The 275,149-nt window shown below is 57.4% G+C and overlaps 15 protein-coding genes across 25 annotated transcripts; 8 read left to right on the top strand and 7 right to left on the bottom strand.

The window, feature by feature from the left end:
- Positions 1-37,737: 37,737 nt before the first annotated feature.
- Positions 37,738-74,738, bottom strand: CXXC5 (CXXC finger protein 5). The gene is made up of 3 exons (XM_069869678.1): positions 74,612-74,738; positions 43,525-44,577; positions 37,738-38,723 (listed from the first exon to the last, which is right to left on the bottom strand). The coding sequence occupies exons 2-3, from the start codon at positions 44,308-44,310 to the stop codon at positions 38,679-38,681; spliced, it is 831 nt and encodes a 276-aa protein (XP_069725779.1). The 5' UTR covers positions 44,311-44,577; positions 74,612-74,738; the 3' UTR covers positions 37,738-38,678.
- Positions 52,818-257,863, top strand: ZMAT2 (zinc finger matrin-type 2). 2 transcript variants are annotated; one of them, XM_069869683.1, is made up of 7 exons: positions 52,818-52,822; positions 247,180-247,202; positions 250,603-250,696; positions 251,183-251,306; positions 252,037-252,110; positions 254,535-254,680; positions 257,016-257,863. In XM_069869683.1, exons 2-7 carry the CDS (start codon positions 247,185-247,187, stop codon positions 257,157-257,159), a joined length of 600 nt encoding a protein of 199 aa, XP_069725784.1. In that variant the 5' UTR covers positions 52,818-52,822; positions 247,180-247,184; the 3' UTR covers positions 257,160-257,863. The 2 variants fall into 2 exon arrangements, with proteins under 2 accessions (XP_069725784.1, XP_069725783.1); XM_069869682.1 differs by lacking the exon at positions 52,818-52,822 and having other exon boundaries at positions 247,080-247,202.
- On the bottom strand, positions 122,471-150,632 carry UBE2D2 (ubiquitin conjugating enzyme E2 D2). The gene is made up of 7 exons (XM_069869696.1): positions 150,490-150,632; positions 141,852-141,915; positions 137,339-137,370; positions 137,170-137,247; positions 136,978-137,083; positions 125,138-125,231; positions 122,471-123,348 (listed from the first exon to the last, which is right to left on the bottom strand). The coding sequence occupies exons 1-7, from the start codon at positions 150,511-150,513 to the stop codon at positions 123,303-123,305; spliced, it is 444 nt and encodes a 147-aa protein (XP_069725797.1). The 5' UTR covers positions 150,514-150,632; the 3' UTR covers positions 122,471-123,302.
- Positions 161,422-166,019, top strand: STING1 (stimulator of interferon response cGAMP interactor 1). The gene is given in 7 exon segments (XM_069869417.1): positions 161,422-161,642; positions 162,112-162,292; positions 162,958-163,066; positions 163,224-163,435; positions 163,437-163,481; positions 164,280-164,466; positions 165,578-166,019. Coding segments are annotated over 7 exon segments (1,149 nt in total). The 3' UTR covers positions 165,772-166,019.
- LOC138727058 (SLC35A4 upstream open reading frame protein) lies at positions 172,320-173,666 on the top strand. The gene is made up of 3 exons (XM_069869210.1): positions 172,320-172,372; positions 172,450-172,548; positions 172,970-173,666. Exons 1-3 carry the CDS (start codon positions 172,358-172,360, stop codon positions 173,165-173,167), a joined length of 312 nt encoding a protein of 103 aa, XP_069725311.1. The 5' UTR covers positions 172,320-172,357; the 3' UTR covers positions 173,168-173,666.
- SLC35A4 (solute carrier family 35 member A4) lies at positions 173,725-175,479 on the top strand. Its single transcript, XM_069869209.1, has one exon. The coding sequence runs from the start codon at positions 173,725-173,727 to the stop codon at positions 174,661-174,663; it is 939 nt and encodes a 312-aa protein (XP_069725310.1). The 3' UTR covers positions 174,664-175,479.
- Positions 181,958-186,681, bottom strand: CD14 (CD14 molecule). Of its 2 annotated transcripts, none has more exons than XM_069869649.1 (2): positions 186,345-186,681; positions 181,958-185,155 (listed from the first exon to the last, which is right to left on the bottom strand). In XM_069869649.1, exons 1-2 carry the CDS (start codon positions 186,650-186,652, stop codon positions 183,790-183,792), a joined length of 1,674 nt encoding a protein of 557 aa, XP_069725750.1. In that variant the 5' UTR covers positions 186,653-186,681; the 3' UTR covers positions 181,958-183,789. The 2 variants fall into 2 exon arrangements, with proteins under 2 accessions (XP_069725750.1, XP_069725751.1); XM_069869650.1 differs by having other exon boundaries at positions 186,440-186,548.
- Positions 188,048-198,682, top strand: TMCO6 (transmembrane and coiled-coil domains 6). Of its 6 annotated transcripts, XM_069869658.1 has the most exons (12): positions 188,048-188,148; positions 189,502-189,626; positions 189,869-189,978; positions 190,098-190,281; positions 191,667-191,771; positions 192,341-192,426; positions 194,611-194,727; positions 195,371-195,479; positions 196,420-196,594; positions 196,692-196,786; positions 197,280-197,447; positions 198,158-198,682. In XM_069869658.1, exons 1-12 carry the CDS (start codon positions 188,070-188,072, stop codon positions 198,320-198,322), a joined length of 1,518 nt encoding a protein of 505 aa, XP_069725759.1. In that variant the 5' UTR covers positions 188,048-188,069; the 3' UTR covers positions 198,323-198,682. The 6 variants fall into 6 exon arrangements, with proteins under 6 accessions (XP_069725759.1, XP_069725761.1, XP_069725758.1 ...); XM_069869657.1 differs by lacking the exon at positions 188,048-188,148 and having other exon boundaries at positions 189,330-189,626; positions 196,695-196,786; XM_069869656.1 differs by lacking the exon at positions 188,048-188,148 and having other exon boundaries at positions 189,331-189,626.
- On the bottom strand, positions 198,607-200,175 carry NDUFA2 (NADH:ubiquinone oxidoreductase subunit A2). The gene is made up of 3 exons (XM_069869695.1): positions 200,058-200,175; positions 199,880-199,986; positions 198,607-198,798 (listed from the first exon to the last, which is right to left on the bottom strand). Exons 1-3 carry the CDS (start codon positions 200,150-200,152, stop codon positions 198,707-198,709), a joined length of 294 nt encoding a protein of 97 aa, XP_069725796.1. The 5' UTR covers positions 200,153-200,175; the 3' UTR covers positions 198,607-198,706.
- IK (IK cytokine) lies at positions 200,600-211,393 on the top strand. Its single transcript, XM_069869651.1, has 20 exons — positions 200,600-200,670; positions 201,773-201,839; positions 202,035-202,127; positions 202,415-202,474; positions 202,946-203,113; positions 203,199-203,313; positions 203,530-203,600; positions 203,694-203,740; positions 204,693-204,856; positions 204,975-205,083; positions 206,011-206,050; positions 206,436-206,637; positions 206,949-206,967; positions 207,448-207,528; positions 208,437-208,515; positions 209,161-209,218; positions 209,622-209,710; positions 210,008-210,116; positions 210,766-210,800; positions 211,215-211,393. Exons 1-20 carry the CDS (start codon positions 200,655-200,657, stop codon positions 211,240-211,242), a joined length of 1,650 nt encoding a protein of 549 aa, XP_069725752.1. The 5' UTR covers positions 200,600-200,654; the 3' UTR covers positions 211,243-211,393.
- On the top strand, positions 213,838-219,318 carry WDR55 (WD repeat domain 55). The gene is made up of 9 exons (XM_069869525.1): positions 213,838-213,990; positions 214,646-214,746; positions 214,907-214,994; positions 215,132-215,311; positions 215,414-215,513; positions 216,059-216,228; positions 216,898-217,220; positions 218,444-218,650; positions 219,284-219,318. Exons 1-9 carry the CDS (start codon positions 213,851-213,853, stop codon positions 219,316-219,318), a joined length of 1,344 nt encoding a protein of 447 aa, XP_069725626.1. The 5' UTR covers positions 213,838-213,850.
- DND1 (DND microRNA-mediated repression inhibitor 1) lies at positions 219,073-224,379 on the bottom strand. 4 transcript variants are annotated; one of them, XR_011338535.1, is made up of 5 exons: positions 222,891-223,555; positions 222,343-222,804; positions 220,643-221,041; positions 220,008-220,097; positions 219,073-219,661 (listed from the first exon to the last, which is right to left on the bottom strand). XR_011338535.1 is itself a non-coding variant. In XM_069869672.1 (4 exons), the coding sequence occupies exons 1-4, from the start codon at positions 223,081-223,083 to the stop codon at positions 219,627-219,629; spliced, it is 1,089 nt and encodes a 362-aa protein (XP_069725773.1). In that variant the 5' UTR covers positions 223,084-223,555; the 3' UTR covers positions 219,073-219,626. The 4 variants fall into 4 exon arrangements, 3 of the variants coding, with proteins under 3 accessions (XP_069725773.1, XP_069725772.1, XP_069725771.1); XM_069869672.1 differs by lacking the exon at positions 220,008-220,097; XM_069869671.1 differs by lacking the exons at positions 219,073-219,661; positions 220,008-220,097 and adding an exon at positions 224,337-224,379 and having other exon boundaries at positions 220,492-221,041; positions 222,891-223,008.
- Positions 225,596-240,529, bottom strand: LOC138727303 (histidine--tRNA ligase, cytoplasmic). The gene is made up of 13 exons (XM_069869662.1): positions 240,430-240,529; positions 238,873-238,962; positions 236,741-236,860; positions 236,140-236,235; positions 234,576-234,701; positions 232,049-232,156; positions 231,524-231,622; positions 230,486-230,579; positions 230,212-230,339; positions 229,886-230,128; positions 228,542-228,658; positions 226,997-227,143; positions 225,596-226,015 (listed from the first exon to the last, which is right to left on the bottom strand). The coding sequence occupies exons 1-13, from the start codon at positions 240,505-240,507 to the stop codon at positions 225,956-225,958; spliced, it is 1,506 nt and encodes a 501-aa protein (XP_069725763.1). The 5' UTR covers positions 240,508-240,529; the 3' UTR covers positions 225,596-225,955.
- On the bottom strand, positions 240,895-246,864 carry LOC138727235 (histidine--tRNA ligase, cytoplasmic-like). Its single transcript, XM_069869524.1, has 12 exons — positions 246,733-246,864; positions 246,521-246,640; positions 245,422-245,517; positions 244,705-244,830; positions 244,487-244,594; positions 244,229-244,327; positions 243,867-243,960; positions 243,652-243,779; positions 243,326-243,568; positions 242,608-242,724; positions 241,734-241,880; positions 240,895-241,489 (listed from the first exon to the last, which is right to left on the bottom strand). Exons 1-12 carry the CDS (start codon positions 246,862-246,864, stop codon positions 241,433-241,435), a joined length of 1,467 nt encoding a protein of 488 aa, XP_069725625.1. The 3' UTR covers positions 240,895-241,432.
- Positions 257,864-266,658: 8,795 nt separating the features above from the next.
- On the top strand, positions 266,659-274,075 carry LOC138727234 (protocadherin-10-like). Its single transcript, XM_069869523.1, has 6 exons — positions 266,659-267,070; positions 267,130-267,373; positions 268,031-270,608; positions 272,176-272,234; positions 272,335-272,423; positions 272,646-274,075. The coding sequence occupies exons 1-6, from the start codon at positions 266,659-266,661 to the stop codon at positions 272,903-272,905; spliced, it is 3,642 nt and encodes a 1,213-aa protein (XP_069725624.1). The 3' UTR covers positions 272,906-274,075.
- The last annotated feature ends 1,074 nt before the right edge of the window (positions 274,076-275,149 follow it).

The raw sequence follows: 275,149 nt of genomic DNA, 5'->3' as shown, positions 1-275,149 counted from the left end.
TCTTCTCATTTGAATGAGGTGGTTGATGCACATCTCAGAGCCTGGTGGGCTTCTCCCACCCCAGGGCTTCTCTGCCTCTCTAGCACCCGGGTGTCATGCCTGGCAGCCTGGCAGACCCTGCTGCTGCTCTTGAGACCAAAACCAGCCTGAAGAGCTTTCTCCAGCCCCCACAACAGTCACACCTGACCATTGTCTGCCATCCAACTTAGGCAGGGAGGCATGCTCTGCTTGGGAATACAGAAGAAATACCCCAAGGGCCTGAGAAGGCCTCCTTACCCAACCTGCCAGCCCTGCAGTTCTCCTGAGGACCCATGGTAAAAGGGCATCTTCAGGGAGCTCAGCTGCTTGCAAACCCACCAACTTCCCTGTCCCCCAGGGCGCAGAGCTCAGTGAGACCAAACTTGTGGCTGATGGAGTGACATATGGAGGTACAAAAGGTCTTCCAGGATGGTTTGGACTGGATTTAGTGGCCTGCCTAGAAACGAGGATCCCTGGTCCTGCCTGTTGCCCTCTCCTTCAGATGCAGCAGCAGCCTGCTGACACGTCTGTGACTTTGCAGGAGACCCTGAGCCAGGCTGGAGAGAGGAGAGGACCACTGTGAGCACTGGATGTCACAGACCAGCAGCCTGCACTGTCCTGGAAACGGGGACCACTGACATGCTCTGCCAACACTTCCATCCCTGCCAGTGCCTCAGCTCTGCTGGGGAGGCAGAAGTGCTCTGAGAAGTTGGTGCCTTCAGCCCATTTCTCCTGGTGACTTCAGGGAAGGTGCATTGGCTCCTGGCATCCAGTGCTGATATCTCCACTGGGCAGAACAGGAGCTGAGGGGGGCGGCAGGCACGGCTCCCACGCTGCGGACACCGCAAGTGCGCTGGGCCAGGCAGACAGATCTCATGACACCCATGTGCCCAAGGTCCTGGGCCACAGTTCGTGCCAGCTGACACCCCAGCGCACACCGCAAACCTCGGTGCTGGTCACAGGTTGCTCAAGCAGACAATGCTTCTAGCTGCAGCAGAGGACTCGGAGGAACAGAGAGGTCAAATTTAGAATCCAGCTGCCCTGGGTGACACCCGTGGCTCCCCAGCCTAGCACAGCACAGCACAGAAAGCAGGTAGGCAGCAGCTCTGGGGAGATCAGCAGCAGCTCCTAAACTTCTGGAGATGCTGATTCCAGCTAGGGTCCTGCTGACACCCGCAGTTCTCACCCCATCACCTCCAGGAACCTGTTCCCCATCATCCCACCCACTCCAGTGTGAACCTGCCAGCCTGCAGTAGAGGGATTGAGCTGGTTCTTGCCCATCTCTAGGGCTTCCTCATCCCATGGGATTGTCCTGCCCTGTACGACAAATCCTGCCCACTGGTGCCACCCTAGCAGGCACTTGACAGCTCCTGCAGCATTTTGCAAACCTCCTCCTGCAGCAGCTCAGCGAAACTTTGCTCCAGGAGGGCTGCTCTGACCTTGACCTGGAGTAACTCAGTGGTGGCGGCTGCAGGAGGGGACATGAGCTCAGCAGCCTGTCTGATGGAAAAAAAAAACACGCGCAGCAACCTCTCTCCTTCCTTTCTTCTCTCCCTGCCATCCATTTGGTGGGCAATGCGGCCTCGCTGCAGCTTTATCTTGGTTCTTTAAAAGGCTCCCTGGCTGACACGCACACCGTATGGGAGCAGTCAGCCGAGGAGAGCTGTAAATCTCTGAAGGCCTCATCTTGCGGGGCACATTAGCTGTTTTAAACTTGTCAGCTTTCAGGGATGGAAATTGACTGTTCAAAGCCGTTCTTCCCTCCGCATCTTGCTCCATTTTACGCAGCAGTGAACGTGCTGCATCCCCGTTGTGTTGGAGCAGGGGGCTGTGCATCCCCCTGGGTGCATCCTCAGGGACTGCGTGTGCTTTAGGGATGTTTCTCAAGGTCCCATGGGTGCTATGAATATCTCCAAATCATCTCCTCCCCTTCTCTCCTTTGAAATCTTGTCCTCACCTGGCAGGGAGAATGGGGATATGTAACCCTGCAAAGCATGCCCGTCCACACAAGCTCACTTTCCTGTGTCTGTCCATGCAGGATGACACCAGATCCCGCTGAGACTGAGTCTGGGAAGGTTTATGAAAATCAATGACAGCTTCAAGGCAACCTGGTGGGATTCAAACACAGCGCTCTGTGTGTGTCTGTGAGCTCCAGTGCTTGGCACAGCCTTGAGCACAAAGCCCAGGGACACACAGCCTGGCTGCTGCCTGGCTGCACCCACAGGCACCTGGGGAGGATTCTCCCACCGCTGCTGCCCTCGTGACAGCTCTGCTGGCATCGGCAGATCACCAGCCCTATCAGGAGCACAGAGCATGGGGGCTGTGAGGAGGAAAAGCTCTGCCTGAACAGCTCTCCCCGAGGCAAACTCCCACACAAGCATCTTCTCCAAAGGACATGTGACCCCATTCTGGGCATCCCACGGATCTGCCATGGAGCCAGCGCTTGTTGGGCACCCACATCACCCCCTGCACCTACAGCTCTGCTGGGCCCTGTGCTGCCTCTTCATCCTGCCAGGCACGGGGTTCTTCTCTGCAGATGCTCCCCAGCCTCTATCTGGAGAGAGCCCAGAACAGCCATGGGCCTGTCACCCCCTCCCTAAGGGACAAAACCCCTGCTGTTCTTCCAGCCATCACCCTGCGTGCCACCTGCATGGGGGGCTCGGGAGAAGATTCACCCTGGGGTGAACGCGGCTGCCCTGAAGCAGCCCCCGTGGTGCCCGGCGAGCAGCAGCTGCACCATCGACAGCTGCGCTCAGGCCTGAGGCAGCCCTGGATCTGTGACCCTCCCCATGTATGGGGTCAGGGCAGCCACGACAGCGAATCCAAGGGGGGGTCCTGAGGAGCTCCTGGCGCTGGGTGACAAGCGCTGCAAGCCCTGCGTCAGAAAGCACCGTGTCCCCTGCTGCTGCTTCCTCTCCTTGGAGACAGGAGGCAGGTGGAAGCAACCCAGGCGGGAGGGGGCAGCCAGGCCAGGGAGCACGGGGGCCCTGGCGCAGCGCATGGCGTGATCCATCGCAGGCGCAAAAGAGTTGCCCTCGAATGAGCCGAGTGCTGGGTGACGCAGCGCGCTCACAGCCCGCGGGGAGGAGGGGGGGGGGACGGGGGGGGCAGCAGACAGCCGACCCACGCCACAGCCACTGGGCAGCAGAGGAGCTGGTGATGGGGAAAGGCTGCCGGGAGGGTGGGCAGGGTCCCGGCCCCCAGCTGCCGGCATTGCCGTGCCCCCCGCTGCGCCCCAGCATGGCTCCCAGCTCCGCAGCCTGCGCGTTCCCTGCAGTGTCCGTCTGTGGCGATGCCCAGAAATAAGCTGGCAGCAAAGCAGAGCCAGAGCCACGTCCACCCGCCGCTCCATGTGAGTGATGGGGAGTGGAGAGGGCAAGAGGAGCCAGCTGAGCCCCTCTCTGATGCTGTGGCCCTCAGATAACGCTGGATTTTGGTCCTGCAAACCTGTGACAAGAGGGGTGCCAGCACGGGGGAAGCAGTTAAGCTACACATCACATGCAGGGCTGTGCTTCTGCGGGGCCCCTGCCAGCCAGCCTCGCTCCCTGCAGGCAGCAGGGAGGCTCTATGGCAGGAGGGCGCACACGCAACCCCGAGCATGCGCTCCATGCCCTCTGCTGCAGCACGGGTCCCATCCAGGTCCTGCACTCTGGCCACGCGTCCCAGCTGCAGAGCCCGCATTTAAAGCCTGATTTGCAGGTTGCAGCTCCTGACACAGTGCTCCAGCCCAGCTAAGGCCAATGGGTTGGTTATTATATCGACAGCATAAACGTGTCACAAATTGCCTGAATTAGCCGTGTGCCATGAACAGGTTTATGGATAATGGGATGCAGAGCCCTTTCAGGAGCAGGCAGCTCACAATCCTGTTAAAAGGCTCCAGCTCCAGCGTTCCGTGATGGAAGATGAGTTGGATGCACCGGACAAAACCCAACGTGCTTTTCGTGTGTGCGAGCAGAAATGCCCTGTGGGCAGGATCCAGCCTGGCTAGCACAGCCTGTGAGCCCAGCTGCCCCCACCTCCTCACCTGATTTTTTTGCTTTCTTAGAGAAAAGAATTCTCCTTCTCTTCCCCAGAAGATACTTTTCCATAGGATGTGGGGAGGGGGATGCTGTTACATTCCACTTTTGTGTCCAAATTGCATAGCAAGGACTTTGGGCAAAATCTTCTGTCACGCACGCAGGGCTGTCCTTAGCTTGGACTCCTGAATTCAAACTCCCCAGCTGCACTGGCTCAGCCCCAAGGCTGCCCAGGTCCAGGGTCACCTCCTGCAGCAGCACTAGCAGGACCAAAGGGCTCAATTCACTCTTGCAGAGTTTTCTGTTTAGGGATTGATCTAATCGCAGTGTTTTTATTCTATGTCTAGCTTTTGGGTTTTCTGCAACGAGGCACTCCCCAGCTTCTTCCTGAAGACTCAGTCGGACTGAAAGGGGTTGTGTCACTGGTTAAAGCATGGCCAGTCTGATGTCCTCAGCCAGACTTGCTTCCCAGCCTGCAGCCTCTCTGCCTGGACCTGAGCCCTTCTGAGGGGCTGGGGCCGGGGAGGGGTGTGCCACACCACTGTCTGGAGAGCATCACCTTGGGGCAGCAGAAGGTCTGGAGGATCCCTGACTCCATGTGCATCCCTATTCTGCACCCTTGCAACAGCACTGGCTTTAAAAAAGGGCTTATTAATGTCCACCGGCACCTCAGTGCAGGAGGCATCAAGCGGGAGCAGGCAGGGGAGAGAGACAAAGAGAAAACCAGCAGTGGTGGGAAAGGGCCAGGCTCGCCTCCCTGCACAAGCGCTTTTCCTCAACTGAGCTGCGAGAAAGCAAAACTGAGAAGTGCCTAAAATTAGAGCTGCCAAACCCCAGCTGGGGAAGCCTGGAAAGATCCCCAGGCCCTGGAGCCTTGGGCGAGCTGCGTAAAAGGCAGCGGAGGGGAAGGGAAGGGAGCCTGGGGACCTCAGCAAGTAGAGCGAGGCACAGTGGGAGTGGGGAGCGGATGGCTGCCTTCCCCCCGCCCCGCATCCCACCGCCTGCTCACAACACGGCCCTCCCCAGGCACACATGGGGAGGGATGCACGCCCCACACCGCAGCCCCGTGGGGGCTCAGGACCTGCCATCCCTCCGTGGGCATCCCTGTGGGGATGCAGCTGTGCCGGCACATCGGGGACAAGGCATGCATGAGCTACAAGCACTCCCCAGTCAAACATCGTGGCTCGTCTGCTCTCTAGGAGACCCACAGACCTTGTGGTGCCTGGAGAGGTCCATGCAACCCAGGGGTTGAAAAACACATGCCTGGTGCATCCTCAGTGAGGCTCGTAGCCCCACATGGTGTCCCCTGTCTTGCACCCTGCTACAAAGCCAGCTGAGTTTCTGGAGGAGCAGGGATACTAGGGGGCCAGAAGCTGGGCGACTTGGGCCACTGGTGTCCTCACAGAAACTTGGGCATTTACCTCCATCCAGCACTGACCCCCCCAGCTACACATGCTGGGGTATCTCCCTGCCCGGGAAGACGTGATTGGTGGGTCAAAAGCACAAGCTTTACCATCAGCCAAAGATGCCAATGCTGCTGAGATCCAAGACACCATCCCTCAGCGTCCCCCTGGCCAGCTCCTCCCACCCCCTCCTCCCTCCGCAGGGTGGAAGGACCAGTCCCACCAGCAACCAAATGCTCCTCTGGATTCAGAGAGCAGGAGCTCAGCCAGCACTGAGGGTGCAGTGCGGGTGGCAAGGTCACCAGCCATGCACCAGATAGACAACCTAAACCTGTAAAAGCAGCAGCTTCACAGGCAGCTGGTGACTTTGCATTGAATTTGGCTTCCCAGCTCCTATTTGTCATGATCAAAGCAACTGAGGTTTAGCGCCAGCTTCACTGAGCTCCAAAGATGCTATAAAATGGCTGAGTCAAGGGCAGGTCTGCATCGGCTCCCTCGGTAACTGCAAACATCACAAAGGCAGCCGTACCCAACACCTGGTGCGAGCCTGGTCCCTGCCTTCCCAAGGCCAGGAGCTCACTCTAACCAGTCCTTTCTTCATGTCAGAGTTAAACCCTAGCCACTTAATTTGGAGTAAATCAGCTCCTGCTTGACATTTGTCCGTGACTCAGTGCTGGATGCGTGCAAAATCACCCAAGGAGGGGGAAGATGCAGTGGAAAGGAGCTGCAGAGAAAGGGATGATCTGGGAGCAGCTTGCCCTGGGCTCACTGCTGCCCATCCTCCCAGCAGCTTCTGGTCCAGGTGTGTGATGTGAGGGAGTGTCCTGGCTCTGCTCCACCACCTCCTGCCTCCCCACGGCCAGCACTGTGGGATGGAAAAGAAACAGGTGGCCGTGCAGGTCTGGTTGGGACCAGAGTGCTGCACAAGACTGGTCACAAGGAGATGCAGACAGTGACAGAGGTGTAGCTGAGGGGAGGATAGGAGGGGACAGGCAGAGCAGGAAGAGACATCCAGGAGATGATGGAATGGGATGGCATGGGAAAGGACCATCAGGACAGGATATGATGGGATAGGGTAAAACAGAGGGAGTGGGGTGGAGTGTGACAAAACTGAGACCATGGGATGGGAAGGGATAAAGCACATGGGATGTAATGGGACAGAACAAAACAGAAGGATGCCATGGAATGGGAAGGGATAAAATGGAGGGAAGAGGATGGGATGGGATGGGATGGGATGGGATGGGATGGGATGGGATGGGATGGGATGGGATGGGATGGGATGGGATGGGATGGGATGGGATGGGATGGACAGAAGATAGAGCAGGGATTAGATGGATGGAATGGAGGGGACAAGAAGTCCTCCTGGGAGCCAGCTCCCTGTGGCCACACCAAGATGTCCCAGCTGGTGCCTCCTGGTTTGGGGCAGAGCCCAGCACAGCGCGCTTGCCCAGCAGCCCCAGAGATCCCCAGCAGCCCTGCTGAGCTGCCCTGGGTGCCCCGCTGGGCCCTGCACTGCGGGCAGGGAGCCACGTGCGAGGCCCAATGCAAGTGTCTCACGCTTTCCCATGGGGAAGCAAATTGCTCCCTGGAGCATGAGATCTGATTAGAGTCGTGACACACCGCAGCACGGCAACCACGCAATGGCCAGGCCCGCGGTGAGTGCCCCACACCCGACCCGCGTCCTGCCAGGCGTCGGGGGATGATGCTTGGCAGAAGAGGCAGGAATGGCTCGGGGAGGGGGCATCCCGGCATTCCGCACAATGTGTCCAGGCTGGGATGTGGGGGATGGCAAGGACAGGGTCAGGGCTGGTTGCCAGTGTGCCCGGGCGGTGAGCTCAGCTCAGCCAGCTGCGCGCCCGCCCAGAGCAGCCACCACCCCTGGGGACCGTGGGAGGGATGGAGGGAGGGTCCGCCCCGCAAGGCTGGTTACACCGTCCCTGCCTCCTGCCAGATCCACAGTGACGCTCGCCCAGCTCCGGCTGGCAAGGCAGCTGCTGTGCTTTGGGCAAGCCCAGCTCGCCCATCCTCCTGGGTCAGCAAGCTCGCAGAGCCCTGGAGAGCCCCAGGCAGCCAGAGGTCAGGAAAGCTGCAGAGCCAAGAGAGAAGGTGTCTTCAAAGTCCTCTCAAGGTGACAAACAGTACCTGTTCCACAGTTTACCCTTCCCATTTGCTGCCTCTAACGGTTTCTGAGGGATGTCTGCCTCTTTATTTGAGATCTTTCAACAGCTGTCTGATAGAGAAGACCTTTATCTTCCCTTTCCTGGGCTCCCATCCAACATCAGGCTCTGGAGGTGGAGGAGAATGGGAAAAAAACCAGAATTCACTCCTGACCGACAGCCTCACCTAATCCACTGTGTGTGGAAAATTACTGCCACCGCACGGCGCCCAGCCCTGGCCCCCTTCCACCCTCGCCAGCAAGCGCCTGCTCCTGAGGCTTTTGTGCCTGGATTTTTTTTCTCTCCTCTTCCTGCTGGGAGAATAGGAACCTCAGTGTTTGGACAAACCCTTGAGAAAACAGCTTTACATGTGCTTGGGGTACTGAGTTGTTTTATTATTTAGTTTTGTCTGATCCTGAGCTGGATTTGCCCAGAATCCCTATCCAGGCTTACAACCCCCGCACACCCCAGCCCACCACCCACTATCAGCAGCCCAGGGACCACTTGTGGTGGGAGCATTGCTGGGAGCCTGATGAGCTGTGCCAGCTTTCCCCCTCCAGGCACAGGTCACCAGGTCCCCAGCCCTGGCCCCTCACAGCCGCACTTCCACCCCGAAGGGGATGGTGTGGAAAAGCTCTTCAGGATGGTGTCAAGCTTCAGGGCAGGTGACCTCCCTCAATACAGACCCAACAAGGCTAGGAGTCACCTCTGCCACCTCAAGACATCTGCAAGTGGACCTCTACAAATGAAGGCTGTCTACCTTGGGTGACTCCTTAGTGGCAGAGAGACCAAAGCACATCCAAGCTCACTCTCAGCTCATGCAGCATCTCCTTCAGCACAAAATGGATTGTACCCTGGGTTCTTTGACTGCCCCAGGGAATGAAAGCACCAGGCTCTGTTTGTGCTCTCCTCAGCAGCTGCCCAGTCAGGAGCTCCTCTTGTCTCCAGCACATGCTGGTCCTGTAACACATTCACCAGCAGTCTGGAAAACACTTGGTACTGGAACTGATAAAGACATGCAGGTGCAGAGTTTCTTCATTTAGTCAGCTTGGTAGTGTTGGGCTGAGAGTTGGACTTGATCTTAGAGGTCCTATCCAAACTTAATGATCCTGTGATTCTCTGCACAGAGTTTTGCTTCAAGGAAGAGATGCACAAACCTTCCCACACTGCTGGCTGGTTTTTATCCCTAGATGACAGTTAGGGAAACTGAGTCAGAGGGTGGTAAATCTCAAAGTTCAGGCAAGGTGGTTTGGCTAATTTTGTCTTGCCTATGAGTATCAGGCAATAAAAAAGAAATGCAAATTGTTTCCTATGGCAAATAAACCCCCAGGAGCCACTGGCCTTACCTCCTAGATTCCCTGTTTCACACCATCTGACAGCCCGTTCGGACCGAGACATCACAACCCCTATGCCACATGCAACTCCAGACTTAGCATCACCTCCTCATCACTATGGGATCGGCCTGTAAATCACAGGGGATTTGCTTTCTTCATTCCTCAAATGGTTTCCAAGCTATAAGGCACTTCCAGCATAGCTGCCAAGCAAAACCTGTGTGATCTTGCCCCGGGCCACTGAGATCCGAGCCCTGAACACACTCCGTGACCGTACCCAAAAGGACCTCACCAGCCTGGCTGATCGCGCTCACCTCATCCCGGGAGATGCAGGGAGGAAGAGGGAGAGGACAATGATGCAAACACATTTCCTAACCTGGAAAGCGCAAAGGCAGTATCTGCCCGTGCACAGGCTGACAGTACAAATACAAATGCAGCCCAACTGCAGTGGTGCTGGTGCCAAGTATTTATAGCCTGACTGCACCTCTCATCCCTCCATCGGCCTGGGAGAGGGGAGGCAGCTGCAGCCGGGCTGGCTGGGTGGAGAGAGAGAAAACACTGCTGCTTTGGGCAAATAAAGCAGGGGGGAGGCTGGATTCACGCTTGGGTGGGTCAGCGTGCTTTGGAAATGCCAAGCCCCTGCGCAGCCACCCCGCCGGCACTGGCAGTTCCCGGCACGGACACGGCGCCAGAGCAGCCGCTGTGGCTGCCTGGGAGCTCAGGGGTCCATGGGCTTGTGGAAGAGTGCTGGGGGAAACTTCGGCTGAGAAGGGATGCTGGATAGCATTTTCTGAAGTGTCTTCAGGATTTCAGCTGTGCGAAGGAATGGGAATTGCAGGAATTAGGTGCCTAAATAAGAGTAAGGCACTTGAAAGCCATTCTGGATCAGGCTTTTGATTTATGCTTTAACCATATAGAAAGGAAACCTCTCAAAAGATAAGGGCTGTGTCATAGGCACACAGTAGACGTTCCTCTGCCCTGGTCTCCTGTTTCCACTGGGGCCAATGCCAGGTGCCCGGGGATGAGATTACATGGCTGGCATGTGTAACGCTTCCTTGCTCTCCTGATTTCCAGGCATTCATGGAGCGGGGTTTTCTGAGCTAGAAAGGAGCTGACTTCCTGCTTTAGAGCTCTCCACCGGCTTTTTCCTTGTCTTTCAGCTCTCACACCTCCCATGGGAAGTGGGAGCACCCTCGCCCCCGGCAGTGAGGAGCTCCTCTTAAGGATGCTCTTTGGCACAAACATCTTCTTGGGTTTCCTTTGAAATTCCCTGCTAACTTTGTCTCACCTGGACTCCTGTTGGTACATGAGAAGAGGCAGCAAACAACCACCCATTTTCTCCCTGCTGATCAGAGGTCTCTGCTTCTAGGAACCAGATCTCCCACCACAGGGAAGGAAGGTCCTGACAGGGAAAGAAATAAGTTCACTCCCCTTGTCATGGATGGCTTTGGAAGTGGTTTTCTTTCCTGTTCCTGACCAAAACAAAGAAATGCAGGAAGAAAATCCTGTCCTGCCACATTTGCTGGTTCACTGCAGTTCACCAGTGACCTTGGAGCTCCCCAGTGTTCTGAGAGCTTCTCCAAAGCTCAACGCTACTTCCAGAGGTGGGGAAAATGAGCCACAGGGCAATGACATAGATTTCTTCTGGTTGCTTTTTAACTCCAAGCAAGAAGGTAAAAAATGGCTCCCAAAGCCTAGTCATCGCCTCTGGAGGTCAGTCCAGCCAGCTTCGCTGGAGAGTTTATGTCCTGCTTTTCCTTGGCTGGGTTTATCCTCACTGCTACTCTTCATTCTCATGACTAGAATTTAGCATCTGAAATACAGAGAGCAGGTAAATTGGGGCACTGGGGGGCTCCTGCAGCCTAACCAAAATCCCACAGAAAGGTGGGAATGCAGGCATAGGTACACTCAGACCCTTTGTCCCCTGGACACCTGGGGAAGCAGGATGGGACATGGCAAGACTGCAGCCCCACGGCTTGCGGAGGGGCTGTGTGGTACCTGGGGAGCCTGGCAGAGATGCAGAGGCAGGGATGCAGAGGCAGGGATGCAGAGGCAGGGCCGCCAGCACAGGCTCACCAGCCCCAGCCAGGCAGCTGATTAAAATGCAGTCCGGCCACCCCGGTCCTGTCCCCACCGTCTCCCGGCTTTAAATAATAGCTTAATTATCTCATTTACATTTGGCTCCTTTCAGGGAGGCACTGCAGCTGATTAACATTTTCCCTCCCGGTGTCTTGCTCTGCATCCCTGCTGCATCCCACCCTTCCCACGCTGCTTGTCCCAATCCCCCAGGCACAACTCCCTGGTTCCCGTTGTGGTTGCCTACCACAATCGGCCTCCAGCCCTACACCTCTCGCGGGGTCAGCACTCTCCAGGGCTCTGGAGATGCAGACACCCAGCTTGCAGATGGCCCCAACAGATACAGGTGGAGCCTGTGTAGGTGGAGGATGGGAGTAGATGCCTTGGCTGCACAGCTAAGTGATGAAAGCTCTCCCCATCTTCTCCCCACCAGTTGCTGGTGCTGGTCAGTGTCCTGCCATCCTTTTACTGCCCCAGTCTTTCCCCATGTTCCTGTTCCCACCCCTTACTTGGCAGCTTTTAACTTTCTTTTTTATCTTCTCCTTTTGAATCTCCTTTGAAAGCTCCAGCCAAACACTGAATTCCTTTGAAGAAGAAAACGTCTCTGTGGGTTGCCCTTTCTCACCAGCTGGAGCTGTGAGAGATCCTAGAGCCCAGCCTGGAGAGTGGAGCCACTGCCCAGAGGCTTCTCCAGCTCCAGGCCCATCCCCAAGGGTCTTTCTAGAGGAAACCAGGACTGGAGGCATCCACAGCCCTCATCTCCCAGACCTTCCAACCCATCTCCCAGGTTTCCCTGATAACCCAGGTTCTGCTCCTACATCACTTGGGATCTTTGGAACAATTCAGTGGCCTCTGCCAAGCTGGAGGGGAGATTTTGCAGCAAATTCATGTGTAATTGGCTCCCCAGGGGCCCAAGACCACGAGGCAGGGAGGGGGCCAGGAGGATGCATGTGACATTGGGCTCTGTGCTCTCCTCACCAACCTATCACACCACATTGCAAGCTGGGGCAGTACCTCACACACAGGGGACAGGGAGGTGATGCCACCATAGCCCCATCCCACCGGTGCTGGGCTGACACAGCCAGGCTGGGGCAGATGAACCTCCTCAAGGTTCCACAGTAGATCCATTTATTTCTTCACAAGCCCATGCCCCTGCAGCCCCACTCCCCAGCCTGCTCCACCCTCTCATCCCCCTTCCCTGCTGCATCCCTCCCCGGGCTTGGCACAGCCGGCCGAGCCGCGGCACAGCGCTGCGAGCCCCGCTGCTGAATTACAATCTCCTGTGTGAGTGGCAGGCTTTCCCAGATAGTCCTATTGATTTTGTGTAGTCTCCAAAACCCCCGTTCCTGCTGCTAATTTAGCTGGGACGGCCGCCTCGTCCCTGTCTCCGATGCCGTGTGCAGCGAAACCCTTTGATCCGCTCCCTCTCCCTCCCTTCAAACAGCCCCCCCATTGCCAGGAGAGTTTGCACTTCAGTGCAGAGGTGCTCTTTTTGGAACATATATTTTTAATGGGTATTTCAGACGTGGCGCAGGCACGAGGGAGTAATTCTCCTGTGCCCTGGTATTTACATATTTTCCAGCATGCACAGCACAGGCAGGAGAGGTTTCACAGAGGGAGCGCGGCAAACAGGAAGGAAAGAGCTTTGTGCTTTGTATCGCCAGGGCCCAATTACAGCCAGAGAGGCAGGGAGCCCATCCGGGTATTGCCCTCTCCAGCCAGTCCAAGCTGCAATTATAGCGCTCGCCAGACTCAGCAGGAGATGGGAAAAAAATATCTCGAGAGCTTCAGAAATGATCGCTAGCTCGCTCTTCGGGGCACGGGGATTTTAGGGCACCATCTGCTCACTCTGCTCTGCCAACACAGATCCTAAAGACTCCTGGGTTTCACCTGACTTATGAAAGAAAAGAAGGGCTACAGAGAACCTAAATGCTCCCCTCTGTGCTGGCAGTATGGGCTGGAGAGTGGGGAAATGATGCTGCAGGGAGAGGGCTTCAGGGCTGCAGCTGGTGGTACTGCCAGGGTGTGCAGAGGACATGGCAGGAGATCCCATGGAGCAAAGGTGATGAGAGGTGCGGAGGGAAGCTGGGATGAGGTTCCCTGCTCTCACTGAGAGGACAGACAAGACCAACCTTCCTGTGGACTCCATGATTCCCAGGCCTGGGCCATTCCCTGGGTTGTTCCACTAGTGGAGCCTTCTGTGTTACAGGGAGGAACAGCGCAGCCCCAGGTTCCCCCCTGGGGTAGGTGACACCACAATTCAGGTCACTCCTGAGGCAGTACGAGCCATCCAGACCACCTAGCACCACCCCAAGCTGCTTGTCCCAGTTGGGCAGCGCTGCTGGGGACCTGATGCAGATGCCCTGCCTCTCCTTCAGGCTTGGTTACCCTCAAGGTGGTTGACACCATGAGGACAAGAGTGTGGTGAAGCGGGGGATGCTGGCATTGCTGCCTGAGGACCCCAGCATGGAGTGGCACCTCTGCAGGGGAACCAATCTCTGAGCAGTGCTCCCAGCCACCTGTCGTGGACCAAAGAAAGATCCTTTGCCAGTGACAGCATTTCCCACCTTTGCAGGGCAGTTTCTAGGCAATGCACTGAAAAAAAAGGAAGCTGCAGAGTTAGTAGGAAGAGAGAAGAAGAGCTGTATGGGAGTCTTGTGTATCGTGCTAAACCCAGCGAGCTCTATTTTTGAGCCAAACCGACAAATACTTCAGTGGTGCAAGTTTCTCAGCTGCAGCAGGCTCTTGAGCGAGCCAGCTCTGACCTTCAGGCGCTGTGAGGACTAAGAAACGTGTGAAGGCAGGGTTTGTCCCACTAAACCGAACGCACCGAGTTCCACCATGCTGCTGTCAAGGCATACAAGCTCTATTTTCTTTGAAGCTCTTCCAGCCTCAAAGTCCTGCCTGGCAATTACACACATTTTCAGGTCTGAATTTGCTGGCCTGTCTCTAGACATATGCTGTACGATATGATATGGAGCATTTGGGCATAGACTGCCGCGCAGCAGCGCCGTCTGCTTCCGAGCACTCACGCTGTGGCTCTCTCTGCTCCTCTGGTGCTGTAAAAACCTACGGATTAATATTTCAATGTACAGGAGAGTGCTCTGCATCTCAGCATGAGCAGGGAGAAGCCTGGATCCAGAGGCACTGGTGCTGGAGTAGAGATGGGGGATAGAACCATAGAATCATAGAATTGTTTGAGTTGGAAGGGACCTGAAAGATCATCCAGTTCCAACCTCCCTGACATAGGCAGGGACACCTCCCACTGGATCAGGCTGATCAAAGCCACATCCAGCCTGGCCTTGAACACCTCCAGGGATGGGGCAGCCACAACTTCCCACTGTTTCAGTGTCTCACTACCCTCATTGTGAAGAATTTCCTCCTAATGTCTAGTCTAAATCTTCTCCTCTCCAAATTAAAGTCATTCCCCCTCATCCTATCACTACAGGGCTTTGTAAACAGTCCCTCCTCAGCTTTCTTGTAGACCCTCTTCAGGTACTGGAAGCTGCTTTAAGGTCTCCTTGAAGCCTTCTCTTCTCCAGGCTGAACAAGCCCAACTCTCTCAGCCTGTCCTCACATGTCCAGCCCTCGGATCATCTTTGTAGCCTCCTCTGGACCCGTTCTAACAGCTCCATCTCCTTCTTATGTGGAGGATTCCAAAACTGGACACAATACTCCAGGTGAGGTCTCACAAGAGAGGAATAAAGGGACAGAATCCCCTCCCTCAGCCTGCTGGCCACGCTTCTTTTGATGCAGCCCAGGATGCGGCTGGCCTTCTGGGCTGCGAGTGCACATTGGTGGCTCATGTCAAGCTTCTCATCAACAAGCATCCCAAGTCCTTCTCTGCAGGGCAGCTCTCAATCATGTCATCCCCCGTCGTGTATTGAAACCACAGATTGCCCCAACCCAGGTGCACTTGGCCTTGTTGAACTTCATGAGGTTCATACACCCCCACTTCTCCAGGTTGTTTGGGTCCCTCTGGATGACATCCCGTCCTTCCAGTGTGGCAACCGCACCACTCAGCTTGGTGTCATCTGGGGACAGAGTGTAGGACAGGGTATGTGGTGTCGTTGCTCTAGCCGGGTGCTGGTCACCCGCGTCTTCCATGCCTTTTTCCATAACACTGACCATACACATCCAAACTCCAGCAAGAAGGGTCAGGGCTGCTCCTGCGCTCAGTGAACAGAATCTGGCCAGCACCACAGGGTGCGTTAAACGCAGCCCCAGGCCTTGCGTTACAGGGCTCTCTTTGCTTGCCAAGGCTGTCCAGGACAATGTGCCAGGTCTACTGCTGCCCTCCCCAGCCTTGCTCAGGATCTTTGGGCACAAGAATCGGTCAGAGCAATAGTGGAGCAAACCAGAAACTGATTATGATTCCCATCAGTAGGCACCAGTGTTAACAATCAAGTTGTTCTTTTGTCCCAGGAAAAGCAAGCTGCAGGCAACATCTGCACACAGAGGGGTGCTGGATGCAGTTCCCAGAACACCCCAGGGGCTGCTCGGAAAAATCTCCTGCCCCTGCCTTGGGACAGGCCTGATGAGCTGGCTCTCTGCAAGAGCCCCTTCATGCTGATGGATCAAGCCAGACTCCTTTCTTTGGGGTGCACACCAAGGGCCTGAACAGGGTGAGCCATCTGGGCTGCTGCAGGTGATGAACACACCCAGATACACCTCAAAAGACCCTAAGTAGCAAACAAAGATTTGACAGGCCAAATCCTATGAAGCCAACCAACGATCTGCCGTGGAAAGGGCTCCAGATAATCCCACTCATCAGCCAGGCACCAAGCATGGCTCTGGGTCATGGGCAGGGCCAGAGCCTCTTCTGGCCGAAGCCCTACTGCTCTCACCATCCAGCAGAATGACCAGCCCACCTGTGTGCCATTCCCAGCCTGGGGGCTCCCCAGGGCCAGGCAGCAGAGGAAGACTCATGGCAGCAGCATCTGGATGAGTGAAGGAGGGTGATGTCAGAGCTGCTGACAGAGATGTCACAGAATCATAGAATCATAGAATAACCAGGTTGGAAGAGACCCACTGCATCATCGAGTCCAACCATTCCTATCAAACACTAAACCATTCCCCTTAGCACCTCGTCCACCCATGCCTTAAACCCCTCCAGGGAAGGTGACTCAACCCCCTCCCTGGGCAGCCTGTTCCAGTGCCCAAATGGTTTAGGCTGCAAGGGACCTCAAAGCCCATCCGATTCCAACCCCCTGCCATGGGAGGGACATCACCCACTGGATCAGGTCCCTCAAAGCCCCATCCAACTTGGCTTGGAACACCTTCAGGGCTGGGGTAGCCACCACTGCTGTGGGCAGCCTGGGCCAGGGCCTCCCCAGCTTCACAGGAAAACATTTTCTCCCAAGGTCTCATCTCAGTCTCCCCTCTTTCAGCTGAAAAACATTCCCCTCATCCTAACCCTGCACTCCCTGAGCCCTCCCCAACTTTCCTGGAGCCCCTTTCAGTACTGGAAGATGCTCTAAGGTCTCCCCGCAGCCTTCTCTTCTCCAGGCTGAGCAACCCTAACTCTTTCAGCTTGTCCTCATACAAGAGGTTCTTCAATCCTTGGATCATCTCTGTGGCCTCCTCTGGGCTTGCTCCAACAATTCCATGTCCTTCCTGTGCTGAGGACTCCAGAACAAAACACAGGGCTCCAGATGAGGTCTCACAGGAGTGGAGAGAGTCCTTCTCAGATCTGCTCTCAATTCATTCTCCATCCAGTCCATGTCAGGGATTGCCCTGACTCAGCTGCAGGACCTCACCCTTGGCCTAGTTGAACTTCATGAGGTTTGCATAAGCCCACCTCTCCAGGACCTCTGCAGCATGCGGTCCAGCACCCAGAGCAGGGACGTAGCAAGGGCCAGTTTGGGGGCCATACTGGAGATATCCCTTCCTATGCCCTGCCTCTTCTCTGGAGAGCTCTTACTGCCATGGGGATAAGTGGAAGGGTGCACAGGGCTGTGGCTGCAGCCTGGGGACATTCCAGGGAGCTGCAAGCTCTGCCACAAGGCAGAGGTGTCCGAGTCTGTGTAGCCCTCCATTTCAGCACAAGCACGGCAGCCAGCAAGGTGTCAGTCCTCACTGACTCCATCCCACCACCCACTCACAGCCAGCTTTGCCTCCTTGCACAGGACAGAGATGCCTGCTGAGCGTGATGTCCAGCCCAAGGTCTGCACCATGTTGCTTGCTGCCCACAGAGCAGGGTGGGACTCGGGGTATCTGGCTCAGTGCTGAGCTCTGGTCCTGCTGGTTTGGCCCTGCTGGAGCCACAATTAGTGGTGATGGCTTGTGCATCCCTTTTGATGAGGTCCAACAGCCCAGGAGACCCTACAGTCCTCAGGCCAGAAGAGACCAGGGAGTGAGATCAGAGCCATTTCTGTGACCCCCACAGGAGTCCTAGCACTGAGAGCCTTCACCCTTGCTTTGGGGCTAAATGGAGTCCCCAGTCACACAGTATGAAATGTCACAAGTCTCCCTATCAGGACTTCTCCACATCCCATCTATTAGGAACCTTCAGCTGAGCGTAGTCCTGGACCAGGTCACTGTACCACCTTCCAAGTCCCGAACACAATTGGCACCATATCTGCTGGTTCACCCCACCATCCTGCACTTCAAGCAGCCCAAGGATTAAGTCCCTTCTTGAGCCCATCATGCTGCTGCCCCCACCTTCCCTGCTCACCACTGCCCCTAAAAAGCAAAAGCCTTGCTCCCAGCTGCTGGAGAACAGCCAGGAACCACTTCCAGACTGCGTCACCATACTCACAGCCTCCCTCGAGCTATATATAGCTGCATGACTGCAGGTTTTTCTGGACATTGGGTTGCTAAAGTGTTGGCATTCCCCAACTGAATCAGCGCACGTCTCAAAGGGGAGCTGAGCTGGAAGACAGGAGCTGGAGGACTCCTGAGCATCCCCAAGGTGAGGGTTGCCTGGCTGACAGACATCTGCCCTGCAGAGGACTGGCACACCAGGGTTTTAGACCTTTCTGCCTCCTCAATATGAAGTGCATGTGGAGCTGGGGAGGTTTTGTAGAACCAATTTTGTTTTGATGTAGGCAGCAGATCTGGAGAGGATGTGAACCTCAGTGCCAAAAACTGTTTCACAAAGAGGTCATGGAAAACAGAGAGGGAAAAAACGCTGCTGCACTGCACATCACATTCCCAGCCTTTCCAGCCACTGTGGTCTGCAGGTTTTTTACAAGAGTCTGAGCTCAGAGGCACTGACTCAACCACTGCAATGTCCCTCTCTTCCCCTGGAGGCCCTGAGAACTCCAGACTGGCCTGCAGCACAGCAGGGGATGGAATGATTGCATCTCTATGCATCCCACTGGGTCCATTTCGCACAGGAACAGCCCATCAGCTGCCAGACCTTCTGAGTCTCCTTCTGCCTCACTCTGATACCTGGGATGAACCTGGCATGGGACACACGCCCAGGAGATGCTATGGATGGGGCATCGGTTCTACCAAATCCAACGTCCTAGCTCAGAAGAGAGCCTCTCTCAGACATTTCATAGAATCATAGAATCACAGAATGGTTTGGGTTGGAACAGATCTTCAAAATCATCTAATTCCAACCCCCTGCCATGGAGTGATCCATCCACTGTATCTGGGTACTCCAAGCCCCATCCAACTTGGCTTGGAACACCTCCAGGGATGGGGCAGCCACTACTGCTCTGGGCAACCTGGGCAGCAAAACATTTCTTCCTAAGATGTCATCTTGATCTCCCCTCTTTCAGTTGAATATCATTCCCCTTTGTCATCTCCCTGGACTCCCTGATCAAAAGCCCCTCCTCAGCTTTCCTGGAGCCCCTTTCAATACTGGAAGCTACTCTAAGGTCTCCCTGCAGCCTTCTCTTCTACAGGCTGAACAACCCCAACTCTCTCAGTCTGTCCTCATAGCAGCCCATTCTCTACACCCTTTCCGAGAGATCCACGTCCTTTTTATGTCAGGGATTCCACAACATTTGTGGCAAGGCAGAAGAGACCCTATGAATCTCCTCCTTCACAGAGGAGTTACGAGCACTTTCTCTCCAGGCACTGTTTTATCTATAACTGTGACTTAGTTTTACCCTTGCTGCCCTAGACCAGACTTCAGTGACACAGCAGCAGCAAGGAAACCCACAAACAATCCTTCTACAATCCATTGCTCTTCAGATCATAGTGTCCTGGTGCAGCTGTTGGTCAAGTCTACCCTCTGCATGAGCTCTTCCTCATGCTGCTGCTTGTTTACTGTGCCCATGATTGCACCAGCGGCTTCTTCCGATCATGCTGCAAACAGCTCGGTGAAATGATCTAGACTAAAAAGTAACTCCAAGAAGCACAAGAACAGAAGCCAGTGAGTGGTGATCCGTGGCCTAAGACATGGTTCAGCTACCTACTTCCAGCCTTCAGGAACTTGAATAGCTACTTGCTGGAATTAATCATGTGAGGAGGTTGAACACTCCTGGTGTGTTGCTCTTCCTATGAGCATCATGTTGACCTCATCATGGTCCAGCAAAATACTGCAGGCTGGAGGGAGACTCAGGAGTTCTCTAGTCCAGCCTTTTGCTCAAAGCAAGGTCAGCAGTTAGACCACATTGTCCAGTGGGGGCTCAAAAACCTCAGAGGATGGAGACTGTACGGCTTCTCTGGGCAACCTTCTAATGCTTGACTGCTTTCCTAGAGCAAAAACAGTGTCTTTATCACCAGTCTGAACGTCTCTTAATTCAACTTCAACTCACTGTCTCTCTTCCTTCCACCATGCACTGCTCTGAAGAATCTGGCTCCATCCTCTAGATAACCTCCTCATAGATACTGGAAGGCTGCCGTTCGGTCCCCCTGCATCTTCCCCTTCTCAAGGGTAAATCCCCCACTAGACTGTTGTTCTCGCCACCCTTTCCAGCTGAGAGAAGGCAATGGTCCTCCCCAGCTGTCCTGAGCTCTTGTGACCCTACTCACCCCAATCACATCAAACATGAAGGCAGGTGAACAGATCACATGCCCTCACACTCTGGACTTCTCTAACTGTTGGACTTGGTGATCTCAGAGGTCTTTTCCAACTTTAATGATTCTATGATTTCTAAGAATCAAGAAAAACAAATCAGGTTAATTAGCTCTGCCCAAGATGTTGTCATCCCTCTGCCAACATACAGTAACACAGGTCTATGGATACTCCTAGCCTGGAATACCTCCCAAGGAAAAAAGGCTCCTTCTGCAAAATCTTAACTTCCTCTGGAGAGGCAGAGGTATTTAGTATGTATGACAATGGAAAATGAGGCTTGATAAACCCCTTAATCTCACTGTACCTTCATGTTCTGTGCTGAGCCTGCAGGAACCAGTGGCTTCATGCATTGAGCATCTGCACAGAGATGCAGGTGCTACCCAATAACCTCTTCCCCGGCTGAATTTTCTGTCCTATGCTCTGATTTGACAGTCCATCAGCGTAAGCCAAACCTAAAAGTTAGTCCTCACATAGCTAAGCCTCCTCAGAAGGTGAGCTATATTTTTCCCAGGTTGAAGACAGGGTTAACCTCTGTTGGAGACTCCAGGAGTTAGCTACATTGATCAGCAGCAGATCCATGTATCATCATCATCAACCATCCATCGCTCTGCCTACAACAACGTCTTGTCAACAGGTGTTTAATGAGGCCAAACCTGGTTTTCAGAGATGGCATTGCTGGACATGACAGCTATGGACTGGTAGGTAGGAGATTGTAAGTGAGCAGGGATGTAGAAGATATGATGGAAAGAGGTGGTTGAGAGCAGTGTAGAGAACAGGCAGTGTGAGAAGGAGATAACCAGAGCTGATCGGACAAGACCTGACCATGAGCTTGGGATCTGCTGGAGAGGACCAGCTTCCATGACAGAAGGCCATCTGTGAGCTGGCATCAAGGTGAGAACAAGCCAGGAAGCCTTTGGAAGGCACCAGCAAGACTTAAAGAGGGTCGTAGGTCTCATCTCAAGCTACTCATTAGCCACAAGGACGCTGGCCTTTCAACCAGACTAATTACTGATTGCTCAAAGACTAACACTTCCCACAGCTGCTAAACATGCTGACGCTGGGCCCTGGATGTCTTCTATTCTGGGAAGGGGGAGTGGAGTCTCCTAGTGTGAACTTGTGGAGCTGGGCAAAGCCACACTGGAGCGGAGATAAAGTCAAGGACAGCTGCAGCTGCTTGGCAATCACTCAAAATGAGCCACGAGTCAGTGGCTTGGCTATTCTGGGATGAGCTGAGGAGCCAGCACTGGGGAGAGCAAATTCATAGCCTGCTAGCACATAAATGGACTGCAGCAAGCCTGAGTCTGAGCAACGTGCAGCATGAAGGCAGAGCAGACACTCTTGGCCAGAGACCCAAGTGGAGACCTACAAAGCCCTGTCACTGGTCACCAGCAAGGAACCATGGCTGCATATCTGACATGGCATTTATCTAGCAGACCTCACGGGTCTACAAAGGAGAGAGCCACAGAGGTGACCCAAAAGTAACAGAGAGAAATGGGAGCTTCAAGGACTTCTCAAAACCTGAAACTGGACCAAAGCCTCAACCTAGGGCTGGTCTACCTGAGCCCATCCATTGCTGAAGCTTGTAGTGAATCTGGTTGGGGTTTCCCAAGTAGGAGTTTATTAGGGAAGAAGCCAGTGATAGTTCCTGACTCTGAAACCAGTGACCCAGAGAAATCTTCTCAAATCTTTGTTTAAACATGGAGCCTGAATGGTGTATGTGCTACAAATATGCTACACCCAGCTTTTGGGTGGGAGCACTAGGTCTGGGTGCTCTGCTCTGCCTCAGTGAAGGTCTGTTCCCTGCCTCCAAAGTTCCCATTCTGACTTGGGGCAGCATGGCTGGGACTGACCTGAGCCCACCACACAAGCCTGATGCCGCTCACCTCCAGCGCTGCAAGACCCAGCCACACAATTAAGCTCTTTACAGGCTCACCCAAAAAGGACACCAGGCCTTTCGAAGACACTCTGCATGTGCTGTAAAGCACGTATGATCTCATTAAGCAAACATTTATGATCAATATTGTCCACTCCCTGGCAATGACTAGCATCACTTGGAGCTAGAAGCTCTCCAGGCATGGTTAGAGAGGATGCAGGTTGACAGAAGAGCCTGAGTTGAGCATGAACCTCTGCTCACCTGGCTTGAAAACACCTACTTCTATTCTAAGTATTTTTTTCACAATTCATCATGAGATTAATTAGCTGCTTGGAAACTCCAAACATTAATTATTGATTATGCAAAAGATTTTGTTCATCACAGTTGCTGAGCTTGTCACTGCTGGGGGACTATCTGGTTGAAGACATTAGGATGGAGGGGAAGTCTGGAGGAGCCTTGGAGAGCAGATTTGCCACCTGCTTCCCATGGTGGGCCTTGATGCAAGGGAGGCTCACAGAAAGGAGCCAAATGTGGCAGTGAGAGCCCAACTCAAACAGCATTTGCCTCGAGGGGACAGGGAACAGAGGCAGAGCATGACGTGACCCATCCAAGCAACAGATCTGAGACCTCCTGCCCCCTGTGGCACCTGAGCTGATGGATGGGGCTGCATCCAGGGTGTAAGAGGGGAGAGAATTCCCCATGGCCACCCCAACACGCTGGCTCCAGTGCAGCACCCAAGGCACGCCGGGTGGAGAAGGCTGCCAGCAGGCTCCTCCTCACCCCGGCTCCCCGGGCAGCGTGATGGGAGAGCGAGCAGCAGCCGCCTTGAGAGGTGAGACACAGGGAGCTGCGGGTGGCAGTGATAAACCTCCTGCAACACTCGGCAATTAATCTTGCAAAGCGGTGAGTCAGAGTTACCAGGAGCTTCCTCCCTTCACCCAGAACGAGCCATCGCCAGCTCCAGAAGCTCTCAACTCAGGGGACCTGCAGATGCCACCAGGCTTGGGCAGAGGGGATTTGTGCTGTGCCATCACTTGAGAGCCCTGCCTGCGGAGAGGTGCTGGTCCCATCTCTGGATCCCTCTGCTTCTCCGAAGGGAAATGAGCCCCACTGGGAGCCACAGGCACTGTGTCTCAGCAAAGGAACAGGGTGGTTCATTCCTGGCTTCTCTGGCTGTCAGGAAAGGGAGAGCAAGATGCCATCCTCGTGATAAAGCTTGATATAAAGAGGTGTCAAAAATCGAGAGGGCTGGAGGAGGCAGGGAGGGCTGGAGGCGTTTAGATAAAGAGCCCAGGAGGGAGCGGGCAGGCTGGGTGTTTTACTCACGCCAGGAAAATGCCCCTGCGTGTTTGCCACCGGTTTTCCCCAAACCTGCCGTGCTCCCCAAAGTTTTCCAAGCTTTCCCCGGGAAAAGCCTCTTCCTGCCTTGCCCTGGGCATGAATGCAGTTTGCAGTTTTAACAGCAGATGTCTCTCCTATTATGATTTATAAAAATGCTTAAAATAAATAATGCAAACATATTTACAGGAATGAATTCCTGCTCCTGAGCGCGTTTGTCACTCAGAAGCTCCTGAGCAGGAGCAACTCAGCGCCTGAGTGCTTCCCGCACGGCCTCCCGCTGCCCCCATGCCGTCCCCCTCCCGCCGGCACCGCGGTGGCTGCCAGGAGCCCAGGGCAGGGCGGCCAAATCCCCAAATCCCCCCTCCTAAGCCTCAGGTCTGGACCCACACCAGCGTTTCAATACAAATGTTGTATAATCAACGTGTTAAATATTTAAGATGGTTGTGCAAGAGAGCTGCCCGGCGGTGCCTGATTTCACACATCCTGACAATTTCACGGACCTCTGGGCTTACGTTTCTTGGCAAATAATGAAAGGCTGCCGGAGCCCCTTCCTTGAAGGGCGCGTTGGGGAGGTTTGCCCTGGCCGCAACTCCTTCAAATGCGATGCGACTTCTGCAGCGCCTCTCCCACCTCCGCACCCAGCCATGTCCAATGCTTTTAAGCGTGACCTTCGCGCGGGGTGCATGCAGCCGTCACGCCACCGAGGTGACTCAAAGGCAGAGCAGGGGGCCGGGGAAGGGGGGGCGGCAGGGGGCAGCTGCCACCAGAGCCTCTGCTTCCAATGGAGCAACTTTTGCATCGCCGTTCCCGCAGCCCGGCTCTTCCCAGCGTGCGTGCACACAAAGAGCCAGGCGTACCTGCCTGCGCGGCAGTGATGCGAGTGGCCCAATTACAGCTCCGCACCCAGCCTGGCCGTTTCCATAGCTTCACAGTGCAGCGCTTCCCTCTCCCGAGGCCATGGGAGCAAGACCCGACATCTTATCAGCGATCATCCTGCAACGCAGCTCTCCTCTGGGCCCTACCTGCCGACGGCTGGTCTCGCTAGCAACGCAGGATAATATCTCTTCCCACCAGAGCTGTGCGATGATTTCTTCTCGCTGTAATTTTGTCTCGCTTCCAAAGCCACTTGCATAACTGGTGCCGAGCAAGCAGAGCACAAGGCAGGGTGGCTCCAAGAGCTCCCAGGGCAGAGATGGAGCAAAAGACTGTCCCAGCCCAAAGGATGCCCTGAGTAGAGCTGGTGCTCTGGTCCTGCCTGCAGAAGAGAGAGAGGAGCCATCCCCAGGGACCAAGGGTCTCCCTGGCCAAACCCCACGTCATGCAGGGGAGCCAGTCCTGCAGCCTGCAAAGCTGAGCCAGGAGGGCAGGAATCTCCCCAATGGGCCCAATCCTGCGTGGGTGACAGCCCCCAGGGTGCTCAGAACCGTGCTCTAGCAAAAGAGGCAAAGAACAGTGGTGGCTGCCACATCCCTGGGGCTGTTCAAGGCCAGGTTGGATGGGGCTCTGAGCACCCTGATCCAGTGGGAGATGTCCCTGCCCATGGCAGGGGGGTTGAAACTGGATGATCTTTAAAGTCCCTTCCAACCTAAACCATTCTGTGATTCTGATTCTATGATGTGAGAGGTTTGTGGCCTCCTGAGGTGGTGACTTGCTCAGGGTCCTGCCTTCTCACAGGCTGCCCTGGCATAGAATCATAGGATCAACCATAGAATCACCAGGTTGAAAAGACCCACGAGATCATCAAGTCCAACCATTCCCATCAATCACTAACCCATGCCCCTCAGCACCTCATCCACCCGTGCCTTAAACCCCTCCAGGGAAGGTGACTCAACCCCCTCCCTGGGCAGCCTCTGCCAGTGCCCAATGACCCTTTCCATGAAATTTTTTTTCCTAATGTGCAGCCTAAGTATGGAGCAAGAGAGCTGTTTGTGCCAAGGGATGGCTCTGGTGCAACCTGTGCCACTGTGGGGATGTATGTTCCAGGAGGGACAAGCAGACGTATCATGAACTGTGTTCCTTAATACATTCCCAGAGAGGGTCCTACACCCTTGCTCCCCTCAGCCAAAGCCACAGCCAGTGTTACAGGCTGATAACTGACCCTGCCTCTACTTCTCGGCTCCAGAACTGGATCCACTGGCAAAGCTGGCAGAGGGAACTACCCCACGCAAGCATTCCAGCTCACATCCAGGCCAGGGAACAGTGACTGCACTGTCAGCCCAAGCCACCCAGCAGGGTGGGAGCAGCACGGAGAATGAAGATTGCTCAGTGCTCTGCATCCCCTGGGTGGTGATGCAGGAAGAGCAGATCCTGTCATGGATTCTTCCCCACCTTCCCAACTCAGTGGCCAGGCTGGAATTGTTCACACTAACAGTTTGTCCACTACCTCTGCAGTTTCAGAGAGACTATAATTATTTGTGGCTTAGGGCTTGTGAACAAGGAGTGTGCTTTTTCTTGCACTAAGCACAGCATTTCTTTTATCTTTTGTAGGTTTTAGAAATTTGCAACTTTGTACTTTGAATTCACCTGGAAACATAGTTAATACCAGCAGTGGATAAACCCCAGCGCCTCCTCCTGTCCAGGCAACACTTTTTTGTTTTCAGAAAGAACATCTAGAACATCATTTTGTGTTGACCCCAAGTGATTTCTTTCCCCTCGGATTTTGCTTTAACAGCCAAAACAGCACAACCGCACTGATTCTCACAGCCTGAGCGTGCTATTTGCCACATATCAACTGCTTGCTTGAAGTGTTCCATGCTACACGCTTCTCTCCAGAATTAAAGCATAAACTGCATGGTCATTTCTGAGGACATTTTGTGCCCACCTAGTGGGACCACGATGTTGTCATAGAAGCATGGACTGTTTTGGGCTGGAAGGGACCTCAAAGCCCATCCAGTTCCAACCCCGGCCGTGGGCAGGGACACCTCCCACTGTATCAGGTCCCTCAAAGCCCCATCCAAGCTGGCCTGGAACACCCTGCAGGGATGGGGCAGCCACCACTGCTCTGGGCAACCTAAGCCTCCCCACCCTCATGGGAAAACATTTCTTCCTAAGATCTCATCTCAGTCTCCCCTCTTTCAGCTTAAAACCATTTCCCCTCATCCTACCCCTGCATTCCCTGATCAAGAGCCCCTCCCCAGCTTTCCATCTGCCATGAGATGGCCATGCCCGACCCCACCAGGGCTGCTCCAGAGGAGGGGCTTACATATTTGGGTGAGTTATCAGCCTCTGGAAAGGGCTGCTTGTGGATTTGTTTGCAGACTGCCGATGCCGCAGAATTCGTTCAGCCTCTGAGAAACAGGGCTGCTCCAGCACAGCAGGGAACAGAGGGCAGCTGAGGAGTCAGTTGTGCCAGGGCTGCTGAAGATCCAAGCACCACTGTGCCCAGCAGGCAGCCTCTAGGGAAGGTGCCCAAGTTGGGTGAGCAAGAGGTGCTCCCGTCCCTGGTGATGTGTAGCTCAAGGACTTTGCAAGCCAGAGTTGGAGTGTTGGTGTTTTCTCTCCTTGCTTTATTTTTTTTGCCCTAATCTCTCTGTGATAGGTCTGAAAGCTACACATGCAGGACAGTTCCAATCTAGCACTAACTCATCTGCTTCACACCTCATCACTGCAACATCCGTGTTAGTGCACCCTCCTTGCTCCCTCCTTGAGGCAAATGGAGGTGATGATGGCCCTTCCTACATGAATGCTGCAGAGAAGACAGCTTCCTCTAGGATCTTCTGCCACCAGAAGGATTCCATTTCCCAGCAGAGCTAAGCAGGCAAGTGGAAAAGGAGGCTACCTGGTGAAGGCAGGCTCACCAGGACCAAAGGAATCTCCAGGACCCTGCAGGAGGAACAGGACAAGGCTGATAAATCTGTGTGCTTGCATCCTGCACGCCCCTAACATTTGCTGAGCTAGATCTTCAAATTGTCGCAAGTGCTCCAGTCCAGTGCCTGCCCAGGAGCACCCGAGGCACAGGCAGGGCTTGCAGGCTTCTCTGGGTGCTGTGCCAGTCCCACACCTGCCCTTCAGGAGACCTCCAGAGGGCAACCCCAGGGCAGGGCTCCATCTCCCTGTAGCTGCTGCTGGGCAGCAAAGTGATGTCCACCCCTGCCTGGGCCAGGGGCATCTGCGTAGCTGAGGTGGGACAGGCCATGACCACATTCCCTGTTGGTGGGAGGAACAGAAAGGCTCCAAGGAAGCAGACACAACAGCCCAGGTTGTGCTGGGGTGTCAGCTCAGCACAGCTCTGCTCAGACACAAACAAGGACGACTGTCAGACTCTTCCAAGACAGCCAGAGCAGCAGTGAGATGGCAAGTTAGGTCCACTTCCCTCTTTACCCTCCTCTCCTGGAGTTCTGCCACCTCCAAAGTGGGGAAAGATGCCAGAAAAATGTGACTGGGATAAGACTATGATATTCAGGCTGTGGCAGTAGCTGTAACCCAGCTTGAACTCTCTGGCAACACAGGTCCATCCTGCACTGCAGGTACCAGGAACAATGGCCACCCCAGCTACCAGACCCTCCCTCCTGCCTCAGCCTCCACCACCAGCCCATGGCTGAGCTCCTGCCAGCTGCCACCTGTACCTTGCTCCCCTGCCTGCAGAGCTGCCCTTCTTCCCTGCCCCATCCACATTCCCACAGCGGCCAAGGGCCTCAGCAGCCCCATGACAACCAGAGGTTGTGGGAAGAGCCTGTCCAAGCAGATGTTGATGGAGAGGGAGTAGCCCAAGCATGGTTGTGCCTGGGAGTGATCCAGGCTGTTGGGTTGGGTTTGATCTTCACCCATAATGAAATGCACAGGGCATAGAAGCCACATGTGTTATGACGGGGAACCAAGCCAGGGATCTGAGAAATCTATTGGCTCTGAGGATGGGGGGCTGGACCCCCAGGTGCTGGTCACCGCCCCAGCCAGGCAGCACAGCAGTGCATGGACTGGACTCTCCGGCACTGGGGGCTGTGTCCGGTTGTCATGGCACTTTGGATCCAAAGGGTGCCAGAAGTCCCAGGAAAAGCTCAGGCAAGGGTGCCCCAAGCCATGTCCTAGAAGGGGACCACCTTGCACTCCTCACTCTTGTCTCCCCTTGTACAGACATTGCTACCCTTTATTTACCCAGTCCAAGCACCACAGAATCCAGCTGAAGAGTCTGCACTGTCCTTCCAACCTCAGCGCACACATATGGGATGAGGAAGAAGAGCTGCATCAGGCCCATGGAATCCACCAAATAAGAATGAGGTCCCTGGGGATGCAGCATTCATGTGCAGGACCCATGTGTGAGCCAGACCTTGCTGTAGGGATACACCTATTCAGGTCACTTTTTGGGGGGCATCTTTCCTCTCTTCGGAGCTGGTGGGAGTGAGGATGCTCTGTGGTGCTGAGGGCAGTACAGGTTTTACCCAGGTCTAGGTGGGTGCTTTTTCCTGGACTGGGAGAGGGGGCTGAAAGGAGCTTTGCTCCCCAGTCTACGCAAGTTGGCAGCTGCAACAGAAAGGGGGAAAAGGAGAAAAACAGGTATAAAGAGAGGCTGTTCAGTGAGCACTGTGGCACCACCAGGAACTGTGTTAAGAACAGTCTTCCTCAAGTTTAGGAGGCTGAGAGATATACTGAATAAATTACTTGTGACACTGACTCCTACACTTCCAGACTCACACAGGATTTAGCCACCAGACTCCCAGTTAAGTCAGCACCAGTTATTAAGGTCAAGAGAAGTCGGGTGGCTAAATCCTATCTGGGGGCATCCTGGTGCTCCCAGAGAAAGCGGCACCATATTCCCGGAGAGGAGAGGAGATATCTTGCCCTGATCCAGAAACAGCTTGGTCTGGTTTACTGCTGCTTTTTTGAGTGGTTTCACTTCTCTGTTTCCTCCTCCACTACCTGAGGTTTCAAATGCTCCGGGGAGATGTCTCCATTAACCACAGTTTTCTTTGGCAGTTATATTTCATTACAGTCTCTCTTCCCGCTAATCCTTCCCAGCTTTTGCTGCTGTTACTTTTATTATGATTATTTTCACAAACCCTTTGTTTCCAGCCGTACTTAACGTGGCTGGGTCCCTTTAAATACCACAGCCTGGGCAGAACAGGGGATCAGTCCTTTGACAGGAGCTAAAGTCCTGTTTGATCTGGATTAGATGCTGATTTTGCTTACCCGACTAAAGACCGAGGGGGACCACGCAGCGCCTGTGTTTGCACAAACCTGCCTGGTTGCATTCCTCTTCCCGTGTCCAGCCGAAGGGGTGAGCGCAGGGCTGCACACACAGCTTGAAATCCAAGTGGATAAACGGTCACTTTGTCTGGAGACACGAAAAAATGGAGGTGGGAGGACAGAGGCGGCAGCTCTGCACTGTGCTTGGAGAGCTGACTCAGGTTGCAGAACCTGCCTAGGGTGCCAGCAGGACAGTGCCAGCAGGACAGCACCCGTCAGCCCAGAGACACCCAGCCCTCAGCCCTCGGCAGACATCACCCCACTCACCCAGGAGGACCCAACTCGGTCCTGCTGCCCATCTTGCAGGTCGGGGCTTAATTGTAGAATCCTGGGTCCCAAATGACCCATCTCATGGTGGAACCACGTAGGATGCGTGGGCACCGAGAGCTCTGCTGTGACTGATGTGTTTTCTCCAAAGACTACCACCCTCACCGTGCCCCTTTTCCACCCCCAGCTCCTGCCTCTTCTCCTGCTCTTTTCCCTCTCCTCTCCATCCGAAGGACAAGTCCTTTCCCCTTCCTTGTGCAGTTCCCTCCATCCCCTCACCTCTTGCCCTGCCCTAGTCCCTAAGCCAGTTTGGTCCCTCCAGAGCCCCCAGGAGCTGCCCTGTGGCTCAGCCCGCTGCCACGCTCCTGCTTCTTCTGCAGGGGACTGTGGCCAGACAAGGCTCCAGGAGAGATGACCAGGGCCACCGGCCGGTTCAGGCATGTTGCAGGCTGGAGCTGGGGGAGCAGGGGGGCCCCATTACACACGCACATACTCAGCAAAGCCAATTCATACCTCCCCCTGCGGCTGTCTCGGTGGAGAAATGTCAGGACTCAGGGCCAGGCAGCGAGCTGCGCTGCTGGTGAGAGCCCTCCAGGCAGTGCAGGTAGGAGCTGGGGCTTGGGGCAACCCTGCACCCTGTTCCTGGCTGCAAGGAGTGGGGAGCATAGGAGCGGGCTCTGCTTCAGACTGGTTTCCCCCCACATGCTCCAGGTTAAACGTGCCGGGAAACGCTTGGAACAAAGATTGAGGCTTCACTGTCCTTGCCCTCGCAGCTGGGTAAGGAGCATTTCTTGCTCAGGCAGTGAAGTAGGGAGAACATCTCCTACCCAGAGGGTGCTGGGTGGTGGGGGACCTGAGTCCCAAATGGCAAGGGGGAAGGAAGTTGTTGGTGGTGATGCCACCACCACGCAAGCATCTGGAAGGTCACAGGGCACAGCTGAGAGGTGCTGAGCTGTGCCAAGCGCTGCTGCTCCTTACTGGACTCCAGCATGGTCCAGCTCTGCAGGAGCGAGGTGCAGGTCCTTTGTAGGCTCCAGTCTCCTGGCTGCTCTTCTCCCAAACCTGGAAAACTAAATCTGCTGGAGACAGGAAGGCTTATGGCCATTCTGGAGGTAACATCACGCACACCAGACAGAGCTTTAGAAAGAACAGGGCCAGCAAGTGAGATGAAATGTAGAAATTAAGGACTGTGAAGGTCAAGCAGAATGTACATATCGAGGCCCTGTTCCTCAACGCCTGGAGGTGGGCTTGGCACAGCTGCAGTCCCAGCCTGCACGGCCAGAAGGGAAGCAGGCACCGGCATCACCTGCCTGCCCACATCCAGGTCCCCCAAAACAGGAGGGTGTCCTCCCACCAACAAGGGCAGGCAAGAAGATGTAGAAACCCAGGGCCATCAGGGCAAAATGATGGCACATTGCAATGCATGTAGGTTGGAGAGTGGAAGAAACAAGAGTCCTGCTGTCTTGTTCTTGTCCATGAGGAAACCTCATGGCAGAAAGTGGCCTCGTGAAACACCCTGGCCACCACTGCTCCTCAACCAGCTGGAGAAGAACAGGCAAGGCCAGAAAGCAGGTGGCACCAGTTGGCATATCAAGGAAATGAAACTTAGTAATTTGGGAGGTCTTATCCATGCTTGTACCGTTCCTGGGTTTAGTGTAACCTGTTCTGTGCACTTGTTGGCTCATGGGTTTGCCAGCAGTTCCTCCAGCCCTGGAAGACCTGCCTCAGGCTTGCCTGGGATCAGTGAGAGAGGGCTGTGAGATGGGACGGGTTTGGGACACGGTGTCCAGCCAGCTCAGCTGCAGGAGAAGCCAATCCAAGGGCCTCAAAGGTTTGCAACATGGTGTCCAGCCTGGCCATTTGCAGAAAAAGCCAACCCAGGGGCTTTGAAGTCTTGGGACACAGTATTTAACCAGGTCAGCTGCAAGAAAAGACAGCTCAAGGTCCTCAGAGGTTTGGGGCATGGTGTCCAGCCTGGGCAGCAGCAGGAGAAGTTAAGCCAAGGGCTTCAAAGGTTGGGACTTGGTGTCTAGTCGGATCAGCTGCAGAAGAATCCAAGAGCTGCAGTGGCTTGAGGTGCAGTGTCCAGCCTGGCCAGCTGCTGGAGGAGCCAGCCCAAGGGTCTCAAAGGTAAGACATGAGATGTGTGTCTATGGGTGCCTCATCCTCCAGTCCTGGATCCGAGGTGCAAGGGGACTGCAGGACTGGCTGGGGGACAAGGAGAGGGCAGCCTGGTCTCGTGTTCCTGCTACCTGTGGTACCAGGTGTGCCTCCCTGAGCACCGTGTCCACTCACTGCACGCTGTGACGGGAGACCTGACACCCCAGACCGATGCCTCGTCAGGTGTCAGCGCCAATGTCTGGCCAAGGGGGAGGCAGGTTCCAGGCTGTAACCCTCTCAGCTTGGAACGGTACCTGTCACCTCTGCCAAACCCCTGCTCCTCTGCTGTCGTTCACCCATTGTCACCCAGAGTCTGAAGGCTGATGCTACACCAGCCGCTCCCTCCCTTGCCCAGTAACACTGTGCCTTGTACTGAGTAGCCTCCTCCTGTCACAGGCCGACCTATTTCTCACAAATCCTGACTGCTCTGGCCTTAAAACATCTTGACGCAGTGCTGAAACTGGCCTTGGCAGAGCAGCCAGTCCCCGATTAAGCAGGAGCTGCGGTGTTTTGGCGTGGGCTTTGCAGCCAGCAGACGCTGGCTGGAAGAGCAGAGCAGCCCTGGTGCAGCTCGGATCGGGGAGCACCTACATGTTCATCAGGAACAATCAGGCAACATTCTTGATCAAAAAGAGGGGCACTATGGCTCTGCCAGGCTAGACAGTCCTCGTTGGGGTGCTGGAGGCTGGGGTACTCTGCTGGGGCTGATGGAGCTGGGGGTTCAAGAGGTGTCCTCTTGTGCAAGCAAACCCAGCAGAACCCCAGCACAACCCCAGCAGTCTCTCACGCTCCCAGGTGTAGGGGTGGGAGCCGAGACCCCAGACCAAGACAGCTTCCTCCATGGAGGAGATGCAGGGAGGGTGCCAGATCTGGTGGCACACAAGTCCCCAGGGCAGGAGGACCTCAGGCAGTTCCTGTGCCCCAAGCTACACAAACCACTCAGTGATGCCTGCAGCCAAGTCCTCAGCCTCCTGCAGAGCCGCAGCAGTGCTACCAGTAGGGGCACTTGGTCAGATGGAGACCCAGTTCATCCCAGGGTGGGCTGGCAGGGTGCAGGAAGGGGTGTCATCTCTCACCTACAGGATCCTTTCCAAAGATGCTGCCATGTAAACATCCTCCTGTCCCAGCTCAGGCACGGGGAGAACTCAGCTCATGATGGTAGGTCAGGAAGTCTGGAAGTCCCAGAGGTGAATTGATGGGGATGTGAAGCCTCCGGGTGATGAAGCATCTCCTATGGTTAATCTTCCTTGAGAAAAGCCCTTCTAAGGTTTGCTCTGGAATGGAGACAGCAATGAGCCCAGCATCCCGGAGTCCTGGTGAGGCCCTCCTGCCCACCCATCCCATACCTCAGCACAGGCCATTCCTGGGGAAAGAAGCCAACAGTCCTCATTCCCAGTGGAGAACAGATATGGGATCCTTAGCCTGAATTTAAAAGCCATGCAAGTGTTTGGAAGAACTTCAGCCAGGGCTGAAATATGGGCTGGGAAGCTCCTAGGATGTATGTGACACAGGTCACCTGGCCAGCAGCAGGGAGCTAAGCTCAGGAAAGTTACTTAGATCAATGCTCCCAGCCAAACTGGCCCAGAGGCCCCAGGATCCAGACCTGAAGATGATCAGACAGTCTGAGCAAAGCCAGCAGGGGGTGGTGAGCATCTCCCAAGGCTACCAACCCTGATGAGGGACACTTATGCCCAGCAGACCTGCGTCGGTCATGTCCAGATGTGGTGAGGCTGTCAAAACTACCAACCAAGCTGGTGTCAGCTCAGCACCAGGACATGCTGGGGAGCATCTGCAGAGGGCCAGCCTTGGACAGGATACGAGATGTTTCTAATACCAAGAACCTGGAGCCCTACGTCCTGGAGTACTCAGCACAGGAAGGACATGGAATTGTTGGAGCAAGCCCAGAGGAGGCCACAGAGATGATCCAAGGGTTGAAGAACCTCTTGTATGCTGACAAGCTGAGAGAGTTGGGATTGCTCAGTCTGGAGAAGAGAAGGCTGTGGGGAGACCTTAGAGCATCTTCCAGTACTGAAAGCGGCTCCAGGAAAGCTGGGGAGGGGCTCTTGCTTAGGGAGTGCAGGGACAGAACAAGGGGGAATGGTTTTCAGCTGAAAGAGGGGAGACTGAGATGAGATCTTAGGAAGAAATATTTTCTTGTGAGGGTCGGGAAGCCCTGGCCCAGGCTGCCCACAGCAGTGGTGGCTGCCCCATCCCTGGAGGGGTTCAAGGCCAGGTTGGATGGGGCTTGGAGCCCCTGATCCAGTGGGAGGTGTCCCTGGCAGGGGGTGGAACTGGATGGGCTTCAAGGTCCTTTCCAACCCAAACCATTCCATGCTTCTATGATTCTAATGTCTGGTATGAGTACTGGCCAGACACTGCCCTGGCTCCAGACATGCCTGGGCTGTGTAGTGTCCTTACCAAGCGACCCTGAGTCGATTCCACCACCTCATTTTCTTCAAGGCTGAACCACCAGGTCACCAAGCAGCAACCAGGACTTGATGCTCATGACCATTCCCTTCCCACCACCAAGGCTCTCGCAGCCCCTGTTTACCAAGCCCCCAGCCCCTCGTTGCCCCACCAGCCCCCTTCTTGCAGATCTGAGCCTCCGTAGGGAGCGTGGCTGGTTCCGGCAGTGGGACCATGCTGCTGGCCGGGAGGTCACGCCTGGCCGGCGGCGCTTGTGGCGAGCCCGCCATCCGGCTCAGCTGAAGCACATTTTGTTCAGCGCTTCCTGCATCCTGCCCCATCCCTGTGCCGGGGAGGAGGGTCAGTGCGGGGTCAGGCTGCTAATTGCAGCCCGGGGGACAGCGGGACGAGGCAGCTGCCAGCCCCCCACACCAGGCTGCGACCCAGCGTGACAGCCTGCGGCCACCCCCAAGGGGCTGGGGTGCCCCTTTGGCAGGACAGGACATCTCACTGGCACCAGCACAGAGGTCGCAGCTCCTGCTACTGGCTCTGCTGCAGCTCACCCCAGACTCAGGGATGCAGACACTGTCCTCTCCAAGTCAGGCCAGGTCCACCATGCAAACCTCCACTGGCATCACCACTGTCGCTGCACCAACTGTGCACTGGGGTCTGTACTCTCCTGGCATCACTGTCTGGCGCCTTCCCACAAGGAGCCCCCAAGACCAAGAAGCAGGGATGCGGACCCGGCTGTGCCCTCTCCACAGCACAACCTGGGGCCAGGGGCAGGTTTTGTTGCCCTGGGGCCAGAGTCAGGTTTTGTTGCCCTTCTGCTAACTCTGTTTAATGAAGATGTTAATTAAGAGTCATAGAGTCATAGAATAACCAGGTTGGAAGAGACCCATTGGATCGTCGAGTCCAACCATTCCTATCAAATATGAAGGAATTCCAGCTTCTTTTAGAGAAAAAGAACAGCAGAATAAACACGGTATTCATGGTACTGAAAACCTCTTTAAGAGACTTTGTAAGACAATAGAAGAACTGTTGTAATAAAAAAAAAAAAAAGAGTCCATCCCTTGTGGTAGCACCTAAGGTGCTCCCTTCAGTGCCCCCTGCCAAGCTCATGATCATCATCCCATGCTCCCCATTCCACCTGGGTACCAGTGGCCACCCAAGTGCCTGGCCCTGGGACAGCAGCCCCGGGTACCCCTTCTGCACCAGCAGCAGAGGAGACAGCCTGGTACGTCCTCAGGGGATGCCTGGGGTGCTGCCTGCCTGGCCAGGAGCTTGTCAGGCAAGGCTCGTTTGCGAGCACAGTGCTGTCCCACCTACCCACACACCCGGGAAGTGCAGATGCAGCCCTGCGTGGGGAGAAGCTCAAAGTGGGGTGGAGATGTCACCTCACAGTGCCAGCACCCCATCTCCCACCTCCCCATCTTCCACACCTCCACCGCCCCATCGTGCTCAGGCAGGGTTTGAATCCCACACTCTCTCTGGTTCCTTCCGTTCTCCCAAACCTGTTTTCCCCCCTGGGGAACTGCCTGCTCTCCTTGTCTCCTATTAAAGCCCATGTTCTCCTAGCAAGCACCACAGGCCCTGCTGTTTCTCCCTGCCCCTGCCAGTGCCCTCACCCCCTGCCTGGAGGAGCACGCAGACACTGGCAGTGCCACGTGAAGTCTAGCAGAAAAAGCAGGGGCTCTGTCAGGGCATCCCTCCCAGACCACCTGCCTACCCAGCACCATGCACAGTGGCTGCACCATCCTCCCCCCTGCCCTCTTGGTGCTGCTCTTGGAGCATCGGGCACAAGGCATCACGCTGGGGTGATGCCCAGGGGGCGAGGGGAATGTGTGGCCTGCGCCTGGTGGCTTCCCAGGGAGAAAGCAGGGTTGGGGACACTGCTGTCCCCTGAGAGCAGGCAGAAGGCAGGCAATGAGGAACTGACATCTGCAGCTGCCCCCGTGGCACGTCACGCCCTGCCGCTGCACTGAGCACCCCCTGCCACAGCTGCTCTGGGTGAAGCAGCACCCCCACCCCACTGGGTGTCGGGGCTGTTCAGCCCCTGGGAGGCTCTGCCTGCACCCCCAGGCTGCTCTCCCAGTGTGGGGCGGGGGCTGGCTCCCCACAGGTGCCAGGGCTGTGCATTCACACAGTCCTAACTATTAGCCACAGTCATAAAAACCAGCCAGAGTCCTTTTTCCCACAACGCGTCCCTCCCGCACATTCCTGCAAAGTTATTTTGGCTGTTGCCAGAGCAGCATGAAGTGGCCCCAGCCAGTACCACCCCAGTCAGTGCCATGCACTGCAGCACCTCTGGGCAGTGAGCAGAGATCATCTGGTCCCACAGACCTGGAGCTTTGTCCCTCGCTGTGCTGGCCCATCTCCACTGCCACCACCGCGCGCTTCAGCCGTCCCTGTGGGCACTGCTGGGCTCAGCCACCAGCACGACCTATGTGCCTGGGGCCAGGGGCCAGCCCCCTGGGTGCTGCTGGGCAGCTGGAGGTGGCATTGGAGGCAGTGATCCCCAGGGATCCTGCAAGTGCTCTCTGCTCAGTTGGTCCTGGTTGGTCGCAGCCCAGCAGGGATGGAGCCCGAGCACCGCCGTCACCCGCCCCTCACCTCCTCTGGGCGCACATCTGGTCAACAGATGCTGGCCCAAAGGCTGGCTGGAGCCAGGGACAAAGGCCCCAGCTACGTCCTCCCAGCAAGGCAGAGCCGGCGCTGCCAGGTCCTGGCTGGGATGACCCTTCCTGCTCAGCCTGCAGACCCTCCTGTGGTTTGGAAGGCGGCCCACAGCCCACCTGCCCAGCGCAATGCTGAGCGCGGCACCCAGAGTGCCAGCAGAGGCCCTGGTCGTCCGCAGCCGAGCCCATCCAACATCCCCTCCACCCACAACGCCGACACCAGGCGAGACTGGAAAGCCATTCCCTGGCTGCACCAGGCACTCAGCATCCCACACTCACTCACCTTCAGGAGCTCATTTGGGAACTTATAATGAAGCTCATAATGAAGCCAGCCTCGACGCCGTTCTCCACGGCACAGCAACGATATCATTTTACCAAAACCAACGGTGTTGCACTACCTGGTAAAAAACTCCCAGCAGGTCGGCCGGGAAATCTCCCCAGGAGGAGCCAGGCTGGTTTAGCACAGCCGCTGCTGAGATTATCCATGTGGATTTAGCAGCCAGGGTGGCTCCAGCTTGGCTCACCACAACACAGAATCACAGAATCATGGAATGGGTTGGGTTGGAAGGGACCTTAAAGCCCATCCAGTTCCAACCCCCTGCCATGGGCAGGGACATCTCCCACTGGATAAGGTTGCTCAAAGCCCCATCCAACCTGGCCTTCAGTGTGCTTTAGGGTGTTCAAGGGTGTTCAGCATCCCTGCTCCAGCATCGTCCCCTGGCTGCAGCGGCAGAGCCTGGACACACATGCAGGTGGAGGTGGGAAGGACCGGCCACCACTAGCATAGGGGGGCCAGGTGGCTGGAAACAGGGGTGGGAACGAAATAACAAAGCTGTAAATCATGACACAAAACATGCATTCATTTTATTCACAAAAACAGCCTGGATCGCTAAAACATTACAAACAGCATTTCAATTTAATGATGGAGAGCGCTGGCGCGACGGGGTTTGAACAGAAGAGAAACGTCACTTTCGGAACTGCTTCAGCACAGGTCCTGCAACCGCAGCTTTATTTTGATTTTTGAACTTCAGTAAGTTTACAAAAATTACACCTAGGAGGAACCCATTGCCGTTATGTTTGTCTGTCCGCGGTGTTTCTTGTTCTATATTAATAAACTAACAATGACTTTTTTTTTTTCTCCTTTTCTCCTTTGTCGGCGAGCGCCGGGTGTGCAGCGATTGGTTCCTTCCACCTCTGAGAGCGGGTGAAACTTCCATGGGTGAACGGCCGGGGAAAGGGAGACTACATCGCTTTAAACATATTCTCATTTATAAACATGAAGTTGAGGCATTCTAGAAACTACCCACGCTATTGTATGACGGGAAAGAATCAAATAAAAAGTATAAATGAGGGTGCAATTAAACAACTGTGCTAAATTACAGTAGTGCTTATTAGTAACTAGGTTTTAAAAGGTTACTGTAAATGTACATTCCCTACACAAGAACTGCATCTCTCACACAGAAACAACATCAACACCAAAACACAGAAAGAAACTGATTGTCCATACTCTGCCTATTTAAGTCTCGGTACTTTACAGATCCATTTGTGGTTGTTTGTATTTTTTTTTTCTTTTCATTATTTTATTTGAAAAGCAGGTAAATGTCTGACTGGACGCGAGGATGTTAAAACGAACGCAAAAAAAAAAATTATAAAAACAGGAATGAGATTTGCGAGAAAATATTTTTGGTTCTAAAGAGACACAGGTGCATCCATTCATTTCAGCCAAAATCCCTTGCCTGAGACAACACAAGCAAGCAGTGACATTGCACTTGGATGACAGAGCTTTGGGATTCCCGTTCCTACTGGAACCATCGGAACGCGGCTCCTGTAGGAAGCATCACCTTCTGGAAAGGAAGAGAGACAGGGACAGAGAAGAAGGGACAAGGCGTTAGGTCGGGGCCAGCACAGCCCGCGTTGTGCACCCGCATCCCACCACCCCCAGTCACCACGTGCCCCAGATGCACCCGCGCATCCCAGGGTTTTCAGGCCACTGGGATGCGGCCGGAGGGAGATGGGGGTTCCCCCACTGCCAGCCCCCGTCCCCGCACCCGGCACAGCTGCGCGGCTTTTGTTCCCGTGTCCCCGTGCCATGGCCAGCACAATGGGAAAAACCCTGCTTCCCCTCCAGCCAACAGTGAGCACAATGGCCGGGGAGCCGGCACTGCACCGTGGCCCCTCGCTGACACCCCTACCACGGACAGACGGACACCTGACAGAGAGGAGCCCTGCCATACAGGAGCCCTGCCATGGACACACAGACACCCAGACAGCGGATGGGTTCAGGAGGATGGGCATCTGGGGGTAAACTGAGGCAGGGAGTGTGCTCGCTGTGATTGGAGCCACCAGACCCAAGAGCTGCTTGGGACACAAGGGTCATCACCCCACTGCCACCCGGCCACAAAGAACAAGCTTGTTGCCAGCAGAGCAGTGGGGACCTCTCAGCATGTCACAGAGGAGCAGGGACGAGTCCCTTCAGGCCCAATCCCACATGCAACAAAGCACCCAACAATGGACAAGACCTCTTTGAAGCCACCTCCAGAAAATGTGTGGGTCAATGGCCTCAACAGCTCTACCATCCTCTGGATGAAGAACCTGAGACATTTCCTAGCTAGATGGAGTGGGAAGCCCACGCAACGTTCATGAGACCATTCATACAAGAACCAAAACACCTCTCAACGCCAGCAGCCCCCAGGTAAGGCCAAGCCATGCTGGCCAGCAGGCAGGGCCACACAGCCCCCAAGAGCCTCAGAGAGCCCTTCGGTTCCCACATCTCCAAACAAGCAAAGGACCCCAACGGGAAACAAGGCCCAGGCTGCGGTGATGGGCAGCAGGCTGGGTGCCATGGGACATGGGGACATAGCCAGCCCCAGAACCAGCTCCCACTGTCAAGCCTGTGTGCAGGGCTTGGACACCTCACATATTGTCCCAAGAGTCACCTAGTGTCATGCAGGAGCCCAAGGGCTTTCATCAGGTCCTTCTCATTTATCACCCACCAAGCCTCAGTGAGTACAGGGCAGTGTTTCCCTCCACCCCTGCAGGAGGAACCCCAATGTGCTCACTTCCACAGGCACCGTGACCCAAATGTGGGGCTGGGGCAAAGAGACAGGGTGGAAGGTGAGAATGGTCAAGAGATGGTGGTGTCCAGCCAGGCTGCTGGCAGACTGCACTTTCTCCTGCTCCCAGCCCGTTTCTGGTCCCCAGGGCAAACCGAGCCGGGGCAGTCAAGAAAGCTGCAGGCTCACCACCTCGCCAGAGGTCTCTGCAATCAGGCATCCAGGGAAGACACAAGTGTCCCCCAGCAATGACACAGAGGGCTGTGGCACAGCATGTCACCCCTGCCGGATCCCACCGAAGGCACCGGATGCAGAATCAGCAGGGACGAGCATCACGGACTCACCAGTAAGGGCCACCTACTCACATACATCACCCCAGGAGAGAGGAACAAGGGAAAAGGGGCTCTTAATGGGTCTGGAAGGAGACGTGCGATACAGGTCACATCTGCCCCTTCATTGTAAAAGGAAGATGAACAACCAGCTCTAATGTGGGTGCCCAGGTTAGAACCCCCTCATCCCCACGAGTCACAGAAGGGTTTGGGTTGGAAGGGATCATGCAGTTCCAACCCCCCTGCCATGGACAAAGACACCTCCCGCTGGATCAGATTGCTCCAAGCCCCATCCAACCTGGCCTTGAACACCTCCAAGGACGGGGCAGTCACCACTTCTCTGGGCAACCTGGGCTACTGCCTCACCACTCTCATCATAGCACGTCATCCTCATGTCCAGCCTAACCCTGCCCTCATTCCGTTTAAAACCATTGCCCCTTCTCCTGTCACAACACTCCCTGGAGACTCATGAGGGTGGTAGTGATCCTCACACCAGCTCTAGCTGGGCACCAATACACTTCACCAAGGCCTCCCCAGATGGAGAGCAACTCTATTGAGTCAAATCCTGACTATTCATGGCCTTCACATGACGTACAGGTTTTGAGACAAGCCTAGGGTGGTCCGTCCAGGGCTGGCCACCAGTCCCAACAACATTATCTGGGGTTGCCAGGGCCAGCAGAGCCCAGTGGAGCCTGGTCAGTGCAGAACATGCTGCTGCCTGCTCCAACCATCCAACCTGTCTCACCGGCCTTAAAGCCTCAGCCGGCTACCACCGCACCAGGACACCAGTGGCGACCAGTCATTTGGCTTCTGTAGTTGCACAGATAAAGGTTAACAGTGGCAGAAGGATCCAGCCTATTTTTTATACTGCCATAAAGATTTAATTCTGGGGTTTTTTTACTGCTTGGTTTTAGATCAATGTTTAATCAGAGCTGTGGCCCCAGTCCGGGCTCTCCAAGGACACCGCTCTGGATGCACGGCTCTGGCAGAGTGGCCTCACTGCCACTGCTCTTCTCCCAGGTCCCTGCAGAGTGGCACGATGCTTCACAAAGCTCTGTAAATTGTTCAGCCCCTCACAAAGGGCCACCAAATGGCCCCCTCCTGTCCTGGTATCAAGCACTACAGTGGGATGTCTCCCCAGCAGGACCAGCAGACCACGGAGCTGCTGAGCTCTGCATCCTGGCCACCACCACCTCCAGACGGGTCTTCACCACAAGGCAAGTGCCAGTGGTTGCACTAAGGTTGGTCCAACACAACGCGCTGTCGAGGCTGGTTGGCGTATGGTGACGTATAACAACCCAGCCAGTGACCCAGGTGACTTTGGGACATCAGCTGTGGTCCCAGCATCCTTGTCCCACACACATACAGCCACGATTTGTGAGGGTGGGGAGGCCCTGGACCAGGTTGCCCAGAGAAGTGGTGGCTGCCCCATCTCTGGAGGTGTTCCAAGGCCAGGTTGGATGGGGCTTGGAGCCTCTGATCCAGTGGGAGGTGTCCCGGCCCATGGCAGGTGCTTGGGACTGGATGGGCCTTGAGGTCCCTTCTAAGCCAAATCATTCTGTGATTCTATGATTCCATGTAGGTCAACACATGGTGCAAGTGGACATTCTGAGAGAGGGGAGGATCTGCTCTGTGAAGGGGATGGTGATGCCCTGGAGCAACCCAGGCACCCATCCTCACTAGCACAGCACCTCTTTTCAGCCTCAACACCTACGATCACACCTAGGAGGGACGGGGACCTATCTTTGGTGGGACCCAATGCCCTCACATGAAGAGCCCTGCTTCAGTGACTCCAGTTTCTCAGCCAGCTACGGGATGGAGAAACCAATCAAGGAAGTGACCATCTCATGGGCTCCCAGTTCTATTTTTCATCCCCACACTCAGTGCAGCACCAGGAGAAGGGAGCTATTCCTTGGGCTGCTGCGAGCTCTGAGTCTATTGACCCGCTTTAGGACTCTTTCGAAGAGATGAACTTTATTTTTTTTTCCCTTTCTCCCTTTTTCCAGATCACTGACTCAGCAAATTAGAACACGAATATAATTTAGCAATACAGCGGTTTTTGAAAGACACAGGCCCCCTCTCCTCGTCCCCGCCGCCCAAAGAGACTTTTTGTTCGCCTTCACGATTCATTCTGAGCTGATGGTAAATGAAAAACGTGGAACATGGCTAAGGAAACTGTGGGTTGTCTTGTTGGGACCAGAGGATGGGCAATGCCCTCGTGCCAGCAGGCACAACCCGGCTGACATCCAAGTGACTTTTAGCCTTTGCCGGCTCTGGGGATGTCCTCTCCAGAAGGAGGAACGCGCGGGCACAGCTGACAGTGGGATCAGCTCCCAGAAAAATCAGACCCAGCTTAAGCATAACACGTGGGGGACCTGGTGGGCAGGTCCAGAGCTCCAAGCATGTAACAAGGGGCAGGCTCTGCCGGAATGGCATGGCCATGCATCATGTCCAGAGCCACCAGCGCCCAGCCCTCACCCACGCCCACGTCACCAGCAGCTGCACAGCATCCCAGCTGAATTTCAGACCTACGCAACAACTCAAGTCACCGGACTTTTCCTGCACTCCCCACCTTCCCAGTATATTTAGCAAGGTGGCTCCTCATCCCAACGGCAGCTCACAGCAGCCAAGGACAACACCCACGGACTGATGTGATCTCCATGCGTAGCAGGTGATGACAGCCCAGGTATCACCCCAGCACCCACGCATCCCAACCAGGCATCCCTGCGCTCGGCAGGCACGGCAGGAGCAGAGATGCTCCCGGCTCAGCTGGGTGCCCAAGAGGGCGCACCACTTAGTCTTAGGGACTCACCCTGAGTGCCCCAGCTGGGCTTTTGCAAGCACCAATCACCGCCGGACTCTGCCCCAAACAGCCGCCTCCTGCCTCCCCACCCTCTGCCCCATCACCAGGTTCAAAGCTGCTCTCTGGCTCGGGAAACTGCAGCCTCCCAGGACAAGGGATGCTGGCACTGAAAGCCCAGTGACCCAACCCACTGCTGCCCACACCTGCCAAGGGGAGAGCCGAGCTCAGCATTCCCAGAACCCCGGGGCGAGACCCCAGCCCTCCTTCCCGAGCCCAGCCCATCAGGGAGGGTGGGGACTGAGGGCACTGGGCAGAGCAAGCATCTCACAGAGGAAAACGTTAATGGAAAAGGGGAAAATAAAAAAGTAAGAAGTACCAGGCATTTTATTATCTAGGGCAAGGTCCGAACCCAGGAGTGCAGCCCGAGGAGGGGTTAGGGTGCCTGAGAGGGGCCGGTTACCTCCAGTGCTGCAGAAGGCTTCTTTTTGAGTTCTTCACATTTTCGGAATTTGCAAATCTGGTGGCCAGTTTTGCGATTCCTACAACTGCTGCACTGCTCGCAGTTTATCCGTCTTCGGCAGGGAGGGCACATGCCGCATCTTTTCCGTTTCTTTTTCCCCGAATTGATGGCAGATGCCAACTCATTCTGCATGGGATATTCTGCCAAGCCAGCCATATGGAGCGCGCTCTCTGCCAGAAACACGCCGGCAGGGGTCATAATGAAAAGGCCTGGGTTGATGGGAAAAGCCCCCAGGTAAGGAAAATCAGAGGGGCCGTTCATTGTCTCTGCAGCTGAGACTGCCTCCATGTCAGAGATCCCAGTCCCGTGGTCGCTTGCAAGAGGAAGATGCTCCTGTACCACTCTTTTAAGCATTTCTGTCGACTGAGCAAACTGTTGTAGGGCGATCTGTCCTTCTGAGGAGATCTCCGACACCCGGTCTAATTTGCTCAGCATACTAGAGATGCTTTTGTGCTTTGAGGTAGAATGACTTTTATCCACAGTCGCGTCGATGCCATTAGCTAAGGGGTTGCCTTTCTCTGAATGTTCGCTTACCGAGCTGCTGCTACCAAAGGTGGAATAGTGGGAGAGTGGACGGGACTTCTTAAGACTTTTGTTCAAAGGTTCACTTATTATTCCACTTTTGTTCCTCCTCTCAGAACTGACTGGGGGTTGAGAGTCATCTTGGTTATTTTTTTCCGTCTCTGGCTTGTTCCCAGTGTCTTGATGGGAGCCCGGATTTGACATGGTGCCCGGAGCCCAACGACAAAACCAAACCCCAAATGGAAAAAAAAAACAAACCCAAACACCAAACAAAAGAACCCCAAAAAACCCACCCCCAAAAACAAAAGGCCCCCAAAGCCCTTCTGGTAGCACCAGCCCGACGGCCGCTGGGGAAAGCTCAGATGGGAACGCTCATCAATGGGGCGGCTCCTCCAGCCTCGGCTGCAGAGGACTTCAGTCCAGCCTCAGTGCAAAGACATGCTCTGCGCCTCGGGTACACACCATGCGGCTCTGCAAGTGGAAAAGAAAAGAGAGTTAGCGCTGGCAAGAGCCAACGAGCTTTTCAAAGCGGCTCTTCCTCCCCCTTCCATGAAAGTCTCAGCGCCGTGAACAAAGAAACTCCAGGGAACGGACCTTGGTGGAGATCCGTTCCGCTGCTCTTTAAAAGGGTCGCCATGCAGACAGAAATGGGGGGTCACCGGGGAAGGCCTGGCCGGCAGCAATGGCACTCTGCCGCTTAAAGGCTCTCTGTGCCCGGCTCTCCTCCCCCAGAGACTGCAGCTCCAGGGAAGTCACGGGGTTCGGCTCCTGCTCCGCTCCAGCAGCGGGCGGCTCCCATGCCAGACAGGACCACAGGCGCCCACGGGATGTCCCCGAGGCAGCAGTCGGAGCTCGTGCAAGGGACACCCTGTCCCCACCCTGCAGCCATGCATGTCAGGTGCCACAAAGGCAGCTGGGTGCAGATGACACTGCAAATCAGCCAAATCAGGCTGGGCTGCTCCCCCTACCCTCCTCCTCCTCTACTCTCTGGACCCTTGTCCCCAGACAGCACCGTGCACCAGCACTGGACGGGAGAAGGAAGTCACATGGGGAGCTGCAACATCCACCTCCAAGCCCCTCAAGAAGCAAGAGCATCCTCCAAACCCCACCAAGAGTTGCACCATCCACCTCCAAGCCCCATGGGGAGCCACAACATCCACCTCCAAACCCCATGGGGAGCCATGGGATCCATCTCCAAACCCTACGAGGGACCACAGCGTCCACTTCCAAATTCCATGAGACTCCAAGTGTCCACATCCAAACCCCATGAGGAACAACAGTGTCTGCATCATATCCCCACGAGGAACCACAGCGTCCTCCTCCAAACCCCATGGGCAGCCATCAGCCACGGCATCCACCTCCAAGCCCCATGAGGAATCAATTGTGTCCACCTCCAGGCCCCATAGGAAGCCGCAGCATCCACATCCAAGCCCCATGAGAAGCCACCATGTCCACCTCCATTCCTCACTGCTGACCTCCTGCCATAACCCGGCATCCCTGCCCACACGCCCACCACGGCACCCAGTGCAGGCAGGGGCTTGGGGCGATGGCAAGAGCCCTCTTCGGTGCTGTTCCCTGGCAGGGGGGCGATGCCACCATCCGTGGGGCAGCTGGGCCCAATGTAGCTGCAAACACTTGTTGTGAAATTCCTCCTCCTCCCCTCCCGAGCACGCACGCACGCACAGGCACCGCCGGAGTAATCAGGCTTTAGGAGAAAAGCTGCAGGGCTTAGCGGAGCAGGAACCCATGTCCCCACCCCAGCAGCAGCTGGGGGAGGGCAGTGCTGGGAGGAGGCCCCTTGCCTACCCTGTCCCTCCATTCCGGCTGTCCCGGCAGCCTCCTCTCAGAGCAGCCTCCTCTCAGAGCGTGGGCAAGGATGCAGCCACATATGGAGAGCTCTGCTGGAAGCCTTTCTCCTGCCCAGAAGTGATGCACGGAGCGAGGGGCACCCCTGCACCCTGTTCATCCATCACTCTTCATGTCCCCTTTGTCAAAGCTGAGCCGCAACAGGACCCCAGCAACCCTGCTGCAGCCCAGGACCCCCCGGACATGGCTGTGGGCACAGCCACTAAAAGGCTGACGGGAGCAAGGTCCCCGCACAGACCCCCGGCACCGGTGGAGGAAGCCAGCCTGTCTCACCCCGGTGCCAGAGCCTGTGGAGAAACCCCCCCGCCCGCGTGCTAAAAACCGCTTGCTTCAGCTGCTGCGGGATTTAAGATGCAGCGCGGATCGATGCAGGGCTCAGGTTCCAGCCTGGAGCTCGCCAGGCCACGTGCGGCGGGATGGCTGCGGCGGCACGACTGCCCTTCTCAGCATCCTGCTCCATGGGCAGCGGGTGCTGGCGGCAGCGAGGGAGGTGGGGGCAGCGCGGGATCCATCCCTGGCAGCCAGGCAGGTGGGGACCCATTCCTGAAGGCGTTAGGACGGGTCACACCTTAACGCCCAAAGCAACCGGTGCAGGAGCGGGAGTGGGGATGGTGGCAGGAAAAGCACCGGACAGGAGGATGTGAGATAAAGTCGCCCGGCAGCGTTATCTCGTGCCCGCCCGCGGCTGCCTTTCCTGCGGGCCTGCGCCTCTTCCGCCCCGTTCAGCCGCCGAGCAGGGAGCCAAGCGCCGAGCTGGATCAGCCCGGGATTTACCAGCCTCGTGGCGTTGTAACTGCCGAGCTGCGGTGCTGCCGCGGCGTTAACCAGGCCTCTGTTGGCCATGACCAGGAGCAGCGCAGGAGGGACAGCAGGAGTTCACCTCGCATCCCTCCAGCAAAGCCCCAGAGCTGTGCCCATGGGGGCTCACTGCCACGCCGAGGGTCCCTCCAACAGTGAGTGTTGGGCGCTGAGCCGGGGAGGACACCAAATGGAGGCACAAAGCAGTCACTGCCTCTATCGCCTCCAACCTTCCTCCATGCCCAGCCTGCAAGCCAGCCTCCCCCTCTGGCTGTGGCCAGCTACTGCCTGCCCGTCCCACCTCACCACACGGAATTGCAGAAGTCTGGAACGGTTCGGGTTGGAAGGGACCTCAAAGCCTATCTAGTGTCACCCCCTGCCTCGGGCATGGACACCTCCCACGGGATCAGGGGCTCCAAGCCCCATCCAACCTGGCCTTGAACACCTCCAGGGATGGGGCAGCCACCCCTGCTCTGGGCAACCTGGGCCAGGGCCTCCCCACCCTCACAGCAAAACATTAACCCCTAAGATCTCACCTCAGTCTCCCCTTTTTCAGCTGAAAACCCTTCCCCCTTGTCCTATCCCTGCCCTCTCTACATAATGGGGTGCCGCTGGCACTGTGAGAGGCAACACTGCGGGACGAGACCATCCTGTGCCACCCAGTGTGTCTCACCCACCAGCCGTGGGGACAGGGGACACCCCGCCATGTCCCCTCTTTGCCCCAGTGGTGCAAGGCACTGCCCAGCTGCTGGCACGAGGTGCTGCGCCGAGCCGTGCCGAGCTGTGCCGAGCAGCATCGCCACACAATCTCACCATTGTCCTGGCCGCCACTCTGCCTCTGCCAGCTCCTGCCATCTGCAAGCACCCCACGCTGCCCTCCAGCGCCCCAGCGCTCCTGCTCCTCCATGGCAGTGCCCCGTGCCAGGCAGGATGGGTCTGTCCCCACTGTCCCCTCCTAGGGACCCCAGCACCTGTTTGCTATGGCTAATTCGCGCAAAGGAGGTGTCCCCGAACCCCGACACTGGGACCACCCAGCGCTGCAGACACCTCAGCTGCTCCTCACCAGCCTCTGCCCGGCCGCCTTGCTAATTGCTGTGGGGGGAGGAATTAATGATCTTAATCCCTTCTTTATGATTGACCCGCGTAAAGACCGTGAGGGCCCCCCCGTCCTGTTTCTGCCCCTTTTGCGGCCCCCATCCCGGGGGAAGGCGCCGGGCAGCGTCATCTGGGTCCCTGTTGGAAGGTGCTTAGCCCCAGCCGCCGCATTAAGGGGCACGTGATGGGCTCCCTCGCCCGGGTCTTTGCACCGGGCAGCTTAGCAGCCTGGAGGGACGCCAGGGTTCAAGGGGACACCACCAAGGTCAGGAGGCCTCAACCCACACCTGGAGGTCCCCAGCCCATTACAGGACTCTGTTCTCTACCCGCCACCCCCTTGTGAGGTACAGGCTGAGCCCACAGCCATGAGACCACTCTGAAAGCCAAGTGCCCAGCGAGCTACAGCTCCCAGGCAAGGCTGTCACTTTGGTGTCACCCGCTTTGCCTCCTCTGCTCCCACTGAGACTCATTTCCACGGTTCTGCCCCTGGCACCCTGGGCTGCTCGCCCAGGACGAGGCAGCAGCGCTCTCCCCGGCTTGGAAAGGGAGCTCCTCTCTCCCCAGGGCTTCCCCAGAGCTCAGCACCCCTCTCCTCCCCTCTGCTCTGCCCCGTGCTCCCAGCACGCCGGCAGCCAGACCTCAGGGACCGCACTGCAATGGTCCTGACAATCCCAGACCAATAAAGGTTGCAAAAGGCTCTCCGGTGGGCCAGCAGCCACAGAAACCATCACCAGCCCATGGACTGAGTGTCCCTGCCAGCAGGCAGCAGGCACCGGGCAAGGGCAGCGGGAGAAGAGCTTTGCTTCCCTTAAAGAAATGACAAGCGGTGCTTTCCAGCCCCCTCCCTGTGTCATTTCGCTGCATCGCTGGAAAGCCCTCAGCTCCTGCCAACGTCGAAAGTCTCAGCTTCGAGAAAGAACTTCTGCTTTCCTTTAATTTTAAATAAATCAGCTGCCTCCCAGAAAAGCCGCCGGTCGCTCAGCCGTGCACAGACACGGCCGGGAAGGGAGAAGAAAGCAGCAAAGCCGAAGCCGAGTGGCTCCCGGGCTCTGGAGACAAAGGGAGAAAAATAAAAGTTCGGCTTTTTTCTAATCCCTGGGCGCTGGGTGGGCACCGGGGGTGGCGGCTTTGTCCTCCTGGAGCAGACGGAGGACGGAAGAGACCCCGGCATCTTTTCAGCCTCCAGAAAGGCGGTAATTGTCCCTTCCACTGGGTTTTTGTCCCTGCTTCCTCCCCCTCACCACACGGCCGCCCACCCAGCACAGCCCACACCTCCCTGGCAAAGCCCCGGTGATGGATGGATGGACAGACAGATGGACAGATTCAGCCGCACCACAGGCAGCTAAGGAGGGCACCCACCAGCGGCACTTGCCTCTTCCCAAGGCATCCCAGGAAAGGTAAAGGTCAAGAGGCCTTGAGCATCCTGGTCCAGTGGGAGGTGGCCCTGCCCATGGCAGTGGAGTTGGAACTGGATGGGCTTTAAGGACCTTTCCAACTCAAACCATTCAATGAGTCTATGATTCTAAGAGAGGCTGAAGCTACCTTCCCCACTGCAGGCACCACTTGCAGCTGCAGAGAGGGGCCACAGGTGTTCCCCATGCTCCTCAACCATCATAGCCAACAGCCACAGACAGGATCTCAGGATGGCCAGGACCTTGGGATGGCCGGGATGGCAGAGCCATGGGTGGTGGGAGCAATGCCTGGGGAGCCCCAAGACATCCTTTAGTGTCTGGTGTCTGAAACACAAAAGCCAGCAGGCAGGACAGGACAGGTAGGACAGGATCACTGCCCTGTAGCACCATCACAGGTCAGAGGGGTCCAGTCACAACCCAAGTCAAAGGCACAGGAGAACAAGCATCACCAGAACAAGGCTCAAAGCCACTCCAACACCAGCACCACAACACCCAACTCAGCTCCCAGGTACCCAGTTCTTACAGCACACTCAAACCCGCTGCTCCCTCCACCAGGTAACACAGGTCAAGTGAAAGCTGGGAGTGATGTCCCATCCAAGCCTCATCAAGTACCAAACGGCTACTGGACATCTCCAAACCACACAAGGAAGTACTGTCTTGACCTGCCAGGGACTCAGTCTGGCACGAGCCAGCCATGGCGATCGCTGGCAGGGCAGAGCCCCATGGCACTGTCAGGTCTCAGCTGCTGCTTCTGCCAAAGCCGTGTGGGTAAATAAGGTGAACCAAGAGAGAAATCAAGCCCCAATTCAGCCCAAGGCTGAATATCCCTGCAGGACACCCATTCAGAAAGAGGACCATGCCGGATTAGCAGGCAAGGGCACCCTGAGGCAAAGACAAGGGTGTCCTTTCACCTTGTTGTTTGTAAGCCATCGCCTCTGTCAACCCAACAGCCCCCAAGCTTTGCTCTTTGTATTCATCCTTCCCTAAACTGGTCCAGCCAGAAGATCAACTCCTGGATGAGCCATGGAAGTTACCATCACCCACTCCATTTTCTCCAGACATGAGGAGAGGACGCCCAGGCCTGAGGGAGGGTTGGGCAGTGTCATAAATGCCAAACCTCACCCTGGGCGCTTGCAGGTTAAGGAGCCAGAGGGATGACAGGTTGCCAGATGGGCAACTCGCATGGAGATAGTTCATCTCCTGTGCTCCAGAACATCCTCTGAAGGGCCAGTAGTGGCAGCCACTTTGCTCATCTCTGCTGCCAAGGTGGCACTAAGGGACATTAAGAAGCCAACTCCTGAATTAAAAAGGCTATGGAAGATTAAATCCAGCATCTGGAGTTAGCCCTAGAAGCAGATGGCGAATCACCATGGTGCACAGAGTGGCTTTCACCCGTCTCCTCCTTGCAGGCAGCCACTCTGATCTGGTGGTGCCTCCCAAGGGCAGCTCTGGACACACACACGGTCAGGCCAGAGATGCGTCCTGCCAGGCACATCCTCGGGGATGGCACGGTGAGGCTGCGCAGATGCCCTGCAGAAGCCCAGCTGAGTGGGCAGGAGGCGAGGCCACCTCCCCAGGTGGGCTCCCTGCCCCATGGCTCCAGCAAAGACATTCTTTTTCGCTTCTGGTAGTGAGTTCCTCCAGGCTTCCCAACCCCTCAGTGGACCACGCCAGTGGTACAGCCATGCAGGGATGTCCAACTCTGGCAAATACACCCAAGCAAGGCAGAGCCTGTCAGCAACACGCCCTGTGCTTCCAAGGAGGTTCCCACCGGAGAGAGGACAGGGACACCACCACCTCTGTGCACATCCTTGACCCTCACCCTACGGCCAGCCCTGGTGACCTGCGGTGACGGCACAGCCAGAGCCACCACTCCAGGGCTCGACCATGCTGCCCAGCTGGGAAACGTGGCTGCGTCCTGCCTCCGCGGGGTGGTGGTTACGGATTAAGGAGTCTTAAATGTCAGACGACCAGGCGCTCCCTGGAAATCCACTTATCTCCGCTGCCACTCGGAGCGGCCGGAGCTGGGCGGTTATGGAGATAACACGATTTGAAGCGTCCACCCGAGCATTGCAGGGCTGCGGGTGCCCTGCGGACAATGCCAGGCACCTCCTCCCCTCCTCCTCTCACCCAGCTGCTGCCCAGAGAGCCGGGTGACGGCCACGCTGCTCAGCCCCGGGGGGGCTGCACCCCACCTGCGCCACCTCCCCCTTCTCCAATTCGGGGGATGAGGGAGGCTTGGCAGCCTCCCCTCCCCGGCACGCATCCATCCCCGCCCCGTGCCAAAGCTGCGCCAATTCGCTGCCCAAATCCTAAAACGACTGTAACTAAAACCTACCAGATTGAGCCTTGGGAAGGGCCCCCCCGCGCTTCTCCCCCTGCTCCAAATGGGATTGAGCAGATCTGCGCTCACACGAGCCCAGCTTGCCGCCAAGCAGCATCTGACATTCACGCGCCATGGCACGGCTCTCTGCCACTCGCCCACTCCCCCCTGGCTTGGCATCGCTCTGCCTAACGCAGCCCCCCTGGAGACACGGCATCACTCCCAGCCCAGCAGAGCCCCTCTGCCCCCTGCAAAGCACCCCCAGAACCTCCTGGAGGGACCCTCACTCTTCATCCCAGCCAGTTCCCAGTGTCCCCTCCACCAAGGAAGGTCCCTAAGATGATTTCAGGGCTGTGATGCTCACAAGACCAGGCTGAACCATACAATCATGGAATGGCCTAGGTGAGAAGAGACCTTAAAGCCCATCCAGTTCCACCCCCCTACCATGGGCAGGGACACCTCCCACTGGATCAGGTTGCTCAAAGCCCCATCCAACCTGGCCTTGAACACCTCCTGGGATGGGGTAGCCACAGCTTCCTTGGACAAAGGAGAATGACCCAAGGATGTTGGAGCCAGGTGGACAGGATGCAGGTGCTGCCTGGCAGCAGATGCCAGCAATAATGGGCATCCCAGCAGAAGCCCCCCCACCACAAAGGGCTGCAAGGCACCCAGGCAAGACTTAGCCCCAGGGAGACCTGCACACAGCCCAGACCAAGCTAAGATGTGTGAATTGCTCACATTAACAGATGGGGCAATTACAGCATAAACTACTTGGGGTCTAACCGATAACCAGGTCACAGAGAGACCGATCAGCAGGCACCAAGCTCCAAGAAGTTAATTAAAATGAGAAAAAAAAAAGTTGTAGGCAAAGCCACATGGGAATATTTGATGGTGAAAAGCCCCAAATCCATCAATGCCACCTCCAACTGCCACTTCCAACGGTGTATGAATCTATTAGTGCCACCTCCAAGAGTGCTGGAACCCATTAGTCCCACCTCCACTGGTGCCCAAATCCATCAGTGCCACCTCCAAGTACCACCTCCAGATGTGCCCACTTCCACCACCTCCTGGTGCAGCCTCTGCCAGGGCCCGAGAACTCTTTTGGTGAAGTTTTTCCTAATGTCCAATCTGAACCTGCTCTGGTGAAGCTTGAGGCCATTCCTCTTAACCCCTAAGCCATCTCCTCCACTCACAACACCTCCACCCTGGAGGGCTTGGTCCCCACTGCTTCTGCAAAGGTGGGATTGGAGCATGCGATCCCCCCGAGGCCCCCGCAAGCACCAGCTCCTGAAGGTGACTGCTTTGAAGGAACGGCTTTGGCTGCTGGGAAGGCAGCAGCACCGTTGGGAAGCTGCCGGGGTCCGCGCTCGGCGGTTATTGACAGATGTCTGAGAGGACGGCGAATAATCCCGTCTTCCTCTGGGAGGATTCGGGTCGCCCTCGCCCTCGCCGGGGGTTTATCCATTGTCTGGATCTGCCGGCGGTTGTTATTTTTGGTCAGCACCGCGTTTTACTTGGCCTGGCTGGCAGGAGGGAAACGGGAGGAAGAAGAGAAAGAGGAGGAAGGCTGCTTGGCCAGGGCTCAGCAGGGGGAATTGACCAGCTGGGCTTTGGGTGGGGCAGCCCACAGCCCGCAGGGAGTCTGGGTCACTCTCCTCCCAGCCCTGCAGAGCCCAAGCTCCCTGCAGCAACGGGGCTGCCAGCCTCCCCTGCTCCCAGTAAGCCCAGTGGACCAGAGAGGCTTGAGAGGCTGAAGGGGGCAGGTTTTGCTGAGTGGCTGCCAGCACCATCCTGCGCAGGCAGAAGTCGGGGTTATCTCCACCAGCAAAAGAACTCGCAGGGGAGCTTCAACAGGGATGGGCAAACCCTGCCTGCTGCCAGCACCATCCCTATCCCTGCAGACCCACACGTGCCTCAGGTCCAAATGGATGGGCCAAAAAAGGGTGGGAAGCCTCAGGAAGGCAGGTCCCCAACGTGCCCTCACACCCGGGCTGCAGATCCCCACCCCTCACTCCATCCCCAGCACTGCAGCATCCGCCGGCAGGTCCCGTCCTCACCGATGGCTTGGGCTCACCAGCGCTGTAGGATGCAGCTCAGCCAGCAGCCGGGATCTGCTCCCATCCCTCCAAGCAGGGTACAACAGGAGATGCAAGCACAGCATCCAAGAGCTCCTAGGGAGAAGACGCACAGCCATGCCCCAAGACTTTGCTCTTCTCCCGATCTCCCCAGCAGCGACACAGGGAGCATCGCCGCTCGCCAGCAAGGCAGGGCTCGCCTTCCTTCCATGCGTCACCTTTCCACCACCACTTCATCTGCCTGCAGAGCGCAAAGACAATAAAAAGCTGCCTCTGCACTCGGCGGGCTTTCGCTCCTGCAAGAGATGGAGGGCACACCACACAAAACCGCCTCTACTCAGCCTTCCCCACACTCGGCACCACTTGTCATTCAAGCAAACCCCGTGGCCTTTCAGCTGCCAAGGTACCAGAGCTGCTCCGGAATCAGAGTTCGCTCAGCTCCTGCCCTGGAGCAAGGAATCTGAAACACTGCCACTGGAAACGAAACAGAGCATCCGTCATTTTACTTGCCAGGAATACATCCAGCCCCCCAAAAAAGAAATACCGCCTGCTAAAGAGCCAGCAACAAAAGCCCTCAATTCCACCGGCAAAGCAGAGACCGGCACTGGGCATCTCCACCCAGGTCCTGGTTTTCTGCTGAATTCAACATCACCCAAACTAAACCAAGCAGCAGTTGGGTCAGGGCCAGAGGGGCCAGGTCTGGCAGGGACCTGTGGATCCCATCTGGGATGCTACCAGGAAAATCCATGGGCTGGGACAAAACAGATGCAGGTGGCAGAGGCAGGGCTGGAGGGGCTGAACCCTCCCTCCCAGCACATCATCAAATCACTAGGTTGATCATCATCCACAACCAAGCATGGGGTGCCCTGGGGAAGCCACCCTGCCCACAAGCCGCCCCAGCCAGGCGGGTGGCCACCCCCGGCTATTCCCAGCCACATCCCCAGGAGAAGGAGCAGCACGTTCCCAGCCTGCCCAGCCCCCAGCCCAGGCACGCCAACCCAAATATCTGCAAGAGGCGCTCCCCTCCATGGGAACGGCGACTCGGCACAGGGTTCACATGCCCCAGCAGTGCCTGATTAAACTCCCAAACGCCACGGGAATACCCCTGAGGCTGTCTGAAGATAAGCCAGGAGTGAGACTGCTCGCAGGAAACGCTGGAACTGGGAAAGGGCAATCACTTCTTTCCTTTTTAAACCCAGAATAACATAGAGCAAACCCCAGTGCGCTCTAGCTCAGACAAAAGCGCTCACCCAAGCTCACTGCCACATGCCCCAAGAGCTTCCCACTGCCCAGCATGACCAGCAGGTCCTGGGTAACCCCAGAGCTGAGCTGAATCCTGCTGGAGGCGGTGGGAATGGAAACCAGAGAGCCCAGGGCAACTCCAGGCAGCACCACCCAGCCGAGCATGACCTGCTGGCTGAAAGATGTTGAGCAAGAGGACAGTGCAGGAGATTTGGGCAGAGAGAAGGCTGCAGCGGCAATGCCAGCAGGTACCAGAGGACGGGGACTCTTGCTGTGAACACCTCCAGGACCTGTGATGCTCTGCAGGTGCTCCATTATTTCAGTCTACCCTGGGGAATACCACAAATACTGGTTCCACCAGTCCTTTGGTCTCCTGCAACCTTCTTTCCTGCCTTTCTCCTCCCCTTTGGCTTCTCCATGACACAGTCGTAGCACTAGACTCGGATCTCTCAAGCCATTTGCATGTTCAGGGACAAGGGCAGTCAAGGAACCCATGTTGGTGCAGGACCCAACGCAATGGCTGAGCATCCCAGGATAAAGAAGGAGATGATGTTCCTCCCTTTTACATCTGATCGTGCCCAGGAAGCAACCAGCTCCTTGTCCTCCAGCAGAGCAGAGTCACAGCGAGGGTTTGCACCACATCCTGGGGACCAGTGAGTCCTGGCATTGGGGCACTCCAGGGCAGGTGAGCAAGAACAGGCCCAGCTGGGCCAACAGTGACGTCAGAAGTGTGAAGTTCTACCTTCAACCAGGACCACTGCCAAGAAGGAGACCTGCACCAAACACACGCCTTGCTCTCGGAGAGGCAAACATGTCTGAGGGCAGAGGAGCACGCATCTCACACCAAGCTCCCCTTCGGAGGAGATGTCTCACTGCTTTTTTGATTCTTGATGCTTCTTCAAGAACCAGCCCAAGAGGAAGGGTGTCTTCCTTCCCTGTGGAAGGATGGGAGAACAGCAGTCCTGGGCAAGTTGATGGGAAAAGTCACTACGAAAACAGTCCCTAGCAAACCACTGGGGGAGGAATTTCTGCCTCAGGGATGTGCTGGCATGGTAGGGAGGGGTCATACAAGGCCAGCTTCTGCCTTTGACTGGGTATCAGTTTGGCTGCAGAAAGCAACTGGATGGTTACAAAACACTTAGACTTTCACTGGATGCCTCGCATGCAGTCAGAAGACTTTTCCATACGTGAAGAGGGCTTGTAAGAAAGATGGGGACAGACTTTTTAGTAGAACCTGTTGAGACAGGACAAGGGGCAATGGTTTTAAAGTGACTGAGGGCAGGATTAGGTTGAACACAGGGAAGAAATGTTTTGCTGTGAGGGTGGGGAGGCCCTGGCCCAGGTTGCGCAGAGCAGGGGTAGCTGCCCCATCCCTGGAGGGGTTCAAGGCCAGGCTGGATGGGGCTTGGAGCCCCTGATCCACTGGGAGGTGTCCCTGCTCATGGCAGGAGTGTGGAATGGATGGGCTTTAAGGTCCTTCCTCCCCCAACCATTCCATGTTTCTATGGTAATTTAACCACCAGCACTCTGTCTTCAAAAAAAGCACAAGTGAGATGGGTAACACCGGAGTTCTCAAGAAAGCAGCCACATGACAGCCAGAAAGCAGAGCTGGGGCCTGGGGAAGGAGGAAGGGGCCACTGTCACCACGCAGTCATGACATGAGTCAGGATGTGTGGACCCTCAGATGAAAGAGCTGCAGGACACACAAGGAGAAACAGAGGGGTTTGCTCTGTGTGTGGCCTCAAGGACAACAGCCATGGAATAATCCATCACACAAGATGTCACAGCAGGGAAGAAGACAGGGAAGAGCCACAAGATTGAGCCTTGAGCATGAAGGAAACACCGCATGGTGGGAGCTAGAAGGGGCTCAATGTGGTGAGCTTATCACACTGGAGATGTGCTATGAAAAGACTCAATTACAGGGTGTGAGCATCCTTCTGGACTCACTGGTCCTTCTTGGTCCCAAGCTCTGAGGGTCTAAAACTAAAACTAGAGTTAGATATCAAGACTTCTGCCTTTCCTCACTTCCCTAAAAGCTGAGGAACAAGGTGGCAAGCTGGAATGGCAGGGAACAAGCTGAATGTGGCACCTGGCACATAGTGGCCCACCCCTTCCCCAGCCAGCCCAGGGTGGCTGCAGAGCCTCCAGCCTCTTCCCAGGGACCTGGTGCTTGATTGGTGACCTCCCTGCAAGAGAGTCATCTTCCCTTACCAGTGCAGAAAGGTTTGATCCCATGCCCTCCTGAAACACAACACCCACATCTCCATCTCCAAGATGGGTCGTAAAATCATAGAATCACCAGGTTGGAAAAAATCCCTTGGAACATCGAGTCCAACCATTCCTATCTGCCCCTAAACCATGTCCCTGAGCACCTCGTCTACCCATCTTTTAAACACCGCCAGGGATGGTGACTCAACCACCTCCCTGGGCAGCTTGTTCCAGTGCCCAATGACCCTTTCTGTGAAAAATTTCTTTCTGATACCTAGTCTGAAGTCCTCCTGCAGGGTCCTCCAGCCACAGAACAAGCAAGCCCCCAAGATGGGAGGAACAGGCTCTGCAGAGCACGGGGCATCAACCCAAAGGGCTGACATCCCCACCACCCACTCTCAGCTTCTGTGATGGACACCCTCCTCCATCTGCTGCTTTCTCCAGCTTTCTCCATCTCCTCTTCCTCCCTTCCTTCCATTCTCCACTGTGCCACAGACTCACACCCCTTGCCCCCAGGGCCTCACTCCATGGTGGCAGAACCCACGGGAGCCTGGGGGATGAGCAGAGGCTGTGGGGCCAAGGTGGGCACTGAGCTCCAGCAGCCTCCAGCCTCCAGCAAGCAGGATCGGTCTTGCAAGTGATGGATCAGGCAGAAGGAAACTCATCGCCAAGGCTAGGACAAGCCCCTGGCATGTTAAAGGCTGTCCATGATGCCTTCCTCAGTCTTTGGGATGGTGGTGGGAAAATGCAAAGCCTGACTGAGGGAGGGCGAGGGGAACACTGTGCTCACAAAACAGAGGAAGGCATGTTACCATCCCAAGGGATTCACAAGGACTCATCCTTGGGTTTTTTCTCCTCCTTTGGGAGGAGGCCAAGTCCAGGTTAAGGGGGAAAAAAAAATCCCCAGCACTCCCTGCCCAGGTTCCCCTTGATCAAGGTGGCTTCCAAATCTCATGTAGCCTGGATGGACCCATGTGGCCTCCCTGCCCTTTCCTCCTACATGATGTGAAGCTCAACCTCGGCACAGGCGGAGAGAACATCCTCCTTAAGGGCTTTGCAGAGGAAGAGGGAATTCTTTACCCCAATGATGCATTTTAATGATGCATCAAAGCCAAACCCTGTGCCGGGTTCTCCCAGGGCTGCAGCCTTCACCCATCCCTCGTGGCCAAGAGAAGCAGCCAGGGTATCTGAGATAGGCGTCTCTGGAGGATGGCCACGCACATCCTCGTGTCCCTTCTTCGGCTCGAGGGGTTTAAGCTGCAGTAGTGCAAGTCCCTTGGGCAGACCCCCGAGGCATAAGGCTCCCTGAGCTCTTAATGGGCTTACGGAGCAGCTGGGGCCACAGCAGCTCCCCTGCACTGGAGGGGCTTAAAGGTGCCTCTGGCCGGCAGCCCCCATGGCACAGCCGACACCAGTCGTCCCTGGCACCGGGAGCCACTGCCAGCCCTGTCCCAGTAGGGTCACCGCTCAGCCTGCTCTCATTCCAAAGCCCAGGCGCCCTCCTCCAGGCTTGAGGACAAGGGTGGATACATGTGTCCCCAAGCTGCCCCGGCCCTCCAGCAGATCCAGTTCCTCCATCCTACCCCACTGGCCCCAGAAACCCAGCAGAGCCCATGGGTATGGGGGAAGAGAGGAATGGCCCAGGTCAAAACAGGGTGCAGGGAAACTGGTGGCAGGGAGCACAGCAGCGCACCAAGTCCTGCCTGCACCCGCGCCCCATGCCTGCACCCCACACTTCACCCCACGGCATCACCCACGGCCTCGCTGAGCCCATGCAGGGGGTGTCTGGCATTGGAAATCCTGGTTCTCCACACTTCCATCAAGCACAGGGAACAAGAGCTTGCAGGAGCGAGGCCGTCCAGGGAAAATCCTGCTGGAAAGCAGCAAACCCCCAGTCCCAAAAAGCCAGACCCACGCTGCTGAGGCAGCCCCTGGCCAGCCTGCCACGCTCCGGGAGCAACAGCTCTGCCTTCCCGCTTCACCGCATCCCGGGGACTTGGACTCCAGCGGGTAGATTTGTGCCTTCGGGTATTTTCAGAGGGGAAATACATATGGAAAAAAAAAAAAAAGAAATAACCACCCCAGAATCCTGGGCACGCAACTGAGCTCCCATATCAGCTGCTGTACACGCACGCAGCACGGAAAAATCCTTAGGAAAATTGTGCTATAAAATAAAACAAAAATAAAGGAAAGCCCAGGCAGGCTGAGCTGGCCGGACCCAGCGCGCCAGGAGGGGCTGACAGAGCTGTTACGGTCTATTGGGCCAATAATCCACAAACTAAGACGGATTTATTGTACATGGCAGATCGTAACAGCTCCAAAGAAACCATCACTGTCTCCTGGTGCTTAAAATTCACTTTCTTGGGGGGGAAAAAAGGGCCAAAATATGGCTTTACGAGATAAGATGCGTGGTTGTACCATTCTGTGACAGAGAGAAGACTGTGCAAACACAGAGATGGGGTTTTTTTCTTGATATATAAATAAATAAAATATCTCCTGTTCCAAGGCAAGCACGGCTGCATTACCCGGCTTGGAGCGCTGTCGTTACCACCGGATTACTCAGCTTGGTTTCACCTCTTTTAGCAAGATGGATTTGCAGGGACCTTGTTTCCGCCCCAATCTGACCGCCCGAACGCAGGAGGAGGTAAAAATTAAGTTCATTAAAGTGGACGTGAGACCCTTGAACCCCTCTGCCTGGCTGGGATGGGTGGGTTTGGGTCCCCTCTCCTTAGAAGGTGCAAACCTCTGAGACACGGGAGCAGAGAGCAGGCTCTTCCCACCAGTGCAGCACGGCGCTAGCAAGCAGGGATATTTAAATAATAATAATAATAATAAATAACAATAATTAAGGGCAGAACCAGTGCTTTCCTCTGCAGCTTTGTTTCAGAGCAGACAGGAGTCCGAGCCAGCGCGGAGGAGCAGGATGGGCAGCGGGACCAGCCCGACCCCACCGGTAATTGCGGCGTCTGTTCGGATCGCTGCGACGCTGGGAATCACGCTGGGCATGGCTGAGAGCTTACCGGCCGGCTGATCATATCAGACAGGGATCAAAGAGGCTCAGCTAACGGGTTTAGTGCACGGCTCGTCCCAGCCGGCGCTGTCGCCCAGGGGGGGCTGCATGCCCAGAGCACGCATGGCAGCGAGCAGCCCTCGGCAGGGCGATGCTTGGGGGATGCCTGGGGAGGCAGCCTCCCCTAGAGCCCCCCAGCATCAGGCCGTGACCATGGGTTGGGAGCACACCAGGAACACGAGTCAGGTTCACACGTGGACCATAGGTCAGGATCACTCCTGGACCACGAGCTGGGATCATGCCTTGCCCGTAGGTCAGGATCACCCCTAGACCACAGGTTGGGATAACGCCTGGACCACAGGTTGGGATCACGCCTGGACCATGGGTCAGGATCACACCCAGACCATGGGTCAGGTAACACCATGTGCTCACCCTTGCCAGCCCCCAGCTGCACCCCGAAACCATGCCAGTAGGGTATAAGCAGTGGGATGTTGGAGCAAGCAACCATGAGAACATCTTTTGGCTGCACCTGGAGCCTCAGAACTACACCCCCAGGCAGGGCTGGGTGCAGGTAGGGGGTTGCACAGGGTGCTCCTGCTCCAGCCCCCTCACCGGGCAAGCGGGACTGGGCAGGCAGCTCAGAGGGAGTCCAGCCCAGTAATTAGAGCAGGAGGCTGTGAGTCAGCAAACGATGCGTAACCTCGACGAGGCTGACAATGAGGCAAAAGATGGCAGTTTCGACCGACAGCGCCTGCTGAAAGGGCACATTTAGATATGCAAGAAGCTACAACTCCCAACAATCGTGGGGCTCATGACCTGCTCTGCAGCCCCCGTGCTACACGCTCACCCTCTGGCTGCCAAATATTCAATGCCTTTCTCCAAAATCATTGCAAATAGAGACGTGGCCAGGCAAAGCCCATCCCCGCCAGGAGCAAGGTAGCACAGACATCTCCAACAAAAGCCGTGTTCAGAGGAGAAGCCGGCATCCAGCCCCTCCTGCAGCAGGGTATGGCTGGGCTCCAATGCTGACCTTGCCCTAGAGAAAAGAGAACCCACCAGCGGCGATCCTCCCAGCACCACTGCCATGCTTGTAGTTGGATATGAAGGGAAGGGTTGGCTTGGAAGCAAAGCCTAGCTCCAGCCACAGGCTCATCCCCCCTCTTCTGTGGGGTCCATGGGGGCTGCAGGCAGGTAGAGCCCTGCCGCACCGCAGCCCTTGGCGAGGAGAGTTTAATTAACCCCAGAAAGCAATCGTTAAACGGCCAGCTCGGGGAATCGATGCAGAAGGGGCAGCTTGCTGCTGAGGGACCATCTGCTTCGGGGATGGACGCGGCCGTCTGCCCCCACCGCCCTTCGCCTGCTGAGAAGCCACGGTGGGGCAGCTGGTTCAGGGGCCGGATCCTGAGTTCAACCCCGGCCAAGAGGCCTCTGGGCGGGATGGGAGCTGCCCAGCACAGAGCCCTCGCACCTCACCTTGATCCTCGCTTCCTATAAAGCCCTGGGTCCCCAAATCATGTTGCAGCCCCCCAGCACAAAGCCTGGACCAGAGGGTCCTTCTGGCACAAGGCAGCTCCTGCAGCTGGGATGCAGCCGAAACAGCTGGGCAGTATGTGGCCAAGCACCCTCCTTGCCTCGCAGTTATTTTCACCCATGAGATGAGTTTGGGGCAGTCTCAGCCTTGAGGCACGGGGAAAAAGGAGGGAGGGGTGTCTCATTTGGAGCACCTGGCCCTCCGGCACACGTACAGCCAGACTCCCAGGGAAACACAGAGTGGGATGCTTCCCACATCCCGGCATCACCCAGGGGACAACCACCCTGGCACTACGACCCTTCTCGTCCCTGCCTTTCCTGCTGCTCCGGGCAGGGAATCCCCAGGGCAGCCTGGCAGGAGAGCAGCTGGAAATCAAACACCCCTGGAAGAGCTGTGCACCTGGAGGGAAACTGAGGCAGAGAAGGGCTGAGATGCACCCACGCTATGGGACTCAAATTCAGTTTTACATGCTCCTCCCCATCCCATGGCCACATCAGCATGAGCGTGCACAGAGGGGAACACAGAGAAAAGAGGTTTTGCTGCATCCCACAAAACAGGTGGCCGCGTTGTGCAGTCCCTGCCCCCTCCAGCACCCATCTGCACCTCCAAACTCCAGGGCAGCCCACGGCCCTTCTCTAACCCTGTGCTTCCAAGTTTCTCTTTAGCTGCTTTTAGTTCCACCTGATCAATAAATAATGCCATGTGCTCATTGGGAGCGCGGCTGGGTGGGGCACATCCACTCGAGGACCCTGGAGCTCCTCCCCGCTCCGGGGATTCTAGCTCTAGGATGGGGTCCCTGGGCAAGTCTGGGATGGATGCAGGGAGACTTCTGGCCCCACTGTCACCCCTAGGAAAGCTTTGGGAGGCATCTGGGAATGAGGCCACCAGCAGCATCCCAAGGCAAAGCCAGCAGTGGGGGGAAGAGCAGGATTGTGTCCTCTGAGGTGGGACTGAGTGAGACCAGTGACCCCAATGGTGTCATTCCTCCCTCTCCTTTGACAGGACCTTCTACCATCATGTCACTGTACCCAGCTCCCAGTGCTACCACATTCCAGGAAGCCCATGGGAGTTCAGCACTGGTGTGATGCCCGCTGGGATGCAGATGTTGGCCACGGAGTTGCAGGCATCTTCCTCCTGGACTGGATCTGTCCCCAGGCCCTCGGGAGAGAGGGGCACCCCTGAGGAGGAGGACCACATCCCACAGAAAGAAAGGGAACTCCATGAGGAATCCAACAGTGCTCCCAGAGCAGAATCTGCAGCAGAGGCAGATACGAGCAACACCCTGGGACAGCCCTACCCTTGACCCTGGCATCTCCCAGGTGGAGGGAAGGCGCAGCTCCCGCCACCCCCAGTGCAGGCAGGGCGACAGACGGGTCCCCAGGATGGTTGGGACCAACAGGGTTCAAGAGGACCTGTGAAACACAAAAAGTGGGCTTGCACCTTTCCTCACTCCGGGGACTGGGAGACACCTCAGGCTCCTCCTCTCCCTTGCCCCAGACCTGAGACCCCCAGGAAAAGGGACCAGGTGTTTCTCCCCACTCTGACAGCAGCAGCTCTGCTGGAAGGGAGTGAGCTCCCTGCGGCCATGCAGACACCCCTCCCCACACACCAGCACCACGGCTCAGGCGTGGGTACAAGTTCGAGGGCCACCTCTGCTCCAGGACAAGGTTCTGGTGGATTCCTTCCTGGCTGCGAGGACCACCAGGAGAGCCAGGCTCGGGCTCCAGCATGGAGTTGGCCAGGTGAGGGCTTGCCAGCACACGCCACCACACCTGAGCTCCCAGGGGAATACTCGGAGAGATGCTGTGGTACCAAGCGTCGCCCCAAGTACCAGACACCTGCCATGGAAATGAGGCATTCCTTCCCATCCCTGCCTGTCCGAGTAGGGACACCCACGACAGCCCAGTGGGAGAGCAAACAGACCACTCTGGGCAGGAGGCAGCGAGGCAGATCCATGGAAGAGCTCCAGTGCAGGAGGGAAACTGAGGCAGGGAAGGGCTGGGACGTGCCTACACACTTGGTGCCAGCAAAGGGATCAGGCAGTTTTTCCTTCTGCTCCCTGTCCCGTGGCCACCCCAGTATAAGCACATACAGATGGGGAGAGGGAGGAAAGAGGGAGCAGGAACAACCCCCAGGCACCGCCAGCCTCACATCCTTAGCAGGGTGACCCCTCAACACGCTCTGCAAAGATCCAGCCCCCAGTGGCCTGCTGGTCATCCCTGCTGCTGGCTCCAGCCCCATGGGGTGTGAACCCCCCGAGTGAGCAGTGGTGGGATCTGCCCACCCAGCTGCAGGGCCGGGGCTCAGCCCCTCGAGCCGGTGCTTGACCTCTGAACTGATGCTCGGCCCCTCAAACCAGGGCTCAATCGCAGAACCAGTGCTTAACTCCTCCAAACCACTGGTCAAACCCAGTGCCTGGCACCCTCAAATGGCACTCAGCCCCCCCAAATCAGTGCTTGATGCCCAAATTGCTGCTCAGCTTCACAAATTGGTGCTCAATACCCACACCAGTACCTCCGTGCCCCCCAAGCCAGTGCTGAACCCTTGAGCATGTGCTCAGCCCCCCAAAACAGTGCTTGATGCCCAAGCTGGTACTCAGCTCCCTGAAATGGTGCTCAGCCCCTCAAAGCAGTGCTCAGCCCTCCAGAACAAACCTCTGAGCCAGTTCTCAGCGCCTCAAAGCGGTGCTCAACCCCCATGCTGGTCCTCAGCCCTCTGAAACGGTGCTTGACCCCAAGGCAGCACTCAGCCCCCAACAACCCCGTGCTCAACACCTCAAACCACTGCCCGACTCCCATGGCAGTGTTAGGTCCCCCAAAATGGTGCTCAACCCCCAGCCTGGTCTTCAGTCCCCCAAAACGATGCTTGACCCCCAAGCCAGTGCTCAGCCCTCCACAAGGGTTCAGCCCCCCGGGATGCAGGCTGGCTCCACTTCATCCCCAGGAGCACCCATGGACTACGGGGAGAGGAATCCCAGGAGCCAGCCCTGCCCTGGGGAATGGGAAGGAGAAAGGATAGGGACATGGCCACACCAAGGTCCTCGTTGCCCACCCTTCCCAGGGATGGCCATTCCAGTTCTCTCCCAGTACGTATACTAGTCACATGGTCCTTCAGACAGGACAGAAAGCACAGAGCGGCGCTCCCCAATTTCCTTTGCCTCCAGACCCATCTCTGCCTGTCACCTCCAAAGGGATGTGGGAGCACCGTGGCAGGGAAGTCAGCTGCCTGCACAGTGGGGATCCTCCACGTCGTGGACGAGGCCCCATTGTCCTCGCTTCCCGGCTCTGTCCCATGGAGCATCTCCATTGGGGAAGCTGGGGGTCGGGGGGAGGGGGCAGGTCTCTGTGGGGAGCCCCCCAAAGAGGGGACTCAGCGTTATGGCCTCAACACCAGAGCCCCCTCTTCTCAGAGGCAGCTGCAGCACAGGATGGGTTGTGGTCCAGCCCCCCCAGCACCCCAATCCCACTCGGCTCTGGCATCTTCTGCCCTCCAGATACATCCACCCTGTCCCCCCACCCTGCTGCCAGCCTCCCACCCCGAATCGAACCCCGGCTGCTGTCTGAATCCATCCTGTTTTAATCTTCACGGTGCATCAGCAGGAGGGGGGAAAACCAAGCCACCTTTTTTCTTTTTTTTTTTTTTTTTTGGTCTTAATCTTTACCTGGGGTCATATTTGCTAATCCGCTCGCTAATCCCCAACGCCTTCGCAGAGGAAAAAAGCCCCATCCTCTGCTGGCCCGAGATGCTGCCCATGGCCGGAGCGGAGCCGGAGCACCCAGAGCCCCCACCAGCGTGCGCCAAGGGCCCCGGGTGTCACTAATTTGGCGCTCAAGGTGACACCAGTTGTTCCCAGTGAGGTGGCCCAAACACATTTTCCAAGGCTTTTGTATTTAAGGATCCTGTATGTGAGGATGGAAGAAGGGAGGCGATGCGGCAGAGGGAGATGTGGGCATCCAGGTGATGAAGGCAAAGCCCGCAGGCTCAGCTCCCGGGCTCACACAGTTAGGAAAGATTTCAGGAAAGGATGGGAAAACACTGCTTAGAATGGATTTGGTTGAAATCCACACCATGGGCAAGGTGCATGAGGACCCCCAGGAGCATCATCCCCCACTGCCAGCCTGAGCGCAGCCAGTGCTGGGGACACGGGCAGCAGTGCTGCCATTCCCTGCCTCAGTTTCCCCATGTGCAGAGAGGACAGGTCACCCCCTCTCCACAGGGATTCAGAGGCACAGGCTGCCCTCCATCCACCTCCAGTGAGTCATTGGAGCTGGAGGGGACACACACGGAATCACCTGGGGCTAAGCTGATGATGGGGACAGGGGGTTCCTGGGGTAGGAGGGACAAGGGGGCTGCTGAGACGGGGACAGGGGTTCCTGAGGCAGGCGGGAGTTGGGGGTGGGGGGACACAGGAGGGCTACAGAGAGGAGACAAGAGTCTCCGGGGATAAGGAGGACAAGGGTTCTTGGGGATGGTGGGGACACAGGGCTGTGCAGGCAGAGGGACGGGGCTCCCCAATGAAGGGGGCACAGGGATGCCTGTAGGCAGGGGGAGCATAGAGCTCTGAAAACTGAGGACAGAGCCCGTGTGGATGGGGGGGAACAGGGGTCCCTGTGGACAGGGTGCTGAGGGGCCGTACAAATGAGGTGGACAAAGTCCCTGCAGATGTGCCCTTCTCAGGCCAGCCTCCTGCTGTGCCACCACGGGGGCTGCCCCCTGCCTTGGCGGCAGCGGGGGGTGCCCAAAGCCCCCCCCAGGCCAGCAGGAGGCAGGGGCCGCCCGCAGTCCCCCACGAGCTAACCGGGTATGGCAGCACAGCCCTCTCGCCCGTGAGACAGCGCACACTCGACCGCAGCCGGCACCTTGCCGTGCCAGCCTGGAATTTGCAAGCTGTCCTGATGCATTAAAGCACAAACGCCTGGCGCCCGGCTCCCAGCCCTGCTGCGGCCGCACTGGACCGTGCCCGGCCATGGCATCCCCTCCACAGGGACGCAAGGCCAGCTGTCCCCACGGGCGGCCCAAGCCACCTGCAGCATCTCCATCTTCCACATTTATTCCTCTCCCCCGCCCCAGCTTTAAATAGCACCTACAGCCGAGCAGGGAGATGTGGCCAGGCGCCCACTGCCACCACGCGAGGCGGGGGACGTTGAGGACATCAAAAGCGGAGGGTCCCCACCAGTGGCCAGCAGCACCGGTGGCAACAGGGCCCCTTCCGGTGGGCAGCACGGTGCGCAGATTCGGTGATGGGCACCGGGGAAGCCCAGATGGGCACAGACGGACAGGATGCTCCGCTCACCATCCGGGGAGGGGGTGGTCAGGCAGAGGCACAGGACCCCAAGGTGGGAGCCACAGCACCATGAGGACCACCCTGGAGAGCCGTCCAGAGACAGGTCATCCCAGCGCCTCCCTTCCCCTGCACCCAGAGCCACGCTGTACCCCTCCCCAGCTCCGCTCCCACACTGGGTGTCAGCACTCCCCAATCCCACATCTCTCACCCCAGTGCCTTCAGAGCCCCCTGCTCCCAGGGGACTCTCCAGGACCCCCCAATGCCACCCTCCCCCCGTGCCCTGTGCTGCCCCTCCAGCTCTTCCCAGCAGGCTGGGCGCACCACGGGAGCCTTGGGTCCCCGCCAAAGCTGCGGGCAGAGGGGACATCCCGCTCCCCTGTCATCAGCGCACGCTCGTCCCTCGCCCACGCTCCCAACGATGCTCTCAAATCACCGCGGGACCCAGCACCCGCCCACGGCTGCTGGCGCAGCGAGAGCTGACCTACAAAGGGACACATCCTTCCCAAGCCAGGCAGGATGGGCTCGCCCAGGCGTGCCAGCGTGGGGCAAACAGCAGCGGGATGCCCGTGGGAGGAGGGGACGGCAACAGCCGCCTGGAAGAGGAGTGTGAAGAAACGCCTCTTGCGTGCTCTGTCCGGAGCCAGTAACAAGGCCATATTTGAAATGCTTCGCATACCTCCGGTCATCAGATTAGCGAGATGCAGAAGGTAAAGCAGAGGGCAAGAGGAGCGCTCCCGGAGCAGTCGATCCTTGGCCACTCACTCCCACGGGCTTTGGGAATCAGGGAGACGTCCCTGTCCAGCAGCAGGGTGCAGGGACCCCGGGAGCGATGGGTTCCCGGGACCTACCTCCCTGGTGGGATCCCAGCCCAACATGACATGGATGCAGGATGGGAAGGTGGGGAAGAACAACCCAGCTCAGCACTCGCAGCCCCAGGTTTGGCCACCCTGGCTGCTTACAAGCCTGTTGCCACATCCCAGACACCAGCCACTCCCACCCCTCACCTCCTCATAGCCCAGGCAAGATCTGGACCTGCTAGAAGACCTTTCAATGTATAAAGGGGGCCTACAGGAAAGATAGAGGCAGACTTTCTATCAAGGCCTGTAGGGAGAGGACAAGGGGCAATGGTTTAAAACTGAATAAAGGCAGGGTTAGGTTGGACATAAGCATGAAATGTTTTAGGATGAGAGTGGTGAGACAATGGGACAGGTTGTCCAGTGAAGTTCTCAGTGTGCCGTCATTGGAAGTGTTCAAAGTCAGGCTGGATGGAGCTTTAAGGAACCTGATCTAGTGGAAGACGTCCCTAGATCTTCTGAGGGGGACGGTGGACTGGGTGATTTTTGAAGGTCTCTTCCAACCCAAACAATTCTATGAGTCCATTGAAAAGAGGCAAGACCCCACACAGCCTCCAAGCAATGTTCACAGGCACAGTTCATTTGCCCACCCTCGACCTGGACCCAAACTCAAAGACAGACCACTGCAAAGCAGAGAGCAGAGCACTAGTCTGCACAACCCATGGGCGTAAAGCTCCCTCCATCAGTCTTTGTACTAGCATCAAAGGGTCTCAAGCCATCCCCAAGACATCAACGCTTCATAGGCACAAATAGTCTTCCCCAGCCATGCTCCAGCTCCAGGAGAGGCTGGAGAGCAAGAACTCGCTTCCAAGCAGCAAGTATGCACAGCAGAGAAGAGTCTGTGGAGCATGGAGGCAGCAGAGCTGAGTGCACCTGGATCTGCAAATCCCTGGAACCCTTCAGGGTCAGCATGTTCAAGTGAGAAACCCTCAGCCATTGGGATGTTCAACCAAGAGACCTGGGACTCAGACCTGGGCACCAAACTGCTTTTCTCAGCCAGCCTCTGAGGGAGAGGAAGACGCACCAAAGCCACATGGGCAAGTCCCAGCAAAAATAAGTGAGAACTGATGACCCAGGACCCTTGGGGACACCAAGAGACCATGTGCGGTCTGAGAAGATGGAGCTGTGTTGATCATTTGGGCACAGCCAAAGACTCATAAGGGAGACTATGGGAGATTGATACTGCCCAGATATCCCTATGAAGAGCTGAAGCAGAGGATGAACTCAAGACAGGTTCTCAAAACCAAAATCGAAACACTCATCAAGCCACAGCGGCAGGCGAGACCAGGGCTTCCTTCCAACAGCAGGCAACCACCAGCAAACCAAGAGATGACCAGTCAGCAGCACCAGAGGTGACAATGCCCATCTCATCATACCAGAGCACAAACCCAACCCTCGCGCAAGCCTGGGACAACCCCAGGACGCTCAGCAAGTGCTAAGCAAATGTTTGCCAGAGTCAACTGGGCTCTTATGGGTAGCAGCACCCACCCAATACCTACTGGAGTCATCCTAAGGACCTCACAGCCTATAGGACAAGGACAGCAGTGTTCCCCAGCTCTACCACAAAGGTGACAATCAGGCCCTTGGGATGAAGCCGATCTCGGACATGACCTAGAGATGGCAGACTATGTCTCACATCATGCCCCACTGAAGAAGCGTATTGCAGCGTTGACATGGGGCAGAGCCAGTGACCTTTTCTAGTTCCCACACCTCTGCGCTGGGAGAGTGGAGATGGAAAAGCACATCCCACTCGGAAAACCAGAAAACAGCACCTTCTTTCTTTGCCACCAGTTCCAGGGTCAAGGCCAACACGTACATTCCCATGTCTGTGCCACCACACCATAGGTGTCACCCTATGGAGGCAGCGGGTCCTCATCCTCCTAGCACAAAGGATGTCCAAGCTCAGGTGATGGAAGATGCTTTGGTATGAGCAACACTGTTGGAGTATGAAGATATAAAGCTGGACCCACAGATCCCAAGGGAAGACTACAGCCCGTGATGCCTTCACAGGGTGGACACGGCAGGGTCATTATTCAAGTCCCTTTTCCATGCCATAACAACGGATGGGTGGAAGCCAAAGACACCAAAGCAGGTTCTCAAAAACCTTGTGACCTTAAAAAATCCCTTCATTCACATAATAACAGGCTGCCACCCATGTGCAGCAAGGGCTGTCAGACCATCAATGCCCTCCACCTGTATGTAAGCCAAGATGAAACCACTCCAAAGATGTTACCGGTGCATCCTCCCAGCCCTCAAGTGCCCCAAAAGGAGAGAATATCGGGCAGGGCGAGGACCCGCTCCATGACACATTCCCACCACCAGTTTTGAGATGCTGACAGACCCAAAAATGTATTTCTACCCTGGTCTTCAGGCCAGGGTAAAATGTGCCTTTTGGACTCTCCCAAAGGTGATGGGGCCCACAGGTCACTCCCAGCCACTCACGGGGGTCACGCCGTCCTGCTGCCTGACTCTCCCTACGAGAGCTCCAACACTGCAAGCATCCCAAGAGACACAGGGCACAGACTGGGACTGTGAGGCTGTTCCTCACACCCCTGCCCTGATGCTCACCCAGCAGCTTCCCCAGCACCAGGAGCCCAGGTCCCTCTAGTGAAGGCACAGTCTGTTGCAGGCCTGATCCTGCCCTGTTCCCCAAGACAGAGCCACTCCCAAGCAAGATCAAAACCACACGTTTACTCCCTTCCCAGCCAAGGCCCAGACCTTCCTGGCTGGTTGCTCATGGAGGTGGTTCCTCCTCCAACTACCTCTCTGCTCTTCCCTCCAGTCCACTCCATGCTACTGACCCCCTTCATGGAATCATGGAATGGTTTGGGTTGGAAAGGACCTCAAAGCCCATCCAGTCCCACCCCTGCCATGGGCCAGGACACCTCCCACTGGATCAGGGGCTCCAAGCCCCATCCAACCTGGCCTGGAACCCCTCCAGGGATGGGGCAGCCACCACTGCTCTGGGCAACCTGGGCCAGGGCCTCCCCACCCTCACAGCAAGACATTTCTCCCCCATGTCCATCCTAACCCTGCCCTCGGTCAGTTTAAAGCCCTTGTCCCTTGTCCTGTCACAACAGGCCTCCCTCCATCTTTCTTATCAGCCTCCTTGAGGTACTGAAGGGCCTCAGAGAGGCCTCCCCAGAGCCTCCTCTCCTCCCGGCTGAAGTGCCCCGATGCACGCAGCCTGTTCCAGCCCTCACACCGTTTCTGTGGCCACCTCTGCCCCCGCTCTCACAGGTCCCTGTCTGCCCTGGGCTGGGGACCCCAGAGCTGGACGCAGCCCCGGGGGTCTCAGCGGAGCAGAGGAGCACCCCTTCCCCTGAGCCGCTGGCCACGCTGCCAGGGATGCAGCCCAGGTGTTCCCAGTCCTCCGCAGAGCGGCTCCCAACCCGCCCGTCCCCAGGCTGTGCTGGAACTGGGGTTGCTCCCACCCAGCTGCAGGACCTTGACACCTGCCCTGGCTGAACCTCCCACCCTTCCTCCCGCCTTGGCAGGAAAATAGCTGATCCCACACCCCAGCTTCCACCAGCAGCTCCATCCCATCCCCAGCCACCGCAGCCCATCCATCCCTGTGCCTTCACCGTGGGAGGAGACACCGTTTCCCTGGGACAGTGGTTCCCATCCTCCTCCCCAGCCTGGCTGGGCTTCAAGAAGAAGGAGACACCTGGCCAGGTGAGCCCCAACCACTTCCCCGCGCAGGTTCTTGGCGGAGGGGCGGCTGCAAGGGGCAGTGGGGGCAACTGGGGGTCCACCACAGGCAGGGCAGCCCTGCAAGACCCCCCGCGCTCCCAGGAGTCAAAGTCGAATCAGGGGAAAAGGAGGGGAAAAGAAAAAACACCCAACCCTTCAGAGTGCAATATTTTAGTTGAGCAACAGAGCATGAGTAAAGGAGGGAGCTTTTCGTGGTCTGGTGAGTTTAAGCTATGAGCTGAAAGTTTAACTATTAATACACTTAATCAAGAGGTTGGTCCTACGGCCGAGCTTTGGGAAAACAAACACGACGACGGGGTGAGGGGAGGCTGGAGAGCGGCGACACCCGCTCCCACCACCCCGGGGAATGTTCCTGCTGGGGGGCAATGGGGACGGAGGGGCCGGGACCAGCCGGGGCCGGATCCAGCCTCGCCGAGCCTCCGACACCCGCAGCAGGAGGTGCCAGCGCGTGCTGGCCGAGCGCCCAGGATCCGGCCCTCCTCCCAGCCCCCCAGACAGGAGCTGGGGCAGAGGGGACAGTCTGGGGGAGAGGCTGCTGCCCCCAGCCCTGCAGCATCCCCAGCTCCTGGGCAAACAGCACCTGTCCCACCAAAACCTGCCCGGCCCCAGCCTGGCACAGTCCCAAGTGACAGTGGGAGATGCCGGTGGGCGAGGGACCCCCAGGGGATCCCCAAAACACCCTACCCTGTGTCCCCACGGCATCTCCTGTGCCTCCTGCCTTGGCTGGGGAGGACGAAGAGGGGCAGGGTGAACTCGGGGCACGGCACCCAGAGCCCCTCAGCCCTGCCTGCCCACCGGGCAGCACGGCGCTGGCTGACGACGTCCCCACAGCAAACCCGCGTCAAGGACAACTTGGCTGCTCCGGCCGCTTCCCACCGAGTGGGGAGGGGGACAGACACGGAGCACAAACACCCCCGAGCCTGCACCTCCCGGCTGGCAAAAGGGCCAAACCTCCTCCCTGCCCACGAGGCCACCAGGTCCCCGTCCGGCGCCGGACGGACCCAGCGGGGGGGCCGGGACCAACTTCTGAGCGCCACGGCTCGTCCTTTGTTACTTTGCTTTTGTTGTCACCCGCCGGCACGTCCCCATCGTCCCGTCACCGTGTCCCCCGCACGCTGCCCGACGCTGGCACCGGGCGGCACCGCTGGGGACGCGGGTAGCCGCATCCCGGGCGGCCAGGCCGGTGCCAGCGGGGGGAGCCGGGGCCACCACGCGTGGTGACACTTTTCGGGTTCGAGGCGCGGCACACGTGACGCCGCGACGGATTTGAATTCGATGCGGTGGCAGGAGCCGCAGGCAGCGCTGGGGAGGCGAGGGCTGCGTCCCCACTGCAGTCGGATGCCGGGAGCCGGGGTGCTGCTACAGAAGATGGTTCTGCGAAGCTTTCCCAGATGGCAACGTTAAGCGGAGACGGACGGACAGACGGACGGAGAAGCGTCTCCACGCCTCTGAGCGCTCCCGCGGGGGGGGGTCACCACCTCCCTTCGGGGGCTCACCGCCTCACCCCCTGCCCTCCCACCCGACCCCTCCTCGTCCCGACCCCCCGCGCCGCCGGGGAAGGGGATGCGGCTCAGCCCCCCGGGGACGGGGCGCAGCGGGGTGTCCGTCCGTCCGTCCGCAGCCCCAGGTGCGGCCCCGGCGCTGGCCGAGGGGGCCGGGGGGGGGGGGGGGGGCGGGGGGGCGGACAAAGCGGCACAAAGGGGCTGCTGACACAGCAAGGGCCCCGTTTCCAGAGAAACAAAACTTCCGCCGGCCCCGCGCCCCAGGTAGCCGGGATCGCGCATCCCCCACTTTCCGCAAATCCTGCCTCAAATCCCCCCATCCCCGGGGCGAGGCAGCGCCGCCCCCGGACCCCCGGACCCCCCCCCCCCCCCGCCCCCCGCTCCCGGGGTGCCCGGCGGGCAGCGGGGTGAAGGCTGCGGGGTGAGGGGAGCGGGCGCGCTCGGGCTCCGCGGGCAGGAGCGGGGACCAGCTTTGTTTACGCGTGGGACGGCGGTCGAACCCCCCCCCCGCCATCCTCCCCCTCCTTCTCTCCCCGATCAATCATCCCAGCAAAGAATAACCCGACCCGAACGCGCCCGGCCCCGCGCGAAGGACGCGGCGGCTGCGGTGGCGACGAGCAGCGATGAGAAAATAAAAATCTAGAGAGGGAGGGAGAAAAAAACAAAAAACCAAACCGAGGCGGCACGGATGGGATCGATCTGAGTTGGGAGCCGGGATCCCGGGGTGCGGGCACAATTCCCGGCCCCGGGAGGCGGCGGGAGCGAACGGGGCATCGCCCGGCACCGGGGGGTGTCGGGGGCGCCCTCCCCGCCGCACCGGGAGAGCGGGGGGCTCGGGGCCGGGAGCGGGGGGGGGGGGCGGCTCGGTCAGGGGAGGGGGGGACCATAAAGTTGGGCGAGTTGTTGCACATGGCTGGGCGAGCGGCGCCGCTCCCACGGGCACCGGCAGCGGCCGCGCCGGGGAGGCGAGCGCAGCCCCCGCGGGCACGGGGCGCGGCGGGGGGAGGCTCCCGCACCCCCTCCCCGCGGCCAGACCCCGCACGCCCCGCTGTCACCGGGAAACCACCGGGGGGCAGGGGTGGGGGCAGGGGGGGGGGAGGCTCACCCCATCTCACCCCCCCCCACCGCCCGGCGCGTTCCCGGGAAAGGGGACACCGGGAAAGGGGGACTCAGCCGCAGCGAGGAAAAACTTTGCCCGTTCCCCCCACCCCGGGAAGAGGCGCGGGCGGCCCCGGGCAGGCGGCCAGCCCCGCGCCCCCGCCGCGGGCAGCCGGTACCGGGCGGAGCGGGGCCGCCCCCGCCGCCCCCCGCCAAACTTTTTCCTTCCCCACCCCCCCCCCCCGCACTGCCCGTTGTTTTTTCCCTGCCGCCCCCTCCCCGCACACGCAGCCCCAACTCCGGCCGGGGCTCGGCGCCGGTGCGGGACCGCGGGGCTCGGGCAGCGGCACCGGGAGCCGGGGTGGGGGGGTGCGGGGGGGTGAAGGGGGCGCGGGCACCTGCCCGGCGCTGGGGAGAGTGGGGGGGGGGGATCGGGGGGAGCCGAGGGGAGCCGAGGCGGGCTCGGTGCTCGCCGCCGCCGCCGCACACCCACCTCCACATCGCCGCTCGCTCTGGGAGTGCGCAGCCCCCGAGCCGCGCTGCACGGCGCTGCCGCCGCCGCCGCCGCCGCTGCCCGCGGCTGCCGGCAAAACCCGGACCGGACCGGACCGCCCCGCGCTCCGCACGGCGCGCGCGCCCCCCGCCGCCCGCGCGCGCACAGACCCCCCCCCCCCCCCCCCCCCCCCGGGTCCCGAACCCCCCGCCCCTGCACGCGCCGCCCCCTCCCCAGTAATTCCCGTGACACCACCACCCCCCCAACACCCCGGGTCACATACATCCCCCGCCCCGTGCACCCCCACTCCCATTCGAATCACCCCTCCGTGCACCCCCCCGGGGCCGGCACCCCCCGTCCCTGCACACACAGCTTCCCTCCCCAGTATCCCCCCCCCCCAGCCTGTGACCCCCCCCGGGTCCCAGCACCCCCCACCCCGTGCACACTCCGCTTCCCTCCCCAGTACCCCCTCCCGCCCTATGACCCCCCCCAGGTCACAAACATCCCCCCCCCCGTGCATCCCCCCGGGTCCCAGAACTCCCCCCCCACCCAGTGCACCCCCTCGGGTCCTGGCACCCCCAGTCCCTGCCCCCCCGTACACCACCCCCCCCACTCGAATCTCCCCCCATGCACCCCCCTGAGTCCCAGACGCCCCCGGGTCCCGGCACCCCCCCCCACCCCGTGCACACTCCGCTTCCCTCCCCAGTATCCCCCCCCCAGCCTGTGACCCCGCCCGGGGCCCGGCACCCCCCGTCCCTGCACACACAGCTTCCCTCCCCAGTAACCCCCCACCCCGTGACCCCCACCCGGGTCACAGACATCCCCCCTCCCGCCCGGTGCCCACCCCCAAGATCCTGGCACCCCCAGTCCTTGCGCCCCGTTCACCGCCCCCCCCCACCCCCCGGGTCTCTCCCCCCCTCTTCCCCCCATGATCCCCTCTCGGGTCACAGACGCCACCGCCCCACCCCCTCGTGTACCCCCCGGGTCCCGGCACCCCCCACCCCGTGCACACTCCGCTTCCCTCCCCAGTACCCCCCTGCCCTATGACCCCCCCGAGGTCACAAACATCCCCCCCGGGTCCCAGAACGACAACCCGCCCGGTGCGCACCCCCTCGGGCCCTGGCACCCCCAGTCCCTGCCCCCCCTGCCCCCCCCCCCCCTCAAATCTTCCCCCCATGCACCCCCCGGGTCCCAGAGCCCCCCAGATCCCGGCACATCCCATCCCGTGCACACTCCGCTTCCCTCCCCGGTATCCCCCCTCCAGCCTGTGAGCCCCCCGGGTCCCAGAACCACCCCCCAGCCCGGTGTCGCCCCCCCCGCCCTGCGCCCTGGCACTCCTAGCCTTGTGCACCCCCAGCTCCAACCTCGTCCCTGCCCCCCGTGCAACCCCCACCCCCGGATCTCGCCCCACCTCCCCCATACTCCCCATGACCCCCCTCGGATCCTAGACCCCCTCACCCTGTGCCTCCCCCGGGTCCTGGCACCCCCAGCTGCCCCCCCAGTCCCTGTTCCCCATACACACCACCCCCCCTCCCCGGATCTCGCCCTGACCCTGTGTCCCAGAACCCCCCAGTCCGGTGCCCCCCAGCTCCTGGCATCCCCCCCGGCACCCTGTGCTCACACATCTATCCCCCCACCAATTCCCCCCCAACCCTGAGCCCACCCACCCCCAGTCACAGAATCCCCCCCTCCGTGTACCACAGCCACCCAGGACTCAGACCCACCCTCTCGGTGCCCCCCCTGGGTCCCAGACCCCCCACCACCCCGGGTCCCAGCCCCCACCCCCCCGTGCCTCCCTCCCCCCGCCTGGCAGCCCCTGCTCACCCCCCTCCGGGCTGTCCTGCTCCCCCCCATGCCTCCTCCTATCTCGCTGCTCGGCCCCCCCGATCTGTGCAGCCCCCCGGGTCTTGCCTCCCCTCACCCCAACTCTCATCCCCTGTGCCCCCCCGGGTCTCACCTCCCCCTGTCCTTTGCACCCCCCTGGGCTGCCCCACCCCCCCGTGTGCACCCCGAGACTGCCCCATGCACCCCCACCCCGGGGGTCCCCGACCCTCCCTGCCCTGTGTGACCCCCACCACTCCCTGATCCCTGCCGCTCCCCTAGATCTCACCCTCTGTGTCCCCCATACCCCCCCCCGGGTGTCACCCCACCCGTCCCCATTGCTATCACCCCGTCGTGCCCCCCTTGTCCCTGTCCAATCCGTTCCCACGGGCCTCACCCCACCGTGCCCCCCCTGCCCCGAGAGGCGACGTCCCCACGTGTGCCCCCAGGGGCGACCCCCACCCCTGAGCCGCGGGGGTGGCTCCCACCCACCCCGTGAAGCTGGAGCGCCCATCCCTCCATCCCCTCCATGAGGTGACCCCAGAGCATCCCCCATCCCTTTGTCCCCTCCATGAGGTGACCCCAGAGCATCCCCCATCCCTTTGTCCCTTGCATGAGGTGACCCCAGAGCAACCCCCATCCCTCTGTCCCCCCGTAGGGTGTCCTCCTGCATGTACCCTGTCCCTCTGTGTCCTCCGTGTGTGCCCCATCCCTATGTGTGTGCCCCTGTCGTGTAATCTATCCCTCTGTCCCCCCACGATGTGTCCACTTGCGTGTACCCCAACTCTCTGCGTCCCCTTCCTCCGTGCACCCCATCCTTGTGTCCTCTGTGGGGTGTCCTATCCCTCTGTCCCATCCATGAGGTGACCCCAGAGCATTCTCCATCCCTCTGGCCCCCCACAGGGTGTCCCCCTGCATGTACCCCATCCCGCTGTGTCCCCTCTGTGTCCCCCAGCCCTCTGCCACCCCCATGGGATGTCCCTCCCTCGTACCCCTTCCCTCTGTCCCCCCCATGATGTGTCCCATCCCTCTGTCCCCTATCGGGTGTCCCTTCTGCATACCCCAGCCCTCTGTCCCCTTGCATGCACCCCAACTCTCTCTGTACCCTTCCTCCGTGCACCCCATCCTTGTGTCCTCTGTGGGGTGTCCTATCTCTCTCTCCCCTCCATGAGGTGACCCCAGAGCGCTCACGGTCACTCTTTGTGTCCCCCTGTGTGTGCCCCGTCCCTCTGTCCCCCCACAGGGTGACACCCCCACATGTCCCCCATCCCTGTGCCGCCCCCCCATGGGATGTCCCTCCCTCGTACCCCATCCCTCTGCCCCCCCATAGTGTGTCCCACCCCTCTGTCCCCTGCGGGGTGTCCCTCCCGTGTACCCCAGCCCTCGGTCTGGCAGTGGGATGCAGAAGCAAGCATGCCCCAAGGTACTCGGGGTGCAGATGGGGGGACCCCTGGGATGCAGAGCCCCCTATCCCCATCCCACCACAAGGTCTGGAGTGCACAGGGAGCACCGTGCTGGGGCGGGGGGAAGGATCCCATCCTCGGAGCCCCTGCGCCCCACTCCTGCCCCTGCCAGGAGGGACCCTGCTGGTCCTGCCCCCGTCCAGAATAACCGGGGAGGGTGGCAGCAAACCCCAGCCCCTCAGCCCCCTGAGCTGGAACCTGCTGCCCAGCGCAATAAACCACCGATGCCCGAGTGGTCACTGGGAGAGGGGGCACAACCCCCCACCGTTTGGGGTCCCTGGGTCTGCTCAAGCTTGACCCAGAAGTTTCCTGCTCAACTTCTTGGCAGGATTTTTTGCTCCAAGGGAGGGGATTTTTTTTTCATTCCCCTATGAGGGGTGGGCACTGAGAAACGGGAGCCTTATCAAATCCACTAAACCCCCGCTCCCCAGCCGAGAGCGGCTTCCCAGGGACAAACAGCCCAAAAAAACACCACCACCCCCAATTCCCGCAGCCTTTTCGGTTGCCAGCAAAATCCCCAAAGCCTCCCGAACGCAGCAACCCTGACAGGAACGAAACTGGGTTTGTGTTGAGTTTTTTTTTTTCTTCACAGGAATGCGAAATCACTTCCCACCCCACTCCCGCCTCGGAACGAAACACAAAATGTAAGGGTGGGGGGAGGCACGGATGCGCTGTTTGTATTTGATCCACGTCTCGTTAATGATGCGCCTTTTGCATATTTAGTGCCTGGGATTTTCTAATGATGATGCTTTGGCTTCCCCAAAGTCACCCTCCCGGCTGGCAGCGGTGGAGGGGGGCACTGCCCCATCTCCAGGGTCACCCACATGCCCAGACCCGGCTGGCATCACTGCTGGGCTCTTCAGCTCATTCCTCCTCGGGTTCCCCCGCTGCTGCCATCCAGCCTCACGCCCCTCAGAAAAGGCGATGGAACAGCCTCGTGCCAGGCGCGTGGGATGTGGGTGGCACCAGTGACGCGGGAGAGGGGACAGCAATCCCACCAGCACCGGCCACGGTGACGCCAGCAACGCTGCCCGGCACATGACACCTTCGCACCCAGATTGTTTTCCCTCCCCCCTCATTCTATTTGCCCTTTTCTTGCTATTCTTAAGGACCTCAGTGTGCCCTGATCCCCTGATGCCACCTCAGAATCGTGGAATCATTAAGGTTGGAAAAACCCTCTAAGCTCACCCAGTTCAACCACCAGCCCAAAACCACTGTGCCTGCTAAACCATGTCCCCAAGTGCCATGGCCACACGGTTTGAGCCCCTCCAGGGGTGGGGACTCCACCGTTGCCCGTGAGCCACGGGGCAACGTCCCCCACAAAGACAGGGCCCGCAGTGGTCATACCCAGAGCTCACTGCCCACCAAAGGTCCTGTCTCAGCCATGGTGGGATTTCACTGCTCAGCATATTCAGGAAATTCACGGGAATGAAAATTGCCTGTAAGTCCTCTAAGAGAAGGGAAACTGAGGCACAGAGCCAAGCAGGGACTTGCTTTCAGTGGCAGCAGCAAAGCTGCTCCAGCCCAGCGCTCCCAGCAAACCTCCAGCTTCCCAGCATCAGCTGGTACCCAGGGCCCCAGCCTCGGGGAGGAGGTGTCTCCCAGTGCCCCAAAACTGGTGCATCACCAGTGCATGGGGGCAAGGTCCCTTATCAATTATAATACCCTTATGGGGGCTGGACCCTTATCCCTTGGTGTGCTGGGAGCTGGGGGGGATGGGGACGGGCACAAGGATGGGGGATGAAGGGGAAAGGGATGGGAGATGACGGGGAAAGGGATGGCAAATGAGGGGTTGGAGGTGGCCCGTGAGGGGGACAGGGATGAAGGATGAAGGCACCAGGGATGCAAAGTGAGGGGGTTGTGGACAGGGCAAACGGGACAGGGATGGAGGATGATGGGGCTGGAGGTGGAAGGTGAAGGCAACAGGGAGGGAAGTCAAGGAGAATAAGGCTGAAGGGTGAGGGGGCCAGGGACAGAGGGCAAACAGGTCAGGGCTGGAGGGTGAGGGGTGCGAGGGTGAGGGGACAGGGAGGGTGAGGGGTCAGGGATGACAGGGATGAGGATGGATGGCAAATGGGACAGGGATGGAGGGCAAGAGGGACAGAGTTGGAGGGTGACAAGGCCACAATGGAGGCCACAAGGATGGAAGGTGAGGGGCGGATGGCAAGGGGACAGGATGGCAAGGCCACCTGCAAACAGCAGCACTGCCTCTGATCTCTTCCTGAGGGAACTGGTGCCAAAATCCCCCCCACCAAGCAGGGCACTAGGATCCCACAGCGGGGCCTATGCTGAGTCCTCCCCAGCAGGGAAGCAAATTTGGAACCTCTGCCTGGCTCCAGGCGGAGGCACGTGGTTGGGAATAACTGGGACCAGGAAGACCGGGAAGCGGAGGTGATGTAGGGCAGCCCGACCTTGCAGTAGTGAGAGAGGGTCACGAAGGTCCGTGACCCCCCGGGGGACAGCAGGGCCCTGTGGGACAGCAGCTGGAGGACGGCCAAGGCTGTAGGAGTGGGAGACGTGTCCCAACAGCCTCCAGAGCACAAACGTGCTCCAAAATATCCACTTCGACCCACCCCCAACCCCATCCCTGAGCCTGGCCGCTGCCACCCAAGTGGGTTACAGAGCTGGCATTCGCTTGTCACCTCCTCCGCAATGGGTGTAGGGAACCCAAATCCAGCCAGAAGCTGTGCCAGGAGCCCAGACCTTGCTGTGGGTTTCTTTGGCCATTGAAAATGAAATGAGCCCAGATGGGGGAACTTAGTGTGACCCACCCCCAGGAAGCTGGACGAGCTCCTCTGGATGCTGTGCCAGGAGTCCCCGTCCTGGAAGGCTTGGCTCAGGCTGGCATAAGACATTGTCTTTTTTCAGAAACTTATTTGCTCCCCTTGGCCCTGATGGAACCACAAAGCTGAGCTGAGGCAGCAGGCAATTTTGGGGCATTGACCTCCCAAAGCACCCACCACGCATGGGGTCGGAGTGACCTACCAGCAGCTCGACCCCTTTGTCCCTGGCTAGGGGGCCATGGGCTTCCCCACCTTCCCAGCTCCGAGAGCCTGGAAAACCAGCCAGGGGGTGCCCCGAGCAGCACGTAGCCCTCCACCGGCCCCCACCACTAGTTAATTGAGGCTCTGTCTGTGTTAATTTTTAACCCCAGCTGTCTCCCACATGACGGGCGCTGGCCGCTGCCCGGGAACGTGTCACTCACAGCACTGGGATCTTTTCCTGGATGGGGCTGGGGGGACACAAGGATGTCCCACGGGGCTGCCGGGTCCATGTCCCCAGTGGGAGCCCAGCCTGGGTCCCCGAGGTGCTTGGGGATGGGGATGCGGGTGAGGGGCAGGAGAGAGGCACCGGCCTTTGTGGCTGGGGGGCCAGGCTGTCCCCCCTCTCCTCTGCAAACGGCAGCAGCCGCTGCCCGGGAATGTCCTGGCAGGAGGGACCCGGGCCTCAAAGCAAACAGACGCCGCGCCGGCGGCTGGGAGAAGGGCAGGAAGCCCGTTTCCCTCTGCCCTCTCCCATCCCATCCCGGCGCAGCAAGAGGGGAGCGTGGCACGGGGATCCAGGGGGCTGGCGAGCACCCCCCAGCCCGCAGCAAGGTGGCAAAGCAGGACCCCCACCCCAGTCAGCCCTTTCAGGGGGCTGAGGAGCTGCTCACACGGTGCCAAGGGACCCCACGGTCATCCCGGGGCTCGGAACACGCAGCCATGGCTGGAGAAGGGCGCGATGGGTCCTGGCCGGGTGGGCTGTGGGGCTGTGGGGCGTAGCTGCCAGCACGCCTACGTGCCAGGTGGCAGGAGAGCCACGAGGACACTCGAGCTGCAGCATTTCCACCTCCGGGGACCCTGGCAGGCATTGGGATTTTTTTTTTTTTTGAGCTGGGGATTCGCCTGGAATTCAGACGCCCACGTGGTCCAAAATAGCCTCGCTCCAACATCCGGAGCGCCCTGCAAAAGCCATCTGCCTGCGCCGGCAGGGCAGGCAGCCGCGGGGCTGGGGCACAGCGACGTGGCTCGCATCCCTTCCTGGTGGCTCCTGCTGCCTACGGCTGCTGCTGGCAGTTTCTGGAAGCGTTTCCTGAGCCCTGAACACAAGAGAGGTTCAGGCGAGTGCCATGAGGCACGGACAGGGAGGGGACACCGGTCCTGGGTCACATTAACACGGGAGTGTTCCTAGCGCCTGCAGGTTTTTGGCTCGGCTCAAGCTGCAGCTGAGCAGCCGAGTCTGGGAAGGCGCTGGTGGCAGGAGAACACCCAGCTTCAGCGCAGGGTGGTTGCCCTTCAGTGGGGAGCTCAAATGCAGAGCAAGCCAGACTCAAGCAGGGGGGAATTATTCCTGCTCTGCTCATGTCCTCACGTGTTCTGTCTCCTGGACAGTCCTGTGTCTCTATCTCAAATCCCATATCTGTTCTGTGGTGGGACAGGAGCCTTTGGGCCCACCACCTGGGCCAAGAGGACACGTGCTGCTGTCCTCGCCCTGCGGACTGTGAGATTCTTCTGGGTGATTCTCGTGGGTTCTGAGTGGGAGCTACCACCCATGAAACCCCAACTGACACCAGCATGTGTTTGCTCAGCACTCCTTGAGCTTCCTGGGGTTGGCCCAGGCTTGAGCGAGGGTTGGGTTTGAGCTCTGGTGTGACGAGATGGGCACGGTCACCTCTGGTGCTCAACGTGGTCCCTCCTCTCAAGCCCTCAGCACAGGGACTGTGGGGCTGGATGGGCCTTTCCGAACTCGTCCTGCCTGCAACAGCCATCCACCCAAACGAGTAAACGGCAACGGATCAGGGCAACCACAATTTTAGAAAGAGACATCCAAGATAAATGATTTCCCCGGGAAATATCAGAAGTTACTTATGGCAAGAGCTAATTTGGGCACGCTGGAGTCAGGAGCCGTGGAGAAAAAAAACTGTGAAAGCTGTGCTGGGCTCCTTCTCACCAGTGCGGCAGCCAGGACATCACCTCCTGCCCAGCACACCCATCTCCATGCTGCCTCCCCAGCTCTCGTCCAGACACCTTCCGAGCAGGCTGAGACGGTCTGGCAGACAAGGGATCCTTTAACAACTCCCATGGTCACGAGGCCTCTGAGAAAAGGTGCACAGTGGGTTCCTCCTCTGTGAGATCCTGCCCGGTCACATTTTGAGTCTCCTCTTCCCAGCAGAGCCATCGGAGCTGAGCCTCAACCAAGACACCTTGGACATAAGTCATAAATATCCTTCCTTCAGAAAGAACTCTCAAACACTACCCTCTCTGCTTGCGTTCATCTCCTTTGCCCAGCTCCACCACTTGAGACCTGAGGACCAATCACCCCTGACCCTTACACGCTGGAGCAGTGCCCCAGACCCACCGTGCTCCTTTCTGCTCCCACCTACTGCCCATAAAAGATGTCAGCAGCGATGTGTGATCGATGCTATTGAAAGCAGCTGACAGATCTGACTCTGTGGGTATAGGAAACGGTTCCCCCCTTGATCACCTAAACAACATCCATCATCCAGGCTGGTGCCACCTCTGCACTGATCCTGTAATGGATTGGAAGACATCAAAAGGACCCATTACATCCAGATGACTCTTCCCTCGGAAAAGAAGCTTAGGGGCTGAGCAATAACTACAAGTCTCGTTCACCACCTACAAACCCTCCAAGATCATAGAATCATGGAATGGTTTGGGTTGGAAGGGACTTCAAAGCCCATCCTGTTCCACCTCCCCTACCATGGGCAGGGACACCTCCCTCTGGATGGGGTTACTCCAAGCCCCACCCAGCCTGGCCTTGAACACCTCCAGGGATGTGGCAGCCACATCTCTGGGCAACCTGGGCCAGGGCCTCCCCACCCTCACAGCAAAACATTTCTCCCTAAGATCTCATCTCAATCTCCCCTCTTTCAGCTGAAAACTGTTCCCCTCATCCTATCCCTGCACTCCCTCATCAAAAGCCCCTTCCCAGCTTTCCTGTAGGCTCCTTGCTTCTCTCCGTGCTTCATCTTCAAGGAGCCCTTCAACATCAGAGTTCAACTACAACGGCAGCACCAAATTCTTGGGTAAGCTGAGGTGTGAAACGTCTCATCAAGATCCTCTGGGAGACACCTTGTGCAGCCACCTGAGAAGCAGGAGCATTGTGGTGTGCCCCCCAGTTTCTCCTGCTGTCAGAGAAGCCACCTCTTCACCAGGAAGCCCTCTGTGACCTGAACAGGAACATGGGTCCTTACTGGGGACCAGACAGCAGCTCCTCCCCACCACTCCATCCCACCTTGCTGCTCTGCTCCGCCAAAGGTTCCCCTGCACTCACTCACCCCCCACGCTGAGGGGAGAGCTCTGCAGCTCCCCAGGGATGTCTGGCACAGAAAGCCCCAGCGGGTGGAGATGAACTAAGTCTGAAGCTCCGACTTGTAGCTCCATCTCTTCTGGGGCAAACACAACCCAAGAAATCACGGCAAAGAGCCAGCCTAGAGTTGGATGGGAACCGACCACCATCTCCTTACCTAGGAAGACCAACTGGACTTGTCAAGAGGAAAGAAATTCATCTACATCTCACACATATGGTCTCATCCTAATGGATATGTATGAGCATAAGGGAAGAAGAATAACCTTCTGGTTAGGCTAAGGGCTTGGCAGTTGAGATTTCACGATGCTATTCTCAGCGCTGTCCACACCTTGCTCCAAGCCTTGGAAAACTCTTTATCTGTCCTCAGGCCTCACGTTTCCATCTGGAAACACGGCCAATACCTTTTTTGTGCTCGCTTTGAAGGAGAGAAGAGGGACATTGGAGACGTGTTTCCCTTGTCGGACAACTCTGGTTTTGAGTTAAAGAGAGCAGGCAGGAGAGACGGGAAGAATGAAGAGCCGAGAGGCTCTGCTGGGAAAGCTATAACACTGCCTGGAAAACTCAAACTTCAGTGGAAAGAGGGAAAAAAGTCCTTTCCCAGCAGCCTGGGGCAGCACAGCTCTTCACCTCTGATAGTCCAGAGCAAGCTGGAGCTGTCGGAGCGAGTTTTCAGCCTCACGACCCAGCCCCAGATGTTTCCTGGGCTTGATATCTTCCAGGAGGGCTGTATGGACATGCACTGCCTGAGCCAGGGGGATCGCCCAGGACGACCCCTAGGCTGCCAGCCAGGCAGGAGGCAATGGACTTGTAGTGGAAACCCACTGTTTGCCAGCAAACACGCACCTAGAAATGTGCTGCTACCTGGCCAAGGAGGATGGTGCTCACCACTGGGACCCACAGCAGCCAATGGCTTTGCCATAGATACCCCAGGGGAAGAGATGCTCCAGGTGTCCTGAGATGCTCCAGGGCCCCCAGCATGTGGCCAGGATGGAGCTGGGAGATATCACCAGCTTCCTGGAGGCAGATTAGGTGTCTCCCCACCACCTCCCCATTGCTGGGAGACACAATGTCTTGCTGTGCCCATGCTGGGCAGCATCACCCACCTCCAGCCTGGCATGGGGGTCCCATCCCTGCCCTGACACTCCCAACTTCATGGTCACCGCAGACCCACGGGTGGAGCAAGGATGTGTCTCCTCGTCCTGCCCCCTCCAGCCCCCACGCTCCCCTGATCAGGGGCTGGGATCCCGTTCCCAGGATGGAAGCCAGGACGTGCTACCTCCTCCATCTCCTCCTCCTCCTCCTCAGCCTCCTCCTGCTCCTTCCAAAGGGCATTTCTGCAGGAGCCCCAGCCCTGCAAGGAGAACACAGAGCTGCCAGAGCAGCCATAAATCCTTCCCTGCAGCCCAGGGCTCTGCCAAACTCTCCCTTCCACCCAAATTTATGGAAAGGCAGGTCCCTGCCAGCACAGCACAGTGCAATTGTGAGGTAGAACAGGCGGTGCTCGCGGCTGCAGAAAGGGCTTCTGCAGCCTCCTCCACTGACAGCCCTTCTCTTTGTCTTCCTCAGGCTGTCACCCTCACTGGCCTGGGGACAGACACATCCCTGCGCAGCCAAAGCACCCGCGGCACAGCTCGCCCCCTCCTATCCTGCTTCCCTGGGAACCTCAGCCTCTTGGGAGCACCTAAGCCACAGGGATGCGCACAGGGTCCCGAAGCATGGGAGTCCCTCACAGAGGAACCCGAACACCACCCTGCGCCACCACCTCCCCCTTCGTGTCCCTCAGTGCTGGCAGCGCTGTGGGCCCAGGCATAGGTGGGGGAAGACAAAGGGTGCAGGGAGGGGGGTGAGGGCCGTGAGCCGAGCATCGCCAGGGATTTCATCAGGGTAGCAAAGGTCAGCCACGTGCCAGCCCCTTTCTCTGCTGCCACAACAGAGGTAGAGCTGAGAGTCAACCCGAGAATTTGCATTTCCTGATGGCTTCGTGCTGAAATTTGCAGTCTTTAATGGGGCATGGATGCTGGCTCCTGCATTTCATTACTTCTGAAAGCAAGAAAAGGCACAGAGCCAAAACAGAAATTCCCCTCAACTCGGCCAGTCCAGCCTGGCCACCAAATGCCTGCTCCTGCCAGCCACCCACACACACAATAGTGAGTTGGCCCCAACTATGAGCCATACGTCTGCAGAATTCCCATAGAATCATGGAATTATTTGGGTTGGAAAGATCCTTAAAGCCCACCCAGTCCCACCCCCTGCCATGGGCAGGGACACCTCCCACTGGACCAGGTTGCTCCAAGCACCATAAACCTGGCCTTGAACCCCTCCAGGGATGGGGCAGCCACCACTGCTCTGGGCCAGGGCCTCCTCACCCTCACAGGAAAATATTTCTCCCTAAGAAGCCATCTCAATCTTCTGTCTTTCACTGAAAACCATTTTCCCTTGTCCCATCCCTGCGCTCCCTGATTAAGAGCCCCTCCCCAGTTTTCCTGGAGCCCTTTTCAGGATTGGAAGCTGCTCTAAGGTCTCTCCACAGCCTTCTCTTCTCCAGGCTGAACAACTCCAACTCTCTCAGCCTGTTTTCATATGGGAGGTGCTCCAGCCCTAGGATCATCTCCGTGGCCTCCTCTGGACTCACTCCAACAGTTCCATGCCCTTCCTGTGCTGAGGGCTCCAGAACAGAGTGCAGGGTTGCGGGTGGGGTCTCATGAGAACAGAGAGCATCAAAAAACAGTGCATTTTTGCTTCATTTATTCTTAACGCTGGGATGCTCCTTCCCAGGTGCAGCGGTGCCTGGAGCCCAGACACCTCCCCTTGCAAACACAAGGATGTTTTGGAGAGGTGACTCCTAAGCTACCTTCCCCTTTCGTGTCCTGCACTGCACAGGTTATGGAATTCAATAGCCTTTTTGCCCAAAATCAAACTTGGCTGCTGCTTCTTGGATGCTTCTTGCCACAGCCTGGACACAGATTTCTAGGCCTGAGCTTAAGCATGAATCACTGGGAACCCTATCTGGGCTGAAGGCACAGGGATGGGGGGCAGCCAAGGCTTGTGCAGGGGAGCAGGACGGAGGGAGTACAGTGCAAGCGCCAGTGCTGGAGGTGGCTGAAAGAAGGGATCTGGCAGGAGGGAGCCTCCTGGACACTCAGCATGAGCCAGAGCAAAACTTGCCTTCTGACCACGCTCTCTGCAATGTGAGGTTTGGGGTGTCCAGCGCACCAATGGCCAGCACACCTGGGGTTTTGCCTCCCATATGTGTCCAAGCCTGATCCAAGGACACACAGATGAAGTTAAATAGCCCAGGGTACACGGAGGAAAGCACCCAGGCAGCACCACAGCATCCCTGTGGCCTTCAGATTGGTAAACTTTGGTGTCTCTACCCACTTCAACTTTGAGATCCACCATCAGCAGGGCATCAGCTCCATCGTCTCCCTTGTTGGAGATTCACAAAGGTCTCAGCCATTCACACTGGGCAAGGGTGGGAGATCAAGGCTGGCTGAATGTCACTCCACGATCCCCAGAACACCAACCCAGGCTCTCCTGCCCCTCCATAACCCTACTTGAAGCTGACATCAACACCTCCTTCCGAGCAGAGTCACATCATCCCCCAAGCCAGAGGGACTATTTGCCACCCCCATGGCATTCAGGGTGCACTGATAGAGGGGAGGTCCCTTCCTGCATCCACTCCTGCTGCTCTGTGACTTTCCCAATCATGGAATCATAAGGTTGGAAAAGACCTCTAAGCCCATCCAGTCCAGCCACCAGCTCAACCCCACCATGTCCCGAAGTGCCACGGCTACACACTTTCTGAACCCCTCCAGGGATGAAGACTCCACCACAGCCCTGGGCAACCTCTAGCAGGGCTTCACATATTTTTCCTAATATCCAGCCTAAACCTCTCCTGGTGCAACTGGAGGCCATTTCCTCTCATCCCATCACTTGTTCCTTGGGAGAAGAGACCAGCACCCATCTCATCACAACCTCCTTTCTGGGAGCTGCAGAGAGAGCATGATGAGGTCTCTGCTCAGCCTCCTCTTCTCCAGACTGAACAGCCCCAGGTCCCTCAGCTGCTCCTCATAACACTTGTTCTCCACCCCCTTCCCCAGCCCTGAATTCCCAGCCTGAGCCCCCCTTGCTCTCAGTTTCCCACTCTCGCCTGGCGGCCACCGCCTCCTGCCCAGCCAGGCCTGCCCTGCCTTTCCTGGCCATAAAAACAACGGGGCAGTGGAAAGATTTCGGAAACACCTTTTACAGTTCCCTAGGCAGGGCTGCAATTTAACCCCTAAAGGGGCTGGCTGCCATCAGGAAAAAACATTTCATCCAGACAAATTATTTACAGGAAAAGGCTGATTTTGGTGCCATTTGTGAGGCGGTGATTTCAGCATCGCTCCCTTGAACCTTGCCATCCTTTCCTGTTGTCACAGTCTGCAGTGACCCAGGGCTCTGGCATCACCTGGATCAAATGTTTTCCCTCTCCTCACATGCAGTTCCTCAGGATTTCTCTGTCTGACTGCCCTGCTTTGCTGGAATGCGGTGCTGCTCCGTCACAGCTCAGGTTCTGGAGCACTGCTGAAACCCAGCCCCTGGCGCCACCCGCCAGCTCTTTTCAAAGGCACCTCCAGAGCATTAGGTCACAGCGACTGAAATAGCAGATTCCGGTCCAAATCAAGGGGATGAGCACATTTTGCCCAGCCCTTGCCCAAGTCCCAGGCATCCGAGCTCCTCTGTCACTGTCAGAGTAGGGACAGCAGCCGCCCTGCGGGCACCAGTGCCACTCAATGTGCCAGTGCCACCTGTCCTGCTTTCCAGAGCAAGTCTGGTCAGGATGAGACCCTCTGCAGCCAACTGTGGACCTCCTGCTGGCATCCAGGCACAGCGGGATGGGAGGGACACAACCCTCTCCAGTGGGGCAAAAGAGAGGGCTCAGGGCTCATAGAACCTTCGAATCATAGAATCATGGAATGGTTTGGGTCAGTACTGGAAGCTGCTCTAAGGACTCCCTGCAACCTTCTCTTCTCCAGGCTGAACAAGCCAAATTCTTTCAGCCTGTCCTCATACAGGAGGTGCTCCAGCTCTCAGATCATCTCCGTGGCCTCCTCTGGACTCACTCCAACAGCTCCATGTCCTTCGTGTGCTGAGGACTCCACAACTGGACACAGGGCTGCAGGTGGGGTTTCACCAGAGCGGAGCAGAGGGGCAGAATCCCCTCCCTCGCTGGCTGGTCCCACTGCTTTGGATGCAGACCAAGACAAGGGTGGCTTTCTGGGCTGCCAGCACCCATTGACAGCTCCCGTTGAGCTTCTCATCCACTTCTCAGGCTCAGACACCCCTGGGATCTTTCTGCTTTGCACGAACAATACAGATGATGTCTGAGAGGGGTGAAGCCGATAAGCTCAGCCCATCACATCTCGTGCTGTTCAGGCACCAGCAGCGCTGACCTCTGACGCATCCCAGCCCCCATCATCTGCTCCTGGAGACGGCAGCCCCAGGACGTGACATTCCCTTTGTTTTATCTTCACACATGGACAGTTCTCAACAAGTACTTTGTTCTGCCCGCAGCAAAGGCCAAACTCTCCCACCACCTGGCACGTAACCTGGGACAAGGGCAAAGCTGGGCTGAGAGCACCTGTGTCCCACAAGCAGCCAGGGCAAGGGACACCCAGTACGCAGCAGCTGGCTCCAAGCCCACAGCAAGGTCCCCAGGAGGGGCAAACACTCCCTGGAGGTGGAAGCCAAGTTCCTGTAAGTAATGCCCTGGCCGTGGCTTCAGATTTATGGGTCCCAGAGCAGTGAGGTCCTCATACCAGGAGCGGTGTTTTGGTGCTGCTTTGGCCATTGCATGCTCCCTGGCCAATCTGTCCCAACAAGAACCCAATCTACAGGTAGTACCAGCAGGTACCAGCTGCCCTGAGCTCCCAAGGTGTGGATGACCCTCTGGAAGGGGACCACTGTGTGCCCAAGCAGATTCTCCAAGGAGATCTGGCTGCTGACACTCACTGCACTTCACAGATGATCCCAAATACTCAACTCCAACACAGTCCTGAGGAGGACATCATCTCTGTCCCCTGCTCCCCAGCAGCTGGACCATCTCCCCACACTTGGGCACACAGCCTGGGAGACTTTCCACTAACTGCTCCCTCCTTCCTGAGGGCTCAGCATCCTCAATGGATGCTTCAGAGACAATCAAAAATCGCTATTTTTTTGCCTGTGGGAAGATTCAGCAGCAACTCAGAAAAAAAGCCTGGGATTCGGGCCATCTGCATTCCCCATCAGCTCCCACCCATGGGACACAGGTCAAGACCATGCCCCTAAATCGTGCCATGCCTCAGTTTCTCACCTTTATAAAACAAATTGGTCACTCCTTTAGTTGTGCTGCACTTTCTCCTCCCTCTGCTCTGGGGCAGAGGCTGTCTCTCCCCATGGGGGCTGGCTGCATCCTCGCTGCAGAAATGAAAGCTTCGGGCAGCTGGCTGGAGGGGGACAACCTGTCTGCACCCAAGAAATGGTGCTGCCCTCACCCAGAGCGCGGGCTGGGCTCCCCTCGCTGGTGCTCAGCACCACAACTTGCTTCCTCCTTATCAAAATGCACAGACTGTGGGTTTCCAGCAGCTGAGGAATCACCTGAATGCCCTCAGAAAGGGGCTCAGTGAGGAGACAGGGTATGCAGGGGGTGTCCGCAGTGCTCGCCCACCCCAGGAAGGAGAAGAAAAGGCACAGCCGGCCAGGCTGGGGCTACGAGGATGGCAGGCACTGGTGGAACTGGTGGCCTTCGGTTATGGTGGCTGGGTTATGCCAAGCATCCCAGTCACTCCTGGAACCAAGAGAGGGTTTGCAAGACGCTGAATCCCTCCAGCACTGCCCTCGCTGTCTCTGTGCCTTTGCAAATGGCAGGGTAGCTGATGTGAGGATACTTGCCGTACTCCTTGAGAATGCTGCTTCCAGTTCCATTTCCCTCCCTTTCCTCCACAGTCTCAGCTGAAAACCACCTCGTCCTACCCCTCCCGTGGCCCTTTCTCAGTGCCCACAGCTCATGGAGCTGAGCCCCACGGCCCCTTGGAGAGCCCTGCAGCTGGGGCAGAGCAAGTCAATCGCTGCTCAAGGTTCATGAGAGTTGGCCAAGGTGCTCCCCCTTCTTAAATTCCCAAGGGACACCAAGAAGAACAAGGACCTCCACACCCAAGGAAGCAACTCCCATCTCTTCACCTGCACCTGTACAAGGTGAGGGAGAGACAGCAGCGCTTCACACCAGGGTCAGCAACCCCAGCAGGAGTCCCAGGGGAGGATGCCCAGATGAGTGGCGTGAACTTTGCACCCTGTAGACAAGCTCAGTGCCAGCTCCAGGCTCAGCAGCCCTGGCCCTGTTGGACCTCATGCCACCTGCCCAAAATTCCTCCCCTGCTTTGGAAAGGGCAAAGGTCTCAACTCCAGCTGAGGCGCAATGAGGTTCAGAGTGTCCTGGTGGGATGTATCAGGGAAGACCATCTGTCCTCCTTGAAACCTGGAGCAAAGTGGGGAATCACCCCCTAAACTGGGTGAATCCCAGATCTCACCTCCCACTGCTGGCAGTCTGAGACCCAGAGCCCTCACAGGGCCTCGATGGGAAGGGGCTGCCCTGTGGCAAAGCCTTCCTTCCCCAGAAGCTGATCTCCTAGGGTGCCAGTGGCCTGTCCCCACCATGGGGACATCCCGGCTGCATGGGGGGAGGCAGAGGCAGAGCCCCCTGCCCCCCGTGGAACAGGGATGGAGGAACCGGCAGAGTTGCCATGGAGATTTTCTCCCTAGCAGATGCTCTGGGCAGGTGCAAGAAGAGGCTCTGCCCCCCTCGCTGTGCGGCACAATGCCAGCCGGATCCTTCAGAAACAGGAAGCCTCAGCAACCGCTCGCCTGCCAGCCCAACGGCCACCGCCACCACTGTGCCCCCGCCAGCACTGCTGCGGGGAAACTGAGTCACGTCCCAAAGGTCCTGCCTGCCTCTCCCATGGACCCAGCCCCACGTGATGATGGCACGTTGGGGGGGCTCTGATCGCCCCCCCCCCCCGGCCCCTGTCAGCCCCTCACTGCCTGCTTCAACTGGGACTCAGTGCTTTCTTACTGGGAAGACTGGTCGCACATGTACGCGCTACGATCTCTAGGGCCCCACACACAGAGCTGGGTTGCTGGTGTGGTCCCGCGTGGGAATCCGATCTGAGCCAGCACCTCCCTGAGCCAGGGGCACTCCGGGAGCTGCACAGGGCACCTCAGCAGGAGATGGGGGATGCCAGCCCAGAGCCAAGGTGCACCAGCGGGGACCCCACAGCTGTGAACACAGCCCGGGAGACCCCTTCTCCCACCTTTCCTGCTGCTCCCAACACTTCTCCCTCTCCCAGCATCTCCAGCTACTCACTGCTCCTCAAAACCATCCTCTGAAGTTCTCACTGCCATGTCATCAGACACTGAAAAATCCCCCTTTCCCAGATTTTTCACAAAGGATGCTTTGAAAAAAAGCGCACACCGGTGCTCTTAACATCTGGTCAAAGAGCAGCAGGACCTTTATTAGTAGCCTCTTTCAAATCAGGCTCTGGCCAGCCTTGTTTTTCAGCTGTTTGCGTTGCCGGTTGTAAAGCGGTCGAGGCGAGCAGTGGGCAGGTTTCGAAAGCATTACCCACACAATCAAAAGCTGCTCTATTAAGCCGGCGGCGAGCGTTTCCGTGGTAAGCAAAAGCCGCTGGTTTGTGTACCTAGCGCAAAGGCTGCGTTTCAAAACATGCCCGGGTCGCTCTCCCGCTTACGCCGAGAGCCACAGAGGAGATAATGGAGGCAGTGTTTGGACATATTTCGGTGCTATCACGGAAATAACGCAAGCTGGCAACCCTCCTGTGGCTGCACGTCGACCACAGCCCCCTCCCAGCACGGCAGGAGCTCGGGGGGACCTGCCTGGCCGTGCTTCAGGGGCAGCTGGGGTAAAGTCCCCAGCTCCACGGATCAGTGCCCTTCCGCAAATGAAAGAATCATGGGATGATTTGGGTCGGAAGGGACACCGAAGACCATCCAGTTCCACTCCCCTCCCACTGGATCAGGGGCTCCAAGCCCCATCTAACCTGGCCTTCAACCCCTCCAGGGATGGGGCAGCCACCCCTGCTCTGGGCAACCTGGGCCAGGGCCTCCCCACCCTCTCAGCAAAACATTTCTCCCTAAGATCTCATCTCAATCTCACCTCTTCCAGTTCAAAACCATTCCCCCTCATCCAATCTGCACTCCCTGATCAAGAGCCCCTCCCTGCTCTAAGGTCTCCCCACAGCCTTCTCTTCTCCAGGCTGAACAACACCAACTCTCTCAGCCTGTCCTCGTACAGGAGGTGCTCCAGCCCTGGGATCATCTCCGTGGCCTCCTCTGGACTCGCTCCAACAGCCCCATGTCCTTCCTGTGCTCAGGACTCCAGAACTGGACACAGGGCTCCAGGTTTGGTCTCACCAGAGCAGAGCAGAGGGGCAGAATCCCCTCCCTCCCTGCTGCTCCCACTGCTTTGGATGCAGCTCAGGACATGGTTGGTTTCTGGGCTGTGAGTGCACATTTCTGGCTCATGTGGAGGTTCTCATCCCTCAGCACCTCAAGTCCTTCTCCTCGGGGCTGCTCCAAATCCATTCTCTGCTCAGGCTGGATTCGTGCTTGGGATTGACCCGACCCAGATGCAGGACCTTGCACTTGACCTCGTTGGACTCTGTGAGTCTTGCAGAGCCCCATCTCTCCAGCCCATCCATGTCCCTCTGGACCCAAAGGCATTAGGGCAGAGGGGTTCTGCTGTGCCCATCCCAGCAGCCAGGGTGGCAGAGCTGCTGCTGCACCCAACTAACCGCGGGCAGCATTTGCTCCCTTGGGGCAGGTGGCAGGGCTGGGTAGGCACAGGAGCAGTCCCTCATGGGTGCTAAGGTGGACAGAACTGCAGTGTCAGTGTCCTCAGGGCACACATCCACCTTCCTGGGGATCTGCTGGCACAGGGAGCCAGTGTGAAGGGCTGCAGGGCGTGGGGTGGGGACCTGGCACAGTGTCACTCTGGGCGGCAGGGGAGGCACTGGGACGGGATAGCGGGGAGGAGGAGCGGGATGGTGCGGAGCGTGAGCCACCGTGCGAGGTGTCGGTGCAGGGTGGTGCTGCAGGGCGGTGGCACAGTGTAGGTTGGCAGCGCAGTGCCAGGGGCAGCGGTGCCGCTGCGGTGCGGCGCCCGTGCCATACAGTTGTTGCACCCGGTGTGGTTACACCTGGTACAGTGGCTGCTGTGGTGATGCCCAGTGCGCTTCCCAGTGCTGCGGTGCCCCATATGGCACTGCCCTATGTCACAGTGCCCAGTGCGGTGCCCAGCATGGCATTGCCCGATTTAGTCCTGGTCTGGCACTGCCTGGCACTGTGCCTGGTTCAGTGCCCGGCTCGGTGCCTGGTGTGGCAGTGCCCGGTTTGATCGTGCCCATCACAGTGCCCAGTCATGTTTTGTGCCCAGCACAGCGCCTGGTTAAGTGTCTTGTTTGATGCCTGGTGTGGTGCTGCCCAGTTCATGCTGGCACAGGGCTGCCTGATGTGGTGCTTGGCTTGTTTCTGGCATGACACTGCCCAGTCTGATTCAGTGCCTGCTTCAGCAGTGCCTGGTTCAGTGCCTGGTTCAGTGCCTGGTTTTGCGCCCAATTTGGTGCCCAGTGCAGTGTTCAGTGCAGCAGTGCCCAGACCAGTGCCCAGTTCTTTGACCAGTCTGGCACCCAGTTCAGTGCCCACTGCAGTGCTGCCTCGCGTGGTGCCTGGTTCTGTGCCTTGTTTGGTTCTGGCTCAGCTCTGTGACCAGTTCTGTGACCAGTTCTGTACCCAGTTCAGTGCCTGGTTCCATGGCTGGTTCAGTGCCGCTGGCCAGCTGGGTACCTGATTCTGTGCCCACTTCTGTGCCCTGTTTGGTACCTGGACAAGTGCCCGTTCAGTGCCCAGCTCAGTGTCTGCTCCACTGACCCATTTTGTGCCTGTGTCAGTGTCCAGTTTGGTGCCTGTTTGAGTGCCCAGTTAGATTCCCGGTTCTGTGCTTGGTTTGATACCCAGGTCAGTGCCCTGCTCAGTGCCCATTCGGGTGCCCAGGTTGGCACCCTGTTATGTGCCCAGTTCGGTGCCCATTTGGGTGCCTGATGTGGTGCTTGGTCCATCACCTGGTTCTGCATCTGATTCGGTGCCCAGTTGGGTGCCTGATCCTGTGTCCTGTTCTGTGCCCAGTTCAGTGCCCTTTCAGATGCCTAGTTTGCTACCTGATACCTGGTTGGGTGCCAGTTCAGGTGCCCGGTTCTGTGCCAGTCTGGGTGCCTGGCTCAGTGTCCTTTCCAGTACCTTCCAGGTGCCTGATTCAGTGCCCATTTGGACACACTGTCCTGTGCTCAGCTCAGTGCCCGTTGCGGTGCCCATTGGGGTGCCCAATCCTGTGCTCACTCAGTGCCAAGTCGGACGCCCAGTTCTCTGCCTGGTGGGTGGTGGGTGCCCGGTGCTGCCCAGTGCTGCCCTCTTGGTGCCTGATTCGGTGCCTGATGATGCCAGTGGTGCCTATTCCTGTGCCCGATGATGCCAGTGGTGCCTATTCCTGTGCCCAGCACTGCTGCTGGTGCCTTCTCAATGCCTGTTTCTGTGCCCGGTAGTGCTGATGGTGCCCTCATGGTGCCCAGTGGTGCCATCCTGGTGCCTTCCTGGTGCCCACTGGTGCTCGGTGGCTGGTGCCCCCTCGGTGCCCATTCCTATGCCTGTTCCAGTGCCACTGGTGCAGCTGGTGCCCCCCTGGTGCCCATTCCCGTGCCCAGTGGTGCCACAGGTGCCCTCCCGGTGCCCATTCCGGTGCTGATGGTGCTGCTGTTTCCCTGTTGGTGCCTGGTGATGCCCTCCTAGTGCCCTGCTGGTGCCTGTTCCTGTGCCCAGCGGTACTGGTGGTGCCTTCCCAGTGCCCACAGGTGCCACTGGTGCCTCTGATGTCTTCACAATGCCGTTCTGGTGCTCAGTGGTGCTGGTGGTGCCCTTCCAGTACCCTCCCAGGGCCTGCTGGTGCCCGCTGGTGCTGCTGGTGCCCTCTCAGTGCCCGTTCCTGTGCCTATTCCAGTGCTGCTGGTGCCATCTTGGTGCTCGTTCAGGTGCCCACCGGTGCTAGCGGTGCCCTCCTGGTGCCCATTCCTGTGCCTGGTGGTGCCAGTGCTGCTGCTGGTGCCCTCTCTGTGCCCACCAGTGCCCGGTGGCGCTGCTGGTGCCCTTTTGGTGCCTGTTCCCGTGTCCAGTGGTGCCACTGGTGCCCTCCCAGTGCCCGTTCCTGTGCCTGGTGGTGCTGGGCCCCTCACCACAAGAAGGATGTTGAGGCTCTGGAGTGAGTCCAGAGAAGAGCAACGAAGCTGGTGAGGGGGCTGGAGAACAAGAGGAGCGTCTGAGAGAGCTGGGGGTGTTTAGCCTGGAGAAGAGGAGGCTGAGGGGAGACCTCATTGCTCTCTACAACTACCTGAAAGGAGGTTGTGGAGAGGAGGGTGCTGGCCTCTTCTCCCAAGTGACAGGGGACAGGACAAGAGGGAATGGCCTCAAGCTCCGCCAGGGGAGATTTAGGCTGGACATTAGGAAAAAATTCTTCACAGAAAGGGTGATTGGGCACTGGCAGAGGCTGCCCAGGGAGGGGGTTGAGTCCCCTTCCCTGGAGGTGTTTAAGGGACGGGTGGACGAGGCGCTGAGGGACATGGGTTAGTGATTGATGGGAATGGTTGGACTCGATGATGCGGTGGGTCTCTTCCAACCTGGTGATTCTCTGATTCTCTGATTCTCCGCTGGAGCCCAGCGATGCCGCCGGTGCCCTCCGGGTGCCGGTGCCCGCGGTGCGCTCCGCGCGGTCCATGCCGGCTCTTCGGGGCAGCGCGGGGGTTGGTGCCACCGCCGGGGCTCCCGCCCGCCCCACATTGGCTGGAAAGTGGAGCAGCGGCGGGGACGGTCGATGCGGATCGATCGCGGCGCGGGCGGCTCCGCTCGGCACCGACAGGCTCCGGGCTGCGGCTCCGGGCTCCCCGCCCGCTGCTCGAGGGGTCCCCGCTCTCTGTCCCCAGTGTCCCCGCTCAGCATCACCACACACCCTTCTCTCTGCCCGCTGTGTCCCCGCTCAGCATCATCCCAGCCTCCTCCCGCAGCCTCCACTGTCCCCACTCACATCACCCCAGTCCTCTCTCTCTGCCCCCAGCGTCCCCGCTCAGCATCACCCCAGACCCTTCTCTCTGCCCCCAGTGTCCCCGCTCAGCATCACCCCAGACCATTCTCTCTGTCCCCAGTGTCCCCCTCAGCATCACCCCAGATCCTTCTCTCTGCCCTCAGTGTCCCCGCTCAGCATCACCCCAGCCTCCTCCCGCAGCCTCCACTGTCCCCACTCACATCACCCCAGTCCCCTCTCTCTGCTCCCAGTGTCCCCGGCTCAGCATCACCCCGGTCCCCTCCCTCTGCCCCCAGTGACCCCCTCAGCATCACCCCAGTTCCTCCTCTCTCCCTTCTCTCTGCCCCCAGTGTCCCTGCCTACATGACCCCAATCCCCTCTCTCTGCCCCCAGTGCCCCCTCCCTCTGCCCCCAGTGTCCCCTTCAGCATCACCCTGGTCCCCTCCTTCTGTCCCCAGTGTCCCCACTCACATCACTCCAGTCCCCTTTCTCTCTCCCCAGTGTCCCCACTCAGCATCACCCCGGTCCCCTCTCTCTGCCCCCAGTTTCCCCACTCAGCACCACCTTGGTCCCCTCTCTGTGCCTTCAGTGTCCCTGCTCAGCATCACCCTGGTCCCCTCTCTCTCCCCTCTCTCTGCCACCAGCATCTCCACTCACATCACCCCAGTCCCCACTCTCTGCCCCCAGTGTCCCCTCCCTCTGCCCTCAGTATCCCCCTCAGCATCACCCTGGTCCCCTCCTTCTGTCCCCAATGTCCACCCTCAGCATCATCTTGGTCCCCTCCCTCTGCCCCCAGTGTCCCCTCTCACATCCTCCCGGTCCCCTCTCTCTCATCCTGGGAGCGGGCAGGGGGTGAATGCCAAGACCCCAGCCACAAGGAGTCCCCGATGGAGGCTCCCCAGGACCTCTGGAGCTGGCAGGGAGTGGTGCTGATGTGACATTTTGCTGTCCCCATGTCCTCGGTGCTCGGCAGGACACAGGCGGGATCAGCCTGTACCCTAAAACCATCCTGGGCTGTGGCTCTGCCTGCACGGGTCCCCCCGCAGAAGGCACCAGCTGGGGCATTTCTTTCGGGGTCCCCTCCCTCCCTTCCCCTCCCAGCGCCATTTCAGACAGGGTGGCAGGACCTGGCCCCTGCAGCCCTGGCCTCGCAGCTCCTTGCAGGTGTCTCCATCACCGAGTGCCAAGAGCTCCTGGAGCAGCCACCGGCGCTGGGACAAGGACCGGAGCGCTGGTGCCCATGCAGCCCCCCACGCTCGCCCCGTCCCTGCCAGCTCCGAGCATCGGCCACTGCCGGGACTGGCCAGGGCTTTGCTGGGGCTGCTGCTCACAGGCTGGGGGACGCTGCCCAAAGTTTTCTTCCTGGCGGCAGGGAAAGCTTTTTTTAATCTAGGAACCCGAAGACGCTGGCTCGCTGTGCACATGCGCTGCGGCCGAGCTCCCTGCTCGCCGAGAGCCATGGATGTGCCTCTGCCCTTTATCCTTCCCAGCCAGTGATGGGTTTTCAGGGCTGGGGACACAGTGGCAGTGTAAAACGACGGCGTTGGACATCGCAGCAGCATCTCCCTGGTTTTCTTGGTGGAAATGATGCAAACTCCATTATTTATTTTTCCTTTTCACTTTTAATTTGATATTTAAAGCAAATGGGAAAAACACGTTTCACATTCTATTGAGTAAAAGAAGTGAATGGGTAAACACAACCCAACACCAGAATTGCTGACTGTGATATAAAATATTTTGGATATTAGAATTTGCATCATTTCCACCAAGAAAGCCAGGGAGATGCTGCTGGACAGATGCACCAAAATCAGGGGGTGCAGGATGATGGCTTTTTCCCCATCGTGGGAGCAGGGAGAGTTAATTAATGGCAGAAGGAGCTGCAGGGGCAGCAAGTAAGAAGGGAGCCCAGCCCCTGGCAATGCCTGCTCTGAAGTCACTGGGTGAGGACGGACCAAAGTTTCACCCTATTTTGCTGTTGTTTGGCAGTGATTTTAATAATAATGCTGAAGGCTCCTCTTGGGGCAGGAGCCCCAGGGGGATGCTGATTCCCCGCTGGGGGAGGAGGGGGCATTTAAAACCAGGCCACTGAAACAGCTTGGGAAGAAAGAAACAAAATCTGCTGAATAAAATAATGAATCGTGCTCCTGGGTTTGGTCTCTTTGTGCCCTGGTAGCATTAGGCAGGTTGGGGAAGAGGGCGCGTATCTGCAGCACTTCCCATCAGCGAAGGCACAGGCCCATCTTTCCCTTTTTCTTTTTTTTTTTTTTCTTCCAAAAGAAATCCCTTTATTTGGCAACTTTTCCCTGGATCGAGTTAGAATTTCACAGCTATTTAACACCTGGCTACAGCTTTGGCAGAACCCAGGATGCTCAGAACCCGCCTCGCCTTGCAGGATCTCCCCACTTCCCACAGTTGGGATGGAGCCATGTTTGATGGAGCCGTTAGGAGGCTGGGATGTGGGGCAGGAGCTTCTTTGTGGGATCTGGGCGAGGGGTCTCCCCTGCCCCAGCTCCCCCTGAGCTCGCACCTCGCGCTCACCCGGTCCAGCTGCCATCGCGGCCGGGTGGGAATCGACTCAAGTCCTTAAACCCCAAGAGTTAATCAAAGTGCTTTGAATATGTAAATGCTGAGTATTGTTTATCATTGCCTAGAGCTGATACAGCAGTTTTCCTGCTCAAAGCCCCGTTCAGATGGTAGCTCATGAAAATTCACACCAGCCTCACAAATAGGTGATGGGTATTATTACCCCAGTCTTCCAAATGAGCAAACGGAGGACGAGTTGGAGTGATGATCCCTGTGGCAGCAGGAATCGGTGACGGTGCTTGGGAGAAGGTCGCGGGCTGCCCTGCTGGGTGTAAATCAGCTCTCCCCTCCACCACTTGCCTCATTTCCTCCAGCCCAACATTTGTCCCTGGCTGCCCGGCCTCCAGACAGCGTTTGGTAACGCAGCCGGCGATGCCGGGTGTGACGCTCGCTTAAATATACACACGGCAGGCTCCGGGCAGATAAATCTGCGCAGGCAAAACGCAATTTTCCATGAGGCTCTTCTGCACGGCCTCCAGCAACAAGCACTCCATAAATTAATAAAACAGCGCGCTTGACCGGGAACACATAGCGTGTGGGGCTCAGGAGGAGCCAGGGAGAGGACGGCACGCCCCGTGGGGAAGCACGATGCCTGCAGAGGAGGATCACCAAGTTGGTCTTGGCACGGCTCCCTGGGCAGCTGCATCCTCAGCATCTCTGGGCTGGCTTTGCCTGGCTCTGCTGGCTGGGATCAGGGGGACACCCCCTGTCACTCAACTCCTCACAGGGTCCCTGCAGACCGTGGGACTGGAGACCTTGGCTCGCTCCAAACCCACCCATTTCACCAGGGTTTATCCCACGGTGCTTCTTGCGGGTCAGCCCATAGATGCCAATGCCTGCAAGGGTTTCTTCCATCAATCCCTGCCGGGTTCCAGCACGGATGAGAAGATGTCCCAGGTTTGGGTTCCCCTAGTGCAGGGCAGCCAGCCCTGGAGGTCCAGGGCAGCTTCCTGCATCGTGAGCCGTGCCTGCAGCAGAGCTGCCAACCTCAGGGGAGGCTGGGGGACAGCTGGGAGCAGGACGTGTCTCAGCCAGCCAAATTTAATCCTCCTACGTTAGCAAGGCTTAAAATAGGCTCCCTGCAGCATCGATGAGGGTGGTGGAGTTGGCCTACTCCAGCCCTCCCAAGTATTTTGGGGAAGCAGAGATGGCTGTACTGCAGACAAGCACAGCTGGGAGAAACTGTGCCGTGCTGCTAGGGCGTCCTTCGCTGACGCCATCCAGGGATTAAACACACCTTGTGGCACCGTCACCCCTCCAACCTCCCACTGCCTCGCAGGGCGCTGCCCCCTCCCTTGCTGTTCCTCTGTACCCCTCTCCCGCTGTCTCCTGCGGTCAGGGGGCTCCTGCTGCAGCTCGTTTTCCCCTACACCTCATTGAAACAAAATCTTCAGGTCAAACCCAGCTCACGGTTCATTCTTTGTCCACCCTCCATCGGCTGCTGCCCCCACAAGATGCCAAACTGAGAACTGGTTGCCCATGTCACGACGCTGCTCGGGGCATTTCAGCAGCGCTTGGGGGTAGCTGCCACAAGGCACTGGCTCTTCCGTGGGCAGAAAGCCATGGAAGTGGCATCGCCGGGGGGAGGTGGCGGGTCCTGCTCCTTGTGGTGGACAGAGAGAGAAGCCCTTGAAGCAGGGTAGATGTGGTGACAAGCTCAAGGAGCCGAGCCAGCAACTTTGAAGGTTTTTATTGAGTGGTCATACTCCAGAGGGACTCTCCTCATGTCCCAAGGATACTGGATCTCTTCTCAGTGCTGAATGTCTTCTCAACACCAAATGCAAACCCCTGGAATGCTACAGGGCCAGCTCCAGCTGCTGACCACCACCCAACAGTGAGGAGAACTCAGGCTTCCCTGGCCTTCTGGTTTTGCTTCCAAGGCAGCCAGGGAGGTGTTCCCTGGGCAGAGCTGAGCTCCTGTGGCCGTGCTTCCTCACAGGAGCTCCCATCCCCTCGGGAATGGGTATCAACCATCATGGGCCAATGGAGATGCCTGTGGTTGGCCATCATCCTCAGCTGGGAAACAACTGAGAAGGGTGGACAGGTGGATGTACAGGAGAACAGGTCCAGATTAGCACCGTGCCGCCCTTCCTGGGCCACACACATCCCAGCAGGCACCCGGGAGTCTGAAAGAGATCTCCCAGTGTAGCCCTGCAGAGCTGGAGCTCTGCCTCCCTGAGCCTGAAGGTCCATTGTGAGTCAGGATCCAAGCCCAGAAGATCTGAAAACGCAGGAGTGAAAGCCTGTATCCTTGGGCAGGTCCCAGCACTCCAGGGACAGTGCAGCATAGTGGCTCCAAGAGCTCCTGCCCACACCTCGTCCCCCCAGGACCTCAGCCTGGGCTGCGGGGGTTTGGTCTGTGTGTTGGTGACCTCCGGGGACCGAGCTTCAGTGGGGTTTGTGGGCTACTGGCGATGCCCGTGGTCACTGGTAGAGCTCGATTGCTGGAGTTTAGTCCAGCCCCAAGGGCTCTGCCCTCCTTCTGCGTGGATGCCAGCTCCCCACGTGCTCCTGGGCAGAGGCAGGGGCTCTCCTCAGGCTCTGCCTTCCCTGCCGTGCCCCCTTCTGCCTCCCCATGGCACCCAGAGCCCGGGGATTTAAAGAAGCCGTTTTCCCACTTCTCCTTCCTCCGTGCAGCCTCTCGGTGGGCCCACACACCAGCTGGGCCCCCCACCACGCTACTCCCACCACCCCTGCTGCGCTCCTGCCCGCACCGCCTGCGGGGCTGCCTGCTGCCCACCTGCCTTCACCCGGCACGGCCGAGCCGCGCTCAGACGGCAGCGAGCACAGAAGAGGCAGGAGAATCTCCATCTCCCTTGTTGTTCTCTGCCAGGCTCCAGAGCTGCTCTTCAACTCCCTGGTGGGGCCCCTTCATGAGCTGTCCCGCTTCGCAGGGAACCGTGCTGAACCAGTCCTGCTATGGGCGTCCTCTCCAGATTATCCCTGATGGGGCATCCTGTCCAGGGCATCCTCTCCAGGGTGTCCTCTCCAAGGTGTCTTCTCCAGGCTATTGTCTCCAGATTATCCTCTCCAGGGCATCCACCGCTCAGCTGACCCCTCACCCCGGGGCTTTTTTCTGGGCTCACTGCAGAAGCAAAACTTCCTCAGGAAGGGGTGTAGGGGCCGATCCCCGTGTTCTCCCAAGCTTTGCTGGGCTATTCCAGCTGGCCAAGCAGTGAGCCCGGAGCATGACAGGGCTGCCTCCCAGCTAACAGACACTCCAGTGTTTGCCACTTTATAAGGTTTTGCTTTTTCCTCCACATCCTCAAAGGATGTTAAACTCATCACCTCCATGCAGCCACCCGCACGGCATCCGTCTGACACCAGGGTCCTGCAGCAGCGGTGAAGACCTGCCCGTGCTGCTCTGCCTGCCCCGTGTCTCTGGTGTCACTGCATGGATGTGGCTGCTCTAAAAGAAAATAAAACCCCCAATGAAAGCCCCTGTTTGTGCATATGTGTGTGGAGGAATGGTTCTGTTAACAAGAAGGTGCAGACCCATCCGCTGCTCGAGCTGGTGGGGATGGCCAGGAGGCAGCCTGGCTGAGCACCAGGTCAAGCGGTGGCAGATCTGCTCCTCACCAGCTACACAAACACGGTGGTGTCCGTCCATCCATCCCCACTCCGGCTCCTGCCCCAGCCCCAGGGCACTCACACAGATCCACACATGGACCATCACCCCATTTTGAAGGCTGTTATCAGGTGATGATGGAGTAAAAGGAGTCTGCAGGAGCTAGAAGAAATTGGTGAGGGAAGGGGAGGGATGCAGGAGCTCCCTGGACCATGGCAAAAAGCAAAAGGGTGAGGGCTTCCCTCTCGCAGCACTGCAGAATAGACGCTTGGGAGAATTCACACATTGCTAAGGAGAACCAGTGCTGGTTGGTGGATGTTCATGTTTGTGCTCAGGAACCCTGCTGGGCTGGGCAGTTGCTGTCCCAGGATGATGCCAAAACACCATCCCCGCAGGCACCAGGAGCAGCTTCTCTGGCCATGGGTGCTGGTGGCTGCTGGCACATGGGATGCTCTGGCTATAAATTGGAGAGGGGAAAGGTTTAGACTAGCCATAAGGAGGAAATCCTTCACAACAAGGGTGGGGCCCAGGTTGCCCAGAGCAGGGGTGGCTGCCCCATCCCTGGAGGTGTTCAAGGCCAGGTTGGATGGGGCTTGGAGCCCCTGATCCAGCGGGAGACGCCCCTGCCCATGGTAGAGCGGTTGAAATTAAATGATCTTTAAGGTCCTTTCCAACTCAAACCATTCCATGATTGCCTGGGGAATCTGGAAATCCACCATGCACTGAGGGCATGGGGAAAAATGAGCATTTTGCCAGTATTAAAAAGGAGGACGTGGGACATCCCTGTCTGCAACCCGGAGAAGTGCAAAATGGGAAGAAGAGCAAGTGGTGTGGTTTATGCCAGTCCCAGTACACGGAGCGGGGCTGCTCTGGTCCCAGGGAAATCATGTTCTGCCGTTGCCGATGTGCGGGTTGGTAGCAGGAAGGCTGCTGCCAGGACGGGCTTCCGCAAGACTTCCTCTCTCATGGCCCTTCGTTAGGGAATTAGGACATAACGAGATGAATGCAGCAGAGAGGAAACGAATGCCAGGGGAGCTGCTGCAAGGGGAGATTTGGGGCTTGGCCCCTAGCCTGTTTGCTCTCGTTTGGGAAGTGGAAGGAAACACAGGCAGACTCTGGCAGGTGACCTGCAGCTTGGGGACGGCAGGGACACCCGGAGCAGCCCTGTGCCCCGGGAAGGTGCCCACCCAGGACACAGCCCAGCCAGGGCACCCAAAGCGCTGGAGGGGATGTGAGCGAGCGCCGCACCGGGGGTGCAGTGGGAGCCTGTGGGCTCCACACCGGGACAGCGGAGGGGACCCCAAAAGGGTGACGAGCTCAGCACAGGGCAGGGCAAAGCTACAGCCTCGGCGTGGGCAGGGCTCGGGCACCTGGAGCACCAGCAGGAGCGGTGGGGCTGAGCACCAAAGAGGATGGTCTGGAGCCTGGGTGGGTGGCTCAGGGACCCCCACTGGCCCCTGGCTGGCCAGAGGGGGCTGCAGGGTTTGCTTTATCCAGTCCCTCCCAGGGATAACGTGACCTTTGCCCTTCTAGGCTGGATGTGGCCCCAGGTTCATGGCAGCTCCAGCTCAAGCGCTCCGGCAGCTGGCTGGGAAAAAGGCTGGAATAACCCTAGTGATTCTCCCTGGGGGGCTCTGGCCCTGCTGCCCGCTTCTCCTGGGATCTCTGAGGCTGAATCCCTCCCACCCTCCAGCCTCACCTCTGTTGTTCCAGGCCCTTCTGCTCTCTCCAAGGGGAAATCTGCCCTCCGAACCCGTCTCTCTGTGCCCTCCCCGGGCAGGATGGGCGGCCGGGATGGTGTTTTGAGTCCTTCGCTATTTTTAATTGCTCGTTCCCAGAAAGGCTGGTGGAGGCTTCAAAAGCCACTTCCAGCTGGGAGTTTGGAAAGCTGGTTCCAGTTAGGCGCCCAGCACTGACTGAGCTCTGAGCTGTTATTTTTAGAAGGGGCTGAAGGCGATGGCCCTGCTGCCGCTGGGCTCTGGCCACAGCTCGCGGTAGCCAGCGCTCGCCAGCCCCGGGCCTGGGGACGTCTCGGCCATGAGGTTTACGACTGCCTTTTTTCTGGTGCTGTTTTGGCAGGGGGGGACTTTCATCTCCCCACCTCAAGCTGTGCAGCCAGGAAGACTAAAGGTGGAGGATGTGAGCAGTGGTCATCCCCGAAGGGCCGGTACGCGGAGAAACAGCTTCTGGTTTTAATTAAAACCCATCTGCTGGCAAAGTTTGAAGGTGTGAGCAGTGCCTGGGAGAGGACACGGCCAGCAGGGAACAGCTCTGGGGCTGCCTGAAGCACCGCCGGGACCTCCTGCCCCACGCATGGGCTCTGCCCTCACTCCTTCCACTGCTCCTCCTACCTTGTTCCCCATCCCCAGGCCCCCCTGGAGCCACTGCTCTGACATCCCTGGTCGCCCCATCCATGGCCCATCCCTGTGAGGAGAACTGCTCACCCCCAGCCCCACTGAGGTGTTCGTGCTCCCACTCTGCCCCAGAGCAACTCACTCCATGGGACCACCCGCTCTCAGCCCCCTGCCATGGTCACCAGGACTTTGTCATGGGCTCCGTCCCCTTATTGTGACCCCCAACCCTCTACCATGGGGCTCATCTCATCGCTGTGACTCCCCCAGAATTCTTTCATGAGGCTCATCCCATTGTCATGACCCCCAACCTTCTTCTGTGGAGCCCCCATTGGTGTGACCCCCCCCAACCCTCTTCCACAGGGCTCTTCCCATTTCTGTGACCCCTAAACCTCTTCAGTAGGACTCATCACATCGCTGTGACCCCCAAACCTTTTCCACAACCCCCAACTCTCCTCCATGGGACTCTTCCCATCACTGGCATCCACCCAAACCTCGTCCATGAGCCTCCTCCGATTGTTGTGACTCCCAACATTTTCCCATGAGGCTCATCCCATCACTGTGACCTCCAAGCCTCTTCCATGGGGCTCATCCCATCGCTGTGACCCCCAACCTTCTCCCATGAGGCTCGTCCCATCACTGTGACCCCCCAAACCTCTTCCATGGGGCTCATCCCATTGCTGTGAGCCCCAAACCTCTACCATGGGACTCATCCCATCACTGTGACAACCAATCTTTTTTCCATGGGGCTTAGCCCATCACTATGACCCCAATGTTCTCCCATGGGGCTCATCCCATCACCGTGACCCCCAAACCTCTTCCATGGGGCTCATCCCATCACTGTGACCCCCCAAACCTCTTCCATGGGGCTCATCCCATTGCTGTGAGCCCCAAACCTCTTCCATGGGACTCATCCCATCTCTGTGATAACCAATCTTTTTTCCATGGAGCTCATCCCATCACTGTGAACCCCAAACCTCTTCCATGGGGCTCATCCCATTGCTGTGAGCCCCAAACCTCTTCCAGGGGACTCATCCCATCGCTGTGACCCCCAAACCTTTTCCATGGGGCTTACCCCATCACTGTGACCCCAATGTTCTCCCATGAGGCTCATCCCATCACTGTGACCTCCCCCTCCCCACCGTGGGGCTCCCCCACTCACCCCACACCCCTCCAGAGCCAGGCTCCCTTCACCCTGTCAGGGATTTTTATCCCTGCAGCCTCACACCCCTCGAGGCCGGCTCAGCGTCTCTCCGATAGCCGCCTCTAATCAGCTGTATTATCTTCACCCCCATTATTCACTCGCCCGCTGCTGTCAGTCCCCCAGCCCCGCCGGGGCGCGGGGGCTCATCCCACCCCCTCCATCCATCCCTCCTTCCCACCCTCCAGCCCAACCGTCCCCCCGGGTCCCCTGCTCGCGGGGCAGCCGCCAGCTGGCTTTGCCTGCATTTCAGCATCAGCCTCCCGCTTGGATTCCTAAATCTGATAACGGAGCGGGGGGTGCTGCTTTCAAAGGAGCAGGGCTGACCTTTGCCGCTGCAATGAGAGCCGCATGGAGGAAAGAAATTGGCTGCGGCGAGCGAGGGGGAGTGAGCGAGCTGCTGTGGTTTTACAATCCCTAAATAACGCCGGGAGCTGAGCTGTAAACACATGGCGGTCTTGCCCAGCGCGGCCGGGCCCCTCCTGCTTGAAACCCAGCTTGGAAAATACTACGACCTTAAGGAAAAAAAAAGGACAGAAAACAGCTTTCTTGCAAAGAGAAAAAAAAAAAAAAAAAGAAATCTCCTGAATTATTTAGCAAATGGTTCCAATCTGACGCTAATTCTGCTGGCAGACGGCGGCTGCGGAGCCCGGCGTTGGGCGATGGCCATCGGCGAGGGCCGGCGTGGCGGGTGCTGGTGGCACAGCCGGGTGGTCCCGGCGCAGAGCAGCCGCCCCCGGCCGGGGCACCCACCGAGCGCGAGGGCACGGGAGGGCCCAGCCTTGGTTTTCCCCCTCCTGCTGGGTTTTCCACATCCCCTCCTGCCGCCGGCAGCCGTGGCGCTGGACAAAGCCACCCCACCCAGGAGAAGGGGAGATGTTCCCACACGGCCTCCCTGCTCCGCTCGCCCCCACCGTGGGACGCAGACCCGGAGAGGAGATCCCTGGTGGGGAGAGACAACCGCGCTTCTCCATCACCCAGCCCCAAGCCTCCCTCCTCCCAAAGGTCCCGTCTGCCCGGCCAAAGCCCCAGCGCCCCAAGCCAGAGCTGCCACCCCTTTCTCTCTCACCTGCTTCTTCTCAATTATTTTTTTTTTTCGGAAGCAACTAACAATTTCCTTTGAAGAGCAACAGATGAGCGAGACCCGCCCAGCACCTTTTATGATGTTAAATTTATTGCCTCGCTTCGCAATTGCCATTTTAATGATGAACACTCCCGCGGCTTTAATGCGTCTCGAGCGCTGGCATTAAAGAAAAGAAGCAGGGGGGACACGTTGTCTCCGGTCTTCTGGAAGAGAGTGAACTCCAGCCCATTTCCTGGTCCTTGCACAAAGTTTTGCTGAATAGATAATGTGTTTTATAATTTCGTGGCGGTGGGGTGCTCTGTTTGGTAAGGGAGGCCCTCTGCTGGCTCCAAGAACCAGCTGAGGAGCCACCACCGAGGCAGCAGGGCTGGAGAGACACCTCCAGCAAGCTGTGCCTGGAGAACCAAGCCTGGCAAGCCGGACACTGGGACCCAAGCTTGCAGGACCTTGCCCAAGGAACCAAGCCTGGAGAGCCCGTGGCAGTGAGCACAGGGGACTGTGCCCAGAGAAAGGAGCCTGGGAAATCGAGTCTGGAGAACTGATGTCAGCAAGATGAACCCAGGGGACTGAGCATGATCGGAGACCTGGACCTGGAGAGCTGTGCTTGGCCAGACCAGCTTGGAGAGCCAAGCCTGCGGGGCCATGCCCGGGCAGACAGTCCTGCTCCATCGGAAGGCAAGTGCCTTCCCTGCTGCCTGTGCTGGTGCACGGCGAGGTCGAGCGCTGTGCTCGGTGCTGTGCGGAGCCAGCGGGAGCATCCCAGCCCTTCCAGATGGGATCACATGGGATGGGATCATAGAATCATAGAATCATAGAATAACCAGGTTGGAAGAGACCCACCGCATCATCGAGTCCAACCATTCCTATCAAACACTAAACCATTCCCCTTAGCTCCTTATTCTCCTTAGCTCCAGGATGCTGGGGGGAGCGACTGCAGCTTCACTGTGGGGTGGGCTGGGGGTGCATCACCTCCCACCTTGTCCTAGACGGGGCCGTTGGCCCCTCCACTGGGCGCAGATCTCCGGGGTGAGGGTCCCTGCGCAGGAGCCCCCTGAGGTCCTGCTCCCCTCACTGGGTCCCCTGCCAGGGGACAAGGACAGGCTTGGGGCTGGTGATGGGCAGCACGGGGCGGTGGCCACGCAGGGCCAGCCGTGCACACCCACGCCTGGGGACTTCAGCTGAGGACGCGTGCTACCGTCAGCAGATGCTTCTTTATTTTTTTTGACAGTGCCTGAAACTCGGCTTGGGTTATCAGGGAGATATGAAATTGCTGTTGGAAGCAACACCAGCGCGGTGGAAAAGCCGTGATGTGCTTTTACCTCTTCCCACAAGGTCGAGCCAGCCAGCCCCAGGGGACCACGCGTTTGCCGCGTCCTTCCTGTAACGAGGATCACATGTCAGAGCCGAAAGAAGCCTTGAGAAAATTAAACCTGTGAGCTCACCACCTTCCTGAGCGCAGGCGCCAGCCGTCCCTGGGGTCCCCCAGCCGCGGCCGGGCAGCGGTGCCAGCGCCGGGAGGGATGCCACCTCTCTGTCTGCGTGCCCGCAGCTGGGGCGGGTGTGGGGAGCAGGAGCTTTGACCCCCGGTGCGCATCGCTGGGTGATGGGGAAGGACCTGCCCATGGGGAGAAGCCCTCGGCCCTGGCAGGACACGGCTGGCAAAGTCTCCTGAAGGCCTTCAGCCAGGTCTCCTTCTAGAACCTGCTCTTACTGGGGCAAAGCAGCAGACAGGTGGGTTCAGCTCTGGTGGGACAGACACACGGGGAGCCACGTCTTGTCCTTGCCAGGGCTGTTCCATTACTTGGAGGTGGCCAGACACTGGGTTGGGGTCCTTCCAGGGCAAGGTGAGACCCGCTGTGTTGTTCCTCTGTGTCACAGGGGACAGAAGATGGATGGAGTCGGCAAGAGAAATGTGATGCTGGCCCCAGCAGAGACCATGGGGGCATGGGGGCCACTTGGAGAGTCCCCAGAAAACCCAGGCAAGGAGGCCAAGCAGCCCACACCTCTCAGTGATCTGGGACTGGCACTGAGGAGAGGGCATCACGAGCAGCGCTGGCTGGAGAAGCCAGGAGAGGCCGAGCCCACGAGTGTGGGAGCTGGGGACAGCCAAGCATCAGCTGAGAGGCCCAAGGAGAGGACGAGCAGAGGGCCATCCACGGAGCACGGCTGGAAAAAGCCCCAGCAGAGCCAGTCCTGTTGCTAGGGCAGCCCCTGCTCTCACAGCTTTGGTTCTGCTCTCCAGCTCAGAGGGAGCAGGAATGCAGCTCAGCCCCTGTCTCCCCCTCTTGCACCTTCACCACTCTCTTCCTCCTGGCCCAGCTCTGCCCCCCGGCTCTGCCCCATCCCAGCCGGCTGGGAAGCACCAGGGCTGGTGTTTCCCAGCCACACTGGGCATCGCCCACAAGGACAGGGTTTCAACGCACTGTTGGGGACAAAGTCCTCCGGACGCAGCAGCCCCTGCCTCATCCTGCCCAGCTTCACCCACTGCAGCACACACCCCCAGCCCCCTCTCCCTGGCCCCACGGGGACCCACATGCGCTCGGGCTCCGCAGCCACCTCCGAGCCCTCCCCAGCGCCACGGGGGCCGCATCCAGCCCTTCGGCAGAGCCCAGCGCGGGCAGGAGCTGCAGCCCAGCAGCCGGCAGGCACCAGGCATGCAGGGATGCTGGCGGATGCCCTTTGGCCAGGAGCAGCCCTGCCTGGAAAAAAAAAAAAAAAGAAATCCAAGCCCCATGACAAGCTGGCGGGAGCAAAGCAGCGAGGAGGCGGCAGATAAGAGCCTGGAGCCCGCGCAGAGGCCTCACAGAGATGAAAGGTGATTGTGAGCAAGCCTCTCCATCCCCTGCGGACAAAAGAGCTCCTAAAATATTAACGAGGCCCCATGCCGCCGGGTCCCCTGGCCCCCAGTGCCAGCAGGAGCTGTCGGTGCCCTGCCGCCAGCCGCGGGGTCCCCGGGGGATGCAGGCGCAGCACAGGATGCTCATTAATTACCTCCCACGCTTGGCCCTGGCAAACCCGGCCCCGCTCCCCCCACTGCCCCGCGGAGCCTCCGCGCCCCAACCCCACATGGGGACGGCTGCGTCCCCCCCGGCTCCGTGTCCAGAGGGCACCGAGCAGGGGCTGCGGGGGGAAGGTGGCCGCTCAGTGCCATCCCGGCCCCCTTGGGCACCGCCTCAGTCTGCCACCACGCCTCGGGGTGAGCTCACCTCGGGACCCCCAACAGCGGGGAACGGGGAGCAGGGTTTGGGCATGGTTCTGCTTCCTTTGTGCCTGCGCCTGGTTCCTGCCGATGCCAGGCTGGGGACAGGGTCCCTGGGGCAGGGGAACAGCTCAGCCCCAAGTGACGCTCTCCCAGTGCCTGGATCCTCCTAGGGCTGCGCTTGCCCCTGCTGCCAGGGACCTGGTGCCACTGGCTGTGGTGGCTCCTCAAGCCTCGGTCCCCACGGGTCCCATCCTCGGAGCCCCCTGCGGGCAGCAAAGCCCCAAGCCCACCACCCCTTTCCCCAGTCCCGGCTTCACATCTCCTGCTCGGGGAGGACAGATCCTCGCCGGGTACCACAGTCCCCTGGGGACACGAGGTGACTGATGACCCAGCGGCACAGCCACCCCTGACCCCCAGAGCCCACCCAGCCCCTCCCAGCCCCTCGTCATCTGGTGCCAGGATGGCAGCCCAGGAATTTCAAGCAGCCCCCGTGCCACAGCGGCTGAATGGCTCGGAGGCTCAAGCGGCCACAGGCAAGCGGAGCTGCCCTGGTGGCTGCGGCAGCCGAGAGGAGGACGCATGGCATGGGATGGCACAGGATGGCACAGCCTGTCCCCACTGCCCCCAGCGCTGTGGCAGCCGGGGGGAGTGGGGGGCTCGGGCACCGCTGGTGAGGATCCATGCAGAACGGGGGCGCGACAGGTGAGAGACAGTGGGGCTGCGGCCTCCAGGGACACCGATCCAGAGCCACCGTTCAGCACCAGAGCGGGATGGATCCCCCCGCACCCCTGCTCAGCACCAGGCTGGGATGGAGCCCAGGCTGCCCATGGGGTGCGGGAGGCTGCGGGGCGGCCACGCCTGGGGGGCTCCTCCCAGACTGGGGCTGGGGGCACGTCCAGCATCCCCCATCCCTGCCTTGCTCTGCCAGAGGGGACTGTGACAAGGTGACGTCCCACATCCCCCCACGGCGTCCCCGATCGCTCCGTGGGACCCCAGGAGCTGCTGTTCCCCCCCAGCCCTCTGCACCCCCAGGAGCCACTTGCCGGGGGGATCCGGGGGCTGCAGGGAATGTCTGCCCGTAGGGCCGGCTCTTTGCAATAAAAAAAGACAATAAATAATAAAAAGAAATAATAATAAAAGTAATAATACCAACTTCCCAAACAAAAGGGGGTTCAGTGCTCGGCCTGGCTGACATCCCAGGGCTGGGGGACCAGGCTTCCCTGGGGACTGGGGGACACGAGGGCACCGACTGGGCCAGCGTTCCCGTTCCCGGCCGGTGCTCCCCGTCCCAGCCGCTATTCCCGTTCCCGGGCCGGTGCTGCCCTCCCCTGGCAGGTCGGAGCCGCCGCTCCAGCCCGGTCCCCGCCGACAGGAGGGATGCGGGGCTCCCCCAGGGATGCTGGGGGTCCCGCCGCCCGGTCCTGCCCCGCCGCTGGGGGACGAAGAAGGGGGATTTCCTATTTTTGGCCCTGCTGGGGGGGGTGTTTCCTATTTTCAGCTGCATTTCTCTCATCCCGACGCCGAGCGATGCGAGGGGCCCTGCAGCCCCTCTGCTCGCCTCCCCCCCCAATCTCCCCATCCCCATCCCAGGGATTCTCCTTGCACCCAGCTCCGCTCGCAGCTGGAAAGCCCAGATGTGGCCCAGCAAATGGCACCCAAGTGATAAGTGCCCCCTCCCCGCGGGGTCAAGCTGCTTCCCCTACATTATCACAGCCCCTTCCCCCATCCCTGCTTCCCAGCAGCAACTGCAGGGGAGGAATTTTGCCCTGTGAGCCCCCCTGCAGTCACTCACACCCCCCTCCTCCAGGACTATCAGCAAAGTCGGGACAGGCGCTCAGCATCCTGGCCTCCTGGGAAGAGGTGCCCCACATCCTCCCTTCTCCTGGACAAAGGCACAGGGAGCAAGGATGTGACCGACCAGGGACCAAGAGGGGCCAGAGGGGGTGGGAGCGGCGGGGCCAGGGGCTTGTGCAGCCCTAACCACGTCCTACAACAGCAGCAGCAGCTCCGTCTCAGCCCCTGGCACTTGCAGGGCCCGTTCTTGGTCCTTCCTAGAGAAGCTGGGATGCTTGGGCTCCCAGGACAGGGCACGGATTGAGGAGAACCTCTCTTCACTCTGAGAGGTTCAAAGACTCCTAGTCTTGCCGCCAGCTCCAGTTTGTCTCCCAGCAAACAAAATTGCAACGACAGGCAAAGGCAGGAAAGAAAATCCAACCCCAGAAACGCAGAGAAGCGTTCAGAGTAGTTGTACAGGCAGATTCTCCCTCAACGGGTGGACAGCCCAGAGCAGCTTAGAGCTACACCCACCTCTGATCCTATTCCAATCTATTCAGAGAAAACGGTCCCAGGGCTCTTGCTGGTCACCCCTCTGCAAGGGAAACCAAGGGACCATCTTCAGCTTCAGCCCCAGTCTTGCCGCACTCGGGAGCTGGGGCGAGGGCCAGGCTCCCCCTCAGCAGCCTGGATCACCCAGCAGCTCTGTCCCTTTCCCTGGCTCCCAGGAGCATCCTGCAGCGCAGCCCAGCCAGGAATCGAGCACATCTGCCTTCTTAAGAAGGATGAAGGAGCAGCATCCAGGCAGAGGTGGGACTTCCACCCTCAGCCCCCAGCTCGGAGCTGGTCTTCAAGCCCACGGCGAAAGCGAAGTGGCACCTTCCCCTGCCCCAACACCCCAGAGGGGCTCCGTCAGCCCCACGGTGACGGCCCCGCGGCTGGATGTGCTGCTCGGCCAGCCCAGAGCGTTGCCAGGACACGGGTTGGGTGTGAGGATGTCCGTGCTAAGACCCATCCAAGGGCTTGGGCAAGGGCTGGGACAGACACAGTCCAGCAGAGAGGCCGGTTTGCCAGGAGAAAGAGGCAGCAACAAAACGGAGAAATGCAGCCAAGCAGCCTAAAGGACTGAGAACTGGATGCAGTTTGTGGTGAGGCAGTGCCAGTCCCGTTGGCGGGGCAGGAGCACATCGGCACTGCACGATAGGGACCAGCCAAAGCAGGAGAGGTTCCAGTCCCACAGCAAAGCCCCTTCAGCCTTGCACCAACACATCCCTGACGTGTCCCATGTCACGGGGAACGTGCTTTCAGCACGGGGCTGGAGGCCTCGGGGAGGTGCTCCCGGGTCTGCTCAATCCTCAGTGAGGCTGAGACAGGGCTGCGCTGGCTCCCAGACGTCCCACCAAGAGCATCTCTTCTCTGGAGGAGGCACTGACACGGGGAAGTCTTGCAAATAAGCCTGTGGACAAGGAGTATGATCACCCTGGTGGGGGCCTTCTGGAGGCCAACACATCGTGTTCAATGGTGGCAACGTGCGCTCACAGCCCAGAAACCAACCGAATCCTGGGCTGCATCCATAGCAGTGGGGACAGCACGGAGGGAGGGGATTCTACCCCTCTGCTCTGCTCTGGTGAGACCCCACCTGGAGCCCTGTGTCCAGTTCTGGAGCCCTCAGCACAGGGAGAACACAGAGCTGTTGAGGAGAGTCCAGAGACCACAGAGATGATCCCAGGGCTGGAGAACCTCCTGTACAAGGACAGGCCGAGAGAGCTGGGATTGTTCAGCCTGGAGAAGAGAAGGCTCCAGGGAGACCTTAGAGCAGCTTCTAGTGCTGAAAGGGGCTCCAGGAAAGCTGGGGAGGGGCTCTTGATCAGGGAATGCAGGGATGGGCCAAGTGGAAATGGGTTTCAGCTGAAATAGGGGAGATTAATAAGAGATTACGGAGAAATGTTTTGGTGTGAGGGTGGGGAGGCCCTGGCCCAGGTTGCCCAGAGCAGTGGTGGCTGCCCCATCCCTGGAGGTGTTCAAGGCCAGGTTGGATGGGGCTTGGAGCCCCTGATGTAGTGGGAGGTGTCCCTGCCCAGGGCAGGGGGTGGAACTGGATGGGTTTTGAGGTCCCTTCCAACACAAACCATTTCATGATTCTATGATTTCTGAGTTGGGTTACCTGACCAAGGCTAGATTTGAGCATTTAAACACATAACACCTATGCTTACCTGTTTCTCAACACCTTAGACCACCAATTTGAGCAGTCACCTTACAACAAACTCTATGAAATCCACTTGGCAAAGCCTACCTTCCCGTGAGGCATCCAGCACGGATTTGGAGACGTTCCTACACCTTTTTCAGCAGCATTTTCCAAGGAGGAGGGGAGGGGATGGGATGTTTCCGAGCAGCCCTCCTCCAGTCAAGCCAGCAGCAGGTGAGCATGGGCAGCCCTGCACCCACCAAGGCTGAGCTGTATGGTGTGGTGAAGTTTTTCTAGCAGCTCCCGCCACATCGAGTTACCCACCTGCTCCCCGATTCCCACCAGGACTGCTGGATTTCCCAGGGCTGCTCCCGGGCACAGAGTGAGGATGTACACAATGCCCTGCAGAACTGCAGAATTACTGGCTCCCACCCTGGACTGGCAACACGCAGACCCCACCGACAGCCCCAGGCACCAGCATCGATTCACAGAACTCCAGGTCAGGATTAAGGAAAAAAAAAAACCAGTTACACTCCCAGGCTGATGAGGTTTTATCCAAAGTCCCTAAAAGCTGGCTGGGGTGCAGCCATGAAGCCAGGAAATCCAATGTCCCAGGAACCCCAGGTACTGCAGGTGCCTCAGCAAGGAGAAGCTTTGATTGGGTCAGAGATCTCTGCGATGGGAGCTCCAGGTTCCCCTTTGCCCAAGGAACAAACGCTTCCCTGCTCTGAACAGCATCACTGGTGCTTCCTCCCATTGCCAGCAGTTCCCCCCCCCGCTGGATCAGCCCAGACGCCTCCAAAGTCGAGAGCAGGGAGCAAGAGCCCGAGCCACCTCTGGGCACGGGCAGGACACAGGGACCAAGCGTGCAGGTAAGAGGGAAACTGGAGATAGGGTGTGCGTGGCTGCAGGATGCCACCTCGCAGCCGAGGAAGGTGGAAAACACACTATGGAAGAGCATTTATCTCCCAGCAGCTGATGCAAGGACAACAGCAAATCCCCGCAGCGCAACAGCAGCCAGAGAGCTGGCACCACAGCTCCCACCCCGCCGCCTCCCCTCCTCCTGGAGCGGGTCCACGTGGAGACTGTGGTCTCTGGAATACAGTCCTGGTTCCTCCACTTTGTACTCACTTCCAGAACTTCGCTTTCAGGGCTAGGTTTCCCCCCAACTCAGCCCCAATGCTTTACACATTGATCTTGCGGCCTCAGCGCGCACCAGCCTGCAGCTCCATGGGTTGAGCAGGTGCTCCGACCAGCACCGACTGATGAGGGACATCACAGAACTCAGTGCTTCATAAAAACAAACACCTCCAAAGACAAAGCTGAAAGAAACAAACCAACCAATCAAACTAGGCTGTCTTCTGAAAAACAGATGTCAAAGACCAGCAAGAAAAAAGCCCTACAAGATTTCCAGTCTTTGTAGATGGCAAAATCAAAGAATCACAGAGTCATTAAGGTTGGAAAAGCCCTCTAAGCTCATCCTGTCCAACCACCAGACCAACCCCACCATGCCCACTAAACCACGTCCCAAAGTGCCATGGACACATAGTTTGAGCCCCTCCAGGGATGGAAACTCCACCACTGCCATCGGCAGACTCTGCCAGGGCTTCCCCACGCCTTCAGTAAAGAAATTGTTCCTCATATCCAATCTAAACTTCTCCTGGCCCAACTTGAGACTGTTCCCTCTCATCCTATTGCTTGTTACCTGGGAGAGGAAACCAGCACCCACCTCACCACAACACCCTTTCAGGAGCTACAGAGAGCGATGAGGTCTCCCCTCAGCCTCCTCTTCTCCAGACTCAACACTCCTAGGTCTCTCAGCCACTCCCAGAACCCCTGGGCTCCAAGCCCTTCCCCAGCTCGGTTCCCTTCTTTGGACACGCTCCAGACCCTCAACATCTTTCTTGGAATGAGGGACCCAAACTGAACCCAACATTCGAGGTGCAGCCCCACCAGTGTCGAGTTCAGGGGGATGATCCCTTCCCTGATCCCACCAGCCACACCATGATCCAAGCCAGGATGCTGTTGGCCTTCTTGGCCACCTGGGCCACTGCTGGCTCATGTTCAGCCACTGCTGACCAGCACCCCCAGGACCTTTGCCACTGGGCAGCTTTCCCGCTGCTCTTCCCCAAGCCTGGAGCGCTGCACGGGGTTGTTTTGGCCCAAGTGCAGGACCCGGCCCTTGGCCGTGTTGAACTCTGTACAGTTGAGCTTGGCCCATGGATTCAGGTGGCCCAGACCTGTCAGTGGAGCCTCTGTACCCTCCAGCAGATCAACACTCCTGCCCATCTTGGTGCCATCTGCAAACTCACTGAGGGTGCATGACCCCATTGTCCAGATCATGGATAAGGATGAGGAGCACTGCTTCCCCCGAGGCCTCCCATCATTGCTATTGCCACTGAACTCTTTCAGATTGACAAGATCAAACCAACCAGGAATCAACTCAAACGCAGGGTCAGGGAGGACATGCTCACATAACTCTGTTCAAGACAACCCAAAAGGTGCCAGAGCCCACACAGTTCCTTGGAAAGCTCCTCAGCTGGAGGTGAGCATGGATCCCATCACAGCTGCCCATCCCATTTCTGCCTCTCACACGCCTTTTATTGTGGTCGCTGCTGGAGAAAGAGCAGAGTCCAGTTGGGCTCCCAGTGCCCGCAAACACGACTTCTCCTCGGCAAGAAGGCAGTGCAGAGCCCAAGAACTGACACCAGCACTTGCAGGCACCAAACACGAGTTCCCATCTTATTCGGAATGACGAGTGGCATCAACACCCCATGACTTGGGCTTTCGACACAATCCTTTGCAATTCATCCGGAATCTGTTCTGCAGGCTCAGTGGAGCCAGCCTCCATCTACAAGAACCTCAAGACCAGCAAGAGCTTCCCTCAATGGGAGGTGAACAACTTTTCCCCATGGATGAGGGCAAGAAAGAGGCGGTCACTGAGAAGCAACAGTACAGCAATAAAACCAAGCCTCGGGATGCCAGGCTGGAGCAAGGCACAAGGGCATGGCAGTTGTGGGAAGCCCTGAAGAGCCAAGGTGGCTCCAGCTTCCTCCGACGCTGCCCACACCTTGTGATCTTGCACCAGAGCTGGTCCCAGTCCTCCATGGAAACAGAGACATGGGTGTTAGCAGCAGCTTGCTGAGAAATCCCAGCTTCTAGCAAGGAAGAGGGCAGCACTGGGCTTGGTGGGAAAGCGTGAGGAGTCCACATCAAGTGGGGAGGAGCCAGCAAGGCTGCTCGTCCGCTGCCCCAAAGTCCTGCCCTAGTTCAGATCAAGCCAGGCTTTGCAGAGCCAAACACACCGAGATGAAGCAGCGGCCAAGGAGAGGACGGTGCAGAACTAGGGCACTAGGGAGGAGGGAGAGCTGCCACAGGAGAAGGAAAGAGAAAACAGCGAGCAAAAAGAATAGGGAAAAGGCACAGGGAAAGCGTCAAAGCAACCCAGCCACAAAAATCATAAGGGGCTGTTTAATGGAGATCACACTGCAACATGTTACAACAGTTCTGGTTGTGTTAGCATCGATCTCATCAGCAACACCACCAGGCCAGGGGCAGCCTGGCCACCGCTGCAGCAATCCCTCCCAAAGCCTGATTGCCCAGCTTGGTCTCCACCCATCCACAAAGTTGGACAGCAGGCACTTGCCTGCTGGTAACCTTCCACCAGGTGCCCTCAATGCACTTCTTGTCCCTGTGGGAAACAGCTTCCATCAACCTCACAAACAACGAGGATTTCCAGCTTCAGCCAGGGACTTGCTCTATGTGCACACAAAGGAGCCAAGGAATGGATGGAAACAGTAACTGGGGGGATGAAAGGTTTTCTAGCCATCTGTGGGCTTCCCCAACACCAAAGGGATGAAAGCAGAACTGCTCCAAGGCTGTTTAGAGAGGACCACCTTCCTCCTAGTCCAACACACCATGGGGCTCTTGTGCTTGGAGGGGGTGGCTCCCAAGCTCAGCTGGGGCAAGCAGGTACACCCAGAGCCCGAGGGCTCCTCCGGATGGAATGGAAGGGCTGAGCATGTTCAGAGATGGTTTGTTGTGTTACTCTGGCTCTTCAGAGCAAGGTGAGTGACACACAACTAAGTTTCAGCCGCTTTGAGCAGCAGTTTTCTTCTGCACCTCCCAGGTCTTCTGCCATGCTCTCCCCAGCAGGAGCTCCAGGCACCAGGACATCAGCCTTTAAATGAGGAAAGCACTGCCTGCTATCATTCCTTAGCTTGTGACCTTCTACAGTACATCAGAGCTGGGAACAAGAACAGCTCTAGAACCGTTCTGCTGCTGTGAACGATGAGAAGATGACCGGGACTATTTGAAAACACAGCCAGGCATTTCTGTCCACAGCTGCAGCCACTGAAAGCAAGGAAAGGCACAACTTCAGTGGCACGGGACAGTCAGTTTGCTCACACTGGGGACACAGGATGGCAACCAGCTTCATCCCACTCTTTTTCCTACCTCATTCCATGCATGCAGACTGGACAGGAGTCTGCAGACAGGTCAGGGTGCAACTTACTCAAAGGCACTGGGATAGAAAGGTAATAATGGGGGAGGGACCACAAAAATCTATATCATCCCAGTATTGCCACAGAGACACTAAAGAAAGGCTGTAGCACACACCGCCACAGCTCAGCCGAGCATTTCAAGCACAGAAATCGGGTCTCCAGCGCCACCCAGACTCAGCTGCATCCCAGTCCGCAAGTCTGTGGGTGTTGGGCTTAGTCACGGTAACATTTGAGCTCACTGGCAGCTCCTGCATCCAGAGGAGCAGCTCCTGCATCTCAAGCTTCTGCAACCCGCTGTGTGCATACGTGAGCACAGCGCACACCCCGGCCTCGATCCCCACAGCCGCACACGCACCGTCCCACCCTGCCCGCAGCTCCGCAGCGGCAGCACCTCCCAGATCTCCCCGTGGTACAGCTCACTGACCTCGGGGTTGTTCCTCTCCTGGGTCACTGTCACAGTGGACAGGCACAGATGAACAAATGCAGCACCTCCGCGAAGAACTGGAGGAATCCAAGCATTTATCTTTTAAATAAAACAAATTTGCTTGACACAACAGGGAAATGGAAGTGGCATGCACAGGCCCAGCAGAAAGGAAGCCACACAAAGCAAAGTGGTCAATGCGAAATACCAAACCAAGCAAAAAACAAATGGACAGGGACTGACAAAGCTCATGGAGTGACAAGTTCAGAGTTCCTGAAAAGGCAAGAGCCAGAGCTGCTAGCTTCTTGCACTGGTTTGCATTGGAACACACACAATGCACGGCTTCAAAAGAGCAAACTTCTCGCCCCAAACAGCTTAAGCTGGATCAGGTTTTAAGTTAAATCCTAGGTAAAAAAGACTTCTTCATGCAGTTCACAGTACCACCCTCAAACAGCCAACCCACACGAGACAGCAAGCACCCTCCCTGCTCCAGAAGCACCAGAACTGCTTTGCCTATTCTGCAACTTCTGTCCTGCCTTCAGCAAGAAGCATCTACTAAACACCACCCTGACAGCCATCCCATCACCAGCAGCGTGCCCACAGCACCCTAGCTGACCCTGCCTCAACCTCCAGGGCCCTACGGATTCACTTCATGCACAGCTCCATTTCCATCCTGCCACCCAGCCCCACCAGGAAGGGAAGCCATCCTCCCCTCCCACAGCACCCCCCACTCCCTCCTCTCTCCCATGCACACCTCCCATCTCCTCCAGTAACCACCAGTGCCAAACCCAGCCAAATCTGCCACAAAACCCTCTACCGGGAGGCTCACGTACGCAGCCACTCAGGGAACACCCCAGAAGAGCTGCGAGGTTCACCATTGCTACGACCCACCCCCACTGGGCCTCGTTGCAGGGGAGCACATGCTGACCCCTCTGCACAGATGCAGGAGGACAACTCCTCCATGGCTGATGCACGTTCACCCCCTCAGTCACAGAGAATCCATCAGGAACATCAGCCTGTGTTCCAACCATTCAGTAAAAGATAACGCCAGATGTGGCAAAGGCGAATACAAACCTGTGAGATGCCAGCAGCCACTGACAGTTGAGTCTGGACAAAGCAAGTTCTACCCAGGGCCACACTCGGGCATCAGGCCACTGTGAAATCAGTGAAACCAACACCCTGTGCAATAACCCGAGTGCCAAGAGTTAGAGGAGCCAGCAGCCAGCCGACACCCTGCACACCATAGATCTCCCCTCCCCAGTAGCTCAGCCCTGCGGCGTCACTCAGCCAGGAAACACAGCCACGTGCTCCAGGTCTTCCCCACTGCAGCTCGGGAGCAGCAGCCCTCACACCTGCCGGAGACGGACACGCAGCCCAACTTCACCAGCTATGAGCACTCCAAGAAACATCAACACCATCCACACCCTGCGGTGTGGACACGAGGACAGTGAGAGAGGAGACAAGAGGAACAGATTTAGACCAAAAGCAGTGGACATTTATTCCTCATTTGTGCAAGAGTGTAAAGATGCATTTGAAAATGGATGGGACAGACCCCTGTGGCCAGAGGGCTGGAGGCGACAGCCACTCCTTCGTAGTCAATGGCTTTGTTTACAATTCTACTAGAGGAGATAAACTTGCAGACTCACCTATTTCACACCAACGATGCTGGCAAATACACTTGTATACAAAGAAAAGGTTCAAACTACATTTGTCACTAGATTCAAGTGAAGACTTTGTTCAAAAAAAGACACATACAAGTACAATTAAAACTGTATGAACATCTGCAAATGTTTAGTGCAAAGTAATTATGTAAAAGCTACATTTTATGAAAGTTTGTGCTGATGTGTTTGGTAGGTTTTTGTCTTTTTTTTACCCTTTTACATCCATTATTTGAGTTACAGAAGATTTCACTTACCTACAGTACATACGCATTGTGTTAGGTCCCATGCAAGTGGGAATAATACCATTAGGCTTTGTCAAATGCCGCTCCAACTCGCATTTAGTGAACTGCTTATTTGGTTTAACAGTCAGGTTCCTGGCACACTACACAGCCTGATTTCATCTAAGTGCTTCGGCTTACGCTTGTCCTGTTGGGGCGCGCAGCCTGGTGCAGCGCGACCCAAACCGCTTCACCGCTTCCGAATGCAACCACTCATGAATGCCAAAGTTTGAGTCTGATCCACCATCAGTTTTAGCCTGTAACGAACTGCTCTGAAAATTAAAAGCCTATTCACACAAAGTTATATGTAATGACTGTAGTAATCAGTTTATTACACAGATTAATCATTCTCGAACGTACAAGCTCCAGGGGAGCAGTTGGGTCTTTAAATATACACAAGTTTTCTGTCAAATGGATTTTTACCCTTACATCCAGAAAGACCTAAGCAGTTAAAAAACCTAAGAAAAATAAGAGCTATTAGCTATGTATTAACTGAGAAACCACATACAAACCAAAAGAAGTATGAAGGAGGGGAGAGAGTTGAAACAAATCAACGTCACTTGATGCACTAATAGCTCCAATCCATTTAAATGCTGACCGGTGAAACTCAGACCTTAACACAGGATGTGGGTACAGCTTCTCTCATTGCTCATTACATTTACCTAGGGTGCAGGTCCTTCAGAATAATACGAATATAGAAACAGCTTCAAGTTCTTCACCTTGCTTTTCATAACTGTTATGAGTTTAAAAGGATTCCAACTTAAAAACCTTCACGGATCAGCACCCACTGCCCCTAAAAATACGAAATCCACCATAATTCACCCATTCACATTTTATTTCCCAATTTAAATTGGCAAGGAATGCTTTTAGGCTCACAAAGTTATGACTGAAGAACCAGCTTTTCACACACACACTTCTCTGCTAGGAGTCAATGTTGGTACGGGGAAATACAGTATTTCTAGTTTGTTGTTCCGAGTATGTACAACACGCAGCACTGCTGTATCAGGTAAACATGTGCACAGGGGAAGATGAGGCGTGGGCTCATAGAAAGCAGTCAAATGGAAATCAAAAGGACTTTCTCTTTCAGAGTTCCCCTATCTTTATTTGTAGAGGTTATCCAATAATTTCTGTAATTACATCGCATACTTCTGAGTCCATTCCCGAGCTATTCTGTTGTACCTGCATGTATAAAAAGAGGATTTACTTAGGACAACATCCAAACAGCGCTTCCACTCCAGCAGTTCAGTCTACACACGGCATAAACTCACATTCTCCAACAGCATCATGAATCCATAACATTCAAGAGCAAACAGAAGCATTGGGCAACCAAAAGAAACAAGAAAGCTCACAGAACTCCATGGAGAAGAAGTGACTACTCCTATTTACAATGGGATCGTGAGATCTTTGACTGAAGTGCCAGTGCAGGGCTGAGGGGAAGCACTTCCAGGGAGTCTTTACCTGTGTCTCCCCAGCCCCCAGCTGCTGCAGCCCTGGGGAAGCTGTTCCTGACAGTTTTAGTTGTGGCATTCCAGAAAAAAAATTCTGTTCCCCTCCTCCTCTACTTTTCCTCCCATGGGAAGTTAAGCCTAGTGTCTGGTGTTCATCAGCTGCCAAACCCCGACAGGTTTGTTTCATGCCACACGTCCCATCTGGCCATTCTGATGAGTATCAAGACACAATTTGTCCATCAGGGGTTTTATTTGGAAGGCAAAATGTGTTCCTTTTCCCAGGCCACCTGCAGCTTTGGCTCCCAAACACCCTTCATAGCCAGAGCTAGCACTAGAGGAAGCTCAGGATGTCAGAGCCCACCAGTCCTGACCAAAGCCCATTCCTGAGAACAGGAAGTGAGCTACTCGTTCCACAGAATCTGGAGGAAATGTATCAGACACTCACAGCAAGACCTTCCCTAGTTATGGACATGGGCTGGGTTCCTGTGCTGGGAGTGAGCTGTGCTCTTAGCGAAAGAGACTGACAACTCGCTCATGAAGGCGAGAGCATCTGTCACCTCCCTGTTCTGAGACCACCTGAGAAATTCAGCTATGCTGAAGTACAAATTTGTTTCCCTGCTTTTGGTAAACCCAGGCAACAGCCCAGCACATGTTAAGCACCATCAGTCACTGTTGGCTGCATCTCACAATATGTGCTGCTGCTCTCACAGCTCAGTAAAACAGGCCACATCAACTCCTCTAACACCACTTTTCAAGCACCAGAGCAAGCAAGGTCACAAATCATTTTCCCTTCCTATCTCATTCTCATTTGCTGAGCGTGCAGCTTCAGAAATTAACACTACTGACATCTGGAAGGCAGAAAAGTGTTTACAACAGTCATTACGCTGGTGCTTTTAATGAGCGCTAGAGGTGTCCCCATCCTTGCTGTTTGCTTCATAGAGGCTTGGAGCCCTCCTACCCTACATCTACCCCACTTGTCCTTCCCTTGTGCTGTGAGATGAAGGTGGAACAAAGCATTCTGGTTATTCCTTTGCTTGCACGATTCCCTTATCGACTGCACAGAAGAACCATTCTCCCAGCAGAGTAACGTGTCCTCCCTCTGCTGGTTACAGAAAGCTAAAGCAGGCAGGACGGCTCCTAGAACACGCTCAAGAGCTCAACAAACACGTTTGCATTGCCCATTGCCCATTTCCATTACATTAGGCAAACCTGTAATTAGCAGCTACACCACCAAGGAAAGACCACAAAGACCATCGTGGGGAATGAAAATGCAGCAGTAACACCTCAGTAGCACAGCACCTTCCATCACTTCTACTACTTATGGTTCAGCTTCCCACAGCAAAGCAGCACCATTAAGGCAGCTGTACTACAGATCCCAGGAAAAGTGCCTAAAGAGACCCAGATAAATTGGAAAAGGCAAGAAGTTGACCTTCTTCTCCAAGGAGCAGATCCCCGTCACTATTTAAGTGTGGGTTCTGCTCTGTCAAGAATATTTTGTGGGGTTTGGCTTCCATACTCACTTTTCTCTATCTGTTTTGTAGATCCGTGCAATCTCAGGCACTAAAGGATCATCTGGATTGGGATCACACAACAGAGAACAGATGGACAAAAGTACTGGGGAGAGAAAAAAAGAGACCAGATTAGAGTCTGAGTGCAGCCGAAGGCTTCTGTAAAGCAAGCCTGCCCACTTTCCCCACCCTTCCAGCCATGAGTATTGGCATCCTTTTAAAAATGCCGAGCAGCAGTGTTCCCACAGACTTCAGCCAAGTCATTTCGAACAGAATTCCTCACCATTTAACCACACAACTTTGTGCGACCACAAGTTTTTCAATATCCCCACCACAGCTGGGAACCTCCCGGAACAGGGGTACCTGTAACGGCCCTAAAGCACAAGGCAGATGTGTTCTATCCCTAACAGTACCCAAAAGCCCTGTGGGAAAGCACCCCTGCTTTGGGAATTGAAGCTCAGCTTTTCCCTAAACCAGACACACCCTCACTGTCAATGATGTGCAGAGGCACTTATCAGTAGTCAGGCAGCAGAAAGACCCAACTGAAACAAAGGACACACGAGCACTTACAGACACTTAAAAAACATTTAAAACAGAATCACTAGGCTGGAAAAGACCCACCGGATCATCAAATCCAACCATTCCCATCAATCACTAACCCACGTCCCTCAGCACCTCGTCCACCCGTCCCTTAAACCCCTCCAGGGAAGGGGACTCAACCCCCTCCCTGGGCAGCCTCTGCCAGGGACCAATAACCCTTTCCAAGAAAAATTTTTTCCTGATATCTAGCCTGAACCTCCCCTGGCAGAGCTCGAGGCCATTCCCTCTTGTCCTGTCCCCTGTCTTGCAGGGAAATAAGAGGCTATATCCAATTTTCTGAGCACAAGGTAGGCAGAGATGGATTAACTGTACAATAGTTCTGAAATTGAACCAGAAACAAAGAGGATACTGTGCTCACACCCATCACTGAGCCCTCAGCGTCACCATTTTCATACACACACTGTTATACCCCCGAAGCCACATCCCGCTCGTATGATGCTACTCGGTGTGGCGCCAGCCTTCACCCACATCGGGATCATGAGGATGCCTGCCAAGCTACAAACAGCACGTGCACATTCCAACATTCACCCTAAAGTAGAAGAGATGAGCAAGCAGGGAGCTGTAGGCAAAGCTCATTGGGGGGACACCACGAGGCACGTCAGGGATATCTTCTGCCCACAAGAAATGTCAAACATCCCTCCGTGTCGCTGCCTCTAAGCTTGTTTTAACCAAATGCTCCTGCTTTCTATGTCACAGCAGCAGCAGCAGCACAGCATCCTCCAAGCAATCGGAGGTGCAGCTGCTCAAAGTTTGAAGGCACTAAACAGAAACCTTTCCAAACTTCCACTGGTTGCCCCTGTGCCATGGAGAGGGAAGCAGAGGCACCATGCCAAAAGGCAGCAGCCAGAAAACATGAGCAGCACTCGTTCCCTACAGTTCAGTGGCTTTGGGGTGGGATTTTAAGATAGTTTAGAATAGAGATGGCAAAACAAAGAACAGTAAGAGACAGTCAGAGCAAAAGGGTAAAACAGGCCTAATAATCATGGAATCGTTTAGGCTGGAAAAGGCCTTTGCAACCATCGAGTCCAACCCTTAACTTCACATTGCCAAGCCCACCACTAAACCATGCCCCTAAGTACCACGTCCACAAACCTTTTAAAATCCCCCCCAAGGACAGAGACTCAACCTTATCTCTGGGCAGCCGCTCAGTGCCTGATAATTCTTTCTGTGAAGGAATTTTCCCAATGTCCAATCTAAACCTTCCTTTGAAGCCATTTCCTCTTATCCTATCGCTTGTTATCAGGGAGAGGAGACCAGCACTCACCTCACCACAACCTCCTTTCCAGGAGCTGCAGAGAGCGATGAGCATCCTCTTCTCTAGACTCAACACCCCCAGGTCCGTCAGCTGCTCCCAAAACCCTTGAGCTCCACACCCTTCCCCAGCTCCATTCCCTCACGCTCCAGCCCCTCAATGTGTTTCTTCAAGCGAGGGGCCCAAAGCTGAACCCAACATTCGAGGTACAGCCTCACCAGTGCAGAGTCCAGGGGGACGAACCCTTCCCTGCTCCTGCTGGCCACCCCATGGCTGATCCAAGCCAGGAGGCTGCTGGTCACCTTGGCCTGTATCCATCTAAATGGGAGAAGATTTTCAAAGCGGGACAAAAGCTTCACTAGGTTTGAGCTGCACTGCTTGCTCAACAATAAGAACACCAAGAACCCATGCTCATTTTATGCGTTCAGGAAGAGAAATCTTGCTGCCACCTCACGCCCAGCTCAGCCTTGCCACAGTCATTTCTCCAGCTGTTTTCCTGTAGCTCATTTTGCTGTGTTTGCCAGACTCCACCGCTCTAGTAACTGAAGTTCCTTCCACTGGTGGGATCAGTAAAACAGGTAACATCTGACAGAGGAAGGGAACGTAAGCCACAGGATATCCCATCCAAGCTTTCTGGTTAGCCATTAGAACCATTCCCTCAACTCTTATCTCGCCACAGACCTTTAATAACCAAGGATTCTGATAAGATGGCTCACCCTGCACCAGCAGAACTGAGCTGCTGGCATGTCCACCCCTCTCCAACTGCCTTCCCCAGTCCCGTGCCCCAGCACCTCTGGCACTGGGTGAGAACTCGTCCTCGGGCACCTCACATCTTTTCCTTTTTACCTGTACAGACTCGGCAAGAAGCACATTTGTACCTAAGCAGGGTTAGCTTTAGTAGCCTGCTGCACCCAGCTCTGTGCAGAATAAGCTCAAGAAGATTCTCCGCAGAGGTTTTCCACCAGAACACTGGACAGACCCACAGGTTTCAGACCAACAACACAAGCAGCCTCCAGAGCACTATGAAAAACCTCTTGGAAAAGGCACCTCTTCAGAGTTTAAGGAGCTGAGAACAAGGGAAAAGAGGAAGCAATTCTTTAAAAGATCAGTTACACGTAGGAGTTCTGTGATGCATCAGATCAGACCCCCACTGTAGAAGAGACTCACTGCCATGAACTCACAGTAAATCTGGGCATTTACCAGTCAAATAACCACTAGATTGGTAGGACACAGTCAAAAGAGTTCATAAGAATCAACTTTTGCAACCACACTATCAGGCTGAGTAAGCAGACGAGGTGGTTAATTGACGATGTTTTACACTCAGTCCTCCTTCTCTTGTGTGGCCATAGGTGAAGCTGTTCCAGCAGGATCCAGCACCTCCGCTCCAGCCTTTCACTGGAGGACATCCAGTAGCAGGAGTGCACATCCCTCAGGACTGAAAGCTGGATTTTTGTCAGTAAAAGTCAAATGGATACATTGCACCTTCCACTGATCCAAGAGCTTCAGGTATCAAGTTACTGCTCATCTCTTCACTCTTAGCTGCACCAAACATTGAGTAACCTCAAGCACTGACAGTTTCAAGCACCCTTTCATTAAAAAACTGGTTTTGCTTCAGCTTTGTTTTATCTCACCAATCATGTCGCCTATTTAACTCCTGTACTCCAACTGCAATCCCCATCCACCCACTGCGGACAAGGAAAACAGCTTATCCGTGAGTGGACTTCCTGCTGCAGGGACTAGCATGGACCAAGGACTTCACAGCAGCCAAGGACGTGGGAGATCCAAGCTAATCAAGCAAGAAGACAGCCAACAAAGTGCTTCTAGAGAGTGACAGGCTTGGCTTCCCCACAGGGCAGTGACACAAGTACATTCATATCAAGCAGAATCGACACTTAATGCTTAACATTAAGAATGCTCCAGCAACGCACTCTTCGAGGAAAAATGAGACCTGTTAGCAAGATTCTTGATTCCAGTTTCCACTAGGATACTCCCCTTCACAGAGTACATAATACTTCAAAGTGAAAGGACGATCTTTCTTCCCTCTATGCAGAGAATCACAGCACTCGCATCTTGTCAGCAAGCTCAGCTCCAGCTCATTGCTGCGAGATGGACCCATCTTCTCCAGGCTCCTCTGCTCTCACATCACCAAGTGCAGCCTGTCATTCCTGACGAGCAACTTCATCCTTCTACCTCTGCCACAGCTGACAAACATGTGGGGAGACGCAGATTCAATCTGTAAACACAATGGCTGAGTTTCTTATGCTACAGAGCAGCTCAGTCATTCATCAAGACAATCCATGAAGTCACCTCTCCATGGACTTGATGGAACATCTCCAGACGCATACAAACCCAAGGCAGGTCACAGAATAGAGTCATGAAATGGTTTGGGTCAGAAGGGACCTCAAAGCCCATCCAGTCCCACATCCCTGCCATGGGCAGGGACACCTCCCACTGGATCAGGTTGCTCCAAGTCCCATCCAACCTGACTTCCAATACTTCCTCACAGCAAAACATTTCTCCCCAATATCTCAGAATCACTAGGTTAGAAAGGACCCACTGGATCATCGAGTCCAACCATTCCTATCAAACACTAAATCATGCCCCTCAGCACCTCATCCTCCCATCTTTTAAACCCCTCCAGGGAAGGTGACTCAACCGTCTCCCTGGGCAGCCTCTGCCAGTGCTCAATGACCCTTTCTGCGAAAAATATTTTCCTGATGTCAAGCCTGAACATCCCCAGGCGGAGCTTGAGGCCATTCTCCCTTGTCCTGCCCCCTCTCACTTGGGAGAAGAGGCCAGCCCCCTCCTCTCTACAACCTCCTTTCAGGGAGTTGTAGAGAGCAATGAGGTCTCCCCTCAGCCGCCTCTTCTCCAGGCTAAACAACCCCAGCTCTCTCAGCCGTTCCTTGTAAAACTTGCTCTCCAGCCCTTTCACCAGCTTTGTTGCTCTTCTCTGGACTCGCTCCAGAGCCTCAACATCCTTCTTGTGGTGAGGGGCCCAGAACTGAACACAGGATTCGAGGAGCGGTCTCACCAGTGCCGAGTCCAGAGGGAGAAGAACCTCCCTGGACCTGCTGGTCACGCCGTGTCTGATCCAAGCCAAGATGCCATTGGCCTTCTTGGCCACCTTGGCCACTGCTGGCTCCTGTTCAGTCGCTGTCAACCAACACCCCCAGGTCCCTCTCCTCCACGCAGCTTTCCAGCCAGACTTCTCCTAGTCTGTAGCTGCTCAGGGTGGTTGTGCCTCAAGTGCAGGACCCGGCATTTGGCCTTGTTAAACCTCATCCCATTGGACTCAGTCCAGCGGTCCAGCCTGTTCAGATCCCTTTGGAGCCTCCTGACCCTTCAGCAGATCCACGCTTCCACCCAGCTTAGTGTCATCTGCAAACTTGCTAAGGGTGCACTCAATGCCTTCATCCAGGTCATTGATAAAGACATTGAACAGGGCTGGACCCAGCCCTGAGCCCTGGGGAACCCCACTTGTCACTGGCCTCCAACTGGAGTTAAAGCCATTTCCCACCACTCTCTGGGCCCTCAATCCAACCAGTTTTCCACCCAGGAGAGCGTGCGCCTGTCCAGGCCAGAGGCTGACAGTTTCCTAAGCAGAATGCTGTGAGAAATTGTCAAAGGCTTTACTGAAGTCCAAGAAGATACATCCACAGCCTTTCCCTCATCCAGTAGTCGAGTCACTTTGCCTTAGAAAGTGATCAGGTTTGTTTAGGAAGATCTGCCTTTCATGAACCCATGTTGACTGGGCCTGATCACCCGGTTCTCTCGCATGTGCTTAATGATAGGACTCAGGATCAACTGTTCCATGACTTTCCCTGGCACTGAGGTCAGACTGAGAGGCCTGTAGCTCCCTGGATGCTCCCTGCGACCCTTCTTGTAGATGGGACCCTGCTCACCTCAATTTCCCATCTTCCAGCTCAAAACCATTCTCCCTTGTCCTATCCCTGGAATTCCTGATCAAGAGCCCTTCCCCAGCTTTCCTGGAGCCCCTTTCCTGTGGCTCTCAGGCCTCCCCAGAGCCTTCTCCAGGCTGAACAACCCCAACTCTCTCAGTCTGTCCTCATACAGGAGGTGCTCCAGCCCTCAATCATCCTCATGGCCTCCTCTGGGCTTGCTCTGACAAATCCATGTCCTTCCTGTGCTAAGGACTCCAGAACTGAATGCAGGACTCCAGGCAAGTCTTCAACTCATTTGCGCTTAATCAGTCTCTACAGAAGCTCAACAGCCCAGGCCACCAATGAAATACTCCTATTTCAGCCCTGTTAGGGCATGACACAGGACCTGAAAGCTACCCTTTCTGGTTTCTTTCGCTATCAGCACCAGACAGGCAAGTTTTAGTGCTGCCCCATCACCCTGCACTGAGACAGGAATCCCAGTTAATCCAGAAGTGATTCCCTAGACGTGACATGTAAGGCACAGACTTCCAGAAGTCTGCCCTAAGGAGGTGGTGGTGATCTCCACTTCCTCAACACAGAAGTAATCTTCCAAATTCAAAACTCAAACCCCTGTTTACACAGCTTGAACGGGTCTGACACCCATGGCTGCCAGCCGCCTCCTCCAAGCAGGGCACCCCCAGGCCAGTGTGGATTCCAAACAGAACTCACTTCAATAAAGGACTCATGGGATGCTTCAGGAGAATGAGAGGTGACTGAGGAGCAATGGAATCTCCAGCTGAATCACAGCAGCGAGATAAAAAGCAAGCACCAAGGATGAGCTACCCAGAAAAACCATCTCACCTGGCTGTGTTCTGGTTCAGCAGCAGTTTGGGCAGGAGCTGCTCTCCGAAGCGCCAGACTGAGTTACCTACAAGTAAAGGGTTTTCTTGGGCACCAAACAGCTTTTGTCAAAGCCAGATGATGAGTGAAAGCCTCAGCTCTCTCCTCGATGGTCCTTGCTATCCTAACTTTTATCTTCAAGACAAAGCATACATTGCTGTATCAGCAGCACAAAGGGAACAGATCAGTTGCCTTCTAAAAAAAGAAGTTACTCCCACAAGCTCAACTCTTGCACAGGGTAAAAGGCCCCAGATGCCAGTCCAGTCCCCAGCCACAAACTGGAGGTCTGGCTCCAAACTGGCATGACGACCGTGCCAACCAAATCTTTAGTGAAGTACAAGAAATCGACAAGACTCTTCCTTCTCCTGCCTGCCAGGGCAGCAGGGTGGTACTCGCTCCACTGTCTGTCCTGTCTGAAGCCATACAGCGTCCTGAGATCACCAGCACAAATCCCACCTGCTGACATGGAGCGGTCAAAGAGGGCAGTTTCTGCTCTCACACACACCACTCCAGTATTGGGAGACCACAATAAGGGAAGTAGCCCCTCCTGCCTGCTCTGCCCCAGGTGAACAACCAACATGAAGCCAGTGAGCTCCTTCCACAAGAGCAGTTTGCCGTCCTCCCAGAGTCCTGGCCACTGGCTCCAACAGATGCCATGCTCTTTGATCCAGCTCCTCCCACCAAGCTCCTGTACACAGAAGTAAACGCGTTTGTCAGCTCAGGTGTAATTCAGCCTGGTACTCTGGGCATCACTGAACATCTCCACTAGCATAAAGTTCAGCTTTGGACACAAACTGCTGCTGAAGAATTCTTAATTCCACTGCAGAGGCCTTAAATGGCTAAGATCTGTCCTAGTAAATCGAAGCAACTCTGGACTCTGCTCCAGTTAAATCCTAGTTCTTAACTCAGTTCCATTCCAAATTCTTGCAACCTTACTTTGGTCCTGTCTCTGGGCACCACTGAGAAAAGCCTGGCTCCAATCTCTGTGCACGCTCCCTTCAGTTTTCCATATACATTGATAAGATCCCTGGAGCCTCCTCTGCTCCAGGCTGAATGGTCACAGCTTTCTCACCCTGTCCTCATAACAGGAGACGTTCTAGCCCCTTCAACATATTCACAACTTCCCTGCACTCTCCAGTACATATGTCTCTCTTGTTCTGGAGAGCCCAGCATGGACACAATGCTCCAGCTGTGTCTTCACCAGTGCCAAGTAAAGGGGAAGGATCATCTCCCTCGACTGGCTGACAACAGTCCTAGTGCAGCCACCTTTGCAGCAAGGGCAACACCTGGGAAGTTACACAAGTAGCTACAGTAAAGCTGGAAAAGAGTTGAATGTGTCAGACCTAAAGTTTCCAATAGGATCCTAACTTGGCACATACAGAGAGACAAATCCATGCTATGTGACAGTTACATCTCATAGGCATCTGGGTAAGCACTATGACAGGACAATTAAAAGCCAAGAGGATGAGCGGAAACCAACTTTCTGATTTTGAGACCCACCCTGTGAAGATCAAGTTTGAATCACGGAATGGTCTAGGTTGGAAGGGATCTCAAAGCCCATCCAGTTCCACCCCCTGCTATGGGCAGGAACACCTCCCACCACGTCAGGTTGCTCCAAGCCCCATCCACCCTGGCCTTGAACCCCTCCAGGGATGGGGCAGCCACCACTGCTCTGGGCAACCTGGGCCAGGGCCTCCCCACCCTCACAGGAAAACATTTCTTCCCAAGATCATCTCAGTCACCCCTCTTTCAACTGAAACTGTTACCCCTCGTCCTAACCCTGCACTCCCTGGTAAAGTTCACTGAGGTCACTGGATACTTGGTAATTCCCACCCAGGATGTCTCAGCAAGGCGATGCCTCAACATCTGCAAGAGCAGCGCTATGCAAGATTCCCACTGCACTGGGAAGGGAAGAGTTTGAGCGGTGGGGCTGAATTCCTAGATGAAAGAGAGTAAAGCTCCTCCTGGCAGTGCACAAGGCAAGGTCTTCCAACATACATAGTAGAGAGAAGCAGGACAGAACAGAGCAAGCTCTCCTGATCTTTACCAGAGAGGCACTGCAATTTAGCATTAACTCCTGCATATCTACCCACCAAATTCAGGAGAAAGTGGGATTTTCCCAAAAATGGCCAAGAACAGCGACAATCACATTGAACCACCTTACCCTCCTGTTTAAGGCAACAGGGACTCTTATTTATGCAGACCTTGAAAGAATGTTTTTAATATAAGGCTAAGCTTCAGAGTTTAAATTGCCCACTCAGGTGTGTTTAAGACTGCTTTTGGAGAAGATTCATCCCACAAGATGCACTCTAACGATCACTTCCTTCAGAATTACCCATATGAGCAAGTTCACTGCTCTACCAAGACATACAGCACTGTTCTTCCTGTTCCGCAGAACCCCTTACCAGGCCCAGGAGGGACAAACACCGACCAAAGCCAGAGATGTTGGTCACCTCTGCTATCACAGCCAAGATCACTCTATCAAGTTGCTTACAGAGGGAGAGAAACTTCCTTATTTACTCAGCAGTCTCAAATTAAACTTCTCCAAGAGCCCCCACGCCCAGGCCTTCGCTGCCTTATCCAGCAAAGAGGGCAGGGGCCAGCTCCCAAGCTGGATACGCCAGTGCCCTCTGAAGCAGCTGGCCACCCCTGGGCAGGAGCCGAGGCCCCAACCTTCACCACTGAGCTGGTACAATTAGGTAGTACTGGTAGGATTTTTCAGTCTTTTCACCCCAGAAGTGGCACTACAGATAAAGGGAGTCACTGCACACCCCTCTGTCTTCCCCCTTGCGAGACAGGGTGAAACACACATGAATCCCAAGGTAACGTCCAGCCCACATGACTATTGACAGTGTTCCCTAACGGACGCCTCAGGAGGCAGGACTTGCTGTCTCCTAGAAGAACTGTTTCCAGCCTTCTCTGATTTCTGTCAGTAAGTACATTTTTTTATGTCTGTGTTCTAGTTACCTGCTTACACAGTTTAAACTTGAACAGCTCAGTCACAACATTGTCCTCCCTTAAAAGGGCGCCACAATTCCAGACACGTTCTAAGCAATCCTCACTACAAACACTGAATTCCTGCTTTAGGAGGGATGAGAGCTTCATGTTGAGTAATTTAAGCCTTGTTATTCATTTTAAACAACCTAACCCAACAGCTTTCCCTGCTAGCAACACATGTATTCTTCCATAACGTTACAAAGAGTTACTGGAAAGCTGTAACAGCCCCGAAGCCTGCAAGGACACAGTTCTAAACTGACTGAAAACAGTATTTCCACCCTAAGTGGCTGATGTTGCCCTTGTGGAATTTATTTATACTTGTTCAAGATGGGAATGCTTCTTTTAAGTATCAGCTATTGCCTCTTATTCAGCTGAGATCTGTTTTCTGACAGGACATCCCTATTATTCCTGAGGGAAGGATTCTGAATTTTTACTGAAGTCATCCACAAGAATTTCTTTTGCTGTCTCAAATTCCTTCACGAAACAATCTCAGACAAGGCTGCTTTCTCACTGCTGACACGGAGAGTTTGTGCCTTTCTGCAAACGCTCCTGCAATAAGGAAGAAGTGACCAGCAAGAGATACTCAGCCTCAGGGAGCACACTTGGAGAGGGAGATGGGTGACAGGAGGGGCTGAGCAGCACTGACCGCCACGCTGACCCCATGGCTCAGTCCAGCAGAGCCATGAGGATGCAGTGTGAAGATGATAAGAAAAAAAATTAAAAAAAAAAAAAAAAAAAGACTTCAAGGTGGAGAGCAGATGTTCAGAGCACACCATAACTGTAGCTGGGTTGCAAAGTCACTGTTAAGATGTATTTTGTGAGCAATAAAAGCTGATAGCTATTAACAGACAGACACAGCCAGCCTTTCCCCTCTTCAATCCTTGGTTTCTAACTGCCCTGACCCCAGTCCCTCCTCCAGTATTTTCAGATGTGTTGTCTATCACCCCACTGCCAACACAGGCACTGCAGGACTCAAACAAGAGTAAGATCCCACATTGCATATTCTCCAGCTACAGCGTTCTAGACAGGAGATATTCAAACACAGCAGACATCGGTACTTGGTACCAACTTAGTGCTTAGCTGAAAGCACTCGCAAGGAAAGCTGCTTCACCCTGACCCTCTTTTTCCCTTGACTGACACCATTTCTTCAGCTCTTTCCACTCACACTGGAGACTTACAGCTCCATGCACCACCAGAGTCCCTTCTCTCAAGAGATAAGATAGAGTTTAGCCTTTCCATCTTTTTCTACAAAAGCAGAAGATTTTCGCTGGACAAAGAGGTACAAACTTGTGTGGGTTCAGTAAAAGAAGACAGTTCCAATGTGCAACGGAGGGTCTGAACTAGAAGGGAGGTGTCCAAGAACACCACATGTAATTTGAAGGAAGAATTAGAGGGAACAGGAGAGACTCAGAGTTGGGACACAATGTGGAAGACACCAAGCATCTGCAGCACTTAATTACAGAACCAGCACAAAGCTACAAAAGAAGAACGGTCAGGACATGGTCCCTGCACAGAGGAGACCAAAAACATCCTCAACTGCTGTGGCAAGGTCTACACTTCCAACAGCCACAAAAATCAGTAAAATTCAGCCCTGAGCCTCCTCTCAAGTTGTTTACAACCTCCTATTTGCATTAAATAAAAAACAAACATGGCTTTGTGACACAATGGACAGATTCTGGATCCCCACCAGCTGACAGCTCACAGGGACCACATTCAAGTTTTAGAACACATTTTAGTACACCACATTACTGAAAGCTTTCTTATAAAAACAACCAAGTTGTGATGTTCCCTGGAAAAAAGGGACTGTTTTAAGATGACAAAGAATACAGGCAGGTTTGATGTTTTTCAAAGGCACACAGCTGTCCCCTGGGGGTTTTGTTTGGTGTGCATTTTGAAAACAGACGCCTTCCATTGCCCTGTACCAGGTTTAACTCCACTGGTTTACAGTTTAAGCTCTGAGGCGAGGTGGTAAGACTACATACTCAGCATAGTGAGACTTATCTGACCCAGTGTCAAAGCTGAACAGTCTCTCCATGGCACAGGGAAACGATGTCCAGAGCACACTGTGCTCCCAAACTGGCTGTGAGCTTAATTGAGACGCAGGACAGAAGCAGTGACCACAGGAACAGCTGACAGAGGGAACGCAGCAGCTTTTACATTCTACATGCAACCCAGTCATTCACGTCAGCACGGTGAAAGTAAAGGAGCATTGGAGGTACCTTTTGAAATAGTTAGTGCTGGGGACCACTGTGATCGTAGGATATCAAGACAAATGCTGCCATTACTGTTAATATTTGGATGATAGATTCTTGTTGTAAATGCAACCTGCGGAAGAAGGAAGAGATCAGTGTGGGCTCACAGACGTGCATTATACCATAGGGTACAGGCAGTTTACAGTACCAGGCACTCACCTTAGGCGGTTTGAAGGGATAATCTGTTGGGAAGTGAATTGTCAAGAAAAATACTCCACCTTGGTAGGGACTGTCGTTCTGTTAACCAAAAAGAACCATTGCAGTTTGAGGAGGTGTTACAAGATGACCAGTCACAACGAGCTACGAACATCAGTTCTCTCATACTTACTGGTCCCATTATCGTCGCTTGCCAGTGGAACACTGAAAGAGAGAAAGACTTACTTCAGTTTGGAGCAGCTCAAGGACTAAACTACTTGCTTCCAGACAAAGCAACGCAGAATAGGCTATTTTAAAAACAAAGCCTTCAGAAAGGCTGCAGGGAAGCGAGCCAGAGAGCTAACAGAGACAGACAGAAGCACTCGGCACGTCACACTCGCTTGGTTTGTCTATTGGGATCACCACGATACCACACATTGTGCCCTGTGAAAAAATCTCCTCACAAGAAAAAGTCAGGCAGTTACAGTCAAAATTTCAGAGCTGACACATTTGCAATTTCAATTTTGTTGTTTCCCATGACGCACCTGAAGCAAAGCCCAGATTCCAGTGACTGCACTGCCCTCAGAGTGAGTTCCAGCACAGGAACAGTACAAACCCACACCACTCAGCAGTGAGAGCTTTCCTGCTTAGATACTCCGCTAACAGAGAGGAAGCCTGAGCTCTGCATATTCCATATGGAAAGAGGCAGCCTAAGCCAGCATTACCTTCACTGAATGTTCAAGCTAAGTCTCCGCAAACACCTTCAGAGTTCATTAAGGCAGCAGAAAGCAATGCAAGCCTTACAAGGAACATGAGAACAACTGCCTGCTCAGCACCCAGGACCAGGGCACGCTGGTTAAACTGAGCTTAAACAGAGAAAACTTTAAGTCTTACAGACCTGCATCTGTCCTAGAACACATGCTACTCTAATAAAGAGGGCTCCAGAAGGATGTGTCTGCACTGCAGAACATGAGAAAATCAGTCAGAGCCTCTGTACGAGGCACAGTAGGACATTCTCAGGGTTCTTGTGTTCTCCAGAGGCTCCAACACCACCTTGCATGAAGAGCACGAGCTCAACACATCATTTGTGCACTGGTAGTATGGGGAGCTTTGCTTTACATGGAGGCAGCTACACTGCAGCTTCAACCAGGGAGCCACACAGATGACTCCAGAAGGTGAATCTTCAAAGGTGAGTCTTCAAGATGCAGAAGCTGGAGCCACCAGCAGGTCCATAACCCATTCGCAACTGGCGTCCACAGCTTTCCAGACTGCCCGTGGACAGGAATTCTGTCCCAGCATGACACTATGTGTTCTAACCTAGCCTGAGCAGTTTTTAATTACATATGGTACAGGCGCTACACTAGGAATGATCTCATACAAGGAAAGGTAAAAAGCAGAGTAGGAAGAGCCCTGCCAATGGAAGCGTTTGTTTAGAGCAGCAGGGGTGGTACACCGGGAATTACAACCGGTAATGCCAGCCCACCCGTTGAGAAACTCTGCACTTGGTGTCAAGGCCAGAAATCAAAGCTGCGGCTCATATGCTCATACGCAGCACTCACCTATTTTAAAAGGCTCAGATAGGTTCAAGGGAGTCCCTATCGCCTGTAATGGGACAGCCAGAAACCAGGGACAAGAGGACAAAGGAGCACCAGAAACCCAGTGGTGAAGATCACAGCTAACGACAGAAAAAACATCCAGAAGAAGACTCACTGCGACTGCACCGGACACCATCCCACACACCTCTGCACGCTGAAAAGATAAGCCGATAAAACCAACAACTGTCTCAAACCCAAAAGGAACCAGAAGGAAAAACGCTTTCACAGCAAGTTTTAACATTTTGCAAATGGAAACGGTGGTTTGGTTGGCTTTTCCCCCTATTCCCACCCCAGTCACAAGGGAAAAACTCGTTTAACCCAAGCTTCGGGTTCTCACAGCATCCAGGACAGATGTGATGAACTCAAAGATGGAGTTGCTGTGCAGAGTTCATTTCAGTTGATTCTGCACTTTGAAATCAGCCATTCAAAGAGTTACTTACAAAGTAAGGGGCTGCTGACTTTCAGTAGCTGAGCACAGCTACATGTGTTTGGAAGCCACTACACAGCACTCTGGAAGTATCCTGGTGCCATCCAGGCCCAAGCACCTTCCCAAAGCAAAGGCCAGAGGTGGGCAAAAGAGGTGAAAACCACCTGACCACAAGAGAAAATCCTACCGTTCAAAAGGCAGAAACAGCTCCCAAAGTCTGAACTGCAGGGACGAGCAGTTCATCACTGGGACAGTTTACAGGGGCTGGACTGGCACCAGATACCACTTTAAGAGCACAGCACGTCCTGAACTCTGAGAAATGTCATTCTGACAAGGCAGACTGGGTAGAGCTGGAATACAGGGTTCTACGAGAAGGCACCTTCCTGTTGCTTCCACTGTTGTCCACTTCCATACACCCAAAGCAGTGCTCACGGCAGTGGAAGTCTTTCCTTAAAGGCCTTTCAGAAAGGTGGCACGAGGAGCAGATTTCAACCCCTTTAAAGCTTTCTGTGTTCAGCAGTAACTTTCCATTGCAGGCATTCACCTACTTATATTACCACCTCCTCCACCAGAGGATCCCTGTCACCTCTGACACCCTTGGAAACCAGGCAGTAGTTTATCACAGCACACATCACACTTGCAAATTGAAAAGAAGCATCAGACCGGCTTATTTTAGTGATTTCTCTTCCATGAAACTACCTGCTGCTTCGAAATACTTTTTGAAGGAAGAAATGACTTGTGAAGTAGCCAGAAGCAGCCCAACACTGCTGCCGAAACCCTCAGCGCCACCCGCAGCTCCCTTGTTTGGAAACGCTGCTGAACAGCAACTTCTCCACTCATTTCAGTGTTTTCAGTCTCAGGTTTCAAGTGCTTTTTTCATCTAGTCTGACATTTCTCCAGGAATGGGCAAGTTCGCGCACACCTCAGCCTTTCCAAGTAGCTCAGAAACAATTCTGACAGATCTCAGAAGCTCATTTTTTCCTTTTAGAACCCAAGCTCAGAGTTCTTAGAACACAGAGTGTTTCCCTACGCTCCTAAGCTTGGATGCCGTGCACATCAACCAGTTCGATGCAGGCTGTTTAAAGGGTGCCCCAGTGCCAGCTCCAAAGTGTTCTCACGCAGCCTTTCCGCACAGCAGAGCTCCATGAGTGCAAATGCACTGTCTCACCTCCAACAGGTTATACGCTAAACGTCACTGCATTCAGCTATAACGAACACTCACAAATGGACCTTTCGTAAACACCCTACCAGAGCTGTGACCATGAGTTCAATGCTGCTCCAAAATGAGCAGCTCCCCAGGAAGTGTAAAATCCCGCTTAATGCTGGAGGACACCACACAGCTTGCAAACCCACTGCAGTTTGAAGGCCTCTCACATAAACCCACCACAAAGTAGGGGGCAACACTCGAGTTCCCTTATTCCCAGCTGAGCAAAGCAGTCTAGGAACATCACCTACAACTAAGAGAAAGGAGCACCACTATAAACACCGTTCACTCAGGTCACACAATGCTTCTTGCCACACAATGCTCCTCTCTAGGCAAAAGCAAGACAACACTGACCTTACTGCAAAACAGTGTCAGACTCAAAAATTCAGGGCAGACTTTCAAAGAACAACTGCTGGATTCCTGCTCTCGGAGAGCTCCTCCAGCTCCAAAAAGGACAGAATGACAACTCCAAATTACACTCCAGGTAAACAGCTTGGCACTGGAAAGATGACCAGCTGACACACAGGCCAGAGAGATCATACAAGGCCCCACACAGAAGCAATCAGGCCGTGCAAGGCGAAATGATTTGAGCAGTTTCTAAACTTAACAGTAATGTGTGCTTAAAGGATGCTCCACCTGCACTTCCTATCTCTCCCTAAGCAGCCAGGCCTAAGCACTAAGGTAGCCATGACAGCAGGGTTCCAACATTCCGATTTTGCTTACTATGCACCACAAGTCATATTCCAAATTGAGTGAAATCCTGCCTAAAAATTAAGAGCCAAACCTGTTTTCCAGTCCTTACACTCTGCTGTGCTCTTTAACACAACAGCACAAACCAGGTCAAGAATAACCAACACTTCCAGTGTTCCCACAACTCATCTGGCAACAGTAACCAATCAAGTTTATAAAAGCAATCTAACCTTACTTCGTGATTTAAGCTTTAGTTTACCAACCAGTTTCTTTCCACTCACATTTTAACCTCTTATCCCAAGGACTACATGCAACCCTCTTGCAAAACACAGCGTTCACAGCCCTGTGTGAAACCTGGCTAGTGCCATAGTGGTGCCTGGGGTGAGGAGTGGATTGTCCCATCCCCACAGGAGCACGTGCCCACACTGTGTGTGGCTTAGGCAGCAGGAGCTCAGGAATCCATGAGAAGCCACTTGCTGGTTTGGCCACAGAGCTCCTGACGTCTCTAACTTCTGCTGACAGCAAGCCCCAAGAACACCACAACAGGCACTGTGAACTACATAACTTAAAGTGCCTTCAACACACCAGCGCCCAGTCCATGCAACAGGAGTGGCTGAGATCCCCAGCGACACACATGGAAGGTGTCAAGGGATAGACATGGACAACAAATGTAAGGCGAGTAGGTGGAGTAACCAGAAACAACAGCAGGGGTCTTGCAGAGGAACTGAATACCCTGGTTTAGAAGGAAGTAGCAGAAACAGCAAGGGTTTGCAGGTGGTAGCGTACTTACTGTCATCCCCAACAGGCCCTGCGGAACACTGCGCTGGAGGGTCACGTGCCAGGTCATTCAACTCCTGGAAAACAGGAACAAGTTAGTTCATTTCACACAGAATCACGGAATGGTTTTAGTTGGAAAAGACCTTTAGGATCATCACGTCCACCCATAAATCCAGCTCTGCTAAGTCTGCCACCAGACCACGTCCCCAAGTACGACATCTACTTGTCTTTTAAACGCCTCCAGGGATGGGGACTCAATCACCTCCCAGGGCAACCTCTGTCAGTGCTTGACAGCCCTTACAGTAAAGAAATTCCTCCTAATAATTTTACTCCTAATCCCATCACGGCACTGCTGAAGAGGCTGCTGCCAGCACTGCAGCTGACGTTCTCGCTCGTTGACAAAAGGCTCACACTGCAACCACAAGAATGGTAACAGCACTGAACCAAGAGCCAGGAGCCCAGAGAGCAAAGCTGCACCTCAAATCCAGGGAATGCCTGGCACACGCAGCAGCCTCTTCTCCACATTCCCATGCTCTGTCAAGTCACAGAGATCCTCATCAAATCGTGGAGTCTATCATTGCCTTCACCGAGAACACAACTAAAGAAATCCCAGCGCTATGGCTGTGTTCTAGATTATGTATCACACACGCCAGTACCTCCAGGCCTCACAGAGAGAAGATGACCTCAACCCAACAACTCGCAGCATTGCCCTTATTTTATCCTCAGCTGCTCCAGCCACAGCGATCCCATCTGTCACCCCAAGCGCACAGGAGCCTTTTTGCTGTACATAAAACCCCAGTGACCTGTGGCTGGTTCATCTCCAGGTGCATCAGTGAGTACAGGTGGTTACAGGGAACAAAATGCCAGGCCTGCACCTACAGAACAGAAATCCTTGCTTTCTCAGTGCCTGCACCAGTCACATTTCCCTCTGAAGGAATCTCATGATCTCCCAACTGCTCTGGCTGCATCGGCTGAACGATTCCGAACACTTCCCAACACTGCAGCCCCAACCAGGAGAGGCCACACTCACCATGAACACACAGCAGCAATTAGCTCAGGAAGGGGGAAAGGTGCGTGGGAAGTGCAAACACAAGCGAAATGTGAAGTCAAACCATGCCTGCTATTCCTGGCTCAGCTGCTGACCAGCTTTGCACAACAGGCCCAACAGATTAACTTTCTTCTGTGCTAGCTCCATCCAGGACACTAAACTGGGGAACACGCCTAAGTTTGGGTTTGCTCCTGGCAGCTCCCAACTTTTTAAAAGCCCAGCTGAAAAGCCTCCTCCCTCCCAAAGGCGGAGAGCATCTACAGACACCCTCTGGAGGAGGGAAGCCCCTCAGAGCTGCCAACTATGTAGGTCAATCCCAAGCAGCCAGCCTCAGCCAGATGAGGATTCCTTCCTCACCTCCCGGTTGCCGGTGTCAGCTGGGATGAAGGCCAGCAGTGCGTTCCGCTCCCCATCAGCGGAGCTCATGCTTGCTGTTCACCGCACTGCTGGACCTCCACAACATTAAATGTGTCGAGTACCACCCCAAGCAGCAGCAGAAACTGCTCCACCCTAGAGAACTGCAGGTACTGTAAAAGTTTTCAGAGCACAACAGTCTGAAAATTACAGAGTAGCTGACTGCGCCATGCTCTGCTCCAGCACCAGCAGAGCAAGGGCAGCCAGGGAAGGCGCAGCCACTCCCACACAGCTCCAGCTCGCTGGCCCCGGAGGCCGCCAGCCATGGCCACAGACTGCAGAGAGAAGTGTGGTCTTCAAAACTCAAAACCAGGAGTGCACTTGCTTTTTCTAAACATGTCCACATTCAAATGCTATTGGACTCCAATCTTGTGGAAAAGACAATTTAATGCTACGCTAAAAACCTACCACAGCTAAACCTCTTCCTTGCCACTTCACATCCTTCGCTCCTGCTGTCTGCACAAATACAGCAACACCACCAGACTCAGAAAAAACACAGCTTTCCATGTCTTCCATGGTGGATGTTTTCCATCTAGGACCACAACCTCCCAGTAACAATGCAGCTGCAGCTTGAGCGCAGGTTCCACCAGGAAAACTCACCGCTCCAAAGCTGCCTCAACATCTCCCTTGCATCCCACCATCCTCCCACAATACCAGGAGGAAAATCTCACAATAGAAGCAGAGGCAAAGAAGTTCAGCAAGCAGCAGCCCTGTTTCTCATCAAAATACTATTATTCCTTTGTCTTCCATCTTCAGTTCCACCCAGAAGGAATGTTTGGTTTTCTGAAGGCATGTGCAGTATCTCGCTGGAAAAAGATGATGTACAGGGAACACGCACACCGCTTGTCTCAGGATGCAGCTCCCACCTAAGGCAGCATTTTGGGATCCACTCCATAAACTGAAGCACCACAGATTAAAAGACCCGCTTAAAAAGCAACACATAAGCTCCCTGTGCTTCAAAACATTAAGCAACAACCCTCATGTCAAGCACATGCAACACAAAACCTCCCAGCCCTTGCGGAACAGCAGCCCAGCGGCTGCCTCTGCGCACGAGTGGCCAGCGCATTGCCAGATGTCTCGGCAGGGCACACGTGGTTGGCTTTACCACACCACCGTTCCTTCGTTCCTTCAAGGCGGTGACGTGCTGTGCTGGTCGGGCTTCCACTGCTCCCTCGCCAGACCTGCAGAGTCAGATTTACAGCCGGGACTGGGAAGCTACATTGGGTTCATTTACCCAGGGACAGAATGGAGCACCCACACCTGCAGCACAGCGCCAGCTCCCGCATCTGTCCAGGAAGCTGCTTTGCCTTTTGACACTCCTGTGTGGCTTCCAAGGTACCAAAACCACACCACCAGATCTGGTGAGGTCGTTGCTGAGGAAGACTGAGAAGCAGCTGCTTTGTAACTCAGGATGAACAACCCTGGAGCTCACACAGAACTGGAACTCGGAATGCACGAAGGATTCCATGGTATCATCCACAAACTAGCCGTTACTTCTCGTATCCTATCAAGCCACCAGGCCTGCTATATTCGCCTGGGGTCCAAGAAGGCTCGCCGGTCAGTGATCGAGTCTGGTCGTAACAACACTGATCTTGAACCAAAACCTGAAGCTGCTTTCCATTCCAGCCAGTTTCTGATCCTTAGGCACATGCAGGTTTTGCCTTAGGAACTGAAGAGGGAAGACTCAAGCAGCTTTTAGATAAAGTTTTAGTCTGAGTTATTCAGCAGCCAGGATGCTCCCTCTCCATGAGCTGCCTGCAGCTGGAAAGCCAGCTTCTGGAAGAACTTTAAGTTTCTAACAGCTCCTTGGGGCTGCAGCCGCAGATTGTACCCACCTCAGAGGTCAAAGTATTAATTAGCTCTTCAACAAAAATAAGGAAGGGAAAGAGTGGTGCAGAGCAACATGAGGTTCAAGGTGTCTTGCCCAAAGACCAAGCTGAATTAAACACCTACCATGACATCCCTGAGCTAGACATCCTAAAAGTGAAAAGCTACAAAAATCTGTGAAAAGCTACAAACTCACAGAAGAAACTGGTAATTAGGCCCCAAAAGCAGATTCCACTGTGTTCCTAAGTTGCCAACAAAGCAAATCCCTACTCAAGGGTTCCAGGTAAGCATTTTAAGGAAGACAGAGCGTGCTCATGCCACAGTCTCCTGCCCAGCTGTGCTCCCCAAGGCAGGAAAGGCACCGGCTGCCAGCGAGGACCAGGTCCCGCCCAGCCCCCCAGTGTCACTGCTCTGCTGGCTGCCCTGCTGCTGGTACCTTGCATTCAAAACACGCTTTGATGGAGGAGCTCACAAACCACACAAAAACTTTGTAAAGCACTATCAAACACAAGTGGTTCAAGTCTTACCTTGGTGTTTGACCCTACACATGGTTCAAGTTATGATGAGCTTTAACTGTAAGCTCCAGAGACATTTGCTAGTGAAGGCATGAATTCATTCCTGTAGCCAACTCCCTGCCCCATCTGACACGTTCCTGGTGAAAATTCCTCTGGCCAGAAGACGGGACCAGTTTTAAGGCTTAAGCTGATGCTCATGCAGCTTTTGGTAATGAAAACCAACATAATTGCCAACACCAAGAAGCCAATGGAGTAAAGAGCTAAAATCCCTTCACAGTCAAACCTCCAGACGCAGGAGCATTCCTCAAACACTCCAGCACTGGGTGCACACCTCCAAACAAGGATTATCCAGAGTCCTTTCAGCTTGGAGGTCTTTCCTCCCCAATCCAGTCTGAGCTGTTTTCAAGCTGTCATTTACCCAGAGACCACATAATTACCTTGATCACAAGCCTGATTTGTGCTTCAGGTTGCTGCTCTAAGTGAAACAAGCTTTTAATCTGACTCCAGCAAGTTTCTTTGCCAAAGCCCCCAGCCCCTATGACAGGCAGGCAGGGGAGGGGCTGTTACAAAGCTGGGATTTCTCTCTCCCAACAGGAATTTTCAGCCACCTCACCATGAGCTGTGAGCAGCACTCAGCAGGGCCATGCTGAGCAACGCAGAGCCAGGGCCAAAGCCAAACTAACCATGCTCTGCCTTGCCTCAGCAGCCAGAGCACGGCTCCCTGTGCCGCGCCAGGTGGGCCGAGCCCTCTGCACATTCCTCAGGCCAGCAGGTCCCACTGTTGCGCTCCCGGTCACTGAAGGTGCTGAGCAGGGCGAGAGCTTGCATCCACCACTCATTCTGGTCGTCACTGCTCCCCATTCCCAGCAGCCTCACTGCAGTCCAAGGACCGACCGCCCACTTCCCACAGCGCCCACGGCTGCTCTCCTGCTCCACAGGACCCTGCGATTCCAGAGCGTCAGCACTTCATAACTACTGCTCCCATTAACAGAAGCACTATAATCTTCCAACATATTTTAATCCTTCCCCTCTGACAGAGTCTGCTTTTTCAATGCTTGAAATAGCTCAGATCCACTGACTTTGACTTCTTCAAAACTGCAAAGTCAGAAGGCAAGCGTGAGAAGGGTTGAGCTGCATGAAACCCAGGAATAACGATGGCCCATGTTATAAACAACCTCCAATGTAGCTGTCACCTTCCATTTCCATTCTTTTTTAAAGCCTGAACAGCAAGGCCACTGAAGCAACACAGCTTCATCCTGGAGTGGGATCCGAATGCCACAAAGCCCAGGTGGCCAACCGAAGCTTACCCAGTCCTAGCAGCACACCAGGCATCCAGCACAGATGGGCTGCGCTGGCAGCTCTGCAAACACAGCGAGAGGCCACAATAGAAGAACCAAGTTGTTTCCACCGGCTGCTGTAGAGCAGAACCGGCAGCGTGGAAATAACAACACATTTGCTTGGTGCAGGTAGCATGGAAACACCTCTGTGAACAGCAAGGCTGTTCAGCCACCCCCCCAGCACACCCCACTCCACCCGCGTTCATGCTGGCACAAGTGATGTTATGGCACCTCAGGAGAGCCAGCAGCTCCAGATATGGTCAGTCCATCATCTCCAACAGCCGAACAGGGACATCACTATGGAATATGCAGCTTAGTTCTGCAATGCACTACTTGGTTTTGGGGCCCGTAAGCCACCACCGCTCCTCTAGTGTAAGAACATGCCTTACTCCAGCAGCGTTTAAGTGTTGCTCCCAATTTCCCCTACCCTGATGGGTCCATTGGGCAGCTCACACAGAGACCCTGTAACAGACAGCAAGCAGCCTTCTACTGCTCGCCTATTCCCAGAACTCCAAACAGTGCCCAAGGATTCTGTTACAGCTAACATGTTTCCTGAAGATAGGAATGGGGTGGAATCCCAAGTGCTTCGGCTTAAACCTCAAAGCCATCATTACAGGCCCTCCTTGTTGCTCCCTGGGCATCTTGTTACAAAATATACTCATGGTCTCTGTAACAGTGACCTATTGTACACAAAAAACTATGGGATTGTACTCCATTGTTATATCCATGCACTCCACAGGGACTCAGCTGGCATCACGACTTACACCCCACAGGTTTCTCACAACAAAAGAGTTTGAAGTTTGAACGTGTAAGCACCCAGGAAAGAATCAACAACACTATTGCCTGAAAGACTGCAGTGAATGCGAGCAGTGGTGTGAGAGCAGATCTCAAGTCTGAGCACTTTCAGAGCATCTGCTCAAAGAACAGCTGCTGCTCCGTGCGGGCATTATCCTGGCCCCAGTCTCTGGACAGCCCCGAGAGAGAATGCGCTGCCAGAGGCGTGCGGGGACAGACCATGCAGGTCCCTGCGCTGCCTCATACGCCAGCACCACTGCTCACCCAGCTGCAAAACCCTCTTGTTCCACCCTCTGCCAGCCCAGCAGAGCTCAATGCACCAGAGGCCACTTCAGGTACCACTGCTGACACTGGATCAGAAGGCTACTCCTGGCACGTTCTGCTTGTTTTCAAGTTCTCATCTCTGTATTATCCAAGGACAGAAAAACTTTGGGGAAACCCTCATCGTCTGCAGTCAAGAATAAAACACAATCCGAGCACAAAAGCAAGACTGAGATTTGAACACTTGATGTAGCAAGACTGTTAACACCCCCTAAGAACGTCTAAGCAGCCTTTCTCCTTCTCATCCCTTCTTCATCCGTTGGGACTGTTTCTACTCCATCCATACTCCACAGGCTTTTGTTCTTGCCAAAATGTGTGACAGCAAAGGTCGGATTTGCGCTCCTCATGTTATCCCAACAGGGGTGGCCACCACACAGGAGATACCGCTGCTCTTCCCAGAGACCAGAACAAAAACAAGATGATCCAGACACTCTCCACGGGCTTAAAATAGCTGGAGTGTCAACAACTGGCGGTTATCACTTGGATAGTTAAGTGAGACTAGCACAGCAACTCCAACTAGGAGTGTTCCTTCCTCGTCTGCAGCTCAACTTCAATCCAACTTTTAACATATCCCAATCGCTAGGACAAGCAGCTCTATTTTCCTTCACACACTTTGCCCCACCGTCTGCCCGCTCCTCAGCGGCCAACACACACCACTTCCCAAGACTCTACAGACTCCCGAGACCCTTATGTTTCCTCATCTCTGAAAAGCAGCACAAAGGATCACTCCACGAGCGCTCAACATTAACGAAGACTCATCTGACTTCTCCCCTGTTAAAAGAGGACAGGCTGAGAACACAAGTGCCCCAAGAGCGCTGAATCCTGAACCCCAACACACGACAAATTAAAACAAAGCAGCTTTTCCTGCTTCCCAAGTTCCCTGACAGAAGACAGACCCTCCCCAAAAAGGCCCCGTGCACCCACTCGCCCCGGAGCCCTGTTCCGCATTCGCCACCACGTCTCATGCAACCCGCTCCTGGGAAGAAGCGCTCCTCAGGCCAGCCGACAGCCGCGAGGCCCCAGAGGTGGAGGCAGAGGCTCAGCAGCATGCCAGGGATTGTTGAAGGGCGCGACAGCGCACGGCAGACGGGCGCTATCAGCTGGAGCAGCGCTTCCTTACGTAACCCACCACCACACGCTTATCCGGAAACTCCAGGGCACTACAACTGCACTCCAAATCCTTCCCTTTCCAACTCTACCCACCCCACGACCAAATGTGAGACTTCAAGATCTCAACTTTCCTCTCCACCTAGTATTAGTTCCATCAGTACAACAAGCAAAGCTTCATAAAAACTCTGAAATTACCTACAATTAAAGCAGAGACGTTAAGGCAAGAGCCAAACCCCATGCTAACAAAACAGGGCCAGCAAACTGATCCAGAATATTGGGTAGCAGAGTCAAGCTTGGTTCTGGACAGGAGTCAGATCCACAGAGCCATTACGATCAAAAACCCTCTGGAAGGACTGGATTCCCCACCAGAACCCTGCTCGCGGACCCAAACTGACAACGACCGTTTGGAGGAAAAGGATACAAATTCCCTGCCTGACTCACCAAGATAAGAAAAATTCCTGCCTGAAGGAGAGGGGGTTTTCCTGGTAAAAGACACAGCAACGATGGAGTAAAGCACGATTTTCAGGCCACAGGAGGTTCGGTTCTCCTGCAAGGCCCGGGCACGGAGCAGCTGTGGCTCGCAGGGAAGGCGGCACTCTCGCCTCTCCCTGCTGGATGACTCAGGCTGTGGAGCAGCGCTGACTCCCCGGGACAGCGAAGCCGCGCTGGGCCGGAACGGGCCGCGACGCCCTCCGAGACCCGACCGGAGCCTTCGCCCCGGGGGCCCCACGCGCGTCCTGACGCCCCGAGGCCAAGGCGCTCCCCCGGCCCCGCCGCCCCGGGCCCCGTGTCCCGTTTCCCCCGGCGGTCCCAGGCTCCGGTGCCCCCGGCCGGCTCCAGCTCCCCGTGTCCCCATTCCCGGCCCGGGCCCCGCCCGGTCTCGGTTCCCGTTCCGCCCCTGCGACCAGTCCCGGCCTGGCCCCCATTCCCGTTCCCGAGGCTCCCGCGCGTCCCCCCCTCCCGGTCCCCCCGTCCTTCTCCCCCGCCGACGCCGGTGTCCTCGTTTTCCCCCCCGGCCCGGTCCCCGCGTCCCCTCTTCCCCCCGGCCCGGCCCGCTCCCCGCGTCCCCCCGCAATCCCAGTCCTCGCGTTCGCCCGTCCCGGTCCCCTCCCAGACCTCGGTGCCCCCCGGTCCCGGTGTCCCCGCCTCCCCCCGCCATCCCGGTGTCCCCCCCCCCTCCCCCCGCGCCGCGGCCCCGCACCCAGCGGCCGGGCCGCCCCTCCCCCGGCGGCCCCGCACCCCCCCGGCCCCGCTGCCCGCGGGCGGCCCCGGCGCGGCCCGTACCTTGTGGATCCTCTTCAGCGCCATTGTGTGCGCGGCGGGCGGGGCGCGGGCGCTACTTCCCGAGGGGCGGGGGAGGAGCGGGAGCGCGGAGGCGGAGGAGGGGACGGGGAGGGGGGGAAGGGAGGGGAAGGGCAGCGAGGAGGGGCGGCCCCGGCGGGGGGGGGCGGGCGCTGCGGGCGGCCGGGCTGTCCCCGCTGTCCCCGCGGTCCCCGCGCCGCTCGCTCCGCTGCCTGCGCTGCCGCAGCGCTACCGCATCCCTCCGCGCCGCCGCACGCGATGGCGCCGCCGCGCGGATCCCTCCGCCGCTCGGATCCCTCCGCCGCCCTCGCTCCTCGCTCCCCGCCCCCCCCACCCGCCCACCCCCACCAACCTTCCCCGCTGCGCCGCTACCGGCAGCCACGCGGCTGGCGGGGCGGGCGGCGGCCGGCGCGGAACGTGGCGAGGCCGCGCTGGGAGCGAAGGGGGAGGCCGGGCGTGGCAAGTGGAACGAGGGAGCGGGGCGCGGCGGGGACTATTTTCCGTGCAGAACTCTCCAGAAGGGGGAGGGGGAGAGGCGCGCGGAGGGATACGGAGGTGACGGCGGCGGCGTGAGACGGCCTCTCGCGAGAGGCGGGAGCGGAAGTAGTGCCGGCCGCGGCGGCGCCGTGCGGGACCGGGGGTGGCGGGGCCTGGGCCGCGGCCGCGGCGGGAGACAAGGGGCTAGGCCCAGACCCAGGCCCGAGGGCCCCGGCAGCCCAAGGGCCCCGGCAGGCCCCCAGCAGGCCTGAGGCCTTCAGTAGCCCCTTAGCACTCCCCAGCAGGCCTGAGGCCTTCAGTAGCCCCAGCCCCTTAGCACCCCGCAGCAGGCCTGAGGCCCCTGGCAGCCCTGGGCCACTGGCAGTCCCAGCCCCGAGGCCCCCAGCAACCCCAGATGAGCCCCAAGGCCCAGGATCTCCGGCAGCCCCGAGACCCTAGCCCAGCGCGCTGCCCTCCCTGAGGCGCTGGGAGCGGTGCCAGGGCCGCCAGGGCCCGGGGTGTGTGCAGCGCTGCCCCTCTGCCCCAAGCCGAGGCCGCGGGGCTGGCACCAGGCCCCGTGTTTCTAGGCCCAGGCAGGCAAAGGGCACCAAGCAGGTGGCAGCCAGGCTGCACGATAAAAGCCTGAGCCCTTCCACAGCCCTCTGTTCAGAGAGCCAGGTGTCTCGTGTTCCAGGCTGAGCACACACAAACCCCGGCGCTGCGTGAGGATTGTGAGGCGAGCAACCACACTCGGGGTGCTCCGTGAGCCCATCAAGCCAGTGGTGTCACCAATGGTTCTCCAGCAGCAGCAGCACCCATAGTGCCAAGTGTGGAAGCAAAACACATTTCCATCCAGCATCTCTGTGGAGAGCAGCAAGACAGACAGAAATAGCAATTGTTCTCAGAAAAAAAGGTCATCAAATTGTTTGTGCAGGTTACAGTGAGCTGAAGGGTTCTGTGCAGTGCCAGCTGACATCTGAGTCCCCAGACCACAACCCGTGTGTGGCTGCTCGATCCAGGCAGGAATGGGCAGCTGCCATCAACAGCCAGATTGGAAACAAAAGGGCAATTTCCCTTCAGGTCTGAACCACCAAAAACCAAGCGAACGAGGCTGAGAATGGCGTGTTGCTTGGGTTGAGGACTTGGGGCAAATTCAGCCTGACAGCCAAATTCCACACACACTTATGCAACTCCATGGGGCATCTTGTCAGACATTTTAATACCTACATCAAATGGAAAACTTTTCCATTGGTCCTGCTTCTCTTCCCACTTGGATTGTGAATCAGGACTAGGCGTGTGCCCCTATCGTAGGCTGATGGTGGCCGGTACCCTGTGTGCCCTTCCAAGCCCTGCTACCGAGCCAAGTAAGAAAAATGCCAAGAGCATTTTTCAACGGGATTGGAAGTCTTAAGACTTCCCAGAAAGGCATCAGGTTTTGTCCCTTCACAGCACTCCTAGGAAAGCCTTGTTTCCTATGGATTTCTCTCATGTAACTTGACATTAGTAGTGAATTATACTTTAGTTTTGTATTCTCATTTGTCTTCTCCTCACCCAGCACAGTTGCTTTCCACTGTTCTTGTCACCCCACACACCCTGTGCATCTCCTGTCAGTGAGGGAGAAAGGTTTAAACAGGAGGGTTTGGAAGTAAGTAAAATACTTAGTTTGAAACAGCTCTGGGCTTGGAGCTCAGCTCCAGAGCTTCCCCTGGGGTCAAGCTGTCCCTTTGCTGATGTGCCCTTCTGCCAGCAAAGCAACCCAAAGGATTTATTTCTGTCACACACCGAGGGGGACAGAGTAGGACCCAGAACTGCACTTAAACAGTTTATTATCTATAATGTTACAGTTCTAAGTCGAGTATAAGCTTAAGTGTAGACCAATATTAATATCCTATAAGGGCTTGTGAGGGACTCTACGACCTGTCCGAAGTTCAGTGATAAACTCTTTATAGATGTTTCCACAAGGTTGCTGCAGGTGAAGTTTTTGCAGACATTCGGGTGCTCAGAGGGATTGGATCCATGATGTGATGTTGACATCAGTGGGGGTCTCAGACCAGCTGACAGGGAGCTCCAATTATGACCCCCTCCTCTCATTCTCTTATAGTCCCTTCTGGAGTGAGAACATGTGGGGTATCAGTTGGTCCAGCTGCTTATCTTTTTTACTTTTGGTCGGTGGCGCTGCTGGTAGGGAACACAGTGTGTTGCTTTGGTCCCGCTGCCGATGCAACCCCCACCAGTGTGTAGGGATCCAAAAAACTCCAGGATCATACATCAGGCCATTTCCAACACAAAAAATTTGTAGCTTCCACATCCACATGTACAACATATATTGGTTTCTATTCATAAATCTTATTAATACTTCTGCTTTCAGGATCACCTCTGAGTCTTTGTTCTGTGCGTATGGTGGAACTCTGCATACTTGCATTGATAAGCGGGAGGGGATGCCCAGGGACCAGTTTTGTCACCTCGATGGGCACAGGAGTGGCGGAGACAAGGATTAGCTCATTCTCCCCCACTCATCCTTGCTGCACACGTGGGCTTTGATGTGGCCGCTGATGTGGAGTGGCCACCAGGCCTCCTTACCTCCACCTGGGACTCAGCAAAGCAGTAGCCCTTCTTCCACAGCTTCAGGGCGAGTGATGTGTCGGTTCCCTTGCTGCTTTTGAACAGGCAAGGTTTGGAAACCTCACACAATTTCCAATGTCGCAGTGGCAATGCCAACTCGGGCCCGCCTGCTCCTTCCTCCTGCCAGCTTGCTGTGGTCCAGGCAGAGAACCTCCTGCAGCGCTCGCCCAGGCATCCAGATCCAGTCCCAGTCCACGCAGGATCTGCTCTTGGCTGGAGTGATGGTCTCTCCTCTTGCTGACCTTGCTGCCAGCCTTTCCACAGCAATTCCAGGTTCTTTTGCCAGTGGCTTTTGCATAGAGTGTGTTTTGAATTCTTTTCTCTTTCCTCCTCATTTGGTGTGGAGAAAATAAATCACGGATTCATCAAAAACGCTTCCTGTTTTGGCTTTTTCCCCAACTGCTTTGGTTTGTTTTGTGGCTTTTTGCTCTTTTCCCTCTTTTCCGATGCCTTTTGGGTTGCCAGACACTGCTCGATTGCGGAAGAACAGATGGCAGCTCTGCCCCGGCTCATGGCTCTGTTCCCCGGCACAGGGAGCTGGAAATGCTTGGGTGTCGATTCCCAGCAGTCCTGGCCACGTGGCCCTCCGAGGCCTGGGGCAGAGAAAAAGATGTGCTGCTTCCAGCATTCTCTGCTTTCCTCTCATCACCCAGCCAGTGTCCGATCCCAGTCGGACAGCCTGATCCTGCTTACTGGAAGTGACGTCACAAATTCCCCTTTACTGGGCAATGCTCCCTGGGAGCCATCCAGCCCCAGCTGCTCAGGGACCTGGGAGGGTTTGGTCTGGGGAAGAAGAGGCTGAGGGGAGACCTCGTCACTCTCTGCAGGTTGTGGTGAGGTGGGTGCTGGGCTCTTCTCCCAAACAATACATGGTGGGATGAGAGGAAATGGCCTCACATTGTTCCAGGGGAGGATTAGATTGGATATCAGGAAACATTTATTCACTGACTGAGTGGTGAAGCCCTGGCAGACGCTGCCCAGGGCAGTGGTGGAGTCTCCGTCCCTGGAGGGATTCAAAACCTGTGTGGCCGTGGTGCTTAGCGGGTACGGTGGGTTTGGGCTGATGATTGGACTGGAAGCACTGAGAGGGCTTTTCCAACCTAAATGACTCCATGTCTCTGTGGTCCTCCTTACAGCTTTGGGTGAGTGTCCACTATACCTTCAAGTCACAGCCCCAAGGACTTTGCTGCACATAGGCCAAGATTAAAGTCATCTTTTTCCACTATTCTCAGAAAAAAAAAAGTGTTGGATTTTGTCCTCAAACTGGAACATTTGGAACAAATTTGGCTCACAGGAGCACCAGAATCAGTCAAGATGGCTGCTTTTTTATTCTCAAGCTTTGAAAATCTCCTCTGAGCAGTAAAGCATTGAGAACTCAATCCAGAATCCACAATTTTTAGAACAGAAATGGATGGTCAGACAGTTCCTCTGCAGTTCAGGACCAGGACTGTTCCACAGCTGTGGTTTGCTGCTCCATACTGGATGGTCAGGATCTTCTCTGAGGAACGACAAATGCAAGTCGTGTTCACTGTCGTGATTCACAAGGTCAGCCCCAGATTGGCTTCCGAGGTTTGCCTAGGAACAGAGCAACTAGAGCTTGCTGGGGGCTGCAGGGAAAGGAACAGGCTCTGCAAAGGGATCTGAACAGGCTGGACCGCTGGACTGAGACCAACAGGATGAGGTTTAACAAGGCCAAATGCCGGGTCCTGCACTTGGGGCACAACAACCCTGAGCAGCTACAGACTAGGAGAAGTCTGTCTAGAAAGCTGCCTGGAGGAGAGGGACCTGGGGGTGTTGGTTGACAGCGACTGAACATGAGCCAGCAGTGTGCCCAGGTGGCCAAGAAGGCCAATGGCATCTTGGCTTGGATCAGCCATAGGGTGGTCAGCAGGAGCAGGGACTGGCCCTGTGTGCAACACCCTGGCCTGGCAGGTTGGGAGAAGCTCCACCTGCACCTTTCTGCCCTCTCTCTCCAGGCAGGAGCTGGTCCTGCAGCCCCAGGGCGCTGGGCGGGGGATGCTGTGTCTCTCATCCGCTGTTCTCTTGGCTTCTGTTGCCAAGAGAATTGCTGTGAGTTCTGCTGCCTGTGCCCGCTGGCATCGTCCCATGCCCAAAGCATCCCATGCGGAGGAGCAGAGCGGCACGGGGAGAGCAAGCTGAGTGTGCCTGATCCTTGGGTGGCTCGTGCCTCCAGGTGCCTTTCATGCACCATCTTCCTTGGATCAGCTCTGCCCAGCAGGCTCCAGCTGCAGGAGGAGGGACAAACCTGGAGGTGCTTGGGCAAAGGCACAGATGTTTAGAGGAGCACGATATGGGACCTGATGAGAAGTATCCCAGAGTCCTGAAGGAATTGCCTGATGTGGTGGCCAAGGCACTCTCCGTGATATTTGAAAAGTCCTGGCAGTCAGGAGGAGTCCCTGGTGACTGGAAGAAGGGCAACATTGTCCCCGTTTTTAAAAAGGGTAGAAAAGACAATCCTGGGAATTACTGACCTGTCAGCCTCACCTCTGTGCCTGGGAAGATCGTGGAACAGATCCTCCTAGAAGCTTTGCTAAAGCACATGGAGGACAGGGAGGTGATTCATGGCAGCCAGCACGGCTGCACCAGGGACAAGTCCAGTATGACCAACTTAATGGCTTTCTACGATGGGGTAACCGCAGCAGTGAGCATGGGTAAACCAACGGATGTGATCTATCTAGACTTATGCAAAGCCTTAGACACAGTCCCCCACAGCATCCTTCTCTGTAAATTGGAGAGGTATGGATTTGATGGGTGGGCTGTTCAGTGGATAAGAAACTGATTGGAGGGTCGTATTTAGAGAGTAGTGGTCAATGGCTTGAAGTCCAGATGGAGATCTGTGACTAGTGGTGTCCCTCAGGGGTCCGTACTGGGACCAGTGCTGTTTAATATCTTCATCAATGACATAGACAGTGAGATGAATGTAGTAAATTGGCATCCCTGTGTGGGCTGGAGAGGGCCGAACGGAACCAAACTGGATCCCTCCAAACTGCTTCAGAACATAACTTGCCCAGATAGCTTGGACACCAGCGGCTCGGCTGCGCAGCTGTGGCCACTTCTGCTGATAAGGTTTATGGGCCAGAGCGCCAGCCTCACATGGCATGGAATAGAGTCATGGGATGGTTTGGATTAGAAGGATCCCCAAAGATGTCCAGTTCCAGCCCCTGCCATGGGCAGGGACACCTCCCACTGGGTCAGGGGCTCCAAGCCCCATCCAGCCTGGCCTTGAACCCCTCCAGGGATGGGGCAGCCACCCCTGCTCTGAGCAACCTGGGCCAGGGCCTCCCCGCCCGCACAGCAAAACATTTCTCCCTAAGATCTCATCTCAATCTCCCCTCTTGCAGCTGAAAATCGTTCCCCCTCATCCTGTCCCTGCCCTCCCTGATGCAGAGCCCCTCCTTGGCTTTCCTGGAGCCCCTTTCAGCACTGGAAGCTGCTCTAAGGTCTCCCCAGAGCCTTCTCTTCTCCAGGCTGAACAATCCCAACTCTCTCAGCCTGTCCTCATACAGGGGGTGCCCCAGACCGGGGATCATCTCCGTGGCCTCCTCTGGACTCACTCCAACAGCTCCATGTCCTTCCTGTGCTCAGGACTCCAGAACTGGACACAGGGCTCCAGGTGGGGTTTCACCAGAGTGGAGCAGAGGGACAGATTCACCTGCAAAGGATCTCACCTCCTGCCACTGCTGGGGTTTTATATTCTTTTTCCAGCTTATTACAAAGTTTTGGACATTTCACCAAAATCCTTCCCTGTCTAAACAAGTCCTGGCTACAGCTCTGCACTCCCCCCACGGCCGTTGGGATGTCAGGAGAGGCCAGTCTCTTCTCCAGCCCCAACCAGTACACCAAGGCCCTTCCAGAATCCAGCTTTTGTTGGGTTATGGGCCAGTTCAGCTCTTCTGGATGTTCTCAAGAGTGGCACTTGCCACGTTCTATTGTTAAGGAGAACCTTAAATGTATAAAAGTCAACTATGGTGATTGCGAAAGCCCTGTCGAAGGCCTGTAGGTCAAGATCAGAGGGATCATCTCTGATCTTGCAGTAGGCATCTGCTACCAACCTCTGAACCAAGAAAATAAGAACAGCCAAGCAATATTTGGGTCACTCAATCAGTCTTTGGGTCAACAGAACGTGGTTCTTCTGGGCGAATTCAACTACCCAGGCAGTTGTTGGAAGAACAAGCAGCTGGCGTGTCATCTATCACATTCCTGGAATGCTTAGAGGACTGTTTCCTCATGTAAATGTTGGATGTGACATGCAGGAATGAGGCACTGGTGGACTTGCACTTCCAAACCAAGAAAACCTCAGCCAGCAATAGGCCCTGACGGCGACTACTGAGACACACATTTTAGGTTTTAGAAAAGCAAACTCCAGCTTACATAGAGTTTACCAGTTCATCCCCCTTAAAGGTGAGGGAAGCAGACAGAGCAAGAAAGCCCCTTGGCTTAACTTCAAGCTTCCGAGTCTGCTCAAACCCAAAGAGAAGCACACCAGGGATGGAAAAGTGAATGAACACCTGTTGAGATCTACAGGGGCATTGCCAGCGTGTGCAGACACGCAGTTAGGAAAGCAAAAGCTGAGCTCAAATTGTGATTGGGCAGAGATGTCAAAAACTACAAGAAAGGGTGTGTCGGGTGCGTAACAGCAGGCAGAAAGAGAAGGGAAGTGTTGGGCCATTGCTAAACGGGAGAGGGGGACCTGTCACCAACAACACTGACGAGGCAAAGGTTGTCATCACTTTCTCCACATCCATTTTTACAAGGACTTTGGGCCCCACGCCTTGGGATCAAAAATACAGGTTGGTGCAAACACAGGCCCATCGTCAGGGAAGGAAGAGCAGGTTTGTGAACTGTTAGGGGAGCTTGACTCCCGCAAATTGATGGGTCCTGACGCTCTCCATCCGAGTGCGTTTGGAGCTGGCTGACATCATTGCGAGGCCACTCTCCATAATCTTTGAGAAGCGGTGGAGATCAGGGGATGTTATGGAAGACTGGAAAAAGGCTCATGTCACCCCCATCTACAAGAAACCCCATCTACAAGAAGGGCTTAGAGGAGAATCCAGGAATCAGTTCTACTTCAGTCCCTGGAACAAATCTTCCTGGGGGAGCTCAAAAGGCAAATGTGGAAAACCCAGCATGGATTCACCAAGGGCACAACATGCTTGACAAACATCATCACCTTCTATTACAAAGGAACCTGCTTGGTTGATGTGGGGTGAGCAGTGGACATTGTCTACCTGTATCTTGTTACGGTTTCCCACAGCCGGTAGAGACATGGATGCATTCCAGTCTAGGCAAGTGGTCCATGCCGAGGGTGGGGAACTGGTGGACAGGCCACACCTGGAGGGTGGTGGTCAACAGCTCCCTCTCAAACTGACAACCTGCCACTAGCAGGGTCCCCAGGGACTGATACTGGATCAAACGCTGTTCAGCATCTTTATAAGTGACCTGGATGATGGGATCATGTGTCCCCTGGTGGAGTTTGCCGATGAGTGAGGAAGTAGACACTTCCAAGGGGAGACCCACCCTGCAGGAAGACCTGGATAGGCTGGAAGAGTGGACTAACACTCATGAAACTCAGCAAGTGCAAGGTCTTACATCTGGGAAAACATAATCTAAGAGTACAGCACAGGCTGGGATCTGCCTGGCTGGAGAACAGCGCTGGGGGAAGAGACCTGGGGGTTCTGGAGGACACCAAACTCCACATGAGTGAGCAGTGTGCTGCTGCGGCAAAGAAAGCCAACAGGGTACTGGGCTGTATCAACAAGGGCATCACCAGTGGAGATAAAAAAGCCATCATCCCAGTCTACTCAGTGCTTGTCAGGCCACACCTGCAGTGCTGTGTGCAGTTTTGGTTCCTGCTATGCACAAAGGATGTGGAAAGACCAGAGAGGGTCCAGAGAAGGGCCACAAAGATGAGCAGAAGCCTGGGAAGCCTGGCATGTGAGGAAAAGGCTAGGAAAATGAGTTCAAGTTACTCCTGAGGAGATTCCGATTGGACACAGGAGGAAATTTTTTCACAGCGAGATCCATCAGCCATTGGAATCACCTCCCCAGGGAAGTGGTGGATTCCTCTACACTCGACACTTTTATGATACAGCTGGGGCTGATCCATCTTGTCCAGAAGGTGCTTTTGCCGAGAAAGGTTGGACCCTTGAGGTCCGTTCCAACCTGATATTAGAATCATAGAATCATGGAATGGTTTCAGTTGGAAGGGACCTCAAAGCCCATCCAGTTCCACCCTGTGCCATGGGCAGGGACACCTCCCACTGGATGAGGTTGTTCCAAGCCCCATCCAACCTTAAACACCTCCAGGCATGGGGCAGCCATGGTCACTCTAAAGGGAGTTGATTTCTTTGCCCAACTAAATCTCAAACACCAGCCTGGTTGGAACTGTGGGGGTTACGCACCTAAAATCCAGCGTCATGCATGACTCCTTGTTCCCTCCTCTCAAGGGAATAACAGTCAGCAAGGAAAAGGGGAACTTCAAGCAAGGCACAATCTGTAAGCAATGGAAAAAATTCTTCACAGAAAGGGTCATTGGGCACTGGCTGAGGCTGCCCAAGGAGGGGGTTGAGTCACCTTCCCTGGAGGTGTTTAAGGCACGGGTGGACGAGGTGCTGAGGGACATGGTTTAGTGTTTGATAGGAATGGTTGGACTCGATGATCCGGTGGGTCTCTTCCAACCTGGTTATTCTATGATTCTATGAAACACAACTCTGGTGCTCCTGCTTCTTGTTGGCTGGGCAGAGGAGCAGAGGTGCTGGGCAGCCTCCTATGGAGACATTCAAGTCTCATTCCTGGAGTTTAGGCTTGGCTCTTGGTGCAGGCATCACAGACCTGCTCCAAGCTGCACATCGGCAGCGCAGCAGGGAGCCTGGAAAGGCTGGGGGTGGCTGGGAGGATTCTTTGCACGCAGGGCTTGAGGTGGGGTCTCACCAGAGAGGGGCAGAGGGGCAGAATCCCCTCCCTCCCCTGTTGGTCTCAGACCACCAGAGCCCAGCTGCAGGAACCCCCGTCTGTGCCACCAGTGCCTGTGGGAACAGCCTCACCACCCCGCGTCTCCAGGAGCTGTGTGGGACGAGGGGCTGCAGGATGCGGTGAGTCACCCTTTTTGCTAGAAGGAGTTTGTTTCTATTTTGGCCCTGGAAAGCTGCTGCACTCCAAGTCAGTCTCCGGGAACTGGGGTTTCCTGCTTCCTCCCAGGTCTGCTCAGCCCCACCATGACCCGACATGGGGCTTTCCCAAGGTCTGAGCTCTTGTGTGTCGAAACCTGCTGCACCCACCTAGCACTGCCCTGCAACGTGTTTCCCTTGGGCCAGGAGACCTCATGGGAGGGCTCTGTCTGATGCTTTCTGCAAGCTGCCTGCTGTGACCATTGCTCCTTTCATTTCACTCTGCCCGCTGCAGCTCCACCTGGGGCACCACAAGGGTGCCCAGTGTGGGGGCTCTGGGTCACGGTGGCAGCAGCCTCCCAGAAGAGCCCCGGAGCCCTGAACTCATTAACGGCAGCACGGGAAATGCCAGTGGCATTGGGGTCACGTGTGATGACTGCTCCGGTGAGCGTGGCAAGAGGAGCAATGATGCCATGGCTGCAGGACAGGGAGGCTTTGATTTGGGAGTGAGGTGGCCAGCCAAGCTCTGTCTTGCCAAATCCATTTGGGCATGGACAGAATCTCTGAGGAGGAGGACGGGCAGCGCAGGAGGAAACCTCCCAAACAGCTGCGTTTGGGCAGCGAGGAAGGACCAGCTGGGTTGGGTGCTCTTGGGTGCTTGGGGAGTATCTGGGTGTCTCTGCTGCAGATGGCTGGTGAAGCACGACAGCTGAGCCACCCCACCGCCCTGCTCATCCCCCGGGCCGCGTACCTGCTCCTGGCTCTGTGCGCCGCAGCGCTGTGCCCCGCTGGAGAGCCCCTCGTACCCACCACTTGCAGCCTGACCTCCCAATTGGCAGTCGTGCAGATTGGGGCGCTGCTCAAAGGCACCTGCTACCTGGCAGAGGAGATCTTCCGCCTCCAGTCCAGGTGAGCCAGTGCCGGGGAAGCAGCGGCAATGCTCTGCCGTGCTCTGTGCACCAGTGTCCGTCAGCCTCCTGCCTCCTCCTCCTCTCCCCGACTCCTGCCTGCCCAGCTCCCCTGTGTGTCCATGGACCTCTACATCTCCTCTCTGTGGTAGCTCCCTGGTGTGCCCTTTCCCTGGAGAACAGATCTCAGCCCCCAGCCTTTGCCCACCACCCAGTACCAGAGGGTTGGCAATCATCTCCTCAGGGCAACACTGCATCTGCTCCCCTCTGAGACCCACGGGTGCTGCAAAAGACCCAAACCCTCCTGGCTGGGGGCACCTGGGGTGCCACAGGGTCCTCAGGCTCCGTTCTGCTCTAGGAGGTCAGCAGCACTGAAGGGAGGTGGCACCATCCCCTGGCCAGTGCCTCCTGGTCTGCAGATGGTGCGAAGGTGGCCACCAGCCTGTCTCCTGTCTCTCTTTCCCACCCAGGCACCGTGGCAGCTTCTGGAGGGCGCTGAGCACCTACTTCCCGCTGCGTTGGCACGGACCCATGCTGGTCGTCTGTGGCTTAGCCTACGTGGCTCTTCTCAATGGAGACGTGCAGCCGCTCAGCCTCCAGCTTGGCCTGGCCAGCTTGTGCCACCTCCTCATCCTCGCTCTGGGGCTTCATGTAAGACACCAACAGTTCTTGCCTGGCCAGGCTTCCCAGGGAACACTTGAGCCCTGAGCACTCCTAGGAGCACGTGGCCTGTCTCTGCTCGGCCCCTGCACTTGCAGCCCACCCTCACGCGGAAGAGCTGATCTCCTCAGCTCTGTGGTGCCGCGAGCCGGCAGCAGGGCCAGGCTGCCTTTGGAAGAGCAGAGCCCCCTGGGTACTTCTACCCAGGACCACGCAGGATTTGGGGAGGACAGCTGACAGGTGTCTGTGGGGTTTCAACAGCCATTTCCACCTAAATGAACACACAGAGCAGGCAGAGGCCACCGTTGGCCCTGGAAATCCCACCACGGGGCACTGGGATGTCTCCTCCCACATGCTGGAAGCACCAGGCAGATGCGCAAGTTGCAGTGAGAGCAGCAATCCCAGCAGAAGTTGCAGCCAGAGAGGTGTCCAGATCGCCCCAGCATTGGCTTCCTCGCCTGCAGCGGCTGCGGAAGCTGTCGAGGCTCTTGGCCTCATTGGCCAATGTTGTTCTGGAAGGCGGCAGCAGGGTCCCTCACTTTCCAGATCTCTTTGGAGAGGGTGGCCACTCTCCAATGGCCCTTGGGAGCTGACTGTTGTGGAAGAGCCCAGGAGACTGTGTTTGTCACTGCTGGTCTCTTTCCTTCCCTCTGCAGAAGCCCTCAGAAGTGGAAGTGTCTGAGATGTCTGACAGGTCCAAGCAGAACGTCGCTCATGGGCTTGCCTGGTCTTATTTCCTTGGGTACCTAAAAATAGTCCTGCCACATACGTAACTGCTTCTCTGCATTATCATCCCTGTGGATAGAAATAGCTCCTAATAACAACCCTCCCAATTTTACAGGGCTAGCAGGGAAACAGGGAGTGAGCTGGAAAGGAGCCGTTCTCACACCAGGCACCTCTGCCCGATACTCTCTTCCACCAGGAGTGAAAAAGTCAATGGAAGAATTCAGCAGAAACAACCCCAACATGTCAGCATGCAGGGAGACGTAGAAGCTCCATGTGTTGGTCCCTCTGAGCGGTGAAGTCTATGATGGACTGGAGAAAGCGGAAGACCTGGAGAAAGCAGACAGCAATATCCAGTACATGACAGACCTCACTGAAACCAGCCTGGCCCGAGCTGGCACCAAAAAAAAGCCTCTACAAACACAGTCTCTGCACAATCAGGGATGACGATAACAAGGTAAGGAGAGTGTGGTGGCGGGAGAGCTGTTGGCATGCATAGCCCAAAGGTCTTCCTGGCCTCATATCCCAGCCCAGAAGTGTCCATAAGGGCAGGAGAGTGTCCCCTCTCCCGTTAGATACTTCCAGCTATCTGCAGGCTTCCACGAGGTGGAGAGGTGCTGTCGGTGCCAGCCACCTGCACCGCCTCCTCCCAGCTGCCTCCTCCCAGGCGCAGCCCATGCAGGGACACTGGGCTCACTTAACCTCTCCTGGAGGTTAGTCTGGAGATGAGTCTGGAAAAGAGCAGATAAAAGCAGATGTGGGATCCAGAGCATCACTTCCCATGGGACAAATGAGTATCCCCTTTTGCTGTTGAAGAGAATCATAGAATCACTGAACTGTTAAGGTTGGAAAAGTCCTTTAAGCTCATCCCGTCCAACTGCCAGCCCAACCCCACTGTGCCAAATAAACCATGTACTGAAGTGTCATGACCACATGCTTCTTGAACCCCTCCAGGGATGGGCGCGCCACCACTGTCCTGGGCAGCCTCTGCACTCTTTCCATAAAAAAATTTTTCCTAATATCCAATCTAAACCTCCCCTGGTGCAACTTGAGGGCATTCCCTCTTTTCCTATCCCTTGTTCCTTGGGAGAAGAGACCAGTTCTCACCTCACCACAACCTCCTTTCTATGAGCTGCAAAGACTGATGAGCCTCCTCTTCTCCAGACTGAACAGCCCCAGGTCCCTCAGCCGCGCCTCATAAGGCTTGTTCTCCAGCCCCAGTCCTCCATCCCCATGCTCCGTGTCCTTCCTGCAGCGCTGGCTCTGCGCAGTGGAGTACGCCGCCGCGCTGCAGCCCCTCTACACCATGTCACAGGAGGACTGTGCTGCCTTCAGCCGGGAGGACCGCCTGGAGCAGGCCAAGCTTTTCTACCGGACCTTGGAGGAGATCCTGCAAGGCTCCAAGGAGTGCGCGGGCACCTACCAGCTCACTGTGTATCAAGGTGAGCAAGCAGGGAAAGCATGAGCCCAGCAGAGCAGCTGTGCTCCTTCAGTGACCTCGAAGCAGGACAAATGAGGGGAAGCAGGCAGGATACATGCGACGTTTGGCTGATCCCCCTCCTCTGATGGCCAGCAAGGTTCTGCGGCAGCGGGAGGATGGGGCTGCCTCCCCGCACCACTAGCTGAGGGTGTCAGAGGAGCAGGGTGGATGCTGGCAGGGCTGCTCCTCGTTGGAGTCCCCAGAGGCACCTGAGCATAGAGTCTTCTCCTGGGGCAGCAGGAACGCTCCCTCAAGGATTAAGTAGAAGAGTGGGCTTCCAGGGGAAGGAGCAACTCCCATCCCTGCTGGTGTTCCTGGGAGAAATGGCTGGGCTGCCAAGCCCTTTCCAGCAGCAAGATGGGTGTCCTGGCTCAGTGGCATTAATCCGGACAGGAGCGAGGCTTTCCCAGCTCCCCGTCTTCCTCTCCTTTCCCTTCTCCTCACCTCCACCAGAGCAGCAGGGCTTGAAGACAGCTTGGTGCTCCTTGCTGCAATGAACCTCATTGGTTTGCAGAGGGAATTCAGCACTTTTTCTGACAGGGAGAAGCATTTCTATCCAGCAAGGCAGTCCCATCACAAGCACTGCTGGGAATCCAGCACAGAGTGCCTGGAATTTACTCCCCTTCCTGCACTTTGTGTTTTGAGTTTCTTCTTCAGGGAGTGCAAAGACAGGATGAGAGGAACAGTTTTGAGCTGGAAGAGGGGAGATTGAGATGAGATCTTAGGAAGAAATGTTTTGCTGTGAGGGGGGGAGGCCCTGGCCCAGGTTGCCCAGAGCAGTGGTGGCTGCCCCATCCCTGGAGGGGTTCAAAGCCAGGTTGGATGGGGCTTGGAGCCCCTGATCCAGTGGGAGGTGTCTCTGCCCATGGCAGGGGGTGGAACTGGATGGACTTTGAGATCCCTTCCAACCCAAACCATTCCATGATTCATTCTATGTTTCTAACTAAGAAAACGTGTTTGGGCTCCTCAGGAAATTCTGCATGGTTTGAGGCATCTTTCAGACTTTGCTCCCTGCCCAGATCCTGCCTCGGGTCGGGCCAGCGAAGGTGGGGTTTGTCTTTCTTCTGTCCCAGACTCAGGAGAAGCAGAGAGCCACTTCTTGTCCTGCGAGATCTTCTGGCCCCTCCAGCAGCAGCGCCACGAGGAGTACATCATGTACGAGGGGAACCAGCCGCCCGCCCCGTCCACGGCCCTCAGCTCCTCAGAGCTCAGCCTCCAGACCAGCGCGTCCGACCTGCCACAGCCTCTGCGGAGCAACTGCTGCTGAAGCTCTGGCAGTGCCAGCGCTGCCTGGTCCTGCATCTCCACCTCTGCACTCTGGTCCTCCTTCCCCAAGCCTCTTGCAGCAAGCACAATCCCCAGCCTCCTGCAGGACTGTCCACCAAACCCTGTCGCACATTGTGTTTGATGGGAACAGCGGGCTCAGACTCCAGCCGTGTGACACGCTTCCCATTTTCTTTGTTATCCCACGTATTAATCCATGGGTGGCTGGTTTTTCTAATCTGCTTTGATTTGGGTCACGTAAAAGCATTTTCCTCTGGGACAACTTGCATTATCCTGAGTCCTGGGCACAATGAGCAGTTTGCCCTTGGACATCCTGTGGTGTTGGATGAGGCTTTGGGAATTCCAGCCGTGAGCGTGTATGCGTGTGCTGGGTCCAACACATCCAGCCGGCCTGGCCTGGCTAATCCGAGGGCTTCTGCAGGCACAAGAAGCACGTGCAGGACTTGCAGAGTACTCAGCCTGACAGACCCACACATGAACATCTTCACTTTCCACCCATTTGGGATGTGGAGGTGGGAAAAGAGGAGGTCAGGCCTTGGGGACTCTGACATTTGGTGCTCCCACAGTGCAAGGAACCTCCCTGCTTTTCCTCCATCCAGTAATTTCATGCTGAGCACTGTCTGCAGTGCCTGCTGATGCCCTTTGTGCCCACATTCCTCCCAAGCACTCTGTGGAAGCATTTGTCTGGCCCCAAAGGACACGACAGACTCCCTGGAGCACTGGGAAAGGGGCAGAATGTTGTCCTGGGACAACTTTCATAGGGTTTTTGGTGCAAGATGTTCCACACTGGGCTGCTCACACCTCTGTGCCCAGGGCTGAGGTACCTTGACTGTTCAGCAAGCCAGGTTCTCCCTGCCTGCACATAGAATCGTGGAATGGTTTGGGTTGGCAAGGACCTTAAAGCCCGTCCAGATTCAACCTCCTGCCACGGGCAGGGGCACCTCCCACTGGATCAGGGGCTCCAAGCCCCATCCAACCTGGCCTTGGACACCTCCAGGGATGGGGCAGCCACCCCTGCTCTGGGCAACCTGGGCCAGGGCCTCCCCACCCTCACAGGAAAACATTTCTCCCTAAGATCTCATCTCCATCTCCCCTTTTTCAGCTAAAAACTGTTCCCCTTGTCCTACCCCTGCACTCCCTGATCCAGAGCCCCTCCCCAGCTTTCCTAGAGCCCCTTCCAGGACTGGAAGCTGCTCTGTGGTCTCCCTGGAGCCTTCTCCAGGCTGAACCCAGCACCCTGCCCCTTTCCCAGGTCATGGCTGGGGGCTGGGTTCTTTGTGAGTCCCAGGCGGTGGCTAAGGTGAAAGAAGGGCAGGAAGATGTGTGTCCCAGCCTGGGAAGCAGAGAGGTCTGGGGAACAATCCCAAGTGAAACAGCCAGACTTTTATGTCACCGCTTATTCGGATCCCTGGAACAGTGTCTTTGGTGCTGGGGGCTGTGTCACAGGCTCCCAGCAAGTGAGGTGGCCGTGCTGGTGGACACCAGGCACGGTGGCAGCCACCTGGAGCTGCTCTAGGGGCAGTCTGGCTGTGCTGCATCCCCAGGCAGCCCAAAGGGCTCCAGCACAACAGCACTGCGTCAGCCTCCTCTGCTCCACGGGGCTCAGAGCGCTCAGCAGAGCCACCCCCCTGGAGGAGAAGGAAGAAAACCTGGGCATCCTATTTTGGATGAAAGCTTGGATGACTGCAGTTTCTGTTGGGGAGAAGGCAGCCTGGAAAAGCCTCAGTCTGCAGCTGGCCAGCACCGGGCACCAGCGGTGCAGCCCGTGTGAAGCCTGCGAAGCCAAGTGCTTCCCAGCCGCCCGAGGAGACACAGCAGAGCTGCCACGCGCAGCTGGTAAACTGAGGTACAAAGCGCTTCTCACCCAGCTCCTCCAGCACCCTTTGAAGCCTCTGGGATTCAAAAGGGTCTTGGGACCTGCTCAGGCTCCTGGGCAATAGGCAGCCCAAGGCCAGTGAGTGCTTGGATGTCCTTTCCCTCATAGATGCCTGCAAGCCCCTGGAGCCCTGTAGGACGGCGTTTTCTGCCCCTCCTGGGCTGATACCAACCTCCTGGCCTGAGAGTGCACATGGTGCCAAGACCTTCTGCCCTCAGTGTGACCCTAAGAGGGATCAGCTACAGCTTATTCCTCTCATCTGAAGCCACTCATGAAAGAACTCCAGTTCCTTCTCAAGCTTTCCTTCCCAGGATAAAACTGGTCTTAACCTGGCAGCTGCCTCTCAGCAGAGCCGCCCAGCTGAACACCAGGGCTCCATCTTTCACACAAGTGGGAGATGCCTCTGCCCGGCTCCAACTCAGTGAGCTCACAGAGGCGATCTGGCCGCGTGTTTGGCATGCTGGGATTGGGAATTGGAACCCATTTCAGGATTCGGTAAAACCTTAATCTGCAGCCTAATCTCCGGGTACTGCATCTGTGCGAAGGAGAAAACCAACAGATGAAAGGGCTGCAGGGAGGGCAAAGGATGCTGCAAAGAGCCAGCTCCTCCTGGCCTGCTGCTTTGCAGAGGTGCCAGGGATCTTTGCCAAGGCCTTCGGGATGTGCCGAGTGCCTGGTGCCGTGCTGGCCAGAGCTGGGGAGTGGGGAGCTGTGCTGGGAGCCACGTGCCCCCAGTGCAGGAGCTGCCCCCAAGGGGTCTGGGCCTGGGACACAGGCAGGTGGACACAGGTCCTGATTGTCCACATCCTGTTTCGGAGCAGCAGTCCCAAAGGCACAGAGCAAACGCCGTGGGCATCAGCTGAGATTCATGGCACCAGGGCTGGGCTTGGGAACACGGGAACGGCCAGAAGCAGCTGCATGAGCAGCAAAGCCAGCATCTCTGCAGGTCCCTAGGGTTTGCGCCTTCAGAACCACTGGGAATCCTTGTGGGGCACAAAAAACATCTCCTCGCTGACACTCTACTCCCTTCCCACATGGGGACTCCTCACTGCACCTTCCTGAAGAAGGCTGATCCCCATGGATGGTAGAAAGACAGGCACAATTCCAGGTGAAACCTAGCAGCACAGCAAAAGATTTCAAAGGCACATGCAACCTCACCTCTCAAGCATAAGCCATGGGGCACAGGACCATGGCTCCAGGCCCAAACATCAGGGAGAGGTGCTGGACACAGTGCTGTGAGCGCCAGGCATTGCTCCTCCCTGGAGCAAGCCCAAAGCCACTGGAGTGGCTCACGGATGGGCTCTGCAGCAGGGAGAGCTGGCTGGCACTGCCCTTGTCCTGCTTTTTCCTCTCGCCACTACTTCTCCCGTGGTGACAATGAGTGGGATGAGGAGCTGAGCTTTCCAGTGGCATCACCGAGTCCTCGGCATCCAGGCCTCACAGAGCTAAAGACCAAGCCAGTCACAGCCCTCCAGCCCCACCAGCAGCAGGGTGGTCTTGCTGAACAGTTTTGCTCAACCTGCAGACTGCTCCACAGCCCAAACAGCCCTGGGGGCGGAGGAGAGGCACCAGGGAGCAGCAGAGCCATTCCTGAGCCCTGGGGAGCAGCAATGCCACCACAGCCCAGAGCCAAGAGCGAGCATCAAAGGCTGCTCTGCAGGGCTACACTGCCATGAGTGCTGCTTCTCAGCAACATCCAGACTTTCAACAGCAGTGTGCACAAAGCAGCACTTCCCAGGTTCTGTGGTTGTGCTCAGAGAAAGGCCCTTGCAATCACATTGATTATTTTTTATGTTTTTCATGTAGTAGAAATCCAGGAGTTCCTTAATCCAGGTTTTCCTTAATACCTTTATTGATCTGGATGAGGGGATCAAGTGCTCCCTCAGTCAGTGTGCAGACGACACCAAGTTGGGTGGAAGTGTTGATTTGAACATGAGCCAGTCACATGAGGTTAAACAAGGCCAAATGCTGGGTCCTGCACTTGGGTCGCAACAACCCCATGCAGCGCTCCAGGCCTGGGGAAGAGTGCCTGGCAGAGAAGGACTTGGGGGTGTTGGTTGACAGTGGCTGAACATGAGGCAGCAGTGGCCCAGGTGGCCAAGAAGGCCAGTAGCCTCCTGGCTTGGGTCAGCCATGGTGTGGCCAGCAGGAGCCCGGGAGGGATCATCCCCCTGCACTTGGCATTGGTGAGGCCACACCTCGAGTCCTGGGTTCAGTTTTGGGCCCCTCAGAACAAGAAAGACATTGAGGGGCTGGAGCACATCTGGAGACGGGAATGGAGCTGTGGAAGGGTCTGGAGCTCAGGGGTTCTGGGAGTGGCTGAGGAATCTGGGGTTGTTTAGGTTGGAGAAGAGGAGGCTGAGGGGAGACCTCATCATCCACTGCAGTTCCTGGAAAGGAGGTTGTGGCGAGGTGGGTGTTCATCTCTTCGCCCAAGTGACAGGCGATAGGATGACAGAAAATGGCCTCAGGTTGTGGTAGGGGAGGTTTTGGCTGGATATTACATACCGGAAGGATAGGATGTCATCCAGAGGGAACTGGACAGGCTGGAGAAGCAGGCCTGTGAGAAACTTATGAGGTTCAACAGGGCTAAGTGCAAGGTCCTGCACCTGGGTCGGGGCAATACCCTATTTCAGTACATGATGGGGGATGACATGATTGAGAGCTGCCCTGCAGAGAAGGACCTGGGGTGCTGGTCAATGAGAAGCTCGACATGAGCCACCAATGTGCACTCGCAGCCCAGAAGGCCAACCGCATCCTGGGCTGCATCAAAGGCAGCGTGGCCACCAGGTTGAGGGAGGGGATTCTGTCCCTCTATTCCTCTCTTGTGAGACCTCACCTGGAGTATTGTGTCCAGTTCTGGAATCCTTCACATAAGAAGGAGATGGAGCTGTTGGAACGGGTCCAGAGGAGGCTACAAAAGTGATCTGAGGGCTAGAACACCTTCCATATGAGGACAGGCTGAGAGTGTTGGGCTTGTTCAGCCTGGAGAAGAGAAGGCTCCAAGGAAATCTTATAGTGACCTTACAGTACCTGAAAGGAGCCTACAGGAAAGCTAGAGAGGGACAATTCATAAAGGCTTGTAGTGATAGGAAAAGAGGGAACAGGCATAAACTGGAGAGGAGGCAGATTTAGACTAGATATTAGGAAGAATTTCTTCATCATGAGAGTGGTGAGACACTGAACAGGTTGCCAAGGGAAGTTGTGACTACCCCACCCCTGGAGGTGTTCAAGGCCAGGTTGGATGGGGCCTTGGGTAACCTGACCTAGTGCAATGTCCCTGGCCATGGCAGAGTGGTTGGAACTAGATGATCTTTAAGGTCCCTTCCAACCCAAACTACTCTATGATTAGGAAAAATGACAGAGTGGTGAAGCCCTGGCAGAGGCTGCCCAGGGCAATAGTGGACTCTCCATCCCTGGAGGGGTTCAAAAACCATGTGGCCGTGGCACTTGGGGACTTGGTTTACTCAGCATGGTGGGGCTGGGCTGACAGCTGGGCTGGATGAGCTTAGAGGGCTTTTCCAACCTTAATGATCCCTTGATTCTGTGAAATTCTTGTGGTGTGCCGGTTACCTGACCCCATTCTTTCTTCAGCCACAGCTCTGTAAATCTGTCGCCTCAGCCAACTTCTGAGACTGAAAACCCAAGGCACAGCACTGGCAGCCAAGAGAGGACGGCAGGGGAGCAGTGTCTGCCAGAGCCATCCTGGTAGGGCTGGCAGGGGAACGCAGCTCTCAAACCACACTGTGGCTTGTCCTTCACCAAAGGCAGAGGTATTCCAGCAGAGGTATTCCTTTCACAGTCCATCCTGCTCATTCTCCAGAGCAGAACAGAGCGTCAGGATGTGTCCATCCGGCCAGGCTGTTAACTAGCGCCCAAGGCAGAGTTTCAGTAAGGATATTAATGGATTGGGAGCAGTCCTGACGAGAAGTTTTCTTGAGACCTCACCTCGAGCCCTGCATTCAGTGCTGGAACCCTCAGCACAGGAAGGACGCAGAGCAGGTAGAGTGAGGAAGCCATAGAGACGATCTGAGGGCTGAAAAACCTCCCATTCAAGGCCAGGCTGAAAGGGTTGGAGTTGTTTAGCCTGGAGAAGGCTGCATGGACACCTTAGAGCAGCTTCCAGTACTGAAAGCAGCTCCAGGAAAGCCAAGGATGTGCTCTGGATCAGGGAACGCAGGGACAGGATGAGGGGGAACGATTTTTAGCTGAAAGAGGGGAGATTGAGATGAGATCTTAGGGAGAAATGTTTTGCTGTGAGGGCGGGGGGGTCTGGCCCAGGCTGCCCAGAGCAGTGGTGGCTGCCCCATCCCTGGAGGGGTTCCAGGCCAGGTTGGATGGGGCTTGGAGCCCCTGATCCAGTGGGAGGTGTCCCTGCCCATGCAGGGGAGGGACTGGAGGGACTGGAAGGACTGGATGGCCCAAGATGGCGCCGGGCGGCCCCGCGGCGAGGAGGGGGGAGGTCGGGTCACGTGGTCTCTGCGCGCCAACCAGGGTGGGCGAGGGCGCACGAGCCAATCGACGCCGGGCGGCGGAAGCGAAGAGCGCGCGGGGTGCATCACGTGATTCCCACAAACCAATCAACGGCGGGGGCGGGAGAAGCGGGCGGGCACGCGAGTGTCACGTGGCCTTCGCGGGCCAATCAGCGGCGGGCGCGGAAGGCGGGCGGGGGTCACGTGGTCGGCGCGCCAAGATGGCGGACGGGAAGGTGAGCGGGGCGAGGGGGTCGGGCCGGGGCCGCGGGCGCCACGGGCCCCGCGCCATCAGCCCGCGTCTCTCCCGCAGGAGCCGCCGCCCAAGCTGAAGGACCTGGCGTTCCTGAAGGACCAGCTGGAGAGCCTGCAGCGCCGCGTAGAGCGCGAGGTGAACGTGGGCGTGGGGCAGGTACCGCCACGGTCCGGCGAGCGGCTCCAACGGGTCCCCCGCCTCCCCTTTCCCAGTTCACCTCCTGTCTCTACTTTTCCCCGTCCCCTTATTTCCCCATGTCCCCCTATTTCCCCTCGTCCGCGTGTTGCCATCCAGCCCGTCTCCCCTTTTCCCTGTTATCTTATTTACTCTCATCGCACCGTTTACCCCACGTTCCCCCCGTCCCCCTGTTTTCCCCCTTTTTTTTCCCCGGCCCCCTGTTTTCCCCCTCGTTTTCCCAGTCCCCCTGTTTCCTTGTTCCCCCATACCCTTATTTTCCCCCCATCTCCCCTTTCACCCGTACCTTACTTTCTCCCCTGTCTCCCCTTCCCCCATCCCTTCTCTGTCACCTTCCCTGTCCCCGCCCCCTCTCCGGCTCACACTGTGCTCTCCCCCTCAGGATGGCTCTCTGCTGGCCTCACCCTTCCTCAAGGGCTTCCTGGCCGGTTACCTGGTAGCTAAGCTCCGCTTCTCGGCTGTCCTGGGGTTTGTGGCTGGGACTTGCGTGGGCATCTATGCCGCCCAGAACTACGACGTTCCCAACGTGGAGAAGACGGTGCAGGACTATGTCAGTGCACTGAAAAAAGGTCGGGACTAGTGAGGAGCCCTTTGGCAGCGCTGGCTGTGGGAACAGTGCTTCTTAGTGAGCAGGCACAGAAGATTCCCAGGGCTTCCAGAAGCACGGCGCACACTGTTCTCTGCTGGCAAGGGCTTCACACCACTGCGAGACATCAGCAGGTCTGGTTGTGGGGTGCTTAGAGCATCCTGACAGTGACAGTCACTCCACTAACCCACCACGGTTTGGACACGCCAACAGCCGATGGCTTGCCAGCTGCCTTTCCCCCCTCGCCTCCCTCCCTGTGCCCCTGCGGACTGGAAGGCTGCCTGCGCCACATCGGCACGCTCACCGCCAGCACGCTTTGCCCTAGGAACATGCTTCATGTGGCTTCCCGGGAAGCTCCGTAATTTTCTTCCTAATGAAAGACAAAATCGTTCTATTCCCCTGCATCAGAAATGTAGCAGGTAATGTCCTGCATTAGTCAGGCTCATTAAATCACGCTAACGAATTAAATTCATTCTTCTTGAATGTTCCAGGACGTGAGTCTAGCCTGTCTCCGCTGAGAGCAGCTCGCCCTGGCCGGCTACCACCTGACAATGGTGCCGTTTGGTGATGCTGCCACCCAGCTGCTCCGGAGGGGGCTGTGGGCACTGATGCTGGTCTTGTCCGTAGCCATCTATGGCTCCCACGCTCCTCTCCTCACCCTCTGCAAGGTGGACGGGACGATCCCCTTCAGCTCCGCGTCCGTCGTGGTCCTTGTCGAGCTGACAAAGCTGCTGCTCTCCCTACTGTCCCTGCTGACCTGCAACCCAGAGCTGCCAAGAGCTGCCGTGTCCTGGCGCCACGTTGTCCCCTTTGCTCTCTCGGCCCTGCTCTATGCTGCCAACAACAACCTGGTGGTCCACATGCAGCTTTTCATGGATCCCAGCACCTTCCAGGTCCTGAGTAACTTAAAGATAGTCAGCACCGCGCTCCTCTACAGCCTCTTCCTGCGCCAGAGACTCCGCTCCCGCCAGTGGCTGGCTCTCTTGCTGCTAGTGGCTGCCGGGGTGAGCTACAGCTGGGGTGGCCTGCGGGAGCCCGGCAGCCCCTCTGGAATGCGGCTGCACATCACACTGCCAGGCTTGTTCCTCATCTCAGTGTACTGCCTGATCTCGGGATTGTCCGCTGTCTACACAGAAGCCATCCTGAAAACCCAGCCTCTGCCTCTCAGCCTTCAGAACCTCTTCCTTTACGTCTTTGGAGTCCTGCTCAACCTGATCGGCTCCTTCTGGAGCAGCAAGGAGGCCGGGTTCCTGGAGGGCTTTTCCTTCTGGGTGCTGGTGGTTGTGGTCAGCCAGGCCGTGAACGGTTTGATCATGTCAGTGGTGATGAAGCACAGCACTAACATCACCAGGCTCTTCATCATCTCCTGGTCAATCCTGGTCAACGCTTTCCTCTCTGTCGCCCTCTTCAGCCTCCAGCTCACCCCCCTCTTCTTCCTCGCTGTCTTGTGCATCAGCCTCGCTGTTTACTTGTACTATGGGGCGACGTAGCTGCTCCCTGCGTGTGCTGGGGAGGCCGTCCGTCGTTCCTCAGGGGTTGTTCAGTGCTCGTGCTGGCAATCGAAGCTCCGCAGCAGGGAATTGTGACTTGTGGGTGCAAAACCGGCGAGGGGCTGCCCTCTCCTTGTTCGTAGCGGGGCGCTGGGCCCTGCTCCATGGGGTGGCCCCAACCTCGAGGGTCGATCCTCGTGCTGTTTCACATTCTCAAGCTGCTTTGTGCACACCAAAGAACATGCCCGTTGCCCGTGCCTGTCCGCGCTCCCGCAGCAGCCAGCTCAGCTCCGTGTGCCGGCAGCCCTGTTCCTGGTCACTGCCAGGCCCACCGGGCTCCAGCGCAGTTTCAGGTGTGGGTGGGGGTTCCCTGTGACAGCGGGGCCACATCTGTCTGGTGTCCCCAGCTGCTCCTGGTCCTCTGCTTCAGGGGACGCTCAGCACTGTGCCTGCCCCAAGCCCCCGGGGAGCTGGGTAGAGGGTTTCTGCTGGGTCCGTAGTGATGCTGCTGCCCAGAGAGCCTCGTGCCGCAGCCGGGGGAGTTTCTCCTACCTCTCCCTCTGGCTTTCCAGCCCAGGCCTCGCCCCAGCCCTTTCCTAAAGGGCTGCTGTCCTTAGGCCTGGTTTCCCCTTCTTTGGCACGGTGTCACGGTTCCGTGCAGAGCAGATGAGGAATGGAGGGATGTGGGATTTGTTCTCCCTGCTCCCCAAAAGCCACTGAGCACCTGGATTTGTCCCAGTGCTGCAGCTGGTGAGTCCCTGGCAGGCAGAAGCTGCTGCCGGCTCACGCCAGGGTTATTAAAACTGCGGTTCCATAGCGCGCGTGTGTCTGTCCTCCCTGCGGGAAGGCGTTTGTGTTGCCTGGCAGAGGTTTGGGAGTCGTGTCCAAGCCTGAGGACATGAAAGCAAGGGAGCCACTTTATTCCATGCATCAACAGCAGCCCAGGGCTTTCTGGCTCTCCCTCTGTGCCAGATCCCGAGCTCCTGTAAGCACATGCCCAGCAGCAGAGTGGGGTTTTCCCTGCTGGCCAGAGGGGTGGAGCGCCCCGCTCCTGCCGGCACACACACACCCTGGGTCAACGTTCTGTGGGGAGCGTCTCTCAGCAGCCAGAGCAGGCAGGATGGAGGCCTTACACATCATCACCATTGTCCCTTGTCATCAGGGCTGGTGGCTCCATCCAGGGAGAGGGACTTGAGGTGGCTGGAGTCTCTGGGCGCCCGTCCTTTCTGCCGCCACCCTGAGGTGTGGGCTCAGGGCGTCTGGGTGGCGGCGTCGGCTGAGCCCAGCCGCTTGGCATCCCGCAGCCGCTGGTTGTGCGTGGTGAGCTCCCCGGCATCCCGGAGCACCTGCAGCAGCCCCTGGTGCCGGCCATCCCGCGCTTCCCTCTGCTGCTCCGCCAGGTGCTGCTGGCCCTGAAGGACTGTGGGGTCACTTGGAGATGCCTGGCCGGGCTCTTGCAGCCCGGAATCGTACGCGCACCCTCCCTGCCCATCTGCCTCTCCTGCCCGCAAGACCTCAGCAAGGCCTCCAGCTCCCACTCAGCTGCTTCCCGCTCCCTCCGTGCTGCCTCCAGGCCCAGCCCGGCCACCTCCTGTTCCCACTGCAGGGGACAGGGAGGAGGACGGGGCAGCTCTGGGGGCACAGAGCCAGGGAAGGAGAGCCTGGAGCCCACAGTGACCGGCTCCCTTCCCCTGCCAGCCTCCCTGGCCGCCTGCTGGCCTGACGCTGCTCCATCTCTGAGCTCTCGCTGGAGGAGCAGGCAGTGCCGAGCCTGCAGGCGCTGTCTTTGCGCCTTGGCCAGGGCGTCCTGGACCTCCAGGGATGGGCACAGCTGGCTCCCTGCCTGGCAGAGAGCAGGGCCGGCTCGGGCAGCCCAGGGACACGGAGCACGGCCGGCCCTGGGCGCTGCCCTGGAGTGATGCCGCGACCCAGCGAGATCCCACTCACCGCATCCCTCCCAGCTAGCAGATCCTCTGGACAGCCCTGCCCGCAGCTGTGCCCTCCCCAGCTGCTGTCACCAGCACCCGTTCCTGGGTGGGGAAAGGGAAGGAGGATGAGTTTGACATGTTTAAAGGAAGGGCCAAGACGTCTTCCAGTCTCTGGCTGAAGCGTTTCCCATCCCGTAAAGCGATGCTCCCCCGCCATGGATCGGCCGCCCCGTGCTCTGCACCTGCTGGCCCCGGACTGGCATCGGCCAGGGGCGCTTGGGTCTCAGGCTCTGTATTCCCCGCGGAGACCCGGGCCTGTGGGAGCAAGAGGAGATGTTACAGGGATGCAGGATTCAGGGCTTCTGCAGCTGGGATGTCCCTGGATGAGGAGGCCATGGCCTCGCCTGTACCCACCTTGGCACTGGGCTGGCATATCGGAATTGTCCCCTGCTGCTCGGCCGCTGCCTCCTGCTTCTCCCACCTTTGGCTCTTCAGCACCTGGAAGAAGGAGCTGGGGGGCCTTGCTGGGCTGCTCCAGGTGCAGCTCCGGAGACACATCACACCCTGCCATCTCACCCCCAGCCCGGCGGCTCTGCCCTCAGTGCCAGGCAAGGGATCGACACCAGGACCGAGCTCGGGCCTTGTCCGACTGGGGGAATTGGTGCCAGGCTGGTCCCACCAGGTGTCCTGGGGCGATTTCACACCTGCAGCTCCCGCAGGGCTCTCCGCAGCCGGACCATGACCATCTTCTGCTCAGGGACAGCTCCAGCCAGCAGCTCCATCCGCAGCCTTCGGATCTCCCTTCGGTGCACTGCGATCTCTTGCGCTGGGTCCCAGAGCGTGGCCGAGATCGTCTTGGCCACCCCCTTCACTCGCTCGGCCAGCCCCAAGGCCGCAGGGATCTCTTCTCCAGAGGTGTCTGCGACAGCAGGGCCCACAGGGCTCCACCAGCATGGGGACATCCAGTGTCCGGCTTCCCATGGCTGGGGATCTCCCAGGACAGGGACCGAGTGCCAGGCGTGGGGAAGGGGCATCGCAAACAACATCCCAGTCCCAGGGGCTACCTGGCAGCGTCACACAGAGCAGCAGGAAGGTCAGGCTGTTCCCCTCCAGCAGCCGCTCCACGATCCAGGGCAGGCGGCTGGGGTCAGGCCGATGATGGCCGGTGGCCGGTGCCCTGCGAGTGGGGTGAGAGGTGTCCCAGGAGAGGGATGGGGCTGAGCTCCAGCCCATGAGAGCCTGAAGATGGGTCAACCTCGCTGGGAGCAATTCCACATCTCGGAGGGGTGGGAGGAAGCCCTTGGCTCCCATTGGGGTGTCCGAGACCCTCCTGCCTCTCCTCCAGGTACCAAATCCCACCCAGCCCCGCAGCAGGTACCACGTGGCACCGGGAGGGGACTGCTCAGCCCCGGTACGTACGGCTGCAGGCAGGGCCCAGCAGCTCCGGGTGATGCCAGGATCCTGAGCGCCGAGCGCCGGCGCCTGCCGCCCTCCAGCTCCCGCTCCAGGGTGAGAGTGAAGAGGCTGCTGGCGCTGCGGAGAAGCCAGAGCGTGAGGCCTGCAGCCAGCCCCGACACCTCGATCCCTCCCAACCCTGCGGGATATTGGCCAAATCCCTCACCCCTGTGCGGCCGAGCCCCCGCCTGCGGGCGGCTGCAGCGCCGGGATGGTACCCAGCGCCCGGGTGTAGGCACTGATGGCAGCCTGGGCGTCTGGCACCGCGATTTCCGTCACCTCCTCCACCATCCTGGGGGCAGAGACGGGAGCGAGCCAGGAGGGTCACATCCACCTGCCTCTCCAGAGCCATATCCCTGGCTGAGCACCGGGCTCCTGCCACTGGACATCGGGTACCCACAGGCCCAGGGGTGCCACATCCATCACTTGCAGGGCTCGGCCGTCCGGACGGAGCAGGTCCCAGGCTTTTTCGGGGGTGCAGACCTGGAATAGGGCTGATTAGACGGCGGAGCAGAAAGAGGGGACTGCTGGCATCCCACACTTGTTGGGGCCACGCGTAGCTAAGGTCTAAGAAAGCAGGTATCTCAGCCTCTTTTCCAGCCCCAGGGGCAGGGAAAGACAGAGCCCTGGGATGCCAGAGCCCTGTGCCGAGCTTGGCAGGTCCAGCTGCTGTGCCAACAAAACACACACTGGAGGGACCTCCAGGCCACAGGGAGTGGTTGCTGACAGGAAAACCCAGCCACGCAGCAGGCACGAAGGTGTTCTCCCCCATTCCCACCGTGCTGCTGGAGTCTGGGAGACACCCCATAGGCAGCCCAGGCTTCCCATGCCTGTTAAGTCCTGCAAAGACGTGAGAAAACCTGGGATCTGAAAGTCTCCAGCCTCTGGTCACCCTGGGGATGTGGTGGGATGCCAGTACGGGGGCAGCATGGCAGGTCTGGCAGTAGCAGTGGGAATGGGAACCCCTCCCTGGGGCATCTCCTCCAGCTCTGCTGCTGCCCTACCTGGACCACGCTGATGGTTTGCAGGCTCCGTGCGGCTCCCCCAGAGGCCTCCAGTTCTTGGAATACTCTGTCGATTACCTGGGGGAAAGCAGGTCAAGCTGGGAACCGCTGGTTATTGCCTGCATCCCACACCCATGCCAGCAGGATGGGGTCAGTTGGACGACCCGGGAGCTGAGCAGGGGCACTGTCACCTCTCCCCGTCACCTCTCCCCGTGCCCTCACCTGCCAGACGATGCTCTGGAATGGCAGCAGGGTCCCAGCGCCACGCGGGTCCCACAGCAGCAGGGTCACACTGTAGCCAAGGGGGAGCAGGGCCAGCTGGGGTCTTGCCAACTCCAGGACCTTCTCCTGGTGGGAGAGACGTGGCCAGCAGAGCAGCGGCGCGTGGCACGGCCAGCGTGGCACAGATGAGCATCGGCACAGAGAGCATCGGCACGGATCGCACAGCCCGGCACGGTGAATGGCACGGTGTGGAGGCGCAGCACGCGTGGCCCGGCACAGCCCGGCACCGGCACCGTGGCACAGCGGTGAGCGGCTCCCCAGAGAGAGCACGGCACGGGCAGTGAGGGCACAAACAGCCCGGCACAGCCTGGCAGCCGCGTCCCAGCACCCAAGAGGTGTTGGGACGAACCCAAGCGGAGAAGGGGTGAGGAACACCAGCAGAGCCACCGACAGCACCCAGCCCTGGGTGCCACACACCGTCTGTGACACCCGAGGAGCTGGTGGTGGTGCCCAGCGCCTCCAGCGAGGTGCCCACAGCTCGGGCCCACGTGTCCCTGGGCAAGAGGGGTGCAGAAGGAGGGCTTGGAGCCCACAGTACCTGCCCGGCATCCAAGTGGAAGACAGCATCAACCGTCAAGCACCTGTCCTGTCACAAGGGAGGGAGGGTGACAGCGCTCAGCTTTCCCCCATCCCAGTACAATCAGTGTGGGCTAAAGGAGGGACTGGGCACACAGGGATGGAGATGGGGGGTGGTTTGGAGGGCCTGGCGCAGGCCAGGCTTGGGGGAGACCTGGCCCCTTCCTCTGCTCTCTGATAGCCCCCAGAAGCCCCTCAGCATCCGCCGGGGTCCGGAGTGTGGAAGGTGGCTGGGATGGGGCCCGTGCTCCTGCCTGGGGACCCTCATCCCCTCGCTGCCCACCTCCTGCTGCTCTCACCTGCATCTCCTTGCCAGCGAAGAGAACCTGCAGGGGGTCTTCACTGCTGGCCACCCAGCTTTCCCCCAGCCCTGGAAGCACCGGTCACAGAGTGTGGTGGGGGGACCGCTCCCCTCTGCCCCAGCCTGGGGCCAGGTCCCAGAGCATCACATCGCCCTGAGCCCTCCAGATGCTGCTCAGAGCTCCTGGGGTGGGGGGACGCCCCCTCCCCATTGCCACCACCCACACCAGCACAGCCAGTGCTCCCAGTGCCACCGCGGCTGCCGCCCAAGCCCAGATCCCTGGTGTGGGACCAGTCCTAGCTCTACCTGCTGCCGGCTGGAGCCCCACGGCTGCCCGCACACACACGTCCCTCTCGGCCTGCGGGGACACAGGTGACAAATGAGACGGGTCCTGCCCCACAGCATCTGCCCGAGCTGGAGGAGCCCCTGGGCCAGCCACCCCGAGGACAGGGGACAGATCACAGAATCATAGAATAGTTTGGGTTGGAAGGGACCTCAAAGATCGTCTAGTTCCAACCCTCCTGCCATGGGCAGGGACACCTCCCACTGGATCAGGCTGCCCAAGGCCCATCAACCTGGCCTTGAACACCTCCAGGGATGGGGCAGCCACAACTTCCCTTGGAGACCTGTTCCAGCATCTCACCACTCTCATGGTGAAGAAATTCTTCCTAATGTCTATTCTAAAGTACCCCTATCCAGCTTATATCCATTCCCCCTCATCCTATCACCACAAGCCTTTATGAATAGTCCCTCTCAGATCCCTCCAACCCCCCTGTGATGTCCCCACGACGGCACCCACCTCCCCAGCATCCATGGCTTGCTCGGTAGCAACAGCCTGTGAGCAGAGGGCAGAGCAGGGGATGGGGTTACACGCAGCGATCGTGTTCCCTTGCATCATTAATGGGTGTCGGGCAGAATCGTGAGGGCAGGGACTGAAGAGCAGGCAGGGCACAACGTGTTCTGGAGGCTGCAGCCCACTGACCAAGGAGTCACAGACCAACAGGTCAAGGGAGATGATTCCCCTGTACTCAGCTCTTGTCAGAATTCACCTGGAGTCCTGCGTCCAGTTCTGGAATCTTCAGCATAAGAATAACATGGAACAGGTCCAGAGGAGGCTACAAGGATGATCTCAGGGCTGGAGCACCTCCCGGACGAGGACAGGCCAAGAGAGTTGGGGTTGTTCAGCGTGGAGAAGAGAAGGCTGCTGGGAGACCTTAGAGCAGCTTCCAGGACTGAAGCTGCTTCAAGGGGCTCCAGGAAAGCTGGGGAGGGGTTTTTTACAAAGGCATGAAGTGATCGGATGAGGTAGAGTGGCTTTAAATCGTAAGGGGGAAGATTTAGACTAGACATTAGGAAGAAATTCTTCATGGGGCAGGGGTATGGGGGCCTGGCCCAGGTTTCCCAGAGCAGTGGTGGCTGCCCCATCCCTGGAGGGGTTCAAGGCCAGGTTGGATGGGGCTTGGAGCCCCTGATCCAGTGGGAAGTGTCCCTGCCCATGGCAGGGGGTTGGAACTGGCTTCGAGGTCACTTCCAACCCAAACCATTCCATGATTTGATGGTTCTATGTGTCCGTAGCACCACAGGAGGCAGGGGGTGCTGAGACCCACTCTCACCATTGCTGGGCTCCTGGCTCCACGAGGGGCATCTCTGCAAGCCACGGCCAGGAAAGGAGGGACCTTCGGCTATTGCGAAGGCTTTTTTTATGCACCAGAAGCAACCACAAACCACAGAATCACATTTATTGTTGATCAGTCATCCCAAGAAAGCACAAAGGGAATGCTGAAGCTGAGGATCCATGTGGAAATGCCGACCAGGAGACAGGAGAGAGGTCCCAGGTCACACCCTGCCCCATGCATTTGGACGAGACCAGGCATAACGAGGAGATGAGCCCATGTCCCTCTGCCTGCCACCATTCCCCTGTGGAACGAGGTTACAGAGCTGGCCCTTCACTCCCCAGCCCCTGCCTGCCCAAACATCTCCAGGCAGGAGGGAGAGGCCAGGCTGGCCACAAACTGTCATTGCAAACAGAACTAGCAGCACCCAGGGCTCCAACAGGAGCAGAGCAAAGGGGGAGCTCGAGTTCACGCCTCACATGGTTGCTGCTAAGGGAAAGCAAATTCCAGAGGTTTGGGACACAGAGATTTCTCCATCCTCATCCATTAGACAGCAGCTGCCCACAACAGTGGTGGCTGCCCCATCTCCGGAGGTCTTCAGGGCCAGGTTGGATGGGGCTTGGAGCAACCTGATTGGGTTGGAATTAGATGATCTTTAAGGTCCCTTCCAACTCAAACCATTCTACGATTCTATGGCTCTGCTCCCAGGTCCTGCCTGTAGCGAGGTGCAGCGCTGATCCCCGAGATGCAAACATGGACACCTGGTGCTCACACCTCTGCCAACACAGGGACACGGGCAGCACGGCCCCATCCCACCCTCCAGCTGCCCAGGCTGACGTGGGCTGGTGGCACAATTCCAGACGGCACCCTTGACCCCTCCAACAGACCCCCAGCCCATCACGGATCCCCAGCCTGGACCCTGGTTAGCTGCTCACCAGCTCCACCGTGCTCTGGTTTCCATCCCACTGGCCAGTCCAGCCTGCCTTGGCTCACAGCTCCCATCCACACAGGCACAAACAGAATAGAGTCAGCAACACAGAAAATGCCCAGGAATAGATTTCAAGAAGAAATCTAGAACAGGAAGGCAGAGGGAATCATGGGAACAAAGCGCAGGGCTTGCTGCCCGCTTACAACCAGCCCCCTCTTCTCCATCCCCTTTCCTCACACTTGTTCCTCCCCATCCTCCCTTTGACCCTTCCCATCAACATCCACCAGCAAGTTTTTCATGCTCCATCTCTCTCATCATCCCAGAATCAATTTTCTCTTTCCTATGAGACGTTTCCTGAATAACCCAGAGCAAACCTTTTTCCTTCTTATCAGTCAAAAAGTTCCTGGTCACACCTCTTCAAGGTCTCACTTGAGGGGATCGTCCACCAGCATCCTGAGAGCTGGGCCCCTGGTTGACGTTTGTTCCCTCCTGCTCGTTAGCGTGTGGGGTACAGGGGAGCTTAATTTGTTCATATTCCTGTCTGCTGTGGTTTTTCTCTGGTGCTGAATGGCAGCAGAAACAAAGTAAAGTCCTCGTGGCCACGGCCCAGCCGCGGCCCCGGGTGAGACGTGGTGGAGAACACACGCTGACTGCAGGGATGGTTGTGCTGGGAGCACGGGGATACGAGGAGGGCATCTGGGCCACCAGATCCCAGCGAGGATTGGGACATCCGAGTGCCAGTGTAAACGGGATGGAGCTGACCTCCTCTTGTTGGGTTTGGGTGATGCCACAGGGACAACAGGTGGCACCGGGCATGGGGATCGCAGCTAGCCATAAGGATAATCCCTGGGACAAAGCATGGTGAGGGGCTTTGCTCAGGGGTTTCCCCAAAACTTGGATGGGCAAAGCCACAGCCACTGTGGGAGCCACTCTCCGTAGGGCAGCCTGGCCAGGGGACACCCCAAAAGGTCCTCACCAGCACTTGGGGGTCCACAGAGCCCCTGCGGGAAGCACTGGTGGGAACGGTCACACATCCCCTTCACGCTCTGCGGCAGCGCCGGACGAGCCCGGGCCTGGATCTGACCAAGCAGAGGAGCCCGGCCACTCCGAGCAAGACGAGGGCAACGCAGAGCGGGGCGATGACAGCAGCGCGGTTACAGTGCAGCGCCGAGACCGGCACCTCCTGCACCATCCAGCCCTGGTAGCGCGGTGGGGAGACACACGTGTAGGCTTGGGGCCAGCCCTGCCCCAGGTGCCCCCCACCCGCCAGCGCCTGCAGCACCCCGGCCCCCGAGCACGAGCAGTTGAAGGGGTTGCCGGCCACAGCCACATCCCGCAAGCGCTCCAGGAGCTTCACCTCATCCCATGGCAGCTCCGTAATCGAGTTGTTCTCCAGGTGGAGGGTGTCCAACAGGGGGTAATTCTGGATGGAGGGGGCAGCCCGCAGCATGTTCTGGCTCAGGAAGAGCTTCTTTAGGGAGCTGAGGGAGATGTCTACAGTGTGGAGATGGTTGCAGCTCATGTCCAGCACTTCCAGACTGGGAGGCAGAGGTGTGAGGACTTCTACCAAGCCGGTGTTGGACAAGTTAAAAATCTGCAGGGACGCTGGCCACTGGCAAGAGGAGGATGGGTCTGCCAGGAGCTTGTTCTGACTGAGATCCAGGTCCTGGAGCTGGGACAGCAGCCTCAGGCTTTCGCACACCTTGTGGTAGGACGTCAGGTTGTTGTGACGCAGACTCAACAGCCTGAGCTGAGGGAAAGCCCCCTCGCAGAAGGCAGGCACCAAGCTCTCATGCCCAAGGCTGTTTTGTGCTATGTCTAGGGACCGCAGAGCCCTGAACATCCTCCCAATGGCACAGGGCAGGCTGGTGAGGTGGGAGCCGGTGATGGCCAGGTCCTGCAGCGTTCCCAGCCAGCTGCTCAGGTGGGACAAGTCTTGCTGGCGGCTCGTCAGCAGTGCCGAGGTTACGTTGTGGAAGCTCAGGGACAACACGGGCAAGTGCTGGCCAATCATTTCATCCCAGTTGCCTCTCCCCTCGAAAACACAGTTCTCAAACACCAGCTCCTCCACCTTGGTGTAGGAGAAGAACCTCAGGACCCGGGCGAGGAGAATCTCAGGCACCAGGAGATCACCAAAAATTATTTTCCTGACGAGAAGGGAGTTCAGCGTCTCAATGATGGAGGGGTCTGGATCACTGATGGGGAGGTCGATGTATCTCTCCAGCTCTCCCCCCCAGAACTCCACAACAGAGGCTGGGAGGCACTGGATGATGCTGCTCACGCTTTCCTGGGAGAGGCTGTAGCACACACAGTGCTCCTGGGTGCGATTGAGGAAACACCGTCCTTCTGCCTCCAGCAGCCCCAGCCCCAGGAGGAGGAGAACAGCCACGGTCATGATGAACCACCTACAAAGGAGAGCAGTGGTGAAAGGCAGCACTCCCGTGGCAGCTCAGGGGACCACTGGGATCCAGGCAACATGAGAGCCGCCCCTCCGGGACACAGCACTGCCCTCGTCCCTCCTGCCCAACTGCCCTCACCCACCAGCACATCCTGGCAGTACCTGTGACTCATGGCAGAGCCCAAACCATCGAATCATGGAACGGTTTGCGTTGGAAGGCATCTCCAAGCCCATCCAGTTAGAACTCCTGCCACGGGCAGGGACACCTCCCACTGGATCAGGGGCTCCAAGCCCCATCCAACCTGGCCTTGAACCCCTCCAGGGATGGGGCAGCCACCACTGCTCTGGGCAACCTGGGCCAGGGCCTCCCCACCCTAACAGCAAAACATTTCTCCCTAAGATCTCATCTCAATCTCCCCTCTTGCAGCTCAAAACCATTTCCCCTCATCCTATTCCTGCCCTCCCTGGCATCCCCAGGAGCTGCACCACTGCTGCTCACCCCTCGTAGGACCCTGCTCCTGCCCCACCCCAAAAGCGTGGGGGCTCCTCCTGAGCCGGGCTCCTCACTTTCCTGCCTGGCTGCAGAGACCCCCGTTCCTGAGTGACCAGGGAATCCCATGGATCAGGAGAAACAAAAAATGTCGAGTGAAGCCAGACATACTAGTCTGACTGCTGGACAGGAGAGCCACAGCCCAGCTGGTTTCTCTGCACGGATCACTCTGCAAAGCGGGGCAGGAAATTGCAACAGAAAGCTTCGCATTTTCCTTTTCTCCCTCAATGGGCTCATTGCTGGCCTCCAAGGGGACAGTAGGAAATAAACTGCTGAGGGTCTGTACGTCCCCACCCGCAGCAAGTGTTGCTGTGCTCTCTGCCAGCAGAAAAGGCTTCACCGACAGATCGCAAAGAAGCGGCAAACGAAGAACAAAGTTTCCTGTGACTGTGCGGACTGAGCTGTGTCCCAGCACCCGGCCAGGGCAGTGGCGAGGAGCCCTTGGGGGTCTCCAGCCCAACCTCTTGTTTCTGCTGCTGGCACCAGTGCTCAGCAGCCACAGCTTTTTCTGGCCGCACCTCAAAACTCACCACGGGCAGAGCCCTCCCCAGCTCTCCGGGTCGCTGGGCTCCCTCCCTGGAGCAGCTCTCCTCTGGCACGAGTGCGGAGCAGCACCAGGCAGGGCAGGATTTGTCGGATGACTCACCAGCTCACACCAAAATGTTTCCTTGCCCCACAGCTGCTTCCTCCAGCCGCCACCAAAGCCAGGGCTGAGGTGCCACCGGCTCTGCAAGCGCTCACCTCTCTCCCACGCCCGATCCTCCTGCCGGGTAGGAGCTCAAGCACCTGCAGGTGTCTTCCAGCTGCCGTTGGTGCTTCCGCAGCCTTGTCCTGCCAGTGTTTAAATCCACGTGCTGGGGCTGGCGGGCACCCAGAAGCAGGCTCCTGGGCACAGCCCATGCTCCTGCTGCGTGACTTCCTTGGCAGGATGGGGCTGGCCATGGGAAGCAACATTGCCAAGCAGCATCTGCCCAAGGCACTTCTGCTTTGCTCCCCTGCAGCAGGGAGCTCTGGCGGCTGCAGGCTGGGGAGGGATGTGGCCTAAGTGCTAACCCTGCTCACTTTCCTAGCAAGAATGAGGGAAGCGAGAGCAGTCACTGAACCCTAAGCGCACGCTCAGCCCAGTGGCACCTTTGGTTCCAGGTGCTCTGGGTTTTCTGCATCCCAGGGCCCACTGGGTGCCGAGCACCCTGCTGGAGGCAGCACAGGAGGGTCTGGGACCGTCACACCCAGTATCCCGGCCAATCCCAGATACCTGTGGCCCACGGGGATGGGGCAGATTCCCACCTGCTGTGTGCCAAGAGTACTTATTCACCCAGGGTGGGCTTCCTTATGTCCTCAAGTTGTGCTGGGGGAGGTTTAGATTGGATACTATGGAAAATTACCAAAAGAGTGGTGAAGCCCTGGCACAGGCAGCCCAGGGCCGTGGTGGAGTCTCCACCCCTGGAATAGTTCAAACCATGTGGCCATGGCACTTGGGGATATGGTTTAGCAGGCACAGTGGGGTTTAGGGCTGATGAATCATGGATTCTATGAATTCTATGAATCATAGAATCACCAGGTTGGAAGAGACCCACCGGATCATTGAATCCAACCATTCCCATCAATCACTAAACCATGTCCCTCAGCACCTCATCCACCCATGCCTTAAACACCTCCAGGGAAGGTGACTCAACCACCTCCCTGGGCAGCCTCTGCCAGTGCCCAATGACCTTTTCTGTGAAGAATTTTTTTCCTAATGTCCAGCCTAAATCTCCCCTGTTGGAGCTTGAGGCCATTCCCTCTCGTCCTGTCCCCTGACACTTGGGAGAAGAGCCCAGCTCCCTCCTCTCCACAACCTCCTTTCAGGTAGTTGCAGAGAACAATGAGGTCTCCCCTCAGCCTCCTCTTCTCCAGGCTAAACACCCCCAGCTCTCTCAGCTGCTCCTCATAAGGCCTGTTCTCCAGCCCCTTCACCAGCTTTGTTGCTCTTCTCTGGACTCGCTCCAGAGCCTCAACATCCTTCTTGTGGTGAGGGGCCCACAACTGAACACAGGATTCGAGGAGCGGTCTCACCAGGGCCAAGTCCAGAGGGAGAAGAACCTCCCTGGACCTGCTGGCCACGCCGTGTCTGATCCAAGCCAAGATGCCATTGGCCTTCTTGGCCACCTGGGCCCCTGCTGGCTCCTGTTCAGTCGCTGTCAACCAACACCCCCAGGTCCCTCTCCTCCAGGCAGCTTTCTAGACAGACTTCTCCTAGTCTGGAGCTGCTCAGGGTTGTTGTGCCCCAAGTGCAGGACCCGGCACTTGGCCTTGTTAATCCTCATCCCACTGGCCTCAGCCCAGCGTCCCCCCCTCCCCAGTCCCCTCCCCGGTCCCGCCTCCCGCCGCCATGCGGGGCCGATGGGGCCGATGGAGCCGCGGGGCGGGGGCGGCGGCGCTGAGGGAGCGGCGGAGGCAGCGGGAGGCGGGTCGGTGGGTCTGGGGGCCTGGGGGGGTCTGTGGGATCCCGAGGGAACGGCGGGGTCGGGGGGGTCTGGAGGATCCAGGGGGTCTGCGGGGCAACTGTGGGATCTGGGGGGGATCGGGGGGGTCTGTGAGATCTGGGAGGAAAAGAGGGATCCCTGGGGGGGGGTCTGTGGGATCGGGGGGGGGTAGGGGCGTCTGGGGGCTCTAGGAGGGAATCGGGGGGTTTATGGGATCTGAGGGGAAAAGGGGGATCTGGGGGGGGGGCAGGGGGGTCTGGGGGATCCAGGGAGGAATCAGGGGGGTCTGTGGAATCTGGGGGGTAGGGGGTGTGTGTGAGATCCCAAGGGGGAATCAGGGGGGGTCTGTGGGATCTGGGGGAAAAGGAGGATCTATGGGAACAGGGGGGTCTGGGGGATCCCAGGGAGGAGTCAGGGGGGTCTGGGGCGAAAAGGGGGATCTGGGGGATCTAGGAGGGAATCAGGGGAGTCTGTGGAATCTGGGGGGAAAAGGGGCATGTGAGGGGTCTGTGGGATCTTGGGGGAAAAGGGGGGATATGGGGGGTCTGTGGGATCAGGGGAGGTCTGTGTGATCCAGGTGGAAACCAGGGGGTCTGTGGGATCCAGGGGAGTCTGGGGGGAAGAAGGGATTCTGTGAAGAAAGTGGGTTGGGGGGGTCTGTGGGATACAGAGGGAATAGGGGAGCCTGGGGATTCAGAGGAACAGGGGTGTCCAAGGGATCTGGGGGGAACAGGGGGGTCTGAGGGATCCCGGCGGGGAATGTGGGGGATACAGGGGGGACCTGTGGGTTCTGGGGGAGACAGAGAGGGTCTGTTGGACCAACGGGGGTCCAGTGGGGCTGGGTTTGTGTTTGGGACCCCCAGGAGGGGCAGGGGATACCAAGTGGATCTGTGGGATCCCAGAGGGCCAGAACCCTGGGGGAAAGCCAAGCAGAGCCCTGGCTCCTGCCCCGTCTGCCCACACATCCCAGGTTCATGTGGCCCCTGAGCTCCCTGCCCGCTTGGTGAAGCACTTTACAGCCTTGCGGGATCTGCTCTGGAAGCCCCAGTTGCCTGTGGCTTGAGTTTTCCAAGGTCTCACCTCCCTGAACCCACCCCTGTGTCCCTCTTGGCACGGCCACTGCTGTCCTCACGCCTCGATCGTGCCATCCTCACACCACAGCCTTGTGTGCTGACACGCACCCGCTGCCATGGTGCGTGAGGTCGAAATGCCATCCCTGCCTTCTGCGTCCCTCCTGGCTCATGCCAGGAGGAACTGGCAACTTCTCCATGCTAAAAGGCTCTTTGGTGGGATGGAGAAGCCTCTTGTCCTCGCTGACAGTGTCTTATTCCATCCCAGCTCTCAGAAAAGCCCGGCGGCAGGAGCAGCTGGTCAGCAAGAGGCTTCTGCGGGAGGAGAGCACAGCAGCGGAGGGTGGACAGGATGGAGCAGAGATCGTGCCGGACCCTCTCTCGGAGGATGAGGTGAAAAGCGTGAGGTTTTGTGTGTTGATGGGGGTCCCTGGGGTCTTCCCCAGCCATTGTGGAGGAGCCTGGCTGGAACGGGGTTGGAAGTGTTCTTGGAGTTACTGCCAGACATGGTGAGGAACAGCAAGGTTCTTTGTGGTCATTTATGTGCCCTGGGCTTCTTTGCCTCCTGGATCAATGGGATGGAATTCTAACACTGGTGCCAGCTGAAATTAACCCATTTTTTAATTTTTGGACAGGTTCTTGAGCTGCTTAAGGGGGTGCAGAGGGGTTCAGACGACAGGAAAAGGTCACTCAGCCAGCTCCGCTTGGCTCTGCAGAACCAGGAGACTCAGCAGAAGTTTGTCAGGTCAGACCTGCTCTGGCATTTTGTGATCAAGGCAGTGTCCAGTGCATCCCTCTGTCCCTGTCATCCTGTGGGTAAGAATGGAAAGGCAGGAGGTAAGAGGATGCTTTGGGTTCCACCAGGCTGGACGGCAGCATCCCGACGCTCATTGGGCTCTTCACCAGCAGACTGGCGGACGTGCAGATGGAGGCCGCCCGCTGTCTCCACGAGCTCTCCCACTCCAGTGACCCCATGGTGGCTGAGGCCTGTCTGCCAGTGACCTCCTATCTCCTCACCTACCTCTCAGGACACAGCGTTGAGTTCACAGTAAGATCCATGCTTGTGTTTGCCAGGGCTCTGGCACGTGATAAGCTCTTGGTAGTGGTTGGAAAAGACCCGCAGGATCATCGAGTCCAACCATTCCCATCAATGACTAACCCATGCCCCTCAGCACCTCGTCCACCTGTCCCTTAAACACCTCCAGGGAAGGTGACTCAACCCCCTCCCTGGGCAGCCTCTGCCAGTGCCCAATGACCCTTTCCATGAAATTTTTTTTTCTGATGTCAAGCCTGAACCAACCCCGGCAGAGCTTGAGGCCGTTCCCTCTTGTCCTGTCACTTGGGAGAAGAGCCCAGCTCCCTCCTCTCTACAACCTCCTTTCAGGGAGTTGGAGAGAGCAATGAGGTCTCCCCTCAGCCTCTTCTTCTCCAGGCTAAACACCCCCAGCTCTCTCAGCCGCTCCTCATAAGGCCTGTACTCCAGCCCCTTCACCATCTTCGTTGCTCTTCTCTGGACTCGCTCCAGAGCCTCAACATCCTTCTTGTGGTGAGGGGCCCAGAACTGAACACAGGATTCAAGGAGCGGTCTCACCAGTGCTGAGTCCAGAGGGAGAAGAACCTCCCTGGACCTGCTGGCCACGCCGTGTCTGATCCAAGCCAAGATGCCATTGGCCTTCTTGGCCACCTGGGCCCCTGCTGGCTCCTGTTCAGTCGCTGTCAACCAACACCCCCAGGTCCCTCTCCTCCAGGCAGCTTTCCAGCCAGACTTCTCCTAGTCTGTAGCTGCTCAGGGTTGTCGTGCCCCAAGTTCAGTACCTGGCATTTGGCCTTGTTAAAGCTCATGCATTGGTCTCATTCCAGCGGTCCAGCCTGTTCAGATCCCTTTGGAGCCTCCCTACCCTCCAGCAGATCCATGCTTCCACCCAGCTTAGTGTCATCCGCAAACTTGCTAAGGGTGCATCAATGCCTGCATTGCCTAATTGCACTCAGTGCCTAAACGGAACGGCTTTGGGATACATCAGTGTTTTGCCGGGTGCTGTGTGGCGTGCCTTGCACCGCATGCCTGGGGGAAGCAGGATCAGAGCTAAGGGGCAGGATGAGGAGCAGCCCCAGATTGCTGGTCACATCCTAGTGCAACAGGCAGGCGGCATCCTGGAGAACAGTGTGAAATCAGAGGGGGCTCATGGAAATGCCGCAGCCTGGAAAACCTCAAAAATGGAAGGGATCAGTTCTGCCAGCTCCAACTGCAGCAAGAATATGAGGATAAATTGAAGCTGATCCAGCTGGGAACAGGGCAGCTGGAGAGGCCAGCAGCATCCATCCATGTCTGCCCCTCTGGAGGTGGCTTCTGGGGAAGTGTGGCCCCAAGGCCTCGCTGGCTGCCCGGGTTCCTCTGGGAGTGCTGAGGAGCTGACCCGCTCTCCTGTGCTGCAGGAGCTGTGTTTGTACACGCTGGGGAACCTGGTGGTGGAAAGCGAAGCTGTGAGGAAGCGGCTTCTGCCTCAGGGCATCATTCCAGTGCTGGCATCCTGCATCCAGGTGGGTGAAACCTCTCCGCAGTGCGCCTCCCCTGTCCCAGAAAGATGCCCTTCCCTATACCCGTTTCACACTGCGTGACCAAACAGAGTTACCGGCTGTGGCCATGGGCTGTGCCAGTTGGGGTGAGGGTCTCTTATGGGCTCTCCATGCTCTGTTTTTGGGGTTTGAGTCACCACTTTGTGCCCTTCTCCAGCTGAATCCCTCAAAGCCATAGCTGTGGCTTGCCGATAACGGTCTGTAACATGGGAAGCCGCCGGCACATCCCCTCAGCCCACATACGAGGCCAGCACAGAGAATGGGGCTGCCTCTTGTGGATTTGAATGCTCAAAGTGGCAGCACTTCCACGTTTGAGCTCCAGGGCAGCCCATGTGTCCAAGGAGTGGTGACAGCTCCGCTTTGGTGCAGCCACAGCTTCCACCATCGCCCTGGTTGCCCTTTTCTGCAGACACGGAGGGGCTGTGCTGCTCAGCTGCGTGTTTTGCTATTGCAGAGGGATGGGCATGGCAGCCGGCACCCTGGGAGCCGCTGGCTCTGTCACTTGGGATTAGCTTTGTTCTGTTTGATTGCAGTCCCCGCACGATGCGGTATTGGAAGGCCTGGGCTACGTCCTCTCGCAACTCCTCCAAGCCAAGGAAGCTCCGGCAGAGATCATACCGTGAGTCCCAGCCCCTCAGCCCTGACTCAGGATGGGCCCTGGGGTGGTATTTGTGTGCCAGGAACGCCACCATCTCTCCCTTCGCAGTGACAGTTATAGCTCAGGATCCTACTGGGACTGTGGAGGTTTTGTGGCAGGTCAGGACTCTTCTCCCTCAGCCTCATCTGAGCAGATAGCTCTGGTATTTCGGGAAAGGACAGTGCTGTGCGGGGTAGGCTCACGGGGAAATTCTGGCTGTATTCCTCCTGCGAAGATAAAATCAACTTGACGGCCCCGAGTGCCAAAAATGCAGCCCCGGCCAAGGTGTTTGGAGTGCCCACAGCCCTGCACCAAAGCGGAGAGCTTGCGCTGGGCCTTGCTGCTGCCCAAGGCTGCAGCCCTTGGGAAGAGGCTCTTCCAGGTGTATTTGGAGTGGGAGGCACCCAGTGTGGGGCAGAGCAGCTCCCTGGGCCTGGCCAGGGTCTCCCCATCACTTGTCTGTTATCACAAATTGGGCCCCTCGCTACAAGAAGGACATTGAGGGGCTGGAGTGCGTCCAGAGAAGGGGAACAAAGCTGGGGAAGGGGCTGGGGAACAAGTCTTACGAGGAGCAGCTGAGGGACCTGGGGTTGTTTAGCCTGGAGAAAAGGAGGCTGAGGGAAGACCTCATTGCCCTCTACAACTGCCTGAAAGGAGGTTGTGGAGAGGAGGGAGCTGGTCTCTTCTCCAAGTATCAAGGGATAGGATGAGAGGAAATGGCCTAAAGTTGTACTAGAAGAGGTTTAGATTAGATATTGGGGAAAATTTCTTCATGGAAAGGGTTCTCGGGCACTGGCAGAGGCTGCCCAGGGAGATGGTGGAGTCCCTGTCCCTGGAAGTATTTAAAAGATGGGCAGATAGAGTGCTTAGTAGTGGACGATTTAGTAGTGGACGATTTAGTAGTGGATGATTTAGTAGTGGATAGGTACGGTTGGGCTTGATGATCTCAAATGTCTTTTCCAACCAATGTCTTTTTCTTGATTTTAGGGTTCTATGAAATGAGGTTTTTAGATAATTTTTTTTTTTCAATTAAAGTGCAACCTACGAAGGTCACACTATTCCTGCACAGAGGAAATACAGGACGGAACACGGGATGATGTGTGCTTGTAGCTAAGGAGAGATGTGCTTACAGCCAAAGGGTTGGATGTGCATGACTGGTTCTGCATCACTTAGCTCAGGATTCAAAGATCCATAGTGCTTATTCCAAATTCCTTTACATTCCCATCTGGGCATCTGGTGTGACTGGAGTCGGAATCCAAGGTTTCACCGAGCAGACTCTCAGGCACTGGCGATCATAAAATCCATGTAAAGGCAGGACAGCAGCACGGTTGACTCCAGGGAGAGAGGGGCTGACATGGACCAGGAAATCCTTGGGAACTGCACTCTCACAGACCCTTTACCTGTCCCTCATGCCATAGTTTGGGTCTGGGGTCTTCTCCTTCCTCCCTGGATCCCTTCCCTGTTTGAGACAGGTTATGATCTTGCCTACTTGCAGCTGGTGTTGATCTGTATCCTTGAAGCCTCAGTATTACTCAGTTTCTTGTTGACTCCAGAGCCCTGTTTTGACAGACCAAGTTCTGAGCGCTGGGAAGGTTTTTAACTGGGAGCTCCCAGCTGGTGGCCTCCTGCTTCCAAGCCAGCCTGGCAATTCCCGCTGAGGAAGCAGAGCAACCAGTGCACTAAATCACACAATGTTATAAAGCTGAATGATGTGTTCTAGGGGAGCTGCTTGGTGTGCAATCCAGCTACTGCTCAGGGAGGGTCCAGACGGGGCTCACCAGAGATCTGTGCTTGGTAAAACAACCCATTGCTCTTGGAGCTCCCCTGAGAGGAGTCCCAGCATGAGGGGAGAGCGTCGTGGTGCAGCCAGCACTGCCCAGCAGGGAGAGCTTGGAGAAGGCTCGCTGAGGCTGTCTTATTTGTGGGATAAAAGTGTTTGGCTCATAGTCATAACAGGGCTCCTTATCAGTGTTCACTGTGTCCTTCTACTTCTCCTGGGTTCCTGGAGGAGTTCGGTTCCTGGAGGAGTTCTCATCCTGGCCCTGAGCTCCTCTGGAGCCTGAACCCAACTGCTGCTGTGTTCCTTAAAAGAGAGGGCAGAATGCATCCGTCCCATCTGTCCTGCTCCTGTCCATACCTCCCCTGACTCTGCCGTTCTCACTCCAGCCTGGTTCTGGGCTCGGCTCTGCCCCAGCACATGCTTCGACTGGTTTGCTCTGGCCTCAAGTCTGGAACGGGAGCAGCCGTGGAGTTTGCATGGAGTCTCCACTACATGGTTTGTAGGTAAATGCACTTTTCTCCTCATCCAGAGTTCCCTGGGGGACACCCAAAGGCACGAAGGCTTCTTCCCCACGGGGGAGGGTTAACCTGGATGGCTTCTCCTCCTCCCTTTCCCTTGGGAAAGCAATTTCCCTGCCCTCCTGGGCATTCCTGCTCTCGTACCTGAGTGCACACACGCTGCTGGTGGGATTCAAAGCTCCTTTAAAGTGGGATAATGGGCGCTAAACCCATGCTGTTCCTGGTGCTGCGATCCCCCCATTGCCTCCCCATGTCGGGTGGTGGTCCCCATGTTCCCCACACTCCCCAGGTGAAGCTCCTGGAATCCTCGCATTTCTGGGGCTGCCACAGTGTCACCAGCTGGGGTGGCTGCTGCCACCGCCCCTGCCCACCCCGGCGTGGCTGCTCTCCTGCCGTCCCTTCCAGCAGAGAGAAGGGAACATGTGGGTAGTCCCACAAGGATCGGGGCTGTTGTTTCCAGACCCACGCAGATAATTCCAGTGGATCTATTTGCCACGGGCTTTTAAACTTTCTCCCAAGCTTGGAGACCAGCGGTTGCTCAAACACAAAATGAGCCCGGTGGAGAGTTCCCAGGCCCCATTCCCTGGCAGGGTACGGAGAGCAATCCCACCGTCACTTCCCTTCGCAGCCACACAGCCGACGCGGCGTTGCTGTCGCTGGGAGCTGTGCCTGCCCTCACCTCACTCCTGCTCGACCTGGCTGCCGAAATCCAAGATGCTCCGGAGGGCCTGGAGCTGGTAAGAGATGGGCAGGGTCACCGGGTGCCCCGGTGTCATAGAATCAGCAGGTTGGAAAAGACCCATCAGATCATCAAGTCCAACCATTCCCATCAATCACTAAACCATGTCCCTCAGCACCTCGTCCACCCGTCCCTTAAACACCTCCAGGGAAGGTGACTCAACCACCTCCCTGGGCAGCCTGTTCAGTGCCCAATGACGTTTTCCCTAAAAAATTTTGTCCTAGTGTTCAGCCTGAACCTCCCCTGTTGGAGCTTGAGGCCATTCGATCTCGTCCTGTCCCCTGACACTTGGGAGAAGAGCCCAGCTCCCTCCTCTCCACAACCTCCTTTCAGGTAGTTATAGAGAGCAATGAGGTCTCCCCTCAGCCTCCTCTTCTCCAGGCTAAACACCCCCAGCTCTCTCAGCCGCTCCTCATAAGGCCTGTTCTCCAGCCCCCTCACCAGCTTTGTTGCTCTTCTCTGGACTCGCTCCAGAGCCTCAACATCCTTCTTGTGGTGAGGGGCCCAGAACTGAACACAGGATTCGAGGAGCGGTCTCACCAGTGCCCAGTACAGAGGGAGAAGAACCTCCCTGGACCTGCTGGTCACGCCGTGTCTGATCCAAGCCAAGATGCCACTGGCCTTCTTGGCCACCTTGGCCACTGCTGGCTCCTGTTCAGTCGCTGTCAACCAACACCCCCAGGTCCCTCTCCTCCAGGCATCTTTCTAGACAGACTTCTCCTAGTCTGTAGCTGCACAGGGTTGTTGTGCCCCAAGTTCAGGACCTGGCCTTTGGCCTTGTAAAACCTCATCCCATTGGTCTCATTCCAGTGGCCCATCCTGTTCAGATCCTCCCTACCCTCCAGCAGATCCAGGCTTCCACCCAGCTTAGTATCGTCTGTAGATTTGCTAAGGGTGACGCAGTGTGGCCAAAGAGCTTTATGTTCCCCCTGGCACAGATTGTCTGCCCGGTGCTGCGCTGCCTCGGCAACCTGCTGGCGGGGGAGACGGGCTGCGAAGCACAGATCCAGGACGAGCGCCTGCTCATCGCCCTCTTCCTCATCATGGAGCACTTCCTCCAGGAGCACCCGTTCATCGTGCAGGAGGGGCTCTGGCTGCTGAACAACCTCACAGGTGAGCATCCCGCGGGGCTGCAGGAGAGCCTGAGCAGACTCATGGCACCCTCAGGAACCCCAATTTTACTGACATCTTCTGTCTCTGCCTACCCCAGCAGACGAGCCCTTCTTCTGCTCCGCTCTCCTCTCCCTGGACCTGCTCCCGGCCCTGCTGCAGCTCCTGCGGTGTTCCCAGATGGCCACTGTGTTGGTGAGACTTTGCCTCGTGCCCCGGAGCTGGGGAAGTGCTGGATTTACAGTGAATCCCCCACACCCACAGGGTTCACGCTCAGGACAGTAGCAGCAGCTTGGCAGCAGCCCCGTCAGCCTCCCCTGCGGTTGCTGCGTCTGTGTTTGTCCTCGGCCGAGCCTTGTCCCAACAGGACAGGGGTTACGGGGTGGATGTTAGCTTGGGGCCAGGCACCTGGAATGGCTGGGGGAGGCTGCAGCCTCGTGGAAGCCCCTAGAGCTTTCAGGGCTCTCGGGGACTCGCTTGGCCAAGGGGTGGGCGGTATGGGTGCTTGGCGCAGGGATGTGGGATGCCAAGGGCTGGGGATGGTGGCGGCTTTTACCAGGCATTCAAAATCCAGCCGGTTGGTCAGCAAAGAGTTTCAGGGAAGCACCTGGCAGGGCCTCCAGTGTCGATGTAGGATTCTCTGGAGCCCGTCAGGAATCCTCAGCCCACACACGGCTTCTCCATCCAGGCCCTGACGGTGCTGTGCAACGTGGCAGTGAGGGGCCCAGCCCCCTGCCAGCAGCTGCACCGGCACCTGCTGCTGCCCCAGCTGCTGCCCGTCCTGGCGCTGCCCGACCCGGAGGTGGCAGGACAGAGCCTGGAGCTGCTGCACCTCCTCTTCCTGCACTGCCCAGAGGTGAGCCCAGCTCGCAGAGTGAGATCAGACAGCTGGGAGGGGAGGAGCATTGGAGGATCTGGGTTGGAAGGGGCCTCAAAGCCCATCCAGTTCTATCCATGGGCAGGGACACCTCCCACTACATCAGGGGCTCCAAGCCCCATCCAACCTGGTCTTGACCACCTCCAGGGATGGGGCAGCCACCACTGCTCTGGGCAACCTGGGCCAGGACCTCCCCACCCGCACAGGAAAACATTTCTTCCTAAGATTTCATCTCAGTCTCCCCTCCTACAGCTGAAGGAAGCTCATCCTGTCCCTCCACTCCCTGATCAAGAGCCCTGCCTCAGTTTTCCTGGAGCCCTTTTCAGTACCAGAAGCTGCTCAAAGGTCTCCCTGGAGCCTTCCCTTCTCCAGGCTGAACAACCCCAACTCTTATTTAAGTCCTTGCCACGCTCACCCCTCTCCACAGCACACAGGCTCGTGTGTGCTGGGGCACTCGGGACACTCTGAGTGGGAGCTCGTCTGTCCCAGAGGTTCCTTTTCATTGGCAGCAACTGCTTTTGGGGACAGGTTATTACCGGGGGATCTTTTGCTCCTGGCCAGTGATCGCTATGGCTAGAGTGACCCGTCTTGGGAATTCGCTCCATTCCCTGGGCTGTCTAGCGCTGGCTCTGGGCAGATGGGCTCAGCAGGGGCAGCCAGCCAGCTCTCATCACTCTCCTCTCCCACAGGCTGCTGCCGACTTTGTGGGGCAAGGTGGCTGCTGGGCCCTGGAACGACACCGGAGCTCCCCTGCGCTCCAGGAGCGGGCACAAGCGCTTCTGGACATGGTGGGACAACCCGCGGGAGCCTCTGCCTTTGCTCCCAGCCACACCACGCTGCCTGCCTTCTCCTAGGCTGCACCGTATCCCTCCCCTCCCGCTCTGCTCTGCCTCTGTTGGTCCTGCTTTCCCAAGGGCTCGTTAAAGGATCTGGCCACCAGTGCTAGCTGCACACAGATGCTGGTCCTTGGCAAGATCCAGCTGTTCCCATCCTTGCAATTGCCAGCAGCTGCCCTGTGCTGGGCCTGAAGCCAGGCCAGCGTGGAGCTGCAGGCTGGGCAGACGAGATCTCGATGCTAGGAAAGCGGGATATGAACTCTGTAGCATCTACTTCTAGCTTTAAACACAAGACACAATGCTCAGAGTAAGCAGGTTGTGTTTATGCGATTGATAAATTAAAGACACACATGTTTTATATTAATAATCATCAGCAAAGTCTCACATATTTACTGTCTGTCCTCACGGCTTGTTTTTCACAAGGTTCTCCAAGGCCTTGACCACTTGTTCCACGGTGAGGTTTTCCAGTGGCACGCTCTTCTCCTTGCCAAACTCTGTGGGAAAGACAGAGGGTAAGGCAGGCACCGTGGGCCTTTTCCAGTGTGAGGGCAACCCAAAGCCCTGCTTAAAGCTTCCCCAGCCACCACTGGTGTTGCAGCCCAGTGTCCCACTATTCCCCAGTGCACTTCACTGTGCCCAAGTCACTTTTTCCACCTTCCCTTTCTTCTCAGCTTTTCCCCTCAGGAGAAGCCAATGCAGCCTAACGTGTCTCCTTGCCTCTATTTTCTTTGCACCTGGGGACTCTCATCCCACTCACATCAAGTTGTTCACCAACACTTCAGTAAAACAGTGTAGGAAAACCTGCTGGCCTTACAGCAGCACGTCCTGGGGGTGAATTTCCCTGCCAGCCACACACAGACAGGAGACTGAGACAGAGAGAACTAGAATAGGTTGTGCTCATCTGTGGCCTCCACTGGGAAAGTCATGCTCCATCTCTTCAAAAAAGTGTTCCTGGAATCCTCAGCACAGGAAGGACATGGAGCTGTTGGAGCGAGGCTAGAGGAGGCCATGGAGATAAACCAAGGGCTGGAGCACCTCCTCTACAAGGACAGGCTGGGAGCTGGGCTTGTTCGGTCTGGAGAGGAGAAGGCTGCGGGGAGACCTTAGAGGAGCTTCTAGTGCTCAAAGGGGCTCCAGGAAAGCTGGGGAGGGGCTCTTGATCAGGGAGTGCAGGGATAAGATGAGGGGGAACAGTTTGAAGCTGGAAGAGAGGAGATCGAGATGAGATCTTAGGCAGAAATGTTTTCCTGTAAGAGTGGGGAGGCCCTGGCCCAGGTTGCCCAGAGCAGTGGTGGCTGCCCCATCCCTGGAGGGATTCAAGGCCAGGTTGGATGGGGCTTGGAGCCCCTGATCCAGTGGGAGGTGTCCCTGCCCGTGGCAGAGGTTGGAACTGGATGCGCTTTGAGGTCCCTTCCAACCTGAACCGTTCCTTGACTCGTTCTATAATTTATTTTTCCCAGACTTTAGGAAACAAACGCAGCCTTTGCAGCGCGGCTCTTCTGCTCTCCTTGAAACACAGAGAGCAGCCGCCATTTCGGCCCCAGGCCCCGCAGGGCGCCCCCCGCCCGCACTCACCGTAGCGGGCCCAGAGCCGAGCCGGCACCCCCGAGCACTCGCGGATCAGGATGGGGAACTCGGGGTTCGCCTTCTTGAGGGTCACGTAGTGCTGCTCCACGAAGTCCCTGCGGGGGGAAGGAGCTGAGGCGGCGGGGCCGGGCCCGGGAGGTCGCGGAGGCCCCGTCCCCGCCCTCACCTGGCGCCGCGGCTGCCGCCCGAGCGCGGGCAGAGGTGGACGCGGAGCTCCCGCAGCGCCGGGCCCAGCGCGATGCCCCTCACGGCCGCCGCCATCTTGGCTGCCCCCGGGGCCTCGAGGGGCGGGACCTCGGCGCGGCGCCCGCCAATCGCCGCGCCCGCCTCACGCTGCGCCCGCCTCCCCCGGGGCTCTCAACCAATCGTGGCGCCGCCCGCTCCGCGTCCAACCAATCACAGCGTTCGATGATCGCAGCGCCCGCCCCCTCAGGGCTCCCCGATCAAAGCGCCTGTCAATCACAGCGCTGAACCAATCTCAATGTCCGCCAATCACAGCGCTCCTTCGCCGGAGCGCCCGCCCCCCCTTCGGCGTTCAGCCAATCACGGCGTCTGCCGCTGTGCCCGCCCCCTCAGCGCCCTTAATCACAGCGCTCGCCTCTCGCAGCGCCCGCCCCCCCCCGCCGTTCAGCCAATCGCAGCGCCCGCCTTCCCGGTTGCAGCCAATCGCCGCGCGGCCGGGGCGGAGGCGGCCAATGGGGGCGGGGGGCGGGGCGCGAGGGCCCCGCTGCGCAGGCCTGAGGCGGAAGAGCGTCGGGGCGAGATGCCGGAGCGAGACAGTGAGGGGGGGGGGCAGGGGGGTCACCGGGACCGCGGGGGGACACGGGGAGCCCCGGGGGGAAAGAAGTGTGGGGGGAACCTGGGGAACCCCGCGTGGGGGGGGAAGGAGGACACGGTCAGGCCTAGTGGGGGGTGTACGGGCAGCTCGGGGGGGGGGGGGGGGCAGAAGGGAGGGGAGGGGATATGGGGAGCTCCTGGGGGAGCAGAGAGGGGGGAGGGAGGAGGATACGGGGAGCTCTAGGGCTTAGCAGAAGTGGGGGGGAATATGGGGAGCACCCGGGGTGGGAAGGAGGATATGGGGAGCCCTAGGGGGGGCACTAGGAGGGGGGCACAGGGAACCGCGGGGGGGACACAAGGACAGTCCAGGGAGGGGCACTGGGGGGGGCAAGGGGCGCCCTGGGGTGGTGGGAAGTGGGGGGGAACATGGGGAGCACTGGGGGGGATAAGGAGGGCACGGGGAGCCCCGGAGGGGGCCACTTAGGGGGCATACAGGCAGACCAGGGGAGAGGGGGTAGAAGGGGGGCACACATGGATAGTCCCGGGGGTGTACTGGGGGGGGCAGGGGGCACTTTGGAGGAGTAGAAGGGGGGGACATAGGGAGCCCTGGGAGGGGGGCTGCGGGGTGGGAACGGGGAGCCCTGTGGGGTGGCAGAAATCATGGAATAACCAGGTTGGAAGAGACCCACTGGATCGTCGAGTCCAGCCATTCCTATCAAACACTAAACCATGTCCCTTAGCACCTCGTCCAAATTGGGGAGACACGGGGAGGCCCTGGGGGTGGGAGGATGTGGGCAGCCCCGGGCGTTGGGACAAGGGGATGCCCACTGGGGACCCTTGGTGGGGGGAGAAGAACAGTCCTGGTGGGGTATCTGGGAATGTGGGGGGCAAGGACAGTCCCGGCGGACCGGAGGCAGGGGGGCACCAGGACCCCGGTGGCTGGGGCTGGGGTGGTGAGGTCTCCCAGGCACCAGCACCCCGATTGGGGCGCCCCAGGGTGTCACCGGTGCCATCCTGTCCACCAAGGTGGGCGGGAGGCCACAGGGTCTCAGGGGGCAATGCCATGTGGGTGCACTCTGAGCATTCTACTTCCTTTGTCCCCAGATGAACCGTTCTCCAACCCTCTGGCCCCTGATGGCCACGATGTGGACGACTCGCATTCCTTCCACCAGTGAGTGCGGCACTGGGAAAACTGGAATGGGGCTGAGGGACCTGAGGTCCATTCCCCCACCTGGAGACCAGGAGTGACGGCCCCTCCATGGGGACCGAGTGTCCGACTCTGTCACCCAGGCCCTGCTAGCAGACCCTCTGCCTCCTCAGAAGCCGTTAGGGAGGTGACTGTTTCTGTTTTCCCTCTCCCTTGTAGGTCCAAGCTGACCAATGAAGACTTCAGGAAGCTTCTCATGACCCCGCGGGCTGCGCCAACATCTGCGCCACCGTCCAAATCTCGCCACCATGAGTGAGTAGGACTCTGTTTCAGGGGACTGTGGGACAACACATGGCCATCTTCTCTCTGGGCCTTTGTTCCTGCCTGGCTTTGTGCCCCTGAGCTTCATGCAAGAGGTAGAATTAACTTTAATTTTGTGAAAATTGATGCTTTTCCCTCTCTCCGTGCTGACAGAGCAAACTTAGGGAGAATGGCCCGGTACTGCTCCCATCCCTGGGTATCTCAGTGCCCTGTTCCATCAGCTGCCCCTGTTTGTGCGGCTCTGCCAACTGCGCTTGTGGTTTCTCACCCTTTTCCAGGATGCCCCGGGAGTACAACGAAGATGAAGACCCAGCTGCTCGCAGAAGGAAGAAGAAAAGGTAACTAGGAAAAGACTTGTCTCTCTGTACATCGTATCCCTCCTGCAAAAGCAGCTTCTGAGCTCTGGGGCTACCAGAGAGGACCCCGAGTGGCTTGTATTCTCTGGGGGCTTTGAAGCCGGGCAGAGGGAGGAGGCCTCAGCCTGTGTGACTGCTCATGGGAATGGATGTGGGAAGACGACAGCAGGTTGGGGATGAAGCTTCACCTCGGGAAGAAGTGGGAGAGAGCAGGGCAGTGGTGGGACATCTGCACTGGTGACTGTGCCTTTTGGGCCAGTACTGCACTCGGCCTTTTCCCTTTGGAAGGGAAGACCAAGGTCCCCTTTGGCGAGCGGTGGTGCAGCGGTTTCACCTTGCCTGGCGTTGTGTCCCACATATGTTTTTGGAAGGGAGTGGGCAGCAGGCCAGGCCCTGGGGGCTGTTACCTGACCGGGGCATCAAAGCCTGGATGTGCTTTCTCTCCCTCCCCAGCTATTATGCAAAGCTGCGCCAGCAGGAGATAGAGCGCGAGAGGGAGCTGGCCGAGAAGTACCGGGATCGAGCCAAGGAGAGGAGAGATGGCGTCAACAAGGACTATGAGGAAACGGAGCTGATCAGCACAACCGCCAACTACAGGGCCGTGGGGCCGACGGCTGAGGCGTACGTGAGCCTGCAATGTGGCCCTTGTCTTGCCAGTCTGCACTAGAGGGGCTGCCTGATAACCAGCTCCATTCTTGTCGCACAGGGATAAATCTGCTGCAGAAAAGAGGAGACAGTTGATCCAGGAGTCCAAGTTCTTGGGTGGTGACATGGAGCACACTCACTTGGTGAAGGGTCTGGACTTTGCGCTGTTGCAGAAGGTGAGTGCGAGTATCGCCGTGCTGCTCCTCTCCCACCCTGTCCGCTCCTACAGGCAGAGAAGGTGAGCAGAGGGCAGCGGGTGGCGCTTGGAGGTGTTTCAGTGCAGATTTCCCTTTCTGGGAAAGGTTTATGGGGAGCTGGGGGAAGCAGGCTCACTGATTCTGACACACAGCAGGGGGATGGATTGGTCTCTAGCAAGTTTTTGTTCTGGCCAGGTACGGGCTGAGATTGCCAGCAAGGAGAAGGAAGAGGAGGAAATGATGGAGAAGCCCCAGAAGGAAACTAAGTGAGTAGCTGAGTGTTTGCACTCCCAGAGGGGAGGAGGAGAGGAGGCAGGCGCTTAGCGTAATGCTCCGATTTCTTTTTTGTTCCACTTCAGGAAAGATGAAGATCCAGAGAACAAAATTGAATTTAAGACCCGGCTGGGTAAGACTGGGTGGACGTGGCTGTTCCTCACTGTGTGTTTTGGCAGAAACATGGGAGAAAACCTGAAGGGCAAATGGAGGAACCCTAAGTCATTGGAGGGGGAGAATCTGAGGTGCAGGAATCTGGAATTTGAGGGCTGGAGGAAGGCTGTTGCGTGTTTCTGATGAGCTGAACATGCTTTGCTCTGTCCCCTTCTATTCTGCTCATAAGAGCAGCTTTCCTCTGCGTTTCTGACACGATTTAGTCCCACCCTGCCAAACTCAGTAGCTAAAAACACACAGTTGAGCCTCTAAAATCCCTTCCCCCCACACACCCCACAGGGAAAGGTGGGAGGGAAATGAGAGGAGAAAGACTTACAGGTTGGAAACTCAAACTACAGCTTTAATGCAATGATAATGATAACAATGAAAATAATTAATAAGTAATAAAATATAAACAGCTATATGAGATTGCACCCACACCCCTCTATGACTCTACATCACCGCAAACACTGCAGAGCAGACATGAGGGAGTGGGTCCGTGGCCAGGAGGGAGCTGGGATCGGAAACTGGGTTCAGGAATGCATGGATCTGGGATTGGGAGCAACCAGACAGACGAGGTTCTCACTGGACATTGATCATTGCAGAAGAGGGCAAGACCCTCGTGGTCTCTCAATTCATCCCAATGTGACATGTATAGGATGGACTCCTCTGTTGGTCCGATTGGGGTCAACTGCCCCATTCGCCCCTCCTGGCAGGTGCAGCTCCTCCACCAGCTCCATGATGGCCTTGGTTAGGTATAAGCTTTGGCCTTTCTGCACACCAGTGCCTTGTGTGACCACTTTAGAGAAGAACACTGGAAAACATGCAGTCAGTTTTCAGAGAAATTAAGTTACTTTACAGCAACTGGGTTAGTCAGAAAACCGACTTGAGTTTACCCCAAGCTACAACGGTTTCTTTCTCCCCAATCCCAGGTCGCAACATCTACCGCATTCTGTTCAAGAGCAAGGCCTACGAGCGGAACGAGCTGTTCCTGCCGGGTCGGATGGCCTATGTGGTAGATCTGGATGATGAGTATGCTGACACCGATATCCCAACCACGCTGATCCGGAGCAAGGCCGACTGCCCCACCATGGAGGTACCCGACAGGCATCCAGGGTGCCCAACCGCTCTGTTCTGAGCTGGGCAGAGCAGTCTTGCCAGGAGGGATTCTCCGACAAGGGAGTCACCTGCTTCCTGGGGGAATTCTCTTTCAGGCGCAGACGACGCTGACCACCAATGATATCGTCATCAGCAAACTGACACAGATCCTCTCTTACCTCAGGCAAGGCACCCGCAACAAGAAGCTCAAGAAGAAAGACAAAGGTAGGAGCCAAAGGGAAACAAGGGCTTCGTGCTGGAGGCATATGCTGAGAGAAGGATGAGGAGCGGCTGAGGGACCTGGGGATGTTTGGGCTGTGGAAGAGGAGGCTGAGGGGAGACCTCATTGCTCTCTGCAACTCTTGGAAAGGAGGCTGTGGTGAGGCTGATGTTGGTCCCTTCTCCCAAGTAACAAGGGATAGAATGAGATGCAATGGCCTCAAGTTGTGCCAGGGGAGGGTTTGATTTGATATCAGGTAAAATGTCCCTACTGAACCAGTAGTGAAGCACTGGCAGAAACTGCCCAGGGCAGTGGTGGTGTCTCCATCCCTGGAGGAGTTCCAGGTCAGGTGGAACGGGGCTTTGATCACCCTGATCCAGTGAGAGGTGTCCCTGTCCACGGCAGGGGGTTGGAACTGGATGGGCTTTGAGCTCTTTTCCAACCCAACCCATTCTGTGACGTGGCACTTGAGGACGTGGTTTAGCAGGCACATTGCTGTCGGACTGATGGTTGGGTGTATGAGCTTCAAGGTCTCTTCCAGCCTTAACAGTTCTGTGCTTCTCTGAAGGATGTGTTCAGGTTGGCTGCATCCCCCAGCCCCAGGACGCAGTGAGCTTAGAGGACAGTGATTTTCTGCTGCTCCCAAATGCTGCGTCCTGAAGGCAGGGACCGCAGGAGCCAGGCTGCTGCGAGGGCAGCTTGTGCTGCTCTGCTCTTCATGCTTAAGACCCAGTTCTGTGGGGAAACGTCCCCTGTAGAGAAGGGATGTAGTGGCTTCCTGAGGGGGCTGGATGTGATGTGGTAACCAAAGAGGGAGTCAGGAGGACGCCCTCGCAGTCACCGCTCCCAAAGCTTGAAAGCTGGACTGGGGACAAGGAACAGGTACAGCTGGCAGTGAGGATGACGTGCCTGTTCCTGCTCTTGTGTTCTAGGGAAATTGGATGAGAAGAAGCCCCCTGAAGCTGATATGAAGTAAGTGCCTCCCTGCCCACAGGTTGTGGGGTCACAGCTCTCTGCCTTAAGGAATGTCTTTTTCATCCCACTGCATTTGGAGAGGGTTGGCTTTAGTGCTGCTGGGGTGAGCTGCCTCTCCAGGCCTGCGGGTTTTAGGACAAGGCTGGAGGCGTGCTCTGTTCCTGATTCCAGGCTTGAAGCAGGCAAGGGCCACCTGTTGTCCTGGTCTCCCAGGAGCAGGTCCAGAGCAGAAACACAGCGATACCTCTGACAGATGTAGAAGCTGGACATCCTTGGCTCTCACTGTCGGTGCTGCGCATTCCTTTGTTGGGTTCCAGCTCAAAGGGAGGTGGTCATGGCCTCTCAGCAGCAGCCGTAACTGCAGGCTCTTTTCCACTTGTAGCATCTTTGAAGACATTGGGGATTACGTGCCCTCCACCACTAAGATGCCACGGGAGAAGGAGCGGGAGAGGTACCGTGATAGAGAGCGTGACCGGGAGCGTGAGAGGGACCGGGAGCGTGAGAGAGACAGGGAACGTGACCGGGAACGGGAGGAGGAAAAGAAGAGGCACAGCTACTTCGAAAAGCCCAAGGCTGATGACGAGGTGAGCCTGGACTGTCCCACCCAATCTGTACCCTTTGGGGCGTGTAGCCGTGGGGTCACCCTGGTGGCTTTGGGTCTCTGTCATGCTCCCACACCTGCCAGGGTTCAGCACCTTCTGAGCCAGGGAGTGGGTGGCTGGGTGCTTGCCCTCCCCTTCAACCACTAAGGCAGGACCAGTACGAGCCATTAGCTGTTATGGTTCAGCTAGGTGCTTGCCACAGTCCTAAAGTGGAGCTGCAGGTCATGTAGCGCTATTGCTTCCGTGCCTTTGGCTCTCTTGGATAACATGGTGTCTCTCCCTCTTATTTGCAGCCCACAGATGTCGACAAAGGTGAGTCAGGCGGTGTGGATGTTTGAATGAGGCTGTTTGAGTGAGGCCGTACGGTGTTACAAACTGCAGGACTACTCGGATCGCTGCCTGATGTGAGCTCCCTGCTCTCCCAGAGAATTGCCTGCCGCGCGGGTTTTGGGGTGAAGTCTGGTGCCTGCGGCCTGGTGGATGCCAGCCTGGGTTGAGTGTGTGCACGGATCCTTCCCTGTGCACAGACCAGCTCAAACAGCCTTATGCTGATTGGAAGCTGAGCAGGATCTGGGTTCTCCAGGGATCAGCCTGCCCCTGTTTGTTCTTGAGCTGGTTTGCTGCTTCTCAGAGTTCTACTGGCTCCTCTTCTTCCGCCTCAAACGCACCCTGTCCTGCTGTTGCCCCGTCCCAAAGCACTGGTGGTGCGGAAGGGAGCTCTGCCCAGCCCTGTATGTGTTGCAGTGAGCGCCTCCTCTTCCAAAACTCAGCCTGCTGCTCTCTCTGCCCCAGGGCCTGGCTCAGCCAAAGAGCTCATCAAGTCCATCAACGAGAAGTTTGCCGGAGCTGCTGGCTGGGAAGGAGCAGAGTCATATCCTTTACTATGTTTGCCAGCCTGTCTGTGTCCTTCCTCTCCCGGGAGGGCCCAATAGTGAAGAAAACTACCCAAACCTTGCTGCTTGTGTGCCAAACAACAGATCTGCGGCCTCCGATTCGGTTGTGTTAGGGCAGGAGGTGACTTCATAGAATGGTTTAGGCTGGAAGGGACCTCAAAACCCATCCAGTTCCAACCCCCTGCCACAGGCAGGGACACCTCTCACTGCATCCGGTTGCTCTAAGCCCCATCCAACCTGGCCTTGAACCCCTCCAGGGATGGGGCAGCCATCACTGTTCCGGGCAGCCTGGGCCAGGACCTCCCCATCCTCAGAGGAACACATTTCTCCCTAGGGTCTTACCTCAATCTCACCTCTTTCAGCTGAGAACTGTTACCCCTTGTCCTATCCCTGCTCTCCCTGATCAAGAGCCCCTCCCCAGCTTTCCTGCAGCCCGTTTCAGCACTAGAAGCTGCTCTAAGGTCTTCCCAGAGCCTTCTCTGCTCCAGGCTGAGCAATCCCAACTCTCCCAGCCTGGCCTCATACAGGAGGTGCTCCAGCCCTGGAACCATCTCTGTGGCCTCCTCTGGACTCACTCCAACAGCTCCATGTCCTTCCTGTGCTGAGGACTCCAGAACTGGATGCAGGGCTCCCAGTGGGGTCTCACCAGAGCGGAGCGGAGGGGCAGGATCCCCTCCCTTGCCCTGCTGCTCCCACTGCTTTGGCTGCAGCTCAGGACATGGTTGGTTTCTGGGCCGGGAGCACCCATTGCCGGCTCATGTTGAGCTTCTCATCCCCCAACACCCCAAGTCTCTCTCTTCAGGGCTGCTCCCAGTCCTCTTGGCCTGGCCGTGCTCAGCCTGTGGCTGTAGGTCTGCATGGTGTTGCTTTCCTTGACCATCCTCACATTGAAGAAGCCAGAAGACAAGAAGCAAGTGGGGGATTTCTTCGGCATGTCCAACAGCTACGCCGAGTGCTACCCCGCTACGTAAGGAAGCAGCGGGAAGCCGTGGGTTGGGATCGGGGTGTGCCGAGGGGCTGCTGCTCTCTGGCAGCCAGAACTTGAACACTGCTTGTTGGGAGGAGCAGGCCTGGCTCTGTCTGGGGCTGCTGTTAAAATGCTCCCCGCGTCCTTGGTTCTGGCAGACCTTGCATGTTCTTTCCTGTCTCTGCTACACGGGGACAGCTGGAGTCTGCTGCCAGGGCTGGGAGCTTGCCGGATGTCCTGGTAATCCCTGTGGTTGAGCTTTAGCCACGAAGCTGTCCCTCGGCAGGAGGGGAACAGCCTTCAGCCTGCAGAGTCATCTGCGGAGCGTTTGCAATCCTGGATGCTTACCTGGGGCCTGCTCCCTGTTTTCTCACTGGTGGAGCTGGGGGTTGTCCCAGCAGGCTGAGCTGGCTGTGACCACTCCAGTGCTACAGGACGGGTGTGAGGAGGGTGGAAACAGATGGTCCTTGATGGCCATGGTGGAGCAAAGGGGGGAACAGGCCGAGCTTTCCAGAACTTGGAGCCTCTGATCCAGGAAGTGAGCGTGTTCTGTTGCTGCCCTGGGGGCCTTGGAGCCTCGTGCGGTGGTCCCAGTCCATGTCCCAGGGATGCACTCTGAGCTCTTCCCTTGCTTTACTCTTGCAGCATGGACGCTATGGCTGTGGACAGCGATGAGGAGGTGGACTACAGCAAAATGGATCAGGTAGGCCATCACCAGCCTTTAGGAGCAGCAAACGAGGCCTCAGTGTAGGCAGAGAGGAACCTGCTGGAGAGAAGCAGGCTTGTGCAGCAGGGCGGAATGCCCTGGAGCTGGGTGTGGAATGTGCTTTGGGCTTTGCTGTACTGCTGCGTGCCTGGCTCTGGGCAAGATCTCTTGTCCTGGGGAGCAAACGTGACTTTTTGGTTGTGGTGGGGAGGTGTGGGAGTTCATCTCAGCTCCCCCAGAATCTCCTGTCTGGGGCTTCTTGGGGAGGAGATCTTGGCACCAAGGCCAAAGCAGGTGCAGAAGTGCATGGAGGTGATGGGAGATGGATCTTGCCTGGGTGTGTGGGGAGCCCTGGCTGGCGTTTGCTCAGGAGCTGCTCTGAGTGGTTCTTTCCCTGCAGGGGAACAAGAAGGGGCCTCTGGGGCGCTGGGACTTCGACACCCAGGAGGAGTACAGCGAATACATGAACAACAAAGAGGCTCTGCCCAAGTGAGTGCAGCCCCTGGGAAGGGCTGAGCGAGGATTCGGGGTGGGGTGACCACGCTGGCCAAGAACCGCTCCCAAGGGAGCTGAGATTGAGCAGAGAGTCTCCTGGTGAGGAGTGGAGGCAGAGCTATGGGACCAGGGCCTGTGACTTCTCTGTCCTCAGAGTGTCCTCCTTGAGAACTGCTGCTCAGCTGTGCCTTTCTAGGGCCTAGCCAGGTGCTGGAATTCAGGCTCATGGCTCGGGCAGATGTGGCTGTGGAGGCCCTACGAATGCTGAGCTCTGTCTTGCTCCTTCTCCAGGGCGGCTTTCCAGTATGGGATTAAGATGTCCGAGGGACGCAAAACTCGTCGCTTCAAGGAGACGAATGACAAGGCAGAGCTGGACCGGCAGTGGAAGAAGATCAGTGCGGTGAGTGCCTGGTGCTGCGGCATCATCTGTTCAGGCCACAAGCTGCCAGCATTGCTCAGGAGATCTCCCACCTTGTCCTGCCTTCCCTGTCCCGGACACGGCTCTTCAGTCCAGCCCGTGTCCTGGCTGCCAGCGCTGGTGCTTTCTAGAAGCTGGGTCTGCTCCTCCCGAGAGCAGCAGCTGATGAGTTGGGGCTTCAGGACCACAGAGGCAGCTGGAGCTGCATTTGGAGCTTTGTCCCTGGGAGCAAGCCCCATCAGGGCTTTTTGCTGCAGGCACTGTAGCGAATGGATGCATCCAAAGCCAGCAGCTGGGGGCCATGTGCAGGGGCTGGGAGGGGGCTGGGTATGTTCAGCAGCTCCCTGTTTTCTCACCGGCAGAGCTGGGGGTTGTCCTGAGAGCCGGCTCAGCCTGCCAGTATCTGCATGCTATGGGATTGTGCGTAGGGAAGGTGGGAACAGATGGTCCGCGATGGCCAAAATGGAGCAAAAGGGGAACAGGCCAAGCTTCTCCAGCTCTCGGGCAGCTTGCAGACAGCTTTAGCTCAGCTCAGCTTGCTGTAGCCTGGCTGTGGCTCTCCTAGGGTGTCTCTCACAGTGTCTCTGCTGGGGCTGTGGGAGGGTAATGGAACTTTGTGCTTTCTCCACAGATCATCGAGAAGAGGAAGAAGTTGGAGGCAGACGGGTCAGTAAAGTTCTCTCTCCTGCGAGGTGGGGGGCAGTGCTGGTGCCTGGTTGTCTCCTCCCACTTCTCCGAGGGGCTGCCAGGGGCAGAGACCTCCCTGCCAGCTCTCAGCAGTGGGGCTGGGAGGACCGTGGAGAACATTTGGCCCCAAGAGGCTGCTCCTGCTCTGCTCAGCTCAGTGGAGGCTGCAGGGTCCCTCTCCCCTGGGCGGGTGCTGAGCAGAGCCAATGCCCTGCTGGGGCTCTGTTTTTACCAGATTGTTATTCCCCATCCCACGGGGAGGCCCAGGGAGCTCCTGGACCCCCAAGCCAGACTCTGGGCTGAACTTGTGGGCCTTGGTGCTGAGCTCTAGGTGGGAGGGGGATGGATCTGCCTGCCCTGCATTCTTACCCCCTCCTGCCTCTCTCTTTCCAGGGTTGAAGTGAAACGTCCCAAGTACTGATGCATCCAGAACCTTCTTCAAGCTCGCTGCCGTGCTCTCCTTGCCCCCTAAGCCCTCCCTTTTCTGGCCGGGGCTGGGCCCTAGCCCCGTGCCGTGGGGCTGTGTGTGATGCATAAATGTTGTAGCTGTAATAAAACTGTGTTTACTTAGTGTTAGTGGTGGCGTGCTGGGGCCCGGCTGGGGGCCGGGGAGCAGGAGGTTCTCTTAGGGCAAGTCACAGCTTTTGGGGCCTTTTGAGGTGGGGAGCAGGTGGCCCCTGACGAACCCCAAATCCAGTCTGCAAATAAGGTTGTGTGGGAAATAATTGCAGGTGGGGTGGGTGACGTGCTTCTCTGCATGGGGAATAAAAGTATCGCTGGTGTGGGGTGGAGGAAGAGGACTCCGGGCTGCTGTGTGCAGCTGGGGCTGTGGGAGCTGGGGCAGCAGCGCTGACCCCGTGAGCAGCAGCCGTGGGGCTGTGAGGGATGCAGCCCCAGGCAAAGCTCGTCCCTGCAGCTGGAGTAGCCCCTGTGGGCAAGAGCCAGGGTGGTGCTGGTGGCCCCGCAGGGCAGGACCTGGGGTTGCCCGAGCCAGTCCAGTCCCAGCACTTGAAGGGGGCGGGTGTGCTGCCCATCCCTCGCCACCACCGCTCCAAGGAGGCCCTGGTGTTTCCAGAGGTGCAATTTGGGAGTCGCAGAATAGTTTGTGTTGGAAGGGACCTCAAAGCCCATCCAATTCCACCCTCTGCCATGGGCACGGACACCTCCCACTGGATCAGGGGCTCCAAGCCCCATCCAACCTGGCCTTGAACCCCTTCAGGGATGGGGCAGCCACCCCTGCTCTGGGCCTCCTCACCCTCACAGCAAAACATTTCTTCCCAGGATCTCATCTCAATCTCCCCTCTATCAGCTGAAAACTATTCCTTTTCATCCTATCCCTGCCCTCCCTGATCCAGAGCCCCTCCCCAGCTTTCCTGGAGCCCCTTTCAACACTGGAAGCTGCTCTAAGGTCTCCCTGCAGCCTTCTCCTCTCCAGGCTGAACAACCCCAACTCTCCCAGCCTACAAACGCGGGAGGTTCTCCAGCTCTCGGATCATCTCCGTGGGCTCCTCTGGACTCTCTCCAACAGCTCCATGTCCTTCCTGCGCTGAGGCCTCCGGAGCTGGACTCCGAGCCCCAGGCGGGACAGGGCAGGGTGGCAGCGCTCCCCCCCGCAGGGGCTGCCCCTTGCGAAGTTATAAAATGCGGGGGAGCGGCTCAACGATCCCGTGGGTGTTTTCCAGCCTAGCCATTCTGATTCTGCGATTCTGAGTCCAGGCCAAAAAAATTTGAGGGGAGAAGGAGTCCCGGCAAAAGTGAGCCAGGGGTGCCCGCGGATCGAACCGAGAACGGTTCTAGAAGGGGACGACATGAAATGTCGCAAAGCGCCGAAGTAACCGCTGGGCTATAGCCGGCTCACGGGAGCTAGGAGCGCCGCACGAGCCTTGAGTATGAAGGGGCGGGGCTAGGACTATGACGTCACGGCGTCGCACACGGGGCGGGGGCGGGGCCATGCAAATGAGCGCCCGCCGCGCATTATAATGGAGGCGGCGCCATACGCGTTACGGGGCGTGTCCGCGTGAGAGGGGGCGTGGTCAAGGAGAAGAGGGTGCGCTGCGGGGGGGGCGGAGCTATGCAAATGAGGCCGCGAGACGCAGCGCCGTGATGACCTCTGGGGGGCGCGGTCCCGAGGGGGCGGAGATATCATAGAGTCAGCGGGCTGGAAAGGACCCGCAGGACCATCGAGTCCAACCATTCCCATCAATCACTAAACCATGTTCCTCCGCGCCTCGTCCACCCGTGCCTTAAACCCCTCCAGGGAAGGTGACTCAACCGTCTCCCTGGGCAGCCTCGGACAGGGACCAATCACCCTTCCCATGAAATATTTTTTCCTAATGTCCAGCCTGACCCTCCCCTGGTGGAGCTTGAGGCCATTCCCTCTTGTCCTGTCCCCTGTCACTTGGGAGAAGAGCCCAGCTCCCTCCTCTCCACAACCTCCTTTCAGGGAGTTGGAGAGAGCAATGATGTCACCCCTCAGCCTCCTCTTCTCCAGGCTAAACACCCCCAGCTCTCTCAGACGCTCCTCATCAGGCCTGTTCTCCAGCCCCTTCACCAGCTTCGTTGCTCTTCTCTGGACTCGCTCCAGAGCCTCAACATCCTTCTTGTGGTGAGGGGCCCAGAACTGAACACAGGATTCGAGGAGCGGTCTCACCAGGGCCGAGTCCAGAGGGAGAAGAACCTCCCTGGACCTGCTGGCCACGCCGTTTCTGATCCAAGCCAAGATGCCATTGGCCTTCTTGGCCACCTGGGCCTCTGCTGGCTCCTGTTCAGTCGCTGTCAACCAACACCCCCGGGTCCCTCTCCTCCAGGCAGTTTCCAGCCAGACTTCTCCTAGTCTGGAGCTGCTCAGGGTTGTTGTGCCCCACGTGCAGAACCCGCCATTTGGCCTCGTTAATCCTCCTCCCGCAGCTCTCGGCCCAGCGGCCCAGCCCGTTCCCATCCCTTCGGCCCCTCCCTCCCCCCAGCAGACCCACTATCGGGGGGGCCGGGGCCGGGTAGCCGAGGGGCGGGGTCTCGGCGCGGTTCCCGTCATGGCGGAGCCGGCGCCCCCGGAGCCGCGCGTGCGGGAAACCCCCGCGGACCTGGCGCTGCCCGCGGCCGCCATCGCCCTCGCCCCGCACCCCACCCGCCCGCTGCTGGCGGCCGGCGACGTGGACGGCGACGTCTACCTGTGAGCGGGGGGGCGGGACCCTGGGATCGGTGGAACCGGGGGGTCCGGGGACCCGGGGGGTCTCGGAGAAACCGGGGGGTCTGGGGGGCTCGGGGAGCCGGGAAGGAGTGGGGGCGGGTATCGAGGAACGGGGGGAGTGCGGGGGAGGAGGGGCTCGGTGGAACCGGGGCGTCCGGGGAGCTTGGGGGAGCCTGGAATGGGGGGGGTGCTCGGTGGAACCGGGGGGTCCGGGGACCCCGGGGGGGCTCGGAAAAACCGGGGGGTCTGGAGGGCTCGGGGGGCTCCAGAGCGAGGGGTGCTCGGTGGAACCAGGAGGGTTCCGGGAGGCTCGGGGAGCCGGGAAGGAGGGGAAGGCACTCGAGGAACGGGGGGAGTGTGGGGCACGGGGAGCTCAGTGGAACCGGGGGGTCCAGGGACCGGGGGCCTCGGAGAAATCGGGGGGTTCTGGAGGCCGGGACAGCTCGGGGAGCTCCAGAACAGGGGGTGCTAGGTGGAACCAGGGGATTCTGGGGGAGCCCCGGGGCTCCAAGAGGCCGGGGATACGGGCACGGGGGGTTCCAGGGCTTGGCAGGACAGGGAGCGGCGTGTGGGACGGGGGCTGGGGGGCTTGTGGGGGGGCTGCCTGTCCCTCCGCAGAACCCCCTGCTGCTCCCAGGTACGCGTACTCCTGCACCGAGGGGGAGAACCGGCAGCTATGGTCGTCGGGACATCATCTCCGGTCCTGCCGGGACGTGGCCTTCGCCCCAGACGGGCAGCGTGAGTGCGGCTGTGGGGCTGTAGGGTGGCTGTGGGGTGGCCATGGGGCGGCACCAGGGCTGTAGGGTGACAGCAGAGCTGTGGGGCAGTTGTGGGGCTGTGGGGTGGCCGTGGGGCGGCTGCAGAGCCGTGGGTCGCAGGTGCTGACATGGCTCCACAGGGCTTTTCACTGTGGCCAAGGACAAGGCTGTCCACGTCCTGACGGTGGAGGAGGGACGGCTGGAAACGCGCATCCCCAAGGCCCACGGGTGGGTCTGTGTGGGCAGCTCTGCTCCCCTTCCCTGCCAGCCGAGGCCACGGAGCCTGGGGCATCGTCCCCAGAGCTCTTGGATACCGCTCGCCCGCAGCGTGAGCCGTGACGGCGCTGGCGTTGGGGTCTCCGCAGCTCGGCCCTCAACTGCGTGCTGCCCATCGATGACCACCTCTTTGCCACCGGTGACGACAATGGGATGGTGAAGGTGTGGGATCTGCGGAAGGGGGATGCCGTCCTGGAGGCTCGGCAGCAGGAGGAGTACATCAGCGCGATGGCTGTGGACGCAAATGGGAAGATCCTGCTGACCACCAGGTACTGGGGGCTCCGTGCCCACGCGGTGCCTTCCCTCGGGGCTGAGGGGAGCATCCCACACTGTGTCCCGTGCTCACGTCACGCCCCTTCCGTCTCCCGCAGCGGAGATGGCACGCTGGGTGTCTTCAACGTGAAGAGGCGGCGCTTTGAGCTGGTCTCGGAGCCGCAGAATGGGGACCTGACCTCTGTCGCGCTGCTGAAGGTTGGTGCTGGGCCCTGGGAATCGGAGAATGTCCTGAGTTGGAAGGGACCCACAAGGATCGTGTCCAACTGCTGTCCTTGCACAGGACACCCCAACATTCACACCATGGGGCTGAGGGCACTGGCCAAGCACTTCTGGAATATTGTCAGGCTTGGGGCTGACTGCTTCCGTGGGAGCTGTTCCAGGGCTCCACCACCCTCTGGGGGAAGAATCTTCTCCTGATGTCCAACCTAACTCTCTGCTGGCATCTTCCTGCCATTCCCTTGGGTCCTGTCATTAGCCACCACAGAGGAGAGCTCAGCACCTGCTCCTCCTCCTCCCCTTGTGAGGAGGCTGTAACTACGATGAGGTCTCCACTTGGCCTCCTCCAGGCTGAGCCGACCCAGTGACTTCAGCCGCTCCTCATGCAGCTTCTCCTCTAAACCCTTCACCAACACTATGCCCTCTTGTGGACTCTCCACTGCAGCTTTAGATCTTTTTTATACTGTAGTGCCCCAGGTTTCTTGTTCCACTTCTTCCTGACTGTCCTCCTCCATCTCACCTAGAGGGGGAGGAAAGTGGCATGTGGCTCCAGTGAAGGCACCATCTACCTCTTCAACTGGGACGGCTTTGGGGCTGCCAGCGACCGCTTTGCGCTGAGAGCCGAGTCTGTTGACTGCATGGTCCCCATCACGGACAGCATTGTCTGCGTGGGGTCCCTGGACGGAGTCATCAGGTCAGGGGGATGGGATCACAGAATCAGGGGATGATTTGGGTTGGAACGGACCTTAAAGCCCATGCAGTTCCACCCCTGCCATGGGCAGGGACACCTCCCACTGGATCAGGGGCTCCAAGCCCCATCCAACCTGGCCTTGAACCCCTCCAGGGATGGGGCAGCCACCCCTGCTCTGAGCAACCTGGGCCAGGGCCTCCGCACCCTCACAGCAACACATTTCTTCCTAGATCTCGTCTCAATCTTCCCTCTTTCAGCAAAAAAACGATCCCCATGTCCTATCCCTGCCCTCCCTGAGCCAGAGCCTGTTCCAGCACTGGAAGCTTTTCTAAGGTCTCCCTGGAGCCTTCTCCTCTCCAGGCTGAACAACCCCAACTCTGTCAGCCCATTCTCACGTGGGAGGTGCTCAAGCCCTTGCATCAACCTCGTTGTCTCCTCTGGACCTGCTCTCGCAGCTCCCTGTCCCACCCAGCAGGATTGGGCGGGCTGGGGACGATGTCAGCCTTGTTGGGGACTTCAGGCCGTGGTTTAGCGGGCAGGGTGGCGCTGGGCTGATGGTTGGACCGGACAAGCTTAGAGGGCTTTTCCACCCTCCCCGATTCCCCGAGGAGCACGGGAAGGGCGAGCTGTGGTGGCTGCGCTCTCAGGACTCTCCCGGTCTCCCCTCCGCAGGGCGGTGAGCGTGCTGCCCAACCGTGTCCTGGGCTGCGTGGGGCAGCACCCGGGGGAGCCGGTGGAGCGGCTGGCGCTGGCCCCGGGCGGGCGGCTCCTGGCCAGCTGCGCCCATGACCAGAAGGTGAAGTTCTGGGATGTCTCGGCGTTGGTGGGACTGGTGGTGGACGACTACCGCAAGAAGAAGAAGAAGGGCGGCCCGCTGCGGGCGCTGAGCGGGAAGGCGGCAGGCAGCGGGCAGGACTTCTTTGCGGGGCTGCGCGATGATGAGGAGGAGGCGGCGGAGGGGAGCGGCGGCGAGGACAGCGATGGCGACAGCGATGGTGGGGGGGGCTGAGGGGGTCTTGGACAGCGGGGATGGGGTTTGTGGGTTAGCAGAGGCAGGCGGGGCGGCCCTGGAGTGGAGGGGAGGTTGGGGATGGGGTGGCTGAGGGTCTCGGGGGGAGGGGAGACAGGAGACCTGGTGTGGGGGGTGGTCCTTGGTGGGGAGCACTTGGCTGAGAGGGACTGGGAGGTGGAAGAGGTGGTGAGTGAGGGTCCCTCGGGGGGCAAGCTCTGTGATAGGGGGGCCCTGGAGGGGCCAGAGAGGGGAGAGGGACAGCTGGGGTCCCTCGGGGGGGCTGGGGTTGGGAAGTGCTGGAGGTGACAGTGGGGCTTGGGGGGGCCGGGCCCAGGTAAATGGGTGTCCCCCTTCCCCAGGCCCTCCTGGTCCCTGTGGTGCCTGCGCCCTTCTCCCAGCAGACACCTCAATTAGCCTTTGTTCAATTAATTCAGACATCTGCTCAATTAAAGATAAACGCAGTGCCTTTCAGTTCTGAGCACCTTGTGACGCTGGTGTGGGTCACCTCAGCCTGCAGCCTGCTGGGGACATCGGTGGCCCTGGGGGCAGCACCCTGTGCCCGGGCATCCTGGCCAGTGGCTGCTGTTAGGAGGGAGCCGGGTTCCCCCACAGCCCTGAGCAGCAGGAGGTGTCCCTGGGCTCAGCCATCGGTGTACACTGGTTCTTGCTGGGCAGAAACTGGGATGGGGATCACCCACACCTTCCCCTGCTGTGGGGCTGCCTGTGGACGTCGGGGCACCTGCACCAGGGCATGTGGCCCTGGACACTGGGCTGGGGAGCCAGATGTGCCCAGCTGTGGGGCATCTCCAGGCTCTGGGTGCAGCAAGGGGGTCACCACCAGCACCCAGGGGCCAGACCCAGCCCCCTCCCCTTCCCTGGGTGGCATCAACCTTCTTCACCCACAAGGGCCACGTTGTTTGACTGACTTGGAGAAGATCGTGGTGCTGGTGCAAGCGGCCAAAAGCATCCAGGAGCTCCTCAAGGCCAAGTCCAGGCTGCCCCGGAGCTAGCAGGAGGCAGGGAACCATGGGTTAGGGGGTGGCAGAGGGTGGAAGATGGAGCACAAGGGCACATGTGCCTGCAGAATCCTCATGCCACCTTGTGCTGCACCTCCAACCCAAAGAGCCCCGACTCTGTCCTCCTCCGTGACAAGATACCTGCGGGTCAGGCAACTGTTAAAACCTTCAGCATCGCCTATGTGCGCAGGGTGCCCAGATCGCAATGCGTGCTCCTTGGTGCTCTCCAAGCTGGCGCAGGAGCTGAGATTGAGAATCCCACACACCACCCTTGCCCAGGCTGGCATTATGTTCCTGGCGTGGAGGATCCGCAGCACCCTGGGGGAGGTGACCGTGGAGGAAGCAGCCCGTGCCACTGGCACCCACCACATCAGCAAACACTTCAAGGGCAGCACTGGTGGGTCCAGCACCCTCTGTTCCCTTTGGTGTCCCCTCTGGGGCCACGGTGCTGCACTCGGGCTGTCCCTGGTGCTCTGTCTTGGGGAGCAGGAGGGTCTCCCCAGCAGCATCCAGGCTGGGACATCGTGTACCCTGGTGGGACCATTAGCCTGACCAGCCTCACGGCCTTCCATGCTGGACGAGGACCCTGGGGCACTCCAAAAGGCACTCAGAGATGCTGGGGAGAAGCGGGGGACCCAGAGCTCTGCTGCTTTCAGACAGGCTGTGGCTCCAGAGCCTGGAGGCAAAAGGATGGATCAAAGTCCCATCCCTTCTCCTGCCCCTGGAGAGGTTTCCTGGTGCTGAGATGGTGCTGGACAGGCAGGGAGCGAGGAGGGGAGAGCACATGACGAAGTGACAGAGCTGCTGCTTTTCAGGCTACTTTAATACCAAGAAGACAGTGTGCAGCCAGACCTCCCGGTCCCAAGGAATCATTCATGGACAGCCAGTAACCCCACGGCTGCTTCCCTGTGGCACGAACAGCCCTGCAGCCACCCCCTTCATTAAGCAGCCGCTCTACCAACCCCCAGGACACCCCAGGGTGGTCCCAGTGTGCAGCCCATCCCCGCTGAGTCTGTCCCTCCGGGGCCAGCACGCCAGCTGATGCCACACGTGGGCCCCTGGTGAGGCCAGGCCAGCTCCAAGGTCCCCTCCACCTCCTCAAGCAGCTGCTCTTCCTCCCAGGACCTGCACGGGTCTCTCCACCACAGCAGCACAACCCAAACCAGTGCAAAACAACCCAAACCGGGCACGTAACCCAACATCCCAGAACAGAACCATCCCCAAACGCCGACCGGGGAACGGGGCCGCAGCCCCATCCTCCAGCGCCGGCTCTCAGAACAAACCCCAACCAACTCAAAGCAAAACCGGAACAGCAGCAGGTCCCCATCGGGCTGGCACGTTGCTGCCGTGGCACCAGGGCCGGTGGCTCAGGTTCAGGCAGGTGGGGGCTCAGTGCTCAGCTGGGCTCCTGCGGGGAGAAGGAAAGGATCAGGAACCCAGCCCCACTCCCTTTGCATCCTCTGCTTCCAACCGGGAATCCCACCCAGAGCCACCAGGCGGGAGGGCAGCAAGGATGATCCAAGGGCTGGAGCACTTCCCGGGCGAGGGGAGGCAGAGAGAGTCGGTTGACTCATGGGGAGGGTGAACCATGAGGGTCCCGCAAGGGCGGCCACCACTGCCCAGCCTCCCCCTGCTTCTCATGGAATCACAGCATCGGTGAGGGTGGAAAAGCCCTCTAAGCTCATCCAGCACAATCATCAGCCCAACACCACCGTGCTAACGAACTATAGCCCAAAGTCCTCAACAAGGCTGACCTTGTCCCCACCCAATCCCACAGGATGGGACAGGGATGCGTTGGAGCGAGTCCAGAGGAGGCTATGGACATGATCCCAGGGCTGGAGCACCTACCATACAAGGACAGGCTGAGAGAGTTGGGGTTGTTCAGCTTGGAGAGGAGAAGGCCCTGGGGGAGACCTCAGAGCAGCTTCCAGGGCTGAAAGGGGCTCCTGGAAAGCTGGGGAGGGGCTCTGGATCAGGGAGGGCACGGACAGGACAAGAGGGAATGGTTTTGAGCTGCAAGAGGGGAGACTGAGATGAGATCTTGGGAAGAAATACTTTCCTGTGAGGGTGGGGAGGCCCTGGCCCAGGTTGCCCAGAGCAGGGGTGGCTGCCCCATCCCTGGAGGGGTTCAAGGCCAGGGTGGATGGGGCTTGGAGCCCCTGATCCAGTGGGAGGTGTCCCTGCCCATCCCATGTTGGGGGGTGGAACTGGATGGGGTTTAAGGTCCCTTCCAATTCAAACCATTCCATGATTCCACGACTGTTTCAGCCCTGCCTGCCAGGCTGGGTCCCCAGACGTGCTCTGAGCTCCACAGCCCCACGCTCCCAGGAGCCGCCCCAGGACTTTGGGAAAGGCAGGGGGTTGGCACTGACGCCGTGCAAGGACTCACCCAGCATCTGAAGAACCTGCAGCGCCACGGCAGCCTTCGCCTCCTCCTGCGCGCTCCTGCCTGGCCCATCCTGCCGGACCCAGGTGAAGCCCGTGAAGGGCAGGGGGCAGCCCGGGATCACCACCCCGCACCAGAACCGCAGCCACCCCCTGGGGCCCGCCTGGACACACCTGGTGAGGAACAGGGGGGGCCCCAGGCGCTGCCTCCGGCACAGGGCGTTCAGGCAGCCCAGCACGGCCGGCGGCGCGGGCGACGGTGGCACCACCTTGGGGACCCTCAGGCTTTTGCCCCCATGCGCCCCACTGGGTGGCAGCTTCTCCTTGCTCGACTGCAGCTTGTGCTTCAGATCGGGGTTCAGCCAATCCACCTTCACCTGCATCCCCCTGAGCCTCGTGTTCCCTATGAGACACCAGATGCGGCTGGCAGGAGATGCCCACACCCCGGCTCTCCAGCATCATCATCCCATCCCACCCCGTCCCGCTCCATCCCATCCCCCAGGATCACCCATCTCACCCCCAGCACCCGGTGCAGCGACCCCCACGGGGGGTCTAACACTGACCCACACTGTACAGGATCCTTTCTCCTGCCTCCACGATCCCACGGAGCAGCTGCTTCCAGTGGGAGGTGTCCCTGCCATGGCAGAGGTGGAACTGGAGGGGCTTTAAGCTCCCTTCCAACACAAACCATTCCATGATTATATGATTCTCCATCTTCTGCTACCAAGGTGGGCTCAGGGCAGCAAAGCTCAGGGGATTTCATGGAATCCCCTTGCCTTTAGGGACCAAGGAAGCCAAACGCCTCTCACCTGGGGCAGAAATGAGTACTGATCAGGACTTTGGAGAGTCCAGTTGGATGTTTGAGAAATGGGTCCAATCGCAGGGCAATGCAATCAAGGAATGGGGCACAGAGGGATGCGGCACCTCCAGTACAAGGACTTAATGACTTGGTTAGAGCTCTGGATGGTCCTGATGATGCTCCTGCCCTCAGCAGGAACAGGTATTTTCCTCAAGCAGGAGCTGCTTGAAATGCTCCACCACCTCTGAGTCTGCACGAGGGCTGCTGGGGGTCAGCCCTGTGGGGAAATTAATCTGAAGCTCTTGGAGAAAATCCAGAGGCGGCCATGGAGATAATCCCAGGGCTGGAGCACCTCCCGTACAAGGACAGGCTGAGAGAGTTGGGGTTGCTCAGCCTGGAGAAGAGAAGGCTCTGGGGAGAACTTAGAGCAACTTCCAGCACTGAAAGGGGCTCCAGGAAAGCTGGGGAGGGGCTCTGGATCAGGGAGGGCAGGGATAGGATGAGGGGAATGGTTTTGAGCTGAAAAAGGGGAGATTGAGATGAGATCCTAGGGAGAAATGTTTTGCTGTGAGGGTGGGGAGGCCCCGGCCCAGGTTGCCCAGAGCAGTGGTGGCTGCCCCATCCCTGGAGGTGTTCAAGGCCAGGTTGGATGGGGCTTGGAGCAACCTGATCCAGTGGGAGGTGTCCCTGCCCAGGGCAGGGGTGGGACTGGACGGGCTTTAAGGTCCTTTCCAACCCAAACCGTTCCCTAATTCTACAAAAAGTCGCTCTTCCACACGACACACAGTGAGCACAAGAGAATCTCAAGGCTGAGGTCACCTCACAGCCATGTCTGGAGGTGGGATCAGTCCCTGGAGACACCGGGACCCCAAGCAGCATCCCCAGCACCCTGGCCTCCCACTCACCTTCCATCAGGGCCTTCTTGGCCATGGCCGCAGCCTGGTGGGAGCCGTACTTGAGCACGGCGAGCTGGGCCCGTCTCTGGCAGGGGCTGGCGTGCAGGGTGACGCTGAGGACGTCGCTTGTCACCCGCTGCAGCACGGCCTCCAGCTCCTGCTGGCTCAGCGACTCGGCCAGGCCGTCCACGCTCAGCTCGCACTTCTCCGTGCTCTTGCAGACGACGATGGCGCAGCCCTCCCGCACCTGGAAGTTGTTGAAGACGGCGATGGCCTCCTTGGCACTGCGCCGGTTGCTGTACTTGGCGTAGGCGAAGCCACGGTTGAGCCCGCTGAAGGTCATCATCAGGCGGAACTCGTAGAGCTTCCCCACGCGCTGGAAGAGCGGGATCAGCACGTTCTCGTACACGTCCTGCGGCAGCTTCCCGATGAACACCTCGGTGCCCGCTGGCGGCGGGGCCCCCACCCAGCCTGCAGGGACACAGCCACACGGAGAACGCGGGTGACGCCCCCATCGCCCCCAGGCACCCTCCGTGCCCCCAGCGAGTCCCACGTACCTGGAGGGGGGCCCCCATATCGCCTCTGCCCGTTGATCTGCACCAGCTCAACGCCCGTTTCTTTCGCCCAGGCCACCAGGGCTGTCTTGTTGGCCTGGTTGATGGAGCTGGACCACGTCTGGGGAGGGAGATGGTGTTGGTGCTCGTCTGGGCTGAGTCTCCAACCTCTCAACTGGGAGCATCCCAACCCCATGTAGCAACCAGAGGGGCTGGAGAAGCCAACGCCAAACCCTTCTGCCCTCAGAAAACCTAAGGAGCCCCTCAACACTGCACATCCCAAGGACCACCCTGCCTGCCACCCAAGCCTGCTCCACGTGACCAAGTCCAGCAGTGCTGGCAGAGCACAGGGACATCAGTCGTTACAGCCGAGACACCGGGAGCCGCCGGCTGGTGCTGCAGGAGGAGGCTGGAGCGCTGAGACAAGGTTAACTGCTCCCATCATGAGATCCCAGGCAGGCCAGGGCCCAAAATGGAATCAAAGACTCACTCAGGCTGGAAAAGACATCAAAGATCAAGTCCAACCACCAACACCACAGCACCGCGTCTACTAAACCATGTCCTGAAGTGCCACACCTGCACACTTTTTGAACCCCTGCAGGCATGGAGACTCCACCACTGCTCTGGGAAGCCTCTGCCAGGGCTTCACCAATCAATCAGTGAAGAAATTGTTCATGCTGTCCAACCTAAGCTTTCCCTGGCACAGCTTGAGGCCACTGCCTCTCGTGCTGTCACTCTGGAGAACACAGCCAGCTCTCTCCCACCGGCACCTCCTCAGGCTGCTGAGGACACCTGGACATCTCCAGAGGGGGGTCTGGAGACACCACCATGTGCCGACATCATCAGGGTTTGGCTCATTAAGCGCTGTGAAGCCTCATCAGGGCCTCTAGCATATGGTGAGTGGGATTAACCCCAGCTCAGAGTAAAATGCAGGCTGGCTGCCACTCCACCTTGTGCGTCTCCAGGTGGTGGGACCTGCGCGTCTCCAAGGGGCTGCACCTATCCCTGAAGGCCAGAAAACAGCTCTGGATGCAGGTGGGGGCCCACAGAGTGGAAATCTCTGCTCAGAGGGTGCAGGATGCCCCACAAAGTCTCCTGCCACGGTCCTGCAGCTCCAAGGCTGGTCCCAGCCCCGGGCCCCTCTCGGCCCCGGGGGTGTTGGAGAGGCAGGACCCGGCTCCTGGCAGCAGAACCGCCTCCCGAGGCACCTCCAGGACCTCCGCGGGCCCCGGGGCCACCGGCGCAGCTCCCCGGGGGACGGGACCGGGGCTGAGGCCACCGAGCGAGCCCCGGGAGCCGGGAAAACACCGGGATGGCGCTGGGAAAACACCAGAAGAGCCGGGAAGACACGGGGCGCTGCCCGGCCCGCTACCCCAGGAGGGGATGCTCTGCCCGGTCCCTCGGGGAGGGGGATGCCCTGCCCAGTCCCCGCTCCCCCCCGGCTCCCACCTCCGCCTCCATCGCCGCTCCGCGCTGCCCGGCGCTCTGGAAGGTTCCACGCGGCCGCTCCGCCCCCGCCCTGCCCTCCTCCGGCCGAGGCTCCGGGCTGGGGGCGGCTCCGGACACGGGGGGCGCCGCCCGCAGCGCCGGGAGATGGAGCCGCCGCCCCGCCGGCACCTCCGGTGACAGCCCTGCCACCACCCCCACTGCCACCATCCCATAATAACCCCACTGCCATCCCGCGACATCCCCACCGACATCCCGTGGCAGCCCCACTGTCAGACAACTCTAGTGACATCCCGGTCACTGTCCCCACTGCCACATAACCCCAGTGGCATCTGGTGCCACCATCCCCAGTGCCACCGTCCCCACTGCCACCACCCCAATGACACCCCTGCCATGCAACCCCAGTGCCACATAACCCCAGTGCCACCCCTGCCACCGTCCCCACTGCCACCACCCCAGTGACATCCCTGCCACCACCCCCACTGCCACACAACCCCAGTGACATCCCCAGTGCCAGGCATCCCGTAATATCCCCACTGCCATCCTGTGCCATCCCCACCGACATCCCCGGTGACATCCCATGGCAGCCTCACTGACAGACAACTCTAGTGACATCCCTGTCACTGTCCCCACTGCCACATAACCCCGGTGACACCCCTGCCACCAACCCCAGTGCCACCGTCCCCACTGCCACCACCCCAGTGACATCCCTGCCACGCAACCCCAGGGTCAGGCATCCCCAGTGCCATCCCTGCCACCGTCCTCACTGCCACCACCCCAGTGACACCCCTGCCATGCAACCCCAGTGCCACATAACCCCGGTGACACCCCTGCCACCATCCCCAGTGCCACCATCCCCAGTGCCACCATCCCCAGTGCCACCATCTCCAGTGACATCCCTGCCATGCAACCCCAGGGTCAGGCATCCCCAGTGACACCCCTGCCACTGTCCCCACTGCCACCACCCCAGTGACATCCCTGCCACGCAACCCCAGGGCCAGGCCTCCCCACTGCCACACAACCCCAGTGACATCCCCACTGCCATCCCACGCCACCCTCACCCACATCCCATGGCAGCCCCACTGTCAGACAACTCTAGTGACATCCCGGTCACTGTCCCCACTGCCACATAACCCCGGTGACAACCCTGCCACCATCCCCAGTGCCACACAACCCCAGTGACATCCCCAGTGCCAGACATCCCATAGTATCCCCACTGCCCACCCCGTGCCATCCCCGGCAGGCAGAGGAGCCACGGAGCGGGGCAGACGGATTTATTGTCTCGTTACATTTTCCTGACGACGAGGCCAGCTCTGGAGCGGGGACGGGGCGCGACGCTTGTTCAAAGTGACAGGAACGAGACGCTGCGGCCGAGGCGCCGGCAGCTCCGCGGGGCAGCGACGGAGCCGGCGTTTGCCAGAGCCGCTTCCGAAGCGTCTTCCAGCGAAGGACTCGCAAGGGCCTGCAGCCTCTCTGCTCCCGCCGGGAAAGGGAGGGCACAGACAATAAATACAGCTTGGAAAAGCCCCTGGTCCCGCTGCCGCACGGTCTGTCCAAGGCAATTCCAGGAGGAAATGTGCCGGCCAGAAGCCACCCCAGGCGGAGACGTGTCCAGAAGGGGTTTAAGGCCGGCTCGTTCGCATCCTGATCTCCTCCACCAGGCTCTCCCTGCGAATGTTGACCTACACGGGGAGCACAAAGTTGCTTCAATACAACATGAGCAGTGTGACATCCCATGTCCCCTGATCCCAGCAGGATGGTCCCCACGGCACTCGTGGCCCTGTGGCTCGGGAGATCCCACCACGGTGCTGCCACTGGGCCCTCTACCGGGATCGAGCGGCTGCAGCGCGTGCAGAGCTTGACCTGCGAGGGCAAACACCTGCCTGCAGCCCTGCCAGCCCCTCCTGGCCAACCACCACGAGAACAACGCTCTTCTCAGTCTTTCCTGCTGGTTCTAAAGCCAAGAACAGCGCATGGATCAGCACTGGTCCCACTTGTCCCAACACGGAACCTCCAGGACCTTCAGTGATGGCCCCACAGCCTGGACAGAAGTGGCCATACAGCCCATTGAGTTACCACCCACACTCCAGGCTCCTGAACTGAGGAGTTAAGGCGGCCAGGCACTGGGAGACTCTCTGGAGCTGGAGATCACAATGTTCCACAGCTCCAGAAACTGCACGGGGCAAGGAACCAGGGCACAGGGTGTTACAGAAGTCCCTGGAATGAGCACTGCTGGAAAAGATCCAACGAGGGAGCCAACGTAAGACTCCAAAAACCTGTTCAGGAGGCCCTGGTAGCCACCTGGCACCAGGGACGTGCTCCACAGTGTGTCTGCGCTGAAGGAACACACCTCGCTTGGTCTCCAAGCTGCACCCACAAGGCAGCACCATCTCTCCAACGTCCTCACCTTCTGCCTGCTGGCCCTGCTTGTGCCACGCTGCCCACAGAGTCTTCCCTGCGCCCTCTGTGCAAGCCACTCCATGAAGTCAGAGAGGCTTTTAACACCCAGTGGAACAGCCCCACTCCTTTCATCTTGCCTTTGGGGGCTACACTCAAAACACGGGCTGGCAAAGTCACCTCACTGTGTGCGACCCAAGGGCAGCACCGGGTATGGAGGGGTCTGGAGCCAGGATGAAAGGTCAGGGAGCTACGAGGGGCTTCACCTCCTCCCGGGTTGCCACATCCCGCAGTTTGACAACTCCGTCCTTGAGCTCCTGCTCTCCCACGATGGCGACGAGGGGGATCCCTGTGTCCTCGCAGTACTGGAGCTGGTTCAGCAGCTTGGGGTTCTTCTTGTACAGCACCTCTGCCTGGAAGAGACCCAGAGCACAGCTCTGCCATCGGCACCGGGCTGTTCTCCATGCCCTGCGACAAGGCACTGTTGGATAATTCCCATCTGGCCAGCACGGGTCCATGCAGGGAAAACTACTGGAGAAGGCCGAGCATTACAGCTAACGAGGAACGCAGCACAGCTCGGAGGGGCTCAGCAGGCACTGCCCATCCCAGGAAACACGAGGTCATGAGCGCATGTCTGCGCCAGAGCGTGTGGTGTCCCTGCAGGGTCAGAGCCCAGCACACCCAGGCCTTCTCAGAGAATCATGGAATGGTTTGGGTCTGAAGGGACCTCAAAGCCCATACAGGGACACCTCCCACTGGATCCAGTTACTCGAAGCCCCATCCAGCCTGGCCTTGAACCCCTCCAGGGATGGGGCAGCCACCACTGCTCTGGGCAACCTGGGCCAGGGCCCCCCCGCCTTCACAGCAAAACATTTCTCCCTAACATTTCATCTCAGTCTCTCCTCTTTCAGGGTAAAATCCTTCCCCCTCATCCTATCCCTGCCCTCTCTGATCCAGAGCCCCTCCCGAGCTTTCCTGGAGCCCCTTCTGGTACTAGAAGCTGCTCTAAGGTCTTCCCACAGGTCTCTCTTCTCCAGGCTGAGCAACCCCAACTCTCTCAGCCTGTCCTTGTACAGGGGGTTCTCCAGCCCTTGGATCATCTCCGTGACCTCCTCTGGACTCTCTCTAACAGCTCCATGTCCTTCCTGTGCTGAGGGCTCCAGAACTTGGACGCAAGGCTGCAGATTTGGTCTCACCAGAGTGGAGCAGAGGGGCAGAATCCCTTCCCTTGTCCTGCTGGTCCCACTGCTGTGGATGCAGCCCAGGACACACTTGGTTTCTAGGCTCCAAGTGCACGTTGCAAGCTCACATTGAGCTTCTCCTCGCCCAGCATCCCAAGCCCTTCTCAGGGCTGCTCCCAATCCATTCTCTGACCAACCTCTCCTCTGTGTGGCCATCCTGGGAGCCAGGCCCGGCCACACAGTGTGCCTTCTGCTGGTGGACACCAGCCCAGGCTTCTCCCTGGCCCCACTGTCCCCTCCTGGCAAGGCTCCACAGCTTTTTTCCTTTTCATTGGAAGCAGCATCACAGCTGTCACACAGCAGGGCCTGGAGCACTGTTCCCTGCTTTGGGAATCTGTCCTGAGTTACAGGCACAGCCAGAGCAGCCCCTGCAGTGTGATAGGGCTAATCAAGCCATGCTCAGCCCTTCCTGGAGAACATCTGATTCAGGACACTGAGGAGAGGCAGGCTCCACTTAGGAGGGCAGTCTGCTGTCACCTTCTCCCAAAGATCCCTCCTCCCAAAGCAAAGGCCCATCTTGTCCAGAGAGCAGACTAGGCAGCTCCTGACCTAGCCATTCCCTGGTCATACCTTGATTCCAGCATCCCACAGCTCAGAGACGAGCTTCAGCCGCTCTTCAAGGAGCTTCTTCTGGGCAGAGGCCACCAGCACCTGTGTCTCCGTTGTCCTGATCTTTTCCTGAGAGGCCTAGAGAGAGAGGACAAGACTCAGAAGGTGCTATGGACATACAGAGATGTCTGAGACGCTACAAGCACGATGAGTCCTCAACTCAGGCCATCAGTTTAGCGATGAAGTGGATCAGGCTCCATAGTATGAAAAGCATAAACTCAGGGGAGTCAGGAAGCCCAACAGACCCCATTCTGGAGCAGAACCTGATATTCTGCAGCTGTTTGATGATGCGGGCCTAACACAGCCTTCCTCCTGGGCTGGAAATGAGCAGTTTCCCTGCCACCTCATGCCTCCAGATTGTTCCTCCACACCCAAGGGCTTCCCAGAGATGTGCTCCAAGAAGCTCAGGAGCAACGGGGCCGGCAGAAGCTGATGGAGGCAGCTCCCAGTTCTGCAGCTGAGCTGGTGACTGTGGCTTAGATTAACAGCAGAGAGCAAAGATGCTCCAGCGCTGTCAGGTGCCACCAGCTCCTGCAGGATGTGGGACACTACAAGTGGCATTTTCCTGTGGCTGCTTCTGCTGAAGGGAGAAGTCCCAAAAGGTCGCCTGCAGAGAAACAGGCCTGGTCAGGACTGGAGGTGGTGGGGAAGGAGTTCAGTTCCCATTTAGGAGTCCCAGTTGTGCATGGCTGACAAACAACAACTCCCCACAACCAGTTTCTGGGGGAAGGAAACGTGGGGCAGCATCTGGGGAGCCTACAAAGACCTGTTGAGCACCAGCTGCTTGGGACAGAGGACAACGCGTCGGTACAGCAAGTCTGAGGACAGGGGGAATAGTTAAAAGGTATCTGGGAAACCCCAAGAGGCACCACATTCCCTGCCCTCAGACATTCCATCCCTGCGTGGTTCCTTGGGCAGGACAGGAAGAGGTCTGAGCCTGGCATCTCTGAGCCAGCCTCCCAGGCAGTGTCAGCTGGCCAAGGAGGATGTGGGGCCACACTGATGCCAAGGGGAACGTTAAGCCTCAGCAGCACCAGATGCTGTAAAGTGCCCTCTCCTGAACAAGCCACGTCTGAGGGCTGATGGAAGAGGGGGTCTTGTCTCCAGCAGGAGCCCCAGGGATCATCTCCCAAGCCAGAGAAAACTGGAAATGATATCTTGGTTCTGAATCCTGCTGCAGAGCAGAGTGGAGGCTAAGTTCCTTCAAGGAAGACTTGCTTCAGCATCTGCTGGACTGGGTGTATGCCAGGAAAATGTCAATCCTTGCTCTTTCTCCATGCTTAGTTGAGCTCCAAAGGCACCCACCTCGACTCTCTGCTCCAGGATGGAGAAGATCCGCTCGATGCCGATGCTGACCCCCACACAAGGCACCTTCCGGCCCTTGGGATCAAACATCCCAACCAGCCCGTCATAGCGGCCACCTCCGGCCACGCTCCCAACGCCCACGGGCTCCTCCACGTGGTCGTTCTCCGGCTGCAGCAGCACGGCCTCAAAGATCACCCCCGTGTAATAGTCCAGACCCCGCGCCAGGCTCAGGTCGAAGGAGATCTGGGGGACACAGGGAAAGCCGCTCATGGGGCGCTCGGGGCCCGGCCAGGAGGGCAGCACCTCCCGCCTCCGCCCCTCCTCACCTCCCCGGCGATGCCGAACAGCGCCAGGTACTCAAACAGCAGCTTCAGGTCCCCCAGCCCCTCCTTGGCCAGCTTGTTCTGGGACAGCTTGGGGTCCTGGAGAAGCCGCTCGACCAGGTCCAGCCCACCTGTGGGAACGATACAGGCCCCCAGTCTACCAGGGCTGCAGCAGCCACAGCCACGGGCCTGTCCAGACACGGATCTGCCCTGCACCACTCCGGCACTGACCCTGCCCAGAAGAACGAGGCTGATGACTCCACCCCAGTGTGCTCACCGTGAAGCTGGACATATTCCCCGATGTGATCCGCAGCCTCGGGAGAGAGCCCCTTCTCCCCTACCATCTCGCTCCGCACTTCTTCCCAGGGCATCTGTGAGGGAAGAAAACATCAGCCGCTGCTCCAGGGACACGGAGGAGCTCGCTGGAGAAAGGTCTTGCCCGTACAGATAAACAGATCTCCGTGCAGCAAAGCCCCTCTGGTGCCAGCACGGTTCAGAAATGCCCGAGAGAAGCAGCAGCTCAGATGCTTCCAGAGCATCATCATGCAGCCACAGCTCCATTCCTGCTGCCTCTGACCAGCCTGCGTATCCCAACCCTGCCAGCAGCAAAGCCACCCAGGAACGTGAAGCCCCAGGACAAACACTTTAGCTCTGATTTCTGGCCGGACTTGGAGGCCAGTGCTGTAAAAGCACTAAATTCGAGAGACATCCTGCTGCTGTGGTTCTCTTGGTTACGGATTCAGCCATGAACATCAGTCCAGGAAGTGCTGCTGGTGATGCCCACCGCCCGAAAAGGTGCGAGGAGATGGCCAGGTGATGGAAAACTCAACACAAGCAGCATGAGCTGCGGTTTTCCCACTGCCAAGGGTTCAGAGAGAACATGAGCCTTGACCATATCCAGCTGCGCCGAGGTAAATCACAGCAGCACAGTACAAACTCAAGGAAACTATCCTGTTCTAAAAAAAAACAGTCCTGGACAGACCACTCTGGGGGCAGATTTCATGATCCCAGTTCATAAGCAGCAGCGCTCTAAGGCAGCTGAGGTTTGGGATGCTGAATCTCCCAGGTGGAGCATCTTCCCCTTCCTCCTTTCCATTTGTCAGGACCTCATGGGATACTGGAGAAGAAAGCGCAGGATCCAGTTTTCCCAAGTGACTGTTGTGCCCTGCACGCCCCCCCTCCAGAGAAAGAGGGGAACAAGAACAACTCAATGTTTATCGGCATTTTCCAGCCAGAGCTCATAGACCACAGAGAGCACAGCCCCGAAGGGACAGGGACTCCCTGGAAGGTGGCAGCACAGGGCTCCAGCTCGTACCTTATCCAGTTTGTCAACGCTGGAGCAGATCGTTCGGAACTTGCTGTCTGGGACACCGCAAACTGCAAACATCCCATCAAGGATGCGCCGGTCGTTGACCTGGGGAGAGGGAGCAACGCATTCACTTTGAACTCCAACAGATGCTTCAGCTAAGTTTGTTTTCTCTCCTCTCTAGTTCTGAGCATGGAGGAGAAATCAGCAGGTGGCTGCCAAGGGTTTTTCTGTTTGCAGAAACAAACTGTTTCTGGGGATGCCTCTCTAGCACAGCAGGGCACCCGATTAGGCAGCTGCTGGATGTTTTGCAGGGACTGTGGTTCACGCTACACAGAATTCTAACTGCAGCCTCTGCATTCCCAGCTAAAGGTGAGTGAGCTGAGTTCCAGCCTCCCAGCATGTACAGCGTAGGCAGGATGAACTTCTGGATCTGCTGGGTGTCAAGAGTGGGAACAGGAGCTGCTGTGTGAAACCACAGGAACAATGCCTACCGCTTCCCACCATGGCACAGAGCAACCCACCCGGACTCACCTTAATGAGAAAGTCCCCGAGCTGCAGGTCACTCAGGATCTCGTGCACGATCTTCAGGCACTCGGCATCAGGAATCATTGCGTCAAACTGCCCTGCGATGTCAAAATCCTGGGGCACAGGAAAAGGCCGTGAGCAACTCAGTGTGGCTGCAGCAAAGCTTCAACTCGGCTGTTAAGAGGGTGCGTTAACAAAAAGCAACAGGAACGGGATGCACGGGAGCACTATCCCCTCCTCGATGGGATCCAGGGGGATCCTTCCTGTAAGGCAGCAGTGCTCTCAAGTCCACAGCTGCTCCCGGAGGAGCACGCCTGCTCCTGCCTGGCACAGAGCTCACTGTGCCAGACACTGCAACAGAGATGCTTGGAAAGCAACAGAAAGGGGACAGCAGAGCGATCAGCAGCAGTAAAGAAACAGATAAAAAGGAACCAGGATACTGAAAATGCCAGCAAATAAAACTCCCTAAGACTCGTTCTGGAGTTTTAGAAAGCGGGCAAAGTGATGGAGCAATGTCTATTGATCGTGTACAACGAGACAAAAGCTGTTACAGGATATATTTCTTACTTGCATGCATATGGATATATTTTCCCAGAAATCTTATACATATTTTATTACTTTCCAAGGTCTAACTTTAATGTTATGAAACTTCACAACAGTAAAAACTCTTGCTAATTTGGAGCCGGCTCCGGCTCTGCTTGACCTCGCCTTTGGGATAAGATGAAAACTCCAAACAGAGGTGACTACAGAAGAAGAGATACCTGTTCAGCACAGATTACACTTCACACAAGGTTTTATCATCTTCGAAGAATGAACAGTGCCCGGGGAAAAAACTGCCTAAAAGAAAACATGTTCTCAGAGGGACATTTTGTCTAGCTTTCAAAAATTAAAACTGCTTAGATGAAACTTAACTGTACTTCAGCTTAAATCAAAATATTCCACTTTTTGTAATAGTAATGACTTCTTATATCAAAGGGGAGGACAGAACTTATGATCTGGGGTGACCTAAATGCCTGGATTCTTAGAATGTTCTTTTTTTAATACCCATGGTAGTCAAGTTAACAATCAGGGAAGAAGACAAGAAGCGATCACAGCTGAGGCAAAACCAAAGTTCCAACTGCCAGGACAGAAAAAGGAGTTGGAAAGCCTGAGCAGTCTCCATCAGAGGAACCAACACATAGAACCTGCCCAACAGCAAGACGTTTCACTGGGCTGGTACCCCCAGCCTGGAAAACAGCAAAGACCACATCAATGTTCAGGGAGAAACAGAACAGAGAACAAGAAGAGATCTCTTGTTTGACTCCCATCTATGAATCCCCAAACGCAAAGCCTTCAAATGAGGTTTTGATAAAGAATAATTTTAATTAAATGCATAAATTTCAACCTGGCTTCAGCCAGCCTCTAAAATAAACCAGAGAAATGGAGGAGGGAAGGGACGAGATCACACCCACTAATCCCTGATCAGCTGAGGGTGAGAAAGGCTGATGCAATCCCTGTGGAAGTTGGGCAAGTTCTGGCAGTCAGGAAAGTGCTGCTACCACTGAGACGTCACTGAGAAACCCAACCAAGGGCTGGTGAATCACTGTCCAAGACGAGATGCAGCCAAAGGTATCGGGCTGAGCAAAGCATCTCCAGGGAAAGAAGGTACCAGGGATTGATTTACGTGGCTTAAGGAGGGGAAGGCTTCTCTAAAATTTCCCAAACGTTCATCTGGAAAGGAGAAGAATCCCTATCCAGGGATGACAGCTACTGTTTCAAAAGCTGCACTGGCAAGTGGGAGAAGCGAGTGATCAGATACAAGGAAGTTCAGCTGGATATTGGAGGACAATTTCTAGCTTCCCTTGGAGTGAGATCTTGGAAAAGTCTTTCAGCAAGCAAAAAGCACAGGTTGCCTGGAAATGGGAATTCACCAAGCTGGAGCTGGAAGATGCCCACAGGGGTTGTGATGGAACATCCTCCAGCAGAAATTTACAATATGAGGCCCTGGGGAGTGTGTACAGTGAAGCAAAGCTGTTCCTCGGGGCTACTACACTCAGCTCAGAAAGCCACAAATGGAATTCTTTCCTACCTGCTCTGTAATTCTGCCTCTGGGTTTTTTCCTTCCTTTAAAGTAAAGATGGAATCAGCAGGGGAATAAGGAGCACACGCTATGGCTGAGCCACTCACTTGCCTGGCTTGTGTGCCCTTCTAATATCCCCAGGAGTTTTCTTATTGCCAGATTTAGGATCAGAACAAATTTCTTCCCCTCCACCATCCACTGTGGGATGGAGCGAATAGCCGCCCTCCTCCACAGAGCAAAGCAGGGAGATACCTGGGGGCTGCACTACAAAGCACCCCCAGATGCACCAGCCCCCCCTGCCACAGCCCACCCACTCCCTCTCTTGAGCTGTTCTTTACAACCTCAGGAGCATCTTAAGAAGATCAGTGTATGTTCCTGAGCTTCCCACAGCCACGGGGAAGGGGTAACAGCCTTTGGTCTTGTGTTTTCAGGGTGCTGCATCCCCCCAGGCACTCCTGCCCCAGCCAGACTCACACACTGGTAGAACTCCCGGTAGCGGCCCCTGGTCATGGCCGGGTTGTCCCGCCTGTAGACCTTGGCGATGTGGTAGCGCTTGATGTTGGTGATCTTGTTCATGGCCAGATAGCGAGCGAAGGGCACCTGGGCGGTTGGATTTAAGGATGGGAACAGGGAGGGATGACTCCACCCAGTTATCAGGCAGTGCCGGGTCCTCTCTATCTCCCCAACACTCAGCATGGTGCAGCGCACACCCAGGGATAAATAAACAGCTCAGAGATGCCGGGCTTGCCGCTGCTCCTAAAGGTCTCCTCAGCCATCCTGGACACAGCCCCTATGCTGTCATGAAGGGTCCCTGCAGGAACCTTCCAGCACCACCTGAGAATGGAGCTGGGTCTTGCGTGGCCTGTGCCGCAGCAGCCCAGTCCAGGTTCCCAGCTGGAGAAATCCCACTAACAAACCTTCCTCACCCCCACGCACAAGGGGGCTGCAACAAACAGAATCACAGAACCATAAAGGTTGTAAAAATGCTCTCAGCTCATCCAATCCAACCTCCAGCCCAACACCACTGTGCCGACCAAACCACATCCTCAAGTGCCACGGCCACACGGTTTGAACCCCTCCAGGGATAGGGACTCCCCCACTGCTCTGGGCAGCCTCTGCCAGGGCTTCACCACTCTCACAGTCAAGACATTTTCCCTAATATCCCATCTAAACCTCCCCTGGTACAACTTAGGCCATTCCTCTTGTCCTATCACTTGTTACCTGGAAGAAGAGACCAGCACCTACCTCACCACAACCTCCTTTTCAGGAGCTGCAGAGAGTGATAAGGTCTCCCCTCAGCCTCCTCTTCTCCAGACTGAACAGCCCCAGGTCTCTCAGACGCTCCCAGAACCCCTGGGCTCCAGACCCTTCCCTAGCTCCATTCCCTTCTCCAGACACGTTCCAGCCCCTCAGTATCTTTCTTCTAGTGAGGGATCCAAAACTGAACCCAGGATTCGAGGCGCAGCCTCACCAGCGCTGACTGCAGTGGGACAATCCCTCCCCTGCTCCTGTTGGCCACCCCATGGCTGATCCAAGCCAGGTGGCTGTTGGCCTTCCTGGCCACCTGGGCCACTGCTGCCTCACATTCAGCCGCTGCTGACCAGCACCCTCAGCTCCTTTTCTGCCAGGCAACTTTCCTGCTGCTCTTCCCCAAGCCTAGAGTGCTGCACGGGGTTGTTGTGACCAAAAGACAAGACCCAACGCTGAGCCTGGTTGAATCTCATCCAGTCTGACCTCAGCCCATGGACCCAGGCTTTCCAGATCCCTCTGTAGAGCCTTCCTGCCCACCAGCAGATCAAAACTCCCACCCAACTTGGTGTCATCTACAAAGTGACTGAGAAAGCACTTGATCCCTTCATCCAGAAGCAACGAACCCCAAACAACCAAGCAGGGGTTGTGTCCCCACTGCCTGCTCCTGCTGCCCCTGGTGGTGCAGAGTCAGGGCCAAGAGCCTGCCCTCCTCCTCCTCCCTTGCCCTCCGGACAGCACGGCCCTGGCAGAGGTGACCGGACCCCTCGGCACTGGCTGTGCAGGATACTGTCAGGTCATAGCGCAGCGACAGCAGCTCCCCTCCTTGGTCTTTCAGATCATAGATGAGCTTCGAGTCTTCACCATATTTCCCTGTCAGCGTCTCCTACAACAGAAGGACAAACACCACTGTCAGTAACAGGGGATCAGCCTTGGAGCACACAGAAAACAAGGAAAAAAAGGAGGAACACCAAGGAGGTGTGTTCAGTTGGAGATTGTGGTGAGGTGGGTGGCTCTTTTTGCAAGTAACAAGCGATACGACAAGAGGAAACGGCCTCAAGTTGTGCCAGGGGAGATTTAGACTGGAAATTAAGAAATATTAATTCACAGAAAGAGTGGTGAAGCACTGGCAGAGTCTGCCCAGGGCACTGGTGGGGTCCCCATCCCTGGAGTGATTCAAAAAACATGCAGATGTGGCACTTTGGGACATGGTTTAGCAGGCACAGTGGGATTGGGCTGATGGTTGGACTGGATGAGCTTAGAGGGCTTTTCCAGCTTCAATGATTCCATGATTCTATGAGATGGAAGAGGAAAACTCAGCCCTCAAGACACCACAAACTTTCAACTGCAGGATCCTCATTGGCTCAGCCAACCTGCTGTGTCCCACTCACCTTTAGCTCAAACACCGGGGTGTCGATGACTTCTGCTCCGTGGCGCTTGAAGCAGGCGATGATGGTGTCGAAGACTCTCTCGCGAATGGCCATCTGCTTGGGGCTGTAGTCCCGCGTGCCCTGCAGTGGGACAGGGAACAGAGAACACGCTGGGTTAGAGGCAAAACCAGAGAGATGAGGTCCAGACAGCAGGTATCAGGAGAACGGGTAAAAAGCAGCACCAAAACCCACTGGAAAACATCAGCACACGGCTCAGACACCATGTGCAGAGCTACAGCGGAGTCAGGGGTTTCACAGCGCAGAAAACAAAGGAGTTAATGCAGATCCAACAGTTGGAGAGTTCAGCGCTTCCAAGCATGATAGCACAGCCAGGGTCGGTCCACAGCTCAGATTCTGGTGAATGAGCCACAAGCCACCCTGAGAGGGGGACATGCATTGAAGCTATGGAACAACCAGCAGCTCTGCAGTTCCAAACACCCACAGAGAGGAATCTGTTTTAAAGCACAGTATCTGTGAAGTGCCCACCTACTGTTCACTAGGATGTGCTCTGTCTTAATTTTCTTGCTGTCAAGAATCATGGAATCATCTCAATGTCCTCCTTTAGGCCCTCAGCAACATGTAAATCCCCGATAATTACCCAGGCCTCCCACTTTCACTTCTAGGGGCTGTCAGTGAGGCAGGAGGAAGCGGAGAGAGCAGGCAACAGGTAACAGGTTGCACAGCAAAGAGCAGATCTCAGCTCACACCTCTCAGCTGAGAGGGGCTGGACAGCCACACTGTGCTTACCTGGCACTCGGAGCACTTCCCTGTGCTTCCCTGGCACTCGGAGCACTTTAAATAGTGAGACACCCTTCCACTTCACATCACAATTATATTTACCAAAACACAGGATAAAGGAAATCACAGAACCATAGAATCCCTAGCTCAGAAAAGACCCTTGAGATCATGAAGCCCAAATGTACCTGTCTACTACTAAACCATTTCCCTAAGCACTTCATCTGCCCATCTTTTAGACCCCTCCTGGGATGGGGACTCCACTACCTCCCTGGGCAGCCTCTGCCAGTGCTTGATAACCCTTTCAGTGAAGAATTTTTTCCCAATGACCAATCTGAATCTGGCCTGGCGCAGCTCGAGGCCATTTCCCTCTCATCCTATCACCTGTCACTTGGGCGAAGAGACCAGCACGCAAATGGACAGAGAAGATGACTTTGAGACATTTCCTAAGTCTGTGCAGGTTTATGGTTGAACTTGGTGATCTTAAACGTCTTTTCTGACCTAAATGACTCTGTAAAACGTTCTGTTTCCATTCATGAGCAACATTCTTAACTGTTTCCATGCCACAGCTGAGCTCTGCCAACTGCTGGAGATGAAACACTCCGGTTACAAAACATTCCAGCCTAAATCACACTACAGACACTGTTCTCGGGGGCCTTGGACTGGAATGCTACACCTGAGGGCAGGGTTCTTCTGCAGAGACACAGAAACGTCAGCGACTGCTCAGTGAACGGGATTGCCCACCCCAGAGTTGAAGGCAGGAGGGAAAGCCCTAAGAGCTCTCCTGCTCCCCACATTTCAACACGTATGGAACATCATCGGCATGGCATCCACGTTTCCTTGGCTGGCTCACGCTTTGTGGATCCCCCACAGCGAGCCTGCACTTCACAGCACCCTGTGCTCACCCAACCAGCCCTCCCTGCACCGTCCAGTTAACCAGGAACAGCTTGAGCATCCTCAATCCTGAACACTCAGCATCTCCAGGCAGTGCTACCAGAGTTGAAGACCCCTAAAACTAGACTCCTCACAGCAACGCAAGCGATGATCTTACTGCAAATAGCACAATCCAAGCTGATACGAGAGCTCCTGCGCTGGGCAGCTACAATAAAGCTCGGCCAAAAGGGAATTTAATTTTCTTAATGCAGCAGCCAGGGGATGCCTTCTCAGAGGCACCAGAAAACCTCTGAGTTAGCAAAGTGGCCAGGTTGGTGCTTCCAGGAATGTTTTCACTCCTAACAATGAAATGGAAAGGAGAACAAAGCCAGGCTGGGCTGTGCTGAGCCTGCCCATGGTTGCAGGGTGCTGGGTGCGTGCAGGAGGAGGTTGTGGGTAAGGAGAGATGCGCAATCGCAAGCTACCTTTGGGGTCTTGAGCACAAACTTGTGTTTGCTCTCATCTCCTCCCAGCTGTGCCTTCATCTCCAGCAGCTTTGCCACCTCCTTTGCGATCTGGGGAAGGAACAAGGAGGGAGCTGGGAATAAGGACACCCACCAGCCTTCCCGACACATTCCACCTCAGCATTCCCAGTACACCCAATCTCAGTACATCCACTATTCCCAGTCTGCCACAGCAGCCAAGGAGTGCTCCCCACTCATGCTACCAGCACCCCCTCCATTCCCTGACTTCCAAGACCTCCACTACCCACAGCATCTGCCTCCTCTATCTCCAAGCCTTCCATCCCATCACCTTCTCACCCCCATGCCTCCCCATCCCACCCCACCCACCTCCCTGCTTCCCACCTCACCAGCATCATCACTCTCCATCCTCCTCCTCCCAAGCACCGACCTAACACCACTATCCCCAATTCCTACTCCCAGACTCCCCAGCATCCCAGCCCTTCAGCTCAGACCATGATTCCCATCCTCACTAGCACTCCCCTTCCCAATACCACCACTGCTACACCAGTGCTCCCACTTCCTTCCAGTTCCCCCAACAACTCCCATTTCCCCTAGCACCTCCCAGTTACCCTAGCAGCCCCAACCCCCCAGCACCTCCCAGTTATGCCCCGTACTCCCAGCATCTCCAAGCTCCCCCCAGTTCCCGTTACCCCAGCAGTATCAGTCCCCCAGCACCTCCCAGTTTCCAGACCCCTAGTTCTCCTGTTCCCCCAGCAGTCCCAGCCCCCCAGCACCTCAGACACACCCAACACCTCCCAGTTCTCCCGTTACCCCAGCAGCCCCAGCACCTCCAGCACCTCCCAGTTCTCCCGTTACCCCAGAACCTCCCAGATCCCCCAGCATCTCCCAGTTCTCCTGTTACCCCAGCAGCCCCAGTCCCTCAGACACCCAGCACCTCCCAGTTCCCAGACCCCCAGTTCTCCCGTTATCCCAGCAGTCCCAGCCCCCCAGCACCTCCCAGTTCTCCTGTTACCCCAGCACCTCCCAGATCCCCCAGCACCTCCCAGTTCTCCCGTTACCCCAGTAGGCCAAGTCCCTCAGACCCCCAGAACATCCCAGTTCTCCCGTTACCCCAGAACCTCCCAGATCCCCCAGCATCTCCCAGTTCTCCTGTTACCCCAGCAGCCCCAGTCCCTCAGACACCCAGCATCTCCCAGTTCCCAGACCCCCAGTTCTCCCGTTACCCCAGCAGCCCCAGCCCCCCCCAGTTCTCTCATTACCCCAGCACCTCCCAGTTCTCCCGTTACCCCAGAACCTCCCAGATCCCCCAGCATCTCCCAGTTCTCCCGTTACCCCAGCAGCCCCAGTCTCTCAGACACCCAGCACCTCCCAGTTCCCAGACCCCCACTTCTCCCATTACCCCAGCAGCCCCAGCACCTCCCAGTTCTCCCGTTACCCCAGTAGGCCAAGCCCCTCAGACCCCCAGAACATTCTAGCTCTCCCGCTACCTCAGCAGCCCCAGCCTCTCCCAGTTACCCCAGCCCCCTCTGCAGCCCCAGCCCCTCCCCGTCCCCGCACCAGCTCGGGGTCGGCCTTCTCCTGCTTGGCCCTCCGCACCACCTCGGCCTGCGCCCGCACCGCCGCCTCCGCCGCCATGGCCGGGCCCCGCGCGCCCCCCCCCCGCCCGACTGCGCCTGCGCGGACAGCCGCGCCCCGGACCCGCCCACCGGCGCGAGGCCGGCTCCTTGGCCCCGCCCACCACCCATTGACTCCCTCCTTGGCCCCGCCCCTCACCCCCCACGTTTCACTGGCCCCGCCCACCAGGGGGGCAGCCCCCACCCACCGGCCCCGCCTACTACCCATTGACAACCACCCCCTTCCAAATGGCCCCGCCCACCATTCATTGATCCCCGCCCCCCCCCGCTCCTTGGCCCCGCCCCCCGTCCCAAACACGGCTCCAGGCAGGTCTCCGTTGGGTTCGGGTTTACACAGCACAGCGTGGGCCCCGTCCCGCAGCAGCCCCGCTGCCGCCCTCCCACCCCGGGGTGGCTCCGCACTCCCACAGCCCTGAGCACACGCCCTCGCCATCCCCCTCTCACTCCCGCAGCTCCCAGGGCTGCCCCACACGTCCCAGTCCCCCCACTCCGGGCGCTCAGGTGGACCCTGCTTGAGCTGCACCGTGTCGTGTGGTGCCCATTCCAGCACCTGCTGCGGGCGGGACGGGCTGCACGGTGGCGATGTCAGAGTTCTCGGTCCTTCAGGGCATCTCACAGGGCTGGCCAGGTGACCACACTGTCCATTGTCCTTTGGAGCAGCTCACAGGGCTCACCAGGTGACTGCACCTTCCATCGTGCTTCGGAGCAGGTCACCACAAGGTTTGCTTGGCGACTGCAAGGTCCATGATTTTACAACTCGCTCGCTCCCTTCCAAGCAGCCATTCCCTGCTGGAATTGCCTTATCCCAGGCACGGGGACCCCAGGCTGGCAGACGGTGCCTGGACTTCAGCCAGGAGTGATCGCCTCACGGTGCTGGAATCTTCCAGCTGTACCACCAGTTCTAAGCAGCTCTGGCCAGAGCAGTCCTATGGTTCCAGGCGCCTTCGGATCTCTTCAACAAGCTTTTCCCTTGGGACATCAACCTAAAAAGCCAAGAGAAAGGAAGAGGTAGTACCACTGCAACCCAGAGCAGAGCCCGGTTGGCTCTGGCCCCAAATCTACCAGCACTTTATGGACTTGCTGCAAATATAACAGTATCCGGAGCAATCACCCAACTGATCTGTGCCACAGCTCCCCAGAGAACACCACTGAGGGAAAACCAGGACCTTTATGTAACCGCTAAGCTTTAGAACCCCTTCTGAAGCCTGGTGTAAAAGGCATCCTCACCTCCTGTCTTGTGGCCACATCCCGCAGTTTGACAACTCCGTCCTTCAGCTCCTGCTCTCCCACGATGGCCACGAGAGGAATCCCTGTGTCCTCGCAGTACTGGAGCTGCTTCAGCAGCTTGGGGTCCTTCTTGTACAGCATCTCTGCCTGGGACAGAGTGGAGAAGGTAAATCATTAAATCGGCTCTGCTGAGCAAACCAGCCAGCGCCAAAACCCCTCAGTAAGCTCTGCTGGAGCCCCGTTTCCAGTCCTGGAGTCTTGAGCACAGGAAGAATGTGGAGCTGTTGGAGTGAATCCAGAGGAGGCCACGGAGATGATCTGAGGGCTGGAGCACCTCCCACATGGGAACAGGTTGAGAGAGTTGGGGTTGTTTAGCCTGGAGAGGAGAAGGCTCCAGAGAGACCTTAGAGCAGCTTCCAGTAATGAGAGGGGCTCCAGGAAAGGTGGGGAGGGGCTCTGGATCAGGGAGAGCAGGGAGAGAATGAAGGGGAACGTTTTCAGCTGAAAGAGGGGAGATGGAGATGAGATCTTAGGGAGAAATGTTTTACTGTGAGGGAAGCCCTGGCCCAGGTTGCCCCATCCCTGGAGTGGTTCAAGGCCAGGCTGGATGGGGCTTGGAGCCCCTGGTCCGGTGGCAGGTGTCCCTGCCCATGGCAGGGCGTTGGAACTGGATGGGCTTTGAAGTCCCCTTCAACCCAAACCGTTCCATGGTTCTACGATTATCCCTTCAGCAAGGAGTTCCCTTTGGCTACTGTGGCTGTTCTCTTCCTGCCCCATCTTGGACAGGCCCAGAGACACACAACTAACAGAGCCGACCAGCTCCCTTCTGGCTCCCGCTCCCTCACCCGTACCAGTGCCCAAGTCCTTCCCTTACCTTGACCCCTGCACCCCACAGCTCAGAGATGAGCTTCAGTCTCGCAGCCAGTAAGTTTTTCTGAGGTGTAGCCACCAGCACTTGGGTCTCAGTTGGTCGAATCTTCTCCTTGGAAGCCTGCAGGGACAGACACGGAGTCACAGGCTTTGGAGGAACCTGCGGGCCATCCCACCTCCAGACCTTAACGTAGCTCCCAAACCAAGCTATTCCTGCTCCAGGGATGTTACCACCCTCCAGAAGCAAAGTGAGCACAGACAGGACAACCTGGGCACACTGAGTCCCCCAGGGAATCTACGTTGCGAGATGCTACTTAATCATATGCTGCTGTTCCCATGGGACCTGGACAGCTTTCCAGCATCTCCCTTGATTCTTCAAGTAGAAACACATCACCTCATCCTCACTCGCTATGGGTCACAAGCTCAGAACTAAAGGCAGAACGATGCAATTCCTCACAGGCTTTCCCGGGATGCTCCACACAGATCAGGTACCACAGCTGATACCGGATTCCTGGACGGAAAACTTCCCAGCGGCACAAAGTCCAGAGCCAGGACTTCCCTGGCACCTGCTACACACCGAGGGCTGCCAGAAAGGGCTCTGACTCCAGTAGGAGAGAACCCACCACCTCCCCTAAAATCCTTCCCCCTCATACGCTGTGAAGCTGCAGAGCTCTGCAATAAGCGACCACTGCCCTTCCCCATGCACCAGCTGCAGCGCCCACCTTGACTCTCTGCTCCAGGATGGAGAAGATCCGCTCGATGCCGATGCTGACCCCCACACAAGGCACCTTCCGGCCCTTGGGATCAAACATCCCAACCAGCCCGTCATAGCGGCCACCTCCGGCCACGCTCCCAACGCCCATGGGCTCCTCCACGTGGTCGTTCTCCGGCTGCAGCAGCACGGCCTCAAAGATCACCCCCGTGTAATAGTCCAGACCCCGCGCCAGGCTCAGGTCGAAGGAGATCTGGGGGACACAGGGAAAGCCGCTCACAGGGCGCTCGGGGCCCAGCCAGGAGGGCAGCACCTCCCGCCTCCGCCCCTCCTCACCTCCCCGGCGATGCCGAACAGCGCCAGGTACTCAAACAGCAGCTTCAGGTCCCCCAGCCCCTCCTTGGCCAGCTTGTTCTGGGACAGCTTGGGGTCCTGGAGAAGCCGTTCGACCAGGTCCAGCCCACCTGTGGGAACGAGCCGGGATCAGCCCTGCACCGCTCCGGCGCTGGCCTGGAAGAACGAGGATGAGGGTTTGAGCCCCCCGTGCTCACCGTGAAGCCGGACGTACTCCCCTATGCGATCTGCAGCCTCGGGCAAGAGCCCCCTCTCTCCTATCATCTCAGTTCGTACTTCTTCCCAGGGCATCTACGAAGGGAGGGAAGAGCATCCTTGCTGCTGGCTGCTCTCACCACCCTGCCGACCCCACCAGCCCATGCGTTCCCAGCAGACATAGGTGATGACCATCCTCACTCCCAGGAATTGTTAAACAGAAACCGCTGGAATTGCCAGACTTTATTCCCAACCGCACCCACGAGTTCCCCAAATCCTTTCGGAGTACCAACAGCCAGGATGCTGCCCAGCTGGGACATCCCCCCACTGTCTGCCACCATCTCCCCACGAGCACAACTCCCACCTTGTCCAACTTGTCCACAGTAGAGCAGGTAGGTAGGAATTTGCTCTCCGGGATGCCGCAGATGGCAAAGACACCATTCAGAATCCGTCGGTCATTGACCTGGGGGGCAGAGGTGCGTTCGGCTCAGAGGGTATCTCCTGGCAGCTTCCTCCTGACCCCGAAGCACGGGAAGCTGCAGCACGTGGCCTTTCCTCAGTGCCTCAATCCCATGGGAAGGGAAGGCACCAAGGTGCGAAAACCACTCGGCTCCAATCTCACCTTAATGAGAAAGTCCCCGAGCTGCAAGTCACTCAGAACCTCATGCACGATCTTCAGGCACTCCGCGTCAGGAATCATCGGGTCGAACTGCCCGGCTATGTCAAAATCCTGGGGGGAGGAGAAACAGCAGAGGCTCCTGGGGCTGCGCCAGGCAGCGGCGGAGGGCAATCCGGTAAAATCCCAGCCAGTCCCGGCACGGCCCCAGCCCCAGCACTCACGCACTGGTAGAACTCCCGGTAGCGGCCTCGGCTGGTGGCCGGGTTGTCCCGCCTGTAGACCTTGGCGACGTGGTAGCGCTTCATGTTGGTGATCTTGTTCATGGCCAGGTAGCGAGCGAAGGGCACCTGGCGGCCACGGAGTTAAGGATGGGAACATGGGGATTCCAGAGCTGTGGGAAGCAGAACCCCAAAGCGCCCTGTCGCCCTCTGGTTCACCTGCTGCTCCCCGATCCCTCAGGATCATCAGCCCAGGCTGATGAGGACTGCAATGAGCCACATCAGGATAACTCCGTTTCCATCTCCCAAACCACAGCGTGTCCACACCTCACCGATGCAGACCTTCGTCAGGTCTTTTCACTCTCTCCCAACACAATCAGAGGGATTTCAATGCGGATATTAAACGGGAGAGTTGTTTGCTGGGACACGGAGGTAGGGAATGTGTGGGATGGACGCCTGCCCTGCACCCACAAACAGCACTGTGCGTTTGGGACAGAAAACAGGAATGGGGAGCCACGGAGACAGGGAGGAGGGAAAGCCAGGAGAGCACAGGGAATGGGAGGAGGGAAAATAAGCACAGTACAGGGACTGGGAGAAGGCACAGCTAGAGCAGCGCAGAGACTGGTGCAGGGAAGGTAATGAGTGGCTGGGAGGTGGTTGGAGTGGGCTCATGCAGACGCCAGCCAGAGCAGGGGAATCCATCCCTGCAGCACAGGATACAGTGAGGTCGTAGCGTAGGGCCAGCAGCTCCCCACCCTGGTCCTGCAGCTCATAGATCAGTTTCCCCTCCTCCCCGTACTTCCCCAGCAGTGTCTCCTGCGGAGAGGGGAGCAAAATGTAGGGGGTTTTGCGACCCATCAGCCCCACTAAGAGGGTCCTGCAGTCCCCCATCCTCCTCGAGGGGGTCCCACAGGTCCCCCCATGCCTCACAGAGGGATCCCACAGGACCTCCACATCCCCAGCCCCTCCAGGTGGTTCCTGCAAGCACACCCACACACCCAGTCCCACTGAAGGGGTCTCATAGCAGACCCTCAACCCCTCCAAGGTGGTCCCACAGGCCCCCCCCTCCAAGTCCCATGAGGGGAAGGGGCCACCTCCTCCTCCTGCTCTGACCCAGGGTCCTTAGGCCCGGCCTCCCCACCCCCAATGGGGACCCAAGGGGGTGTTACGGCTGTGTTCCCCCACGTCACTATACAAGGGGGGCTCCCCCAGGAGGGAGGGGATTCCTGGCCCTACAGGAGGCAGGATGACTCTATGCCCCACCCCCACTCACCCCCTCCAGCTCCACTGAAGGTCCTGGTGGTTCCCCCCACATCCCTAGCCCTTCCAAGGGGACCCCAGAGCCACGCCAGCCCCACTGAGGGAGTCCGCATCCCCTGTGGCCCTCCCAGTCCCCTCCGAGGATGCCCTACAGGCACACACACACGCCCCCAGCCCCACGGAGAGGATCTTCAAGCCAACCCCAGCCCCACCCCAGGGAAGGCACCACACCTCCATCCCATCCCTCTGACCCTGGACCCCCAGCCCTAGGACTAATGAGGACCCAAAGATGCTGACAGGGCTGTGTCTCCCTCCCAGCAGGGGCTCCCCCAGGGAGGAAGGGGGGATTCCTAGTCCCACAGGAGGCGAGGGGACCTCTGCGCCCCCAGCCCTACAGAGAAGGTCCCGCAGCTCCCTCAGGTGTCCCCCCCAGCCCCATCGAGAGGGTCCTGCAGCTCCCCCCGTTCTCCCGAGGAAAAGAGGCCGCACCACCAGCACAGGGGCCCACGGGGGCTCTCACGGCTGCTCCCCCCTCGGGGCTCCCCGGTTGCCGCCTCACCCGCAGCTCCAGCACGGGGGTGTCGATGGCGGCCGCCCCGTGCCGCTTGAAGCAGGCCACCACGGCGGCGAGCAGGCGGTCCCGGAGCGCGGCGCGGGCCGGGCTTTGGTCGCGGGTTCCCTGCGCGGGGCGGGGCGGAGCGGGGCCGTCAGTCGGGGCTGAGGAGGGGGGAGCGCCCGGTGCCCCCGCCCCGGCCCCATCCCCGCCCTCACCTTCGGCGTCTTCAGCACCCACCCGCCCGCCGGGGCCCCCGCCGAGGCCCCCACCCCGTGACGGGCCAGCGGGCCGCGGGGCCCGGGCCGGGCGAGCAGCGGGCGCCCAGCAGCGAGCGCAGCCCTCAGCATGGTCGCCGCGCCCGGAAGCGGCGGCCGCCACGTGACCCTCCTCGGAGGCGCTCTAGGCCGAAGCGCCGGCGCTCACTGTTACACAAGGAGGACTGTTTGACTTTACGGGCTGCACTCAGTGGTGTTCGGGAGGACTGCCGCGCTTTACAGCCGCCGCTCTCTAGCGCGCGGGTGGACTGTCTGGCTTTACGACCGCCGCTCCGTGGTGCGTGGGAGGACTTTCGCGCTTTACGACCCGCACTCTGTGGTGCGCGGGGAGGACTGCCGCGATTTACGGCCCGCGCGACAGTTCCCGGTCGCGGCTCGGTCGGTCCGTCGAGATGGCGTCGGGCAGCGGGGTGAGCGCGGGCGGCGGGGCTGGGGTGGGTGGAGCAGCGGTGTGGGGGGCGCCCCTGCCTCTCGCCGTGCCCCTGTTCTCCTGCCTTTTCGTCCTCGTCCCCGCCTCTCGTCCCGGTGTGCGGGCGCTGAGAGACCGGGGGCTCCGGAGAGGCCCCGATGCCTTCGGGACGGGCTGGGGGGAGGCCCGTCCCCGGCTCCTTCGTCTGCTTCGTCTCTTATCTCGGCTGCTTTCGTCCAACTCGTCCCCCTCTGCTTTTAAGCGCCGCTCTACTTTTCGTTCTTCAACCCCAGCTGCCGCCTCGTATTTCGCCCCCTCGTCTCCCCACGCTTTTCCCTCCCCCACGCTTTTCGTATCAGCCTCCTCTTCTGCTTTTCATCCCACCCCCCTTATCCCTCTGCTTTTTCGCCCCCGCTCCCCGTTCCTCTGCTTTTTGCCTGCTGCTTTTTCGCCCCCCCCACCCCAGTCCACCTGCTTTTATTGCCCCCCACCTTGTCCCTGGCTGCTTTCCGCCCCCATCCCAGCTTTTTCACCCCACTGTGTGGGTGGTGACAGACCTGGGATGCCCTGAGCATCCGCGATGTCTTCAGGGTGGCAGGGGGTTGGACCTGATCCCAGCCTCCTCCTCTGAGGGGGCCCCGGTTGGGGCAGGTGTGAGGAGCTTGGGGCCTGCCCTTGCCCGGGGAGAGGTCTCCTTGGGAGGGGCAGGTGGTACTGACAGCCTCTCTTTTCCTTCCCTCTCTCGTTCTGTTCCATTTCTTCTCAGCTCCTCTGGGAAAGGGCTGCCCACTTCCCAGCCAGCTCTCCTGCTGGAGCTGCTGTTTGCTGCCATCCTCCCTGCATGAAGAAACCGCTTCTCCTGCTGTGATTCTGGTGTGCCTGATGGCTCCCGTGTGACCCAATGGCTTTATTGGTGTTGCTCAGCTTGTGTAGGGTGGCAATGAGGCTTTTCTGCCTTTATAGATCCTGCAAGATTTGGTGTTGGGAATGCCGAGATCAAGAGGAGTCAGGTGGATGCCAATAGTGCAACCTGACTGGGGACCAGAGTGATTTAAACTCCTCTAGGAACACCCCAGGCACCACAGGGGCTGCGCTTTTCCACTTTTTGGGCTGATCTTCTCCTCGTGGAAGCCGCTCGCTGAGGATTGAGGGTGCCAAGAGATTCATAGAGTGCCCTGAGTTGGAAGGGATCCACAAGGATCGAGTCCAACTCCTGTCCCTGCACAGGACACCCCAACATTCCCTCTGTGTGGCTGAAAGATGCTGGAATATTGTCAGGCTTGGCACTGTGACTGCTTCCCTGGGAGCTGTTCTGGTGCTTCACCACCCTCTGGGGGAAGAACCTTCTCCTAATGTCCAACCTAATTTTCCCTGGCATCTTCCTGCCGTTCCTTTGGGTCCTGTCATTGGTGGCCAGAGAGAAGAGCTCAGCACCTGCTCTTCCTCCTCCTCCCCTTGGGAGGAAGGTTCTTGTTGAGGAGCCAGATGCCTGCTGGGAGTGAACTGGGGCTGTGGTTTGTTCCCACCTCCCCAGGGACCTGAGGCTATGGGACACATCTGGTTGTTAATTTTCATTACTGATTTGGGAAGTGCTCTCGTGTCACCTGAAGCTGGGCCTGGATAAAAGATTTGAGGCTTGCAGCCATTCCTGCCTCTACCAGGCCAGCTGGGAAAGTTCCTCTTCCCTGTGAGGGTGCGGAGGCCCTGGCCCAGGTTGCCCAGAGCAGTGGTGGCTGCCCCATCCCTGGAGGTGTTCAAGGCCAGGCTGGATGGGGCTTGGAGCAACTGGATCCAGTGGGAGGTGTCCCTGCCCGTGGCAGGGGGTTGGAACTGGATAGGCTTTGAGGTCCCTTCTAATCCAAACGTCTCCATGATTGTGTGTACAGCCAAGGTCTCCTTACACAGTGGGTTTGATTTCTTTCCTCGTGCCTGGATGAGGGAGATTGAAAAAGATCTGCGGGAGGCTCCTTCCCTTTTATTATGGGGGAGGAGTGAGGCAGTGGATAAATTGCCACCTCTCCAGGCACCAGCAGCTGTGATTTGTGGTACCTCGCTATGTGCAGGGGAACCTGGCTTCTGGAAACACCCCCAGATGTTAATTTATACCCCGTGATGTTTTCTGTTCTTTGCTTGGGGTGGTTAATGGAACCTGCTGTGACATCCTTAAAGGGCTCAGGGAGCACTGGGAACAAATGAGGGCTGTTCTGTGCTCCCGGAGGCGTTTTCATTCCTCTCAGCCATTCGTTCCATCTGAAAGGTTGCGGGAGGAGAAAGTAATAAAGGGCTGTGCTGCTGCTGGAGCTGCCAATGGGATTTGTTTCCTCTGGATTGAGATTGGATTCTTGATTGAGTTGAATGGAGAAGGAGGGGAGGGAGCTTCTTTCCCAGAGGTGTTTTAAAATACATCCATCCTTTATAATGCGGAGCTGAGAGCCTCTCACAGCAGTGCTGAGTGAAACACAGAACCACATGGGAGTTGTCTTCTCTAGGAAATAAAGGAGTGTCCAAGTTTCCCGGTGTGGTGTGGGGGCACTGGGAGAGGCTGGGCTGGTTCAGTGAGAGCAATGTGAATGGAAATGGGATTCTTGCCCAGTCACTTCTGCCCTCAGCAGTGGCGACCAGGCTGAAATACCCCCTGGAAAGAGCAGCATTTGTGTTCTTTGGTGCTGGCATCACCAGAATTCAGCTTTTCTTCAGGCAGTTTATCCTGCTGGTGCTCCAAGGAGCTACTGTGGGGCTGGCCTGTGTCAGAGGTGTCTTCCCTGCTTCCCTCTCTCGGTGCTTCTCCCTCTCCCTGTTCCCCTGGTATCTCCATGCCCTACCTGGACAGCTGGGCATTCCAGAGTGTTTTCCGCTCTGCTTGCATGCGTGTCACAGGGATGAAAATCTCAGGCTGGTTGCTGTGCTGTGGTGGCGCGCTCAGCGCTGCGACTTGGGCAGCGCAGGCGGCTGCCGTGCTTGCTCAGAGCCGGCACAGGACCCTCCACGTTCCTTATAGGTCCTGCTGTGTCCACGGCTTCCCCATCCGGCATTTGCAGCTGTGGTTGGGTTCCCCTTCGGCAGAAGGTGTGTAAGGTGCCAAGGGCTGTGCTGGGTTTGTCAGGTGACGCCTCCGAGGCCTTGGATTAAAGGGATTGAACCCCGTTTGTGTCAGGACTTCAGAGGGAAAGCCTGGGTGATCATCTTGGGACCTGTTAGGATCCTTCTAGGAGAAGGGGATAGAGGCATGCTGAGCATTGGTCTCTTGAGCTGTATCCTGAACTCCTGGATGTGAGGATGTTGGGAAATAATGCGGTGCCCCTCATTTGCTGCCGTGACCTCTCAGGCCGAGTGATTCCACCACTTCCCCTCAGAGGTGGCCAGACTAGGCACTAAGCATTAACACTCTGTTTCCTTCCCAGACGAAGAACCTGGACTTCCGCCGGAAGTGGGACAAGGATGAGTATGAGAAGCTCGCAGAGAAGCGGCTCACAGAAGAGAGGGAGAAGAAAGATGGTGCGTAGTGTGTGTAGTGTACTGACCGCCAATGAGCTCTGCTCCCTCAGCAGCATCACCCAGACCCTTGGAGTCTGAGGGAGAGAGTGGCTGGAAGTGAAATTCCAGAGGGGAATAGCAGCAGCTCGAGCCTGGCTCGCTCTGATCCTTTTTCCCGTGCTTACCACTGAGTGTATTTATTGATAAAAGTAGTTGCTGAGAACTTCTGCCTGTTCCTTGGGGAGCGAGGGGAATGAGTAGCCCCTGGGAACAGGGAGATCTTGGAATATGACCCAAGTCAGAGTTGGAGATGCCTCACAGTTCCACCTGGTTCTGACAGGAGCTGGGAAATAGCAAGGAGGAAACGATATCCATTAGCGATTAACAAAACATCCAATTCCTGCATGGATCAGGGAGTTCCTGGTTCCAAATAGCCCCTCTTCCTCAAGGGCGACGTGGAGCTTGCCCTTTTCTGATGAATGCTTGGGTTGTTTCCTTTTCTTTTAGGCAAACCAGCTCAGCCTGTCAAGCGGGAGCTCCTGCGGCACCGTGACTACAAAGTGGACCTGGAGTCGAAGCTGGGGAAGACCATCGTCATCACCAAAACGACCCCCCAGTCTGAGATGGGAGGGTAGGTCCCATTCCATCCACTGGAGTCAGACCTGGGTGGGCAGGATGGAGCAGTGAGCCCTTACGATGCTGCAGGAGGCAATTTCCTCCTGTATTCTCGCCTGGTGCGGCAGTGCTGGCTACTCTTTGTGTGGAACAGGCTGAAAGGATTCTTTGCTTGCCCTGAACTGTTGGGAGCTTGGAATGACTGCAGTGAGTTTGCGTTGTCATAAGGTTCAGCCTGTTCCTGTCTCAGCTCGCAGCCCAATAGGCAGCAGTGCCAGGGAGACGCATCCAGGGATGGAAGCACAGGCCTCGGATTGTGTTTCTGCAGGACCCTTTAGAGGGGGCAGGAAGCGTGGCTGTGTAGAGCAGGGATCGCTGCAGCAGGGCGAGGGCTTTCAGCCAACCACAGCCTGGCCTGCTGAGTCCTGCCATGTCACCGTGTCCATCCTGCTCCTACTGGAAGCAGGAGATGCCGTGGGTGACGTGGTTACAGATCAGTTCGTGTTTGGTTTCTGTCGTCTGTCAGTGGTGTTGGTGCTGCCCATGTAACCAATCACCTCTGTCACCTGCTGTGTCCCTGGGCGCGTTGCTTCTCCATAATGGAAGTAGCTTCCCTCTCACCCCAGAGAAATGAGCTGTATCCCGCATGCCGTGCAGATTTCCCACTACGGGTTGTCTGCAGTAGTCGCTGTGTGATGAGTTTTGTCTTGTGCTCCAGTGTTAATGTGTTCGCTCTCTCCTGCCAGGTACTACTGCAACGTGTGCGACTGCGTGGTGAAAGACTCCATCAACTTCTTGGATCACATCAACGGCAAAAAACGTAAGGATCACTTTCTGCCCTGTTGGAGGGAGGTGCAGCGCCCTGGGTTGTTCTTTCCTTGTGTCCCCAGCATCTAGGGAACATGGATCAAAGCACACGGATCAGAGCACAAACAGCATCTGTTCAGGAGAGCTGTGGAGGTGCTGCCTTTATCTCCTGGCACCTTCCAGGGTGCTGGGTTGTTTCATGGGATAAGCCCAGCAGAAATAGGGATAGATTAACTCTGGATCATGGGATAATAGAATCACCAGGTTGGAAAAGACCCACCAGATCATCAAGTCCAACTATTCCCATCAATCACTAACCCATGCCCCTCAGCACCTCATCCACCCGTCCCTTAAACCCCTCCAGGGAAGGTGACTCAACCCCATCCCTGGGCAGCCTCTGCCAGTGCCTAGTGACCCTTTCTGTGAAAAATTTTTTCCTGATGTCCAGCCTAAACCTCTCCTTGTGGAGCTTGAGGCCATTGCCCCTTGTCCTGTCCCCTGTCAGTTGGGAGAAGAGGCCAGCACCCTTTTCTCCACAACTTCCTTTCAGTGGATGGATGCATGGTGGATTTTCCCCACACAGAGTGTCTGCTTTGAGAGGCCTAGGATCAGCAAATCCTGATATCTCCCACAGAAATCCAGAGAAAGGGTTTTTTACAGCACTGAAACTTTAGGGATTCTTGGACAAGGGAAAGGTGCAGGAGCAGCTTCTTTGGATCAGCAGCCTTCTCTCTGCGGAAGTGGAATGTGAAGCTCCGAACTGGTTGGTCCCAGAGTTCCCATGTGGATCAGAGCTCACAGTGCTGGAGGCTGTGGTTTGCTGAGGCCAAGTGGAGACCAGAGTGGGGCAGTTAGACCCCAGAGCTGGGTCTGGCAGCTCGGTGCTGTTATTGTCCTGTACTGATCTAGATATTCTCTCTGTTGCTGTTGTGATGCAGTTAACTCAGGCCAGGATAAAGAATTCCCTGGTGATCAGGCTGTTCCCATGCTGTGTTTAACTTGAGGAAGAGGGCTGTCCCCTCCTTGAACCGCCTCTCATTTCATGCCCTGGCACTGCTTCTTCCTGACACGTTCAGAGTAGGAAATATGGGGAAAGTTAGGGAGCAGCAGGACGGACAGACGCTTCTGCCGTGTTCCATGCCTGGTGGTGGTTTTGACTTCCTGTGGGATTCAACAAGTGGCCCCATTACAGAGCAGCAGTGATGTGGGATCCAGACTGGCACATGGCGCTGCCAGAGCCTTGGAGAAACAGGGTTGGGAAAATGACCTAAGGGCCAATTTTCTGTGCCTGGGAAAAGAAAACACAGCATGTTGGAGCACTGTGGGTGGTGGAGGATGCTGAGGGGCCTTATTTGACATGTCAGGAGGTTGGGAATGAGTCCATATGAGGGAATCTGGGATGAGGAGCCCCAGGGTGACTCTGCATGAGCCTGGGGTGAAGGGTTGAGCTGGGGCTGGGAAGTGGCCCACACATGTGTGGTGGGATTTACAGAGTGAGTTTGGGAGCTCTTCATTAGCCATAAATCCAATCAAGACCTGCTGTTCCAGGAGCCCTCCTGCTCATTCCTGGTGTGTAGTGTGAGCTTCCAAGTACTGCTGCAGCCCTGGGACAAGCCTGTGCAGGGCTGCTGGAGTCACCAGTCTGGATCCACCAGGGAATAGGGGCTGGAGACATTCCCGAGGGTGTCCCCTTCAAGCTAGGCTTACTGTTGCACAGAAGCTTGGGAATCTGCTCTGAGCAGCCACTGAGTCAGAGGCCTGGCTTAATATCTCATGCCCCTGTTGGAGCAGGGAATGTCTTGTGTTGAGCAGGAACTTTTCCTAAGAGCTGCTGTTCAGCTTCTCCCACAGTCAAGAGAGGCAAGCTTGCCAGTTTTATTCCAGCCTCTTTTTCAACACTCCAATCTTATTTTTCCCACTGCTCCAAGATTCAGTTTCCTCGAGTGTTAGAACACTGACCTGATGGGGAGTATCCTAATAGGGAACTGTGTCCTTGTCCCTGTTATCAGTAGCGTATGGATCTCTGTAGTCCCTGGTTTGGGTTGTGGTGTCCCCACAGAGCCATCCCGTCTGGTGTAAGAAATCCCAATCCACATAGGAATACAACACCGGATGAGGATGGAAAGTGGTTGCCTCTCTTGGGAGGAGGCCCCCCACGCTCCAAAATACCTGGCATGGTGCTGTGCTGCTTTGGACATGGGGAACGGTGCTGCCGCCAGTGGTGTTGCAGGGGGTGGCCAGCAACTCGGAGCGGCTGGGTCAGGTTGGAGCTCCGAGCCTCGGGAGTACCCTTGTGCCCAAGGGTAGTCTGGCCCTGGAAGCTGCTGGGATGATGGGCAGGAAGGAGCTGCCATGCTGTTTCCATTGGGATCAGGGATGCAGAGTGTCCCAAGCCCCAGGATTGCTGAGCAGGGTCAATTCCACTTATGTTTTCTAGACCAGAGAAATCTGGGCATGTCCATGCGGGTGGAGCGCTCCACACTGGACCAGGTGAAGAAACGCTTTGAGGTGAACAAGAAGAAGATGGAGGAGAAGCAGAAGGACTATGACTTTGAGGAGAGGATGAAGGAGCTCCGTGAGGAGGTGAGTCTGGGCAACAACTGATGAAGCAAAGCTCCTAGAAATGTGTTCTGTGAGGAAATCAACCCTGGTGCCTGATCCTGTTCCACAGCAGCCTTGTTCTTGGTAGCACAGGCTTCCCAGCTGCTGCTGGGAGCAGTGTTTGTTTCCTTGTTGTTTGCTTTCTAAGACATTTTTTGCTGCTGTCTCTGGAAATCCTTTTCCCCTCGTTCTGCATGGGGTAACTGTTGGTGCTGCAGGGGTCCACTGAGAGCAGCACAAGCTTGACAGCACACTCAGGTTTTGTGTCTCGTGTGTTGTGGTTGAGCCTGTGTACTCTGATAAGCAGATCTGTGGATGGGAAGCTCAGCATGAACCAGCAAAGTGCACTGGCAGCTCAGAAAGCCAACTGTGTCCTGGGCTGCATCCACAGCAGTGGGGCCAGCAGGGAGAGAGGGGATTCTGCCCCTCTGCTCCGCTCTGGTGTGAGACCCACCTGCAGCCTTGCATCCAGTTCTGGAGTCCTCAGCACAGGAAGGACATGGAGCTGTTGGAGCGAGTCCAGAGGAGACTATGGAGATGATCCCAGGGCTGGAGCACCTCCTGTACAAGGACAGGCTGAGAGAGTTGGGATTGTTCAGCCTGGAGAAGAGAGACCTTAGAGCTTCCAGTGCTGAAAGGAGCTCCAGGAAATCCAGGGAGGGGCTTTTGATCAGGGAGCGCAGGTATAGAATGAGTGGGAACAGTTTTGAGGTGGAAGAGGGGAGATTGAAATGAGATCTTAGGCAGAAATGTTTTGCTGTGCGGGTGGGGAGGCCCTGGCCCAGGTTGCCCAGAGCAGTGGTGGCTGCCCCATCCCTGGAGGTGTTCAAGGCCAGGTTGGATGGGGCTTGGAGCAGCCAGACTCAGTGGGATGTATCCCTGCCCATGGCAGGGGGTGGAACTGGATGGGCTTTGAGGTTCCTTCAGACCCAAATCATTCCATGATGCTATGTGCATGGGGGCAGTGAAAGATTCCTCTCAAACCTGGGTTTGGATGGCAGGTGCCTGTCAGGGCGGTCGAGTTCATTTGAGAACCTGACAAAATTGTGACAGTGCTCCAGGCTTGGGGAAGAGTGGCTGGAAAGCTGCCTGGAGGAGAAGGACCTGGGGGTATTGGTTGACAGCCACTGAACAGGAGCCTGCAGTGAAGGCCAACAGCATCCTGGCTTGGATCAGCCATGGTGTGACCATCAGGAGCAGGGAAGCATCGTCCCCTGTACTCAGTGTTGGTGAAGCCACACCTTGAATCCTGGGTTCAGTTTTGGGCCCCTCACTCTAAGAAAGACATTGAGGGGCTAGAGCATTTATGGAGAAGGGAACAGAGCTGGGGAAGGGGTTGGAGAGCAAGGATTATGAGAGGCGACTGAGGGAGCTGAGGCTGTTTAGCCTGGAGGCTGAGGGGAGACCTCATCACTCTCTGCAGCTCCCAGAAAGGAGGTGGTGGTGAGGTGGGTGTTGATCACTTCTCCCGCGTGACAGGCGATAGGATGAGAGGAAATGGCCTCAAGTTGTGCCAGGAAAGTTTTAGGTTGGATATTAGGAAAAAATCCTTCACAGAATGGGTTCTTGGGCATTGGCAGAGGCTGCCCGGGGCCATGGTTGACTCTCCATCCCTGCAGGGATTTAAAATACAGTTGGATATGGAGCTCAGGTTTAGCAGTGCACAGGTTGGACTTGATGATCTCAAAGGTCTTTTCCAACCAAACAATTCTATGATTCTAAGCGGCAGCGGCTTCTGATGCAGCTTTCTGCAGGGCACAGCTGTCTTCAGGAGCTGCAGCGCAGCGGATGGTGACAGGAACGACAGGAGCAGTTGCTAAGTTGGGATCCGAAGCCATGCTTCTCTGTCGCCTGGTACAAGCCTGGCACTGTTCCAGGGCTTGTGATCCTCACGGAGCAAACCCACTTTGATTAGAGCAGCGCAAACTCTTTGATGCCAAAACCCCCCAAAGCCGCTCAGCGCTCCGGCTTCTGTTGCAGGGAGCAGCTGTCACTCTGCCAGGCTGACAGCCAACAGGCAGCATCGCAGCCGCTGGAGCAGGGCATCAGAGGAGGGAAAGGCCTCCTGCTTTAAAATCTGTGTGGATTCCAGATGAAACTTGGAAAGAGAGTGTTTCATAACACTTCTCTGGTGCATCGTGGACATGTGGCTCTGCTCATGGGGTGGTGGGTGGGATGGGCTGGAGACAGCGGGAAGCCTCCTCGGACATGACTCGGGAGCTGTTGGTAGGAGTTGGGTAACTGCGGTGCCTGGTGTCCCAATCCTGGCTCAGCTCAGGAGGTTCACATTGCTTTGCTGTTGTGTCCCTCACTGCAGGAGGAGAAGGCCAAAGCCTACAAGAAAGAGAAACAGAGAGAGAAGAAAAGACGGGCAGAGGAGGATCTGACGTTTGAAGAGGATGACGAGATGGCAGCTGTGATGGGTTTCTCTGGTTTCGGCTCAACCAAAAAGAACCACTGAGCAGCTCTGGACTCTCCCCTTTCTTAAACAGGTCGCTTTTACCCAGGGGACTCTGGATAACTCAAAAAGACTTGATTGAGGACTCATCTGTAAATCTTCCCCTGTAGAAGTTGGCTGGAGGAGTCAAAAAGTGATTCCATGCTCTACCTGTGCTGCAGAACAAGCTCCGCCTGTCTTTAGCTTCCCACCTCCTTCCATGTCCTAGATCTGGCTGCTCATCACCACTCCGCGGCCCCATGTGTGCAAGGAAGTGTTCTGCTGAGTATGTTTCTGTGTCCATAAAGTGCAGCAGTTCTGTACAGCTGGCCTGGTTCAGGATTAATCTCCCTGTCCACCAGGCATCGTTATTCCAAGCCCTACTTGTTCTCGTTGTCAGCTGGGCTGTCTGAGGCGCAGGAAGTGATCTGGATTCGGTTTGGATCATAGAACCGAAGAGAATCTGCCGCAGCGAGCGATGCTGAGCAGCACAGCCTGCATCTTCCTGGCTTGTGCTGCACGGAGCTGGTGGCTGCATGGAGTCAAGTTAGCTGGAATGTTCTCGTGTGTTTTATCTGCAAGGGATTCTTCCCTGCTTTTCTTTGTGTTTTGTTCCGTAACTTTGCTATCTTTGAGGCAGGGGAGAAATTCCTGCCAGGGCTGATCTAGGATAGAGCAAATGAAAGGAAGGGGTGTGCGATTCGCCAGAAATAAATGGATCATTTTAAGTGGTCCTGTGGTGGGAGTTTTAATTCCATCTTTGTTTGGGAAGCTGCAGGTGTCTCCCAGGCCATGCAGAACTGGCTCTGGCCCTCTAGGACCTCGGCAGCAGTAGGGCTGTATCCCCATCTCTCTCAGCTCAGCTGCCCTGCGCAGGCAGTTGTGTCTTTCTTGGCTTTTTAAAGGTATTCTGGAGATGGATGGGAGAGCATGGGAGGGGAGAGGGAGGGGAAAGGGAGGGCAGGACTGAGGACCTGTGTTTCCACCAGGCAATCCAAGATTTTCACAGCCTTAGCATATGAAGGGCCATTTTTTCCCCTCTCTGCCTGCTCTTGGTGTCTCCTCACCACCGCCCTCCCCTGAATCCACTTCATCTCTGCTCCTATTTACTTCAGTCCCACCTTGTGTGACTCATTCCCATCTGCAGCGAGGATTTATACCCTCTGTGTCTGGGTTTTCATAGCACTGTCTCACTCCTCTCTCTTTTTATGTGCATTGATGGAATCCTTGTTCTTGTCCTTCTCTGTACGCCTATGACATTCCCGACCCGAGGAAGGCTGCGGTGTTCAGCCTGCTCTCTCTCATACATCTCAAACAAATCCTGTAACGCTCTGCTGCTGTTTTAATTCCTTAATCTTAGACTGCTGACAGCTTCATTGCCCCAGGTCTTTCCGCTTCAATTCAGATTATAATCCCCGCTGAAGACGCTGTTGGAATGATCTATAGCCAGTCGGATACAGCCGTCCTTGGAGGTTTGACCCTTCTCGCTTGGCAATCTTTTGACTTCGGCACACGAGCTGGAAAGGCGACTTTCATTCCAGCCACGTCCCTAGCGCTGTTCAGACTGCGGCACGTGGCTCTGGCTGAATGGGAGAGAGGAGACGCTCCTGCCTCTGTGCCCTCCGGGGTGCGAAAGGGATGCTGCCATGGTTTCATCCGCATTAGAAGTTCAGGACGTTCCAGAGAGGATTTAGCAGCAGCCATTTCCTCCCAGGCACCGGCTCTGCAGCTGGGATTTGGTTTGTGATTCTGGTGAAGGGCCAGAGGGTGTCCTGCACCCCTCTTCTCTTCCAGATTGGGACCTTGGAGCCAGCGGCTGCTGCCCATGTTTCCCCACAGACCATCCTATTGTTCCTGCCCATCCTGGTGCACTCAAGGGGCGAGATGTGACATGGGCAGCTCTGAGAAACCTTCCAGGGGTTTTGCAGCCTGGCTGGAGCCTACTCAGCCTTTCTGAGCACCTCTGCCTGCGCCCTGTCCTGGGAGAGGGGTAGATGGACCCCTCTGTGGTGCGGTGGGTTGGGAAAGGGCTTTTCTAGCATCTCTGCTGCCTGCTCCCTGTCCTGGGAGAGGGGGAGATGATCCCACCATAGTGGAGTGGGAGAGGGCTTTCCTAGTGCCTCTGCTGCTTTCCATCCGGGGAGAGCAGTAGATGATCCACTTGCAGTGCAGGAGGCTGGGAGAGGGCTTTCATTACCAATTCCTCTCTGGTAAAGAGTCTGTGATCCCCAGCCTCCATCCCGAGGCCATCTTATCCCCCAGCCCCAGCCTCCCTGCGCTGCTGCTCCCCTGCTCTCCGGGGAGCGCAGCTCTTTGTCTCGGCCGCTTGCTGGGAGCAGTGGTGTGTGCAGCAGCAGATACAAGCTCCTGCTGGATTCCCAGCAGCGGGAGCTGCCTCCAGCCAAGGATGAAAAGCTGGTTTCATGGGAGGAAATAATATTTAGAGAAGAGATAGATAACATTCTCTGGGCCTGCTGTGTTAACCCTTCGCTCTCAGCACTGCTGTGGGGTGTTAACCCGTCACTCACTGCCCCCAGTGCTGGAGCCAGGGTTCTCAGTGACTCCGTGCCATCTCTGTGCTTTATTGTGAGGCTGCTAGTGCTGGATGTGCCCTTGTGCATCAGATCTGGGATTTCAATTGCAAAGAGGGCAGCCTCAGCTCTGCTGAGCTCCCTCCTGCTCTGGGACTGGGTGCTCTGTGCCTGCTGATTCCCACTTTGCTCTTGCCAAAAGGGGATGCAGCTCCTCGAGGAGTTATAACTGGGATCTAAAGGTGCAAGGAGGGGCATTTGTCATGGTTCCCACATCCAGACTGGGTATCCTGCCTGGTCTCACCGTGGAAGTGTTTTGAGGTGCCTGGAGCCAGCATGGTGCTTGTTCTCAGTGCCTGGGCAGGGGGTTCGAGGCTCTGTCCTGGCCGCAGGCCCATTCCAGGACCGGGGCATCTCCCAGCCCAGCAGCCCCTCCTGCTCCCACTCCATCCCAGCCATGGCTCCCTCCCATGGACGCTGCTGGAGGAGAACTGGGAAAACACAAACCGACTTTGCCCCCACTTCTCTCGCTGCTGTCGTCTTCCCTGGCCTCATCCTGGGAGGGAGGGCTGCAACCTGGTGGAGGGGCTGAGTGCTAACATCCACGGCAGGGAGCTGCCTTGGCCCCTTCAGAGGGAAATGGGAGGCTGTGCTGCACCCCTCAACCCTGCCCTGTCCCCTGTCCCACCTTCCCCCCGACTATCTTCATGTCCTGCTTGGGACTAGAGCAGCAGCAGCAGCCAAATCCAGCCCAGGATTCCCACCATCCCAGCACAATGACTGGGATCAGGAATTTGACACAATCCCAGAGAAGAATGGGTCCCAGCTTGGCCCCCAGCATTTCTCAGCCTTGGCCTGCTGAATCATTACCTGCTTCCATGGCTCCATAAGCCAAAAGACCCAGGTTTTTAGGGATTTACGCCACTTACATCCCACCCTCCTGGAAGAGAGGTTTAAGAGCTTGGCAGGAGCTCCAGTCCTCCCACTGCTCAGGCCACAAGCTGCTGCTGCCCCAGTTAGGCTGCTGGTTGCTGTCAGTGAGCTAAACAACATCTGTGGGTGATGTTCTGAGGAATCACCTTCCTGCTTCTCTTTGACCCAGACCCAGACCCCCTGCTCTGCTGGGGATTGACTGCAAGGCATCTGGGTGTCCCCCACCCTGTGAGCTGACCATCCCACACAACCCTGGAGCCAGGATTCCTGCCCGCTGGCTCCATGGACACCCCGTTCGCTGAGCACCACCCTGACCAGTCACTCCTTGGCCCAACCTGTTCTGCTTTCTTCATCTGGTGGCCAAGGTGTCCATGGGGAAGACCCTCATCCATGCAGGGAACAAGATCCAACCTCTGGCTGGAGCCGGTGTTGCCACAGGAGGGAGTAGGAAGAAATAGGAGGTTGGGGTAGGGGAAGGGAGAGACTTGTGAGGTGATCCCTGGGCTGGGAGTTGTTCCCATCTGGAGCTTGGATGGGAAGCTTGGCCACCTGTTTTGGAAGCTTGGACACACACGGACTTGGCAAGTTGGACCCTGCTCTGGGCTGAGCCAGGTCAAACACCAAGTGAGGATGAGTAAGGATGCCCTTGGGTGCTCCAAACGGGGAGGAAGGAGACAGCTCCCGTGGCTCCCCGCATCCCTGTTGGATCTGCTGCAGCAGCTGGGCTGAGCTGAAAGGCAGATGGATGGATGGATGGATCCTGCTGGCTGGGTGCTGGGGCTCCTGGGCAATGGGGAAACTGTTGCTTTGTGGTGAGCTGAGCGAAATCTGCCGCCAGCCAGAGAACAAACAGCTCCAGGCTGGAGAAGACTCAGGAGAAGGGAGGGTGATGGGGAGGAGCAGGGGGAGTGTGGGGACCGGGAGGTTTTTCAGGGACTTGTGGTCTCGGAGCAGATTCCTGCTGTGGCACCGATTCCCGTGTGCTGCCCCACTGCCGGCTTTGCTGGGCCCGGGCCACTTGTGGAGGGCTGTGGGAACACGGTCCCTGTGATCAGCCAGGGAGCCCCGGGGGCACTGCCAAGCCTTTGTTCCTCCTTCCTTCTTTTCCACCTTCACCTTCAGATGTGTTTTCCTCCCTCTGCTCTGGTCTTCTGTGGATGCTGTGCTTCCTCCCCCCCCTTTCTAACCACAGTTCCTGTCTTCATATTCCTTCCCCTCTTCAAATCCACATTCCTCAGGCTCCTTCTCGTCCCTGCTGGCTCCCCCATCAACGTTGCCTCCCCAGACTTGTTCTTCTTTCCCTCCCTTGCCCGCTCCCCCTGTTTTCCCACAGGCCCTCCTCCTCCTCCCTCTCCTCTTCCCTTTCCGTTCCCTCTCTCCATCTCCCCTTCTCTGACAGTTTGGGGGAAATCTGTCTGTGTCAACGCACAAATTCCATTATTTATTGGTTGAGCGGAGCGAGGTCCTACACTCGTCTGCAATTGTCTGGAGATCAAAGCGGCTGCCGATGGCAGCTCTGCCAGAACCCCCCAGCCTCCCACTCCCCGTCCTCCCGTGGGAGGCGGGTGCCTGCCTGTCGACACCCTCCGTGACTGATCTCCGAGACGGAGAGGAAAGAAGTAGGGCTGGTGGGGGAGAAAAGGGAGACCTGGAGGAGCTGCAGAGCTCCTGGGAGCAGAAGGGGATGGTGGGGGAGTCTCTGGGCCACACAAACCCCAGCAGAGGTAGAGGTGATGCTCATCCTGGGAACAGGGACAGGGAAGCAGGGGGCATCCTCATATCTGTGAGGACTGGAAATGGGAATTTCTTCTCCAGAGAAGTATCCCCAGAGATTAAGGGTGGTTCCACAGAAGCAGATGGTTAGTGGGGACAAAGGAGAATGTGCCTTTTCCTGCTGTTCCCTCCTGAAACCTAGGTCAGGGATGTGGGACTTCCAAGTGGAATGCAGGCATCGTGGGTTGTTTGGGCATTGCCGCAAGGAGACGAGTGGGGAGAGGACAAGGAAACGTCCACCCCAACTCCTGCAGAGAGGAGAGAGAAAGGGAGAGGAGTGGGAGAAGGAGAGGCAAGAGAGAAGGAGAAGTGAGGAAGAAAGGATAGAAGATAGAAGGAGAAGGAGAGGAGAGATCTCAGGATGTAAGCACAGAATCATGGAATCCTGCCAAGGGAAGCTCTCAAGGTGATATATTGGTTATGTTAGCGTTATAGCCCCTTCCCTGAAGCCCTTTGGGAGCTGAGAAGATACTTCCTTGTGGCTACAGGACCTTCTCTGCATGGGAAAGGGAGGGTCTGGTTACATGTAGGATCGCTCACGTGGAGGGGAGAGTTGCTGTGGTTTGGAGGTCAGCCTGGACCTGTCTCCTCAGGGCCAATCTCCCCATTTCATCCTGACACAGCAGGAACCTTGAGCTTGATGAATCCACAACTTCTAACCCACCTGGATCTGCAGACACCAAAAGACACAGACACCATCGACAGTTCTGATGGCTCAGTCCTCTCTCACTGTCCAGGTCCTGACTCGAGCCATGGCTCTGCCCTTGTCATCCCAGCATTTCCTCCTTTTGATTCCTCCCTGGCCCCACCACCAAACCTCCTCTGGCTCATTTTTCCACGAAAAGGCGGTTTCACTCACATTTCTCTCTGTACGATGATTTCCCAAGCTTTAAATCAGTTTTTTAATCTTTCAAAACTTCAAGTGCCTTGTGCAGCGTTCCGGATCAGTCACACAGGAGAGGTGCTGCCTCCTCTCTCCCAAAGCCTCTGCTCTTTCCCCATGCCAGCACCACACTGCTGCTCACCCTTGCTGATCCCAATTCCTTTCAAGAGGAGGGAACACATTCCCACAGGACATTTAAGAGGATGCCCAGAGCATCGCGGGTCTCAGCTCTCAGGATCATGGGGACACAGCTGAACTGGGTCTCGGGTCTCTCATTTCAAGAGAAACAAGATGCTAACCGCTGAAGAAGCTCCTTCTGCAGACTTCAGCTTGCAAGAAGATCCCCCGCTCTGAAGGAGTGGAGGTGTTGGCTCCCTGGGATGGCAGCGAAGTCATGTCCAGGATTGGCTCACCTGGAAGCTGAGCGGGACTGGTTCCCCATGTCCTGAGGACACTCAAAAGAGGCTGATGGCAGTGGAGGGTTCGCATGGAGCTGGGTCTGTGTCCCAGCCTCCAGCTCTCCCAGCAGGAGGGCTTGGGGAATGAGTTGCTGTGTGTCATTGGCCAAGAGAATCCAGTTTCCTCTACCAGCAGTGACCACTGGGGTAGCCACCTCAGCCATGTCTTCACACCTACAAACCACATGGAACTTGAGGAAAGCTTTACTGACACAGCCTGGCTCCAATCCTGCCTGGTGTGGAAGCTCCGCCTACCCTGCTGCCCGGGAATAGGAGGGTGCTGAGCACCTTGCAGGACAGAGCCCATGGGCTGGGACTTCCAGTGGGAATGGATTCCCAGCATCCTTCAACGCTCCATATCCCATCTCTAGGTGAGGCACCTGTGAAACAAATGGCTCCTTGACAAACACAGGGCAGCACTCCCCTGAAACCAAGGGTCTTCAGGCAGGGTCTCTGTGGCCTTGATCCCTACGCTGTGGGAAGTGCAGATCAGGGCTCTCTGAGTCACAAGGTCATTTTCATCAGCCAGGATCTTTGGAGGTCCCTGGTGCATCCCTGCTTGGAGCAGGGCCAGTAGATCAGGTTGGTCAGCCTACAAGAGAGCTGGGGAGGGGCTCTTGGTCAGGGAGGGCAGGGATAGAATGAGGGGAACAGTTTTGAGCTGAAAGAGAGGAGATTGAGATGAGATCTTAGGGAGAAATGTTTTGCTGTGAGGGTGGGGAGGCCCTGGCCCAGGTTGCCCAGAGCAGGGGTGGCTGCTCCATCCCTGGAGGGGTTCAAGGCCAGGTTGGATGGGGCTTGGAGCAACTGGATCCAGTGGGAAGTGTCCCTGCCCATGGAAAGGGGGGAAGGGATGGGCTTTGAGGTCCCTTCCAACCCAAACCCTTCCATGATTCTCTGGTCTCCAAGGATGGCAATTCCTGCCCCAGTCCGGTCTCAGTGCCAGTGTTTTACTGCCCACACAGTGATTTTTCCCCTGATACCTAAGAATATCCTTTCCCCAACTCATGCCCGTAGCTTACCATCCTGTCCCCGTGTGCCTCTGGAAGGAGACTGGACACATTTCTTGTTCTGCATCCCAGCAGCAAGGGCAGGCAGAGGAGCCCCACCAGCCCTGATAAACACACGGAGACAGCCACCATCCGCATCAGGGCACTGTTTTTTCCTCCTGAGGGAAGACAAGGAGCCAAAGCTTTGGAGAGAAGCAGCATCGTGCTGCACAGGGCTCTGTGGCTTCAAAGATGGAGCCGCCAGCATCTGACCCTGCACAAGCCGCCTGGGAGTGACTCCGCAGGGCTGGAGCTGCTCTCATCTGTGATCCAGAGACCTTCGCTCCCGCTGCGTTCCGCTCTCGGGCACCGGGAACTATAACTGCTCTCGCTTCGAGCAAGCAGGCAGCAGCGAGCCCACATGCTCGGCTGGGCAGCGGGCGCCTCGGGGAGCTGGGGGAAGGGATGTGAGCTCTGGCAGGGTTGGCTTTTCCTACAGACCTTTCTGCTGCCCCAGAACAGGCGGGCAGGCGAGCGGAGCGGTGGCGGTGGCGGTGGCTGGGCAAGGTTTGGTGCCCTCAGGCAGCCGGGTGACGGGCCCTCAGCCCTTCGCTCTCCACTTGGCCTTTTCCAAAGCAGCTCAACCTGCGGCATCTCCTGCTCCATCCCACCCCACCTCCCCGGCCGGCCTGCCAAGGCTCATCAGCGGTGACCTACGGCAGCCGGCCACCCGCCCGGCGCTGCCAAGACATCTCAGAGTGAGCCCCCCCCTTCCTGCTCCGAGCTTCCAGACCCAAGCTCCTAACTGCATCCTCATGCCTTACCCCAAGAGAACAGGGCTGGCAGCTGACTCCTCCCTTGGCCCACAAGAGGGGTCTTAAAATCTACGCGGGGGGTGCTAGCATGGACTGTCCCCATTCCAACCCCCCTACCTGCTATCCTCCCTCCTTTCCCACACCCCCCCAGAGGTTCTTTCTTTTGATCCCTCACCCCGCAGCACCCCGAGCTGTGCTGTTTCCTTCAAGAAAGGGAACTTGGGAACGAAGCTGCACCCCCTCTTGAGCCCCCACTTTTGACCTTGGTCTTCTGAATCATGGGAGGTCAGGGAAGGACCCCAAGGTCTGAGGAGGCGAGGGGAAGGAACAAGGTGGGACCATCCCGTGACCTCGCATGGGGGAGAGAAGCAAGGGGGGACACAGGGGTTCCCTCCCCGTTGGAGAGATGGGGGGGGGCACCGCGGAGCAGAGCTGGAAAAGGGCAGGCAGGGGGGCACGGATCCTGCCGGGAGCGGGTGGTATCTGGGAAGAGGAGTGAATATTTGAACGTGAATTAAACAAAAGGGCGAGAGCCGCTCCGAGGGTTTCTCACAACGCACTTGGTCGGAGACAGGGAAGGACTGGGGGGGGGGGGGAAAGAGACCCCCCCCCGAAAATCTCTGTGGCTGGTGCCCTCGGGGGCGGAGCTGTCCCGGAGCATCCCTGCTCCAGGCATCCCAGCCCCGGGCTCCGGGCAGGGTGGGGAGGGGGCCAGCGGGACGGGGAGGACAGAGCATGGGGGGACGGAGTGGTGAGGGGGGGACAGAGCAGTGGGGGAGGACAGAGCGGAGCAGAGGGGACACGGGGTATGGGGGGACAGAGTGGGAAGGGGGGGACGGAGCAGCGGGGGTGGACGGAGCGGGGCAGGGGGGACTGAGCGGGGCAGGGGGGACACAGGGCATGGTGGGACACAGTGTGGAGGGGGGGACTGAGGGGGCAGGGGGGCACTGAGCGGGGCAGGGGGGACACAGGGCATGGTGGGACACAGTAGGGAGGAGGGGACTGAGCGGGACAGGGGGGACTGAGCGGGGCAGGGGGGACACAGGGCATGGTGGGACACAGTAGAGGGGGGGGGACTGAGCGGGACAGGGGGGACTGAGCGGGGCAGGGGGGACAGAGCGGGGCAGGGGGGACACAGGGCATGGTGGGACACAGTAGAGGGGGGGGGACTGAGCGGGACAGGGGGGACAGAGCGGGGCCGGGGAGGCACAGTGCGATCAGGGGGGAAACAGAGCTGGGGGTGGGGGGCATCGCCGCCGCGGGTGGCCGTGGCGTGGGAGCTGGGGCGGGGGACGTGGCTGCAGCCCGGGAGCCGTCGCGGTGTCCCCGCGGGACGCCCTCGCCTCTCCGGGACCGCTCCACGTCCCGCGGGGGTGGCGCTGCCCTCCCGGGGACCAACCTCCCCCCTTTCCCCAGCCCCACAAGCCCCTCCAGCCCCGCCGCCTCCCGCTCCCACCCGCTCCCCCGGGATCCCGCATCCCACGCGGGGCGGGGGGACGCGCTGGGGCCGCGGTTCCCAGCGCACCGGGGACCGGGAGGCAGAGACAAAGGCGGTGAAATATCAGTGCTAAAGCCGCGCCGAGCCCCGCCGAGCCCTTAACGAGATCGGTAGGGATTATCCGCGCCCTAAGCGGCCGCGGGAGGAGGGAGGGGGCCGCCCCGTCCCGGTACCGCTGGGAGGCGACGCGCGGAGCCGCTCGGGCGCGGCGGCAGCGGCTGCAAACGGGGCTGCGGGGAGAGCGGAGCGGCCGGCGGGGGCACCGGCACCGGTACCGGGGCGGGGGGCGCGGGGGGCTCCGTCTGCGGCCGGGGGGGACCCAGGCTCGGCCCCCGCCCGCCTTCCGCGGGGGCGGAAAGTTTGTGCCCGGGGGGAGAGACAAGGGGGGGCAGATCCTTGAGTCCCCGATTTGTGCTGGGGGGGGTGGAACTGGATGGTCTTTGAGGTCCCTTCCAACCCAAACCCTTCCAGGATGCTGTGATCCCTGGGGCTCCGGTGGCATCGAGGGGGCTGGCCCCGGGGGTCCCGGGGGGGTCAGGGTCGGGATTAGGGGCCGTGGGGGGTGGGAGCAGGCGGGGAAGGGGGAGAGGGGGGGTCTCTGTGCTCCCGCGCGGATGGGCTCAGCTTTATCCAGGGCTGTAATCCCCCCTGCTCCGGTAATTAAAAACTCCGCATTACAAGGAAAACGGTGTGCAGGGAAATGTAATCAAGTCTGGAGGGGCTTAACCATCTGGTAAAGGTTAGGACCGGCACGGCGGGGGACGCGGCCGGGGATTTGGCAGCCGCCGCGATCCGAGCTCCTTTTAATCTACCGCGGGGACCAGCGCAGCATCTGCGGGGTAAAACCGGTACCCCGGGCGGCGATCGGAACCCTCCCCGGGGTTAACGGGACCTCCCCGGGGCTGCTCTCGGCTCAGGAAAACCGGTTCGGGGAGGGGGCATCGGCGCCCGGATCGCATCCTCTCCCCGGGGCCAGCAGGGAAAGGGTTAAGCGCCCCCCTCCTTCCCTCTCCAGCTCCGGGCAGGGTCCCCCCCATCCCCGGGAGCCCGAAACTCTTGGGAAGTGCAATTTGGGAGCAAAGGCGAGGGGGAGGCGGCGGTGCGGGGGGGACCCCGCATCCCCGGGGGACGGCGGGGCCATGGGGGGGCAGCTCGATCTCCGCTGCCTCCTCTTCCTCCTCTTCCTCCTGCTGGCCCCGCTCCCGGCTGGGGGGCAGCTGCGCTACGCGGTGCCCGAGGAGCTGGAGCACGGAGCCTTCGTGGCCAACCTCGGTGAGGACCTGGGGCTGGATGTGTCCACGCTGTCTGCGCGGCGATTCCGCATCGTGTCCCGGGCCGGGGCCAGGCAGCACCTGGAGGTGAACCTGGAGAACGGGATCCTCTTCGTCAACGAGCGCATTGACCGGGAAGAGGTGTGTGAGGCTGGGGGAACCTGCCTGCTCCACCTGCAGCTCCTCGTCGAGAGCCCGCTGGAGCTCTACCGCGTCGAGGTGGAGGTGCTGGACATCAACGACCACGCACCCACCTTCCCCTGGCAAGAGTACGTGCTGGAGGTGGCCGAGTCTGCCGTGCTCGGTGCCCGCTTCCCTCTCGAGAGCGCCCAGGATCCCGACGTGGGCACCAACTCGGTGCACACCTACCGGCTCAGCCCCAACAGCTTCTTTTCGCTCGAGGTGCAGACGCGCAGCGACGCCAGCAAGTTTGCAGAGCTGGTGTTGGAACGCGCCCTCGACCGTGAGCAGCAGCGCGTGCACCAGGTGCTGCTCACCGCTCTCGACGGCGGCGTCCCCATGCGCTCAGGCACAGCTCGCGTCCTCATCACAGTGCTCGATGCGAACGACAACGTGCCCGCCTTTGACCAGCCCTCGTACAGCGTCAGCCTTCCCGAGGATGCTCCTGCTGGCACCCTGGTCATCCAGCTCAACGCCACCGACCTGGACGAGGGCCCCAACGCGGAGATCGAGTATTCCTTCAGTGGGCACGCGCCATCGCGTGTCCGGGAGCTTTTCCACATAGAGCCCCGGAGCGGGCAGGTGCTGCTGAAGGGGCCCCTGGACTACGAGCGGGCCAGCCTCCACGAGCTCTACGTGCAAGCCAAGGACCGTGGACCCTCGGCCGTGGCCGTGCACTGCCGGGTGCTCGTGCACCTCCTCGACGTGAATGACAACGCGCCAGAAGTGACCCTCACCTCTGTGTCCACCCCCGTGCTGGAGGACGCCCCACCAGGCACCGTCATTGCTGTCATCAGCGTTCTGGACCGGGACTCTGGGGACAATGGGCGTGTGAGCTGCGAGGTTGGCCCTGATGTGCCCTTTGAGCTCCGCTCCTCCTTCCGCAACTACTACACGCTGGTCACAACGCAGGCGCTGGACCGAGAGCTCGTGCCCGAGTACAACGTCAGCATCACAGCACGGGACATGGGCTTGCCCGCCCTGCTGACCCACAGCGTCCTCACCGTCCCCGTATCTGATGTGAACGACAATGCTCCGCGCTTCCTCCAGCCCTCCTACAGCGTCTACGTGATGGAGAACAACGCGCCGGGTGCCTCCATCTGCTCCGTCAGCGCGCTGGACCCTGACTGCCAACAAAACGCCTACCTGTCCTACTCCATCACCGATGGGCACATCCACGGCATGCCGGTGGGCACCTACGTGTCTATTAACTCGGACAGCGGGCATATGTATGCCCTGCGCTCCCTTGATTATGAGCAGATCCGCAGCTTCCAGATCCAGGTGCAAGCACAGGATGCGGGGTTCCCTCCACTCAGCGCCAACGTCACCGTCCACATCTTCGTGCTGGACCAGAATGACAACGCTCCAGTCATCGTTTCCCCCATGCCACGCAACGGCTCCGTGGCCACCGAGCTGGTGCCGCGCTCAGCCGGGCCTGGCTACCTCGTGGGGACAGTGTCGGCGGTGGATGCAGACGCGGGGCTGAACTCCCGCCTCTCCTTCCAGCTCCTCCAGGCCACCGACTTCACCCTCTTCAGCGTGGCACCAGACACGGGTGAGCTGCGCACCCTCCGCTCCTTTCTGGAGCAGGATGCGACCCGGCAGCAGCTGGTGGTGCAGGTGCGTGACGGCGGGCAGCCGGCCCTCTCTGCCACCGTGTCCCTCCTGCTTTCGGTGGTGGACACCATGCCTCAGACTCTCTCCGACTTCAGTGAGTTCAGCCTCCCCCCAGAAGCCTCTTCAGCCTCTCCAGTCACCATCTACCTACTTGTCTCCCTGGGCTCCATCTCCTTCACCTTCCTCCTTGCCATCCTCATCCTCACAGCCATTCGGTGTCGTGGAGAGCGCCGCTCTCGCCAAGGTGATGGCTGCTCTCCTCCCCGCTGCCACTGCTGCCCCGGGTCCGGACCCTCTGCTGACGGCCTGAAGACGTCCAACCTGACAGTGCAGCCTCCCACGGGGACCACGGCCACCACCTGCCTCGATGTGCCCGGTGGTGGCCCTCCGGGCTACTGCTACAAGGTCTGTCTTGGTCCTGAGTCTGCCCAGAGCGACTTCATGTTCCTCAAACCCTGCAGCCCCCCTCGGAACAACGAGAAGGACCCTGGGAAGCCGGGCCAGCATCTCCAGGTCTCCAAGCAGGTAACGTCAATGGTAGTGGCTAATGATTCTTTCCAACACCCCGTGGGTTCCCCCAGCCCCTCCCTCAGCCTCTGCCATGAGAGGAGCCAGGGACTGCTTTTCCCAGAGAATAACTGGCACCTTTGATCAGTGCGGGAGTTCAAAGCCATCAGACAGTGGGAAACTCTCCACCAAGCTTTGCAATTAGACCAGTCTAAGGCTCAGCTGAGACAAGAGGAAATCCCTTCCCATCACTTCTTGCACCAGACAGAGATGCTCAGATGCCCCAGAACAGGTGGGATGGTGGGGTGGGTGTCACCTCTCTCGTGTCAGTCAGCAACTCAGGCTGGGGCAGCACGAGCATCGCTGCCACTCTGTTTTTCCCATGCCAGTGGGGATCCGCAGTGTCCAGCTGCCATCCCCGGGGCTGCTCCTGGCCTCACCAGCACCCCCCGTGCTCCCCGTTCTGGCACCTGGGTCTGGCTGCTGTGCCACACCAGGCGGTGCCAGCGGGGAGGGAGGAGGGTTTTCGGGGCGGGATTTTGATGTCAGCGTTTGTTAGGTATTGAAATGGGGAACATCTCATTTTCCCAATGAAAGGATCTTTCTGCAACGCGATTACAAGGATGGAGAGTGATGAGGCGTCTAATCCACTTACGTCTGACTTCTAATAAAACAGCCTTTGCTAGGAGAGACCCGGACTCACTGCCAACAGGCTCTCCCCGCGCGTCTCCCGCACTACCGCTCTAATGGGTTTTTTCCCCAGCTGTTTGCAGCCCCCCTGGGACAGGGGGCGTGCAGGCAATTGCCTCACCTCTCTCCCTTCGGTGCCTGATTTACCACCCCACCTGCAAAACCAGGCCTTTTAAGGTTAACAGGGATAGGAAAAGCCCCTCTCTCTCCCTGGAAGGACAGACCTTGGCAATTAAACTTCTGGAGATGGAGAGGAAGCCTCAGACAACCCCAGTGCCTTAGGAGAGTGGGGAAGGTCCAAGAGGGAACAGGCTCATTTGATACTGCCTCAGTTTCCCTAAAATAGGAACATGCTGCTTGCTTCTCCATGAAGGAGGAGATGGAGTCATAGAATCATGGAATCATTAAGGTTGGAAAAGACCTCCAAGTCCAACCATCAGCCCAACCCCACCATGCCCACTAAACCATGTCCTCAAGTGCCATGGTCACACGTTTTTTTTAACCCCTCCAGGGATGGACACACCACCACTGCCCTGGGCAGCCTCTGCCAGGGCTTTACCATTCTTTCAGTGAAGAGATTTTTCCCAATATCCAATCTGAACCTCCCCTGGTGCAACTTGAAGCCATTTCCAACCATCCTACCACTTGCTCCTTGGGGGAAGAGCCCAGCACCCAGCTCACCACAACCTCCTTTCCAGGAGCTGCAGAGGGCAGTGAGTCTCCCCTCAGCCTCCTCTTCTCCAAACTAAACAGGCTCAGGTCCCTCAGCCACTTCTCGTAAGACTCGTACCCCAGCACAAGCCAGTCCCTGGCTACTGAAGCCTGGTGCTGGCAGGGCTGTGCTGATTAACAAAGGATCCCAATAACCAGCCTTGCTCTTCCCCGTGTTTTCCAGATCAAGCAGCCCAACACAAACTGGCTGCCTCCAAGCGTGCAGCGACCTGCCCTGAAGAGGTATGAAATCCAGCGCTGCGGGAACAGAGGGAGTGGGTGGAAGGAGGATGTGGGGATGGGGATGTTGTCTTTAACACAGCTTTGTACCTCTTCTCTTTAGCTCACACAGCCTGGAGGATGTAGGGGAAATCCACAAAGCCCTCCAGAAGGAGCATGAGAGGTTGTGCACGCTGGTGACCCCTGTCTCTGGTTAGTGCTGGGGATGGAATCAACCCCTCCCATGGCTTCGCGGTGCTGTGGGGTGGGGGAACCATCCCTGCAGTCATAGGGTTTTGTGGGGTGGAAGGTGTGTCTGGGCTCAGAAGAGAGGGTGGTGGCACATGGCCATGGGCTTGCACCCTGGGACATGGATGTCACTGAGCTGTAGATGTGACCTCGCCTGATCCAGCCTCCCACTCATCTTTCCCCCAGAGTTTCAGAAGGCTTCAGCAGGCACCAACAGCATCTGGACACCCCAGTACAGCCCCTTGTACCCGGGGCACATCCCAGCCCTGGATTATCAGCACAATGTCTACATCCCCGGCACCCCCACTCAGCTCTCCAGCAAAGACGGGCCCCACTTTTTGGGCCGGGAGAACAAGAACAGCTTCTCCACCTTTGGCAAGAGGAAGAAGATGACAACTTACTGCGACATGCACGATGGTGTGGTTATCAACAATGACCTGAAATAGCGACTGGTGCTGGGTCTGGATGGCTCTGCCCTGGGAATCACCCGTGTTACATCGGCTGCCAGGTCCACCCACAGCACACAGCTCCACATATGGACCACTTGGGACTTCGCGGGGCTGCTGAGATAGTGGCTCACCAGGGCATAGGGAAAGGATTCAAGGAGCAAGAAGATGAGAAGTAGTCGGGATGAGAGAATGGGGGCATTTCTCTCCTCTCCTCCTGCAGAGCTTTGGTGGCAGCAGGTGTTCTTGGGGTCCATATGACCAGATTTAAGGAAATCTACCTTGAGTTTACGCATTCCCATGTCCCCTTGGGGACCGTCCATCTCTGTAAACTTTGTCACTTCTTTGTCTTGTCTGGCTGTGTGAATGTACTGATCTGCATGCCTGTATTTCTGTCCCAGGAGGCATGGAAAATGTGCGCAGACCAAGCCTGGTTCTGCTAAGCCTGACCCTCCATACCAGGACAGTGACAATTGCTCTGTCCCTGAGATCACTGGGATGTGTTGCATGTCCAGAGAATGGTGTCTGGCTTCTCTGCAAAGTGAGTGCAAAACCCAGCCCCATCAGGAGTGTTTCCCTTCAAATCCTGACCCGACACTTGCAGGGCTGGGAACCCAAAGTCCAGGACACAGCTGGGGTCCTGGCCAGAGCTGGTCTTTGCTCTGGAAGCAGCATGGGCTGGAGCACACACAGGATGGGCGGCCAGAAGAGCTGTGGAGAAGAACAAGGTGAGGTCCAGCTGGGTAACCCTCTAGCCCAAAGCAACATTATCTGAAAGAAACAGTTTCCAGCCATCAGAGGGGCCCCAACACAGGTGACCATCCTCTTCCCTCCACCTCCTGCCCTCTGTTTTCCTCAAGTACTGAACACTGGGGGCAACCCCTACTCTGGGGGCCCCACTTGCACAGGACCGACATCTCCCACTGTGCCCTGCTTCTCCTGGAGGACTTGCAGCCAGCTGGCAGGAGCCCTCACAGGCAGGACTCCAGCCCTGGAACTGTCTCCCCGCCTGCCGTGCTCACCCTACACCTGCCCACCAGCCTGTCTGCCAGCATTGCCAGGCGCTCCCGTCACGGGACAGTTCATTTCCAATCCATCTGTGCAGAACTTGACAGCTCTTTCTAAACCCAGTTGGTTTCACAATGTCTGATTTGTACCAATAAATCGTATTTTAATAGCTCACCCTGGCTCTTGGCTGTCCCTGAGCTGCATGCGACAGCAGGAATCGCTGCAGAGCTCTTGGAGCAGGGCTCTTGGAGCTCTGCTCTTGGCTCCACGATGTCCCTCTTGGCCTCCACAGTTGCTGGAGCAGCCCGGAAATGCTCATCTTGTTCAGTTCACCTGGATGCTGAGGGCTTAAGGTCCCCTTCCCTCCCTCCCTGGACTCAGGAGCACTCTGGGGTCATGGCCAGTTCCAAGGTGTCACACAGCTCCTTGCTCTGAGCTCCAGCTTGGGATGCTGCAGGGATTTGCACTAGAGTGTGGGCGTGAAGGTCTTTGAGCTGCTGGGAGCGGGGCTGGATCTGGTGGTAATGGCTTAATATTGTTATTGTGCACCACTTTGCACAGTCCATTCAAGCCTCCCTCTAGATGCTGCCCACCAGCCGCAGAGATAACCGGGATGCCTGACAGGGATCAACTACCTGGGAGCAGGTAAGCCTGGGTCTGCTGGTGGGACGGCTCTTGATGTGGGGAGTGGTTCATCTTTGGATGAAGCCCCAAGGTGGCCACACCATGTCTCTCCTCCTCTCACCCCTCCTTGCTCAGTGACTGCCCTGGGGAGGCTGCAGCACAGCTTTGGGGATTAACCCAGAAAAGTCCTTGTCTCCAAGAGGGAAACAGGCTCTTTTGTGGAAGCGGGGGCAGGGAACGCTCCTGTGGGAGTGAGGGACCCAGGAGGACAGTGCTTTGGGCATGAAAGGGACCTGGCTGGTGACTTCAGTCCCAGCTGACATCTGCCTGGCTGTCAGCAGATGAAATAGTCCCTGTCCCAATTAGACAGCAGGATGAAGAATTTTATGCTGCCGAGCGCATTCTTTAGTGTTAAGGGTGAAAAAAGAACCCCAAACAGCTACTGCTGAGACCCCTAGACAGCATTAGCCTCATTCCCTGCTTCAAAAGAGCAAGTGAATTATGTAAAGGGGTACAATAAAATTAATAACAGCCTCCAGAAGTAATAAAAGCATCAAGTGGACCTGACTCCCTGTGGAGACAGCGAGCAGCTCCCTCTCCCGGATTAGCTCT

Source organism: Phaenicophaeus curvirostris, chromosome 15 (genome assembly GCF_032191515.1).
Source record: "Phaenicophaeus curvirostris isolate KB17595 chromosome 15, BPBGC_Pcur_1.0, whole genome shotgun sequence".
NCBI classification, from domain to species: Eukaryota; Metazoa; Chordata; class Aves; order Cuculiformes; family Cuculidae; genus Phaenicophaeus; species Phaenicophaeus curvirostris.
Note: the sequence above shows the minus strand (reverse complement) of the source record. Positions and strands in the feature narration are given on the sequence as shown.

Bases quoted from the DNA above. Each gene is read 5' to 3' on its own strand.
- CXXC5 (XM_069869678.1), bottom strand. From the start codon at position 44,310: ATGTCAAATCCGGGCTCCCATCAAGACACTGGGAACAAGCCAGAGACG. The intron at 38,724-43,524 runs GTAACCGGCCCC...CTTCCTTTCCAG, and splicing joins AGCCTTCTGCAGCACTGGAG to AAGGTGATGCTTCCTACAGG.
- UBE2D2 (XM_069869696.1), bottom strand. From the start codon at position 150,513: ATGGCGCTGAAGAGGATCCACAAG. The intron at 137,371-141,851 runs GTAAGTACGCTA...TCTCTCTTTCAG, and splicing joins AGGGCCTGTTGGGGATGACA to TGTTCCACTGGCAAGCGACG. The intron at 123,349-125,137 runs GTGAGTATGGAA...TTATACATGCAG, and splicing joins TACAAAACAGATAGAGAAAA to GTACAACAGAATAGCTCGGG.
- LOC138727303 (XM_069869662.1), bottom strand. From the start codon at position 240,507: ATGGCGGCGGAGGCGGCGGTGCGGGCGCAGGCCGAGGTGGTGCGGAGG. The intron at 232,157-234,575 runs GTGAGTCTGGCT...CCTGTGCCCCAG, and splicing joins ACCGGGAGTTCTACCAGTGT to GATTTTGACATCGCAGGGCA. The intron at 230,340-230,485 runs GTGAGCACACTG...TCGTTCCCACAG, and splicing joins GGAATATGTCCAGCTTCACG to GTGGGCTGGACCTGGTCGAG.
- DND1 (XM_069869670.1), bottom strand. From the start codon at position 223,083: ATGGGGTTGGGATGCTCCCAGTTGAGAGGTTGGAGACTCAGCCCAGAC. The intron at 222,805-222,890 runs GTACGTGGGACT...GTGTCCCTGCAG, and splicing joins ATATGGGGGCCCCCCTCCAG to GCTGGGTGGGGGCCCCGCCG. The intron at 221,042-222,342 runs GTGAGTGGGAGG...GGTGTCTCATAG, and splicing joins CAAGAAGGCCCTGATGGAAG to GGAACACGAGGCTCAGGGGG.
- ZMAT2 (XM_069869683.1), top strand. The intron at 250,697-251,182 runs GTGCGTAGTGTG...CTTTTCTTTTAG, and splicing joins AGAGAGGGAGAAGAAAGATG to GCAAACCAGCTCAGCCTGTC. The intron at 254,681-257,015 runs GTGAGTCTGGGC...CCCTCACTGCAG, and splicing joins TGAAGGAGCTCCGTGAGGAG to GAGGAGAAGGCCAAAGCCTA.
- NDUFA2 (XM_069869695.1), bottom strand. From the start codon at position 200,152: ATGGCGGCGGCCGTGAGGGGCATCGCGCTGGGCCCGGCGCTGCGGGAG. The intron at 199,987-200,057 runs GTGAGGGCGGGG...TTCCCCCCGCAG, and splicing joins GGCGGCAGCCGCGGCGCCAG to GGACTTCGTGGAGCAGCACT. The intron at 198,799-199,879 runs GTGAGTGCGGGC...TCTTTCCCACAG, and splicing joins TCGGCTCTGGGCCCGCTACG to AGTTTGGCAAGGAGAAGAGC.
- LOC138727058 (XM_069869210.1), top strand. The intron at 172,549-172,969 runs GTACCGCCACGG...TCTCCCCCTCAG, and splicing joins TGAACGTGGGCGTGGGGCAG to GATGGCTCTCTGCTGGCCTC.
- LOC138727235 (XM_069869524.1), bottom strand. From the start codon at position 246,864: ATGCTGAGGGCTGCGCTCGCTGCTGGGCGCCCGCTGCTCGCCCGGCCC. The intron at 244,831-245,421 runs GTATCCTGTGCT...CGTGGCCGCCAG, and splicing joins CCCTACGCTACGACCTCACT to GTGCCCTTCGCTCGCTACCT. The intron at 243,961-244,228 runs GTGGGAGTTGTG...CTCCCTTCGTAG, and splicing joins CTGTGGACAAGTTGGACAAG to ATGCCCTGGGAAGAAGTACG.
- LOC138727234 (XM_069869523.1), top strand. From the start codon at position 266,659: ATGGTGGGACACAGTAGAGGGGGGGGGACTGAGCGGGACAGGGGGGAC. The intron at 267,071-267,129 runs GTGAAATATCAG...CGAGATCGGTAG, and splicing joins GGGAGGCAGAGACAAAGGCG to GGATTATCCGCGCCCTAAGC. The intron at 267,374-268,030 runs GTTTGTGCCCGG...TTCCCTCTCCAG, and splicing joins GCCTTCCGCGGGGGCGGAAA to CTCCGGGCAGGGTCCCCCCC.
- TMCO6 (XM_069869656.1), top strand. From the start codon at position 189,405: ATGCCAGGAGGAACTGGCAACTTCTCCATGCTAAAAGGCTCTTTGGTG. The intron at 191,772-192,340 runs GTGGGTGAAACC...GTTTGATTGCAG, and splicing joins TGCTGGCATCCTGCATCCAG to TCCCCGCACGATGCGGTATT. The intron at 194,728-195,370 runs GTAAATGCACTT...TTCCCTTCGCAG, and splicing joins CTCCACTACATGGTTTGTAG to CCACACAGCCGACGCGGCGT.
- WDR55 (XM_069869525.1), top strand. From the start codon at position 213,851: ATGGCGGAGCCGGCGCCCCCGGAGCCGCGCGTGCGGGAAACCCCCGCG. The intron at 214,747-214,906 runs GTGAGTGCGGCT...ATGGCTCCACAG, and splicing joins CTTCGCCCCAGACGGGCAGC to GGCTTTTCACTGTGGCCAAG. The intron at 216,229-216,897 runs GTCAGGGGGATG...TCCCCTCCGCAG, and splicing joins TCCCTGGACGGAGTCATCAG to GGCGGTGAGCGTGCTGCCCA.
- IK (XM_069869651.1), top strand. The intron at 204,857-204,974 runs GTACCCGACAGG...ATTCTCTTTCAG, and splicing joins CCGACTGCCCCACCATGGAG to GCGCAGACGACGCTGACCAC. The intron at 208,516-209,160 runs GTAAGGAAGCAG...TTACTCTTGCAG, and splicing joins GCCGAGTGCTACCCCGCTAC to CATGGACGCTATGGCTGTGG.
- SLC35A4 (XM_069869209.1), top strand. From the start codon at position 173,725: ATGGTGCCGTTTGGTGATGCTGCCACCCAGCTGCTCCGGAGGGGGCTG.
- CD14 (XM_069869649.1), bottom strand. From the start codon at position 186,652: ATGTTGCTTCCCATGGCCAGCCCCATCCTGCCAAGGAAGTCACGCAGC. The intron at 185,156-186,344 runs GTGAGTCATCCG...TCTCCTTTGTAG, and splicing joins AAACATTTTGGTGTGAGCTG to GTGGTTCATCATGACCGTGG.